Consider the following 288,358-nt stretch of genomic DNA (forward strand, 5'->3'; position numbering starts at 1 on the left):
CTGTTTATAATAGTGAAAATGGGAAACAAACAAAATAATCAGGAAGGGATTGGTTAGATAAGTTATGCCATCTCTTCCACAGGCATATCAGCCAGTGACTCAACTCTTTTTTTCTTCTTAAGCTGTGGAATCCTCAGACAATGAGTAGAGATACGAGCTCTCTCTCTAGAAAGATGCAGATGTATTTTGCATGCAACCCAGATATTTTGGATATTTGCAAACCCAGTAAAAGTTTACATATAAATCCAGAGGTGTTTTATAACCATTTTATATGCTATTGATGTAATGGTTTAATCATTATCATAGTTTTAATCATAGGTTTAATCATTATCATAGGAGTATGAGTTTTTTAAATTTTTTTAATGTTTATTCATTTTTGAGAGACACAGAGAAAGAGAGAGACAGAGAGACAGACAGACAAGTGGGGGAGGGGCAGAGAGAGGGTGACACAGAATTGGAAGCAGGCTCCAGGCTCTGAGCTATCAGCACAGAGCCCGATGCGGGGCTCAAACTCACAAACCATGAGATCATGACCTGAGCCGAGGTTGGACACTTAACCAACTGAGCCACCCAGGTGCCCCAATATGAGCATGTTTTTAATATGAGAAGTTGTTCAAAATATATTATGTAAACAATTATGCATTGAAAACAATGCATAGAATATTACCCATTACTTTGAAAGGAAGAGAATAGTTTGTGTGCATGTGTGCATGTATATATGCATGCATGTGTGTGTGTGTGTGTGTGTGTGTGTGTGTGTGTGTATAACACTAGAAATAAGTTTGGATAGTTGTTAGGAAAATACTTAAAAGCATTTCTCTCTGGTGGGTCAATGACAGGTAATTTTTTTCTTTTTGTTTGCTGTAGTATTTTCCAATTCTTCTCAAATGCACACAAATCATTTATGAAATTTTAAAGACAGTAAAGTGTGATAAAGGAAATACATGCTTTCATCACTTATGGCTCACTTTTTATGCTGTGTGGTTCTCATAGCTCTTTGATGTACAAATCATTGGGAAAAATGGGTAAGAGAAGATCCTAGATTAGGTACTCAAGAGAATCAGAAGGGTTAAATCTGTAATTTATCACTCTTTCTCATCACAATCATTGACATTTTTATTATTGACGCAAATGGCATATTAAAAATTTACTGCTTCTCTCCCTGCTTTCAAAAGAAATATGTATATGTTGTAACGAAATAAAATATTACAAGCATGCGTGATTTTGAAAGCCAAATTTCTTTATAATTCCTTAGTTCCTGTAACAGCTGTTAATGATTTAATCCAGGTACAACATTATACACACACACACACACACACACACACACACACACACACAATTTGTTTCTTAAATGAAAATAGAATTGACATACATCATTTGCAGCATGCTTCTTTTTCCCCATGTAAGATCTGTTTTGTGCATCTTTCTATGTCTGTTCACAGAGTTCAGTCTCATTATTTTTTTAACACACTTCTGTAGTATTTTTAACACTTACATATAATTCAACTGTAAGGATACACCCTAATTTATCTATAGCCTCTGTGCCATGGATCTAGTTTTTCAAGGTCATGAAAAACATTGCAGTGAAAACTCTTGTATATACATCTGTGTAGCCTTTGTGAGAGTAGTTTTGCCCCATAGATTTCTAGAAATGGAATCTTACTCTTAATTTTTCATTAGGTGCCTGCCTTGCCGCCCACATTTCTTAGTTAATCTGTGGGCCCTACTGAAACAGTGGCAGAGGGCAAACAACTGAACTGTCCTGCTTCCTGTTAATTGGAGGTGCTCAGGACTCCTGCTTGGCCACACAGCTTCAATGTTAAGGAAACATGACCTCCTGAGTCTGCAGTGGCCAAAACGTTTGCTTTGGTTTAATTGCCAGTCAGAGGAAAATACATCCCGGGAGAGAGGGCCTGTCTCTACCTCATCCTCTTTTCTCATTTTTATTTGAGAAGCAGAGAAGTCCAGAGGCTGTTGGGGCACGATGAGGGATAGTAAGTTTGTCATTCAGGATTGTCAGATGACTTTTGTGACAGTGGAAAGAAGAATTCTATATGATAATGAAAACAAACAAACCCCACACAGTGTCATGGATGAATCTTTGAAAAATGTTGAGTCAAAGAATCAAGATACAAAAGAATTTGTACAGCGTCATCTCTGATTATCTCCCATTGTGTAACAAATTACTCCAAATCTTCTGGGTTTAATACAACAGAAATCACTTATTATTGCATATGCTTTCTGTGTGTCAGATATTTGAGAGTGGCTTGGAGCAATTCTGCCTCTGGGTTGCTCTTGAGGTTGAGATTGCAGTCGAATGCTTTTTTGGGGGTGCAGGCATCGGAAGGCTGGACTCGGGCTGAGGATCCACTTCTAAGGTGGTTCAATCACAAGGCTGGCAAGTTGGTGGTAGCCACTGGTGGGAGGCCTCAGTTCCTGTCCACAAGGGCCTCTTCAAAGGACCACTTGCATCTCCTCATGCTCCCCTCAGAGTGAACAATCTGAGAAAACTGGGAGGAAATCACAGTTAACTTTTGTGACAGCCTTAGAAGTTAGTCACACTAGACCAGCTCTGATTCAATATAGGAAGAGACCATTAAGAGACCTGTATCATTGGGGGCCATCCTGGAAGCTGGTGGCCATAATTTCATTTATCTGAAGTTCGAAAATAGGCAGAAAAACCCTATATTGCTTAGGGGCCAAGCTTATGTGTTAAAATTATAGAAGAAAAAGGGCAATGATCACCATAAAAGTGGTTGTCTTTTGAAGGGAAATATTTGTGAGAGGGTAAGGATCAATTGTGAAAGTATACATTTATGTTTTATGTACTTTTCCCAAGAGTAATAAGTTTCATGATTGCAAGAAAATACTCTTTAGAAAAATTAAACCAAAAGAGAATTGACATGAGAAACAGAAAGTGTTCTTTTGTCTTTTAGGTCTCAAACATAGGATTCCTGAAGGCTAATTGAAAGTCTGGCCAAAAAAGGAAAAAACAATAGCAACAATTAACACTTAAAATTAGTCAACAGTTCTTATGTGTTTCAGAAAATAAAAAGCAAATGCTTTATACAGATTTCCTTGCTTAATCCCCACAATAACTAGTTTATTTTTGATTATCCCCTTTTTTGTAAATTAGGAAACTGAGAATTAGGGTGATTTAGGCATCCTACCGACCAGGCAATAAGTGGTAGATGTAGGGTTTGAATCCAGCCACTGTGCCTTTCTGATACAGAAAAGAAGGTCAGACCATTGGTATACATTTTAACTCTATTTTTTGCCTAGATTGAACAAACTTTGGAAACCCTTAGCTGGATCAGTCAAGTAGTCGGTCCCAGTATGCGACTGGCACGGAGTAAGTACTGTAAACTATACTTCAATTAAAAAAAAATGAGAGGGGCGCCTGGGTGGCTCAGTCGGTTGAGCGTCCGACTTCGGCTCAGGTCACGATCTCGCGGTATGTGAGTTCCAGCCCCGCGTCGGGCTCTGTGCTGACTGCTCAGAGCCTGGAGCCTGTTTCGGATTCTGTGTCTCCCTCTTTCTCTGACCCTCCCCCGTTCATGCTCTGTCTCTCTCTGTCTCAAAAATAAATAAACGTTAAAAAAAAATGAGAGACTGAGGTTCCTGGGTGGCTCAGTTGGTTAAGTGTCTGACTCTTGATTTTGGCTTAAGTCATGATCTCAAGGTTTGTGGGTTCAAGCCCCGTGTTGGGCTTTGAGTTGACAGTATGGAGTCTCTGCTTAGAATTCTGTCTCCCCCTCTCTCTGTCCCTCTCCTGCTTGCACTCTATCTTTCAAAAAAATTTTTTTTCAAATGAGAGAAAAAAATGAAAAGAAACAGATGTTTCCTAAGTGAATAAAGAATTAAAGATTAATTTATTCTATTTATTTATTTATTTTGCAAAAATCTTGTATGAAGCACATTATGTGGCATGCCCTGGCTAATGGTCTGTGTGTCTTACAAGTATTAATTCTTTTACTGTTTTGTAACTGTCCCCTGATGTCCACTCTAATTCATCTCTAAAAGGTAAGTTGCTGGGGATATTCCCTTCTTCACTTGCCTTGAGGCAAGCTGGAAGTTTTCTATTTTTCCAAGTACTTGACTTTTGCCCCCTGGGGCTTGATATTTTAGCATCTTACTTTTGCAAATCAATTCCACAGCAGTACTGCTGAACTCTTACCCCTACTGGATTTGGGGGTGGGGGGGGAATGAATGTATTTCCTTCTGTAACCTAACAAATGAGTCCTTGTTTTGTCAAACTTTCAGACAACTTTTTGGGTTAATGTGGATGGGAACATCAAAACCCTTGAGGTTTACCTTGTAAACTTCATGACGGGAAATGTGTATAAATCGTGGTTTATTTCAGTTTCTCTTTTTAGTTTCTTTAACAAGTGCTAAATAAGATTCATTCAGTTATTTTCTGGCATGATATTTCTCCAAATCACCCGTTAGCAAGTCTGAACGTGTCTGCTTGTTGTTCTAATGAAGAAATCTCAGCCTCCTTATCAGCAATGCCTCTGGGACACAGGCTAAATTCTACTGTGATAAATCAATTTAGACTGGGAGAGAGTCCTAGTGATGGAAAGTTATTTCGTTCAATCAATATTTGCCTGATGAACAAATGGACACTGGAAAACTTAAGTTAAAAATTCCATTTTAATTTGTATTATCTTTGCTATCATTATAAAAAGGAACAGTGTAAATTTGCTAGAAAACATATTTTCTTTTACTTGATGGCTAATCCATTTGTTTATTCAACAGTTATTGAGTATCTATTGTGGGCATGGTCCCAGCCCTCAGAGGGCTCACAGTTTGGGCAAGGGCAGGGGTGTGTTGGGTCTGTGTACCTGTTGGTGATGATAGTGGGGTAGTAGGGTTGGAGGGGGGGATTTGTATAAAAAATTAAACAAATAAATATAATGTGGTATATTGCAGATAGTGTATTTGGGGAACTTAGGGATGGGGCTTCTAAATCAATATGGGGGCCTGGTGAGGGTTGGTAGGGTACAGCAAGACTTCCTGATGAAAGTAACATCTGAACTGTATGTTAAGGTTAAAGATGTGTTTGGGGCAAAAGAAGAAGAGAAAGGCACTCTGGACAGAGAAACAGTCTGACCTATTCCAGGAGCTCCAAACAGTTTGAGGTTGGTGAAGCTACTTAATATGGAAGTTAGAGAGTGATCTGAGAGGAGGAAAAGGGCGTGGGAGAATCCAGGGCCTGAAGAGCTGGGTATCTAATATTAAAGAGCCTGGTCTACATATCTGTAGCAGTGGGGATCCTAAAATGCCTTAAAATAGGGAAAAGACAAGATGAGGTTTGTGTTCTAGAAAGATCTCTCTTGGCAAAAGTTCAAAAACCTGTGCTTTTTGGTGTAGCAATTCAATCTCCAGGCAATTGGTGTGAATGGGAGTAAAGATTTAGCCACTGAGAAAGAAGTGAAATGCTCTTTATCTCTAATAGTAAACAATTGAAAATAGTCAAAAGGTTCAACAATGCAGACATTAGAAAAATAAATGTAATAAATTTGAAAATGGCAAATGTGTTTTAGAAACATTAAAACAAGGTTTTAGACAAGGAAAGCTATTCATGATACATGAAAAGGAAAGGTGTGACCAAGAAGTGGTATATTCAGTATTACCTTTCGAATATTTACTGAGACTGTACATACATATATATCTATATAATGAATATATTGAACATTGAGTGACATATACTTAGGTATGGGTATTGCTGGAGAGTGGTATTATGGGTATTCAAAAATGTTTTTCTTTTATTTATCTGCATTTTGTAAGTTTTAAATAATAAATCTTTTTACTTATCCAATAAGAAGATAACTTTAGGGGCACATGGGTGGGTCAGTTGGTTAAGCGTCCGATTTCAGCTCAGGTCATGATCTCGCAGTCCGTGAGTTCGAGCCCTGCATCAGGCTCTGTGCTGACAGCTCAGACCCTAGAACCTGTTTCAGATTCTGTGTCTCCCTCTCTCTCTGACCCTTCCCCGCTCGTGCTCTTTCTCTCTCTTTGTCTCAAAAATAAATAAACGTTAAAAAAAATTAGAAGATAACTTTAAAATATTTTACATAGAAGCCAGTAACATTTGGCTACTTTGGTAGCTGTTTAGAGGAAGACAAAAAAAGCAGGAATGCCCTTTCTGGAGTATGTATTCCATCTTTTGGAACATTTTGTATTGTATTGCTTACTCTAATTCCTGTGACTTCAGATACCTTGGAACGAGAATGTACAGCATGACCTTTATTGATTGTTCTGTATTGGGTTTGGAGTCACCAAGTTCATACCAGGGTCAAATCACTCTTCCACCATTGCTGTTGTATTTGTGAGGTGAGAGCTACTTGGTGCCATTGGCTTGTCTTTAGGGTCTATTAGCTACAAAAGGCACTTTTTTGGTTTGAGTCTCTCCTCGATCAAATTTTAGCCACCCTCATCTGAATCTTCTTCTCAAATAGGCCTTGACTTTTGGGCTTCCATTTACATTGACCAATTTTAGCAACAATCCTGTCAAGATGGTTTGGCCATCATCCCCATCCTCCATATCCGATCACCTTCCTTATCTCCCATCCCTCCCCTTGCCTGCCTCAGGAAGAATCCTATTAGGTCAGTTTAGCAAAGAATTATGCTATGCCTAACCATAAGAGACTCTTAAATACTGAGAACAAACTGAGGGTTGATGGAGGGGTGGGGGAGAGGGGAAAGTGGGTGATGGGCATTGAGGAGGGCACCTCTTGGGATGAGCACTGGGTGTTGTACGGAAACCAATTAGACAATAAATTACATATATATATATATACATACATATATATATGTATGTATAAAAGAATTATGCTACTCCTTTAATACCCACCCTCCACCTTCTATGTCTACCTCACTTATGTTCTGCTTCTTGACTAGAAATCCCAACTTTTCGTGGGGCATGTGGGTTGCTCAGTTGGTTATGTGACTGGCTCTTGATTTCAGCTCAGATCGTGATCTAATGGTTGTGAGTTCGAGCCCTGCCTGGAGCACACACCACCTATCCCTGCCCCCCACCTTAGGCTCCATGCTTACAGTGCAGAGAAACTTGGTAAAAATGTAGGTTCTCAATCTCTACCCCTTCAATATCTTGATTTAGTCGTTCTGCTGCTGGGCTTGGATATCTGCATTGTAATGGCACCTCAAGCGATTCTGATGGACATGGATCATAGACAACCCTTTGAGAAGAGCACACCACTTTCCTCTCCTGGTCTACACAGCATATCACCCTTCCCTCTCCCTGGGCCCCTGTCCAGTGGCTCTGGAAAACCATGGTAGACAGTACTCATAAAAACAATATATTTAGAAGACCAAGATCCAGAGACTCCTGAGGAGCAATAAATGACCACAAGGTGGTCTGTGGCACCTCTGAAGTTGCAATGGTATTTGAGCATGTTCTCTTTTCTGGCAAAAAAGTGTACAGCTTTCAGATTCTCAAAGAAATCCACTATCCAAACATTAACCCTGCAAAGCCATGAAGCAGTTTTATGCCTTGAAAATTAATTATCTTCCCTCTTGATATGTTTCACGTCTGAGCTTTGTATAGCTTAGATTGTTTTTCTCCGAGCACGCCCATGTCTGGGCACATAGTCTACTGCCTTGGCAGATGTAGGAAGGACATATACTGGAAGGGTAGTGGTGAAGACTTTTCTGTTGAATGCCTCATTCCCTTCTCCTCTATTATCCTTTTCCTTAGCATTTTTCTGTCATTTATATTGTTCTGGGCCTTTTTTGCCTTCTTTCTGAAGTAATTGAACTGGCTTCTTCTTTTGAAGTAACTGAGCCTGAATGGTTCCGTTGATTGAGCGTCTGACTCTTGATTTTGGCTCAGGTCATCATCCCAACCTCGTGGGATGGAGCGTCAGCTCCACGCTGAGCCTGGAGTCTGCTTAAGATTCTCTCTCTCGGTCTCTCTGCCTCTCTCCCATGCTCTCTCTCTCTCTCTGTCTCTCTAAAAAATAAACAAAAATTATGTAAATCGACAGCCTCATTCGTGTTCAATCCTGTGCTCATTAAAATATGCTTCAAATAAGAGAAACACAAGTTGAAAAGGGGGGTAGCTTTATGTGTTTCTGTCTACATAACTGAATTTTTTGCTCCTAGGGAGACTGCAAAATGGTGGGTTTTCTTTGTTTGTTGTTGTTGTTGTTGTTGTTGTTATTGTTGTTGTTGTTTTTACCTTAAGTCTCTAAAGTAGTGAGAGAGAAACAGGGTAGGGAATGGCTTTGGGTAGCTAGCATCCTTGCAGTCAGAGGTCAGAGTTTGGGCACAAAACCTAGGTCTGCCAATTGCATCAAGCCTTGACCTTGGACAGGACAACACCTAGGTGAAGCAGCTGGGACTCAGCCTAATCCCTTCTGGTGATGGGCAGTTGTGGCTATATCCAGTTCCCAGAGGCAGCATCTCGACAGTGTGCCATGTTCAGTGTCAAAGGCACAAGCTGTGATGTTTCGTGACAAAGTGTTATCGGTGGTGGTGGCTTCACTAGCCCAGTTGTATGGCATAGATTTTGGAGTTGTTCCTGGTTGCACAACTTCTGCGCCAGGTCCTGCGGCCCTTCCAGAAGGTCTGGGGTTACTCAGTCTACTTTCAGTGAATTGCTTTCTGCTGAAATCAACCATCTCCTGTTGCTCTTGGATGTTTCCTCCGAACATACCTTGAGCAGCTTTGCTTCCACATCTTCCTCATGTCCCGTTTCTCCTTTTCAACGACATGTTTTTTTAAATCTAACTTTATCAGCAATGGTTTACCATTTAAAAAATCATTCTGACTATTCCCTTTTTTTCTGTTTATTTATTTATTTATTTAAAAAAAATTTTTTTTTTTAACGTTTATTTATTTTTGAGACAGAGAGAGACAGAGCATGAACGGGGGAGGGTAAGAGAGAGGGAGACACAGAATCTGAAACAGGCTCCGGGCTCTGAGCTGTCAGCACAGGGGCCCGATGCGGGGCTCGAACTCACGGACCGCGAGATCGTGACCTGAGCTGAAGTCGGCACTCAACCGACTGAGCCACTCAGGCACCCCGCTCTGTTTATTTTTTAACATGGAGATGTTAAAATGTACGCAAAGGTACAGAGAGTTGTATAGTAAACTTCCAAAGCACATTACCCAGTTTTACCATCTTATTCACATTTCTGCTCTCCTTTTCCCACTTTATGGGGGGATAGTATTGTATGGAGTATTTTATGGCAATTCCCAGACATCATATCATCTCACCCATAAATACCTTATATGTATGTCTGACTATCAGATAGGAACTTCGAAAATAAGATAAGCACGATGTCACTATCACACCTAATAAAGTTAACAATAATTAAGAAAATCTTTTTTATGTTTATTTGTTTTTGAGAGGAGAGAGAGAGAGAGAGAGAAAGAGCGAGAGAGAGAGAGAAAGGAAAGACAGAGAGACAGAGCACCAGCCAGCGAGGGGCAGAGAAAGAGGGAGACACAGAATCCGAAGGAGGCTTCAGGCTCTGAGCTGTCAGCATAGAGCCTGACGCGGGCTCAAACTCACGAACTGTGAGATCATGACCTGAGCTGAAGTTGGACACCCAACCGACTGAGCCACCCAGGCACCCCAACAATAATTTTTTAATATCATCCAATTCCAGTCCATGTTCCTACACTTCTAGTGTTCTCCAAAATGAATTTTGACAATTGGTTTGTTCAATCAGACCCCACATAATATGTACACGACATATGTGGGTGATATGATATGTCTGTTTTCCCAATTTGTTTTCAAAATTAAATATAATTCACATAGATCTTATGTATGTCTCTTACTTCTTTAAAAATCTATAGCAGTTCCTCCTTTCTCTTTATTTCATGCTATTTATTTTTTGAAGTATTTCACAATGTCTTGTAGAATTTCTCAATTTCTTTGTTTGTCTGAGTGCAACCTCACATGTTCCTCTATCTCCTTCCCCCCCCTAAATTGGTGGTTAGATCTAGGGGCTTGATTAGATTCAGTTTTCATGTTTTATGTCCTATATTTTTCTCTTCTTTATTTTTCTTCACTTTATTTATTTTTAATATCTAGCTTAGTCACATCTCCTCCAAGAATTCTTCACTTTATCTCCACCTCTGCCCTCGGTGGTGGCTCCTTTCTCAGACACATGTAGCATTTACCTATCTATTTATTTATCTATCAAAGCATTTTCACTTCTATTCTTAAAAAGGCAAGGACTAGGTCCTGAGTGCAGAGATCATGTATGGCTCAGAACTGCTATTTTTCTCCGTATCTAGCACATAATGTGGCTGACACAGAGTAGGTGCTCCATAAATAGTTGTTGAGATAAATGGATATGAAAGTCCAAATCATAGATCAACTATCAGCTGCTTAGTACTTGCCGCCTTCTATGTGGTTTCTCACTGGGTTACAAGCCTTGACTCAACTCCTGGACTATGAGTCTCTTGAGGGCAGAGAGGAAGTCAAATACATTCTTGTAGTCTGGTTACTTAACACTATGCTCTGTTTATGACCAACGCATGTACAATGTGTCTTCAAGTGAGGACCCTTTCACATTTATCCTTGCTGTTGGATTTTTATAAGCTTAAATGAGAGGTGCGTGTGACAAGCATGAGCAAGAGTAAAATATTACATAAATGTAGGTAAGTGTGACAAAAATAATCTTCTGTACTTCTTTTGGTCTTGTACTCTGAAGAGACCCAATCTCTGTTGAAATGTATGAAGATATTGACTTTCATCACCTTTTTATTTAAAAAAAATTTTTTTTAACATTTATTTATTTTGAGACAGAGAGAGACAGAGCATGAACAGGGGAGGGTCAGAGAGAGGGGGAGACACAGAATCGGAAGCAGGCTCCAGGCTCTGAGCTGTCAGCACAGAGCCCGACGCGGGGCTCGAACGCACAGACTGTGAGATCATGACCTGAGCCGAAGTCGGCCGCTTAACCGACTGAGCCACCCAGGCGCCCCTCATCACCTTTTTAAAGAAAAGGTATCTAATCCTAGGGTTTAATTCATTCATGAAGAGGGATTACAGGGCCATCTACCAGGGGGCCAACTTTTTATCATGTGGATTAATGGTATGGCCATCCCTCAAGATGGGCCATCTATTTAAAGGAGTGAAAAGCTTTTAGGGTGATTACTCAAAGGTCTTTTGGTTGCAACTGACAAAAACCTAAAGCATAATAGTTTCAGCAAAAAGAAAAAAGTTTTGGATTCATATCTCTGAAAAGTCTAAGGATATCTGCTTCTCTGATTGTTGATCTTATCTCACTGTCTCATTTTTGGTCAGCTTTCCAATGTGGCCATAAGTAATTAGCTTTAGGTTGTCTATCTTTGAACACCAAGCTTCCACAAAACAGACAGTCTTTCCCTGTTGCCCTGTAGAAAGGTTCAAAGGAGAACTTTTAATCATGTTACTGTCCTGTGTCCATCCCTAAAGGAATCACTGTGGCTAAGGAAAAGGGGTCATTCATTGGTCAGGATTAAATCACATACCCACTCTCACTGGGTGGTAGATGGCGCTCTAAATGACAAATGTGTCACATGTGACGGAAGAGGAGTTTTCCCCAACTCAGAGTAGGATGAGACTAGAAGAAAAGGTGCAGGGGAAAAATAGCAGCTGTATGTGCCTCAGGGCAACCTCCGCTCAGAGCTCTGTAGCCTACAGATCCCTCTGGAAGGTGCACTTGTCTGGTGGTAAGTTCAGGGCTCTTAGTTTTCTTGATAGTTTTTTCCCCTTCACGTTTGGTCCCTTTGGTCTAGTAGGTCACTATTTGATATGAGTGCCATAATGGGCTGTTCCATTTCAGTTCTAAAGACGTTACACAGTGCAGTTCTAACATGAACTTCTTGATAGCCTTTAAGGGGTCAATGGAATTCTGGGAGATGCCCAATCATTAATCCAAACTTCTTAGAATTTTATCCTAGCATGATCATTTAGTTTAATACTTCTGGAAGGAAAAACTCACAGATGAAATGTTAGTCTGAACGGAATATGTTTAAGATATTACTTATTTTTAAGATATTTACTTTAAAGAAAAATAAAAGAATGACCAGGAAGCATCATTTTTAAAGACTACACATCACCTTCTCTTGCATTTGACCTTGCAACATCTTCAAAAACAGGTTTGCTAATCTCCTCTTTTACAGATGAAGAAATTGAGGCTTCTAGGAATCAATGACGTTCCCAAGATTACACAGTGCTTTAGACAGGATTTCAGGATTTCACCTCTGGGTCTCATAACTTTAAATACCACCCTCTCTCTACTGCCTCCCTGATGCCTTAAGACATTTTTTAGAAGAAAGAACACATTCTACTGGAAGTAATCAGAGGAAAGGTCTGGAAGTAAACATGAGCCATAACTGAGCTTTTTATTCTGTTACCTAAATGAGTGATGGGAAGCTCAGGCGGGAGGATGACACTCATACAGTTTACGCACCCCCAAGTTCACTCCTGAATTGTTAGGACAATCTTGTTTGAACTCCCAGACAAGTGAGAAATTAAAAACAGACAGTGATGACTCTGTTAACTTGGTGCCTTTTAAATTAACCGGACCTTTCAAGTGCTGCTTTAGATTAAAAGTGGCTAATTGGATAAAGGGAGCAGAGCCACTCAGCTGGATGGATAGTATTGTAAAAGCTCAGACTGAGTTACAGAAAAGGAACGCACAAGAATAATTTTTACGATAATGTTTTAATTATAAAGTGAAGGCAAATTCCTCCACTCTATTCCAATCCGAGGACAAGGTAATATGTCACCGCGGCGCTGAAAAGCATACAGGCTGATAGATAGTTAGGTCCTTTTATTTTAAGGCAGGCTTGAAGGCAAAAACTTTCTAGTGCCAAAACCCTTCACGATTAAAAAAAAAATTTTTTTTAAAGGATTTGGCGTGCCCTCGCAAATATCTGCACAGGGAGTAGGGCTGACGGTAGGAGAGCAAGGCTGAGGCCATTCTTATTAATATTAAATAGCCACGTCCGTATCCTTGAAGCAAGAGAGGAGAGAGGAGGGAGAGGAGCTGCTGACATTGACAATGAATCCAAACAGGAGTTGCAATAGCGGTGTCCACCACGTTGCCTCTGCCCCCGCCTGGCCTTCTGGGAGTTGTAGTTTTCACGGGAGCGGCTCCCCTGGAAAGCCGGGAACGCCCCGTCCGGACCGAACTACAGATCCCAGGCTGCGCGCGGCCGCCCGCCCCTCCCTCCCGGGTGCGAGTGTAAACTCGCCGCGCCGGGGCGGGTGGCCGCGCGCGGGTAAGCGGGCTGAGCTGGGCACTGCGCGGGGGCACACCGCTCGGGGGACCCAGGCCCCGCCACCTTCCCTCCGCCCCAGGCTCTGTTCTCACTTTTGAGCAGCGGAAGGACGGGAAGCGGGAGCCATGCAGTCGGAATCGGGGATTGTGCCGGATTTCGAAGTCGGGGAGGAGTTTCACGAAGAGCCCAAAACCTATTACGAACTCAAAAGTCAACCTCTGAAGAGCAGGTGAGTGGTGACAGCTGGAGGGAGGCGCGGAGCGCGGCTGGGGGCCCCGTGCCCCACACCGTGGGGCGAGGAAAGCCGGTTGTCCGGGCTCTGGGACAAGGACCCCGTGTCCTTGCCCGGGGGCAGAGGGCGAACTGCCCCCGCAGTTGGGGGGCCGCGTCCGCCCGGGCGGTGCGCCGCCGGGGGCTCCGTTCAAGTGCGCTGCGGGGGCGTCGCAGGCAGCCTACGACCGCCGGCCCAGGTGAGGGGTCCCTGGGCACTGCATACTGGCCGCTGAGACCGGGTGGGGGCAGGGGAGCGACCGGGCGAGCAGGTGGGGGAGGAGGAGCGCGGGAACCGGACGCTGTCCCGGTGGGAAGGAGGAAAAAAGAGTTTCTAGTGAACCTCTTTTCTGAAGATCCCGGCGGGCTGAGTACTCGGAGAGGGAGTGCTTGGGGTGGATTGAAACGCGACGTTGATGGAAGCAATTAATTCTTTGGGTCTCCTCCTCGGAGTCGGGCTCCTCTGGGAAAGTCCGCCCCTGGCCGCCTCCAGGTGATGTTTCCCGGAGCCCCGCCTCTCACCTTGCCCACCCGGGCACGGCGGCTCGGGCGGGTCGGGGGCAGCGGGTGGGCGTGTCACCTCGTTCAGATTAAACAACTCCCTGGGCACTAGAGTCCCATTCAAATCCAGGCCTTCCCTGGAGGGAAAAAAAAAAGCCTCGTAACTGGAGGGTATTGGGACAGACCTGCTTGGCAGGGCCCCTGCTTGGCAGCGACACGCGTTTAATTTGCAGGGGAGTTCAAAAACTTTTTGGAGAGAAGTGAAGACACCCGCTGGTCTGGCGCCCCACCACCTCTAGTGCCCATTTCTTATGCTACCTCCGTTCCCACTCCGTTCTGTCGGAACGGGTTGGGTATCTTTCTTTCTCCGTCCGGGGGCCGCTCCAGACATTTCCCGTGTTTACGAAGAGGGACATGGTCATTGGAGGTTGTGATAGTAGAGAAGGGTTTATGTCCACCCCTCTCAGTTCTGAAATAAGGTGAAGCTATAGCTGGAGGGTTAAGCAGTGCTTCTGCACACCCATCTCAAACCTTCCTGCCTGCCCCTCACGTGGGTAAAGTCAGGGTGAACGGACCTGGCTGGCAGAGGGGGAGGAGGGTTCAGTAATCAGGGTGAATGAAGAGAAGGACAACTGGCGGGGGGGTGAAGTAGTACATAGTCCAGTCTTTGCTTCTGGGGTGCACGGGGCTCCTGTTTGCTCTAGCCGCAGGCAGAGCCAGGTTTGTTTCCTTCGGGGCTACGTCAGGACTCTGAGTCCAAGTTGGGGAAGAAAATCTGGGAACGGCGTATCCACTTCCCCAGGTTGCTGAAGCAGCCTCTTTGCAGTCGCTTCACAGTGATTGGAAGGAAATGCAGTTAGATGCCTACAAGCAGCCTTTAGTTGATGGTTTCTCTTCATAATGGCTGTTTTGTGTGTGAGAGGAGATTGTGTGTGTTGGGGGTGGGGGGTTTTGAGTAATATTGTGTGAAGGGTATTGTTGGTTATGCTCATTGGGGCTTTATGTGCATTCGGCTGAAGGGACCAGTGTTTTACTGAGCAGTCTCTGCTTTTGCTTCTATAAGCAAATGCTTACATGGCCAGAATGAGGGAGTGAGTGTTTGAGTGTGTGTCTGTAGTCCTGAAAGAAATGAATTAACCGGACTGTTTGGAACATTTTTGATGGGAGCTGATACATAACATTAAATGAGTTTGAGAGAGTGAGGAAAATACCATCTGGAAAAACCCAAATGAGTGCCATGAAACTCATGTTGAAGGATTTGGGCCTGTTCTTTTTCAGAGTCGGCAAAAAATTACTTGCAAGGGTGAGCGTCCTCGGTAGCTAGCTAGCATGTGTAAGGAAAAATGTGGCTACGTGGGAAGCAATGGCTTCACACGTTGAAGCTAGAAACAGGTGCGGGACAGAACCGGTATGGAGAGGAATGCTAAATTAAAAAAGTTGTTGTAAAACTTGTCTGTGGAGCAGACACATGCTCTTTGAAATAAACCAGTTAAATAAAATCTGTGAATAAATATATGGGGTTGGCAAAATTTCCCTATACTGTTTTCCACAGTTGTCTAACTTATTGTCATCGGCATCTGTTGTGTGACTTTAAAAGGGCTACATGTTGTTGGGGGCCTCCTCATGGCTTTTTGTCTGAAGTCTTTGCCAGGGTATCTCCTTTCTTGCAACTCTTGGTTGGAAAAAGTAGAATTTGAAAGGTCAAGACTGCTGTAGCCATTTCGTCTCTCAGTTATATTCCCTAGATCGTCTCTTGGAGTTGAAAATATGTTCAGAATCTGCCCCCCTCTCAGCAGGTCCCCTGCTACCACTTTGGTCCAAGTCCTCACCAGCCCGTGCCATGGTTATTGCAGTAGCCTCTTGCTTTCTACTGTTACCCCTTCCGGTGGATTTTCTATGTGACAGCCACAGTGTTCCTGTTAAAATTGGTTCTCAGGCAGGATAGATATTGCTGCCCTCCCCAGGGGTCATTTGACAATGTCTGGAGAGATTTTTCATTGTCAGAATGGAAGGGTGTTGGTACTGGTCTTTAGTACATAGAGCCCTGAGATGCTGCTAAACTTTCTGTAATGGACAAGGTAGCAGCAGAGAATTATCTGGCCCTGAACTGTCACCGCTGAGGCTGAGAAACTGTGGCTTAAAACGTGCCACATCATGTCGTTCTCTGCTTAAAACTCTCCAGTGGCTCCTAGTTTCAGTAACACTCGAGATCCTTTAAACGGCAAAAGGCAGCCTGTATGGTCAAGTTCCCTGTCAGCTTCCTTGCTGTCCCGGAACACTCCGGGCTCCTCCACCATAAGGCCTTTGTATGTTGTACTTGGCTGGTGCCTCTGCCTGGCCCATCCTTTGCCCAGAGAGCCACAGGACTCACTACCTCACCAACTTCAGGTCCTTTAATATTCCTAGCAGGCCTACCTTGACCTCACTAGGTACAATCACTATCCCTCCAGACTCTCATCTTCCTTGCCCTGTACTATTTTTTCCATTGTACATCTATTATAACCGACTCTCATTTCTACTATGTTTATAATAGGTTCCTCCACGCTAGACTGCCAGCTTCAAGGGAGCAGAGATTTCTGTCTGTTCCTTGTTTACTGTTGTGTCCCTAGAGTCTAGAGCAGAGTTTCTCAACCTCAGTGCAATTGACATTTCATGCTGGATTACCCTTTGTTGTGGGCACCGTCCCGGCCATTGCAGGATGTTGACCAGCACCCCTGGCCTCCGTCTACTAGAGGCCACTAGCGCCCTACTCCCAATTGTGACGTCCAGAAACGTCTCCAGACACTGCCAAATGTCCCTGAAGGGTACAGTCACGCCTGCTTAGAACAATTAGCCTTGAACATTGCCTGGCACGGGAATGATTTGTTGTTTGAACAGGTGTTGCTTTCTCCCTTAGGAGTCCACCCAGGATGGGGTGCTTGGTTCTGATTTTGCCTTCAACCTGGCGGCCTTTTAAAGTAGGTATCCATCAGGGTCTCTCCAAAGTGGAGATTATATATTCTTCATTTGGGATGAGCTCGGATGTGCAGGTGTTTCATGAGGAAAGACACGTTTTCATTCCTAACCGAGACCTCCTGGCCTTTAGGAGTGTGAGGCTGCTGGAATTAGATCACGTGACCCTCCTTTTGGTCATAGTCACTGGCAAATCTGCAGTGGAGGAAGACACACGATGAGGAAAGGTTCTAATGAAGAATTGTTTGCAGTGTGGTTCCCCCAGCAAGATTTTTGAAGCCTCTGTGTGTTCTCCTGGGAATGAGCTCTGAATGGAGGGCGGCAGGGGAAATGTGCCGAATTTCAAGGGTGAACCCAGAATTCACACGCTGATGCAGTCACATCAGGGAAACAAATGTGGAGCTGTTAAATGAGCTCCTATCAGTGTAGGCACTCTCTCTAGGTCTTTGGGACCTGAAAACAGCATTTTTATTTTATTTTATTTTATTTTATTAAAAAAAATTTTTTTTTTAAGTTTATTTATTTTTGAGACAGAGAGAGACAGAGCATGAACAGGGGAGGGGCAGAGAGAGAGGGAGACACAGAATCCGAAGCAGGCTCCAGATTCTGAGCCATCAGCCCAGAGCCCAACGCGGGGCTCGAACTCACAGACTGCGAGATCGTGACCTGAGCTGAAGTCGGACGCTTAACTGACTGAGCCACTCAGGCGCCCCTGAAAACAGCATTTTAAAACATGTTAGCCTCTGTCAGGTTTATGGTCCTCTTATTCGATTGACTGGGTGCACAATTCTGTGGCTTTGTACTTGCTAATGCCCTTTTCCTGGACAGACTTCAAACTTGGCCTAATCTAGTTCCAGTTTCTTCTGTCAGAATTTTAGTTATGTTTCAGATAACTGTTGTTTAACTTCCTGCAAATTAGAAATGGGAATGAGGGCAAGTCTTGGGTTTATTATGGCAGGACAGGATACAGCGGTGGTTTCCGAAAGCTGATTCCTGGAGACGTGTGAAGTTTTCACAGGTTTGTGGTGAATGAGAAAGACAACGACTGTTGTGTCACACGCGCACATACACGTGTTTTGGGATAAGGCCACTGCCATTTCTTGGATTTATTCTGAGAGTTTCTCTCCTGTCTTTGTAGTAAAACTACCCTTTCTTTTATGAAATGATAATCCATTCTTGGCAAAATACAGCTGTCAATCTTTTACTGGTTTCTGAGAGTTGTCTTGATTTTTCTGCCAGTCCAGTCTGCAGGGAATTGTCAGCATTATTCTGGCATCACTGTCTCCAGCTAGCTGAGACCTTAGGCAGGCTGGGTCTAACTAACTTTAGTTTCCTCATCTGACAAATGGCGGCCTGCGTCCTAAGGGGTCTTAGGAACATTCGCTGTCATGTTGACTGTGGAAGAGTATTAGCCTGGTGCCTGGCCCATAGTAAGGGTTCAGTAAAATGTTAGCAAGTGGTGTTCTTGGTGTTATTTCTTTATTACTTAACAGTGAGTCCTGACATTCCATGAAGCATTTGCATGTGGTTGTCCTTGGCTTTCTACATTAAGGCCAGGGTTGTTCGTGAACAACAACCGATCTCCTAATGAATACTACTGCCACCTAATGTTTAGATTTTTTTTTTTTTTTTACACATTTTATATTTTTGATCCAACCCATAAAAATTTATGCCGGTTAAAAAAAAAAAAAGCAATTGTGGCATCAGTACCTACAGAAAACTTCATATTCAACATGTGTCTGTTGAGCCCTGTACAAATTGCTTGTGTAAATTAATACCAGTAAACGTAGCTAACATCTATTGAGCATGCATCACGTGTCAGTGCCTATTCTACGTGTTTTTATGTGTGTGGACTTAATATTTGCACACCTGCGAGAGATGATAATGATGAATAACAACATTAATGATCTTAATTATATTTTTAAAACTGGTAATTCTTAACGCAGTGCTTACTACCTGCCAGGACCAAGTCTGAATATTTTACTTGTGTTAATTCAGTTAGTTTTCACGTCCACCCTGGGTGTCTGTGCTTTTATTATTCTTATTTTCCAGAGGAAGAAACCGAGGCATAGCAAGTAGATGGGCCCAGGTTTAACCTGAGGCCATCTGGTTCTAGCCCCAGGGTCTTGTCCACTGGCCTGTACCGCCGTGTAAAAGGCACTGTGCACGACAGCAGAAATGGAGAGGAACATCATTCTGCATCTTCTCTAGAACTCTCAGTGGGTGGAGCACCTGGGGGGCTCCATCCGTTACGCGTCTGGCTTCAGCTCAGGTGATGATCTCACGGTTCATGAGTTTGAGCCCTGCATCCGGCTCACTGCTGTCAGCACCAGGCTGGCATCGGATCCTCTGTCTCCCTCTCTCTCTGCCCTTCCCTGGCTTGTTCTCTCTCTCCAAATAAATAAACAAACTTAACTTAAAAAAAAAAGTCTCTGGGTGAAGGAAAGAACACATGGATCCAGCTAACCATTCAAGACAGAGTGTGACCTCATGGGAAGGTGGGCATCAACAGTGGCCATTTCCTAGAGGACGGGAAATAGGAGGCCAGTTTTGTGAACGAGCAGGGCTCTATGAGTTTGGCCTGGAAGTTCAAGCAATACTCAAGCATATTTCTCTATAACATTAAATAAGATGTTAGACACCCTGGAAGACATATCCTAAAATAGACTTCTGGGGTTTTGGTTGCCTTTCAAATGTTTAAGCAGACTCTCAGACCTTCCTCACGGTCTGGGAGCTCCTGGTGGTGGCAGAGATCTGATGCGCGTGAACAGGTTCAGAGGGGGCTGTCCTGAAGTGCTGTGCCCACGGCTCTGTCACTTAACTGTGACGTGTGTGCTTGAGACACTTAGCTTCGAGGAGCCTCAATTTCCTTACCTGTAAAATGGGGCCAACATACTATTGGTAGAAGTTTTAATTTTTAAAAAAAAATTTAATGTTTATTTATTCTTGAGAGGTGTGAGCAGAGGAGGGGCAGAGAGAGAGGGAGACACAGAATCCGAAGCAGCCTCCAGGCCCTGAGCTGTCAGTGCAGAGCCCGAAGCGGTCTTGAACTCACGAACCATGAGATCAGGACCTGAGCCAAAGTTGGATGCTTAACCGACTGAGGCACCCCTATTGGTAGAAGTTTTGAACTGGAAATAGAATCTGTGAAAATGCTTTACAGAGTGCCTAGCACACATCAGTAATAAAACTCCTTCTTTTCTACTTTACCACGGTAATTTTTTCCTTCCTCATAACAATAACTAAGAGGCAATCTCCGAAGCAAAAGAGGCAAGATCGAGGTGCCTCATGCTGGCAGATGTTCAACTCTTCTTATGCAAATTAGTTTTGTGGTATGATTAGATGGAAAATTTGATTAAAGTGGATTCTAAGTGTTGGTTCTGTGTGTTATTGGAGATTTCCCTTTCCTGAGTCCTATTTATAGAATTTATTTAAGCGTGTGTGTGTGTGTGTGTGTGTGTGTGTGTGTGTGTGTGTGTGTGTTTAAATCCCTTTGAGTTCTGCGGTGCAGTTTGCACAGGCTGATGTTTATATCTGCTCCAGTTGTGCAAGAAGTGGAAAATATCCTTTTTTTAGAACAGGTCACATGTGCTTACTGTCAGGAATAGGACCTCAGTGTAAAAAAATGTATCTTGGGACAAATCAAAGTTACTAAATTTCTCCCTCCAACTGCTTTGTTTCAGAACTGGCAGTATTAGGATAAATAATAGGAAAAAAAACCCACTTGGCTATTTTTTTTTTGTCATTTTTCAAGGACAATAAGCAAGAATTTCACTTGTTTTGTGTGTGTGTGTGTGTGTGTGTGTGTGTGTGTGTTTGCATGTTTTAAGTATAAAATGTACTTTGGTGTTATGTTCATCTCATCAAAGTAAATTGTAAAAATATGTTTGACTGCCTTCCAAATACACATAATTTGGAGAAAATAATCAAGAAGGTGGGTCAAAGATATTAAATGCTGTTACTACAGGCTTTTGATATTGTAAAGTCAAGTTTACAGTTTATACGGAGGTTTTTGTGAGGCAAGTGAACATTGTGTACTCGAGGTAGGGCAAGAGGGAGTCATGCAGTCTGAGTCTTGATGGGGGCAGATGGAGGCTGAGGGCAGGGAGCCGTGTAAGCAGGTCTGGGTCTCTTTTCCAGTTCCTTCCTCCCTGCCTGCGCTCTCTGTTCCTCAGGATTTGGGGAGAGGCCCGGGCTCCTCATTTCTCTAGGTTGCTTCTTAAATGTGGCTCCCTTAATTCTTTGCTACATCATTGCCTCCTGTGGCCCTCTATGCATGCCACAGAGAATAGAGTACGCCTTTGTGGTGTCCACGCGAGACATCTGTCTTGAGATTCAGAACCGTGAGGTTTTTGTCTTCAAGTGCCTAAATTCCCAGGGTTCTCAAGCTCTGGGCACTGCCCAGAGTGTGTTGCAGATGGTAACCCATTGGCTGTTTTCCACCTGAGTTGGAAGTTGAGCCGGGGGAGGAGTGGAGTAAAGGTGAGAGAAAAACCCGTAGGGAAGTAAGTAAATGGTACCTCAGAATCATGAGGGCCCTGGTATCCTCCCCAAGGTGCATCAAAAACATCCCTCGGTCACTTTTAGCAGGGGCAGTAGAGCTTTGGGTCAGAAGGACCTGGATTTATTTGTTTTTTGTTTTGTTTTTTTCTTTTTCCCTTCCCTCCCTCCTTTCTCTCTCTTCTCACAGCAGTTATTTATTAAGCGCCTCTGGTGTGTCAGGCTCTGTGCTGGCCAGAGGGGATCAAAGGTAGAACCAGATAGGCAAGGTTCCCACCACCATGGTGCATCCATGTTGGAGATGCGAACACAGTTAACGATGTGCCAAATAAATGCACAATATAATTTTTGTTGCTGAAGAGGGAGTAATTGATATAGTGTGATTAGGAAACACAGGGGCTTTTTAGAATGGGTCTGATATCAGGAATCACCTCATGGAGGAGGTGATTTTGAGGCAAGGCTTGAATGCCTGAAATAAGTGTGCAAATCTTGGTGCTTCCCCTCCCTAGCTGTATGACTTTGGACCAGTTGCCCAACTTCTTTGAATCTCAGTTCCTTCTTTTGTAAAATGGGGCAATAACTACCTTATAAGGCTGCTGTGAAGATAAAAAGTATCGCTTGTAAAGCAGCTAACGTTAGGCTTTACCTTATAGGTGCTCAGGGAGATGCATTGGAAGGGTTTAAGGTCATAAATTGAATAGTGGAGAAAAATACAGACGTTAATCTTCCCTGCAATTGTTTATAACTTGGTTTTAAGTGTTTTCCTAATGTTGAGTGAGTCAGAGATTTATGGTTGTCTTTATAAACCTACCCTCGGACTGAAAGTGAAGATGGGTCTTGTTCTTTTTATTATCCTTTTTTTTCCTCCGGGATCATCTTACTTGAGTTGTCCCCTTGCTCTTCTCACTGTTGTCACATTGAGATTATTCATGTTTGACCATGCTTTCACGTAGGAATGGTTTCTGGCTGGGTTTTGAAGTAATATTTGGTATATAGGACAAGTCCAAGGGCTCTTGGAGAAAAACGCAGAGCTTAAGATTCTTTTAAGAAAATACACACGCGTACCACAACCAACTCTTCTGGAACTCCTGACTCGCAGTCCTATGTTTCGACCCCTAGATCATGCTTCCTGTCCACACTGAGGTGAAAGAAGCCTCTCCTCCCACACAGCACCTCGCAGCTTTGGTCAGTGTTGACATCTACAGGCAATAGCGTGTGTTTTTAATTCAGCAACTTAAAACGAAAATCTTCAAAGCTTTTGAATTCCAGTAGCTGCGTTCTTTGATTCAAGTACCCATGGAGTGGTGACTTTTAAAAGGAAATATCCTGGGTCATGTGAGAACAAACGTTTTAAATCCAAATGCAACGACTTACAAGTCTCTGGAGTACACTGGTAGAATCCTGTTCTTCTATAAGAAAATTGTGGGTTGTTGAGCAACTTCAGGAAGGCATGTGTAGCCTTCACCCTTTCCACCCCCACCCCTTCCCCAAAGTGGGATAACTTGCTGAATCATTCACATGCATTTGTCTGTTTTCCTATGTGATCAAGGGCAGAATGGGAAAAGTGGTGGTCGCCGCTGTTGGGCATGCGTAACTTGTTTTTGTAGAACACATTTTCTCTCTAGGAGGCTTAACTTGTGTCAGTGAGAAGAAGGTTTGAAGCAGGGAGGATTCATTTCTCCTGATGGCTGAGATTATATATGAAATTATGGGCTGACAGATAGGACTGCTATGTTGACTTCAGTACCTTTATTATAAAATGTACCTAGGTACTAACTCGTTTCAAGAAGCATGTTTTTCAGAACATACCTTTTATTTTTCTAACTGGAGATTTGAACGTTGGTGGAAAGAAAAGGAAAGATGATTTTCCTGATTAACTTGGAACCTAGCACAGTCCTCACAGAGCCTACCAGAGGACCTCAATGAGATATGGCCATGCTGTTCGTGTTGCATGCCTCTGTCCCAAGCAGCTGGAGGTAGTACTCTAAAATTGAGTCTGTGAACAGACACACAGATATTGTAACAATCCCTTCTCCATCAAAAGAACTGGGTACAGTTTTGCTTTATTTTTCAGCATTTGAAGTTTTTCAATAAAAGATGGAAAGGTACTATTTCAGGGTTAGCTTTGCTTTATTGTATTACTGAGCCTGCATAACAGCACCATCTAAATTTAGAACATTGGCACCTTGGCCAGTAGAACCCTTTGCAACTAATTTATAATGTTTTTGGCAGAGAATAGCTATGAATAAACATGAAAATAGTATTGGCCAGGTAGGGTCATTTACTTTCAAGAGAAGAGGATGACACCAGCCAGGCGTTCTTGAAAATTCCCTTTATTTATTTTTGAAGGAAGAGCTTGCGGTAGCTTAGTAAAACAGCCTCTAAAAATATAAGCAACTAGTGCAATTCCTGGTGACATTCCAAATAAATAGTTTGTCCATTTGCTGCAAGGAAGCATGCCTGGAGAGTCACTTGAGAGATTGGCACTGGCTTGTGTATTGGACGATTGGTGTGTGCAGACTTTTTGGAACCATACCTTGCATCATTTAGCAAAGTCATTTGTCCATTCATCTTTAGGTAGATAAACACTAATAATGTTTTATCTAAGTAAATGCTGTGTGTGTATGTGCTAAATGATGGGATAATGGAACGCAGCTTTAATGACACTGATTATGTATGGAAGCTTTAAATCTTTGTTGATTCAGAAACAAACAAGAAGGTTTGATGGCTCTTGCTTGGTCATAGCATCATAATCACCAACAGGCACGATTTAACAGCAGGAGGCTGAATGGCAAGGACAATTAATTGGGGTTTGTTTTTGGAGTCAGTGGTACTGACTGGAGTCAGTCATTTCTGCTGGTCCAGTGGACCCCTCTTTCTCACACTTGGGTTCATATACATGACATCTTTCTAATCACTTCTCACTGGCAGCCAACTTCCCTTTCTTTACGTGTTTCCCCTAGGGGACACTTCTGCCTGCTCTTAATCTCCTTTCCAAATTCTTGCAACAATCCCTTCCCACATGCTCGGCCCATACTTCAGTTTTGTGGCTCCGGGAGTGGAGGATTTGCCACAGGCCTGGCCACGTTTCTTTTTCAGGGAGACTGGTTTTGGGGAGGTACATGTTGACTAGTGAAAATGAATCCCAGGATTTTGCTAGGGTGCTAACAGAAAGAGATTCTCCCTTTATTTTCATTGATCTTGAATTTGGGAAGATGTCGAGGTTTAGAATGAAACCATACCTTGTAGACAGAGAAAAAACAAGTTTTTAAATTAGGTTAACTTTGTGACACCTGGGTGGATCAGTCGGTGGCGCATCTGGCTCTTGATTTTGGCTCAGGTCATGATCCCAGGGTCATGGGATCAAGCCCCACATTGGGCTCTGCACTGGGTGTAGAGCTCGCTTAAGAGTCTCTCTCTCTCTTGGGGCACCTGGGTGGCCAAGTCCGTTAAATGTCAGACTTTGGCTCAGGTCATGATCTCACAGTTCATGGGTTCAGGCCCCGCATCAGGTTCTGTGCCGATGCTGGAGCCTGGAGTCTGCTTTGGATTCTGTGTCTCCCTCTCTCTCTCTCTCTCTCCCCTTCCCCTGCTCATGCACCTGCTCTCTCTCTCTCAAAAATAAATAAAACATTGAAAAAAAAGATTCTGTCTTTCCCTCTGCCCCCTCCCCCACTCAAATGGGCAGCTTGACAGGCAGCTTTCCTCCACATGGCAAACCAACTACTCAGTCTCCTTCCATCTTCTGGTTTTCCCGTTGCCTAGGGCCCTGGAGTCTTATGTCTGGTGGTAGAAAGGAAAAGAAGAGAAGGCATAACTAAGGTCCACAAATGACAAGCATCGTTTTTGCTCAAATTCTATTGGCAAGGACCAGACTCACGTCTTTTTCTGGTTACATGGGTGGGAGCTGGGAAAAACAGACCCCAGCTGGACAGCGACACCTCTGTGCTAGAAAGGAGCATACAATTTTGGTGGATGGCTAGCTATCATTGCCATGATCCTGGTAGGAGTGTTTTCACCTCTGGACCAAGTTAGGCCTCTCCTTGGAGTCTTCTCCAATTAATTGTGTATTTAACCAATAAATTCCTTTTCTAAGTAAATATATTTAGTTTGGATCTTCTGCCACCTACATGGAGACTGTTCCAGCTTATGCATTGTCTGAATCCCACCTTTCTGCACTGCTTCCTATTCCACATTTATTGAGCAAAATCACCACCCCACCTCCCCACAAAGCAAGACATCCACCACCACTACCACCTGAGTGCAGCAGTTTTCAAAATGTAACCCTCAGGCTTGTTAGGAATGCAAATTCTCAGATTCCACTGCAGACCTGTTGAATCAGAAATCAGTGGTGGGTCCCACTTGTCTGAGCAAGTCCCCCACAGTTGGTGGTACTTCCTCATGTTTGAGAAACACTACCCCAGTGCTTTCACCATAAATCCTTTGTCTCCATATTGAGTTATTCGCCTCTTTCTGTTTTGGAATGAAATACTTCCTGGGTTAGAATACATTGAGTAAAAAAATGGGGTGCTGCTTGTTATGATCAGGCTAGAGGTGATCCTTGACAGTAATTCCTCACTGATTAAAAACCAAAAACCAAAAACTTTGCCTTCTAGGAAGTTAGCTTTCAGGTCTACATTAGTGAAAACAGGTAGGATTATTGGTTTTCTAAATGTGATCTTTGGGTGACTTGAAGTTAACTTTAAGCTTTACTGCCATCAGGAGCCCTGGCCCACATCTCAAAAGAGGGTTGTAATCTAGACTCAGAGTGTGAAGCTTGAATCGTGCTGCAGTCACTTGACTGAAAAGATATGGTTGAGAAACAGGGTGATGATGATTTTGAGCATGCCTGCATGACCAAGTTGTTTTTCACAAAACTTCTGCTGAATAAAATTTGAAATACGGCTTTCAGCCTGTTTTCCCATCTTAATGAATTCCAGACAGTTTGCAGAGCGTAGGAGCTTCCAAAACAGAGGGACAGAATGGCTGGGACCCGCCAGCCTCTGTCTTGTCACAGTGGGGGTGTTGTGACTTCGTAGAGTTGTTCCCCTTGTTCTGAATCTCACCTGGCTGTTCACTTCTCTGATGGAGAGGTATAGACTGTAACAGGGAAGGGCAAGGCCAGGGTTGTCAGACAAATAGAGCCTATAGAAAATTTCCAGACTCCTTACTTTAGCAGGAAACTCAACCTACCCTTATGTATTTAGACCCAAGCATTTTTCTTTTCCTTCCTTCCTTCCTTCCTTCCTTCCTTCTTCCTTCCTTCCTTCCTTCCTTCCTCTTTTCTCTTTTCTTTTCTTTCTTTTCTTTTCTCTTTTTTTCTCTTTTCTTTTCTTTTCTTTTCTTCCTTTTCTTTCCTAGATGCTGATCTTCTCCAGAGAAAAGACCCTCACCTCTTTTTGTGAACTGGTTAAAAGCCCAAACCCATCTAAAAAGTCTGAAGTTCTGGGTTTAACTTCCAGAATAAGACAGATTTTTAACTTAAATTCCAATATGATGATCTATTAGCTTTTTTATAGTTGGGCAAGTTTTGCTTGTAGCTTCTGTTTCAATAGAGGGCTAAATGGGGCTCATGGATGATAGTATGATCTAGGCTATAGGATAATTGTGTGAATTAAAAAGAAATAGGTGGGTAAAGTGCTGGGCCCAAAGCCTGGCTCTTGCTGCTTAATACCTGGTTCCCACATTTTGGTTCCCTTTGCATCCATGCGTCAAAAAAGGTTTTGACTTGAAATGACACTTTAGTAGGCAGGAAAAGAAGAGGGTCCAAAGAAGCGAAGGGGGAGCCCTAAATGATTCGTAAACTGGACAATCAGCATCAGGATCTTTGAGAGTTGATGCAGATCAAGTAGTGGTGAAGCGTGGGGAGCCTAGCAGGGCGTTTTTCAAAGATGGTGCCTGCTGTTTATAGGTAAGGCGTTACTTTTGTGGCCAGAACAATCTTTGCCTTTATCAACATGTTTCCTTTCATCATAATTACAGACTGTAGCTAGGTGGAAGAATAAATAATAAGATGCACTAATTGAGGTGTCACAACATTGAACAGTATAGCAGCTGGTCTGTATTGCACTTGACACACGGGTATCTGTCATTCCTAACTGTCATGTTTCATCTTTGCCTCTAGTGAGTGCCTGCTTCATCTTTTCACATTTAACTTGGCAGCCTCTTTGGCTGCCTCTTGGATAGTTGTCTTTATCCAATATAAGCCACAATGCCCTGTGTTCTTGAACCTCAAAATCTTTGTTATCTTTTATTGTTTTAAGATTTTTCCCTCCTTGTTGCAATGTATAGCTATTTTTGAGACTAGACCCTAAGTTTTATTTATTTATTTATTTATTCATTTTTAAGACACTGTTTAATTTATGCTTGCTTTTTACCCTTCATTCTGAACTTTCGGAAAACTTGATTGCTAAAGTCCCTCTCATTTGTATGAGCCATTTCATTCAACCAGTGGGTTTCCATCTACTGGTTAAATGGATCCTGTGATAAAACTTAAATGTTGTACATCACACATCAATATGATAGCTTAACTGTCTTTTAGTTTTTTTCCCCTTTATTAAGGTATAGTTGACAAATAAGAATTATATATATTTAAGGTGTGCAGCTTGATTTTTTGCTGTGTGTATACGTTGTGGAACGATCACCACAAGATAGCTTGCTTTTCTTGAGCCTCAGAAAGTTTCCCCCTCAAACCTAGGGCCAAACTGGTCACTAGAAAGCAGAAAGGGGGGTTAGCCCCAATAGTGACCATCTGTCTTAGGAAAAACAATCACCTGATACTGCAAACATAGGTGGTTGCCTTCATTGTTACGGCTTTGATGTGTTACATGGATAATGAGGTCACCTGCCTCATCAGATCTCTGAAGATTCAGTGAGGTAACAAGGACTCTCTATAGGAAAGGGGCAGTAGATGCCGGCTCTCTGTCGGTGCCTGATTGCCCTACCATTCCTGCGTGCCACCATTATGTCTGTCTCGGCTTGCCAAGCTCCCATGTGCTATTGCTGGTCATTGCCATTAGAATTTAGGGGTTTACATACGAATCAAAGAAGTGGTTAATCTGTGCAGGGGCTTTGACTCTACCATTGTGTTGTCACTGTTAAGTAAATAAATAATTGGATTCTCCATAGCTTAAAACCCCCAGCCATATAGTCAATTTACAGATATTGGGGATATATGCAGCAAGTCTTCAGACCTGTACTAGCACTCATGTTTCTCCCAGGAATCTGCCAGAACACTTCCCCCAGCTATCAGCTGTTGTGTGCAGAGGAATGGAACTAATTTGATTACCAATTAATGGGAGACATGTTTTGGAAGAATCCATGCACACATTCATACCGGTACATACTGGATTCTCAAGGCAGTGTTTTTCAGAGTGTTTGCATCTTTTCTCTGGTATTACCATGACTAATCAAAACTTCACTCTTGGTTAAACAATTCCCGTCCTGAGTCTTATAAAGAAACAGCAAAAATGACAGTTTTCCTCTTTCCCTGTGATTGAAACACACACACACACACACACACACAGCCACATGCACACACGGAAGCAAAAGTCCATAGAGGGAGATGCTTTTGAGTAGAGCCAGTGTGCTGTGAGAAGTAATGAACACAGGGGAGAATGAAGTCTGAGGATTGTCAGATGTGCACAGTCTGAGGGCTTCTGAGCTCTGTGTTTTTGTGAGAGGGCAGGATGAATCAGGTGCGTAGGGTAGAGCTGAGAGTTAGCACACCCATAACTAGGGGAAGAGCCAACCATTGGCCATGGACAGGGCAGTTTGGGAAGTTTTCAGAGTCGATTTAATTCTTGGGCATCTAAATAGGTGGATGTTAAGAGATCTGACACTTTACTCTTACTTTCTCAGAGTCATGGTTTGGGAATGATTGGCAGGATCTTTGGGCCAATGTTCCCTGCCCTCTGAGGTAAAATGATATTCAGTAAGTATTTGTTAAGCTCACTGTGGAGTCAGGGGATAATGTTGAGCATATACCTTTGTCATCTTTGGCAAATGAGTGGCCACTGAGGGATGGTATGCAACCCAGATCAAGCTATCAAGGGCTAGGGGTGTACTCTTTCTGGGATCCGAAAAAGAGCCCACTTGGTGGTCACATCAGTTACCCTCTGAAAGAAATGTATTTTAAACGGATATTCGCTGAAGAGAGCCTTCAGCTGTCACTTCACTTGAAGCTCTTATTTAAAAGATAATGAGTATTTCATTTTATTTTATTTTTTAAAAATGTTTTTATTTATTTTTGAGAGAGAGAGACAGAGCGCGAGCAGGGGAGGGGCAGAGGGAGAGAGACACACACAGAATCAGAAGAAGGATCCAGGCTCTGAGCTGTCAGCACAGGGCCCGACACAGGGCTCTAACCCACGAACCGTGAGATTATGACCTGAGCTGAAGCCGGATGCTTAACCGACTGAGCCACCCAGGCGCCCCAGATAATGAGTATTTTAAGAAATCAAGCATCTTCTGCCTACAAGTAGGTACTTTATTGTCTGTCAGTTCTCACTTGAAAGAGGCCCAGTGACAATGGGGAATTTGTTCACTGAACATCTCCAGAATCCAGGATAGCAAGAGCCCAATAAATAATTGCTGAATAAAAGTGACCAAAATGATGAGGTGTTTCTGGTGTGCAAGAAGGGGTCAGTAGCTCTTGGAAAGTTGGTTAAGCTCTTTAAGGAAAATGTGCAAGAAGTTATTTTGACTTTTTTTCTTATTAGCTGTGGGCCCTTAAGTTTTTCTGAGGCTTATTTTTCTCCCTTAAAATATGGGAGTGGTCATATTCCTTCTTAGCAGAGCTGTGAAGATTATAGAAGGTAATGTGTAACACACCCGGTGTATGTAAACACCTGATTAGGCTAGTAGTGGCCATGAGTGTTATTGCTACTATGGGTGCTCAGAGATGAAATAAATATACAGTCTGTTCTTGTTATCTGTGACAGTTAGGTTCTACAAAGCCATTCATTTAGGGAGCACTGAGCCATTGCTCCTAGAGGAAGGGCACAGTTGGGTTCCTAGGAGCCTCTGGTTACATTTTTGTCACCTGATTGATCCATAACGTTGTTTTATGTGTGTTTCTGTTTAAAGACACTTTATTTAACATATATTATTGATTCATTAATATTGAACTCAAGGCTAACACCGCTGTAATTCACACTTTATTGAACCTTATTCAACACATGTATTTTCTGGGCAAGCCACATCACAGCCTTCTTATGTAGAGTAACACTAGATAACACTTCAGTGCTGGTCTTTAAGCAAGTAGGTGAATTTGCAAATAGCGAATCCATGCACAATGAGGGTTGACTGTATTAAAAATTGTTTTCTTGAATCTTTCTCTAGCAGTTCTTTCTCTGAAGAACTTAAAACACGCTCATTTGGGAAAACATTTTCAAGCACTGTTTTCCTCCAACCTTGTTGCAGGTTCTACATGAAACCTCATTAATGAAGCTTTTCTAAGCACTAGATCTTCAATTTTTATGTTTATTTGCCAATAAAAATGGCCCATTACTTCCAAATTTTTAAAGTTGAGTGGGATTGTTCAGATATGTTACTTTTCATTTTGATATATTTCTACCATTCTTTAGGAAGTGGAGTGTGAGAGTGAGGACCTGGAAAAAGAGCACAGAGATATTACAGGGGCCACTGTTGATGACATGGAAATTCTGGTGTAGGGAGTTTCTGAAGAAACTGGGCTCATCTTACTCATGGCCTAGAAGACGATGGTGATGATTTTGACTTCTCGTATTGCAAATTAGCATATTATAAGGATCAGCATGGTTATTGTTACAAACATTACTTGAGCACTTGTTGGGAGTGCTTGAAATTCTTTTAAGAAAGGAGAGAAGAAAAGAATTGTTTTCAGTGGGTCCAGTAGTTTCAGGTTGCCTAGGAGACAGATCACCAAATTTAACAACAGCAAAGAAACCCAAACACCAATGATAGTAACACCAGCACCTACCATTTTTGAAGCCCTTACTACAGTGTGTGTCTTGTAGTGGTTCTTTAATCTCTTATGCTTTGAGGAAACAAACTCGCTGGGATTAAAGTTTTACCTTTCATATGTCACCCACCTTGTGCATCTTCCTACTGTACTTATGTGTAGTATAAAAATAATAGCTTGTTTAGTTTGTATGCATGTGCACATGTGTGCATGTGTGTGTCTAACTAAGTCCTGGGATCAGGAAGGTACCTGTGTACATTTTTTTCCCCAGATTTTTCCTGTGTTAGAAAAGTCAAGATGCTGAAAGAGAAGGAATGAATAATTCAGATCTAGTTGAATTAAAAACATATTAAGACACCTCCTATCTACCAGGCACTGTGTGAAACATTTGAAATGCCTCCTATAATTTAATTCTAATATGAGGTAGGTAGGATCCCATTTTATAGATGAACAAACTAAGCTTGGCCGTCTTCATTTCAGTCACTTGCCTGAAGCCATTCAAATAAGGGTGGAAGCAAGACTTAAACTGAGGACTGTCTGACTTCAAAGCTCACCCTCTCTAACTGCCATACTGCAGTAGTTACTGCATATATTGGGGTGCAGAGAGGGAGGCAGGGTAGGAAGTGATCTGGGGTGACAAGTCATGTTGATTTTGGAATAGCAAGAGGACTAGGTTTCTGATGAAGCAAAGACAGACTCTGGGTGTGGTTGGACATCTGTATCCAAGATAAATAGGTCTATCTATTAAAGATAGTCCTTTGTTTTCAAAGCTGTTTCTAAAGAAAGAAAGGTGTGAGGCTGTGAGGACTCCAAGAAAGGTAGCAAAAGGTGGGATGGTGGACGCTTAATTATTCACAAGGATATGGTATGTAAGTTGTAGGTGTTCCTCATTCCTCATTCCAGATCTTCAGATTTTCCTTGCTGATGACATCAAGAAGTCTTGTCTACATACCCATCCTTAAGGCCTGCTACTGAACATAGAGCTCCTAACATCTTGATGTTTTTCACTTATCTTTCTCTCCTTATCTCTCCCTCCCTCCTCAACTTGACTGGTTAATTGCTTTTCCTGTGTGTCTTCATAAAGTTGTAGCTAGTTTATTCCATTCTGGACTGTTTATCTTTGAATGCCAAAGGTCTTGAAACATCATAATGTTGTGTAATGAACATAACTTCTGCCTTGACATGTGGGTGTTAAGAGCATTAGTCATTGCAAAGTATTGAGTTAAATATTTTCAATAAAAAGATATAATGATCTAATAGAGAAGAAGGAGTTATAAAAATACTAGTTGGTGACTTTACTGGTGGACTATATATTTAGTGGGTTCCATCAGTGATGGGCTAGAGATTCACAGAATGAACATAAAAACATTCTTACTCCATATTAGTGGGAGAGGAGAAAGATCAACAATAGGAAAAAAGCGCTTGATTCTCTTAAATACTGAGAAAAAGGCAGGCCATCAGATTTTCCAATGCTTTTGCTCTCGATTTACTTCTTCACATGCACCTTTAACTACCCCAAGAAATGTTGGAGATGACCATGAGATAGTTACCATAGGCACTCCTGGGAGGCCTCTTGCTGGAAAGCCCTTAGCTTTGTAATGATGTCTTCTTTTTTTTAGAAAGCCATCAGGGCATCCCTTGCAGCACCATCTGAGAGCCAGGGCCTTCCTGAGCAAACAAGGTGTTTCTTTACCCGTGGAGTTGATTTTATTGAGAGTTTTGGTCAGCATTAGTCATTGTGAAACTATGTACCTGCTGTCCTGGTTTATCTCTGTAGACATCTCCCTGAGGCAGAAGATTGAGTCCTCATCTCTCCAGGTCTCGGCATCTAAAGATGTTGGAGGTGCCCTGGTTTGCTTCTTGCTGGGGAGTGTTTAGTAGGTACCGGTCTTCTCTGATGGAATATTGCCTAGATGAGTGACAATCCATTTAACAGGTTGATGTGCTCTCTTGTTCCTTGGGGAGGTTTAAACCAGTGACACTGTGCGCTAACTCTCCCTTACCTTGCCGGCAGTCTTCAGTCATTCCAGTAGATAACTTCTGAGCTAAATACCTTTTCTTTCCTAGAGAGGCTATAAACAAGGAAATTAATATCGGAGTAGAAGGCCTAAACTCTGTCTATGGCTGCCAATAAAAACTTCTCAACAAGACTGGATGTTATCAAACGATGTCCAAATTAAAAAAAAAAAAACAACAAAAAAAACAAAAACGCAGGAGACAATTTTTTCCTAGTATGATACCTTTTACCAATGGATAATTGTTTTCGTGATCATGTTAGGCAATGAGGCCATTTTTGTGGTTGGGGAGTGTGTGGAGTGCGTGGAGGGGAGATCTATTTTCACGAGGTTTCCTTGCATTTGTGGCGATATTTTTGGAAGGATTATTGATCTCTGGTCCTCCCGTGTAGGATTTTGAATGTAATTGCTATGCTTATTAACTGAATCTATAGTTAAGAAGGTAGTGTTGAATGGGAGCCAAGGAACCTGTTGATGTAAAGTCTGTTTTACCTTTTATGATTCCCATCATTTAGCACCTCCCTCCTTCCTGGCTCAATCCCCTGTCATTTTAAGTAGGCAGCAATTACTGGTTTACTAAAGAAGCTGGCTCCTGCTGCCAAGGATCCTATTAATTATCACTCTATCTCTAATTTAGCCTTACTAGTGTTGAGAGAAGGTGCATGTAAGCGTGTGGCAGAGCAGTTGCAATCACATCTTCTTTGTAGTAATCTCCTTTCTGAGACGGTTCAGCGGACTCAATGTTCAGCCAAAGGGCCACGGAGGCCCTGGTGAGTGTTTTCACCTCTCTTCTGTAGGTTGTTTCGTAGGTCAAGTTCGGGGTGGTTTTCTTCTCCCTTTGACTCTGACCTCAGTAAAAGCTAATGCTTGGCATTTATGTTGGGAATTCAGACCTACTTCTGGTCTGCCTGTGAACTCAGATGGGACACCTTGAAAATACTATGGTGGTTTCCCCGAGAGCTATTTTCTCTACCTGGGAAAAGGAGAGCATGGAATTGACCCCCTGCCTGCCTTCAAGAAGGTAATGCAAACGCTAACGAAGGTAACTCAGTTCACAGGTTGTTTTATAGCAGATTTTTAAAAAAGAGAGTGGCGTGCTTGATAGAATATCGAGTCTTGGCTTCTTATCGTTCATCAATGGCTAGATCGCTTGCTGTTTGTTTTTAGAAATGTTCAGTTCGCTTGTTTGAGTGAACCTTTTTTTCAGACGTTCCACTGGATCATTGGATTAGGTTTGGAGTGCCTAAGCTTCCTTTTCCACTTTTTTTTTTTTTTGTTGTTATTTTTGGCAGTGTTGGTGTTTGAAGCTGTTGAAGTGATTCACTGCAAAGTGAATTAATTTTCCACATTTTCAAATGTGTTTTCCAGTCGCCCCCAAGTTTCTTTTCCCCTCTCATATGATTCTGCAGTTGTAGTTCTGTCGTTCTTGCTGGATTATATATAAATGCTGATGTCACCGAATTTCTTAAATTACAGCTGGTGGGGATTAACAGAAATTGTAAAAGAATACCACTTCCTCATTTTGCTCCCTTCTTGACTAATTATTGTCCTTTCAAGTCCTGTCGGAGGATGGGGATTTGGAAGTAAGTTCTCTGTCCTCAAGTCAGAACAGCAATTTTCATTTTCCTTTTTTTCTGTTAAATCTTGTTTTTCAAAAATCATCTCGAGTTACGGATGCTACTTGCATATGCCCTTTAATAACCCCGACAGACTCTCCCCACTCATGACCTTGCATGCTCGGTTGTCTTCTATCCCGGGTGAAGGGTTTTGAATACTTCCCTTAAGTAAGTTTCCTTATATAGAATATTTTTACTCAACAGTCTTTTGCCAGCTCCAGACAGTTACTGGTATTAGGTGGAGAGTTGTGATTCATTTGTTATGTTTTTCCACAGCCTTTTGTTTCTCAAGGAACGCCGACTTCTTTCCCCATTGTTTTCTTGTTTCGAATCTTCTATGTTCTTTGCGAGAGTTCTGTTTGCTTGACACTCTCAAACATTTATTTTTCTGACCTTCTAGCCCTTGTTCTAGGAGTTGGAGCCCAGAACCCAGGCTTTCTGGTTCCCAGTTTGTGGTGTGAGTGATGGCTCCCTAAACCTTGTCCTGGGAATTCTCTGGACTTCAGGGCAGAATATCAGAGGCCACCTGGAAGTGTGTATAAATGGTGGCTGAGCACTGCATGGCTGTGGTATTGATCGAATTGCAGTCCCGTGGAAACAGAAATAGAAAGGGTTCAGCATTTGCACTTTCCTCTGGTGGTGTTTTTGCTTATTTTGTGTATTTGGAAAAGGCAGCCGTATGCAAACTGCTGACTTACTATTTTCCCTGGAATGGAAACCATTTGGATTATTTCAATGAGTTTTAGCTAAGATTTGTTTGTTCACAGTATTAGTTTTGTTTTCTGGTGTCCTGTTTAGAATAAGACCAGAATGTGTCTTTTTACTTTATGGAAATAAGTGCTAGTTGGTAACTTGGGATTTTGCAAAACAACGTGAATTTGAAAAATTATGTTTACTTCAGAGTCAAAATGGAAACTCTGTAGTGAAAATTCTAGGTACTTAAATATTTCCATTTTGGGTCACTTTCTTTGAAAAAAAAATTTTTGATTAAATTATTTAAGGTTTCAGAGGAGTCTCTTTCTGGTGAATTTTTCCTACTAATTATTTTTTTCTAATTTTTAGAAAAGAAAATGAGATTAAATAGAAGAATTATAGGACACAAATCACACGCTCCATACTATTTGATGGAGGATGGAAAATGATGACGTGTACTTTTCTGTCGCCTTTGAGGATTGAGTGAATCTAGTTCAACTTTTAGTGGTGAGGTTTAGATTAGGAATAAATATAGAATTTCCTTACTATAAGAACTATTAAGCACAGGTTTGAGTTCCTGAGTATAAGTTATGACTGTTCAGCCTCTGGAAAACGTGCACTGTAAGATCTGTATGTTCTTAGCCAACACTTGCTTCCAACATTGTGATGTTAAATTCTTTGAATTGGGATGAGAATGGTATAGCTATCTGCAAAATATTTCAAATATCATCACAGAGCTTTTGGTTAAATGTGAGTTTCAGAAAGCTTGGATAAATAGAATAAAGGTCAGGAAGGATAGAATAGTTATGAATTGATTTAATTGTTGGGAATGAATTATTGTTTTAAAAAGAGTTTTTATATCTATTTAGATGACTATATCTAAGAAAATGGGCATTTAATAGTTGAGGGGAGGTGGGAATTGGAAACATATCATGAGGTAGTAAGAGGATCTATGGATGAGGCGCCAAATATATGGTACAGTTTACTAGGTTGATGACTGTGAATGTTTTTGTTCATTTTATCCCAACAAATGGCACCATGCAGTACCTAATAGTTACTGAATACATGCTTAATGAATGAATGTTTTGGGAGGCCTGGATTCAGGGTCAGTTGTGCCACTAACTAATCCTGCGACCCTGAGCTAACCACTTATGGGAACTCTGTCTCCTCTTATGTATAGTGACGGATAAGGACTAGATCAGGGTGGCTGTGTGTTCCTCTGCGGCCCCTTCCCCCAGCTACACCATGGTAGATGATCGCCTTGCTCTGTCCGATGAACCTGGGAGGAGCCTTAGGCCCTTCTGAATTCAGTGTGCGAGGCTTTCACAACTCATCATGGATACTACAGGGGAAACGTACTTGTTATTTCGGAAGTACCTTCTCTCTGAGGTCCCTTGATTTGGGGTCATTTTCTTTTTGATACCTCAAGCCCACTTACAGATAGGGAATAGTCTATGAAGTTTCTTGGTTAGCATGCGTTCGCTCAAAAATGCAATAACAATATCATACAACATTGTCTCTCCTTTCAATAATTTTTTTTGGGAGATTTAGCAGATAAAGATAGACTTAATGAATGGGTAGAGACCCTATGTCTCCAGTGGAGTAAGATATCTAGAATTGATCAAATTAACAAAGGTTTTCACTTTTACTCTCTAAACCTCACTTAGCCATCTAGGAAATGATTGTTGAACACCTATTACATGCTAGACTTTATGCTAGTGGTAAGATGGCCAGCCCATAAGGCATGGGCTCTGTTTTACAACTTACAGCGACATGAGTATTATCCTGGGTTCGTAATTGTATCTTTGGGGATACAGGGATCACTTCCTGAGAGGGGAGGAGGGAAGAGTAAAGTCTTACAGAAGAAATGAAGTTTGTCTTCATTATCAAAATTTGACTGCCAACCAGATGAGAAGAGGGCTTTCCAGGTAGATGGGAGATGCAGACGTATAGTCCAGTATGGTGCCTTTGGGGCAGTGTAAGCTTTTGAGCATGACTAGAGCATCAGAGAGCATGGTTGGATGGAAGCAGAGGAGTAGCACTCTGGCTGCCAAATGAAGAAAGGTTTGGAGGATGGCCAGATCTGGTGTCATGGAGGCCAGTTAGGATAGTTCCAGCCTAACAGTCTCTGTGAAAATGATGATGCACATACACACTGTTCGGCCCTTAGAGCGATTGTGATTGTGAGAGGATGCAAACTGTGGGCACAGATTTTAAGGGCATGAAGGCAAAAGTAAGACTGTGTGCACACTGCTTATTAGTGACAAAAGTGAGCGCTCATTCATTTATTCATAAAACATAGTTGGATTCTTATTCTGTACCACATACCTGGAAAACATAATGGTCCCTCCCCTCAGGGAGCCTATATTCTAATGGGAGACGTGGTCAAGTAAACAGACAATGAAAGATTACTGTGTATTCTTTATAGGTTACGTGAGAAGAATTCTAAGTGTCCATCCTGTGAACAGACCCACCCCTCTTTTTCTTCAGCTAACTCGTACTCTGACATGCTCTCTCATCCCTATAGTGGGTTTTGAGGATAAAGTTAGATAAGCATAATATTTTATACACCTTGTATGGCACATGCTTACACACACACACACACACACACCCCTGGTTAAAGACATCTGTCTTTACTCCAGAGGTAAACAAGCACCTAGAATAAGACATACGAGACTTCCTAAAGGTAAGTCTGCTCCAGGTAAAGTGCCAGGTTCCGGATATCTTCTGACATTTTCTAACTCTCCTGTTTTATGTGGAATAATCCTGGCTGTTGAGTTTCAGATCCAAGAAGAAGCATCTTGGCTGTTGTGGTCCTTGCTGGTTTTGATGGCTGCTTTGAATTGGGTTTCATGTCTGTGTTCCAGGTTGCTTCCAATGTTTGGGATTCATGTGCAGGAGCAAGAATTTGCTTTAGGGCAGCAAGCAAGACTGTTTGACATTAGATAAGTGACTTATTTTAAAGAGATGCTTTGGTACAGAAATGGCAGCAACAAGAAGTTCTTCCCCCAAATAGAAATCTCTACATTCCCCATGCAACCCTGGATAACCTCTTGATTCTGAGGAGTCAAAGTTTAGCTGAGTGGATCTGATAAAAATTCCTAGGAAGCCGTTTGAGGTTAAAACAGGGTTCTTTAAAGACAGAGCATTACAATGGCAATTGCAGCTGGTTTTTGTGGGAAATGCTCCTTTTGCATTTTTCCTGGCTTGTACAGGTGGTAAACTGTAAGTGCTAAAACTCTGGAGTCAGACTGTCCTAGGCTTGAATTCTAGGTGCACTGATGAGCAGCTGTCTGAATTGGGTAAATCACTAAGACTCTCTTTTTCTTCACCTATATATTGAGGTCATGGTTAAGCTTGTAAGCCCTATTGTTAAACCTGCCCCTGTTTGAATCTCTGCTCTCCTGTTCCATGACATTGGGCAATTCTCTTTGTCTTTTGCTTTAGTTAAAAAAATTTTTTATTTTAGAGAGGAAGGGGCGACAAGAGCACTGAGAGGTGTGTGTGTGGGGGAGAGAGAGAGAGAGAGAGAGAGAGAGACAGAGAGAATGAAAATCTCAAATTCCAATGTGGAATTTGACCCCATGACCCTGGGATCATGACCTCAGCTGAAATCAAGAGTCGTTGCTCAATTGACTGAGCCACCCTGGTGCTCCAAGTATTTTGCTTTCTTTACAGGTGAAGTAGTAGTAGTAATGTGATGATGATGATGATGATGATGATGATGATGACGATGATGATAACTCCCACCTCATAAGGATGTGGTTAGAATTAAATGAGATAATGCACGCAAAGGGAATGGTATATAGTACTTGGTACATGGTTAGCCCTCAGTTATTTTTCTTACATTGAGCTTCCTAAAATATTCTGTAAGGCTATTTGATGACTTATATTCTTTTTGAAAATTAAGGCTTCACAAGCTGCACACGTGCTTTCCTTTTTTCTGTTTTAAAATTGAAGACACAATACAATGTTAAGGTTTGGAGTAGGGTTGGCAGATTAAATTCTGGATGTGCAGGTAAATTTGAATTTCACATAAACAAAGAGTAATTTTTTTAGTATAAATATGCCCCAGATATTTCATGGGATACTTGTTCTGAAAACTGGTCTTTGTTTATTTAACTTCAAATGCTACAGGGCATCCTATGTTTTTATTTGCTAGATCTGGCAACCCTAGTTTGGGGGCAAAACTTACCCCTTCATGTTCTCATCTGTTTTTTTATGCAGATAGATGTATATGGATGCTTATACAAGCACAGTGAATGACACCTTTGGAACATGAGCATGGAAATAGTGACACAGATTTGATGTCATATTCCCTAGTATCTCTAGTAAATCTGTCTCCTGATTCATGTAAGCAATGGGACTATCAAACTGAGATTATGTTGACACCTGAGTGTATATAGTACGAAGTTGCTTGAAAATTCTGAAATGTTCTAGTGTTGGTTCTACCCAGAGGGAATTACTAATAGTGACACATTATTGGGTAGGTATGCATTCCAGAGAATCCTGAAAACGTAATCATCTTTGAAGGAAATTACCTCATTACTCTTTGAGTCGCCGATGTAGGGAGGGTCATTTCCTATGGCTGGCCTGGTTTTCCAGGTAAGAAAATAAACATACCAAGTGGTTAGGTTAATAACTTAGAATAATTTTATTTTACTTACAGTTGAAGTTAATTTTTTGGTAGGTTTGGTCCTTAAGCTATTAGACTGTTTGGAGACTTTGAGATAATTAAATCCGAGACTGAGATCGTTTCATTTCAACCAGTATTGACAGAGTGTATAGTGGGCAGAAAGCAACTGCATAGGGGTAGAGAGGAATTTAAGGTTAGCTTCAGCCTTCAAACCTTCAAAAACCGTAGTGTTAAATGGAGCAGCAAGGCCAGAAACAATTATGATAAAAGACAGAATACATAAGGTCAGGATCCAAGGCAAGTAAAGCCAAGTCGCAGATGGTTGAAGGTAGGAAGTGATTAATTCTGAAGAATAAGTAGAATAGGAACATAATATATTAGGAATGACTTTCCTAGAGGGTCATATTTGAGAGAACTTTTCAAAGATGGGAATGATTTCTTTTGGGAAATAAATTGTTTGAGCTGTAGGCTTAGCATTAACAAAGACCTAGAGGTGGACACATTTTGAAATGTATATTATTTAGACTCAGCAAAAATATATCCAGCACGACAACTGGCTGTGACCTCTTCTCTCCTGTGTCACTGTTTCTGGTCTAGAATTTCCAGATCAGAAACTTGACTTTCTGTAGGTGGAGCTGGATTTGTTCCATGTTGGTTTCTTAAATATTTATCATGGACCTGATGTTGCTGTGTATGTAGTGGCCAGAGAGACTTGAGCAAGTTTAGACATTGTTTCAGTTGGTCACTTAAAACCAACTGAAAGTCACTCTCTTTAAGTATTTTTAAGCGGAATGAACATTTTTTTCCCCCTGAAATGCCCATTTCCAGTGATCTTTCATTTAAATTGGGCAAAAACAAAGCAAGGATGTCTTACGAGGCAGTCTGACTTTGGGCATTTGCTTAAATGACTCTGAAGGCCAGCTGAACTCATTTCCTGTTGGGATGACACTTGTTTATTAGACTTGGCCCAAGTTAGAGTTAATAACCTTAATGGTTTCGAATCGTCCCCAGTGATTCTCCAGCAGTGTTCCATTACCAAATGGGGAGGTTTCTGTAAATGGTGGGCAACACACATACCTGCTTCAGCCATAGTAGATTAAAGGGAAGAGCTGTTGCCAATAGATTTACCTATGGACATTTGGAATCCTAGAAAGTAAGAATTACCATTGTAGTAAATATTAAATTATTTTCTAACAGTTCTTTCCTAGCACTTTTGGTTTTGTTTTTTTGTTTGTTTGAAATGATTACATGTGAAACAAATCCCATTTGAAAATGGTCCCAGCATTCGGAACTTGTTCAGATCACCCAGCTTCTCCAGTGAATGAATTAAACTATGATAGGGTGTCCATGTTGTCAAGGGATAATAAGGCATGTCCTGAAGAGCAGTGGGTTGGCAGTGTGCCCAGTGCCTGAGACAGACTGCTCAGGCTTTGGAATGGAAGACTCCAGTCTTCAGTCACTATGTGTGTTGGGCTGTAAGGCTCTGAATTAGGCTGGAAATTAGCAAGGCATTTAGTGATCCTTGGTATTTTATTTTTGTAAATTAGGATTAGCCAGTGTCTTTCAAGTTCTGACAGGTAGTGCTTTGTGGATATTATGCTATTTTAGGTACTGGTGGAGTGAGATAAAGCCTGGATGTAAACCTTTTCGGGGTTCTTAACCATGAAAAAGCATGAACTGCTTATGTCAGTTTGAGTCTGTCTGAATGTTGTTATTTTTTTTTTTTTCCTTGATGGCTGGGCCAAATATTTTGTAGTTTTAGTATCTACCCTTGGTTCCTACCACCTTATTTTTGGCCTCTCTTAATATCTTCCTTGATATATCTGTCATTAAGTTATAATTGAAGCTTGGTGTTTTATATTTAGAATGATGCATGGAGGTTTAGCTGTGCCAGCCATTCAGGCTTAATAGCAAATGTTGGCTCATGCCAGAAAGTTTTTGAAATCTGGTCTCTTTGGGATGTCCAATCTAAGCAAATCACCCCTTTCTCCTCTTAAGCTGAAGGCCATGGGGAAGCAATTCAGAAGAGATTTCCGTATCTGTATATGTAAGAGCATCTTGTTTCTGATTAAAAAAAAAAAAAATTGGTTGGCTAGTTCACTCTTCAACCCAGAGTCATGCAGCCTCAAAGGGACTGCTTTGACAAGTCTTTATATCGCTGCGTTTCTTAGTTTACCAACTTTCACACAAGGTATCAGTGAATGCCAGTTCTAGAGTGGGCGCATAGTGATGGTAGATGACGCCCAGGCCACAGGCTGCTTCCCAGGGGCTGCCAGACACTATCAGACATTTCACAGCTCTTGAATTCTCTGGATTTGGGCCACTTTTGAACTTCATCCATCAATCCACATAACCAGTTATTCAGCTAATATTTACTGAGGTTATGCCATGTGCCAGGCACCCATCTCAATTTGAGGAGTAGAGCAATGAACCCAACTTTTGAAAATCCTCTTACTCATGGAGCTTATATGTGGGGGAAGGGAGGGCTGTAGAAATAAATACATACATAAAGAGTATAATGTATAATATGGTAAAGGGTGATAAGTCCTATACAGGAGATAAAACTTGGATGGGCTTAGGGTGATGGGCAGTTTAAAACTGAGTGGTCAAGGAAAGCCCTCCTGAGCAAATGACATTTGAAGAAAGGTCTTGAGGGGGTTAGAGAGTGAGTCATGCCAGCATTTGGAGGAGAAGCCTAGCAGACAGAGGGAAGCATAAGTACGTAGGCCCTGGATAGGGTGTGCCCAATTCAGGACCAGCATGAGGGCCACAGTGGCTGGGACAGGCTGAGCAAAGGGAAGAGTGGTAGGAAAGGGATCCAAATGGAGGCAGGCACTACAGGGGTTTGTAAAGACTGCCCTTTTACTCGCTGAGAATGGGGAGCCATTGCAGATTTCCAGCTGGAGGAGTAACATGACCTGATTAGTTCAGGTGGCCCCTCAGTATGGTGAGGAACACAGTTGTCTGAGAATTTGGAGATCCTTTTAAGTCGTGGTTTTGTCATCACACAGGGAAAGATTTGCTCAGCATTCTGAGCTTCCATTGTTTTTCCTCCTTATAGAGCAGAGCTGGTGGACTAGATAGTTTTTATTGGCCTTGCAGATTGTGATACTGTCTCTGCATTTATTGATCCCTGCCTTCATCTCCGTGTGTGTGAGCATTTCGTGTTTGTGGCTTATTACATTTCTCTTTGAATATGCACAGCTGGACCTCAAATGTGTGACATATCTTACTGCCCTTTACTTTATATCTTGAAATTTTCCATAAACATTTCACATTGAAAACCTTGTAAACCATGAAGTAATTTTATATATTGATGTTAAAGATTGCTTGCCAGTTAAGTGGTAGGGGTAAACCCAGATTAAAAGTTTTATTATAGAGGCTCAATACTATTATTATTATTATTATTATTGTTACAGAAGATAGAGCTAATTTATTGAGTGTTACAGTGAGCTTTCAATTGAGATAGAGTGATAAACAAAACACAGCTTCTGCCCCTCAGGAAGTTGAGCAAGAGGAGACCATCCTGGTTAAGGGAGTGCTCCACAAAGCAGTCTTAATGGCAAAAATCGGGCAGGAAACATGGCCAGCTGAAGGCCTGTGGGAGTCCCACATAGACTAATATTCAGATGCACCTTCACATTGGTATTACATCATCCAGTTATACCTAGTGCCATGTAGCATGGGAGGTGCTAGGGACCCAGTAGCTTCTCTTCTGCAGCTTTGAGCAGTTTAGCTCTGCCCCAAACTTGCATCTCGCTGTTGAGCACATCAAGGTTGTGCAATTAGCTGTCTCTAAGGCAGTTTAGGGACCATCTTTTGTTCCTCAAGAATTTGGGCATCTCAAGTCTCTGCCTTCTAACAGAATATTTCTTCCACTTCCTGTGAGAGTTTAATGCCTTTATAGACTGGTGCTTCCGGTAGGCAACGGCTGGTCAGTTCACTTATCTCCCCCGTGGAAAAATACTACCCTAGCCTTGCCTTGCCTTCAGGTCTTCAGTGTGCATTCTGCCAGGACTCAGACGGACCCCCGGTCATGTCTCCCACTGACAATCTATGCCTCATGTTCTATTAACTGGCTTCATCTTGGGCAGCTATGAAATGTTGTAAGTTTCCAGGTTGATGATTTTGGGAAGAACTCCCCAGGAGATAAGAGGGCTGCTGGTCGCCCACACTGGCCCTTCAGCTGTCTCCTGGCATCTGCTGGGGCAGTGGAGGCCTTGATGCTGAGGACAAGCTACCATGGTTGTGAGCACCCAGACTCTCAGATGGACGAGGCCAGCCCTTTGGCACCTAAGCTGGAAACAGAGCCAAGAACTCTTGACTCTGATGTCACACTGCTTCCTTTATTTTTTTTTTCTATCTCGAGCCTTTCACACTTTCCTCCTGCCATCTGGAATACTTTTCTATCACTCTCCTCTCTTCCCCATCTTTCAGTCTCAACTTAAAGGTTGCCTCTTGACCCACTTCCTTGCCCCCTCACCTGCATTAGCGGTGCAGTTCCTTTATGGTTTCCTGATCTTTTCCTTCATACCACTTACTTACATACTTAATTACTTCCATAATTATCCTGTTTTTATCTGCGTGTTCAGTATCTGCCTTCCAACTTCATGAGGCCAGGGAGCACAGTGATTTGACTCGCTATTGTATTCCCAGAGGTTAGCCCAGGGCTTGCGCAGATAGGCACTGTATAAATATTTGTCAAGTGAGTCCATAAGTGAAGGAATAAAATGATTAAAAGGCAAATTCTGCATTTTGTCTTGTCTAGTCATATTAAGTGTCTATGTCTATCCTGGCGAAGGGTAACAACTGTTATTGACTTTGCATTTTATTGAAGATGCTGAAGATGTGATTTTTGTCTCCAGCATAACTCTGTGGCCTTGCAGAATTTTATTAAAGTTGTCTCTGCAAAAACCAAAACTCAGCGACACACACAAATCAACACTGTGTAACTGGTGTAGGCTTGACATGTTGGGCTGTGATTTATCAGTTTATTTTGCTGTAGTTGCATTTTTATCCCTTAATTCTGTTTCCAGAAATGAGCTTTAGTTCTGTTTACATCCTCCTCCATCCAATTTGTTGAAAATGAATAGAGAAACTTTTGCTTTTTCTTAATAGGATTCATAATGCTTTTCTGGAGGGAATTATGTTGGCTCACATAATGGAACTTTTAAGACAGTAGGAGTAGAAAACTGAGTAGTACTTTCTCTAGAAGGAAGAGCAAACTTTCCTACTGTGTGTGGAAAAGAAACACAACAGCAGCAGTGGGCTTTCTTTATTTCTAAAACTAAACTGTCTTAAGTGTTCATATCACAAAGATGGGCTTTTCCCAAGCCTGGTTGGCATGTTTAATTTATAGAGAAAGCATGCATTGTTCTGCAGTGTGCATTGTGGTTACACTGGCTCCCATAAGATTAGCTCAAAGGTATCTATGAATAGTCACACCCTAAATTACATGAACTGAACAGTTTTAAAGAGGTGGAAAATCTGATGCATACTGTTTCCCAGACATACATGCCTCAGGAAAAAACTTGGGGAGGTGGAGAGTGAAACCCAAACATTGCTTACTTTATATTTCCCATTGTGCCACTTGTTGGTTATGTGACCCTGGAAAATGAAATTAACTTCTCTGAGCCCCGGAACCTCCATGTGTAGAGTGGAAATAAAAATATCACCTACCTCAGAGTTGTCAGAGAATTTCATGAGATAATATATGGAAAGTGTCACAATGCTCAGCACATTATAAATGCCCTAGATTCAATTATTCCTTGGAGGATAGTGCAGTGAATAGGGTGGTAGTTAAGGGCACAGACTCTGGACATCCTGGCCTGTGTTTGAATCCTGGATCTGCAGCTTATTGGCTGGGTCATCTTGACCTAGTAACTTGACCTTTGCATGTTTGAATTTCCTCATATGTAAAATGAGTATAGTAATAATACCTGCTACATAGGGTTGTTATGAAAGCTATTTGTCAACCCCTGGTACATGCTAAGTGCTATGTACATGTTTGCGGTTGTGATTAAGAAGGCTTGTCCTACGGGTAGATGATGTAGGGTCATAAGTCAGGTTCCATTATGTACCAGATGTACCAGCACGGAGTTGTCAATGTCTTTGACAACTTGGTTTCCTCTTTTTGTCATTTGAGGATGATGCTAGTTGTAGTGCCAAGAAATCAATGAAATAATACATATGTAAAGTGCTTAGCATAGGGATTGGAACATGGAAAATACTCAATAAGTAACTACAGCGAAGACTTTTCTTATAATTGTTACTACTATTATATTTCTACTATTGTATGTTTCTACTATTATGTTTCCACTATTATTTAAAAAATTTTTTAATGTTTATTATTTTTGAGAGTGAGAGAGACAGAGCATGAGTGGGAGAGGGGCAGAGAGAGAGGGAGACACAGAATCTGAAGCAGGCTCCAGGCTCTGAGCTGTCAGCACAGAGCCCGACATGGGGGCTCGAACCCACGAACCGCAAGATCATGACCTGACCCAAAGTTGGCCGCTTAAGCCACCCAGGCTCCCCTATTTCTATTATTTTTAATTCTATTGCTAGCATATCTCTGGCTTATGTAGAACCTGTATTCTAAGATGTATTGTATTCCATGGAGATCAACATGTTTCATATGTAGGAGATAACGTTGAGGTCTGTTGTTACTGTTGGTGTATTTATATAAATGGGAGTTATTTCAGGAAATTGAAAATAGTAGAATTCTTACAATTATGCATTTATGCTTTTATAGGTCACAGAAGATCGAAGTTAGTCAGGGTCAGTGTTAGGTGGGCAGTTTTATATTCATGGAAAATGACTCATAGGAAATACTAGGAACTAAAATTGCCAAAATAAAGAAATAAAAAGCTAGTACATAAACCATGTTCAAATCAAGTTTGTATGTATTTCATATCTTCACTGGGATTGTGTTCATAAAGTTTTGACATTTTCTGATGTTGAAGCTCACTCATGACTGATAACCATGCATCATCATAATAACCACGCGTCACCAGAAATGGATAAACACTGATTCCAGTGTTGGTAACATTTTCCACTGTAGTCATTTAGGTCACTATTTCTACAGTATCTGTATTTGAACTTTTGTGCTGTTTTGCAATATGTCTTTAAGTTCAACTTCCTTTTTTTTTTTTTTTTTTTTTATATAAGGTAGGGAAGGAAAAACAGTGGTTGTAATACGGAGCTATAAGTGGCTTTTGAGAAAAGCAGGCCTTTGACTAGCATTTGGTCCCAAAGTCCCCTGTGTTAATGGAAGGTAGAAGCTTGCATTGGGCAGTTGGATGTACAAAGAAGTGCAAATGGTTGTACTCAGCCTAGGTAGTTAGATACTTTTAAGTCAAAATGTGGAAGTGTTGATAAAATTCCTAGATTATATATTCTGGAAGGATGGGTAAAGTGGTTCACCCAAAAGTGCATGGTAGAGTGTCCTTGGGACATGTGCAAACAATGCCAAGAGTATGGGAATGGTTTGAAGGCTGAAACCTGGAGAAGAAATTAATTCAAGTTCAGTGTCATGGGGGCCATAGAATGACTTTTTAATCCGTAATTAGGAGGATGGGCTTTATTCACAGGTTAATAGGGAGGCATGGAAAAATTTTAAGTAAGAACTATGGGATTCTGTTTATGTTTTTGAAAGATCATTGTGGCAGTGCCACAGAGAATGGATTACAAAGGGTGGTGACAAAGAAGACCAATGAAGAGTGAGCAGTTCAGGCAGGGGATGGTGCTAGCTGGGACTTGCCTGGTGGTTGGAGAATTGGAGAGAAGGGGGTAGAAATAGTAGATGCTGGGGGATGAAGAAGCAGAGGCCTGGGTGACTTAAATGGGAAGAGAGTGAGGAATGAAGAATGGCTTTCAATCAGGTTTACATTTTCATGCCTGAAACTCAATAGCCAATTAACATTTGTTGAACCAACTAGGGATTCATTTATCTCCCATTTAAGAAGCCAGATGTCTGTGACCACTGCTGTTCTTTTAGTGGCTCCCTGGTGTCAGAACCATCCACAGTGATTTGTCTTGGCGTTTTCCTAGTGTATTTCACTCTGTGTTTGCAAAATGGCTGCTACCCCTGCAGGAGCCACATCTGCTTTAAGAAAAGGGGAACGTGAGGAGGAATAGCAGCTCTACCGAGGGAAAAACACAGGCTTTCCCAGAACCGCTCCACCCGCCCTGCAGATGCCTCCTTGCATCTCAAAGGCTGGAACTGTGTTACATGGCACATTACCTCCCTGAGCAAGTTCTGGTTCTATTAGTAGGAAACAAAGGAAGTGGAACTTAGATCTGCAAATAGCTGCCGAGTTTGCCTCACCCAGGTTTCTGGTAAGGAGTGGAGGACCATCCACAGGTACTTTTCTCTCAACTCTGCACTTGGCCCCAAGCTGTAATTTCTCATTAGCATGTAAACTACCAAGTTCTATGTAGTTGTTAGTTACCTTCAAACACATAGAACTCAGAATTGTCTTTAAAATATATTAAACATACCTTGTGTCTTGTTTGATTATAAAATTCTCAGCCTCCAAAAAGACATTTTTCTCAAATTTATTCCAAAGTTTCCTTATCCCTAATCTCTCAGGGGACCTCTTTGGGTTTAAAGCAAATGAGAACAATTCCATCTGACATTCAGTTACTGATGTGCAAGTGAAAGCAGGGATTGCATGATGGTAAATGTCATACGCTTCACTATGACTTTTGTGTCTGTGAAGGATACAATTATGCCACGTTTATAAGCAGAGAGGGGAAATGTCTGTTCACTTTTTTTGAAGGTAACGTTATTCAGGGGTCATAAGATGCAAATATTTGTCTTCTACTCTTTTAATTCAAGCAAGTCTTCCCACCCAATATATGCAGAATTCTGTTAGTGACTGTTTTAGCTAACAGAGGAGAAATTATTTTCCAGTTTTTGAGGTATAGCAGAAAAGCAGAGAGTTTTGGAAAGAGGCTTCTCAAGTGTGCTGCTTTGCTGTGTGATCTTGGGAATATCACTTTACCTCTCCGAATTGGTTTATTCTATGGATTGCAATGACAGCAGGAGATAGTGTTACAGTCCCTACCATATATGTATGCAGAAATGGCTCAGACACAAGGATGGCTGGGCACACTGTGGGTGCAAGCAAAACACAGGGGGCTAGGGTAGGGAGAGATTAATTTCTTCTGGGAGACTTTAAAAAGACTTTGTGGCAGAGGGAATTTAAACTCCATGTTGGAGAATGCAGAGGGTTTACAAGATAATGGAGGATGGCCCTAGGCTGGACAAATGCACACAGCATGCAGGATGCATTTGAGGATTCCAGAGATTTATTGTTTTCAATAAAGGACAAAATGAGGAAAGCCTTGAAAGTCTGTTTGAACGAGTTTGGACTTTGATCTGTAGGTGATGGGGAGCAACCAAAGACGTTTAAAAATGTCATACACATTTAATTTTGATAGAAGTAAAATATATGGGTCCAAGAATATATGTACATTGAACATATTCATCGATTTAAAAATTAAACTTTTTATTTTGAGATAATTGTAGATTCCCAAAACACATGATTTTAAGAAATTATCTTGAGAGAGCCCGTGTGCCTGCCCATTTTTCCCCACTGGTAACATCTAGTACAGTATCACAACCAGGAAACCTATTGAAGGCTTTTGGGGGGAGTCCATGATATACCTGATCTGTGTTTGAAGTGGGTGGTCCTAGTGGGGATGGACTGGAATGGATTGGAGGTACAGCATGGGGGCTAGGAGACCCTTAGGAGAGAACCTTAGGAGGTTCTTGCAGTGATCTAAGAGAGGCCATGAAGGCAGTGGTGATAGGATTGGAAAGGAGGGGATAACTGAGGTAGGAACAATAGGATTTGGCAATCATGTGGGATAGACAATAAGACCAGTTGATACTTAGTGCAATCGCTCAATCAGGTGTGGACCAACTAGTGTTCCAGTCACTCTGCTAAGGACAGTAGGGGTGAAGAGATGATCTAGCAGAGACTAAGCCAGGCAGAAACTCAGTTAGACCCAATAAGACCATGAACCCTTAGTAGAGGGGCAACAACTATTCTCTCCTGCTGCTGCTGGTTATTACCGTGATGGACTGGAGGTCCAGTGTGCTGCTATTCCAATTTCTCAGAAATCAGAAATCTAGATTTTTATCTGATGTCTTCCAATTTTAAGTGTTACCTAATATAAAAAAAAAAAAAAACAACAAAAAACACAAACAAACCAGTGCTAACTAGCACTCATTTGTGGGCTGAATTCACCTCGTGGATGCCCTGTTCCTACCCTCTGTTTTCTCAGTGGAATGTTTAGAGCTTATTTCAATTACCTACTCTTGTGTAACAAATGACCCAAACTAAGCGGCTCAAAACAATAATGATTTTATTATCTTTCACAGTTTTGAAGGTTAACTGGGCTCAACTGGGCAGTTTTTCTGCTGGTCTTGCTTGGGATCTTTCCTATAGTCGTAGTTAGGCGGTGACCAGGGCTGGAGAAATCTGGAGATCTGCCTTGGGCTCTGAGACAATTGAAACTTTCTTTTCCTCATATAATTTCAGGGTCTCTTGTGGCCTCTCTATGCAATCTCTCTAGTAGGGTCACTGAATTCCTTGCCTGGTGCCTCAGGCTTCTCTCCACAGTGAACGTTTCAAGAGAAAGTAAGTGGAAGCTACCAGTCTCCTTATGGCTAGGTCCAGAATTGCCAAAGCATCACCCTTGCCACATTCTCTTGGTTACACAAGTCAGGGGCCAGGCTAGATTCACTGTGGGAGGGAACTACAAAAGGATATGAACACTGGGCAGCCTGGTTCAATTGATTGACAGCCATCATTGGAAACTACCTGCAGCTAAAGTCAAGATGGCCAGATGGTGGTGACATTGTGTATTAGGATAAGTTGGGAAGACAGGGTAAATTCTTCTGTTTGCTAGCTCATGTCACTCTGAAGTTTTTGGAGCAAACATAATTTTTAGGTTTTTTTTTTTTTTATGGTGATTGTGATTACAGAGACATTTGGTTTTTGATATAATGACTTTCTTTGAATGCATAAATCATTTGTAGTAATTTGGATTCCAGCCTTTAAAAAATGATACGATTAAGTGACTAGACAGATCTATTCTGGTTTTGATGAGGGTGTGTTTTTCACATATGTGACCAGCTTGTTAATGTTTCATCCCTAATCATCCCTAATGTAGCCCTTCAGAAAAGGGGCTCTCAAATAAACTCTGTTGAAGAATTGTAAATCTTTCCTCGCTCCGAATAGGTACAGCTCAAAGGTCCACTATCCTGGTGCTTTTATATTCCTAAAACCTAGAACCAGCTACATAATTTGTGGGGCCCAGTACAAAATGGAAATGTGGGACCCCTTATTTAAAAATTAATAATTTCAACACATCAGCAGCAGGGTATTTAACCAAACCCAACCCCTGTGCAATTACATAAGTGACTGCCCCTCTGGCTGGCCCTGCTTAGACTCTTGAACCTGTGGGCAAATGTTGGGGTAAAGTATATTTTTCCAATAGAGGGTTTTTGGCTCTGATGAAATTCTCAGTTGATTTTGACACCCCCAAAAGTTTCTGAAACACTGCTTAGACAAATCAGAAAAGGTAGAAGCTTTGTGTTTAAACAATCCTCTCTTCCAAGCAGACAGTATACCTTCTGGCCACAACAACTGGTCTTGGCAGGTATTAGGGCAGGTATTAGAGCTTCCTGCTGTTCAGTCTTCCAGAATTCCAGTGGTGCCAGTGCAGTAGGGACAGCACATGTTGTGTAGTGTTTGACAGGTTGTCGCCTGCGTGTACTTTCTGTGCACCGAGCTCTGTTTCTGAAGGATGCCGAATAGATTGCCTGTCTCACCTGTGGGCACGTATGTTCGTTTGGGACAGACACTAGCACCGTTCATTGTGTTAGGGATATGGGGGTCAACATCTCTGGAAGGTAGTTGGTAGATTGTAGACAGGTCTGCCGCATTGCATTTATCGTCTCCTGGTTCTGGAGGTGTGAGTCCAGGATCAAGGGGTCAGTAGGGACATGCTCCCTCTGTGAGTGCTAGGGAGAGATACGTTCTAGGCCTCTTTCCTAGAACGTTTGGATGGTTCTTAGCATGTGGTAACGTAACTCCAAGTCCTCACATGGCTTCTCTTTGAGTGGGTGTCTGTGTCCAGATATCCCCATTTTATAAGGACATCAGTCATACTCATTTGGGGCTCACGCTATTCCAGTACAACTTCATCTTAACAAATTAGATCTGCAATAACCTGGTTTCCACATAAGGTCACATTCTGAGGTATTGGTGGTTGGGACTTGATCATATGAATCTTGGGGGCACATAACTCAACCCGTAGCAGGAGCGTGTTCTGACAGTGGTCTGGGAATGGCAGCCCCTGGCATTGTGCCATGCACAACCAAAGTGGCCATGCCCTGTAAGAATTTCAGTCTCCTATAACCAGTTTTTAAACAGTTTTAATTAATTAATTAATTAATTAATTAGTTTTGAGGGAGAGAGAGATAGTGTGTGGGAAGGGGCAGAGAAAGAGGGAGAGGGAAAGAGAATCCCAAGCAGGCTCTGCATCCGTCAGCACAGAGTCCTGTGTGGGGCTTGAACCCACGAACTGCGAGGTCATGACCTGAGCCCAAGTTGGACGCTTAACCTACTGAGCCGCCCCGGTGCCCCCTAACATAACCATTTAAAGAGGTGTTTGTGCAGCTGAATTTTTATAATACATGAGCCACTTTGATTTACTTGTTTGGGCTCCTGATTTGTAGCATCATAATCTCTTGAGGTTTTTTTGTTTTGTTTTGTTTTTTGTTTTTTGTTTTTTTATCTTCCCTGTCAATCAGTGGATGCCAAGGTCAAATTACCCTCACACCCACACACCTGACCCTCATAATAGAGTAATAATAAGCTAACATTTATTGAATGCTCATTATGTGCTAAGAACTCTGCCTGCATTATCTAATTTTATCTTCACAACAACTCTATTAGATAGTTACTGTTATTCTTCTATTTAATAGACAAGGACACTGAGATTAAGGGTGGTTGTGTGACTTGCCCCTAGTCACGTAGGTAATTATGTGACAAGCTGTGATTTGATCCCACTTCTGTCTGATTTCCAAACCTAAGCACCATTGCTTGGGGTGTGTACTATACTTTTAGAGGAATGCTTACATATGACACTTCACCATTCAAATCCTGGTCTGTCAGGGGTCTGACAGGGGTTTTAGGGGTCTGTTTTCTTTCTTTCTAGATCATTCCTTGATTAAATATTCTCCATCCACGTTTATGTCTCTCAGGATTCTTAACTCTTTTCAAAGTAACCACCGGGCCTTCTGTTGGTTTTATTGGTATCTACTTAAGTCATTCTAGGAATATGCAATCTGAATTAATTGAAATTACAAATGGCAAATGGTGAGTGGGATTATATTCGAGCTGTGTGTTTTACAGATCCTTAAGAGAACATTAAAATTAACTCGTTTCCTTGACAGAGATGAGAATAGAGCCTTACGCATCACCAGAGAATTTCCTACTAGTGATAAGGAAAATTAGTCTCATCTAATTTATACTGCTTTTGGTATAATGTGCTCTGTGGTGAGAGGAGAAGACCATTCCCTTGATAAATATCTTTATGCTCTGTTCCACCCCCCCCCCCCCAACCCCGCCTTCCCTCGAGCCAGCACTAGAATTCTCTTTCTCTATCAGAGTGACTGTCAATTAAATTTATGCATATGAAAAGACAGGCTCTTTTCCAGGTGCGAGAACAATGCTGGTTTGGAAGCAGAGACCTGGGTAATCTCTGACGAATTATGGGGAAGTTCAGATACCGGAAATTTGGTTTGCTTGGATGCTTGTCTCACTTTCCCATCTGTACAGTATTAAAATTGCAAACAATATGATAGAGTCATCTTTCCTAAAGTTCAGATTATTTTTGACTATCAGTCTATGTTGAGCAAGTAGAAAAGAAAGACCAGGTGCTTTACTTGACTACAGTAGACTTAGCCCAGTATATACATATACACGTAGATGCATACATAGACACACAGATGCATGCATGTACATACATGTATCTGTGTGTATATGTATATCACCTTTGTTAAAATGCCAGGTCGGAATATATTGCTTTCGGCACTACAGATATTGACTGAGGACTTTCTTATTCTAACTAAAGTATTTACCAGGAGCTATGGGACCCTTGATTATACTTATCTGCATCACTTTGATGAAAAATGTTTTAAATTACCCAGAATATCTATATTTTTCTGTGTCTAAAAGCAGTGTTTCACTAAACATAGTTTGAAGGTCACATGTGTCAAAATCATCTGGGAATGAATCAAAAATACGAATTCCTGGGACTCTAGTCCTACTGATTTGAGGGTTTTGGGAGCACTGTATTTTGCTCAGCCCCTCTCTGATTCCTTGCCACACCACGTTTGAGAACCAAAGGTCTTAAATGTATCAGCATGAGAATATAGGTTCAAGTTAATTTTATCTTTTTTTGGTTTACTTTCCTCTTGCCTATCTCTTCTCCTCTTCCCCTTCCTTTAAATACATTAAAGAAAACTATTTTAAGAGTTATTCTAACTGTTTATGTTTTTTTACTGTTTATGAAAGGCTTTTGTTAATTTTAGCAATATCAAAATTCCATCTTTTCCTTTGTGATCTGTATAAAAGGATCCATTGGGGAAGAGGTTTTTTTTTTTTTTTTTTTTTTTTTTTTTTTTTTTTTAAATACCCACTATTCTCTATAGCAGATCTCCAGGAAGGAACAACATGCTGTTTGTTCTTTTCTCAGGATGAACCATGGCTTTCTTTCCTAGTGGGTGTTAGAATCAATGCTTTTCAGTAATTTATGATTCCTCCTTTTTATAAATCCCAGAGTTTATTATAGACATTTCTAAAGATTATAAAGTTACTTTTTGGGGTGAGAGAAGGGCATCAGAATTCTTTGAGAAGTCATTTTGAAGGATTTTTTTGGATCTTGGAATAGGTCATAATGATTCCTACTGTTTAGTGTTAAGGATTTTAAGATTGCTAAGTATTGGAAATAGTTTTAGTGGATTTTTTAAAATGTGAAGTTTTTAAGTAAAAGTATTCCAGACAAGTGAATTTCCTCCCCTCCATCCCTCATATTAGAGAAGTTCCTTTGTTGAGAAGCTGAATTAGCAAATCAGTCTCTCCTTTAATCCATAGTATATAACTAGTTGGATTACTAGAAGTTAGGAATTTTTCAGGTGATTTGAATGGATACTAAAGGTGTATTAATCTAGACGATGATTTCAGAGGCAGGTCTTTTCTAAAGACTTCATAATGTAGGACAATCATAACTTAAGTGTTGTAAAGTTAACAAACTGTTGTGGTGACTTTTTTCTCAAGTGGCAGATCCGAGGTACGTTTTTCCATTGGAGACCCCCAGATAAATCTCAAGGGTTCTGTATCCCAATCTGGAAAGATTGGCCTGGATTGTGGGCTCTGGCAGCTCTTTGGCTCTTGTTTGTTCAGACTGGTTAATACAAGTGAGAGCCTGTGATCTTTGTCAAAGTGCTGCGGTTGGATTTTTTTTTTTTTTTAATGGTACAAATCTATTATGTTCCTGCTGTGTCTCTTCCATGAAAGCTTTGTACTGGCAGAGAACTCTTGGCTGCAGAGCTGGGCTGACGGTCATGGTGCTGAATATAATTCGGGTTATCCTGTGAGGGGCTCAAACATTCCTCATGAGGGCTGAGGCAGGGCAAGCTGAGTGGAGCAGTGAGTCATGGCGTGCTGGGGCAGTTGTGTCCTGAAATAACAACAGCAGTGGTGGCATTTTAATAGCAGTAGCCAGTCTAGCATTTATTGATGCTTCCAGTGTGCCAGGCACTCTGTTAAGTGCCTCACATGCATTATCTCATTTACATCAGCAACAATCCCATTAGCCGAGTTCCGTCTCTTACCTCCACGTTACAGATAAGCATCTCAAAGTCACATGACTAGCAAGGAGTAGAAGTGGGACTTGAACCCTGATCTTTTGGATGCCCAAACTCATGCCTTTCACAACAGCACTATACTCTCTTTTACTGAACTGCACGTTGTTATTGGCTTCCCTCTACCTCCTCTTAAATCACATCATCATCAGTGTTGACTTGGTAATTTTGATTTAGTAATCCAAGGACCTGGAGATACCCTCTTCTTGTTTTTCAGTGAGTTCAGGTTTTAAGTGAGAGGCAATATGACTTGAGAAAGTTTAACCTTGGGAAATTGAGCATGACCTTCTTCCTGGAACCATGTCCATTTACCAAATAGTCAAGGAAAAAAGGAATCTTATGGGGTGAAAGGTTGGGGGGCATTCGGTAAGAGAGGAGATAGGCAGGTGGACACATCTGGGGTGATTTCTCCTTTCAGAGAGAAGAAGGGGGGATAGTAAATAAATTTAAGAACTAGACTTGAGGGGCGCTTGGGTGGTGGCTCAGTCGGTTAAGCGTCCGACTTTGGCTCAGGTCATGATCTTGTGTTCATGAGTTTGAGCACCGCATCAGCTCTGTGCTGACCGCTCAGGGCCTGGAGCCTACTTGAGATTCTGTGTCTCCTTCTCTCTGTCCCTCCCCTGCTTGTGTGTGCTCTTTATTTCTCTCTCTCTCTCAAAGAGTAAGTAAACATTGAAAAAATTAAAAAGAAAACTAGACTTGAAAAGTTAGCCAAAGGGGCGCCTGGGTGGCTTAGTCAGTTAAGCATCCAACTCTTGATTTCAGCTCAGGTCATGATCTCATGGTTTGTGAGTTCAAGTCCCCCATCGGGCCAGGCACTGACAGTGCAGAGCCAGCTTGGGATTCTCTGTCTCTCTGCCCCTGCCCTGGTTGCTCTCTGTTTGTCTCTCTTTCTCTCCCTCTCTCTGTCTCTTTCTCTCCCTCTCTCAAAAAACAAAAAACAAAACACATTGAAAAGCAACTACTTAAAAAAAAAGATCACCTGGATAATTATTAATGACAAAGGAAGTTTTATGAAAAACAAAACGAAAGCAAAAGATTCTGTGATTAAGTAAATTTGAGGAACTATACACTCTAACATCCATTTGGGGAACAAGAACAACAACATTAGTACCCACAGCAGCTAACACTTACTGCTCTCTGTGTGCCTTTTAAACACTTTATATGCACCCGTCCTGTAAAGTAGGTGTTGCCGTTGACCCTTGAATGTCACAGGGATAAGGGGCGCCCACCCCTTGCACACGTGAAAATCCACGTGTAACTTTTGACTCCCCCAGAACCTAACTACTAATAGCCTCCCATTTAATGGAAGCCTTACCAATAATGTAAACAATTGACTAACACATATTCTGTGTGTTATCTGCATTACATGCTGAATTCTGACAATAAAGTAAGCTGGAGGAAAGAAAGCATTATTCAGAAAATCATAAAGAAGAGAAAGTACGTTTACAGTACTGTACTGTAAAAAAATCCATGTGTAAGTGAACCAGACTAGTCCAAACCCAAGTTGTCCAGGGTCAACTGTATTTTAATCCCCATGTCACGGATGAAGAAAGGTCATTCTGTTTTTGTGTGGTAGAGCTGGGATCCTAACCAGGGCTGTTTGGTTCTAGATACTGGACTTCTGTCTACTATTGCCTCTTCTGGTGACACCTGCTGAGCACATATGTATGCGTCAGGCCTTTTCTGAGTTCTTACATGTATTTGCATTTACTCACTTAACCTTCTCCAGTATCTTAATGTGTATCAGCATATTAAAGGTTCTGAAATGTGTGGTAATCAACAAACTGGTGTATCTGTGCCTGGTGTTTCTCAGATTTACTTGATGACACAATTCTCCTGCCTGTTTTTTGGAGACGGAAGAGAATTGAAAGCAGAATATCTGCCAGTGTGTACTTTAGGAAATCCCAAAAAAGAGAATCACTGTATTCTGACCCCTCAAACACATGTTTGGGACGTGATTTATTTTCAAGATAGAGTAGGGACTCCCTGAGAGCCTGGCTTCCTTCTGTAACTACCTGGTGCTTGGTGACCTTCATCAGAGCTTTATCTTTCTGCCCCCAGGCACATGAATACCTGTTTCTATCTCTTTTATAGGAATGTTGACAGTAAATGAGCATAAAGCTCTTTGGGCTCCTTAGAAGAAAGAAGTTGTTGATGTCCAAGGTCTTCATAATGTCATATCAGATCTCCACAGTTCTTTCATTTTGGTTAACATTGAAAAATGAATGTATATTCTAGTATGACAGAGTAATTAGCCTTAGATTACTCAGAGGAGGGGAAAGGAAATATACCTGGAAAATGTTTACAGCTCTCATGAGTTAAATCTTCAAGTTCTTAAGGGTGGCATTGAGATGGTGGGGGACAGTCAATTGAGTAACATTAATACTCAGTTTCCCATAAGACTGTGAGAGCCAGTCTTATGGGTTTGTATGGTCTTATCCTTTTGAAGTCCAAGTATTTGAGGCCAGAGACCCAAATACATGACTGGGCATATATTTTTCAAAGTGTGTTTTAGCATTAGAGTTTGATCACCGTTTGTATAGGTAAAAATTCATATAGTTTGTAAATGGCATTAAATGCAACTCAAGTGAAAAAGATTTATTAGGGGCTCCTGGGTGGCTCAGTTGGTTGGGCGTCCTACTTTGGCTCAGGTCATGATCTCGCGGCCCATGGGTTCAAGCCCTGTGTTGGGCTCTGTGCTCACAGCTCGGAACCTGGAGACTGCTTCGAATTCTGTGTCTCCCTCTTTCTCTCTCTGTCCCTCCCCCACTCACTCTCTGTCACTCTCTGTCTCTCAAAAATGAATAAATGTTTAAAAAAAAATAATTTATTGGTTCATTTAGGTGAAGAGTCCAGGTCCTTTCAGAGTTGAACTTCAGGGTTGGTTTGACCAAGAGGCCTAGCATTACTATCATGGGTCTGGTTTCTGATCCAGTCCATTCTGCCTTTATGGTGTGACATCACCTTTAGTGAATTGTTGGTTCTACTTCATGTCAGGAGACTACCATGTACTCCTGGGCCTGCTTATTCTCCATATCCAGAGAAGGAGAGAGAGAGAGAGAGAGAGAGAGAGAGAGAGAGAAAGAGAGAGAGAAAGAAAATGCAAATGAGAGAGAGAAAGAGAGACATACTTCTGGACGCTCTTTCAGAATAGCAAGGAAGAAGATCAGACCTTTCTTATTGGCCATAATTAAGTCGTGTTCCCATTCGTCAACCACAGTGAAGTGAACTTTGCTGAAGGAGCTATGGATCCTGTAGGAAAATCAGGGTACTTTCCAAAGTAAGGAATGGGTGTAGATATAAACAGTTGGGACACAAGACACAATTTATCTGATAGTTTTCTCTTAGACACTCATTTTAACAGTTACTTGTGAAACTGGCCTGTTAATGAATGGTGCCTTTGAGAGGCACCTAGATTGAGATTTAACATTTATTTATTTATTTATTTAAAACATTTTTTTTTAAACATTTATTTGTTTTTGAGAGACAGAGAGCATGAGCTGGAGAGGAGCAGAAAGACAGGGGGAGACACAGAATCCGAAGCAGGATCCAGGGTCTGAGCTTGTCAGTACAGAGCCCGATGCAAGGCTGGAACTCACGAACTATAAGATCATGACCTGAGCCGAAGTCAGATGCTTAACTGACTGAGCCACCTAGGCGCCTTGAGATTTAACTTTTAGTTTCACATTCTTAGTAGTACAGGCTACACCAGACTAAACTGAGATTGTTGAAAAGTCTTGTTTAGTATTGATTTGTAAAGCATTATGTTTGAGTCTGTATCTGCCCAGTGGTTCTCTGTGCCAAATACCTTTTGGACAAATGAATCTGAGGGTTCCTTAAGGTAGTATAGATTACCGTAACTTTGTTTGTTTGTTTCTTTCTATTGATCTCCTTGCTTCTGACATTGAACTTTTTGCTTTTAATAAGTAAAAGATATGTTTCCACCTGGGTCTTGTAGGTGCCTGACTTTATGTTTTGTTCTATAAAAATTACGCCACTGATAAAAATAGAACATTTAATACCGAGAGTCCTAAATTCCAGGAAGACTGCTAGTAGCCAGAAGTGGATGGAGTGCTCACTGTGTGCCAGGAAAGTACTATACTAAGTACCTTATTTGACTCGTTCTATTTGTTTATCGCAGCAGCCCTGGGAAAGAGGTGCTGTCCTTACTTCCATTTTACACATGGGGAAACTGAGATTAAATAATATGGCCAAGGCCACCTGGACAGGAAATGGTGGAGCCAAAACACAGATCTCTTTGACTCTGGGGCTTGTGCTCTTAACCACTGTTTCTTCCACCAGCAAAGGCAGGGTACTTCCAGTATGCTGCATCTTTTGTTAAGTTTGGAATTCCTAGGAAGTTATGTCTTTAAGTCCTTCTGAAGTTAGAGACGTCTATATGTTAGTAGTGATAGAGGATTGGAAGAGAGCTTTTACCGGTGTGAGCCTTGGAAAAACTGGAGCCAGGAGTCTTTCATGAAAAATTTGCATCTGCCCCAGTAGCCAAAAGAATATTGAGAAAGAAGAACAAGGTTGGAGGGCTTACATTTCCTGATTTGAAAGCATATTGCAAAGCCACGGTAATCAAAACAGTGTGGTATTGACATAAAGACACACAAAGAGGCCAATGGAATAGAATAGAGCTCAGAAATAAATGCACCTGTGTGTGGCCAAATGCTCTTTAATAGGGGTGCCAAGACCACAGAATGGGGAGAGGACAGTCTCTTTAACCAGTGGTGTTGGGAGAATGGGATATTCACCTGCAAAAAAATGAAATTGTACCCTTATATTACACTGTAAAAAAAATAACTCAAAATGGATTTGTGATCTAAACATAAGAGCCCAAACTGTAAAATTCCTAAGGGAACACATCAGGGAAAATTTCATGACTTTGGACTTAGCGATGATTTATTCAACGGGAAAACCGAAACACAGGCAACAGAAGGGAATGATCTAAATGTGAGACTATATCAAACTTCAGAAAACTTTTGTGCCTCAAGGGACGTAATCAGCAGAACGAAGAGGTGTGACCTATGGAAGGGTAGAAAATACTTGGAGATCATATACCTGGTAAGAGGTCAATATGAGAATATCTAAAGAAGTCCTGTAACGAAACAACAGAAAGTCAAATAACCCAATTTAAAAATGGGCAAAGGACCTTTCTCTGAAGCAGACAAATGACAAATAGGGATATGAGCAGATGCTCAACATCACAAATCATAAGGGAAAAGCAAGTGAAGACCACAAATGAGGAAAAACCTCACACTTACTAGGATGGCTGTTATTAAAATAACAGAAAGTGTCAAGTGTTGACACAGATGTGGAGAAGCTGGAAGCGTGTGTGCTGTTAGAGGGATTGTAAGATAGTGCCCATGCCATGGAAAACTTGTGGTGGTTCCTCAAAAAATTAAAAAAAGAACTACCGTGTGATCCAGCAATTCCTGCTGGGCATGTATCCAAACGAATAGAAAGCAGGGCATCAAAGAGATATTTTTATATGTTTGTTCTTAACAGCGGTATTTACAATAGCCAAGAGGTAAAAGCGTCCCAAATGTCTCTGGACTATTATTGAGCCTTAAAAAGGAAGGGAATCTGTTAAATGCTCCAACAAAGATGAACCTGGAGGACATTAGAGTATGTGAAATAAGCCAGTCACAAAAAGACAAATACGGTATGATTTAACTTAATGCGAAGTACCTAGAGTCGTACAATTTATCGAAACAGAAAGTAGAAGGGTTGTTGCTAGGGGTTTGGGGAAGGGGAAAAGGGGATTTTTGAAATGGGTGTTGTTTCTGTTTTGCAAGATGATAATGTTTTGGAGACTGGGCTGTACGCTTAAAAGATGGTAAATTTTGTGTGTGTGTGTGTTTTGTTTTGTTTTGTTTTAACCAGAATTAAAAAAAAAATTGCATTTGTCTCCTGCTGCTAATTTAACTGCTTAATTGAGTTATGTGAACATTTTACTCAAAGTTGCAAACCCCAGGCCTACAGGCTGAGTGTGGCCTGCAGACACATTCGGATGGAGCAGTAAATCTGTCCTTGACAAAATATGAATTAGTGGTCAACATTTTAAAAAATTAAGAAATTTCACATAAAAATAACTTCTCTTAGAAGACTGGAAAATCTGGAAAGTCTGGAACCACATGTCTGTCTAATCACCAAGTGGCTGGAGCTGAGGAGTAGTCCAACCTCTTTTAAGACTAGGCAGGAAATTCAGACTACCTTTCACTTGTTCTGTAATTTCTTAGAGCAGACTCAAGTCCTCAGATGTATACTAACTTCCTGGCCATGGTATTTGTAGGTTTAACATACCAAACTTCTTTTTTTTTTTTTTTTTTTAATGTTTATTTATTTCTGAGACAGAGCATGAGCAGGGGAGGGGCAGAGAGAGAGGGAGACACAGAATCCGAAGCAGGTTCCAGGGCCCGAGCTGTCAGCACAGAGCCCGACGCGGGGCTTGAACTCACAAACTGTGAGATCATGACCTGAGCTGAAGTTGGTTGCTCAACTGACTGAGCCACTTAGGCGCCCCTAACACACTAAACTCCTTAATGCCAGGTGCGTCTCATAATAATACACTGTAGATGCTCTCTTAGTGCTACGCTAACTATACTTAGGGGGCCTCAGCTCTAAAGTAGCATATTCTGTATTTAGGTCTGGGGAGTTAGGATCTGTCTTTCCATAGGAACAAATACAGCCGCAGTGTGTGTGTGCGTGCGTGTGTGTGTGTGTGTTTCCTTTGCTGTTTTGCTTGCAGCAAATGTTGCCCTACAACTCATGTTCTAAATATAGATGTGTTAAATTTCAAATGTGAAAGTTTTTGATGGGTCTGAAGCCAGTTTGCTAATCAGGGGAAATGCTGTGATTGGCGCCAGTGTCTTCACAGACCCTGGGGGGATTGTGAAATCCTGCCGCAACTGTGATTCAACTCTGGGGTTGAAAGAAAGCTCAGCGACCGCTCAAGAGTTTTCCAAGTTGTTTTTCTTCTTAACAGTGTGGTGGTTCTTTGAATGTCATAACTTGGAGAAGATAAATACTTGTTCCTTGGTTCATTTTACTAGTACCGGATTAATAGTATAGTAATAAATCATTTCTGCAAGCAAAAACAAATCACATTTTCTGATTCTTTATGTGCTATCCGTGAGTAGAAAGAAATACAGAGACCCAGGGCCTACTTGTCATGGGAACTTAAGAATGGTTACTTGTGCAAAATATAAGAAGTTCAGACTGGTCCAACTTTTCATCTTGTATCTTTTATTTTTATTTTTTTAATGTTTATTTATTTATCAGATAGGTGGAGGGAGGGGCAGAAGAAGAGAGAGAGAATCCCAAGTAGGCTCTGCACTGTCCCGATGCAAGGTTTAAACCCACAAACTGTGAGATCACTACCTGAGCCAAAATCAGGAGTTGGATGTTAACCTGAGCCACCCAGGGCTCCCCATCTTGTATTTTTAAATCTTATTATGTTGGCTTTCAAGATGGGGCTAGTGATGTGCATTGCAAGTGGGAACAGAACACTGGAAAAGTGTCAGTTGTACATTTTTCAAGGTTACACATTGCTTGACATTCATACGTGCACGTAGGTATGTGTGAGTGAGGCGTTATTAGAAATGCCTCTGTGGCTCATGCTTGGTCTGTTTCATTTGTGCAGTAGATATCGTTTATCTATCTATATTGACCGATATCGTTTGATGCTTTGAATAATAGTGACCAGCAGTAAAGGAGCCCTTAGTTTTGAGTACTGGTAGAATAGAGGTATTCAAAGAACTCTCTGGTAATGAGACTTGGGTAATTAAGTGCCTGTGCCCTGAGTTGCACCTCAAAGGAGACTGATGTGCTGAATCCTTATCTATGCTTGCCAGAAGTGAGGCTGCCATCTAGCACAGTCGGTGTCTCTTTTTGAGAAGAGATATGACCATGGTTGATCCCATCACTAGGCGGTACAGAATTTTTGAAGATGGGCAGTGGCTCCGAGAAACCAGACCAAACAAGCCAGTGGAACGAAACTGTGCATTGCTGGTTGCAGGGGCCCGATAGTGAACAAAGGGACAGATGTTTGGAGTTGCTTTCCCCATTTTTATTTCACTGCTTGTAGCCATTACATCGGTCAACAGCAACACTCACTGGTAAAAACAGGAACAGCAGATTCAGGTTTCCCTATCGGCTGCCCTAGTGATGCTCACTTTCCCTTTCCCCGCTCTTCTCTTTCCTTTACGTGCTCCATCTCTGCTTCCCTGAGCCCAGTGGCCTTGATATGGCTTTTGTAATTCCAAAAGAATAAAACATCTGAAGAAAAACTTGTTAATTTTCCTTCTCCCCATCTTTAATCCTGCCCTTCTAAAGACATCATTATTAACAGTTTGGTTTGTATTAACAATCCTTCTCTTGGTCATGCAAAACTATATATATATCTTATGTTTATATATTTTATATTTTATTTATTTATATATGCATATTGTATTTATTATTTTATATATTTATAAATTTATAAATATAATTTATATAATATGTATATATTTTATATTGTATACATCTAAATATACAAATTTATTCAACTTTTTACAAAAGGAGACTCATGCTGTCTACAGTGTTCTGTAACTTTATTTATTTTCCTGACACTGTTTCATGGGTGTCTCACCAAATCAGTACATTTAGCTAAAAACCATTATTTTTAATGGCTACAGAAGATGTCATGGTATGATGTTATCATAATTTATTCACGTAATCCCCTCCCTATTCATTGATTCAGATTGTTTACAGATTCCCTTTCCACCTCCCCCCCAAAACAAATAGTGCTGCTTATTTTTCATGTTTTTGGAAAAGCCATTAATTGAAGAGGAAAGTTAGTGGGCTTATTTTTTCACTTTGCTTTTATTTATTTATGTTTTGATCTGGCTTTATGAGCTTAAGTCTTTAAATTTGCTAATTTGCTAATTTGCCTCTTGTAGTCTTTGCATACTGGTTCCTGTAGGGCTTTTCAACCTAGGCACTATTATCATTTGGGGCCAGATGGTTCCTGTTGTGGGGGCTGTCCTGGGGGCTGTAGGATATGTAACAGCATCCCTGGTGTTTACCCACTAGATTCTGGTAATATGCCAGTCCCCACATCAAAGTTGTAATGACCCAAGTTTTTCTAGACACTGCCAGTGTTCCTGGCAAAATCCCCCTGGTTGAGAACCATTGCTGTAATGTATAATGTATAATGTATATAACAGGGTCCTCGCTTATAAGCAATGCTGTATTCATCAAACAGTTTATTATTTGTCTGTGTTTGGGCAATGCCTGTTCAAATTACAGAACCGTGGGAAGGAGTTGGGATTGCGAATTGAGTTGTATATGGTTTTATCTGACTGGGGTTCAGGCCCTTCATGTGGTCCGTGTAGACCTGCCCATGGCCCTCCGGACATTTCCAGTGTGTAGGAAGCAGTGGCACTCAGAAGCCAGTCACCTGCCACCACTCCTTATCTCTTTTCTACGGGATCTCCGCAGCTTGGATCTCCCCAGCTTCTAGCCGTGGGCGAAATAGCCCCACTTGGGAGTATCATTGGGGGGCTCTCTACTTTCCCGGATGACTTTTTTCTGGAAAGAGATGCATTGTGTAATGATTTAAGTAGCTTTACATTTTGCAAAAGACAATTTTTGCATGGTATGCTTAATTAATAGGGTATGTGTTATCATATCTGAACAAAACTGGGCATCAAGCCCTTAATCAGAAATGAGACCCCTGATCAAAGCGTTGTTTGTTTGTTTATTACAGAAAGTTGGATGGCCTTGTGTGGGTTTGACTTAAAGCCTTATTAAGATAGGTGACTATAAAGATTACTCATGTGTCTGTGGGCTGGGGAATAAGCCATCTGCATATCCCTTCTTTGGCTTTAACTGAGAGCTTAGATGGTTGGGACTCAGTTGTCCTGTTTGGTTTGCTTTTTAGCCCTGATAGCTTTATTGTTAAGGTAATAGGCAAACATTACAATTTACACGCATTTAAGAAATGGAATGTTATCTAAGCTGCTTTGTGTTTGTGACTTATTTATTTATTACCCCCCACACCCCCAATACCCATGTAGCTACTACCAAGATCAAGAATTCAACAGTTTTCGGGGGCGCCTGGGTGGCTCAGGCCATTAAGCATCCAATTCTTGGTTTCGGCCCGGGTCATGATCTCACAGTTCTTGAGTTTGAGCCCCACATCAGGCTCTGTGCTGACAGTGAAGCCTGCTTGGGATTCTGTCTTCCTCTCTCTCTGCCCCTCCCCTGCATACTGTCTCATTCTCTCAAAATTAATAAATTCACATAAAAAAAAAAAAAAAGAATTAGTTTCCAGCACTGTAGAAGGTTCTCAGGTACCCTTCTCTGCCAGTAACCACCCTCCAAAAGAACCCCCACTTGTCTGACTTATCACTCTTAGTTTTACCTGTTTTTGAACTTCATGTAAATGTAATCAACTAGTGTTTGTTCTTTGCTTTCTTTTTAAGAACGTCTGGTAAAAAACACTTCCACTAAAAAAAAAAAATACAGAAAGTTATGTAATCACTGTTCGTATGAGAAAAAGATCACCTTTGGTTTAAAAAGATAATTTTCTTTCATCGTTTAGAAATCAGTTTTTCATTGTAAAATCTTTTGTTAGGAAATAAAATTTTAATTTTCTCTTGTCAATTTTTGAGGATTTGTGTTTCCTTGTTATTCCTTTGAGAAATATGGCAATTATCCTTCTTGGTGGAAAAAGAGGATCTAGTCTGGCAGGAACTTTTCTTTCAGTGCTTATGAGGAATCTTTTGAAATAGTTTTCCAGGTAGTAAAACCTTTAATGCCTTTTGGATTCGACGTGGTTTGAGAGGCTGACAAGCAGCATCTTTTTAGGATAGTTGTGAAACAAAACTGGGCGGGACTGACTTGTTACTTATTCCTCATCTGTTGCCTTGGCAATAAAGTAAACATTTCAAAATACTTGGGCAAATGCCACAAACAAATGATGCCTAGGGGTTACATTGTTTAAGCAGATGCACCAAGACCTCATTTAAATGATAAAGTTTGCAGAAACCGTACCCATTTAATAGGGGATTTTTACTGTAGGTTTTCTGACTCTAATATAAGCTAAATGCATTAGCAAAGGGAGAGCTTTCTGCTCTAAGTTTACAAATTATATTTTTATAGCACCGTGCTGTAATTTGCACTGTACTTTAGTCCAAAAGGTATACCTCTAATTATTTGGCTTTCACCAAACCAGTGTAAGGCCACGTGTGAATAGAAAACTGGATTACACCTGTCACAGTAGCTGAAGGTTAAGGTGATTCAGGGAAACATGAAATACCAATCTCTCTAAGCAGCTTTTTTTTTTTTTTTTTTTTTTTTTTTTTTAACCGTCGTTCTCACTTTGTATGTATTCACAGAGGTGTTGGTTGGCTGGCTGGCAATATCTGCAAGTCATATAAATGAACATTTATTACAGTATCTATTATTACACTAGAGATCATTCATTAAATATTTTTGGGAGTGAACAGATGATAGGAAAAAGAAAAGATTCTCTTTGACCAAACAGAAAGGATTTTCTGTTTTGTTGGACTCGGTGTGAGATAAGTAAGTAAGTAAAGAAATAAATAAATATCCTACCTCAGCGTTAGAGTTTTGGGAGAGGACAGATTATGATGGAGTAATTAGGAATTCAGGGAGTCTCTTTCACTCTTTTCTGTTTTTCTGACTTCTCATAGTCTAAATTCTTCTTTGGTGGTAAGCGATGTTTGTTTTCGGTGTTGATTTTGAAATGTTGATACTTTCACTACACATTTGGTGAAAATCATGTGATTCCCCAGAGATGACTTGATTGTCAGAGTCATTTCTTCTTCTGCCCGATTTGGTGGAAAGACTCCCATGTTTTTCATCTATAACCGCGATTATCTTTGTCTGTAGGCGCTGTCAGCGGTGAGGTGACACATGTAGTGATACAAATCTGGGACTCCCAGGGCTGTGGGCCAGAGATTACAATGAAAACAGGAATGTTGATTTCAGAAGCAGCCTCATTTTAGGTTTTACAGACGGCTTTAACCCAATCAAGTGCTGCCTCAGAGTTTTAGTTTTTAATTAATCGCCATCCTAATGGAGAAGGAAAAACCCTCCAGAACTTTATTGTCGTGAAAGCGTGCAATTCCCTGTTCTATGGCTCTGTGACAACGTTTATGTTACCCTCAAGTGACTTGGCCCTGCCTCAGTTTCCCTGTCTGTACAGTGGGGATGCTGCTGTCCATGGGGCACCATTGTTGGGAAGATTGAAAACCTAACTGATTTTAAGCCTCACAGCATAGTTCCTGGCCCTACAGTGGTTGATATTTTTATTCCTTTTATGATAAGGAAACTATGTTGTCAGTGGAAGCTGGGCAGATAGACTTCATTCAGTTCCTTGCGTATCACATACCAATAGCCTGGGGTCCGGACCAGGTGATTTAAGTCACTTACCTTCCTCTGGGTCTCAGTTTCCTTGAATGCAAACTGGGAATCACAATATTTACCGTTGAGAGTTGTGAGGAAAAATGATAATATATTTAAAATACACAGCATGGATCTGGGCACAAAATAAACATTCAGCAAATGACACCTGTGGCCTGTTATTATGATTGCTGTTACCATTTTTATTGTTACTTAACTGTATATCCAGATGGTAAAAGTTTTGTTGCCATTTCCATAGCCCAGCTACTATCCTCTCTCCCTGTATTGTTGCAGTAGTTTTCTAACCCTTGTCCCTCTGTTGGTAAAAAGAGCCTGCATAATTAGGCCTTTGTCTATCACCTCCCCCGCCACCCCACCCCAACTCTCCCCAGTCCTTCTCCCAACGTTGCTTCCCTACGGTTGTGGACTTCATTTATTTCTTCAAATGCTTTTTGCTAATTCTCTGCATGGGGGCCTTTGCACGTGCTGCTTTTTCTCCTTGGAATAGGCCTGACCTCTTTCCCCCTCCAGCTCTTCACATCCCTTGCCCGCTCCTTTATTAAGGATCCTGGCAGATCCTGGTCCTTAACCTTTGCCTTGTACTTAGTTGTTTAAATCAAGTGTCATTTTACACTTTTTGTGTGCTCATTTAATGAACTCTCTGTCCCACCCTAGACTGTAGGTGCTGATGGAGCAGAGATAATGTCAGCTTTGGATTACCATTGTATCTTCCTATAGTTCCTTACCACGCTCGTTTGCTGGGGCAGGGGGTAAATAAGTGGATGAATGACTGACCCGGTAATAGAAAATATGTGGGCAGCGTTTGAGGGAAGCAAGAAGGTTGTGGGGTGTGAGGTTCATCCCTGGGAGAATGCATCCCAAGAAGCAGATTAGCTAAAGGTCTGGCCCACTGTGGAGGAAGAGCGATGTGTTTATGCAGGAGGGAAAACCTGGAAATGAAGGAATGTGGGGAGGAAGGAAGTAGCTTAGCAGGAAAGAGTGGCGGAGTATTGGAAAGGGGAAATAACTGAGAAGTGACTTGATAGAAAATCGTGCATTTATTTCCTCAGCTGTAGTTCTTATTTTTCTGGTTTACACATTTGTCACCTTTATTATTATTTTTTTTTAAGTCTGTTTTTACAGTACTTACTTTCGTGCCCTAGGATGCCCTGTCTACTAATTTACACAGACAGGCTTATCTACCAAAAATGAGCAAAGAAACAATAGCGGTGGAGCCTTTAATTGTGTTCTGCTTTCCTAGGACACCTCCCCCCCCCCCCCCCCAACCATGTACTAGTTTATTTCACTGTCTTATTACTTATTCTTTCAAAAATACAGAACACTAATCATAAATTTATTTATGTTCCCTACAGCGAAATGGACTTAAACGCCCTTACCACACTCTCCTTACCATTTCTCATTGTTCAGAGCCTTACCATATGCTTCTCATCTCCATTGTCTCTGTCACTTAAGTGGACAGGGAGACTTTTCAGGGAAGAGACCACTGTCAGGTGCTGAGTGATTGCAGAGCGTGAGGAAACAACTCTACATCTCTAAGTTTAGTGCTTTTCTTTTATCATCTCTGACCTTTCCTTTGGCCGTTATGTTACATTAAGATATAATTCCCATAACACAAAATTCAACATTTTGAAGTATTCATGTCAGTGGTTTCCTGTGCAGCCATCACCACTATCTAAATTCTAGAGTGTCGCCATCCCTCAGAAGAGAAGGCCTGAAATAATTAGCAGTTAGTCCCAACTTCCTTCTCCCCCTATCCCCTGGCAACCACTGATCTACTTTCTGTCTTGATGAATTTGCTTACTGCATGTTTCTTTTTCTTTTTTGTTTTAAACATTTATTTATTTTTGAGAGACAGAGTGAGACAGAGCACGTGTGGGGGAGGGGCAGAGAGAGGTGGGGACACAGAATCCAAAGTAGGCTCCAGGCTCCGAGCTGTCAGCACAGACCCGGACACGGGGCTTGAACTCACAGAACGGACTGCGAGATCATGACCTGAGCTGAAGTCGGATGCTTTACCGACTGAGCCACCCAGGCGCCCGGCTTACTGGATATTTCTTATAAATGGCATCATGCAACACGTGGCCTTTTATGTCTGGCTTCTTTGAGTGTAGTATTTTCCAGTTTCCGCCTTGCTGTAGCATGGGTCATTGCTTCATTCCTTGATATGGCCAAGGAATGTTCCATTGTAGGGATATGCTAAATTTGCTTATCCAGGCCTCAGTTGACGGACCTTTGAGTTGCTTCTGCTCTTTGGCTATTATGAATAATGCTGCTGTGAATATTCTGGGACAGGCTTCTGTGTGAACATGTTTTCGGTCTTCTTGAGCGTGTACCTTGGAGTGGAGTTGCTGGGTCCTGTGGAAACTCTGTGTTCACCTTTTGAGGAACTTGGAGATTGATTTTGACAACAGCAGTGCCATTTTACATCTCCACCAGCTGTGTACTGGTTCCAGTTCCAGTTTTCCCAATATTCTTGCAACATTTGTTCCTTTCACTTTTTTGATTAATGTTGTAATGATGTGTGTGGAGTGGTCGTTGTGTCTGACTCTTTATTTTTTTATTTTTATTAAAAAAAATTTTTTTTTAATGTTTATTTATTTTTGAGACAGAGAGAGACAGAGCATGAACGGGGGAGGGTTTGAGAGAGAGGGAGACAGAATCTGAACCAGGCTCCAGGCTCTGAGCATTCAGCACAGAGCCCGACGCGGGGCTCGAACTCACGGACCGTGAGATCGTGACCTGAGCCGAAGTCGGACGCTTAACCGACTGAGCCGCCCAGGCGCCCCTGTGTCTGACTCTTTAAATGATGGTTTCTGGTGGGCCGTGATTAGTCCCTCTCCCCGAGTCCTTTTCACTTAGGGGTGCCTAGGTGGTTCAGTGGGTTAAGCATCTGATTCTTGGTTTTGGCTCAGGTCATCATCTCACGGTTCTTGGGCTCTAGCCCTGTGTTGGGTTCTGAGTTGACAGCGCAGAACCTGCCTGCTTGGGATTCTCTTTGTCCCTCTCTTCTGCACCACCACCACCTCCCCCCCCACCCCCTGCATGCACTCGCTCGCTCTCTCACACTCACTGTCTTTTAAAATAAGTAAATAAACTTTAAAACAAACAGTTTTGTTCTTGCTATTTTTTTAGACCTGGGTTTAGAAATGGGCCTTTTCTAGGACTGAGGGAATCTTGAACAGTGTTTGAAATAGTGCTTTATGATTGGGAAGGACATGCCTGGAGAAAGTCACTGAACCGGAAAATGATAGTTATGGCCTACAAATTAGGATTTATTTCACCAAAATAAGCCTCAAGCAAATATTCTCATGTATAAATTATAGAAACCTATCATTATAGGGAAAAAAAAGTCAAAAAAAGAAGTTTGCGTAATAAAAATTTATGTCTATCTATGGTTTGTTCCCTCCCTTGTTTAACTTTTTTTTTTTTTTTAACTTTAAATGCTTATTCTTCATATGCTGTTACCATGATGATTATTCATTTGAAGGTGAATCTTATAAGATCCTTTAAACCTGTGGAAAAGGATTTTCTACACATTTTTTATTCTGTTGTTTTACGTGGATAAAACATCATGGCCAAGGGCCCAGCATTAGGAAGCGGAAACAATTACAGATTCCTTTTCCTCACATTCATTAGATGTAGTTTAGTGTTAAAAAAAAAAAAAAATTTTTTTTTTTTTCCTCAGCTTCCATTGAAGTTCAGCTGTTTTAACCCCTCCTAAAATTCTGTATGTAGCTTTTTGTTTGGGGGAAGAGAAACTTAAGAAAAATGTTGGAAGGAGACAAATATTTGTTGAGGGCCTATTCCTGACAAGCGATGCTGGAGGAGTATGGAGGGTAAGAGCTACGGGGCTTGGAGTCACATGGCTTCTAACTGAATCTTGGCTGTGACAGCTCTTGTTTGTGCAGATGAGAATGTTCACAGCCTATATGGTCATTGTGAGGCCTGGAGGGATCACTGTAGGTAACTCCTCTGTTCGCAGCCTGACACATAATGATCACCCAATTAATATTAGCCTTGTTGTCATCAGAATTGTTTGTAATTACTGTCATTTTATAATTGAATTATTTCCAGCATTACTTGAGGACCGTTTTACACTCATTTTTCATGTGAGAAAATGGAGATTAAATAATCAAGAAATTTGCCTACAGAAGTGGCTCTCGTCTGGGGATGATTTTGAGCCCCAGGAAACATCTGGTAATGTCTGCAGCAACACTTTTGGTTCTAGCCCCACATGGGGTTCTGAGCCGACAGGGCCGAGGGTACACTGTGATAACATCACCTAGTGAGTTGAGGCCAGGGATGCTGCTGAACATTCTGCACCCGCAGTACAGCCTCCACTAACAAAGAATAATCCGGCCTAAGATGTCAGTAATGCCAAGGTTGAGAAACCCTCGCCAAGAATCATGGGCCTTCTAGGTAGAGGAATAGGATTTGAACCAACTTTTCTGAATCATCTGTTTATACTTTCCCCCTGAAACCATTCCATTTCTTCATGAGAGTCTAAGGAGTCAAGTAAATTAAGTTTTCGGCAAGTCCCTTTAAGATAATCTCATGGCTTGAGACTCAGATATGTCTTCCGGGGGAGGATGACAAGCCAAGTCCAGAGAAACCAAGGTGATACTGGAGGGAAATGCCATTCATTTGTTCCCTCACCATTCATTCCTGTATTGGTTGGATATTCATGGATGGATTCACGTGTTGATCATTAATTCTCTGAACACTTAGCATCAGCTCCGTGCTAGTTGATGGTCTCTGTTCTCATGCCACTTCTCTTCTGCTAGCCAGACATCCACCCCAAAATGGGAGAGAATATTTCTGAATTGTAACATAAGAGAAAAAAAAAATATTCAGCGTACAAAAATCCAGTTTATGAAGTCGTCTGGTTGGAACCCTCCCATTACTCTTTGTTTCTTCATTGACACCTCAAATACATTGATGCCCTGGCATCTTCTTGCTAGGAACTGTGTTAGGTCCTGATCCTGTATACTCAAGGAAATCTGTCCTCCATTTATCTTTCCAGATACCCTCAGATAGTCCTCAAAAAGAATTTGCAGTTTTATCATTCTCATTACCAGTAAAAATCTTTTCAGAAATAAGAGATGTTTGGTCTGGATTTCAGATGACTTCTGGAATTGAGGTTAAGACTCGGGGAAGGAAGATTCTTCCTTGGATATTTACTGAGCCCTGTGGTTTACTTTTAATAAGTATTTTAGTATGAACTACTTTGCTGGGTTTTGTGGGCAAAATCATAAAATACCTAATTTCCCTCACAAAAGTAAATGCTTGACTTATAAAAAACAGAGAATGGGATTGGAATAAAGCAATTCTATTTTTTACAGTGTGTCTATTAGAATAGAAATTTCCTTACTAATGGAAGGCAAGTATGTGCACCCATACCTCAAAAAGGTAAATCAAAGGCCTTGATTCTCAGCAGTGTGGACTTCTTTCCTGTGAAGAAGCAAGAATTGCTACCGTTGTTGTTATTAATATGAACTCCAGTGACACAAGAACTGTGTTTTAAAAAATAAATTTTTTTTATTAACCACAAATTTTCTCATAGTGAGGAAGAGTTGAATAGTTTCCTTGGTGTTGGGAAGTCCCTTTTTTAGAAGCATGTCCATCATGGATGAGCTAGGCTAATATATGTATATTTCGTGTGTGTGTCTGCATGTGTGTTTCTGTTCTTGACTAAAGAGAAGAAAGAATCTGAGAGGCAGACATACCCTGTGGTATATGCAAGGAGGAACTGAGTCAATGCCACAGAGCTCGGTTTCTCTGGTCATTCCTGCATAGTTTGCACCATTTAAACAGTTTAAATGAACATGCACTGTCTGAGCAATTGAATTTTTTCACTGTGGGGCAGCCAACTGTACAATCTTTCTGAAGTTCTACAAATGCATGACCATTTGTCATGATGAATGGTATAATATTTTGTTGCTTGGTCAATTTTTGCCTGTTTGGTTTGTCTCCCCTCTCCTCCTGTCGACAGATAATTTCCTTTGAACCCTCTGCACAACGTCTGGGGTCAAGGGCTCCTTTCTATTCTGCTTTTCCTCCCCTTTTCCTGTTCTTTACTGCCTGTTTCTTTTTTTCCCTTTGATTCTTCCATGCCCACCTCTTACTAATTTTTATGGTCAGATCTCTTAAAAAGTATATACACTTGTTATTATTCTTGTGTTTATTTTTGTTGCTAGAAGTTGGGACAGCTCGTGTACATAATTGCAACTAGAGTTGATAGTTTGAAAATGTCACTTGCTTTTGTGACCAACGAGGACACGAGTTTTTATTTGGCCCTAATGTGTGTACCTTCAGCCGCTTTTTGTTTTGCTTTTCAAGAGCCTCTGAAGGCCCTCAGAGGGGCCCTGAAGAGGCAGAGACTGTCTTCAGCGAGGGAGCTGTGAGTGCAGGAAAGACGTACAGTGTTGGCTCTTGTGTGGAAGGCCAGCCTGATGCAGTCCCGAGACTTCGCCATGTGGGATTTTGTCCCTTGATTTTGAAAAGCTCTGAAACAACTTGGTTCTGCTCATTGGAACAATGGAGCCACATGAGGGTATGCACGGAGCTCACACATCTCTAGGACACATGTAGTGTTCATGACTCTACATCTTGTTTTCAAATAAAGCTTGTCATCTTCTGGATATATGGTGGAGCCGGGTGTTACAGGAATCGTTCTCTGACTTTTCCTGCAGGTTCTATTTAAACTAACAAGAAACTGAGTCTAGAAGATGAGGTCATTTTGTCTTGCAGCTTTTTATGACCTTATAATTTCCAATTTTGCTTTCTTAGCTAGCTAGTTCAAACTAGAAAAATAATTCATCTGTTGCCACATGTTTCTTAACCTCCTCTCCATTTCTTGCCCATTTGTTCTTACTTAGCTAGATGGTAGAATTTTAAAGTAATGGATATTTTAACAATGGTTCACTATTTAAAATTTTAATGGTTACTCGATATTTTATTTGCTTATTTATTTGTAATTTAATAAAATTTTTTTTTGTTACTTGATATTTTAAAGGTGCTCTCAGCTAAAAACAAGAAGCTCTTTGTGGTCTCTCTAGCTCCAATTATTTAAAGATTTTTTTTTTTTCCTTCGGGTTAAGGGAAAGAGAGTGAGGCCTTCCTTGACCACTTGACGTTATACTTAATCACGGTTGCCTATTGGTTTCTTTCATAGTGATTCTGAATATTAGTGATTCTGTATTTTAATGATTTACTTATTTGTTTGTTTATTGCCATCTCTTCCATGCTATAAGGACAGGAAGAATGTTAATTTTGTTTACTATACTCAGTACCTAAAATATTCACAATTTATAATAGATAATATTTGGTGAGTGAAGAAATGCGTTTTCAGAGGAAAGACATATGGAGTTATTATAATTTAGTCCATTTAGTGTGTAAGAGTTATGTGAAAATCTATCTTGCGAACCAAATTTTGGGTGCTGGCTATCTGTTTGCAGTACTTTTTTAAAATTTAAAAAAGAATTTTTTTTAACATTTATTTATTTTTGAGACAGAGAGAGACAGAGCATGAACGGGGGAGGGTCAGAGAGAGGGAGACACAGAATCTGAAACAGGCTCCAGGCTCTGAGCGGTCAGCACAGAGCCCAACGTGGGGCTCGAACTCACGGACTGCGAGATCATGACCTGAGCCGAAGTCGGCCGCTTAACCGACTGAGCCACCCAGGTGCCCCAATACTTTTTTTTTTTAAGCTGAGGGGTTCATTTTATTATCCTGAGAGATTTTTTTTTTAATGGGGAATTCATGTAATAATAAAGAAGCTCAACTCAAGAGTCAGTTTATAATTTGAAGCTAAGAATTCTTTCCCTAGAAAAATATAGTTAGCCTATTATAAATTTGTACATGTAACAGTAAGGTTTATGGACCTTTATATGGGATCCTTGAACCCATATGTTGAGAACTTAGGCTCTTGTCTCTGAAGCTTTGTATAAGGAACAAAACTCTGATAGGTTAAAGATGCAGCTCTTTTACTTAAAACTCTGTGAGCCTATAGACTTGTAATCAAAACCACAATTATTGTTAGATTGGTTCCATGTGTAATTAAGACAGGAAAAAAACACAAGCCAGTAAAATGAGTAATGCAAGGAAATTCTGATGCACAGCTTCCTTTTGAAGAGGGTTTTACACACTCATCCCTGTCTAGTTCTCTGTTGAAGATTCTTATCTTGGCTACATAGATTTTTCAGAATTTTCAACATGGAGGAAAACAAAGTGGTCTGCCTTTTCTTGCTGGAGCCCCCACCCCCGCCCCCAAGAAAGTAATCCTGGCTGGGCCAGATTCTCTTGTACATGATTTCTCCCCAGCATGTTTGTTGGTGCTCTTATTGCCTGACTTCCCTTTTATCTAAAATTCCTGCGGTACATGATAACTCTCATGGAGCTGTGTTAGGGATGCCACAGTATACCTCAGATCTGAGGAACGCTTGGATGTTATTTTATTGCCTTGGGCAGTTTATGGGTCTCTAACTTCTTCATTCTGGTTAATGGGAAATTCAGAACTGAATTAGGAGATGGTTCACCCGAACCATTATTGCTTTCATGGAATTAGTGATCAGGGACTGGCTAGTGCCCAAAGCAAATATGTGAACTGTGCCTAGTTTTACATTGCCCTGCTCTAAGGCAGTTGTTCAACAAAGGCCTTTTATATTGATTAAAGCCAATTAATAAATGGAAAGGTAATCTAATTTCTTTCACACATATGGTTGAATTTGGTGAGTCTCAGTAACGTATATACAGGCAACACCTTTGTTTTGTTTTACTAGGTGCAGTAATTAAGGAGGAACACTTTTTATTGAACTTCTGTGGTAGATTAACCACTTTGATACCTTTGTTTGCGTCACAGTGTTCTTTACACGGTCTTTGAGGTACTGACCTCATCGAAGCAGCTAATCTTCCAGTGACCTATTTTGGCGTCATATGGACACAAAGGTGCTTCTCTCGACCGGATCTAAAGTATTGCATATTTAGTAACTCAACTTAGCGATTCTGAATGTCAGAGACTTAAGAGTTGGGTATATATTGGATGGTTCTCTCTGTTTAGCAATTTCCTATGTTGGAAAGCTACGTGGTAGATGTTTTTTAAAAAATATGAATATATATGTATATAAAATTAGACTTGATCCTCGTTAATAATTCAGTCACTATCTACTGACTCGAGAGTTCCTGTAGTAGTAGTTACTGGGGATTCAGTGGTGAACTAAAACTAGGATAACAGTATAAGTTTTAGTGCAATTGAATACCTTTAGGAGGCAAAGATCTGTGGGCCCATGGAGCTGCAGTTGGTGGAAGAGATGGAGACTGATTCAACAATCAGATAATAAATACCAATTTACAGCTGTAAAAAAACATTAAAAAATACCATATAATAAGGGAATTTGACCTGGTCTTGGGGTTAAGGAAGACCTCTTTAGGGAGGTAAATTATGTATTGGGATGTGGAAGAAGGTAGGGGTAGAGTCTTTAAGAAGGAAAAACAATAACCAAAAGTCTTTGGGGTCGGAAGGGAGTATGGGTGTGTAGGACACTACGAGAAGACCGGAGTGACTCAAGCATAGACCTCAAGCAGAGCACGGGGTGGGATGAAGCTGGTAAGCCTGGTAGAGCCTATACCATGCAGGACCTTGACTGCCCTGGCAGGATTGAGATTTTTACGCTAACTGAAATGGGAAGCCATTATTGAATTAAAAAAGTGGATGGGGGGTTATATAGGTAGGTGGGCAGGTCACACGGTCCGATTTGGTTTTTGAGAGGATCATTTGGGCTGCAGAATGAAGAAGAGACTGAGTGGGGATGGCTGGAGGGAAGCAGGACTAGGGGCAGGGGTAAATCTGGGGAGGGTCGTTGTCCAAGCTGCGGTGACTTCAACCAGGGTGGTAACTAACAATGGAATTGGAACAAGCGGATGGATTTCAGAGGTATTTAGGAACAAAACTCAAAAGGACTTGGTAACAGAGTGTTATGGGGGAATGAATGGTGTTTAAAATTGTTTTGTATGTGTCTGGTCAGCCTGATTTGTAAATTAAAAACGGAAGCACTGAGCAGAAACCACAGGATAGGTAGAGCGGGCTTCACTGGCTTCTCAGATAGTCCCTGAGTGATTGGAGATAGAAGTTTGAAACGCAGAAATATCTTTCTTTTTCTGTAATCGTTCATCCGACTTTTTAAGTTTGTATTACAGTGTGCCATAAACACTTTTCCATGCGATAGACAAAAATCTGCTCCTGAAATACTGAGGGCTACGTTTGGATAACAGAGGTGATTGCTAAAGCAAGTATTAGCATAAGGTTAAAGCACAGGGTCTGGTGAATGTCTGCCAGGGACACTACACGAAAAGAATGTCTTCAAAGCCCCTTTGTATTTAAAAGTCGGACTCTGCACCCACCCCTGGAAACTCAGAGATATTTTAACTCTTCAGTATCACCAGGGTGCCTGCCATGTAGTGTGTGGCAGAAGAAGAGCACAAAGAATGAGTTGAGTGGGGCGTGGGGGGAGTGTATTGTTTTTTACATTCTTATGCAAGAACTGAACTTATAGTATGATCCCAACCAGCATTGCTGTGTCATTGATTTCTTACCCTGATCTCTTCTCAACTAGCCTGTAGGGCAGTGTGACTAAGGTATAATTTAGGAGGCCAGGACAGTAATTTTCTAAATAATCCCCTGGTGCATTGAAGGGGTTAAGGGAAGGATTCCCAGATGCTTCATCTGTGATCAGGGTGCATCTTAGACTTTGGGCCAACTGGTTTATCACATGGTTCTTTTATAAGGCTGTTGCTCATCTTGAAGTGTGATGTAATAGAGCTTATGAATTAAAAATAAAAACCCACAGGGTCACGTGAGTGTGTATTAACACCAGTGAACTAAGTATATCTTTCTTTGTAGGACATAATGCCGTGGGTACAAGACTTTTGCTTTTGCAAATGGCATAGCATCAGACTAACCTTAGTATTTAAATATTTGCCGAATGATGAAATATCGTAGGCTGCCTTTCTCCTAGACTCTGCATTCCTGTTTCATTCATTCTGCCTTTATCGCTGGTATGGCGTGCATACTTTTTTAGTGACAGTTAAACCAGGTCTGTCTCTGAGGCCTTCCTGCACTCAGTTCAGAGGCTGTGCTAAGAACATCAAGATTTATGTGAACATAAGAAAAATTCTGTTTACTCCTTGGATATTAAATGTCAGTTTTATGGCATTCTCAGATTCTTAATATGGTATCTTAAACGTTCTTCCCAAAATACTGTTTCAATTAAGTAAGAGGAAGAGGTTCCTCTTCACTTCTTTTGCTGAGCTCTTTTAGCTTGGAAAGTTATGAAATGTCTACCCCTGTTGGGACACAGAGATACAGTTTCCATCAGAAGTCATTTTTGTGTGACTGGAGGTGAGGAAGGATGTTGTTAAAAATTCTAATTTTCTTTTAATTTTTCGTCTCTTCCCTTTTTCAGGTTCATTTTATTTTTTCTAAGCCGAATATTTTAAGCAGGCTCATCTATCTTTAGTCCTTCATCCTGAGCCTGGCATTGGCTGGCCAGAAGAATTGGATATTATTTTTCAAAAGCTTAGAACAGATTTTGATACCTCGCTGCAGCATTTAACACTGGGAAGGACCAAGGCCAGTGTTCAGGGGTAATTCAGGTGGCTTTGACTCCTGCTTGCCAACTCATTACTTTAGTAAGCATGGAATCATATTGTAGATTAAATGTGGTTAATTTTTCCATTCATTTCTTAAAACCTTATACACTGAGTTAGATGTATGACTTGAGTTTAAACTCTGTTCCTGGATTATCGTTCACTATGAACTTGAACAGTCCAAAGATTTTTTTGATGGCAATATTCTCAGCTTTTGAAATTAAAAAAATTGAGCTAGTATTCAGAATAACTTTTTTAACAAGACACTTTTGATCTTTGATCAAAAGATCAGTTTTGGTTAAGTCCCTGAAAAGACATGTCATTTCAACATTATGTGTATGGTAAGTGGAGCATATATGTTACTTTAAGTTTATGAGAGTCTTTCTCAGCTTCAAAAATCTGCATTAGTGACAGGGGCCACTGTGAGAGATAAGTAAGACCATTCATTTGTTCATTCAACAAATATTTCTTAAGCATCTACCATGTTCAAGACACCGTGGTAGATAGACATTGGGAATATGAGAGAAAAACAAACCAAAGTCTTGCCCTCATGGAGCTTATATTCTGCTTTATGTTTGTAAAACACATTATAGGTGATCAATAAATGGTAGCTCTGTCAGTATAGAAGATTTTTCTGAAAGTTTTGGTTCAAAACGTGTTAAATTATTTGAGAACTTTATTTTGAGTTTGAATTCAAGTAGGGTCACCAAAGAATTTCTGTGGATTTGCACATTAATTTTAAGGTTTTGAAATAGCGATTTTTAACTCTGCCCATTAGAATGAAATGGGGGGCGTTTAAACTAAAATACCAGTGTCAGAAGGCTGTCCTCAGCGATTCTGACATAATTAGTCTAGTGCGGGGCATAAGTAGTGGTATTTTTTAAGCCGTTCCTAAGGTGATTCTAATGGGTGACTGTGGTAGAGAGTTACTGCTTTACAGGTAGGAAATTTTATGAGTATTTACACATTGTGGGTAATCATGGATTTGCTATTTATATATCAAGATGATAGCTTGATATGAGAGAGGAACTATACCACTAGCTATGGATTGAAAAATTTCAGTGATGGGTTCCAGAATAAAATCCGTGGCCTCAGAAAACCAGGATATGTGGACTGTCGACTTTGACTGCCACAGTGCACCTGTTACTTTAGGTAAGTCATTTTAGCATTCAGACCTTAGTATTCTCCTGTTTAAAATGAGGGATTTGGTTAAATGCATTGAGGGTGCCTGGCAGTGCTAGGATTTTGCTGTGCTATAATGTATTGGTTTAATGGTTTAATGCCCCAGTGTATAGTTTACCTGTTACCGGAATGGTTTCCTCGCCTCCTGCCTCGTTCTCTCCCTTCCCCGTAGCTAACCAAACCAATGGTAGGCACCTAACCAGAGCCTGCCAGCCCTCGTGGGGCCAACAGACAGCTAATTCACTCTGGAGAGAGTTTGAGTAAAGCTGCAATGTTGTCTTAGTCTGTGAAGCATAGAAGCATGAGGAAAGGATGGGGGACCTTGATGTTCACTTTGGACCGTAGGTGAACTGAGGCCAAGTGCACAAAGGGAGACTCCATAGAGTAGATGTATAAGGAGAGGCATAGATTTCACAAGAGGGCCTCTAGATGATCCCTGAGAGTGATACCAAGGAGAGCTTTGCCTTTGACTTCATCCCCAGGGCCCCAGCCGTATGTAATTCTTGTCCTTGGGCAGCTGTCATGTCATCTGCTAATTCCTTCATATATTTCCTTCCTTGTACTCCCTTCAATGGGTTTCTGTCCTTTGCAACCCTGTGTACTTTGAGCAGGATATGAGGGTGGTAGACACTTTTGAGAAACAAATGGGGCAATAATAAAAATAGAAACGGGGCAAGGAGAATAAGCAAAATCGTGCAATGTTGTGGAAAGAATGAGGATAGTAAGTTATAGTCTTAGCTCTGTCCCAGAATAGCTCAGTGACCTTATCCAAGGTGCTTGACACTCCCAGGTTTGTCTGAAATGGGAACAGTACAGTCTCCTAGGGATGCTGTAGTGAACAATTAGATACCGTCAGCATTTCAAAATGCTTTGAAAAGGTAAAGGGGCACCTCAGTGAGGGGACTGCCTTGTCAACAGGTATTTGGAGAATGTGTTTTGAGATGTTTGCTCTCAGAGATGGAGATAGTGGAGAACAGAAGCTGAGTTATAAAATAGACTTAAAGGAGCAAGTTTTTAAGTGTGAATTTAACCCTAAGCGGAATACTTCTCTACTTCTGTCCGTTTTTAATTTCCATAGCGTGATTTTCCTCCCAGCGGTTATTATTTCCTTCTCAGAGCTTCTAATTATTTGTTGCCTAATTGTTTCTTGGATTCTTTGAAATATATATTTTTAGGTATAGTTCATTTTTTTCCACGAGGTTCTGCTGCAGATATGAATAACAGGGTTCTTTTGTGTTGTGAGTTCATGCTAAAGTTATTATTTTTCTTTCTTTGGGTTCAGTGAAGAGCAGGAATTGGGTCATGAATGCAAATGATATAGTTGGTTGATTTCCTTCTTGTCCTCATTTGGCACATCGTAAAATCATTTTGTTGTCTCCCACTCAGTGGGTTGGGCAGACAATGGGAAAGGCTTATAATTGGAGTAGTAAGGGTGTCAAGAGTTCAGGACTGAGGGAAATTGGCCCTCGGTGAACATGCTTAGCATTTGGACACCATGAAGCCTGACTCAGACAAGATTTTCTCATCCTTCTCTATTATTCTGGAAGATAACTTTTCATTGACATTGTTGGGTAACTAAGACAGTTAAGGTAAAATAAAAAGGAAGATTGGCTCAGTCAGCAGATAGAACATGTACAAAATCTTTCCAGTCATTTATGCATTTATTTACAACAAGTGGAATCATTTTCTCTTTTGGAAGTGCTGTTACATTTCCCAGTATACTTGGGCATCCATATCATCCCCTTGCTCAGAGCCACTTAACACATTCAATTGATGTAAGACGCAAATGTATAGGAATTTCGACAGATTTTACTGCTGGAAAGATCGAGGCCATTTTCCTTGCATTTCAAATTGTTTTCTTTTACTTTAGTGGAAAAGGAAGTCCATCAAATGCTGCTCGTGGATCTGACGTTGAAACACAGGTCTCTTTGTCGGCAGCTTTTATGGAGTTACCTAGCTGATATTTAAGATTTCTTTAAAAGGTGTGAAGTTTATTATTTCCAGTCAAGTATGAATGGAGTATGCAGTACTGTTCTTTTTAAAAAACTTACTGACAAGCTGATTGAAGTTTGTAGAATTAAGTTCAGGGGACAACCAGTCGTTTTCAGAGGGTGCCTTTGTTCTTTGGGTTTTTTGGTTGTTGTTATTGTCATTGTTTATGATGGGTGTTGTGAACAGAATGCAAAAATACTGCAGGATTAATAGGTAACATTCTGCAAAAACAGATGTTCACCCTGAATCACATTGTTAGGAAAATTTTTCTAGGATAAACTTTTCTGGTACACTAGTATAGTATGGCCCATGGCCTCAGGCATACAAAACACTCTGATCAAGCAGAATATTCCAAGAGCTTAGAGGTTATCTCCTCAGAGCCAATGAAGGCCAGTCCTGAAGATAGACTTTTCTTTGGAATGTGCAGGGTTTGAGCAACCCAGGCCTGCTGAGTTAAGTCCCAACTGCCCACATGTCTAGCAGTATTGTATTGCCAGTAGTTGTGAATGTCATGCTTTTGTGTCTCTGGATTTTGTTGTGTGTTGAGTTTTGTTCTGGCAGGCAGTTAATTTACCCCAAGTCAACTTGATTTAAAAAAAAAAAAAAAAATAAATTTTAACGTTTATTTAATCTTGAGAGAGATAGAAACAGAGCATGAGCAGGGGAGGGCAGAAAGTGAGGGAGACAGAGACTCCGAAACAGGCTCCAGGCTCCACACTGTCAGCACAGAGCCTGACGCAGGGCTCGAACTCACAAACCATGGCATCATGACCTCGCTGAAGTCGGACGCCCAACTGACTGAGCCATCCAGGCGCCCCTGATTTTTTTTTTTTTAAAGGTTGTTTTTAATCTTTGTGAGATTAAAACCAGAGTAGCTTTATTGTATGGCTAGTTTATCCTTACTCCCAAGTCACGGACTTTCTGGAGCCTCTGTTGAATGCTGCAGGTGTTTAACGAAGTCTCTGCACTGTGAGGAGTTGGACTGTGAATGTCTCCCAGACCTTTGTGGGCTCTGAAAGTTGTTCGACCTAATAGCTTCCCAATAGGTGCTTTTTGTTGGTGGCCATTCTTTCTCTGACACCTGTTCTTTCCTCAGCCTTGTAGAGTCTCACCCTCTGCATATACATCTTGCTATTTACCTAGGAATCAAGGAGGCTCCTGTGAAGATTTTTAGATCTCTCTCTCTCTCTCTCTCTTTTTCTTTTTTTTTTTGGCATCGTCACTTCCTTTCTCTCTCTCACTCTGGCCTCTGTACCCCAACCTCCTCGTTCTCCCTGTTTTCCAGCCCTTTTCCTTGCAACTCATTGAGATTGCCGTGCTGTGCTCATGTGACCCCGTCTCTGCCTCACACTCTGGAAGGTACTTCTAGGCAGAAAGCTTGGTTGGTCATAATGCTTATTTCATTTGTTTCTGTTCCTTCAGAGACCACGGTCATGACATGCCTGTTGTTTTAATGACCAAAAACTGTGGTTTCATATATTTTGTCTAATTAATTTTTTCTAGTTAATTACAGTAGGAGAGATTATCTGGTATCAGTTACTCTGTATCGCTGGAAGTGGAATTCCCCCCCCCCCCCCCAACATAGTTATCATGTAATATTTAAGAGCAGGGCTTGAGAATCAGACATATGTGTTTCCATGAGATTCCGGCATTATCATTTCTTGATCTTTGGCATTTTGTTAACATCTCTCTGACTTACTTATTTCATCTGTAAAAACCCCTCATGGAGTTTTATGAGCATTATTTGTGAAAGTCCAAGTAAATCGCTTAGGATAGCTCTTGTCACATATTAGAGCCGTTTTTTGATGATGATGATGGTGACAGTGATGATGATGCTACTGATATTTACTTTGATAGTACTTGGCTGTATTTGTACCTTAAGTGAGGATATTACATGGAAAAAATGCTATTCTTTTGTTTTATTTTTAAATGTTTTTTTTTATTTATTATTTGTGAGAGAGACAGAGAGACAGAATGGAGCGGGGGAGGGCAGAGAGAGAGGGAAACACAGAATCTGAAGCAGGTTCGAGGCTCTGAGCTGTCAGCACAGAGCCTGATGCGGGACTTGAACCCACAGACTGCAAGATGACCTGAGCCGAAGTCGGATGCTTAACCGACAGACCCACCTAGCCCCCGCCACCCTGCCACCAAAATGCTATTCTTAATGTTTGAAAGTCAAGGTGCTGCAAATCTGTGGTTGTTAATTGTCACCAAAGTGGGATAGGATAAAGGAGACCATAGACAATTTTTCCTTTTCTCTGCCTACAGAACTGTCAAAGAAGTACACAAAAATTCACTGATGACTTCTAGGCATGATTGCCAGCAGAGTTGATCTTTGTTTTGAAACTACTCATATAGCCTTTAAGGGTACACAACTCCTGAACAGTTTAACTTTGTACTATGAAGTTGTCCTAGGGTAAAACAGAAAGCAGAATGTTTTTATCACATACAAACGTCCCCAAAAGCCTTGATAAAGAATGCCTTTAAAAATCAACTTGATTATGTCTTTAATATTTTATTTCTTAAGCTCTGTCGTGAGTGTGCTTATTATATTTGTTTCCTTTTTTGGGGGGTACACCTGAAATGTTCCATAGTTAAAAAAAACACCTGGGGTGCCTGGTGGCTCAGTCGGTTGAGCGTCCAACTTCAGCTCAGGTCATGATCTCACGGTTCGTGAGTTCGGGCCCCGCATAGGGCTCTGTGCTGACAGCTCAGAGCCTGGAGCCTGCTTCGGATTCTGTGTCTCCCTCTCTCTTTCTGTCCCTCCCCCCCACACACTCTGTCTCTCTCTGCCTCTCAAAAATAAAGAAAACTAATAATAAAAAAAAACACACCTATCTTAGGCTCTCACATAGTCCTGATATATTTTTAAAATTTATTTTTAATGTTTATTAATTTTTGAGAGATAGAGACAGAGTGCAAGCAGGGGTGGGACAGAGAGAGAGAGGGAGACACAGAATTCGAAATGGGTTTGAGGCTCTGTGCTGTCAGCACAGAGCCAGATGCGGGGCTCGAACTCACTAATTGTGAAATCATGACCTAAGCCAAAGTCGGAGGCTTGCTTAACCAACTGAGCCACTCAGGTGTCCCCTGATGAATATGTTTAAAAAAAATATTGAGAGAAACAAGTGGCAGTATGATGGGTAGGATAGGTTGCACTTAAAATTTATATAGAACATTACCATGTAGCCTTAATGAAAGTGTGTGTGTATGTGTGCGTGAAAAACGTGGTTTGGAAAGAAACATCAGCTTCAGGAAAGCAATTTCTTTGTGAGGAGAGAAATGGGTGGGAGAAAGAGCAAGCAAGAATGCAAGAAAGTCTTAAATCGAATCCACGATGTTTTATTTCTGAAAAAAACAATAGAATCAGATATTCAGAATAGCATCTTAAGACCTGGATGGTACTTATGTGAGTGTTTGTTAATTCGTTGTATGCGAGGTACATATACATACAAATAGAAGTATGTAACATTAAGAAGAAATATAGTAAAAGAAATATAATAACGTTAGTCTTCAAGTTGGAACTAAAACTTTTTGCGTTAGTACCTTGGTTCATGTTTTATCAAGGCTTTTTGGGACGTTTGCATGTGATGAAAACATTCTGCTTTCTGTTTTACCCTGGGACAACTTCATAGTACAAAGTTAAACCAGAGGTCAAGAACACCTTTCCTCCTGTGTATGTATCTGCGGTTGCTGTAAAACTTGGTGCACGATCTACCTAAGTTTGAGTTTTAGGAATCCAGACTGCAGGAACTTTTTCCTGGGCCCGATTGTGTTCTATGCTTCCTCTTGACCTCCTCTGAGCCTTTCAAATCTTAAAATTATGGGATGGCTCCTCATTGAGAGGACAAAGTCCTCACACCCCCCCTTTTTTTAATGTTTATTCATTTTTGAGAGAGAGAGAGAGAGAGAGAGAGAGAGCGAGCGCGCGCGCATGAGTGGGGGAGGGGCAGAGAGAGAGGGAGACAACAGAATCCGAAGCAGGCTCCAGGCTCTGAGCTGTTAGCACAGAGCCCGATGTGGGGCTAGAACTCATGAAAGGTGAGATCATGACCTGAGCCAAAGTTGGACGCTTAATCAACTGAGCCACCCACTCTACCCCCCCCCCCCCCACCCATTTTTTCTTTTTGAAAGATGTTTTCTTTTCAGTGTTCCATTCCATCTACTCAGGGCACTGGATGAAATGGCAGCTCAGAAGCAGAGAAGCTGGGGACCAACCCCCACCTTCGTGTGGGTACTGGGAGTGCCTGCTGACAATGGGGTGCGGGGGCATGCCCACTCGTCAGACCACAGGCCCCACAGTCGCACGGTGCAGATGGGAGGGCACAGGCTGCACGGGACAGGAGGGCCCCACTCCAGCAGCCCTCACAGGACAGGACCTGACACACTGAGCAGGGGGTCCCTTCTCAGAGAAAGTCCTTCCCTCCTACCCTCTGAGGCTTGGCCCTGGGGAAAGAAGTCAGACCCAACCCAGGGAGATGGGGATGAGTTTGGGGCCTGGAGCATGAGCAGTCAGCAGGAGAGGACAGAAAGGGGGAGGGGGCCAGGGTGAAGGGCCACCCCCTGCCTGTAGCAGGGACACTACATGGTAGTAAGAGGAGAGTGTGGCAGAACGACAGTAGAAGCCGGGCACCTGTGAGGCCCACCCCCTTTCTCCCTTGTTGCCTCCCACCACCCTCTCTTCTTTCTTTTTGTCATTCACCCATCTTTGACTTACTTTCTTTTTCTTCTTTTGTTTCCTGTGGGTTTCTTGTTCATTCCCTCGCTTGTGTTCTGGCATCTGCAATTGATTTTTCCCTCCCACTTCCCTCAATTTTCTGGGCTGTACATCCATTAAGTCTTAGCATCACTATCCCTGTCTGTCTGTCTGTCTATCCATCCATTCATCCACTTACATTGTACAGTTCCCCCATGTTAATGTCATATCCTTACTGATATTATTTGCTTGGCCATATTTTCAGTTTAGATTTGGTGCTTCACCAAGGAGAGACTATATTTGTCTCCGTTTCCCAAGTACCTCTATAGCACCTGTCTAGTGTCTAGTATAACTTAGGCAGTAAATAAATATGTATCAAGTGAATACATGAATGAAGTACAGTTTGGGCTTTTGACTTAACATATTCTCATTAGCTATTTCATCATTTTTAATAGAAAGTGCTAGATTTAAATGAAACATTTATGAATATTTTTATGAATACTTTCATAAAACATAGAAGGATTTGGGGTCAGAGGTATTTTAAAGCCAGAGAAGTAAAGTATTTACTCATAAAGGAAGCACTGTTAGAATCCATTAATAGACTAATTTTCTTCAAATAAATTAATCAAAACATTTCTTACAAGTAGCACATGGTATGCAAAAAAATCAGAGGGGAATGAATATTTCAAATAAAAAGCAGCAGTTCTCAGCTCCACTTTTCCTTAATTCTATCTGATTAATAGGTTGAAATTTCAATAAGAAGATTCACCTTCAAGAAGAAAAAAATAAACATTTATATATTAGAACATTGTAGTGGCTTAAGAAAAGCAGGTATAGTTGTTCAGTTGCAGGTAGGATAGGAATAAAGGTTCATACTGAAGAGACTTTTTAAGTCACGATTTGTTTTTTTAAAAGTGCCATATAAAGGGTGCACTGTCTCCTCCAGTGTTAGCTTGTGTTTCCTGTAACCTTCTTCCTCAAAGGCCTATCCTAAAAAAGGTTCAGCCTTGGGTTTTTTTTTTTTTTTTTTTCCTTCTCTTTCAAAGACAGTATCTCAAAAATGGTACTAATTTAAGCCCTGCTAAAATGTCCAGATGCAGCACCTGGGAAAAATGAAGTTCAGAAGTTCAGAATTTGAAACTGCTTAAGCTAGGAGAATCTTCTTGCTGTCGTTGCATGTCTGGTTTTGGAAGCTGGTAACTTCTTTCGGGTGGGCATTGTTCCATTATAACAGATGGCCCCAAGTGTGGACATGCCAGAGAGTGAAGCCCAAGTGTGAACTTGTCCAAGAAGTTGAAACACTTCTCAGAATATCTTCTGATGATAGCCATGTCATTGCAACTGAGTTGAAAGAGCAAACTCAAAGAAGCTTAAAAGAAGCCTTTAGAGCTTTGCCGTCCAATATGGTAGCACCAGCCACACGTGGCTATTGAGCACTTAAATGTGACTGGTCCAAATTGCGATGCACTGTGAGTGTAACATGTACATCAGTTGTCTTAAGTTTAATATAAAAAAAAAGAATGTAAAATATGTGGTTACTGGTTTTTACTAGTGGTTAATGTTGAGACAGTATGTTGGGCGCCTTAGGTTAAATTAGATAGGATTAACTTCACCTGTTTTGTTTTTCTTAGAAACAGTTATGAGAAAATTTAAACTTATATATGTGGCTCACTTTATATTCCTATTGGACATTGTTGTTTGAGGGAGTATCTTTACCAGGGGTGTCCTGATAAACTTTGTCCAACTTACACTTCGATGTGATTGTTTATTCTGAAATACGTCAGGTCAAATTTGGAATAAAACCCTTGGAGTTTCTAAGTAACTTGCAGGTTAAATGTAGCAATAAAAGCAAGAGTAGGATTTTTTTTTTTTGTAGTTTTAAAAGAAATTTCAAGAAACAAAGAGCGTTGCAAAGCTAAAAATTCATTCTCATTGTTTTATTTTTAAGCTCTATTTCAAGTTTCTTCCAGAACAAAAATGTTCAGTCCCTTTTGGGTTCTGATGGCCTGGTAAAACTTCTTTGTAAACCCAGGGGATGTGATAGAATTGGCACAGGAGAAAATTAATTTGGTTGGGATCCATGAGTGGAATGGAGGTAATGAGCAAAGCTTGCAGAGTCCATTGTAATCAGTCCTTGCAGAGTTTTGCTGCGGTGCTGGGCTGCCCAGCCCCCTGCACTGTGGGCAGCATCATGTCAAGGTACCTTCCTAGAGAACCCCACTCTTGTGTAAAAAAGAAAAGAGTAAACATACCCACAGAATATGTGTATAATTATAGGCCACATATATATACCTTCAATAACATTGCTTGGCAATGATTCTTATGTATGTGTGTGCGTATGTGTTTTTCTGGAAAAAAGTCAAATGGAGTTTTCCACAACTTTTTTTTGTATCAACCTAGTTGTAGGATATTTTCCGACCCCATATTTTTCCAGTAACTTAAGCTCAAAACTCATAGCAGTGAGTCTTGTCAAAGGTGAGTCAAAAACAGGAACCTTTTAATTCTATCACATGATGCCGGATGTCAGAAAATAACAATCGCAAGGAGTTCTCCCCCCCCCCCCCCTTCATTCGTCAGACTCTTAGTTGCTTGACTTCTTCACCATCGCTAAAGCCAGAAATTCAGAGGCGTAAGTCGGATATTCTCCGTAGAAAATGCATTCAGGAGCATACACATTACACGGGTTATAAATAGTATCTACCCTGACAATGCTGGAATTTTCTCAGCTGCTGGAGACATTGAAGTCTTTGTTTTGTGAGTCGCTGCCCTCTCCCCCACCCCTAAGCTTGAGTCATAAAGCCTGAAAAACTAATGAGGCTACTGAAACTTAAAATCTAATTGGGAAGATGTACGGGGAAACAATGCGAGATCGCATAGACCGTGTGGAAACCTGGATTCGGGGCACCTTCGCCGGAGCAGTGCTGTAACCTGCTCACTGTGCATTTTCCTGTTTCAGGACCCTGCATTTAGTTTTTTCCTTCAATAGCATCCAGTTAGATATAGATGGAAAAAGTTAAAACAAAATCTAAGGAGGTCATCATCGAAGCTAATTCTAGGTCCTGAATTCCCCACTTAGAATAGGAAAAAAAAAAAAAAAATCTATCCATGAAGACAAAAGTACAAGCCAGCTTTTCTTGATTGTGTGTGTATGTGTGTGTGCATTCTGAGTTTGTATATGATACTGTACAGTAGGAATTAGTAAGCTATCATCGGCATCCCGCTTGCCACCTGTTCCATATATAGCCATAGAACTAAAAATGGTTTTATAATTAATAGTTGCTTTCAACCATTTAAACAAAACAAGACAAGAAACATGCACTAGAGCCCATATGTGGCCCACCAAGCCAAAAGCTAATATTACCCGGCCCTTTACCTAAATAGTTGCTGACCCTTGGTTTAGAATGTGCTTGCTGTTGTGACACTTGATATTAGGCATATAATTGAATAAAAAGTTCCTTTCTTGGATTTTTAAAAAATTCACCCAACAGAAATTTCATGAGTATTTGTTCTGTTCCTAGCATTGTTCTAGATAACTGGGGAAATAAAGTTAAAAAAAGAGCTTTACCTTCTTGTCAAGGGGAAAAAAAAAAAAAAAGACCAAACCTGACCAGATCCAATGGAAATAAGAAAACGAATTCGGGGGGAATCAAAGCAGCCGAGTGTGAGATAAAGAAAAAAATCCCAAAGGCAGTTCTGTGTGTCTTGTCCTCTGTTATTCCTTCCATGGACTGTGCATTGAAGTGGTGACTAAGTTATTTCCCGGATTTTGAATTCACCCCCCACACGCCCACACACAAACAGAAGAAACACTTATTTGCTTTTCCCTGTGATTTCCTCATTTTCTGTTTCAGTTCTTTGCCAAAGTCACTCTTTGGCCCGAACTGAAATTATTCAGCCTGGGCTTCTTGAACCCTTTAGATGGGTGCTCACAAGTTCTATTTATTTCCATCCTTCTGTTTTTCAGTCAGCTCTTTTGTGTCCTTCTACCTCAGGTTCGCTGCTTATATGCAGCATACAGTTGGGTTTTGGACTTTAGAAATCCTAAGCTCCCCCCGCCCCGGCCCTGCATCTTTGATCTTTGCCAAAGTGAGTTTCGGCAAATGTTTATTCTCATCATCTTGGGTCTTTCCTGTTATTGGAATCCTTTGTGACTCTACCTGATCGTTAACCCCACGATCCTGAACATATGAGTAGTTGAGTGATTTCTTCTCTGGTTTAAAATATGCCCTCCAGCCTGCATTTTTGGTTGCAGAATGACCAGAGCTTGGACGAAAGGCCATGGCTGACACATACACAGGCCTGAAATTATCTTGTTACAAACAGTGACCACATTCATGTAAATGGCTAGGCAAAGGTCAAAATATGAGCAACATTATTTATGGCCCAGTGAGCGATTTGTTGTTCAAAGTCTGTCCTCTTTTGTTAGAATACTGGTATTATCAACGTCGGTGCCAGGCTGAGGACTGTCTATACAGTGACTTAGTACAAATCAGGGGAGGGGACAATTGAGATGTATCCCAGGAAACCAAAACCCCACACCTGACCCAGAAGTAGTGCTATTCTCTGTGCTGTCAGACTTGTTTGTTTGCCTATTGACACGAGAATTTTCCTCCCTGTGTATCAGTGGTGTCATCTGTAGCTGGGGTAGTTCTCACAGGATTAAGTTAACATCTGTGGCAGGCCTGCGGGGTATTGGGGTATTAGAACTTACTGTAACTGCTTGCTGTAGGGTCTGTGCTGGTTGTCAGTTTATTGTCTCTCAGGTTCAGATTCATCCTCCATTGTCTGTTCTGTGACAATGGATATGGACTGTGAATGTTCTTCCTTTGCCAGCTGGCATGATGTGGAGCACTGTTCGGAGAGCGTTCTGGAGAGACTGTGTAGGAGGAAGGAGTTTTCCTTGCTGGCTTTTCCAGCCCCTGGCTCCTGCGGCATGAGAGACATCTCTAGTGCTTGTTTCCTGCACTGCATGTGCCTCTACTTTCCCCCAGGCCCTGTGGCAGGGTGCTTCTCCAGTGCCAGGCTCCTGTAGTCCCTGGTGGCCAGGGACTGCCTCTAGTAGCCTGCAGCTTCCTCTGACCTCCCTACTTGGGCAGTTTTGGAGCGGTGTGCCTCTGGCGAGCCACCTCTGTGGGGAACGGCTTTCCCTGGCACGCTGGAGGATGGATTCCGGTGAGTTCCACACATGCAACACCACAGTGAATTTCCCGCCCTGCCGGGAGCACAGTGGAACCTGGATCTCAGCCCTGGGGAGGAAGGCTGTCCCTTCGGCACTGAGGCTCAGCCCTAGAGGTGTGGCTGCTCCTTGTATCTTATATTCTTAAAGGTTCTGTTCCTATTAATTTCTCGTTATAACTCATAATTCCCTCCATGAAACTTTCTCTGTTGAAATTACTATGTCGTTTCTCTCTCCTGTTTGGACTCTGTCTAATACAGGGTCCCATCTCATAGTGTTAGGTTCTGTGCTTGCAATGCAAGAAACAAGTTGGTAAGAGAGCCTATTGGATTTATACAAAGGAGCATGAAATAAGAGTGCATAGGCTACTGTGTATTTCTCTGCATTCTTTTGATCAAATGAACACATCTTACAAAATTCTGGAAATTTGTAATTATCTATAGTACAGGAGGAGGTGAGTAGTTCTCTTGGTTCTAGAATAAAATACCCACGAAAGATTTTGTGTGATAAATTGGCCATTCTGTTTTTCGTGGGAGCTTTAGACTGTGTGAAGAAGTTCTCTCTCTCTAAATAAATAAACTTAAAAAATAAATACATAAAGGGGCGCCTGGGTGGCTTAATTGGTTAAGTGCCCAACTGTTGGTTTTGACTCAGGTCATGATCTTACAGTTCTGAGTTGAAGCCCTGCATTGGGCTCCAGTGTGCAGCCTGTTTGACATTCTCTCTCTCCCTCTCAGCCTCTCTGTTTCTCTCCCTCTTTCTCAAAATAAATAAATGTTAAAAAAAAAATAAAAGTCGTTACTTTAAGATAAAAAAAAATAATATATGAACAAGGGTGCTGATAGGACCCATTTGGTGAGTGGTAATTCTGTTTCTGGTGATTGTCTGCAGCGCTTAATATCTACATCGATAATCCAGTGTTGATGAGATAGAGGTACATGTCAAGTTTGTTTCCTTCTACCCTAGAATCATGTGATAAGCTTGCAAGCGGTTGCTCTTTTGTTCCCCTTTTCTGTGTGAATGCTGCAGCAATGTGATAATGGCAAGTGTAGGACTCAGAAAAAAAGAAAAGACCAGAATGAGGTGCCATGAAGATCTTCTGGTCTGATCCCTTCAGTTTTATAATGGGGAAACTGACCACAGGTGAGGCTGAATGCCTTGCTCTGGAGTATGCACCTAGTCAGAGAATAAAAGAGTACCCTAAGACAGAGTTTTTGATCCCTAGTCAGTTGTTTTTCCCTGACTCCCACCTTTTAAATTTCTCATGTATTTTTTCTTCCTATTTAAGATTTATAAAGCTTGAGAAAATATAGTACGCACTCTACTAAAGAATATTTGAATCTAAATACGTGAAAAGGACAAACCAGAAAGTGCCTTGAGTATGTGAATCATTTTTTTTTTATTAAAAAAATATTTTATTGGGGCTCCTGGGTGGCTCATTTGGTTGAGTGTTCAACTTCAGCTTGGGGTCATGTTCGCACGTTTCATGGGTTCCAGCCTCGGGGCTGGCTCTGTGCTGACAGCTCAGAGCCTGGAGCCTGCTTCAGATTCTGTGTCTCGCTCTCTTTCTACCCCTCCCCCGCTCATGCTTTTTTCTCTCTCTCTCTCTCTCTCTCTCTCTCTCAAAACAAAACATTACCTAAAAAATAAAAAACACTTTATTGAAGTGTAACATATGTAGAGAAAAGTGCGCTTACTATAAGTGTATAGCATGATGAATTTTGTAGAAGTTGGCCTTCTGTTTACAGCATTCAGTCTAATTCATAGAACGTTACCTTGTACCCCTGATACTCCCTTCTTGTGCCCTTTGGTCGCTAATTCTCCCAAGGGTAGCTACCATCCTGGCTCTTAACAGCATTGGTTAATTTTGCCTGCTTTGTACTTTTTGGAAATGGAATATCCTATAGTCAGACAGTAACTACTCACCTGTGCCTGGCCTTTATTAATCGTGGTTATGTTTGTGAAATTCATCCGTGTTGCTGTGGTTGGTTGTAGTTCAATTGTTTTCAGTGCTATAGTATTTAGTTGTATGAATCTTTTGGGATTGATTTATTCATTCTACTGTCGATGGGCATTTTCTAGTTTGGGGCATTTACAAATACTGCAGCTATGAACATTTGTCATTGTTGTTACTATTTTTTAATTGTTTGGGTATGAAAAGACTGCCAGGTATGAGCTTAAGGGCACAAGCTTGGAACTGGACAAACTATTAATCGTGTGTGATCTTGGCCAAGTTTTTTTACCTTCTTGAGTGTGTCTCCTCATTTGTAATGGGCATATGAATTCCAGTCTTGCAGGATTTTGGAAAGAAATGAATAAAATGATGGATGATCTCCATAGCGCTTGACATAAAATGAGTACTCACAGAATGGAAGTTGCTATTACTTTTTTATTTTTATTTATTTATTTATTTATTTATTTATTTATTTATTTATTTATTTATTTATGAGAGACAGAGCACAAGCTGGGGATGGGCAGAGAGAGAAGGAGACACAGAATCCGTAGCAGGCTCCAGGGTTCGAGCTGTCAGCACAGAGCCCGACGCGGGGCTCAAACTCAGAAACCGCGAGATCATGACCTGAGCCGAAGTTGGACACTCAACTGACTGTGCCACCCAGGCTCCCCGCTATTATATTTTTAAATTAAACTTTTGTAAATTATAGCAAAGCACCCATGCAATTTATTCTTTGTATTCTATTGCTTTTACATAGTGTTTCTTTTTTCTTTTCTCTCTCTCTTGTTTTTTCTTCAGAGGGTGCACAGGCTTTGTTTGAATCTTCTTTCTCTTCCCTCTCCCTTCCTCTATTCCACTCTTTATCTGCCTGTTGTAATCCAGGTATAGGGGTAGAGACTGAAGAACAGAATTTTTACCAGACTTCACTCATCCCTAAATCTTCTCAGTTTTTGCCATATAGGTTCACCATTATACTGCTATTTACTTACGTTTTTTTCTGATTTCGCATTTAATCAGCTCACTTTCTTTTACTTTCCCTCATCCAAAGATGCAAGATCCTTGAGTTTGTGGCAGTATTTCGAGAGTGGTTCTTTACCATCAAAAACATTTCATGTGCCATCACTGCGTGTTACACTTTTGAAAACATTCCATTAAGCAGGGTCCTCCCTTATTGGAATTCATGGCCTGTGGATAAAGGTAGACAATTGAGCAAATAGCCCTATGTCGTATAATTTTGCCGGTGTCCTTCCTTATTGCCACGGTCTTGGCTCACCTCCTCCTCACCTCACACCAGCCTCTTAATGCCAATATGGCTCCTCTTCAGCCTCTCTTTCGAACTAACCTAGGCCGCCTGTGGTTGATGGCGTGGTCCTTCTCCAGCCCTGCCACTGTCACTTGGTTCCTGTAGTAAGAACTTGAGAAAACTCAGCTTTACCATGAAGTCTTCAACAAACATTACAGACCTGGATACACACCAGGAGAAGGTCCTTGTGTCCGTCAGCAGAGGCCAAGTTTTGCCGCATTGACAAAGGACTGAAAAATGTTAGGGATTTAGAAAACAATCTCAGCCTGGCGTGGCTGTGCTCAGTGTCCCTTTCCTTCTCAAACTAAGACGTAAAGAGCGGCACCTACTTGGAATGTATTTGTCTCGAACGGAAGGAAAAGGGAAATGGTGGAATCACACGCTGGCTCGTAGAAGAACTTCCCCCTGGGAAGTGGCACATGGCAGTTGTACGCGCGTCTCGTTGGCCATAACACGTCAGTGGCCAAGCCTGGTACCAGTGGGAGGGAAATACCTTCCTCCTGGAAGGAGCAGTCAGTAGGAAGGGACGTGGCAAGAAGGGGCAGCGGAGTCAGGTTTTCAACATTTCATCGCTTTAGTAGGTAGGGTTTCTGGGATATATAGCTCCCATTTTTTTTTCCATTGTTAGCTTTATTAAACAGCTTTATTCTTTTTTTTTTGCGGGGTGGGGGGGGGACCCTTCACATCAGTTGATGTACTTCCATGCCAGCAAACAGGCAATGCCCAAGATGTACAGAAGACGTAGGCTGCAAGTCAGTGGCCCAGGTTCCCCTGTGACTTTCAGCTTTCTTACAAAAGTCGGCCTGAGCATCAGTGACCTCATCAGCCTATAAAAAATGAGGAATCTCAGTTTCATCCTTGGATTCAGTACATATTTACTATTTCTGCCAGATGATGTGATAGAAGCTCTATGAAGCTTGAAGGCCATGGTCTTGAGTTCTCCTTCTAGGAAATTCATGTTATAAATACAATCAAGAATACCCTCATTTTGGGGTGCCTGGGTGGCTTAGTCGGTTGAACATCCAACCTCCCATGATCTCGTGGTTCACAAGTGCAAGCCCCATGTCAGGCTCTGTGCCGACAGCTCAGAGCCTGGAGCCCACTTTGGATTCTGTGTCTCATTCTTTCTCTGCCCCTTTCCAGCTTGCGCTCTGTCTCTCTCTCAAAAATAAATAAAAAATTTAAAAAATAGTCTCGTTTTTATTTATAATTGACCTAAAACTAGGATTACTTGCATGAGTACTAGCTAACTAGTCAGTCAGTCCATATGGACTGCTTGCACGGCTTCAAGCATGCTTTTCTCCAGAATGGATGTTTAGTTGGCCTTTGAGGAAAATCGTGAACTCATTCCAACTTAAGAAAGCTTTGTGAATGACTAGAGCTTTCAGGATTGTGTTTATGTAGTTTCAAAGATTATGTTTTGTTTTTTAGATGAAAGATAATTTAAGAAGATTAGCTAGCATCCTCGTTAACCTGGAGCTATTTTAATGGGGAAAAAAAGGGCAACCTGTTTTCTTCTTAGGAAGTCGTATATTAGTTTAATTTATAAATTATATTTAATCAAATTTTATTTAGGTTGTATAGGATAATTTTCAAGTACAGAATGTTAGCTAACCTAGAAAACACTGTGGTTCAAGGGAACGTCATTTTATTAGCATTTTTAAAACCTCATCAAACTAGTTTATACAATAAATGTGTTTCTATAAAGGTACAGATATATAAATAAAGAAGATAAATATATAAAGATTACATTTTGGAAATGGATGAAAGTCACCATGGTACTTAGGTTCCTAAAACCAATCCTACAATAATTATTTTCCTAAATGTAGGACCTATTATAAAATGAACATTGTGATCCTGATATCTCTTTTTAAATCTTGGGATGATTGGGAGGAAGTCATAATCAATATATTAACATACTTTTGGAGTCTGATATTATGAGCATCATGGATAGACTTGAAAGTCAAAATAAGTATTTGACAGAATTTTAATAGGTAGAAGAATTTAATTTTTTTATTATCAGATGGAGAGCAAAAATATTTGCATCTGCATTGAATACTGGACTTTCCAGTGTGTGTGTGTGTGTGTGTGTGTGTGTGTGTGTGTGCACGTGCGTGTGTGATCTAAGACTCATGCTATTCTAAGTGTGACGCATGAGTTGGACTAGTTCATGAGCTGTGTGTTGCTGGTCTGCAGTGAGATAAGAACAAAAATTTAGAGTGTTTAGAGATGTTTATAGCAACTGAACAGAGTAATTTTAGGTCTGTTGAATCTGATACAAACTTGGGCTTGCATATTTGTGTGTGTTTTGTTTTTTCTTTCCATTTGTCTAAGAATTCATTTTTATTTTACTTTTTACAAAAGTATTGGTCTATGATGGATTTGGGAAGAGAACGAAACTGGTAACATGATTGATTTGGGAAGCATTGGTGAGAAACCTGCATTACTGTGGCAGAAAGGTGGTATAATTTTTAATATTTCATGTGACATTCCATATGATGTGGAATAGTGTGGCTTATGTTGCCACTTTACTAATCCCTAGTATAGTCGTATTCCCTAACCTTTCCAGCATAACTGTTCTTTCCATTTAATGGTGTCATTTTACTCTTCTTATTTCCTGGAGTGATTTGCAAAGAAGTATTCTTTGGATTTATTTATTCATTCAACCATTATTTACTGAGCATCTCTTAGAACAGTGTGGCAGGTACTGTTCTCAGCATTGGGAGTTCAGCAGTAACAAAACAGGTATACAATCCTGCTCTCATAGCTTATATGAAAAGAATTAAAACATATAAATATGCATGTATATACAGGCACAAATATGCATACACATATGAACTATGAGGTGGTTGATTGATCCCAAGTGTCATCCAATTCCACTTATGCCCGTCTGATGCATACTTACCTCTCCTTGGATATTACGATCACTGTTGATGTGGTTTTGTGTCTGAATGCTATTGTTGACAAAGTAAGAGTCCCCAGGTGACAGATATAGGTGGCTTCCCCTAGGGCCACTGGTGCTTGAGCGTGGCTTCCCCATATTGGTGAGGACGGTGGAACAAATAAAGCCTCAGAGACTGGAGGAACTTGGTGTTCACTGTCCTGAATCGCTGTCTCCTTTTGGGATGCCATTAAATGTAGAGTTCAATTGGGTACATTTCTTTGGTTCAGCAGGAAGGACTATGGTCTTCTGCAGGACTGTGTTTCAATCCCGATAGTCTAGAGTGTAGCACTGGGGAGGCACTGACCCTCTGAAATTAGGACAGCATTTTGTGGATGTGTACTTTTCTGGGGTAAGTCACCCAACTTTCATCAGCTTCTGTAAGTGATTTATGACCCCCAAAGCTAACAAATCATTGGCGAACAGGGGCCTCCCATGCAATTTATAGTTCGGCCCCTATTATTTAATCTGGTTTCATCTCCTCTTGTTTCCTCCCTTGAGCTTTTCTGCAACGCCTCGACTGGTCTCCTCACTGCTGCTCCTGTGTGCCAGGCACAGTCCCATCTGGAATGTATCATCTCCAACCACACACAGGATTCATCTCCTCACCTCCTTTAAGCCTTTGCGCAGATGTCATCCTCTGGGCTTCCCCTGACTGGTGGATGTAGAGTTGTATCTCTTTCCTGGCCCTGATTTGGTCCCTTTGATGCTTCTTGCTCTGCCTTACTTGTATTCCTTTAACATATTTTGTGGCTTAATTATTTCTTGAATTTGTTGTCCGTGGACACTCTACAGGGATTTTTGCCTCTTTGCTCACTGCTATATCCTTAGCACCTTGAACAGTGTCTGGCACATAGTAGAAAGATGGTGGCTTCCATACCTTCTGAAGGAGGAAGGCTTTGGTGGTCTGTTTATACCCCTCAGCCATCTTTCTGCGCCCTAAAGGGACAGGGCCAGTGTAGGGTAGGGTAAGCAAGAGAGGTGGATGTCCTGACTCCCCCAAGGACTGAAAAAAACATAGTAGGTGTTCATTAAATATTTGATGAATAAATGAATGAATATGGGATCTGACTCTCCCCTTCAGAGTGTACCACATGGAGCTTAAATTTGGCCAGTTTAGCCGAGATTCCTCATGTTGCTCTGTGTGTACTCCCTCCCATAGGTTATGGTTTCGTGGATCTTAGTTCTTATGTTGCCGTAAATTGGCTTTCAGTGCATCTCTTTACTTTTCTCTCCAAGTTTCCAACATTCCATCTTTGTCTTGCTCAGTTTTGCTGTCTATGTCATCTTACTGGACCCTAGACTCTCTAAGCATTTATAGACAGTACCTTAGGCAAATTAGCTGGCCTTTCTATCCCCTGGCTTCCTGATCTGTAAAATGGGGGTGATAACATATATGACCTTGCAAGGTTGCTGTGAGAGTGAAATGAGATGAGGCTTGTTAAGTAGATTAGACAGGACCTGACATAAATATTGGTTGCAGTAATGCTGATAAAGATACAAGCATGTCATGGCTCAGCATCACGCGTGGCATGTGCAGGCACAGAGTAAATGGCACTTGTCGGAGTTGTTATGCTTTTTCCCAACCCTTTATTACCACCACTAATGATACCGTTCCAGAGAGTCATCAAAGATTGGGGCGTTAGCAGAAGACCGTAGAGGAGAGTAAGCGTTGTCTTCCTTTCTCTTCCCGTCCCTTCTTTGACCTCGACCTCCACCTCTTCCTCTGCCTCTTCTTCTTCCGTGCTTGCTCCCTTGCCAAGCCTTGGAAGACCTTTCAGGGCTGAAACTCACTCTGTGCTGTGCAGTGTCACGGTGGTTGTCACCATGATACAGCACTCAGCCTTTTGTGCCACATTCTCTTTGAGCAGATAGCAGTAGGAAACTTGCATGTTCCTCTGAGACATATTTCCACTCATGTATGCAACAACCGTCATGATTTCTGGCAAAGTATTTATTTTTTTGGAGGGCATTTCAAGGAGCTGCCCTGTAAGCCTCTGAATGCCTGAATTGTTTGTTTTTTTCTTTTTTCTTTTTTCCCCTCAGTGACAGGTTAGTAAAACTCCCCAGATTTGAATCTTACAATCGATCAATCAGCAAAGATTTATTAAGTATATATATTAAACCTTTTTTTTTTTTTTTTTTTTTGAGCAGCAGAATGGCATGGTGAAAGGCAGGTTTTAGAAAGATTAACCTGGGGACTGTGTGCATAGTTGGTGGAGGGGGGTGTTGTAAATTCAGTAGAGAAGGGAGAGGGGGATATATTATAGGAATTGGTAACAGAACTGCAACAGTGCCAGTGGCCGTGGAAGCCTGGGTGGTATATGGGGTACATCTATTTTCAGATTTCTTAAGCACTGTTGGACAGTCTCCCACGACAGTTTACCAGCAGTGTCTGTGAGGTCTGGAAGCTCCCCGTTCTTGCCAACACTTGGTTACTATTGCTGCCTAACAAATGCTGTGAAAATACAGTGATTGGAAAGCACAACTATCATTTTCTTATCTGTTGTGGTCTCTGTGAGCCAGGCATTCAGGAGGAGTGGTCTCTGTGAGCCAGGCATTCAGGAGGACTGGACTGGACTGGGAAGCTGTGGCTTGGGGTCTTTCATGACGTTGTAGAGAAATGGTGGCTTCCGTACCTTCTGAAGGGGGCAGACTTTGGTGGTCAGTTTTTACCCCTTCTTGTCATCTTCCTGAGCCCCGAAGGTACAGGGCCAGTGTAGGGTAAGCGGGAGAGGTAGAATCCTGGTTCTCCCAGGGATCGAAATAAACATTTATTGAGCACCTGCCGTGTCCTAGGCCTTGTGCAGGGTATTCTACTATTATAGCAAGTGTTTAATTGACTTCAGCACAATCCTTCCTTCAGAGTTACCTTCCTAGACAAGGCTTTCCTTAACAACCCTACTAATTAAATATGCTTCCCTTTTTATTTCCATCTTACTGCTCAAATTATTACCTCTGTAATTCTTCTCTCTATTTATACTGTGTAGTTGTTGGCTTGTTTGTTACTTGTCTGGTTTCCTCCCCCACTCCCTGGTAGCAGACTGAGGGTCCATGACAACAAGGACTCTGTCTCTTGGGTGCGCTACCCTTTACTGAGGTGAACGATAGGAGAGGTGAAATAGAGGGCACCAGAGAAATTTGAATTTCAGAGCAGAACATAATATTTTAATGTAAGTATGTCCCCAGTATAGAACATTTTAAAGTATAAGTATATCCCAGATGTGGGACTTGCTTATACTAGATACTATTTGTGGTTCATTTGAAACTCAAGTTCAGTTTGATGTCTGGTAGTTTTATTTGCTACATCTGAGCACTCTAGTACCTGATATTTGAGCATAGTGTATATAGCACATAGTCGAAGGTCAGTGAAGTGTTTGAATGAATGAATGAGTGAATAAATGAAAAAGCTCATTTCTTTCTCCTGAACAGTTTTGCAAAGTGGGTATTATTATTTTACAGATAGGGAAATTGACGTTCAAAGAAAATAGTAAGCTTGCCCATGCTCCGAGAGATAGTTGGTATAGGATGGGGATATGAGTCCAGTTTTGAAAGCTGCTATCTTTGGCTTTTAGTTAGCTCTGTTTTCTTTCCACTACATCATGTTGCCTTGCCTTGTTAAGAGATTTCCTCCTTGTAGCACATTTCTTCACTGTATCAACAGACAGCTAAGCTTGGTTCAGTTTAAGTAGAAAGAGTTTATTACACAGAATATTCAGGAGCCTGGGACTCTTGGGAGGCCAGTGAAGCAGCCTGAGGCTGAGTAGTAAGGAACCACGCCCCAGCACACTATATAGAACAAGGACACTGATGTAGCTACCTCTGGGTGCATACATTGTAGCTTGCAACATTGACCTGACTGAGGCAGACCATTAAACCATACAGCCAAATCCTATACCCCTATGCCTTCCAGATGTAGCTGTTTCTTTCCTTGTCAGAGCACAGGTCTGCACAGTGTGGCCCAGGTACGTCTGATTGGTGGAATGGAAGGCACATGTCTTACCCTAGCTGCAAGGGAGTCTGGGAAAGTGAGCCCTTGGCTTTCACCATGGAAGTTGTCTCTGTCTCCCTCTGAACTCATAAGAAGAGGAATTCCCCCAAACCCAGGAAGTGTCTTAAAAGGTGCTGAGTAGCCTAAAAGATAATACACGTCCACCTAACTAATACCTGCTTCAACCTTTGTTAGCATAGTGCCTTCTAATTTTTTAGAACAGGTATTACTTTCTACCTGGTATGAAAACAGGAATTACATTTGGCTGAATTTTTTAATCTGCCCAATAAAGGACCGAGTCTGTGCTCCCTGGAGGCAGTTGATACATTAGTAAATAAAACTCACTTCTTCGTGTGGTGGGATTTTACAGGTGATTTTAAATTTATGTATATTTTTCTAAATTTCCTATCACAAACATTTGGAATAAAAAGGAGAGTCTTCAAAATTTGGTAACTGGGAGAAATCCCGTGAACTTCCTTATCCGCAATTCTGAAATCCAGAAATCTCTGAATATTGAAGCGTTTTTTTTCTTTTTTAAATTTTACTTCATTTGGCAGAATTATCTGACCTGAAATGACTTGAGGCTATTTATCATCTTTATTGTCTCAGTTTAATATTCATATGTTTCCAGCAGAAATATTAATGCACTTGATTATGAGCTATTGCCCTATCCCACTGGGGATATTATACTGTGTGTGTACTGTTCTCTTTATAAAATCTGGAAAAATCTGGTGTCCAAGACTTACCAGTCCCCAAGAGTTTCTTTGAAGTGTGTGTGTGAATACACAGGCATAGTATGTAAGTAGAAATTTGTGGAATGACATATTAAAAGCTTTGGGCCAGTGATTACCTCTAAGAACAGGGATTAGATAGGAAGACAGTGAGGGATCAATTTATCCTTCCTATTCTTCAGTATTTCTAATAATTTTTATAGCAAAACAATTGCCTTTTTCAATGAAAAAAGAAAGAATTGGCTGGAGGTTTTATTTATTTGGGAAAGCAGTGGTGATATTATTATTATTATTTTTTTGGTACTATTAATTTTAAAAGATATTTTGTCAAGCAGTCTCTGCCTTTACTTATTAGTTCAACATTACCCACTGCTGACAAGGACCCTCAGAAAATTAGGTACACACCAGGCAGTCTGCTGCCTTTTGGACAGTAAGTGCATGCTCTAGTGGCAGGAAATTTGCATCAGCAAAAAAACACTAATTTTGCTTAGAAAAATAAAATAAAGGACTCAAAAATGTGATGAGTAAATGAAACTAGTGTTATTAGTGATGGGTTTGGCATGTTTTACGAAGTCTGAATGATTACTCATCCACTGTACGTTTGCAGAAGTTCTTTAACAAAAGCCAGATGCATACGTAGTAGCAGGGGTTAGTAGGTGGATGAGAGGATTAAACCCAGCGAGTTTTTGGAGCATTGGTTTGTAGCTGTTTTTGGCTTGTCAACAGGCTGCTTTTCTGAGTCAGCCTATAGGATGGCTTCCCAGGGTAAGTCTGATTTTGCTTTTCTGGGTTTAAACTATAAGTGGTGAGGAGGTCTGACTAGTTGCCTTTTTTTGCACTGGATTCTGTAAATTAATAGTGCCTGCATTTCTTCTGTGAGAAAGACATTCATCTTATTCCAGCATTTTCCAGTGTTCCTGCTGCTGATTTTTATAGCTTTGCCTCACCTCCCCCTAAGCTTGAAAGTGGAATGCCCAAGTGCTGAAAGAATTTGCAAGGGGAATTGCAAAGGTCATATGTAAGTTCTGCGGCTTGGCTGGCGTGAGGAGAGCAATGTGATTGAGCCCGAGCCCTTTGTGACCCTTTCTTTTAAAGAGGATGTTTCCAATAAATTAGTGTAGCACACTTTATGTGCTTGTTTATGACCTTAAAAATGGTTTAGCTATTGCTGAGTGGCCATTACTGATGCTTTATGACATGTTATAATGATTTCAACCTGCACACTTTTTTTTTTTTTTTTTTGGATTGGAACAATGTCATGCATCAGTCGATGTGAAGTTCATTTTTTTTTTTTTTTCCTCTTAAAGGGACTGGGGAGAACATTCAAGATTAGAATAAGTCCCTGGATTCTAACCCCAAAGAATGTTGGTTCTCGAGGTCGGAATAAATGAGGATTCGCCAAGCTCTTACAAATGAGCTTTGTAGTAATTGCTGATGAAATTATAAAACCCCTGCTTTTCCCACTGGATATTAAATGCCCCTTTCATTAGCTATAGTATGGGGAGCAAAAGCATGTGATTTTTTAAAAAATGTTTAACCGTAGCTAAAAAAGGCAGTTTTCATTTTGTGGCTGCTCTTTTCCTTCCGGTATCTAGCACAGTCGAGGACTTTATCTTCTTGTATCTTCTTAGGACACTCTGATGAATAATGGGGTCTGACTAGCTCTCTCTAAACGGAAGAGCGTGCGGAGGATCCTGGGCTGGAGGGTGTGGAAGAGCCCAGTTGCATCCTCCGCCAGCCATGGGTTGGGGGTACTGCCCTTCCCCCCTTCCCCACCAGCTCTCAGGCTGACGGAGGTCACTGTGATGTGAAGGCCAGGCCATGTCGGTGGCTGATACCTTCTCTGAATGGCGCTTACATCTCTGTGGGCTCAGAAGGGACCTTACCTCAAGATTTCTGTTCATTACTGTTCAGTACTCCTGAAGGAGAACATTGATCTTGCTCTAAATCAGTCGATGAGTCCCACCTCAGGAAAGACTGGGTAAGGGAATGTCCGTTGATTTTTTTTAAAAAGTGAAAACATTCACATGAGGAGCCTATAAAATAGGCTTTAAAAATTGAAGCACCCATGTCCTTAGTGCTGTGTGTGTCACCTAGAAATATCTGGAGCCCAGACAGTCTGAAGCCTCTGTGCCAAGGGCTCCCTTGTCAGTTGGAGGTGGTTAATGGGGGGGGGGGGGGCACCTCTTTCTTGAGCATTGGTAGTTCTTGTATATATTTGGAGAAGGGGAGCAAAGGTTGCAGTAATCCAACTGGTCGGTTATTTAGGAACTTTTTTCTGCTGATAAAAGCAAGAGTATATCATGGAGTAGAATTGAGATAAAATCTGAGGCTGCAAAGAGATGTCTCCTTTACTGATGGTGGATTCAGACACTGCCCCCAGGCCTTGCTTTCAGCCCTCCGGGCAAGGATGTGCGTGCTGTGATGTGAGATTTGTGGTGGTGGGAAAGTTAGGGGGTTCGCTTTCACCCCTTCTCAAACCCAGCCTTCCCAGGAGTTTGTAAAACAAGGTGAAGTTGTGAGGTTTGAGGAAAGTTAGAGCCCATGGGGAGCTGGACACTTAATCCATCATGTCGCACACCCAGAGAGGGATTTGGACTGAAGGCTTAACCACCACTGCCCCCCAGCCTCTGGAAGTTCTTAAAATAATGAAACAATTGTCTTTTTCAATGAGAGGGAGAGAAGAGTGAAATGTGGAGATTGGTACCTGAAGATACCTTGTGACCTTTTCCAGTGTTTTTTCCTCTCTTCTGGTCTGGAACTTGCACAATGACTAAGCCAAGCACCTTTTTTTTTTTTTTTTTTTCCTTTCCTTTCCCTGTAAAGGGTAGAGTAAAATCAATTATCAATGATTTCCAAAAAGATTATTATATGTATTATGGGTTACCAAGCCTCTTTTGATTTTGTCCTATTGCCCTTATTTCTTGTTTTTTTTTAGCATCTCATCAAATGGCAAGAGTGGATGAAATACCAAATAGCTTTTTATTCCTAGTTGCTTGTTGCTAGTTAGGGGATTCAGCTTAAACAGATAGAATGGCAAACAGATTTCACATTTAGTAGGAAGGAAAATTTAAGAATATATATATTTGAGAGTCACCTGGGTGGCTCATTGCACCTGGGTGGCCCAGTTGGTTAAGCATCTGACTTCGGCTCAGTTCATGATCTCTCGGTTCATGGGTTCAAGCCCTGCATCGGGCTCTTTGCTGACAGGTTGGAGCCTGGAGCCTGCTTCGGATTCTGTGTGTGTTTGTCTCTCTCTGCCCCTCCCCCAGTCACTCTCTGTCTCTCTGTCTCTCTGTCTCTCTCTCAGAAATAAAGCAACATTAAAAAAATAAAAAAAGAATATTTATATTTGAGCCCAATCTTTGATTGATACATATGCGTGTATGTATATATCTATATGTGACTATATCTTGCACTTAATGTATCTCCATCTTCCATGTAATACATTCATATATTTATATCTGTCTATATCTTCTGTGTAATGTATACATATATTTGATCCCACACACATATACATGTGTATATCTGTATATCTTAATCTGTATCTTGTATGTAATTTACTAAAATCCTAAATCTGTATTCATAAAAAAATCAAATCTTAAAATAACTCTGCTGGAAAAAACAAAGAGGGAAAATTAGTAGGCAGTCTTCTTGATACTTTAATGTGTGTGTTTACTACTTAGAAATATTCAAATGCAGCTTTGTTTCCTATAGGTAATTTTGGTGGTACAATATTTGAAAAGGTGACAGATAAAAGGGCAGAATGCGGTCCTTGAAGCTGTAATTTGCAGGAAAGTAATAGTACAAGTCCATTTTCTTTTCCACATGTGCTATTTATATAATTTGTACTTTTAACAAATCTTAGAACTAGAATGAAAATAGTGATTAATCTTAAGGGCAAGAAATGTTGTAATTATGCCAGATTTGGAAAGTTAAAGAAATTTTCTTGGTGGTTAAGTACAGTCTATTGAGTATTCTAATTTGTATGTCACAGAGCATAGTGCTCAGCAGATACTGTGTGCTCATTAATGTTAAATGATTGAGTCAGTTTGTCAACACTTCCCCCCTGCCCCCTCCGCCACCTGGAAAATAAGCATATTTGACTTAGAAATGGCGGGTCAGCTTTTAAGCCAAGTTAAGATAAGTAGGTCAGATGAAGTAGCATGCATAGCAGGGATGGTCGTATTACATATGCAAAGACAAAAGACTGAAAATGAAAACATAAAAATGTTTGGATTTTAAGATTGTGGATGGTATTTATTTTTATGCCTTTTTTGGCTTTCTTTTAATTTTCTAACCTGAGCAGCTACGTTCTTTGGGACTTAGTACTTTCATAAAACATATTAGGCTTCACATAATTGTTTGTTAAGTACCAGGTTAATTAATTTATAATAAAAAGGATACACATCAAATAGGATGTGAATGATGTCCGGAGTACAGAGCATGGTAGCTTTGAATAGAACTTACATTGTAGCAAAATTCATCTTTCCAATTATTTTATGTCTAGTCCTAGGAGAGTCACTTCTGCTATAACACAACATATGCATTTCTAAAAAAAATCACCAGGCTAGGCAAAATCATGCAGTAGACACCATGGAGTCTATTAGAAAAAATTGGGTTAGAGGTACTATACTCAAAAACTTTATCACTGACATATTAAGAGAAGAAAAGATAGGAACCTAGTTAAAAGAGTAGACAGTGTTATACTTGTTAAATGGTTAAGCAATATATAAATAAGGCAATAAACTTGGTAGTTTGCCTTGAAAAGATCTGGTGTTTGCTTGTGGAAGTGAGTGTTAGAAGGACAGTAGCTTGTAAATTACAGTGAGAGGGTGGAAGGAAGCTTATCTGAAATTGATGGAAAGTTATAGCTCCAGAAGTGGATTGGTGTACATAATGTGCATGGTGAACTGTGATAGGTGGCAGATGTTTGAGGTGTGTGCATTTTGTGTGTTCCTACATGGCTCGATTCAGCGGGGTGCATTTTCTGTGTTTACCCACTGCCCTTGCAAACAACATAATGCATAGCAAACCAAAATTCATTTGAGTTAGGTGCAAATTGGTCTCTCACGTGGCAATCCATGTATCAGTTGTGAACAAACTTGCATTTTAGAAACAAGCGTTATAGCAGAACTGAATGGACATGAGATAGATGAAATAAAGCTGCACTAGTCCTACATATGTCAAGAGCCCAGGTTGGAATCCACCCTCACTATCAGCACCCTCCCAGGGATTCCATTAAGCATTGCTGTGCGGTGTAGAACTTGATTGTCCTGTTGTTCGTGACCTGGAACAGATATAGAACAATGCTCTTTTGAGACGTTTGGTCCTATGTGTGTATCCTTCCTTGGCCAGTGACTGGAAGTGTGCCAGATTCTTCAGCATTCACAGAGTTCAGCCCCACTGCCAGATGGACCGTCCATTAAAGTGAATGGCCTTGAATTTATCGGCCCCATAGAATACCTCCATCCGGGACCTAGTCAGGGAATCTATCTTGAACATGGTGCTACTCAGTACTTAATCAAATCCTGCTGTGAAGGGTGCCTGGGTGGCTCAGTTGGTTAAGTGTCTGACTTCAGCTCAGGTCATGATCTCGTGGTCTGTGAGTTCGAGCCTCAAGTTGGGCTCTGTGGTAACAGCCCAAAACGTGGAGCCTGTTTTGGATTCTGTGTCTCCCTTTCTGTCTGTCCTCCACCCTCACACTTTGTGACTCTCTGTCTCTCAAAAAGGAATAAACATGAAAAAAAAATTAAAAATGCTGGTGTGAAAAACCAAGATTTAGGGATTATAGTTTGAACGATGGAGGTTCATCCATCCCTTTGGATACTCTAAAATGGTGGGGGAAGGAGAGAATGTTGTTTGAAAAATTATTTTCCAAGGTGGCTTTTGCTTTGGTTTGTGAAATAACATTGAAGAAAAGCATGAGAATTTTATATTTATCAAAAAGGGTAATTGGTTAAAAATTAGTTAAGGGAAATCTGTAAAATCAATACTTGAAATAAACCAGACCAGCAGAAATCTCTGTATCTCAGAATTTGCCACCTGTCTACCCTGCCTTAGTTCTACTAAATTATACTTAGTATGATGCCCTTAGCCTCTTTTGAAGATCATTATAAGATAGAGGCCTATAAATCTTGAATGTATGGGGTGCTTATCTTGTGGATGTTCTAGAGGCCTCTGGACTCTTGGGAGAAGTGTCTCTCTGGTTTCAATACCACAGATGACTGTACTTCTTTGCAGCTTTGGGTTAGTTTATGGATATAGTTAGTCATGTAACTGATCATGTCTTCTTCCTCTTTATGGTCACACGCATGTTTTCTTTAACTCACACATGTTTTTTTAACCAAAAGAAAAACTAGTTTGCCAATATTGGAAAATGGAAAGATTTCACACAAGCATGTTTGAATTTCTGGCATTTCTTGAAAAATCAGATCTGGTAACATGGGGCTCACATGTCTCCATGGCAACCATGGGAGTCAGTAATATTATGGCATTTTCCTTAAAATAAAACAGGCACTCTTCAGTTGCTTTTCTACCTTTACTCTAACTGCTTGGCCCCCATAGACATTGGACTCTCTGTCCCCATCTTAGAAAGCAGTTTGTGACCCACCTGTAAAAAACATGCAGACTCTATTTGCATTTTATATACTAATTTTATTAAGTTCATTTTATTTTTTTTAATGTTTATTTATTTCTGAGAAAGAGACAGCATGTGAGTGGGGGAGGGGCAGAGAGAGAGACACAGAATCTGAAATAAGCTCCAGGCTCTGAGCTATCAGCCCAGAGCCCGATGCGGGTCTTGAACCTACAAACTGCGAGATCATAACCTGAGCTGAAGTTGGACGCTTAACCGACTGAGTCACCCAGGCGCCCCTTATTAGGTTCATTTCATTTTTTTCTTGAATTCTCTTTCCTTCATCTTACTACCTTCATCCACACACGTTAACTTTCTGTTGTTTCATCTTCATGCTGTGTGCTTTTACATAAGCTCCTTTAAGTCCTTTTGGGAAGAAACAAATGAAAAGTGAAATAATCAGAGAAGGAAGAAGTTACTCTCCTGTTTTTAACTTTTTGTCCAGCAGGAGTTTAAAATGATTTCAGTGCTGGGACACCTGGGTGGCTCAGTTGGTTAAGCATCCGACTTCGGCTTAGGGCATGATCTTGCGGTTCATGAGTTCGAGCCCCACATCGGGCTCTGTGCAGACAGCTCAGAGCCTGGAGCCCGCTTCAGAGCCTGTGTCTCCCTTTCTCTTTGGCCCTCTCCTGCTTGCGCTCTGTCTCTCTCCAAAACAAATAAACACTTAAAAAAATTAAAATTATTTCATTTCTTTCTCTGACTTATTTTAGTGTCTACATGATTCTACCATTAGGATCTCTATAAGTATTTGCTGTCTGTTTGTAACACTTCACAGAAACTCTGAGAGACATTGTTTTGTAGCAAAGATTGGTTGACTTTCCATGATCTTGTGTTGAGAACTGAAAAGCCAAGTATGTCAGAATAGCTGTTCATTCAGTTATAAAGAGGGAGGATTAGGATACCATGAACCTCCTTGGAGGTTACTTGCCAACTGCAAAGACCATGAGAAGTCATCATTCAGTGCCCTACAGTTGGCCCTGCCGTGGCGCCTGGGGAAGTGGCCAGAGAAGACCATAGGTGTCTGAATCTTGCTGTTAGATGTGAGGGTAGCCCAAGTGGTGTTGATAACAGCTCTGAATTAATGTAGAAGCATTATTTTTCATACAATTCAGGTGTCCATTTTCCTTTGAGAAATCTGAAGACCCACTAAGAATGAGCCAGCATTCGCCCCGGGATGGGTTTGTGTCTCGTTCACCACATCCTCCCATCTCTGTTCTCTCCATGACACTAAGGCTGAATGCCATCGCTCTGAACCTCTGCATTTCCTCCATGTGTAACCTGTTATTATTAATGCCCTGTTGGTGTACCACCCCAATTCACTTTGCTGGCTAAGTGTATCTCATACTTCAGCATATTTTCTACCTGCCATAGTTGTATTCCATGTGCTTCACAGTCTGTCAGCTCTTTTCATAACATTCACGTTGAATGAGTTGGATTCTTACTGGATTCTCTTCTCCCCGGTCTCGGGGTTGTAAGCTGCCACAGCAGGCGTATCATAAAGATAGAGATGTAGAAAAAAGGACACTGGACTCATTCATGCAACAGTATTTACGGAGCACTGACTCTGTGCCCAGTACTGTTCCTATGCTAGGGATAGAGCAGTGAATAAAGCAGGCAAAAAATATGGGCCCTACTGGAGTTTACTTTCTGGTAAGCGGAGGTAAGTGCTGTGAAGGAGAATAAAGCTGGGAGGGGCTCCTCCACTTTCATATGAAGCTGATAGATTGGACCTCGCCTCGGAAGTTCCTCTTGAACAGAGATGTGAATTAACTAAGTGACAAGCGAGCCATGCAGCTGTGTGGAGAAGAGCACTGTAGGCTGAGCAGGTAGTAGTAACAAGAGCAGAATTCTTGAGAAGGGAACATGCTTGGATTTGACATTAGATACAGCCTCTGTTTCAGTGTTACCTCTCCTGGCGGTGTGAGTTAGGGTTAGTTGCTTTTGCCGTCTGGACCACGTCTATGTCTGGACCACGTCTGTGAACTCACCTCTAAGATGCTAAGATTCTCCACTGGAGAAAGACCATGCCTCTCTCTCCAGTCGCTACCCAAAGTCACATCTGGTCTTCAGCTCTTGACACATGTTCAGTAAATAGATGTTCAATTAACAGATGGATATATTAATGGTTTTAAAAGCATACAAAGCATTTCAAAAGCAGGGTCTTAGCTAGGTATATATCACAGTCCCCTAGAATAATGACATGACCAGCCAGGAGACACGTGTACAAGGAATTTTTCTTTAATGGTGAGTCTGTATTCTCTATGCTTAGCAAGACATGTCTACAAAGTACCAGGGGGAACTCTTAGGACCCAGGAAAGGAACCTGGGAGTCCTTGAAGGTTTCCTTTTGAAGGCATAAGCCTACGCAGTAGAGGGCCAGTTCCCCAGATTCAACTTAACATTGGTACCCCTGCACAGGAAGGTAGACTGAGGGCAGGGACTATGTCTTTGTTGTTGTATCTGTTGCTCATTGGTATCTCCCAACTTATAGCGTAGTAGCTGTGGGCTCATAGTAGAAGCTTAATATAAATATCTGTTAAAGAGTGAATAAATCAAAACAAGCATACATTTTCAACTCTTTTATAAGCAGTGTGGGAGTCATAATGGAAAGATACTGTGCACTCTCTCTATTTCCTTCCCAAGAAAGATACACTGGAACTAGAGAAGATCAAAAAGACTACAAGGGTGTCAAGTGTTAATGTCTTGTTTGCTTTAACTCATTTAGTTACTAAGCCCATTTGCAGATGGGGAAATGAAGGCTTAGAGCCAGTAAAGGGCAAAGTCAGTTAGTTTGAGTCCGGGGTTGTGTCCCTAACCCCCATAGGGTGTTGCTTACAGGAAAGTATCACTAACAACTATAGAAATACAAATATGCAGGGATGTCTGTGTGGTTCAGTCACTTATGTGTCCGACTTTGGCTCAGGTCATGATCTCATGGTTTGTGAGTTCCAGCCCCACGACGGGCTCTGTGCTGACAGCTTGGAGTCTGGAGCCTACTTCAGATTCTGTGTCTCCCTCTGTCTCTGCCCCTCCCCAACTTGCGCTCTCTCATTTTCTGTCAAAAATAAAATAAACATTAAAAAATTAAAAAAAAAAAGAAACAGGAGTATGGAAAAATGCACTTAGGCTAGATGGACTATGCTTGTGGCATTAGTAACTAATGATGCTTACTGTGATAGAATTTTTCTTTCACATATGATAGGTTTTAGATGGAGAGAAAGAAAGATCTACTTTGTCAATCATACTTCTTGTTTTCTTGTCTATGCTCCAAATTCTGTTTCTTGAGAATTTATCAGATTTTCTAAAAGGCACTTGGGAGCCCTTTCCTAACATGAATCTTCTTTTGGTTCTGGTAAGAATTTTCTAACTGTCATAATCACATTCCACAAGCTTCACAGCCTATCAGCTCTTTCCATCACATTCACGTTTAATGATGTGCTAGAAATACTATCTTTTTGTTGGCCTCAATTCTTCCCTTCTGCCCCCAACTCGTGAATACAACATTCTTCTGCTTGCTCTAGGACAATTGGGTTTTCCATTGCTTATTTCTGTTTTTGATAGGATGAATCCATTTACTACTGTGCTTTCGCAGGAGAACAAACTTAAAGCTGAAAGGAAGCTCGGTCAATTTGTAAGAGTCTCTTGGGCTCAGGAAAGATCCCTGGAATCTCTACATTTTTCTTTCATTTGTGTGCTTTAAAGTGAGGGGAACATTTTGATTTTTGTGGATGGTGTCAGCGTAGACAGCCGAGGGAAGCAGATATCCTGGCCAGCTTTTTGGGGAAGATGAGAATGGTTGTGTTTCTCATGACTTTATTTTTCCAGTGCTGACTCTATGGCACTATCACTCCGGCAAATATTGACTGGCCATGGAACATTTTTAAGAGCAAGGGTTTCATGAATGTTCTGTCTATTACCATGGCTGAGGAATCACAACAAAATATTCTCTACATTTCCTCGAGCATTTGTGGACGGGTTCCAGCGTATTACTTTTATGTTAGCTCCTAGACCACATGAAGAATTTAAAATAAAGTATTACTGGACACATACCGACTAAGAAGAACTGGGTAGAATATTTGCACCATTTTCTTCTTTTTGAATAGTAATGCCATGGCAGGGATAGTGACACAGAAGAATTGGGTACAGAAGGGCTTTGCAAGAATGTATGTTCTCTGACTCTCATTATGGACATGATAGTAACGACAGCAGCACGGAACATCTCTTTAGCTCTTGATAATGACCTCTATTCTCATTTAAGAAAAGAGCAGGCACTGATGATGTTAAAAATGCAAAAGAAGCCCACCACAGATATTCCATAATTTCTCATAATTTCTGGTTTTTAACTCCCTTTTCTAGAACGTACCTCTCATGTCTTTATGTGATTAATAAGAATAATAAGGTGTAAGTGTACAAGGAGAGTATTTTGAGGGCTGGCTTTTGGCACTGATTTTATTTGGGCAAAGATCCTCCTGCAGCCCCTCATGCAGCTAAGAATGTAGCGGGCTGACCCAAACACATATCAAAGAGTTTTCCTTCTGCGGGGCTGTGTTAGCATCAGGCCATGGTGCTGATGGTGGTGGTGGTGATGAGGTTGTAACAATAGCGGCTGCACTGTGCTGAGTGCCCATACCCTCTCAGGTTTTGTGCCAAGTGCCTGCCATGCTTTTTTCCATGGGCTATCTCACAACAGCCTGTGATGTTGGGGCTCTTCTCCCTGTTTTACAGAAAAGGAATCTGAAGCTTGGAGGGTTGCAGTAATTTTCCCCTGGGTGCACAACTGATGAGACAGGAATGACCTTGGATTTGAACCCGGTTTCTTCTGACCCTAGTTTTTTCTGACCTCAGAACCTAGGCTCATAGCTTATCCTTACCACATTCTTTCTAGAAAGAGGAAACTTGCCCGGACTGTTTATGCATCCTGCTCCTCACTTCCCTGCTTCCCCCACCTCTTTCGTCGTTAGATCTTTCTCCTGGTGCCAGCTTTCTGAAGCAAGTACCTCTCCATAGAAGTTCCCCTTCCTTCCTTCTTGGTCTGGTAGATTCCTCTCAGTCTTCAGGACTCCAGTGCCTTGGCTTTCTCCTTTGAGTTCACCCAACACTTTCTTTCTTAACCACCCAAAACCTCTTGCAGCTAATAGTTAGCTTATTTAAGTGTTCTGGGGACTCCTAGGATATGGCCCAAGCATTTAGTGAGTTTTGTGGGTCTGCCAGTGTGGACTTTTTCTGAAGAGCCAGTAGTTATCATATGAGTCTCAGGAAAGGATTTGATCAAAAAGGTTAAGATATTATTGTTTATAGGATTCTCCACCCTCCCCCCAAGTAAGGACCACCTAGAGGGGCGGAGCATATTTTATTTGTTTATATATATATGTATATATATATATGTATATATACGTATATATATATACATATATATATACGTATATATATATATACACATACACACACACACACACACACACACACACACACATACATACACACACCTTGGATGGGTGTAAGAGTAGATGTTTTGAGTATCAGGATAAATGAATGTATTTTCTGATTGGGCTATGGAGTGGTGTAGCATCTGGGTTCAGATGCGATCAAATTCAGACTGCCTTGACCGAAATTCCTTGTCTGCAAACCCTTCAGCAAGTCATAAAATCTCTCTGAGCCTCATTCTCCTTGTTGGTAAAAGGGCCAGCATAGTAGAATTTAAGTTAGAGGGGTTTTATTGAGGATTAAAACAAGGTGCTTCCTGGAAATGTACAGGTACCAATGTACTTAGTACAAGAGTGCATAGCACACTTTCCATAATTTGTTGCTATTATTATTATTATTACTTAAGAGCTTTTGCAAAGGGGAAAGGATGAGGTTTTCACGATTCTTCTAGTGACTGTCATGGAGATACCACAAAAAGAGTTAATCATGTCAGTCTTGAGTTTTAAAGGCTCAGAACTAACATGCTTCCTCTGGCTACAGTGTCAGGTGCAGTTCAGATACCAACCAGAAAGTCGTTCTTGGACATTTCCTTTCCCTTTGGCCTCAACCTTGGTCACGCAGTGGCTCAGGCTCCACAGACGGACACCTCGAAATGCCAGCTAATGGAAATTTTCTGATGTGGACACTCTGCCCCGGAGGATTTGGACATATGCTTTTTGTGTTTAAATCAACAGAAAAAAAGTGCAACTGTAGCCACCCCTGTGCATAATCGTTGCAGTAGCCCATTTGCTCGCATGTTCCTGGAGCCCTTGAGTGCCAGGCCTGTCACTAGCCTCCCCTCTATGCATTGCAAGTGAGTCCAGTAGGTCAGATGAAAGACAGAGGCCATCAGGGCATCATCACTTATTTACATAGCACTGATGAATAGCTGTACATAGATCAAGACATACACATTATTTCTAATAGCACAGCCATAGGGTCACATTGGCAAAAAGCTGCCTTTAGAAAAGTGCTTTAGTTGGATCCTTACAAACTCTGGCCCATTAACATGCACTAAATATAGAAAAGGGAGCTCAAAAATCTCCTCACAGAAAATGTATTGTGAGGTGGGTTCATTGACATCAGGGGAAAATATTGTCGACTCCTACTTTTCCCAGTCATTAAAAAAAAAAAAAAAAAAAAAGCATATAATGTTTCTTTTTGTCACTGGTAACTGCATGACCTTGAGTGAGTGACTCCTAAGTATCCATTAAAAAAAAAAATCTTTAAAGTGGATCACAGCTTTCTTCACGATCACCACAAACTGGACCCAGCCTGAATGTCGTCTCCCTGGAGGGAGGATAAGCCAGCCACGGTTCCTCCATAGGATGGAGTCTAAGTAGCAGTGAACAGGAAGGAGCTGCTGACGCCTCTGACAACACCAGAGATCTCAAGTGTTCTTGCTATGGGGCAGGAACTAGACTCAAAGGCCAGGTATTTGATTCTAGTTACATGTAGGACAAAACTGTACGAACGGAAGCGGGTTTCTGGGAGGTGGGAGTGGGCAATGTTTTGGCTCCCAGAGGGGCAGCCCAGGGCTGTGGTTGAGGTGGTAGAACGGCTCTGTATCTTGGTTGTGGTGGTGGTTACAGCAGTCTGTATATTTCAGAACTGGCAGAACTGGACGCCCAAGTGGGGAATGTTAGTGTATAAAAATAAAATAATTTCAAAAAGGGAACACCGGCATTTACCCAACACTCAGGAACGTAGACTTGCTTTGAAAGGGGTAATATGTGTCATTTAATCTCATAAATATTCACGGATGAGCTACTATCATGCAGTACTTTATGGGAAATCATAAAAGGAATACTTGCCTAAGTGCTCAGTGCCGTAACAATTGCACTTTGATAGACACGCACAAAAAACCGTAAGGTAATTTTAGGGTCGTCATGACCTTTTGGGAACTAAATGTAGATGGAGGAGGAAGATACATCTAGTTGGGATCATGGATGGAGTAATACTGAACGGGCAGATTTTGAAAATGTTTTTCCATAAACCCTTAATCGAAGTCTAACATTTCTACTGAAAAGTCTACACGTCTTATGTGTACCACCTGATCACTTTCCACCCAGTGTACGAGACCATCATAGCACTCTTGTGCCTTCTGGTAGGCAACCTTTCCCTGGAACATAATCGCTATCCCGACTTCTGACACCATTGATTAGTAATGTCTATGTGTTATTTAACTTTATACAAATGGAATCATGCAGTATGTACTCTCACGTCTGTGTTCTTTTCCTCAACGTTATGTATGTGAGATTCCTCTCTCTTGTATGTGGCAGCCCTTCATTCCCATGCAGTATTCCCCTATCTAATTACGTCACTGTTTATCTCTTCTGTTGATGAGCATCTGGGTTGCCTACAGTTCTGCGTTCTTATGAGAGGCGCTGCCGTGCACATTATTGCTATATGGTTTTGGTGAACACACATAGACGTTTCTGGTTGGTATGCAGTAAGAGGTGGAATTATCAGGTTATAAGGTAGGCATATGTTCAGTTGTCTTCTTAAAAGTTTTGATTGCATTTGACGCACAATGTTGTGTTAGTTTCAGCTGTACGACATAGTGCTTCAGCTTGTCTATGTTATGCTGTGCTTGCCACAAGTGTAGCTACCATCTGTCACCATACAGTGCGAGCAGAGTATCAGTTAGTATATTCCGTATGCTGTCTTTTATTCCTGTGACTTAGCTATTCCATACCTGAAATCCTGTATCTCTCACTCCTCTTCACTCATTGGCATACTCTCCCCATGCCCAGCCCCACTAGAGACCATCATTTTGCTATACTTATACTTTTGATTCTGCTTTTTGTTTATTCATTTGTTATTTTTAGATTCCACATATGCGTGAAATATGTAATTTTTTTTTTTTTCTCACTTGATTTATTTCACTTAGCAAAATACCCTCTAGGTGCTTCCATGTTGCTGCACTTGGTATGATCTCATCCTTTTTATGGCTGTGTAATATTCTAGTGTGCGTGTGTGTGTGTGTGTATGTGTGTGCATGTATACATCACTTCTTCTGAATGTTCCATTTGCTTCCTTCCTGACCGACATTTGGTAATGCATCTCTATTTCATTTTATTGAGGAATGTATATGATTTTCCATAGAAAGGGATGATGGGTGCATGAAGGGTAGTCTAGGCAAGAGGAACAACCCAAGCAAGAGTATGTAGCTAGGGTTAGAGAATGAGTATGTTTTATTTGCTTGGAAATTTTATATTGCTTGGAATACTTATAGTAGTTGAGACTAGAAAGGTAAAGTTGGCCTTGATTACCTGTCTGCATTAGAAAATTGAACTTCATTTATTCGGTGTTGATGACACTTTAACTTTATTAAAATAGTTGCATAAAAATAGCAAGCCATGCTTTAGGAAGCGTTATCTAGTAGGTTGGTGTAGGGTACTTGGAGGGGAGTGGAGAGAATAACTTACCAGTTCAGGCCAGAACTGAATCATGGCAGAATAACCATGAAGGCAGAGGAGATGCAGTTTGGTGGCTGATGGGTTAGAAGTGGCAAGTGGCTGGACAGTGGAGGGTTAAGGGGGTAAAGACTAAAAGATACCTCTGACCTGGTGGTATGTTAGCCAGTTATGACAAGATTCACTATTAGCCTTCTTAGTGAGGGACGTCTATTTGCTGTCTCTATTTCTTCACTTCCCATACACTTCATACTTTTTAATGTTTTGTTTCAAATTGTTGACTCCATCTAATCATTAATATGTCTAAAACCTATTGGTTTGGTAAAGAGCAATAAAATGAATAAACATGTACCCATTATATCTAAAGGCACAGAGCATTCTAGAAGTCTCATCTTTGAATTACAGCCTTCCCTTTACCCCCCACCAAGCTAACTGGTACCTTGAATTTTAGGCTAATCCCTCTCTTGCTTTTCTTTCTTTCTTTCTTTTGTTTGTTTATTTTTCTTTTTTTTTTTTCTTTTTTTTTTTTTTTAAATTCTTTTTTTAACGTTTATTTATTTTTGAGACAGAGAGAGACAGAGCATGAACGGGGGAGGGTCACAGAGAGAGGGAGACACAGAATCTGAAACAGGCTCCAGGCTCTGAGCTGTCAGCACAGAGCCCGACGCGGGGCTCAAACCCACGGACTGTGAGATCATGACCTGAGCCGAAGTTGGATGCTTAACCGACCGAGCCACCCAGGCGCCCCTTGTTTGTTTATTTTTGAGAGAGTGAGAGAGCGAGCCAGCATGCTCAAGTAGGGGAGGGGCAGAAAGGTGGTGGTGGGGGGTGGTGGACAGAGGATACGAATGGGCTCTGTGCTGACAGCAGAGAGCCCAATACGGGGCTAGATCTTGTGAACTGCAGGATCATGACCTGAGCTGAAGTTAGACCCTTAACCAGCAGAGCCACCCAGGTATCTCTCTCTTGATTTTCATTATAGTTTTTCTGTCTCTTATCTGATGTTTAGCAGCATCCCTGTGCCCTGCTTACTTAATGCCAGTAGCACGCACTTGCCTATTTGTAACAGCTGAAAGTATCTCCAGACCTTGTCAAGTGCCCCCTGGGGACAAAATCATCCCCAGTTGAGAACCACTGCTCTCCAGTGTTAGGATTCAGTGAAATGGCATTGAGTTCCCAGGACTGACAGGAAAGAGCCATCATGTAACTTCCCTTACTTCCATCCTGCCCCCTCCCAGCCCCAGGCTAGTGACTGTGGACAGTGGTACGTTCTTGCCTTTTGGTGCTGGACCTTCCCTGGTCCTGGAGGTCAGCCATTTCCTCTGCCAAGTGCTGGTGACTATTTTCCATATTCCCATGAACCATAAGTCCACTTTATATCTACCTGCATCTCTCTTTGCGCGAATCCCTCTGCTCCTTGAGGGAGTCTTTATGGGCCTGATAAGATGCTTATTGCATTTCTTCCCAACAAAAAAGCATGTAATTTGGAGATTGTCGTGAAAAAAATATAATAAATATATATTAATAAGTCAAAGTTAAAAGTGTCAATAAACTGAAAGATGCCCCTATTTTAAACACACATTTTATAGCATTATCGATAGTTTGATACTGATTCGGGCTTAGGCATTATGGAAAATATGCAGATTGGTAAAATGATGGGGACTTTGATCTTTAAAATTAAAATCAGAGAAATTTAAGTGAAAATATATTTTGGTGGTACACAGCATTCCCATAAATTTGTGCCTGAAAATTTTTTTTTTTTTTTTTTTTTTTAAGTACAACACAAACCTGTCCATGAATCCCAAAGCATTATAAAGTTGGCTCCATCTAGTGTGTGAAAGTATTATACAGCTAGGGGGGAAAATCTGTACTGGAAATCTCTTGGCACCTCATTATGAAATTAGAAAAAAAACAAATTAAAACGAAAGTGAACTGTAAGCTATATTTGTGCCCTAGGAGGTAACACAGGCAGAAGTGACCTTCATAGTGAGAGAGAAGTCGTTATATATTGAAGCATCAACATCAAACATGCCTGACATTGTGTTCCAACCCAGCCTTGCCCTGCCCACTACCCCCCCAACCCCACCCCGTCCCCCCCTTTTCTTTCTTTCTGGAGGTCTTGTTTACAGGCACGTGATGTGTCACTTCCATTATGATATTCTCAGTCCTACTTGGCCAGGTCCCCACTCTTCCTGTATGGAACCATATCTGAGAGTCATGCTCATTTTCGACTGTTCGGTGAGCAGTTGGGGCTAGGCCCACTTCAGAGCCCTACTTGGTTCAGAACCCTACATGATTTTCTTTATCCCACTAAAATTCTTTGTAGCTGTCTGAGCTTTTCACTGCAGTAGAGTAGGTCCCTATTTCCAGGTTGTGTTTGATCTTGTTACCTCTGAAAGATTCTGGCATATTCTTCACTTCTTTCAGTCAGCGTTCCCCAAATTTTAGCCATTCTCATGCTAGCTTCATGACTTTTGCCCCCATTTACTACTGGGGGCTTAAGAAAATTAAAAATATATTTCAAAGGAGATGATATAATGGCAACCACAAGTGGAAGTACATATAAAATAAATGCAATAAAATTGAAAGAAAATTGTTAGATTCTTAAAGGTGTATTGTCCGAAAGTGTCTGAGCCTGAGGTCTGAGCATTTTTGGTTTACAAAGGGCAAGTGTTGAGAGCTTGAAGACATATTTGCATCAAACAGAGACTTTTCCTGGGATGAAAGACATTTGAAAGGGCTTTTCTCACTGTGTAATTCTGTGGTTCTTTATTGTGGAGTCTGTGTGTCTCCATTTGAGATCATCTTGTGTCCCACACTTGGGCAAACTGCTCAAGTTCACCATCTTTGCCAAAGGAACTTCATAATTTTCCTCCTCGTTTCCCAAAGGCCTTGTTTCCCCTAAAAAGGGGAATAATTTTTTTTGACTAATTCTTTTCTGAGCACTTCCTTCCTTCTTCTTCCATTAACAAGTATAAATTGTGCTGATATCTCACATTTTCTCACTCTCTTTTCCAACTAGATTAAGTTACTTGAGGACAAAAATTGTGTGTTTATGCTTCCTTCTAGCGAATACCATTCATTTAATTCATGCTTGGCATAAATATGCAGGGAAGCAGGCTTCATTCCTTTTTTTTTTCTTTTTTTTTTTTAAGGTAAATCATGGTCAGAAGTGGTCCAAAAGATCACCATGGTCAATTAATTAATCATTTAGCTCATTGACAACTAGTTTTGGGCACAATCTCTGGATCTGGAATGGTGCCGGGTTAAGAATGAGGAGGTGAACTTAACAGACCTGCTTTATGCCTTCATGGAATTCGGAATCTGGTGTGGGGGGTGGGGCAGAGACAACTAAAAAGCCCAGTGCAGTGCAGGCTTCTAATTATAGAATTAGTCTGCTTTTGTGATTGTTGGGTAGCTCACGTAAACTTGGAACAGAGAAGCATAAAGGAAAGCATGTGGGCCCTGGAGTTTCAAACCCCACATCTATACCTTATTAACACCCTTACTTTGGGCAGGCTACTCACCTCTCTCCCTGTCCTTTAGTGTCTTTATTTAAATTAAAAGCGATGAAATACACATAAGGTGTGATATGCAAATACAAGGTATAGTTATCATTGTGACAATATAATAAATTCTATCCTCTCTCCTCCCTGCCCTTTTTAAAAATGAGATAGAAACACAATGTCATTTTTTTCAAATAATTCAAATTTCCTGTCTGGCACACTTGTAAATGAAAATGTATTGATCTTCCATCCAGTATTAGAAAGCAAGCATCCTTGTTAATGGGAATATCATTGTGGATAGTGCTTAAAGATCGCAAAGCCACACAATTTTCAAATGGTGTTTAAATTAATAAGTGATTTGAGCATTCAGAGGCACTCCAAAACATTTGTCTCTTCAGGCTCTACAGTCCCTGATATCAGTGTTTTATGTCAAGGATATCCAACAGTGCCTGGGACATAGAAGGCTCTCAAAAAAATATTTGGTGAATTTTTACCAGAATCAAGTTCCTGGGCCTCCCATAGATAGAAATGAGAACAGATCCAAAAGTCAAGGCTTTATTGGAGCTACAGCTGGAGCTGAAGGGAATTACAGCACCCAAAAGAGTAGTCAGGTTGGCCTCCCTGAACAGAGAGGAGAGGCCCCCTTATACCGAGAATGTACCTCTCAGGTTGCCGCTCTGGTCCAATAGGTTGAGGAGGTAAAGGGAAAAAAGTGGTGCCTCCTCCTGATTGGTTGGAATGGCCTCATCCTGATTGGTCGATATTGGCAGGTAAGTCAGGCAGCTCATTGGAGATTTTTGGAGCCTGGGTCCTCTGCTTTAAGTCTGGCATGTATATGGGGCTGCATCCTTGGCCACATCCTGGTTCTGCTCTGTGAGAGACCTAGTTTAACAATAACAGCCCACAGAGAGTGTCCCAGGTGCTTGTTTTTTACTTGGGGCTTGTTCCTAACTGTTAGAAGGAGTGAGTTTGAATGAGAATATTTTGATTTTTCTTATTTTTTTATTCATGATTTAGTTTGCATCTCTTAAAAATGAAAAAAAAAAAGTTATTTGATATTAGAAGCCAGATAAGCCTGAATAAGAATGGTTATTGTTATCCGCATCTGCTTTGCCATTATGCCTGTAATACCTGGCAGGTAATTAATACTTAGTAAATATTAAAATTAGGTAGCTTTGTTGGCACTATTTCTTTTTTAAAGGACACATGGCTGAATATTTTAAAGCAAAGATTTAATTTTTCCTTTTTGTTAGTTTATGGCAGTGTTACTTGAAATTACACAGGCCATTAATTTAAAATATTGGTTATTTTAACATTTTACTATCCACATAAATATACACTTTGATTATAGGCAAGACTCCCTAGGGTGTAAATTAGGTACAGAACGCTAATATGTATCGAGTTTATTATGATTGATTGGATTTAATCAACAGACAGGAAGGATTTATGTGCAAATATTATTTTTCTCATTTTAAATCCTGTTTGCTCAGCATAACTGAAACAGGATGTCATTAGAATGAGAGTCAGTACTGAGATGCTTTAGAAGTTTGGGAAATTTGACTAGTAACACAAATTTAATGTAAGGTGATCTATTGAACACAAAGAGGTTGTTTGGTATAGTTTTGCTTATTTAAATATATGATTTCCTGCTTGACCTCTGGGTATATTTATATAGTAAAAATACAAGTTAAAAACATAAATGGCATACTGCGTCAGAGCAGAGGGTTCCCTGGGCTAGAATTTTTTGCCTGTAGCTAAGACAGCCATTGAAAAGGCATAGTTAGTTGTCCACTATCACAAGTTACAGATTATCAACTTTTAGTTTTTGGTTTTTTATTATGAATGTATAATTCACAAATATCCCTCTGGACCTTTCCTGACCTCATATATATTGAGGATCTGTGTAACCTCTTCAAATACCAGTTTTCAAAAGTATCTTCACTATTGCCTCCAAATGGTAACTGTTATTTGCCATAGTGTTGAGGGTCTCAAGGCTAACTTTTTATTCCCTATAGTATTTTGAAATCAAGTACCTATATATATAGAGAGAGAGAGTGAAAGAGAAAGAGAGAGAGCGTGAGAGCACTCACGGGAGGGGCAGAGAGAGAGAGGGAGAGAGAGAATCCCAAGCAGGCTTCGTACTGTCAGTACAGAGCCTGACATGGGACTTGATCTCACGAACAATGAAATCATGACCTGAGCCAAAATCCAGAGTCAGACACTCAAAACTGACTGAGCCACCCAGGTGACCCTAGTGCGTTTATTTTTTTTTATTTTTATTTTTTTTTTTAAGGCACTGTGCTAAGTATTTGCCTTACTTCATTTAATTATCACATTAATCCATCAAATAGGTAATATTCATGCCCCATCTTACAGATGCAGATTTTGAGACTCAGAAATTGAATAACTTACCCAAGGTAAAATAATGAGATGAACACTGTGTGTGTGTGTGTGTGTGTGTGTGTGTGTGTGCACTTTACATGCACCACTACACTATTTTGTCTCTGATTGAAAAGTGGTTCTGTTTGTACCTCTAGGGGAGACATCTCAGCTACTTGTTCATTCATAAAATAGTGGCCTCTCAGAGGTTTGCTGCCTACTGATTGAAACCACTTTTCTGGGTCCTTACCACATCTTGTACAGATTGGGAGTTTTTGTACCTCACTCTTGACTTCCATACCACCTTCCACCATAGCGTGATTGTGTACAAGAAACAGTCTATCTCTACCTTCAACTCAGGTTTTGGAATCCAAGTACTAAAATTACATGAGTAGATGAGAAAGTTTAGCTGACGAAATATCCATCCCTTTCTTACCTTCGTGCCCTTTTCCAGCTCCTCTTCAGACCATAAGGGATTTAGGTGGTTCTTCGAGTTGTTCGTGCCCTGATACCTCTTTCAGAGATGGTAGGTTGGGAAGGATAGATTCCTTCACTTCAGCAGCTACAGTGATCTGTGGAGGCCATTTCTAATAGATTCTGTTGCTTTAAAATATTTTAATGTCTTGACTCTTGCTGTGAAGAAGAAAGAATCTGAAGTCTTAGATGATGAGGATGATGGTGGTCGTGGTAACGCATTCCTGCTTCAGTCCTCAACACCCTTAAGAGGATGGCAAAGACACCCTATGGGCTCATTTGCTCTCCAGTCTTTAATTATTTCCAAAAAGTGACTACAATAAAAGAGAAGTCCACATTTTTCTTTTTAAATGAGTTAGGCGTTAAACACTACGGTGAGAGAAAAATACCATGGTTTTAAACTCCTGAAGTGGAAAATTTTATTTATCATGAAGTCACATCGTAAATAACTTTGGGCCCCCACAATGACGACAGCCTTATCTTTTCCTGTTTATTTCCCCAGATAAAGGAAAGTAAATTGCAGTTTTACTAAATTTCTCGTTTGAAGAAATGCCAATCAAAGTGGCATAATCTCATCAGTGTTTGTCTCTCCAGCTCCTTGTTGTCTCATGAACTTGGCCTGTATTGTAGATTGTGATCTGCTTATTGCAAAATACCCCAAATAACAAAGAAACGGCCTCTGAATCTCCGTTAGTGCAAGAACCAGTGTTTCTTTTGAAGTGAACCCTAAGAGAATCTCAGAAAGCTCAATATAAAATTATTCTGTTATATTGATTATTATATTCAATGAAAGGCCAAACTGTTACTTCATGTATCTCTCCCTTCGTTAATTGCTTAAAAACTGACTTCACACAACATTTGAGATGCCTCTTTGCCAATTATATTTTTATTCTCAGGACAGGTTTTTCTAAATGGTCTTTAAAAAATTAATTTTTCGTTCCAGATGTTTGCATAAGCATTTAAACGGTTCTTTAATAATGTCGGAGTGAGCCTAAATCAAGTTTACCTGGGGTCATCTTGGTCTGCTTTTCCTTGTTGCAACCTTAAAAGGCTTCTTTGTGTGCCAGGTACAATGAGCCGTCTTTCAGAAGATGCTGGACCATCATTTTTACAGTGAGATCTGTTCTTGGTAGTAGAAGAAAATAGAAACAGGATGAAAGAGATCATCGTGATTGAATGGTACTGAACAGTTATTTCTGCAGATAGGTGGTCATTAAAAATTGCCTTCAGTCAGGCTGTGAGGGCTTCAAATTAGAACTGCTGGACCCCTTTCTTGTCACTTTGTATCTCAGTACTTACTCATGAAGGTCAATTGTGTTCAGCAACTTAAAGTTTCCAAACATAGTATATAATTGTGCTTCCCATTCATGCCTGTTGACGCTCCCTTTCTAATTAATTAAATGCTGTGAGATTGTTCCGTGGAGGGGCCTTTGTTACTGATCTTTTTTAATGTTGTTGTTCGTCTGTCCATTCTTCTTTCCTTCCTTCTTTTCACCCATCCAGCCATCCAGCTAGCAAATATTTATCGAACACTTAATCTGTGCCAGGCACTGAGAATAAAATAAATACAAAGGACCCTGCCTTCAAGGACAGAAGACAATTAGACAAATAAAATGATCATACCTGGAGAGGGAGGTGGTGGGGGTGGCGGAGGGGACTTCTCTGAGGGAGAAATGTCACGCCTGTAAAGCCCTCCTCTGGAAGGTGAGGAGGAGCCGGCTGGGGGGGGAGTCTCTGGAGGAGGCCGAGGAGAACACCTGGCATGCGTCCCCTCAACCCGGTATTACGACGGCACGGGTATGGGAGTTTGGGTTTCTGTGGTGTGAACCCCTGAAGAACAGAGTCCCTGGCTTCCTCACTGCTGTCTTGCACAAGGCCCTGAGAAGACACCTCGCACATGCTGGGCCAGTCAATGTTTGCACTGCAGGGGCCTTTCAGTGCCTCGTACTTTTCCCAGAATGGGGCATAATGATGTGTGGGGAGAAGGGGGCGTGTGTTCTTTACTCTTGAGAGATTTTTGAGTTTCATCATCACACTCACGGTACTCTTTAATTACCTCATAATAAGGCTTTCACTGAACGTTCGTTCAAAGTATGTCCATAATTCCAAGTGGATGTTTTAAAGGAGTAAGCTCTGCAAGTAGAAACCTCTCTATTCAACAAACGAGGATGCTTACCTTCTGGGGTATTTTCTTGCCACTCTTAGATAGTTTACATAGAATATATTATATGTATATATGCTATAATATATTATATGTTAGTGGGAATATATATTATATTCCTGGACCTGACTTCACATTGGACTTTTATGAGATTTTTTTTTTAAACACACAGAATTCCAAACTCACCTGCTAGAGTCTCATTCAGTCATTTGTTTCGGGAAAGATCCCTGACATTAAATGCTCCTGTGTTGATGTTGAGGGAATAGGGTGGGGAGAAGAGTCCCCAGGCGCTTGTGATAGGAGTACAGGCTCGGGAACTATTGGCTGGGATCATACTGAAACATTTGAAGAGAAGGTACTTGCTTCCTAAATTGGCTGTGGGGGGTAGTTCATGCATCAGTATAATGCTGGTCACACAATGATCCCTCAGCTCTTAACTGTCTGAGGCCAGTGAGTAGTAGAAGTGTGAGTTTCCTAAAAACAGCAATGACTATCAAAAGAAAAGACAGAAGAAAATGGTGTGCTGTGGGAGCAATAGAACATTTGATATCCAAGTAAAGTAAGAATTCTGACAGCGATAAGGGTTCTCTACTTTTCCTCTGCTGAGTTTTGGACAGGGTAACAAGTAAAACCTCTTATCTCTTCTCTCACCCATTCAAAGTGGTGATTGGATTTTTCCTTCCAAAAAGATTCCAAGGCCCAAATTTAGCATCTAAAGGAAAATTTGACTGTCACTTGGATGGTTGATACTTTTAAGTTCCATTTTAGTTAAGGTCATCTTTGTAAAGGTCAGTAAGAATTCTGATGACTCTAGTTTTTTTTTGCTGAAATTTGGGGCAGGGAGTAGTAATTAAGATTTGAAATGCACTGGAATACAGGTAATATTTTTACTCTGCATTTGGTGTTTTGTGTTTTTTAAATATTCTTTTTCCTTTTTCTCCACTTGCATTTCTTTGTGTTTAAATTTAGGGTGTGTGTGTGTGTGTGTGTGTGTGTGTGTGTGTGTGTATGTGTATGTATGTGTATATAATATATATATGTATATATATATATATATATATGCATAAACATATGTATATGCAGTTGGGATACTCATCTGGATAATACAGATGTGCACAAGAGAGTTATTTTCATGTTATAGATTAATGCATTTTAAAGATTTTTTTTTAAAGTAACTTTTTAAAAAAAATTTTTAGTTTTAGAGAGAGTGTGAGTGGGGGTAAGGGTAGAGGGAGAGAGGAAGAATCTCAAGTAGGTGCCACAGAATTGAATCTCAGCACGGAGCCCAATGCAGGGTTTGGTCCCATTGTCCTGGGATCATGACCTAAGCTGAAATCAAGAGAGGGATGCTCAACCGACTGAGCCAGCCACGGACTCCCATTTTAAAGATATTTATTGAACATCAACCACAGACGAGTAGATTCCACTAGGTTCTAGGGATACAATGGTGAACAAAAAAGACAAGGTTCCTGCTCCTCTGAGACATTTGTTGAATAATGGGGTGACACCTTGAGGACTGGTATTTTATTTTATTTTTAAATTTGTAATTGAAGTGTAGGTGACATACAGTATTATATTAGTTTCAGGTGTACAACATAGTGAAATGACAAATACATTGCAGAACACTCACCATGATAAGCGTACTTACTGTCACTGGACAAAGTTATTACAGTGTTACTGACCGTATTCCCTCTGCTGCACTTTCTGTACCCATGCCTTATTTATTTTATAACTGGAGGTTTAATCTCTTCAACTCTTGCCTATCCTCCCACCCCTCTCCCCTCTGGCAACCACCAGTTTGTTTTCTTGTATTTATGAGTCTGTTTCTTTGTGTTTGTTTGTTCGTTTGTCTTCCAGATTCCATATGTAAGTGAAATTATATGGTATTTGTCTTTCTCCTACTTATTTCACTTAGCATAATACCCTTCAGGTCCATCCATATTGTCACAAGTGGCAAGATTTCATTTTTCTTTATGGCTGAGTAATACTCCATTGTGTGTATATATACCACCTCTTCTTTATCCATTCATCTATCATTAGACACTTAGGGTTTCATATCTTGGCTATTGTAAATAATGCTGCAATAAACGTAGGGGGACATCTATCTTGAATTGGTGTTTTGTTTTCTTCAGGTAGATACCCAGAAGAGGAATTACTGGATCATATAGCAGTTCTCTTGTTAATATTTTGAGGAACCTTTATACTCTTTTCCATAGTGGCTGTACCAATTTACATTCCCACCAACAGTGCCTGAGGGTTCCTGTTTTTTTCACATCCTTGCAAATACTTGTCATTTCTTGTCTTTTTTATACTAGCCGTTCTGACAGGTATGAGGTGGTATCTCTTTGTGGTTCTGATTTGCATTTTCCTGATGAGGAGTGATGTTGAGCCTCTTCTCATGTGTCTGTTGGCCATCTGCATGGCTTCTTTGGAAAAACGTTTATTCGAGACCTCTGACCCTTTTTTTATTCAGGTGTGTGTGTGTGTGTGTGTGTGTGTGTGTGTGTGTGTTAAGCAGATAGGTATTTTAGTATTGGGGAAATGTATGTAATATTTCATAAATTTTGTACATGGCAGCATATGTACACATTTAAGTCAAACTTTACTCCATTTGCTGGTGGGTATTTCAATGCTGTGGCCAAGAACACTGCTGTAATATAGATCTTTCTAAAGTACCATGAATAGTTGAACACATGCCCCTTAAAAGTAATTTTATTTAAATACTTATGTAAACAGTCAATGGACAGCCTTCTTGGGGGTGGTGGATTATCTGGGATGAAAGGTCAGGCGATGTCATTGGCTGAACGTGCCAGGGGAGCATTTGGCACCACTTTGTGTCCCTGATGGAATGGCTGGAATTGATACCATTGGTTTCATGGTCAACATTTGAGATCTCATGGAGGGTACAAATTTTCCCTGTGTGTAAGCATGTAATAAATCAGGGTTTCAGTTCTAAAACTTACCCGGTACCTTGTAACTTAATGCACTTTCAAATAGTGCCCGAAGTAAGAGGGAGTCCAGCTCAGTCTTTTTAAAGATAATCTAGCTATCCCTTAAAGTTCCAGATACAGTGATTTCCTACCCTTTCTATTTTCCTTCATCTTCTACTTTCTCTGTGGTTTTTCTTTTTTTGCTATGTTCGTTTTACTTTGGTTCTCTAGGTCGGTCATTGTGAATCAAGGATAACAGCCCTAACCGTCATCATAACCATAACAGCTGTTTTTTAATTGAGAGCTTACTATATGTCAGAGACTAACACATCACTGTATTATATTCTTCAGTTCTAACAGCATCCTGTGGGATAGGCACTTATCATTTGCCTTTCTCAGGGGAAGAATCTGGGGCATGGCAAGTTTGATAAATTTGGACAAGGTCACAGACTTAATAAGTGGTGGAATTTCAGCCTGGATAAGTTGACACCAGAACCTTTGTACTTTATTTTTATGACATTTTGTGACAGAGGTAGGAGAAGAGAGGTTGGGTAGGTTAGTGTGTGTGTGTGTGTGTGGGGGGGGGGGGGTTAGATAGTATAGCATCTTACTCCTCTGTTTACCCCAGCACCCAGCACAACACCTGGTGTGTAGGAAGTACTCAATAACTATAGTTAGTGAATGCAATTATATTACATTAGGGACCTGGATTCCCTACCCTACCCTACCCCAAGTCTTTTTATTGGTCTTTAGTTTTGTCAGCACTCTGTTCACTATTCTGAACTTCTCTTCACCCTTTCTACCCTCGGTGCTCTCTCATCCCCCATGAACTATCATCATGTCCTACTAGGACCATTTCAGTAGCCAATCTTGGCTCTCTTTTAGCTGAGTCTCAACATAGCAGCTAGAGGGAACTTTCTAAAACTCAAATCTGAGCCCTTTGCTCCTCTGCATATAGTCTCTCTGTGGTTTCCTGTTCATCTTGGATCAAAATCAAGTCCTTCTCCCTGTCCTACCAGATCCTATGTGGTCTGGCCCAGGTCATTGCTTTGGTTTCATGGACACCATGCTTTTCCCTCCCTCTCTGTCCTCCCAACTATAGTGGATCATTCTTGTAATTCCCACCTCAGGATTCTTGCACGTATATATTATTACCACTGCTCAGAAGACTCTTCTTCCACGCTCTCCTTTCCCCCGAGAGGCTAACCCTGCTGAGATCTCAGCGCAGAGGTCCCTGCCCAAGAGAGGGCTTTTCTGACCCTTACATTTTAAGCCTTTCCAGCTCCCTGTAGAAGTTATTACATGTAGTATTATCTGACAGTGTGATTATTTAATATGTGTGTCCCACTAGCCCATAGACTCCAAGAGTTTACACAGTGCCTGGGACGTAGTAGGTGTCCCCTAAATATTTATTAAATAAAAGAGTGAATGAATGAACAAATGAGCAAAGAATAAAAAGAACTAGCAATAGCCTGCCTGAGACTACCGACTAAAGATTTCCTATTATTAAAGGGAGGTGAAAACAAAGATAATTTCATTGCATTATGGAATTCACGCTTGATTATGGCTTGTAGAGAATGCATTGTTTTCCCATCATTAACTTTGGAGATAAACTCTTAGGCACAGAGAGGTGAAGTAACTTGCCCAGGGCACACAGCTAACCGGTGTCACATGTCTTCGTTCTGACCTTTGAATGGTGTGTAGAGAGAAACATACATATTTTCATAACTCTCCAGCACTCTGGTGTGCTGAGTCTGTAGGATTTCCATCAATATTTGGTAATATTGATGTTGTCATGTTGGAATTTTAAGAACGTCTTTTGAGAATGCGTGTTATTTTTATTTCTTCTTGTACACCAATGCTTCCAGAATTAATTGGGTGACAGTCTAAGAATACACAGATATATGGCCTGAAGATGTGTATGTCCTAAAAGATGGTGTCCACAATTAGAAGCAGCTTGTGTTTGGCTCCCACCAGGACTTGGTAGGGACAACCCTCATCCGCTTGGGGTCTGAGGGTGAGGAAGTCTGTCTGGATCTCTAGCCTGCCAGTAGGAGAGCATGTGCGATTATCAGATCCAGTTCCAAAAATGCCCGAGATCTCTCAAACTGAGAAGGGACGCAAGCAATCCTACAGCCCTCCTAAATTCTGAGACTCCGTTAAGTGTTAAAAATTCCCCGGGATGTGAAATTACCTCCCTTTCAAGTTCTCCACTAACTAACGCGCAGCCGCTGCAAACCTCAGCCGGTACCTGCAATCTGGAAGGCTAAGAGAGAGCATCCTGAGGTGCTCGCCTGGCTGCTGGGTGAACTGTTGGCCTGCCTGGGTCCTTGCATCGTCCCTTTAGCAGTGTGAGGCAGCATTTTTGTCCTGCAGGTACAGTAGGTACTGGATTAAACAGGTCTGCTGTTGAAGACAGACACCAGGCACCGTTCTAGCACGAGCTGTGTTTGGATTGGAGTTTCCAGGGCCTTATCAGGAGCCACCCCTAGTGACACAGCCAGTGCCAGAACTAACTTTGACTTTCACTCTTCGCCAAGGGCTTGAAGAGCACCTTAAAGGAAAAAAGATGGAGGCGCTTAGAGTTCAGATGTTCATGCCTTGCTCCTTTGAAAGCTTATATCTGTAAGTGAAGTTTTATTCTGGAAATAATCCCGGGACCACTTAACAGGAGCGATTTTTTTTTTTTTTTTTTTTTTTTTTTAAGGGGGAGGCTAGAGAACGGGAAGGTTTTATTGGGAGTTAAAAATACTGGAACTGTTACTTTGTTACTGTGGCTTTAATCAGCTTCAGCTGTAGCCTCTAATATGCGGCCAGGACAAGGATAACAACTAATTTGTTGGTGGGGGGGTGGAAATGCTGGCCCATTAGCTTTGTCTTGTTTAAAATTGAATGTCGGTCTTCAATTAATAATGCCAAAAAAAAAAAAAAAAATGACCGCTTGAACAATCCGAGAACAGAGCTTGATTTATGATTATGGAGTAGGTTGCAGCTCAGCTTCGTCATGAATAAAAAAGGATTTTCTTCAGGAAAACGAGTGTCCCTAGCAGTAGCATTTGTCAAAATTGCCTTATTGCAAACCCTTTGGATTTTTTGCTTTCTCCTTTTTTTTTTTTTTTTAAACCTTACTGTGGAACAGTAGCAGTTGCATTTATAAACATCTCGTTTGCATTTCTGTATATTGATTTCTTTTTCTCTTTGAGAGGAAAACAAAACATCCAAACATCAGAGTCATCTGCCTGGCGTGTAAGTGTAGAACAAATTTGAAATGGGCAGTTTCAAACAAATACTAAAAAAGAGAAAGACTAAGTAGATGATAGCGCCCCCCCCACCCCCCTTTAACATTTACTTTCAATGTTAGATGATAAGATTTGAAAACAATACTAAAAGCTGTGTCCCTAAGTGAATAGGCATTCAAGCAAATCAACTTATGCAAAAGCCACCTTTGGAGCTTAATAATTATTTACTGAACGTTCCTGGGTCATGAGAGAGGTTGTGATTAAGTCAGAAAAGCATTATGTTCAGCAGCTTGTGAAGGTGTGTTTAAAGACGACAAGAATAGTGGAAAAATACTAAATGTAGCAGAACTATTTTTAGAATTTGATTCTTAAAAAATGAATCCCCACAAATTGAAGCACAGTTAGAGTTCATTGTGTTTAGTAGGTACATCTTTAGAATTTCTTATAGTAGCTTTTAAAATGATTTCTAATTTTTTTGCGTGATTTTTGCTGTATTGAATTTGCTTTCACTTGTATTTTTCATTCTGTAGGTCATAAAAACAGTTTAATGACTTATTTCTTTGAAAAAAATGAGCATTTTATGGACAAAGTTTATGTATATTAATTATGTATTTAAAATGTCATTATGCTAGAAATGTTATAAATTTCTTCCTTGCAAAGCAGATAATAGTTAGGGAGATGATGTCTGCTCTTTGTGATTCATACCCCACAAGAATGTACTATGTAAGTTACTAATTTTTTTAATATTAATTTAATGCAAATTAACAGATGACATGAAAGGATAAAACATGCCATTTTGATGCAGCCTAAGGACAGTGATGATGTCACCCTTGAATTTACACCAAAATTAATTCTTACAACTGCTTTTGCTTAATTGATTTTGAATTTCTTTTTCTGGTTAAAGAAAATACTCACCATAGGAGCATGCTTCCCTTCTAAACTCTCAGAATGAAATTCTTAGCACACATCTTTGACAAAACTGTTCACTGAGCTGTTGCCTATTAACTTCTTTGTGCCTGTTCTTTTAGGGAGGGCACATGCTGTGAATTAATTGTTTCTTTTGTATTTTCCTCTAGGAAAGCAAAAGAACACCATAGCAGAAGGCAACATTCTAAGAGTTTTGTCTTCCTAGAAAATAACTTGTCAGTTTTTACTAGTTTTGAGATTTTAAGAAGATGCTGAGGATACCAAATCAAGAATTAAAACATAGAATAGTATAGCTTGTACTTATGGCCCACGTGGTGTGCTGGCCACCATTCTAACCCATATTAACACATTTGATTCTCATAATTGCTCTCTACCTAAGGTACTGTTTTCTCCTTCCATTTTGCAGATGAGAAAATTGAGGTTTGGGCAGGAGAAAAATCCTGCCCATGTCCTGTAACTGAGACATGATAGAGCCACATTTTTACCCTTAGGTATGCTGGCTCCAGGACTTCTGCTCTTTTCTGTTATGTTTTATGGATTTTCATTTAAGATACTGAATGAATTGATGTTTCCTCCTCTGCCTTCTTACGGAGTGGTTTTCCGCAAAGCACAGATTTCTGAATTACTCCAGCCATTCCTCATTTGAGCTTTTGAGGGGGGACATACCTAGTCTAGTGCCACAGTATTTGTCTTTCAAATGTATTTCCTTGTATCCAGTTCACTATTGATAATAATTATAAGGCAACTATTTGGGGCAATAGATCTACAAAATATATACATCAATTATAGGATCTGTTCTGACTTGAGAAATCTGAAAATGTAGAAGGAAAGTTTGGCTTAGAATTAAGGAAATGCAGTAGGAGTCCAGAGCTCTTGGGAAAAATATATTCTCTGTCACTGGATGATTCAAGCAAATGGTTTGACTAAAATGTCTTCTGACACTAAGATTCTAATATTATCTGATTTTAAGAGGTGGAGTATTTGTTAGGATAGAGCCACCACATTTATTCACTGAACAGGCATTTATTTGATCCTACTGTGTGCCAAGTATTCTTCTGGGTGCTAGGGAATCTATATGTGAATAAAACATAAAACAAAAATCCTGTCCTCATGGAGACCGGGTCATGAAGGACTATGCACATTTCAGCTCCATTCTTAAGTCTGGGCCTCATCTTTGCAGTTCAGAGTGACTGCTGGACCTCCAACCATTACAGCCAAAGTCTAGGAGACATGATGGCAGAACTTAGACGTGAAGCTAAACTAACCAAGTTCCTGGAAAGCTGGGTAATGTTGTGAGTGGCACTGTACCAGCTAAAACGAGGAGAAAATAGGGAAATGGATATTGGATTGTTTGAGTTATAGATTTTAGGCCAAAACTTTACTTTTTCCAGAATGACTTATATTTCCTAAATGTCACAAAAACCAGCTGTGGTACTGCAGGGCACATCAAACTGGGCTTAATCAAAAATGGAGGTTGGCCTTTGCAAACGAATATCCGATGTTCAGGGTTTTCAGGGCTTCACAGGTCATTCGATTCATTTGCTCAGTGTCATCCAATGCTGGCTCCTTCTTTGCATTTCCTCCTTCTCTGTCCTTTCTTCCTTCAGTCCACATTACTGTTTCAACTAGTTGGGCTTTCTTTTCAGTTGGTCCAGGAACTTCCAGACTTACATCTCACCATCTTTCCAAATCTTTGCATAAAGAGAGTTCTTTTACCCCAGTAGTTATAGTCCAAAGCATTGGACTGACTCTTGCTGGACCACTTTGGAGCACAGGCCCATGTGATGGATATGCTGATTGGCCAATCCTGGGTTGTGTTTCTATACCTGGAGTCAGCAGCAGCGTTATAACCTCATGAACTGAAAGTGAGGAGGCTGGTCCTTCAAGATGAAATCAGGGTGCATCACCAAAGAAGTGGGGCAAGATGCTGGGCTGCTCATGAGGCCATCACTTGTCCTTTGGTCTGGATTTCCACACAGTATTGCAGACTTCCCATGTTGGGAAGGTATGTCCTAGGCATGCGTAAAGAAACTTCTTCCTTTTAAAATACTGCAGGTGGAGTGTCATGTCATGCCATCTCAATTATTTGCACCTTACAGAGGATGAGTCTTTCAGAGCATTTTAAAACATAGCAGCTAGGCGCGAATGGGATTCCACAGTTGGATAGAGTAAGCAAGAATTGTAGAGTGTGGCCTAGTGGAAGGGAGCTTGATATGAAAGACAGAGAGCTTGAGTGTGCAGCATCTTAACTTTATAGGTTTTATAACCTTTTGATGGCCTGGCTCTCCGAGGCACTTTCCTGTAGGGAATTGAGGGCTAAGAGTATGCCAGCCCGTAGTGGCATCTGTGGAAGATGGAGAACAGTTGTGGTCATAAAATGAGGAAATGGCATCCTCGTATCCCTGGTTGAAAATATCGTTTAGTAAGAGTTGACATTCTCCTTAGTTACAGAGTGTACTGAAGTGAGAAACTCTGCGAGTGGTGAAAATAACCAACTTAAAAAAAATCTGATGATGAAATTGCCTGGAAGAACACTGGTCATATATTACTGAAGAAGTCTCTTAAACATTTTTGGTAATCCTTCCTATTTAAAGAATTTTTTTTTCAGGCAAGGGCTTGCAACATATTTTTATTTTATAAACATGTCAATAATGTTTATATGTTAAACACATTATTTACATTATAACTATATTACATTATTTACGTGTGCCATATTGTAATGGTATATGTATTACATTGTACAACATGTACAAAAAGAGAAAATAAAAGTGAAGGATAAAATTTTTATATAAAGAAACGTTCTTTAAAAAAATTTTTTAACGTTTATTCATTTTTCAGAGAGAGATTGTGAGTAGGGGAGGGGCAGAGAGAGAGGGAGACACAGACTCTGAAGCAGGCTCTGAGCTGTCAGCACAGAGCGTGATGCGGGACTTGAACCCCTGAACTGTGAGATCATGACCTGAGGTGAAGTCGAACACTTAACTGACTGAGCCATCCAGGCACCCCTATAAAGAAATGTACTCATCTTTTCTTCCTGAGCCCCAAGATATCGTATTTTGTATGATATCTTTTGAAGAATACTGATAGACTGGGGGTCTTATTAGGGTTCTCTTTAATTTTGATCTAATCAGTTGCTGAGATTATTCTTGCTGATACTAGCTTAAAATTATTAATCCCGGGGCTCCTGGGTGGCTCAATTGGTTAGGTGTCTGACCCCTTATTTCGGCTCACGTCATGATCTCATGGTTCATGGGACTGAGCCTCGCGTTGGGCTCTGTGCTGAACATGAAGCTTGGGATTCTCTCTCTGCCTCCCTCTCTGCCCCTCCACTCTTTCTCTCTCAAAATAAATAAATAAACTTTAAAAAAAAAGAATATTAATCCGGAATAGATGCAGAGAGTCTTCAGTTTTTACCAATGAATTGGAATCTAAGTGTTGTTGAGAAGTAGAGATTTCAGATTTTAACTTCTATGTCATTGGTGTGGTTCTTTTTAGAATGTTTTCTTCCTTTGGTACAATGAAAGGTACAGAACTTCAAAGGACAGGAGTACTGTCCACTTAGGGCACCGTGATCTTCCTCACTCCTGGCAGAACCTGTCCCTTGGAAAACGTCCAAATATTTGGGGAAGAAAAGGAGAGGAGAAAGACAAGCTGTACTTTGCAATCCTTTTTCTTTACTCTGTGCCAGAAACCTGTAGTGTGTACTGTTTGAGCCGGTAATGTTACCAGAAAAATTTTGGCAGGCTTTCATTTTTTTTCTTGACCACTAAAACCCAGAGTTGATCATGACGGAAGTTCAGAAGATCTCCATTTTTGAAGCCGAGCTGTGAAATCTGGTACTTTCACATTTACATGGATTATAATCCATATAAATATAGTCTTAGATGTTTTCAGTACAAGTAACAACACCTTTTCTTACTGGTGCTCGGTTGAAAAGGACATGCTTACATTTACAAAGTGATTACGTAAGAAGGAATGGGAAGGTGAAGATAATGGAAGGGCTGATCATCCAGAAATATTGGATACACAGACTGTCATTTGAAGAGATAGATCCATTTGCCAACTCTCATTTCAGTGATTTGTGAACTTGGACGCACTGGTAGAAGATTCTTCAGAATTTCCTTTTGCTGACAGAACAAACTGGTTTGAGGGGAAGTTTCTGTAAATTCAGCCTGCTGGTTCCTTTTTCTTATGATAAAGTAGTTGTGTTGTAACCATGAAGATCCATTGGCATTACTGGAGAGATATTTTTCATTTGTTTGGTTTTAGAGCCTCTAGTCCCCATTTCATTCCATTCCACATGTTGAAATCAGTGCAATAAAGACTCTTCGGAGCTCTTGGAAGGCTTGCTGGAGATGTGGACGGAATGTGAGTTTCCTCAGATGTGGAAGACAGTGTTCTTGTCGAAGAATCAGAGATGTGAGTTCCAGTCCCTACTAAACTCCTTGAGCATGGCTAGGCATTGGATTCAGCTGCAAAATTTTTACAGACAAGCTTATTTCACCTTACCTGAAATCAGAATGTCCAGGGTGGGAGACTGGGACACAGTCCTCAGCTAAGTTTGTGGCAGTCACTCTTGGATTTGGAAACTCCTGTGGCTTAACCTATCTATGACATGGCTTTCTCACCTGTGTTGTGCCTTCCCGTGTCTCCAGTGTGTATTTGACCCTCAGTCCTTGTGCTTTTCTGGACATAATTATATTATACTCCAGTGCAGGCTGATGCTAGGCTTTGAGCTCTATCGACTTAATGATTATAATGAAGATTAATTTTCCCTGGAGAAAAATGCTAGGATTTTTTACTTTATATTTCATGAGAGAATTGCAGGATTAAGAATCTCCCTCTACTCCTGCAAAACTTTGTCACATTCTCTGCATTAAATGGGGATTCCCTAAATCTTAAGCGACAGATCCGCTGTGGTCCAAACTTGCGTGTGGACTTGTACAAAATTGTTTCTTGGCATCAAAAAAGAAGAAGCATGTTTATGGTTTAGCATTTCTTTTACTACTAATTTTTTAACTCTGTTCCAGTTTACTGGACTCTGTGCCATTGTGGGTTTTTTTTTTTTTACATCTGTTACAGATTTTGATCCTCATGACAATGTTGATAGGCAGATGCATTACGCAGTCCTTATAAATAAGGAAAACTGAAGCTCAAAGAGATTGAGTAACTTGGCCAAGGTCACATGTTAGTAAGTGGTGGAACTAGACTCTCTGTGGAGAGTCCTCGGTGGAACCGAGTCCTCTCGGTGGAACAGTTCCTCAGCCTGAGGAACTGAAGAGAAGAAATGAAGAAAAAAGTGTATTAGCTCCTTCAGCCCAGAGACTAAGTTTCAACTGACAACCACTTTTCTGCCGTGGGTGACCATGAGAGGGCGACCAAACTGACTCAAAAGGTCTAGTAAAGGGATATTGTCATCACTGTCAAAGATGAGGGGTGCTTGGGCAGATGTCGTGTGGATGGCAGGGGACTGGATTTCATGGAATTTCTGATATATTTAAGTGGTTGATGGGAGCAGTGGAATTCACTGTTTGGATTTAGGAATAGACAGGATACTCGGAGCACATGCCCACATACCTGTACCATCTCAGAGAAGGAGGAGGCTTTGAAGTTAAAATACAAATTCAGCCATGGAGGGCGGGCGGGGGACTCTGGTGACAGGTGTGGCTGCCTGACGTCTTACAGCTGCTGTGTTTCCGAATTTACCTTACTTAGCTCACTCAGTCACTGCCGGGCATTAAGGAGGTGGGGTTTGGAGAGGATCAGAGAGGTTGAATGGCTCATTAAAGATCAGACTGCTCAGCAATGACTAGAACTTGTGTCCGGTTGATGGCCTTCCTGCTTGAATCACTATTGAGAAATTCACAGCTCTCCGGGAAGTTGTGCGTCTAGCTTCAGTGCTTTGGGGAAATGTTCGTAAAGGCGTTTGCCTTTCCTTCATTTGGCTGTAAAAGGGTAATTTCTTACAGAGAGAACACCTTCCCATGTGGAACTCTTTAAGAGTCAGATAATCTGGATAGCTGACTTAGTTTTGGAGCATCTCAGAAGAATTTTGTGACCGTGGCTTTAGATGCTGTGAGATTAGAACCAGATAGTCCCGGCACCTGGCACAGAGGAAGCACTCAGTGACTAGTTGTTGAATAAATGACCTTTCCATAATCTGATTAAAAGGAATCAGACTCACGGAATTAGGATTATCTAGTGCAGATTGAGCTTCATGGGCCTTGGATGAGCTCAGTTAGCTTTTAAAATTAAATTCATTTGGATGACTCTCCTTGCTTATCACTAATGACTTAAGCATCAGATCCTCGGTTTAAAAGTAAGCTTTTGAAAAAAAAAAAAAAAAAAAAAGGTTTTGTAGCCACACGTATTGTTCTCACATAAACTTCAACTTTGAGTTTAAAACATGATGCTCATTTGTCCTGCTAGCTTTTTGAGGGGTAGATATCTTCATTTTTGTTTGTCTATAAGGTGATGATTGCAGATTCAATTACTTCTAAGAGGCTGAGGATCTGGGAGTCATCTTTAACAATGTAGAAATACCCCTCAGGGAGTGTGTGCAGTGAAGTGACTACAGTCTTCCTTTTGCATTTTTTTTGAGAAGATTTATTAAAATAATTTCAATTAGCCAAGCTCTGCTACATTTTCTTTATTGGAGTTTCAGTTTATTTATATGGGTATACTGTATAAATATACATTTTTCCCCCCGATAGGATATTTCTATAAATGCCTTAAATGATATTGTTGTGGGCTTAATGTCTGGAGTCTTAGCGTGGTTGATAACTAGTAATTTTAATTTAAGATGTCTCAAGAATGCTTTACTGTTAATTGAAAGGATTTTTCCCCCAGTATCACAGCCAATGGCTTGTCTTGAGCAGCTAATTAGTGCGATTATTCCACAGCTGCATTTGCTACAGCACAAAGGTTTGCTCCTGTTTTTATCAAAAGGATCAGTCTCTCTGGGAATGTTTTAACCTGACAGGCTTTGAATAGTAAGACCGTTTATTTATTTATTTTTTAATAGCTACTCCCCCCTTCTTTTCTTGGTTCAAAAAACTACATTTGAGCTTTGAACACATACTCAAAAGCAGGAAAATACATTCGCTTTTTATGCACTTTTCCAGAGCCTTACCTGCTAAATGTATTATTTTGGGTAACGTCTAGGTATTTTTTCTGTGTGCTTGAGTGCATCATATTAAAATAATAAGCAGGGTATTAACGTTGTTCAATCTGTGTGCGTCTGTAGGAAACTGTGAAGGAAAAAGGGTTTAAGTCTTCTGGAATGCTCAAGACATGCAAGAGAACCAATGCCCTGGGTACCATCATCACTTTCCCTTCCTACTGTCAAAATACAGTCTGCGATGTACCCCATCTCTTTTGTTCCAGGCAAAGGGGGACTTTGATTATTCAAGTCATTCCTTCATGTTTGCAGATTAGTTCATGTTCATCTTGTTCTTAAATTAGTGACATGTATTCTGCCATTGAAAAGACTGTTATGGCTTTATTGTAATTTGGGGGGGGGACTAAAAAAAAGAACGAAAGAAGTTTATCTATAATTCCACTTTCCATCTGGCAGCTAAGATGACATTTATACAATCCCCTCTAAGCATGTGTATTTGTGTACATAAACACACTTTACTTATTTTAGACTAAAACATAAATACACTTTTATTTCCTACTTTTGTTCTTGTTATATACATTTTTCACTTTGCTCTGTAGTACAGTTTCTTAAAAAATAGTAGTATGTGATATATATATATATATATATATATATATATATATTCACCTATTATAATTTTGTTTTTTAACTTATTTTACTGTTAAATATTTTAAATGGCTTTATTTTTCCCCCAACTTTACTGAAGCATAATTGACAAAAATTGCATACATTTGAGGGGCATAACATGATGACTTGGTATATGTACACATTGTGAAATGATTACAGTCAAGCTAATTAATATATCCATCACATCGTTGCTATTTATTTTCCTTTTTTGCCGTGAGAATACTTAAGATTTACTCCTCCACCACATTCCAAGTGTACAATACGGTATTATTAACTCTAGCCACCATGATAAACATTGGATCCCTAGAACTTGATCTTATTCCTCAAAGTTGGTGCCTTTTGAACAGTATCTCTCCTTACAATTTAATGATAAAGTAATCACTCTCATATTCAGGCAAAATTTTAGGTGGTTCAAAATATTTTGCAATTTGTCAATAGCTTTGTGATGTCAGGTTTTCCACGTTTTGAATTGTGTTCTTAGGAAAATTGTCCCTGGATGTCATTTTTGAGTCATATTCTATGAACAGTATTACAGCTTTTTGATAACACTGTTTTACTCATGCTTTTCTCAGTATGGTTTTCTTAAAGGATTGTAATAATATATATCCGCAGTGGCTCAGACTAAAATGATCAGTACACTTTCTCTGGTAGTGAATATTTTTTTAATTGGGTCACACTGTGAATACTTTTTTTGTAGCTGCCTTCTGTAAGTTTGTTATATTGTGTAGTTTTTATTCCAGTCACAAATCTATTTCTTCACCATTTTTAATGGCTGCATAGTATTACATTATATGAACCTGTTATGATTTCCTGTACTAATTCCCTGTGGTGAGTGTAGTTTTTATTACGTAGCTTTCTGGAACCGTGCAAGGGAGAAGCACAAACATCTTTTCATCCGTTAGCATGTGCAGAGTTTGAAGGTTCCTATCTTTTAAGGAGTTCATAAGATCTGCCAATGGCTTGAAGGCTTTATTTTGCCTTTTGTTGAAAGGTAAAGAAAATACTGGGATTTATACTCAAGGAAGGAAGCTAAAACTACTCATGCTTCATTTGCAGAGGGACTTCCTTGGGAGTGACTGTTTTCTCAAATGTCACTTTTTTTCCTGTTTCCAGGTACTAAGGTTTTGTACCGTTAGCCCTAAGCAGAGACTTTTTTTTTTTTTTAAGAATGCTATATTGCTGGAAATAAACAACCGAAAATTCTAGCTGATAATAATAGCCATGACAAAGCTTTATTGAGGCAGCACTACATGGCACTCATTATACTAGACAATTTATGTGTATTGTTTTATGTATTATATTATTTAATCCTCACAAAATCCCTGAGAGGTTGGCTTGTAAAATGTAAGTGATGTAAGAGAAGTTTTAAAAACACCTCCCTCTTTGATAAATGAGTAAGTGTGTAAAAAACTATTATTATCCCTCCTTTCCGGATACGGTAACTAAGGCAGAGGGAGGTTTAATAACTTGTTGATGCTATAGAGCTGGCAAGATAAGCAGTCACAACCCATATTTAGGAAAATTAGGAAGTCTTTTCTTCCTAACATAGGACTGGTGTTTAAGCTTTTTCTGTAATTTTGGATAGAGCAAGCACCAAAACCATTAGAAGTAGGCCGCATGGGGAACTCGCAGACACATGTAGGAGAGAGCTTGCCAAGATGAATCAGGAGAAAAGATGGCACAAAGAAAACCAGATGGAGAATAGGGTTGTCAAACCGGCTCGTCCTCTGCCCCCTTTCCCCCCCACAGCCTGTAGTCTGGTGTTAGCGTTCTGGTGCAAATGCTTCTTTCATCAATGGTTTTTACTTCCCATATCCTCGCAGAATTTCCCCATGACAGAGTTCACCCATTCTTGAAATTATTCCCCGTTAGTAAACACCTTAGACATCTTCAAGGAATTTAGATAGCGCGTAGGAGTAGGTATTCGGTGAGATTCAGTTATGAAAAAGCAAATCAAGCAATTTATTTTTACATGTGGAAATCTGGGTGCCATTAAGACGCAGTGCCTCTTGGCACTTCATATGGCGGTGCTATATTTGGTGGTGATGAGTAGTATGTGGTATAAAATGTTCAAAAAAAAAAAAATTAAGCCGCATGAGAAAAATGCCTAGATGCAATCAAGCTGACTTATTTTAATTCAACTCCTAATGACTTCAATCCTGTCACCTCTTGATTTTCAATTACGCGGAGTACCCTTCTGCAACTTGATTTTATCTTCGCGCAGGATCATTTTTGTAGTCGGGCGCAATTTAGGATACCCCCCAAAATGCAAACGAAAGGTCTCATTAAGAAACTAAATGTTGTGCCTTTTTTTTTTTTCTTTCCCTTTTTGGTTCTCCCACAGCAGTTCCGAGGAGCATCCTGGGGCCTCCAAGCCTCCGATAAGCTCCTCCAGTATGACATCACGCATCTTGCTACGCCAGCAACTCATGCGTGAGCAAATGCAGGAGCAGGAGCGCAGGGAGCAGCAGCAGAAGCTGCAGGCGGCCCAGTTCATGCAACAGAGAGTGCCAGTGAGTCAGACCCCGGCCATAAACGTCAGCGTGCCCACCACCACCCTTCCCTCTGCCACCCAGGTGCCGATGGAAGTCCTCAAGGTACGTGAGTGTCGCTCTTGTTGGTTGGGCCAAGCCCTCTTCGAGAGCAGCATTTTCCATTTCCTAGGTGTTTTCTTTCTCTGACTGTGTTTTTGGTCCTCTTGACCCCTCTGCATGCTGTCTGTCAAGGCCAACTCTACTCATGCTACCTGGCTTTGCATTTTAAAGGAAGGACGGAAAGTAACTGGGGATTTAGTAGTAGCCCTCACTATGTGGGGGAAGAGTGTTGATGTTCTATGAGAAACAGCCAGTGGGGACAGGTGCCTGTTGCAACGCTATCTTTCCATTTTTCTTTAGGAAAGTTTCAGAAATGGATCTCTGCTAGTAACTTACGTATTTTTTTTTCCTCCCTCCAAACATTCCACGGCCATTCTTTAATTTTCTTCTTTATTTAGTAAGTAATCCTGGCTATAGAATCTGACCGTTTGGGAAGTCCCTTCTGAGATAAACCTGTAGGAGAGCGTTCTTCACTTTAATAACCAAAATGCATAATCCTTTAACTGAAGTGGTCTGTTTGGGGCCCCTTTGATTTCTTGCTAGAGTAGAACCTGCAGGAGCTTGTTAGCATCATTCTATCAGGGACATATAGCTTCCTAATTACTGGGGAAAACTGTAACAAGTCTGAGAATAGAATTCCATCTCACACATGTGTTCCTTCACATCACACTGGGACATCCTCCCTGTTGAAAGATGAGCATTCCAACTCTTAAATATGACTGATGCAGGGAAAGCTAAAAGCAAAGTGAGGGAACTTCCTCACTTAAAAGAAAATTTTTTTAACCCATTCACCTAATTGATTCATTGTAAAGAATCCCAAGTGTTACTGTTCATTAAGCAATGTGAACTTTACACACTGGTGATTCATTGTTGGTCTTTGCATTCATTCATGTGCTCAGGAGAAAAACATCTCCCGCTATTTAAAGTTTACAATTAAAGTAAATAGAGAGATGATGTGTTATAACTGGAAGCAATATATGATTCTTACCAGGAAGTACGAAAAGATTCTTTAAAAACAAATTGAAAGTAATTGTTTTTTATTTGCAAAGACCCCTTTAAAGCGTAGTGATGAGATAATGAAGCTCTTTCATGAAAAAACAGGAATTTTGTGAGGGCAAAAGAGATCCAAACAGTTTAGCATAAACCATTACTCTGATGTGATTGAAGTTCTGGATATTGCCACAAATAATGGATATTTTGTATCCTCCCCACCTCCCGATAAAGGCAGGTTTTCTTTTAGAAATAGATTATATATTACATCTCTCTGTTCCGCTTGGGTGAAAATTGGTAATCGCTAAGTTTTTATAAATTTAAGATCTACGTTGTCTGGTGTTCACAGGAATCACATTTGTTTTGTCTGTGCCTTTTAAAGTTCTGTGAATTAAGTGATAATAAAATGTGGAGAAATATGTCTATTTTATTCACCGTAATAGTCTACTTTTCAATCTGAAGGATAAATTTTAGAAGAGGTGACGTGGATTTGTGCTAGTAGGTGATTTATGTCCAATTCAAAGGTAATGTTTCATATTGTATTAAAGTATATGAATTGCAATCACTACTTCTATTAAGGCAGTTATATGTGATGGTGTGGAAACCACCCACATGCAGATGCATTAAAATACCATTTCCACATCATCTTAAAAATGGACATCATTCCTAAATGTTTTTATTCCTTAAAATGTTATTTTGGAATTGCTTAACATGAAAATCTGGACTGAATGGTTTGAATAATATGCCCATTTTTCCTCACACGTTGCTGTGTCCTGATAACAGTGAGTTGAGCTACAACCCTCAATTTACTTATTACAGAAAAATGTCCAAAAGTAAAGCACACAGACATTGTTAGAACCCGGAGTACTAATCTACAAAGGAGCAATTGGTAAATTTATCTTTCACGCTGAATATAGTTTATTCTTGATTTCGTCAGTATATAAAGTAGCGAAGTGTGTCATGTAAATAAAAAGAAAGTATAGTTGGCATAGCAACGCAGACTGGTTTGATAGCTATTTAGACAAATGGTAGTACCCTTCGATAAAACACCAAATAAAAACACGTAATTTCCTATAAAATGACATCCTGAGAAATTAAAATAATATTTTGGAGGAGAGTAGCATGTAAGGGATGGCTTAAGATCTTTAAGAACTTGGTCCTTAAAAAGAGTTTACATATTTTCAGAACTTTAATGTATGAAAATACTGTTATGAAGTATTTACTATAGAAAGGTAAGCGAGAGACTGTGATCTTTTTTTCTTTTCCCTTGTACGGTTTTTAAATCGGAAGCATAATTTGGTAAATTTAAATGGTCACTAGTAAAAACTTAATTTGCTTAATCTTGGATCATTTTTCTATGAATATACATTTTCAAGGAATGAGTACTAGTATAGTAATTGAGTGCATTATGATACAGATGATGTCGAACAAATATTTTTTCATACAGTAGCCTGAGTCACTTCTTCATTTAATTTTTAAAGATTTAAATTGCTAAAGCAGAACATACCTACCTCTCATTTAGGTAGATGTGTGCAGTCAGAGGTACTAGCATGTGCTAGAGAATGCTGGTTAAATTTCCCCATCTCCCACTGGTTTTCAAGAACTTGATAGAAGATCACACATGCAAACTCGTTACCGACATTTTACTATCAGTGGGTTGAATGCTTTTGAAAAGCTAACTTCGTGTTTTCAGGTTAATTCCTTTCTTTGGCAGAGTTAGGCTTAGAGAATGGAGCTTTTATAAAGCATGTTTAAAAATTGTTGACAGCTTCCTGTAAACTTAGGTCCAGTCTTTGGAATCCGGATTAGAGGTTGGAAATTTGCATTACGACTTATTCCTCACATTTTCACCATTCAGTCTGTAAATCCACAAAGTTTTGCAGGATTAGCTTCTGGTTTTTTTATTTCATTACTTTATGGCTTTATTCTTCTTATTGATTTTCATGTTGGGTGATATGGACTGATTGATTAGTCTTATGGCCTTATATTAAAGTATTAGATGTATCATCTGGATTTCTTAAGAACAATCTAACTCATTGGCAATTTAGGGATGCCTCTTTGTCGTAAGTTAACCCCTGCTTCGAGTACATAATGCTTTATTTACAGTAGTGAACACATCTCATATTTCAAATTATGAATTAAGAAAAAAGTCTCTAAGAACCGTTAATGGAAGCATTTCTTCTACAGGTGGGTCTTGTAGACTTGGGAGGTCATGCAAACCTTAGGTTTGCCGTTTGATCTAGCTTCTTTCAAACAAAAGCAGAGGAACCAGGGATAGACCCTGTGGACACATTTCAGGTCTCATAGCTGAAGAAACATCACAACACCAAGTAGTGTGTTACCTTCTGCACATTTACCAGGCAAGTGTAATCATAGTGCTGACTGATTATAGGAGTGACTGGTTGCTCCGATCTTAGACTGGCAAGTTCATCAGAATTTCTTCCTCTGTTCCCTTCCATAGCATGGGCTCTGACAGCTCATAGCTTGAAAACATGTTTGTAGTTTGAGGACATTTCTCTGTTCAGAATTTTGTAGAGAATTGCCAGCTCTTTCCCTTCCTTCCTCCATCCCTTCCTTTCTTTCACCTTGGAATTTAACAATTTAATAGCTAAGTGTTCTGTCTGGACTGGATGGTACATTGAAATGTTCTGTTCTACTTGGGAGAAAGGCTGTATGAATTTAAAAGAGAAACAATGTCTTTTTGTAATTTTGGGATATATTAAGTAGTTTGCAAGACTATACATTTTTATTTTTTCCTTTTTTTGATCTCAGATAATCTAAGAAGTTGGGCAGATTGCTACAAAAGTTGAAATGGCACTTGTGTTCATGAAATGCACAAACATTTTGCCGGAGCCTGCTACGTGGCAAACTGAACTTACTTTGGCATTTATTGGGGTGTATAATAATGTGGTACCCCATTTAGATACTCTAGCAAGTCAGGATGGAAGTCCCGCTTCCTTGTCACCTATCTCTACACCCAGTATCCCCTGAGATTTCACTAGTGAGGGAAAGGGTAGATGACTGAATTGCTGGCCTTTGTCCATAACTTTTGAAAACTACCTGGTGTAGAGTTTTCAAGGTGTTGCTTCTTAAGGTTTGAATACAGAAACATGAGAAAGGGTGTGTGGAGTTCTGTGGGCCGGTGGGTTATAGATCAGCAGAAGGGACTATTTCCATACTCCTCTATGCATTTAAGATGTCTTATTTTTTTTTTTTTTTATCTTTTTAATGTTTATTTTTGAGAGAAAGACAGAGAGTGAGCGAGCGAGGGAGGGGCAGAGAGGAGACAAGAATCTGAAGCAGGTTCTAGGCCCCCAGCTGTCAGCAGACAGCCCGACACAGGGCTTGAATTCGTGAACTGCGAGATCATGACCTGAGCCGAAGCTGCCTGGTTAACCAACTGAGCCCCCCGCCGGGGGCCCATCCACTGTGCATTTAGATTTTGTTCCTCATTTATTAGCTGGGAGTACAGAACCTTATTAGCATCATGGTGGTCACAGGAAGCAGGAACAAGTTCAGCATGCTTGCCTTGTTCCCCTCAGTTAGGGGGTCTCTTACTAGAGGTGCTGACCCCAGAAGAAGGATGTCTGAGAATTCTTCTAATACCATAGTCTGTGGGCCACCACATATTTATTCTTGTTCATCTGTGGTCCATCACATATTTTTGCCACTAGACAGTGTGACCTACACATTCCGTGAGCCTTAGTTTCAGAACTATTTATAAACGTTGGTGTCCTTTCATTTTTGGATCAAACTCTGTGTCTGGAAGGCCACATCCTTCTTCGGGCGGGGCGGGGGTGGGGGGTGGACAAACAGATTCCAGATTCAAAGAGCTTTTCATCCTCCCGGAGACCTCATTTCCCTATAGGGTCTTTGAGTCTCCTGGTTGTATCACTTTGATGTGTTCAGTGTCACACGTTAGGTGATTTTTTTTCCTCTTTAAAACTCATTTTATTGATTTTTAAAAATTACAGACAATGTCTGTTAACATGGAATCTAGTTTAATAGCGGGGAAGAAAAATCCAACAGGAAACTCCCTCCTGCCTCCCCCTCCCTTCCTCCCTCCCTCAAGGTCCCTGGAAGGAGGTGCTATTAGCAGTTTAGGGTGCAGGCTTCTTAACCTCGCTGCTTTCCAGCCCTACAGTTGCCTTCGGTGGGAGCAAGGTCCGAAGAAATACATTAGGCAGTTTTGAGCAGGTAGACATACACCCTATCTTTCTCTGTGTTCACATTTACATATAGAACAAAAGAAATAAAGTTTCTACTTCCGGATTCTCTCTACTTTTGAGAATATTGCTTCAAACTGTTCTCCCTTAAGCAGAGTGGGGACTTCTTACTCTGTGTTTGGAAAGCAGTTGGATCATTTTGGGGTTGCAAGTGTGTGTACTAGCTTCCACGGGCACTGATTGACAGACCATTTGCCCCACCCCCCCTCCCCACCATGCTGCCTTACAAACCTCCGTGGGTAAGGATTTAGTAATCTCAGGGCTGGCGTAGGAAGGTGCTCCATAGACTTGTCTCACGTTGGTGAAGTCAAGCTTAACACAGGCTAAAGTAGTGTAAGAATCTCTGTAAATGTACACTGATTAATTTTAGGTATTGTTTTCTGTCTGCACTGCTTGCAGTGACTCGTAACTAGTAATGAAATGCTGACTGAAGAGAGTCACTTTTGCTTAGATTTTTAGGCCTGGTCCACTTAAGTGGGCAGGCCCGTGGGGAGCAACTATCTCAAACAAAATACTCAATCTTGACACAGCTAAGCCTATGAATTAATTCCGCTTTTCTGAAAACACTGAAACATCAGCTCTGATCACCTGTGCACCTGGTAATGTTAGCACTAAATGTGAATAATTTCTCCCTGTGAGACCACAAGGCCATTTTTATGTGGCTGAGGAGTACACTAGAATCTGGGTGATTTGATTTCCTTAGGTAGTAGATAGACCAGGGGTGCTCAGTAGGCACGTGAACCATGCAGGTTTGGGAGGGACACTCTCTCTTTAGGCACAAGGATCTTTATCACCTTGTCACTGGGCTACTTTGCAACCACCAAAGTCATCTTGGGGGTTTATGTGAGGGAGTGGCTGCTCAGCTCCTTTGCTTTCTGCTGCAAAAAGAAGCCACGCAGATAGATGTGTCACTGTTCATCGACACAGTTCTCATAATTCAGTTCTGGTGGCGGTCAGGGTAACATCTTACAGAGAATATTAAGGTCTGGGGCCTGGGAGTAAGGACCGAAAACTAGAGTGGATCTTTTTTTGTTTGGCTCTGAAGGGTAATTTCTTTTTAATGTGATGGGATCTGTAGAGCATGCATCCTCAACCAGGGTGATATTCCCCCCCTCCCCCGCGGGGGGCAGAGATTGGTCCTTGGAGGGCGCAAAGTTGTAGACATTAGAGTGGTTTCGGCCTCTGAAGGGCCTTAGTATATAAACAGTTTATGTGCCTGTTAAAATTTCATGGGCGTGGGATTAAGAAGAGGCAGTTTGGGGAGAAAATGTCTCAAAAGACTCCTCAAGGGGAGTGATGATGAAAAAAAACGTTGAGAAACATTCCTGTAGAGTACTTAGCACTTTGCTCAACTCCTCTTTTTGTTTAGAGAACACTTCTCAATTCCTACATTCCAGCCAGGCTGCGTTTCCCTAGGAGAGGTGCTAGAATATCAGTAGACATGGTTGGCGTGTCCAGCACTGGGCAGTTAGTATTAGCATCCCCATGTCAGAGATATGGGAACTGAGGCAAAGGATAAGCAGTTCATCTAAAGTCGAGGGGGCAAGTGGTACAGTCAGGATTCGAACCCCCTCAGGTGGACTCCATGGCTCAGATTTCATTCGCGGGAGAGTAAATGGTCTAAGAAACTTCTGGAGGAAGGAGTAGCAGGGTTACTCTCTCAAGTGCCATGGCAGCCTAGGGCCTGCAGATGTTTATGAGAGAGCTTCAGGCCGTAGCTTAAAATTTTAATAAGAATTCTTGGTGTTAGGGGTGCCTGGTTGGCTCAGTCAGCAGAGCATGTAGCTCTTGATCTTGGGTTCATGAGTTTGAGCGTCACATTGTAGAACTAACTTAATAAGAAAATAAATGTAAATAAATACATAGATAATTAATTAAATAAATACATAAATAGATAGGAATTACTGGTGTAAATGTGGTATGGCCTAAAGCAACTTGGAGGAGGAATGGCAGTGACTCTACAGATATGGATCATTGGCTGTATTGGATTATAGGCTAAAGGCTTGATCTTCTTTATCTGATGTATTCCTCTAGCAATCCTATGGGATAGGTAGGATAAGCACCATCTTCCAGGTGAGGAAACTGAGGCAGAGAGAGATTTGTCACTGTGGTCAGACAGGCTCCACACCCTACCCTGTGTCTCCTTGGAACCACATTCCCTGCTGCCTCTGTGTTTTCCACAAAACTCAAGGACATACATTTCTAAAGAATCACTAATAACAGAATATGTTAGAGGCAAGTGGGAAGTCAGAGAGAAGCTAAAGAGGAGTTTTATCGGAAGGATACGTGATCTTAAGCATTTAGAATTATTTAAGGGCCCATCCATATTGAATAATTAGAGTGGGTCCCTCAGTCTCCATGATATGCCAGATGAAAGATCTAGATGTGTTCTTACTGTATTAAAAAGCCTGCCTGGCCACACTGACCACAAGGGTAATTTATGGTTTAGTTACAGTGTCATTACTGAACAAAAAAGCACTGCAGTGAAAGTTGCTGTGACAACATCCAAAAATTGTACCTCAGGATCACTCGTGTTCTAAAGATCATGTTGGCTCAGGCTATCGCGACTTATATCCTTTATAGTCATGTATCTTTTAGTAATGCAGTGATGGCGCTAAATTGTTTTTGAAGTACTCATTTTGATGGACTCACACACATCTTTACATCCTTTAATTAGGAATTTTCTCCTGAAATTATGGTTGCATTTAGAGTTCTTCTTCCCCTCCCCACCCCCTGCAGTATTCTAGCTTTTGCTGTATTTGAGCCCTTAAAACTGAAGCTTCAGTTCTGATTCTTTTTCCCTTTGCTTTTAAGTGAATAACGTCGGCTGTAATACATCTTATATTACTGCACAGAAAGGTCAGAGGTCTTCTTCACAAATGTTACCTACTTATTCCCAACAATGAAAGGAAGGACTTGGATTTGAAAGACCACCTTCTATAAATACGCTCTTGAACAACAGAGATTGTGGACATGTGTAAGCACAATCTAATTTTACCATTGCCCTACTAACATCAGTGGGTGGGATCTGTGTTTGAAAAGATGTAAATCAGCACGGTGGCTGTGCACAAGGTTATGGCTGCAATCAGCGCTAGAATATTAGCTCTTGTCCTGAATATGTCTCTTCTTGTTGACTTCTTTGAGTATCAGCCTGCACTTTAAGGAAAACTTAACTCCTGACAATACACGGGTCTTTCCGACCTTGTTTATAAAGTAAGATGTTTTTGCGTGTCAGTTTATAACTTCGCACAAGTGGGATGAACCACAATTGGAGTATTGGAGGTGGAGGTGTCAAAGGCCTTATTTTATTGTTTTTCATGGGAGAGTGTGTGCATTCATTATGAATGTAATTAAAGTGAGCATCTCCAGTGCATTTTATTTAGGAGTCTTGACAGAGTCGTCTTCACTCACAACTTTCTGAGTGGCACAGTTCTTCTGCCAGGTGAGTTGACTAGACTTACATACATGATGTAACCCTCGTGGCCTTGCCTGCCAGAAAGATAGCAAGGTGGACGGGTCCTGAAACTTAAAAATGAAGAAAAGGGTTTGAATCACCCTGTTGTGAACAATTTTCGAAAGTAGTTAAGAGGCCCAACATGAAAAGCAAAATTCAGGTTTTTGCCCCCTTACCACCAGGCATGGCTTTGTCGTAATCTCCCCTGTTGGCCCTGAGTTTTGTATAATTAAAATTTAGGAGCTAGAAATTTTGTTGAGACTTAATTAGAAGCGACAAACCAGAGACATTCCTGCTGGTTAGGAAGGGCTTAAGAAATTCTTATTGGCTAAATTACAAATATGTAACATTTTTTTCTGAGCACTGCATGGTAGTTCTGACCGCCTAAAGGTGACAAGATTAGCTCTGTTTTTCTAGTGAGGTAGTAAAAATTAGATTAATAAGCACCAGGCAAAGAACCTTTTCTTTTTTTCAAAAGAAATCTTACCTTGAGTATTTCTGGCTGTGGAGATCGCTGCCTTAATTAGCCACATGGTCTTTTTACCTCCTGGGAAATAAGTATGGGATAAAATTGGGGATCAAGACGTAGGCGCACATTGACTTAGCACACGCCGCTAAGTAATTCATCAAGGAATGTTGGTAATTAGTCCTGCCTCTTTCAACTCTTGGCTTATTTCATAAAACCAGTTGATTTAAAATAATGCCTGCTGATTTATTACCAACACGTTTCAAGCCTGAGACTTGGCTTTTCAACAAAAGCGATATTGTGCAGTGATGGAAACGCGCCCTCTTGTTTTTGCGTTTTTACGAATTCTGAAGGGCCATTTACAGGCCCCTCTTAACTTTGTTGTGTTATTATTATTATTATTATTATTATTATTTTTACCTCATTCAGCATTTTACTGGGTTTTCTTTTGTCTCTTGCTGAAGAGAAAGGGGGAGCAAATTAGAAAAAAAATTCCAGGCTCTTGGAGGTTTTGGATGTGAGGTGCTTGTCAAAGTGTATCGGCTCACTGTGGTTTGATGGAATTTAATTTGAATCCTTCGCCTGGTCAGACAGGCTGTAGTAATGGCCTTTGCTCCTCCTGCACTCTTATGTGTTTGGTGATATTTATGACAGGCAGGTTCGTCTTAAAAGATTGAATTTATGAGAAGTACAGAACCTGATGACTTCGGCCTCATAGTCTTGGTTTCCGCACAGCCAGGTATATTATTATTCGGATCCTAAATTTCCATTCATGCACTGATGTGCTTCTTTATGCTTTGGGATGCAAGCACAATCCGCTTCCTCGTTGAAAAGCCAGGATTAGCTTGACTCCAGTACATATACTGGGTGACTTTGGGCAAGCTCACCGGTTTCTCTGGGCCTCAGTGTTCTCATCTGTGAAATGGAGGTCACAGTTTTTGTGAGGACCAAATGGGATCGTTCCCCCAAAGCAATGCTGCCTGGTAGAGAGGGAGCCACATGTGGGAAGCTAAGTTTTCTGGTAGTCACATTAAAAGCAGTGGAAAGAAACAGGGAAAAATGAGATGAATAATACACTTTATTTCATCCAGTATATCCCCAGTATTATCATTTCGACATGTCATCAATGTAAAGATTATTAGCAAGATATTTTCATTCTTTTCATTTTTCATACCAAGTCATCAAAACCGAGTGTGTATTTTACATCTGCACGTATATCTCAGTTCGACAGTAAATTTTCGCCAGAACTACTCGATCTGCGTTAGCTTTTTTGAGGTTTAGAGTTGAAAAAGTGACTCATAACTCCAGTTGTCTCACACAGATTTAAAAGATTTCTAGTAACTAAATTGAGTATATGTCTTTAACTTTCGATTTAAATGAAGTAAAAATACAAAATCCATTGCCTCACTCACATTGCCCGCATTTCCAACACTAATGGTAGCCACACGTGGCCTGTGACCTCTGTGTTAGCTCAGACCCCAAAGCATTTAGCACACTGCTGGGTAGATTGAAAGTGCTCAGTCAGCGATTCTGCTTTATTGTTGTCGATAATGAATGATAGAATGATTCCTAGTTACTGGACTTATAACCTAAATATACTAATTAACGTCATCTCCACGTTGACATCTTTCTATGCCTTCATTACTCCTGCCTGGTAAACTGGGTTCCCTGCTGCCTCCCTCCTCACCGAAGAGAACATAAAAAAAAATTAGTCATTATTTTCCTTTTCACAACCCTTTGGAGCCCAGGTTAGCTGGGCTCATGTATGGTTGATATTTCCTATCAAAAACAGCCTCTCACAGGAGAGCACAGTGAAGGATACCCCTGCCTAAGGTGGCAGGGACCTGTCTCTGTCAACAGCCTTCCATTAGGCCTGACTGTGGTAACAGCTCTTGACTTGTTAGTCACGCGTCTCGTTCATACTCTTGATCCAATTTCTTTTCAGACCTCTACATGTCACACTTACGTCGTGCCTGTCCAGTGTGTTCAAGATGTCTCAAACCCTGGGAATATATAAGCATTTTGTCGTTGTTCTTGATGCAAAAAAAAAAAAAAAAAGACATTGAAGGAAAAGGAGATTGGTTAATCCCAGGATTAACTAATGCACTGTTTATTCATTAGTAGCTAAATTAACGTGTAGGTTATTGAAAACTTTTTTTTGGTGGTTTTTTTAAATATGTGTATTTATTTATTTATTTGCTTATTTATTTATTTATTTATTTATTTATTTATTTAATTCTGTGCTCATGTTGCTAGGGCAATTTTTTTCCTCCGCTAATTTGCAGTATATTTTTAGGCATTTTCAGCACAGCTGATAATTCAGTGAAACCATTTTTCTTCCTTTTCTTGCTCATTGGGCACTCAAGTTTTCTGTTTTGCTACCAGTTTTGACCATCTATTAAGGCAGAAATAATTCACCTAAAATGATAGTTTATATTTTATCAGGTACTTTGTTATTCCTAATGCAAGCAATGAGTTGATTATATTGGAATTAAACTGTGTTTGAGAGATTTAATTTGTTCTTTATGTAATACTTTAAAAGTCTACAAAGTAACATTGTTGTTTAATTATAATCAGCAATAAAGTCAAGAAAGCAAAAATATTAACTATGCTATGATTTCCAGAAAGAAAAATCATTATGTTGTTAGATTTTATGATTTCCTTAGCTTGGAGTTTTATATTTTCTCAATGTTTATTACTTATTTTATTATCATCTTAATGTAAGTTAATAAACATAGAGGCCATTATAAAGTTGATTTCAATTTTCCTAATAGGTTTCCAGGTTTATATTAAAATCATATACCTCAAGAATTTTTTGACTCGTTAATTGGCATAACCTTGATAGAATTTATAATTCAGGTTTAGGTAATTTTGCCCATTTTTATTGATACTTGGACCACCAATATCTCATAGACAGGGGGGAAAGCAAGAACATTCTAGAAGGATATTTAATCTTGATGTAAACTTTTTTATTCAGTTTGACATGAAGCTAATGTGTATAGGGCTTAACCCTACATGCTGTTTCTGGGAGAATATTCTGTAACTCAGCAGCTCTCAAAGTGCAGTTGGGGGGCCTATAGCACTTACATTATCTGGGAGCTCTTTTAGAAACACAAATTCCTTGAGTCAATCCCAAACCTGTTAAGCCAGAAGCTCTGGGGGGAGGGCCATTGATCTCTATTTTAGCCAGCCCTCTGGAAGATTCTAATGCATGCTCATGTTTGAAAATCACTGCTGTGGAATTCTGGAAGTTAATTTGTAAGAAACATAAGGAAAATTGGGAAATGCCAGTACTAATGGAGCCAAGCAAGTTTCTTTCCCGTAGGGCTCCTTAGACCTATGGTAAACATGTGAAGAGCTGTGGCACATCTCCAGCCGTGGGCCAGTAGGTAAGCACTTGCTTGAGGAGAAAGTGGAGGAGGAAGCCAAGCAAAGTAGATGTTGCTTTCAGGTAAAGTTGATCATTAGAGGTTGCAGAATATCCAGCGGCTCTTAAGAGTCTCCTGGACGTGGGTACATCCCATTATATGCGTATACTTGTGCAAAGTTGATGAAAATAGATTAATCCTGTAAAATCCTGGGTAGATAAGAAATAAGAAACTCTAAAATCACATATTGGTTCCTGCTTTAAACTATAGAAACCACTGTACCTTTGAAGGAGCTCTCAGGAGTCCGTGAATCCATTGTCCACAAATATTTATCAACTAAATTTATACCTCACTTACATATATGCCATACATCTGTCTCTCAAATAAATGTTGATGCTGCTGTCATGAAAAAAGTGCAAATTGATACAAAAGCCATGGATTTCATTGCTTTCCCTTATTTTTATACATTTTCTTTTTTAATATTTATTTATTTTTGAGAGAAAGAGAGAGAGAGGGAGAGAGAGAGAGAATATGAGGGAGGAGGGGCAGAGAGAGGGAGACACAGAATCCAAAGCAGGCTCCAGGCTGTCAGTACAGAGCCCAACGTGGGGCTCGAACCCATGAGCCATGTGATCATGACCTGAGCCGCAGTCTGATGCTCACCCGACTGAGCTACCCAGGATCCCCTTTTTTATACATTTTCTTAATGAAAATGTAAAATACAACTCCTAATCAAATAGGGCCTAAAGGTATTTGACCTGAAAGAAAGGTTAAGAGCTACTTCTTTTTAAGAAACTTTTTTTTTTTAAACTATCAAGTGTTATTTAAATTCTGCTTTCCGAAACTACATTCCTTTTGCCACATTGGATTTAGTTAAATGGTAACACAAAATGGCCTTTCAGAGTCCGAGGGACCCTAACATCTATAATTTCACAAGCAGCAGGCCCTTGATGGTCAGTCTGTGACATCAAAGGTCTTTACTGACGTGACCGTAGTCTTGGCTTTGCCTTTTACACTGGGGCATTGACATCAACAGAAAGTGTTTTTCCTTCTTTTTTCTTTTTCAGTATTCGTGTTCTGCCTGAAGGCAGTATATCCAGTGCATGTGGCCAGCTTGCCCCCTGGTTGGAGTAAAACAAAGGTTCATTTTTGGAAGCTCCACAGGAAAGACCAACTCTTTCTGAAGCTGGAGTCCTTAACTTGCACAGCCAGCATGTGGACCTCAGTCCAGCCTTCAAAGAGCCATGGCTCACGTAGGAGCCATCAAGTGTACTTTTCTTCCACTGGAAGATAGAGATTATATTCTTATCTTCTCCTACTGAGAGGTGGAAATCAGAAATAGCCCTAAGATGCCCCTGGCTAATTTCTGTACTGAAATTTTGTCTTTGTGGTGGAGTTACCATTTTTCTATTAGTGGTCATTCACAGAACTCTTGCCCAAAGGTGGGTGTTTGATTTTGTGCTGTGCCTGCTCTGTGGTCGCACCCTATACACCGAAGGGCATGGGACCCGGAGTTAGATTGGCAATGTCCAGATCTTTTCTGAACCACAGTTCCCTTGTCTGCATGACAAGGATAATAGAAGTCCCTAGTTCCTAGCGTTGCTGTGAGAAGCCATTGTGACATGATGCTTGCAAAGCACTTAGCTCTGTACCTGGCATTGTGCTTATTATTAATGCGGATCACTGTCGTCAGCATTTCAACTAGGGACACACACCAAGTCCACAGTGACTCAGCCACATAATGGGTGCTTGAGAAATGATTAAAAGGGTAGTGCTTTGGCAAAAGGTGGGGAATGTTGATTCTATATATGATCTGGAATTAATTTCTCCAGAGGCCTATATTCTTTAACTGGTAACTATTCAGTTATATTTCAGCAGCAAGGAATTTTTATTCTTGAAAAAAATTTTTTTGATATTTATTTACTTTTGAGAGAGTGAGAGAGAGAGAGCACAAGTGAGGGAGGGGGAGGGAGAGAGGGACACACAGAATCCAAAGCCGGCTCCTGAGCTGTCAGCAGAGAGCCTGATGCGGGTCTCGAACCCATGAACCATGAGATCATGACCTGAACCGAAGTCTGACACTTAACTGAGCCACCCAGGTGCCCCAGGAATTTTTGTTTCTAAAAATCATCTGACTTTGAAGGTTCCCTTAAGAGTGACTTTTTTTTTTTTTAAGAGAAGAAAGATAGTGGGATGCTTGGCACAGGTTTTAACTCCCTGCCCCCACCCACTCCAAATTGCTTTACACGCATTACTTAAAATTTTTAGAAGTTGTTTTGATGATTGACCATAAAGATAAAATCTTTATTTATAAAAAATTGTGGGGAAAGTGGTATGAATTGGGGCTAAATTTAAAAAAAAACATTAATAGGTGTCAGGCCATCAAAATGCTCCCTGATTGTGAAATTAACCTTTCACTTACAATCTGAGAAGTTAACAATTTTGCTTCTCGAACTCTGGTTAAATATAAGTGACCATATATAATTTTATGAACTTTTTACTTTTGGAGGCATTATTGTTTTTAGGTAAGTAGAGATTCAAAATACATTTAATCACAGCATCTCATCCACGAGTTCCAGGGCCCAATTTATAGAGCCAGTCAGCTGATGGAAACCACTGTCTATGTTCAGAAATTTTCATCGCTAATCATATTGCATAATTATTTTTTCTCATATCCAAGTATTTTGATTCACATGTTCTGGGGTTACCTGACTTGTTCCTTACATGATATATCTTTTTTTTTTTTTCCTTATCTAACATCCTGCTGTCCCAGCACCGTCTCCTGTAATTTATATAAAATTTTAGTCTTGCCTTTTTGTTTTTTTGTCTTTCAGAAACATGTGTTACCTGCAGTGTTCTACACATGACACTAGCTTACTAGCTGACCTTTATTTTTGCCTTTAAGCCATTTATCTTATTTCTTTGGTATCTATTATCTTAAGATAAGACCAAACACCATTGTCTTCAACTGATATTACAGTGTTTGCTAGTTTATAATCAATACCACAGCGCTGAAATCAAACATACATACATGGTATCCATCCACAAGTCGGACGACCTTGGGGAAGTTGCTTTCCTGGGCCTCAGCCTCCCCATCTGACTAGCTGGTTTCAGATTTGCCTCCTAAAACTGACATTCAATGAACTGTCTCTTCTTTCTTCCATGAGAAGGGCCCACCTACACATCCCTGGAATTTAAATCGTGGTAAGATGAAGACGACAAAGGACTTTGAAAGCCCTTGAAGGAAACATTGGGTCTGTTTAAAGATGAGATACACAGAACAGTTGTCATGACAGAGAATCTCTCAGTGTACAATATGGCTCACAGTTCCACTGTAGTGTAAATGACCAGTTTCTCCTCGAGGGTGGCAAAAAGTGAGTTGGAAAACCTCTTGTATTATTATTTAGACATTCTGTTGTTTTGCCTACATGCGTCGTGCTTACTATAATAACAGCAACAGTGTCCCTACTGACTGTTGTGAACCGCATCTCTGAGATGTTCCTGAAGCCTTCTAAGTGGAGACTGAGCACAGGCATAATAGGATGAGATGACGAGGGTGGGCCCGAAGCTACCACGAGTTCATGTATACAAACTGTTTAAAATCCATCTAAGTACTGAATTCTCAGGATTACTGAGTGTCTAACATGAAAACTCATTTCTCACGTGATTTGTGGTCACAGAACGTTCTATAGCTATTATTCTCTTCCCTTCGCTAAGCAGAAAAATGAGTGGAGGCTAAGGATGTTTGTTTACGATCAGTGAGTGTGAGACCAGGAGCGTATGATTCCTTTCTCTAGATTTATTCATTTGACTTTGGCTTGTAAATACTGACTTTAATTCTTTTGAGAGAGAGAGAGTGAGCATATTTTCAAGTTTTCTCAAAGGCTTTCCTTTTTCAGTGAAATCGTAGCTCCTCCTTCCTTCTTCCTTAAATGCACAAATCTGGAATTACACGGCTTGTCTAGAATCCCTAGCTCTATAATTAGTAATCTTGGGCAGGTGATCTAATCTCTAGTCTGAACCTTAGTTTCCTTATCCGGAAAATGGGCACAGTATCAGTTCCCACCCCCCTCTCCATCCTGTTGCAGTGCGTTTCTTTAATGTGAGCACCTCCAGTGTTACTGGTGAATGAGGCCCTCGTGCTCGCGTAGCATGGAATTCCTCTTGAACTCGTTTTCCACACACGTAAACATTTGAAGCCATCAAGGACAGGCTTTATCATATTTAAAGAGAAAGCCTTCGCCATTGAGGAAGACTTTAAAATAGGCCAAATATGTATGGAGCATCTGCCCCTCCCTCAGGGTTAGTGGAATTTGGGCTTCCACAACCGCTTGCCTTTTCTACCACGCTCCGCCGTCTGGAGGGGGTGTGTGCAGAAGAAGCAGGTACTAAGACATTTCTCTTTACGGCAATGCAGTCAGTCACAAAGAAGGCTCTATCCGGGATCAGGTTGTAGTTTTTAAAGAAATGATCTCCATCAGAACCACCTCACCGTCTGTACTCCACCTTGCGAGGGGAGGAAGCGGGAATCCCAGAGCTTAAAACTGTCTGTGAAGCTGGCTGCAACTGCCAGTAGAAATTTAACCAGCTCGTGTTGAATTAGGGTTTACTGATTGTTGTTATTCACGCTCTGGTTACAAAGGTCCAGCGGTTTGGCGAGGTCGGCCCCTAACCTTCTCTTTTCCTATCTGCCCTGTTGTTTATAGTGTGCGATTTTGCGGAACATGGCATTTTTTTCAGGACGGTACAGATGGAGCTCGAGCAGAAACACCTGAATCAACTCCAGAGGTGTGGTCATTTAATGAATTCATGTATGTAAAGTACGCAGCACCGGTCGTGAGGTGGTTGCCTTTGAGTGGAGTCCTGAAGAACAAGTTAGGAAAGCGCTCAATAAATATTAGCCTGGACTAGTAGAGCCTTCTAACCCTGAACACTTCACTTCTCCAGCAACACGGGCAGTCGGTCTGCCTGGTGGCGAAGTACTATGAGCCCACGGAGGGACTGCGGTTCAGCCCCCCAAGGTGAGGTGGTTACTGTTGAGTGGAACCTTGGAGAACAAGGCGGGCCACACCAGCAGGACTGGGATAAGGGGAGCATGGCATGAGGAGAGGAGCAAGTCAGTAGCACATGCTCTGGGTCCTGGTGTGAAGCAGTCAAAGGGAAGACAGGAGAAGGAGGGACTGAGTGTGAAGTCACCTAACGGAGGTGAAGCGGGACAGGTGAGCAGGGGCCGGGTAATAAAGGGCCTGTATGTGACCCTGCGCGGCTTGGATCTGATGTCGTAGGCGTTAGGTAGCCACTGGCGGCATGTGTTTGTGTTTGTTTCTGTGGGTTTGTTCATTGAGTTTTCAAGTTTGAAAAGAGAGATGTTCAGAAAGATGCCTTTGGGGGCTGAGGGAGGCAGGGGTTGGTTTTAGAGGAATGTGATGGGAGGTGGGGAGCCTATCAAAATAATTTGGGGAACAAATTATGAAAACATTGACCCAGAAGTCTTAGAAAGCAGTAATTAAGAAAGAAGAAGAAGAAGAAGAAGAAGAAGAAGAAGAAGAAGAAGAAAAGGAGGAGGAGGGGGGAGAGGAGGGGGAAGAGGAGGAGGAAGAAGAAGAGGAGGAGGAGGGGGAGGAAGAGGAAAAAAAGCAGTAGTTAAAAGAAAACCACAAAAACCTGGGGCACCTGGATGGCTCATTCAGTTGAGCATCTGACTTCGGCTCAGGTCATGATCTCACAGTTTGTGGGTTCAAGCCCCGTGTCAGGTTCTGTGTTGACAGCTTGGAGCCTAGAGCCTTCTTGGGATTCGACGTCTCCGTCTCTCTCTCTCTGCCCCTCCCCTGTTCACACTCTCTCTGTCTCTGTGTCTTTCTCAAAAATAAATAAATATTAAAAAAAAAAAACCAAACCCTTATGGGTTAAAGTAAATGGAACCTTGTTAGATAGAAAGGAGGAGGAAGGCAGCATAATACTCCATATATTTTACAGAGGAGAGAACTGAGCATAGTAGAGATGAAGACATCGGTCTATACCAGGGGTTGGGAAACAATGTCTGCAGGATTTTCTGCCTTCTGCCTATTTCTGTACAGTTTTACTAGAATGCAGCCATGCTCAGTCATTTTCATGTGGTCTCTGGCTACTTTCACACTACAGAGGAGGGATGAGTAGTGCAACAGAGGACTCATGGCTCACACAGCAGAAAATAATTACTTTTGGGATCTTTATAGAGAAAGTTTGCTGACCTCTGGTCTCAGCACATGGCTAGTCAGTGTTGGACCTGGGCTTCCAGCCTTTGAGACTGGAGAAACCTCTGACCAAGAGCATTTTACACCGTGTCCAATATGCAGTGAGGCCTCATAAATAAACTCTAAGTGGATTAATGAATAATGAGTGTGAATGACTGAATGAATGAGCAAAGTAGCAAAGTTAAACTACCTGATTTACAGCCTGCCCATTTACATTTACTGTTGACTAATTTTTATAAAGCTATTGAGCAGGAGTTATTATATAAAACGGGTATCGAGTGGCACCAACATGCAGGGCAGTATTCTTGGTTTGAGGGTTTTAACGTGTCCTTGTGATGCTCACCGCCAATAGAAGAGACAAGTGTTCGTCAGATGATCATGGAAGTGAGTGCATGGTTGCAGGGTCAACCAGAAAAGAGGGGGGCACAGTGCTATGCGAGCTTGTGGTGGAAGATCAGTATAAAAAGTCAGAGAAGACTTTCTCGGATACCCCCATCCTGCAGTCTAAAGAGTGAGTTGACTGTAATTTGGCATAGGGACGTGGGAAGAGTATATCAAGTGGATCCATGTGCAAAGGCCCTGTGCAGGTGAGAACAGGCAAACAACAAAGAGAAGGCTAGCCATGCTGGGGGAGTGAGACTGGAGAGAGAGGTAGGGCCCTTGTGATCAGGATCAGGGAATCCGTCTGTTTCTAGAGTCGAGTCTGAACTTGAGCTACAAGTTTGAGACTCAGTAGTATAGAAAGTATTTTAACCCAGAGAGAGTATGGGTTTACCAGAGAGAGTGTTGTAAGAGAAGATGTGGGTCTTGAGAGCTCTGGAGCTCAACATTAGAGGGAAGGACAGCATATGGAGAAAAGAAGAGATCCAAAAAACTGGAGAGGAACAAAACCTGGAGAATCTAGTATAGCTGGTCAGTTGTTGATGGGGCGTATACGTCCAAGAAATCAAGGATTGAAAAGTATGCATTGGATTGTTCCATTGGGAGATCACGGTGACCTTTGGAAGAGTACATTTTGGGCAGTGGAGGGGGAAGGGTAGAGCCTGTCAACCTGTCAAATGAATAAGCAGAGAGGAAATGGAACCAAGTATATATTTGTTCACTTACTCAGCAAGTAGTTATTGAGCATCTGTGTGTTAGGGATCCAGTGTTAAGCAAAACCAGACAGGGTCTTTGTTCTCCTGGGGCTTACTGCTGGGGGGAGGGTATGAAGGGGAATGGACACTTCATCGAATGATCTTCCCATCACCACCCAAAAAGTGAAGGAAGTGCTATGAAGGGAAGAAAAAAGATTCTGTGAGAGTATGTAGCAAAGGAAAAAGGAGTAGTCTGGGCAGGGAAGAATTCTCTCAGTGATCCTGGAAGCATAGATGATAACTCTGACATCTGTGGTGAGGGAACATTTCAGGGGGCAGAGAAAAGCTTGCGGCCGGGCCTTTTGTGCCAGAGGGCTTGACGGTTCCAGCAGACAGGAAGAAGTGAAATCAGGGTGGTTGTGGGCAGAGACTGAGGGTGAGAATGGTATAGGAAGTACAAGGCTAAAAGGTGGGCAAGGGCCAGAGTATCCAAGGCTTTGGAGACAGACCATCTTAAGGATTCGCGTTATCCCAAGAGCAGTGTGAAGCTGTAGAAAGGGATTGACCAGGATAACCAGACTTAACTGACTTTAAGTTTTAGGAAGTGTAGCTTACTATTTATCGCAAGAATGTGAAGCTGTTGTGGCTTTCTGAAGCAACGTGAGCAGACAAACCCAAGAAGGACCCTCCTCTCCAGGGAAAGTCACTCCCTTCTCTGAGACTGGGTGTTCCAGAGCTGTTCAGGGGAAACACTAGCTCACATCCAACCTGCAAACAGTGTGAAAGTTTCTCCTGAAATCACTTGGAGAAGATACTCTTGAGGAGAATGATATCCATCTTGACTCTATACACTGTTTTACCAGGTCATTAGAATTTCTGGATCAACCAAGTTTATGGAAAAAAAAAGTGCAGGTGACTTCTAAAAAGAATCATTTTCTGGGTCACTGGCTCAAGTTACCTTGGGCGGATTTCTATGGGGACATGACTGCAAAGCAGACAAGTGCTTTTAGAGACCTCTCTCTTAAAAAGCTGTTTGTGCACCTCCTTACTTCCGCACTCCTGTTCTTAGATTTAATGAATCAAGAAAGCTGCAAACAGTAACTCACTTACATGATTTGCCCCAAGAAATCTTAGTATGTTAAGAGAAATTGGGTACTGTTGGTCCGGATGGCCAGGCCAGGGAGAAACGATAGCTTCAGTAGGACTCTCTCTGCCACACTTCTGATCACAGTAGGTGGGTGGGTGGCCTTTTCTCTGCACCCAGTCAAGGCTCACCTCAACCACCCCTCTTGTAACTGGTTAATTTTTGCATCATTGATAGCCTTTCTCCATAGAATTAAAACATCGTGATACTTCCCTGCCTTGTTTGTGCCTGTGTTCTGTTTCTAAACCCTTTCTCCCTCTTTTTCCAACAGTGTCTTAATTAGTTTTGCAAAAATATGTGTGGTACAATTACCCGAATTTCTTCTCATCCTTCCTGGCACCATTTGACCAAACCCCTCCCACATCATTGTTCTCTATGCTCATCCTGATTGACCTAGGAGGCTGACACTTGGCAAACCAGTGACCTTCTTTTCCAGCTGAAGTTGACAAAAGCTGATAAAAGAGGGGAAAGGGGGGCGCCTGGGTGGCTCAGTCGGTTGAGCGCCGACTTCGGCTCGGGTCACGATCTCGCGGTCCGTGAGTTCGAGCCCCGCATCGGGCCCCTGTGCTGACAGCTCAGAGCCCGGAGCCTGTTTCAGATTCTGTGTCTCCCTCTCTCTGACCCTCCCCCATTCATGCTCTGTCTCTCTCTGTCTCAAAAATAAATAAATAAACGTTAAAAAAAAAAAAAAAAAAAAGAGGGGAAAGGGGAGCTAGAAGCCTGCAGCCAGCCCTTTCTTTTCTTTCTTTCTTTCTTTCTTTCTTTCTTTCTTTCTTTCTTTCTTTCTTTCTTTCTTTCTTTCTTTTGTTAGTTTTTTTAACATTTACTTATTTTTGAGTGACAGAGACAGAGGGTGAGCAGGAAAGGGCAGAGAGAGAGAGGGAGACACAGAATCCCAAGCAGGCTCCAGGCTCCGAGCTGTCAGCACAGAGCCTGACTCGGGGCTCGAACCCATGAACTGTGAGATCATGACCTGAGCCCAAATCAAGAGTCGGACTCTTAACCGTCTGAGCCACCCAGGCACCACCAGCCCTTTCTTTAGTAAAGAGGAAGCAGCTTGGGTGAATATATTAAGAGGAAATTGTATTTTGAATATTTGGCTAGATCATTTATTCAGGGACAAAAGTAGCATAATGAAGGCAAACAGAGGATGTAGGGGAGCACTCACTAAAGGAAAATATGATCAATGGATAGAGTAAAAAAATGAATGTACAATGTCTATTTAAAAGGTAATACTTTGTGAAAGTACTGATTTATTACCTATTAAAATTAGGAGAATTTGCCTGGAAAAATCATACACAGGAAAAGGGGGCTTAAAGTATGGTAAACACCAGAAGTCCCCCCACCTTTTAAAACCTCCCCAGAAAAGTTATTTCAATTAAAAAGGAAAAAAAAAAAAACAACGTGTGAGGATGGAATGAGATATGTGTGAAGTATATTGAGCTCTTTGGATGAAAGTTGCTGCAGTGTAACTTTTATTTATCTGTGACTTGGGTTTGGGTTGTAATTTCAAGCAGCATGCTCCTAGGCCAGCTAGATAAAAGGAATTGCTTTTTAATTAAATTAACAGTCATATGAACTGCTGTGATGTTTCCAAATTTCATATATGTTAACTAAGTCTTTGCCTCTGTCTGTGTTAGAATTAGTACTTTGCTTCATTGAGAGCCTAAATGTGAATAATTTGTTATTAATAATGCAAGTGTTACAGCTCTTTTTTTTAAATTATTTTTTTACTTTTTATTTAAAAATTTTTTTAACATTTATTTATTTTTGAGAGACAGAGACAGAGCGTGAGTGGGTGAGGGGAAGAGAGAGAGGAAGACACAGAATCCGAAGCAGGCTCCAGGCTCTGAGCTGTCAGCACAGAGCCTGATGCAGGGCTCGAACCTATGAACTGTGAGATCATGACCCGAGCTGAAGTCAGACGCTTAACCGACTGAGCCACCCAGGCGCCCCTAAAATTATTTTTTAATAACAGTTTTTGCCATTGCTGTTTTGCCAAGGTTCAGATAAATTTTATGGGTCTGAGCACGTTTGTTTTCAATTTAGGAACCCAAGTTTTGAGTCATTATGCCACTGGCTACTCTTCTGCTCACCCTCCGTCCCTCTCCTACCCACCATAGTTCGTATTTCTTGAAGATGATTTTGTCAGACTACACTCAGAATGAATAGTGTGTGAGCCCATGGACATGAGTGATCACCTTTAATTGTTTTTTCTCCTCATGGCCCCTGGTCAGTTTGAGACAAGGACCACTGGCCCTGTCTTGTGCGTACCTCCACACTTCCCCATAGATTGTTACCAGATGAAGAAACTGATTAGTATCATAGTAAATTCTGAATATAGGCCTTGAACATGTCCTCACCTATCCAGCATTACTTGGAGCCTCCAAGATGTGCTGTATGCTGAGTGCAGCTTCCCATCCCTATGTCATTAATTGCTCACATGGTGTAGACAGTTAATTGACCCATCTATACCCAGAATATGTCAACCTTGCGGGTGCAGACTGGTAGCTATCCACTCCATGAGTACATAGGGATAATAAGGGCAGATGGAATCCTGGTCCAGTGTGTCAAGGTGGGAGCAAACGGTAGTAGTTCGATTTGCTTTGCCCTGGAAATTGAGAGGTGGTCCCATTCCAACTGGCAATAGAGAAGGGCACCTTCCTTCTGGATTGTTTGCCTCCTGTTTGGTGAAAATAAAGATGGCAAGGGGACCTTCAATGGAATTGAGACCTTTGACATTGGAATCATAAGATCTACTAGAAATAAATGTATTTATGTTGTGTGGCTGTTACTTTCTTTATTTTTTTTCTTTTGCTTCTCCAGTGATGGATCCTTGTGCTTCATCTTTTTTCCTATTTATATACATTCATAACCATTCCATACTTAATATATTTACACTTAAAGCTTGGTTTTAGCTTCATGATAACATGGGTCTTGTCTACTTCCCTTATTGCTGGGGCCTCAGCACCTAGAGAGTACTGAGACATACTATAGGCTTACTAAGTATTTATGGAGTGGAATGACGCTTGAATTCACGACTCACTTTTCATCTTTTGATGTTTATATTTGAGCGACCTAGCTGTCCATTTGACTTGTATGGATGATTTATGTTTTCCTCCAAATGAAGAGTTAAACAGATAGCTCATAGGTTATTCTGGTATAGAATAGACCCCTTTGAAAACCAGCCTGAGGCTTTTTTTTTTTTTAAAATATATGACGCTAGTTTGATCTTCTGACAAAAATACTACTTTTAATTGCTGTGCAGTCTTTAGTTACTCTCATAACCTCTGGAACAGTGAGATGGTAACACATTCAATTCTTTGTCTTTAGAGATTTTGCTTTTTGACTTGATTATTGGCAGTCCATGACATTTAATTAGAATTGCCTCTGGATGGAACACTTTAATATGTATTTTTTATTTAAAGATAAAAACAAAGAAAATCCAAATGCATTTGTTTTGTATTTTAAAATAAGTTACTTTGTTTTGCTTTTGTTTTGCAAAAATATATAATAATGAAAATAATGCAACAATGATATTTTCTAAAATGTTTCATTATTTCCACATTTGTTTATGGAGTTTATAAGCTATGGTCTCTGAATATTCAAAGAGTTTACGAACTAGATTTCCCTTTTAATTTGGCAACACTTTATGCATTTAAATTATTATGAAACCATAGAGAAAAAAATTCAATGTGTATCATAAGAATAGTTGGGGTTTTTTGTTGTTGTCTTGTTTTATTATTTATTTATTTATTTATTTATTTATTTATTTATTTATTTTTACCTAGGATGTGGGTCTAGTTTGTGGTTGAGAATAATTTCCAAACTACCAAATCATTGGGATACTGGAGAGTACAAAATAAAAATAAAGATAGCTGGGTTCAGGTCTAGGATGTGGAAGTGATCTTTCAAAAAAATTTTTTTTGGAAAAATTTCCCAGTGGTTTCTGATGATAAGCAAAGTCTTTTTTAGAACATTGAATCAATGAGTTCAAGGTCATCGGTGTGATTTGTCTGCTGGCCTATTGATTGTGCTCTGTTCTGTGACCTGAGACCTGCTTCTGACCCTGACCAACTCTTGGATGATGGGGTGGCTGTGGTCATCTTCTCTAAAGGCAGCTCATTTTGTTAACTATGCCAAGCAGCAGCCTTATCGCTGGGGGCTTCTTTCTTAATTTTCTAAAAATCCGTAGTCAGCAGAGGGGTGTTGTTGAGCTGCCACGAGTTGATATTTAGTGGTCCTTTGCAGTATCCACTGAAACTGGAATTCAGAAACTCAACTTCCTTCTGAAGTGTAGCTTTTAACTCTGCCTTGGTGTGGGATATGTTTTGGGAATGTCTGATCAAAAGTGCTGGAATCAGATCACCCAGGTTTTAATTCTGCTTCTTTCATATACTAGGGGTGTGATCTTGGCAGCCAAATTACTTAACTTCTGAGACCCTCTATTTTCCCATTGGCAAGAAGTCAATAATAATGATGTAAGGTTGTTGGAGACACAAAATACTGCCTATACATGCAAAAAAGTAAGTGTTCAGTAAATGTTAATGGCTGGTATTATAACCCTATTACTAACTACAAATTTTGAATTAAGACTCTAGAGACAACTTGTCATTGTTTTAAAGCAGTGCTACTTGTAATTGTTTCTTAATTATTGTCTTCTTTGTCTCTCTGGAGTTTGTATTCACCTCACAAATTCTGATTTAGTATTGAATATATGCCGGCAGAGTACTAGGCATTGGGAGTACTGTGGTGGAGAAAAGAGGCAAGATGTAAATGAGGACCTAAAAAATTTACCTGTTTTCTTGACATTTGGGATGTTTTTCAGTCTTGGAATATTATAAATAAAGCTGCTATGAACAGTTGTGTGTAGGTGTCTGTATGAATGCATTCTTTTTTTTTTCTCTTGGGTCAACACTTGGGGGACCAGCAGTATGGGACCAGCTGGACCATACAGTAGACACGTATTTAATTTTTTTAAGAAGCTGCCAAACTTTTTTTTTCAAAATGGTCGTACCACTTTATATTCTTACCAGCAGTTCATGGGAGCTCCATTTCCTTACATCTTCCCCAACACTTGGTATGGTCAGTCTTTTTAATTATCTGAGAGGTGTGTATACTGGTAGGTGTATAATGCTATCTCATTGTGGTTTTTATTCATAGCTCCTTAATGACCGATGATGTAGAGCATCTTCTCATGTATCTGTTTGTTACCTGGTATATTCTGGTATAGAATATATATCTCTGAGTATCTTCTTTTGGTGAAATGGCTACACAGATCATTTGCTCACTTCTTATTTGGGTTCTTTGTCTTAATTGTATTGTGAAGTTTCTTTATTTGCTCCGGACCGAGATGTCCTGTTTTAGATGTCTGCTTGGCAAGTATTTTCTCACAGTTTCTACTTTATCTTTTCATTGTTAATAGTGTCTGTTGAAGAACAGAAGTTTTTAATTTGACACAGCCCAACTTATCAATCCATTCCTTTATTAATCATGTTTTTGGTGTTATTTCTAAGAACTCTCTGCCTAAGGCAGGATCATAGAGATTTTCTTGTAGAAGTTTTACAGTTTGAAGTTTTATGATTAATTTTGAGTTAATCAGTGTATATGTTGTAAGATATGGGTTAAGGTGAGTAACACATACATACACACATCCAATTGTTTCAACATTTGTTGAAAAGACTATTTTTTTCTGTATGGCATTGCCTTTGTACTTTTTTCAAAAAAGCAGTTGATTATATATGTGTAGGTCTATTTTTTTAATGTTTATTTATTTATTTTGAGAGAGAGACAGACAGACAGACAGCAGGGCAGAGAAAGAGAGGGAGAGCGTGAGAGAGAGAATCCCAAGCAGGTCCACGCTGTCAGTGCAGAGCCTGATTTGGGGCTCAAACTCACGAACTATGAGATCATGACCTTAGCCAGAATCAAGAATCAGATGCTTAACTGACTGAGCCACCTAGTCACCCCTCTATAGGTCTATTTCTGTATTTTGTCTTTTCTACTGGTCTGCCTTGACACTGATACAAACTGTCTTGGTTACTGTAATGTTCTAGTAAGCTTTGAAGTCAGGTAGTGTCTGCCCTCCAGTTTGTTCTTCAGTTGTTACTTTTTAAGTAGAATATAATGGTTAATAGTGTGTGCATGACATCAGCCTTTAGAGAAGTAAAACTGAAACTTTGCTTTATCACTCTGGTTAATAAATTATCATGATCTGGCATTCTACTAGATGTCTTTCTCTTAAGATAATTTGTTGTTTTTTATTTTTCTGAGACATTTCAGAATATCCCCAAATAGCTGAGAGATGAGTTATGTACAAGTCCATTCATGTATTCTTTAGTTTTTGCTGTTATTTTGCAAAATATTTAATGATATAGTTATTTAGCATTTAGAAAGTAACTGCGCAGTGCTTGTCGCAAGACTCGTCCAACTCTGGTAGATTCTAAAGTGGATTGCAGAATCCGTCCAGGAGGGTTGTGGTTGGGTTTTTGTTTGCTTGTTCTACGAGGTGCCCCAGTGGAGAGAGTCTAAAATGGAGCCTGGTGACCCATAGACTTTTGGGGGTGATATATAATCGGGGCTATCAACACACTTCCTTTTCTACTTCTTTGACCACATGTACATAATAAAAGCAACAGCTTTTATTCATTGGCTGCTTAATATATTCTGGTCACTGTGCTAAGTATTTCACACAAATTGTTGTATTTGGTACTTAGATTGTCTGTGTAGGTAGCTTCTGTCAGTGCCTCTTTGACTTGGAGAGAGGTTAAGAAACTTATCAGAGGCCACACAATTAGAAATGATGGATCCTGTATTTGATCCTTTCCTCCCTTCCCCAAATAATCTTTTGTTCCGAACTACTGTGCTGTAATACCCTTTGCACTGAAAGAATGAAAGGGATTCAAAACTTGAAATACAACTTAAATAGACCATTGATCTCTGGAATTCTTGCTTTCTATGTCCAAAATGTTTTCTTTTGAACTACTGGATGAAAAAGTCTCATGGTATTTAGAGATAGGGCCCTGTGGGTCAAACTGCTTGAATAAATAAATACATCATTTATTTATTGAGTAACTCACCACAAATCTGATATCTGTATAGCAGGCACGTAGAGATACTGAGTATACAGCAGCAAAACAAACAAAGAAACAGACACAAAGGTCCTTCTTTGATGAAGGTTATTTTCTGTTGGGAAGGGACATATGATGAACAACTTTGAGATAATACAGGTGAATTATTCTACAAGCTGGATGTAGTGTCCTTCTCTGATCCCGGGCTAATGGTCTGTATGGTGACAAAACTTGTATTGAAATTACCCTTGATTTCAGACAGGAGACCTAACCTGTCTGTCCCTGGCAGTTTCAAATGCTCTGTGTAGTTTAGTAGACCATCTGCTTTATTTTAGCTGAGATCATTGGCTGTACTTTCTAGCATTGAGTTTTCTGCAAGACCACTCATCTCTCCCTGTGCCCTTCAAATGTATGAGTGCAGCCCCCCCCCAAAACACATAATAATTGTTGTTCTAGAATAAATAGCATTTGCATAAATACAAGAGAAAACATTTCTGTTGGGCTCAAAGAGAATTTCTCAAAGTTGACTCAGGAGAAGCTTGAAAACAAACATTAAAAACAAATATTAAAAACAACTTTTAAAAGGAAGAAGGAAATGATCTATGTATCATCTTAATGGTTTTATTTCAAGAGTGAGGGAAATAACCCAAAATATTCAGGTCTTTTTCTTCTAAGACTCTTTTGCATAAGGTCTTACTTCACTTGTCCCACCCTTTGCCTTTTGGTTTTGCTCTGGTATCCAGGATGGATGCATGAGGTGGAAAAATAACTAAGAAGTGGTCAAAGCAGTAGGTTAACCCACCCCGTTAACTCTGGAGGTATGACTCAATTTTGTAGCATTTTAAATAGCAAGAAAACGTTCTAGGAGTATTACTCTCCTTGGGCATAGTTATGTCTTCTCCCTGTCTCCAATGCAGTTGAATAGTAAAGAAGGATTTCCATTTTTCTGCTTTACCTGATGAAATTTTAAAAACAAAACAAAATAAAAGTCTTTTGTTTTTAATCATATGTCACTCCTTTATTTGGCATGAGTTACCAGATGGACTCATTTCCCTTTATCGCTTCCTTCCCATTTAAAAAAAAATGACTGGGTGGTAGAATTTTTTTAAAAATTCAACGATGAAAGATGAAAAAAAAATAGTTGCGCTTTAATAAATGTAACACAATGATTATTCTTAAAAAGTTTATACAATAACAATAATGTTATATATTATATTATATAAAAATAAAATAGCATTACATAAAAATGAAATAGTAGCTTTTTTGTATACAAAATTATTTGTATATCTGTGGTGGGTTTATGACACTGCAGTTCAATGTTTTATGAATATGTGGGGAAATGGACACTCTATACACTGCCTGTAATAATGTAAATTGGTATAATTTGAGGGGTGGAAATTTGGCAAAATGCATCAAGAGCTTCAGTGTTTTGTTGATATCCTTTTATCTGGTAATTCCACTTAGGATTTATTTTTCTCTTTTGGAGAAAAGAATAAAGAGCACTCTGAGAGTATCTGTTTGTACTTGAGCAAACACAATTTCTGAAGATTGTATCAGAATTAGTTCCTTTGTAGTATCAGTTCTGCTTTTAAGTTGAGATTATTTGTGTTTTAAATGTTTAATATTAAAAAAAAAATTAAAAGGGGTGCCTGAGTGGCTCAGTCGGTTAAACGTCTGACTTTGGCTTAGGTCTTGATCTCACAGTTTGTGGGTTTGAGCCCCACGTCAGGCTCTGTGCTGACAGCTCGTAGCCTGGAGCCTCCTTCTGATTCTGTGTCTTCCACTTGGTCTGCCCCTCCTCTGCTCACTCTCTGTCTCTCAAAAATAAATAAACATTAAAATAAGTAAATAAAATATGTTTAACATGAAGTAAATCCCTAGAAAATATATCTTTAATGCTTATTGTTATAGGATATGGCAGTTTCTTTACCAGTTGCTAAATTGTGTTCTTAATTTTTTTTTTTTTTACGTTTATTCATTTTTTGAGAGACAGAGAGAGACAGAGCGTGAGCGGGGGAGGGGCGGAGAGAGAGGGAGACACACAATCCGAAGCAGGCTTCAGGCTCTGAACTGACAGCATAGAGCCCGACGCGGAGCTTGAGCCCACAAACCGTGAGATCCTGACCTGAGCCCAAGTCGGATGCTCAACTGTCTGAGCCACCCAGGCGCCCGTACTAAACTGTGTTCTTAAAAACACTGTCAGGAGATGGTCTTATAAAAGTTGGGACATTGATGCTATGATTGTGTGAGTTCTAACTTGAAAGGCAAATTGAGTTGCAACAGAGGTGATTCTTTGTTATAATATAGGATTTTAATCTTTTAAATTTGAATATTGTAGTGAGTGATTGTGTTTAAATAGTGAATCTATTTGCACATAGAAGCTTGCATTTTTTTTTAAAAGCTGATTTTCCAATGTTAAGCCAGATTTTATAGAGTGACACCTTTATTATAATATTTTGAGATTAGTTCCTTAATAGGATTATTAAAAATAATTTTGGGGAAATAATTTAAATGCAGTGTTTGTTTTTTCACACTCTTTAAATTTCACTTTGGGAGATTGATGACAGTGCAGTCAGTACAAATGGAGCAAATGACAATGGAAGATCTCTTCCTAATAAGGCTGGGGTAAGCAATAATTAGGAAAACAATGTTGATAACATAAATAACAAGTTCAGGATTAGTACCTAGAATATATAAAGAACTCCTGAATATCAGTAAGAGTGGGGTAGAAGGAAGGACAAAGAATATACAGAGACAATTCACAAGAGCTCAACATGATTTATGATCTGAGAACTGCAAATTAATCAATAACCATATAATCTTTCAAATACAATCAGATTGGCCAAAATTAGAAAGTCTGATAATATCATGTTTGGACAGAACAGAGAAATCACAACCCTCATATGTTGCTAGTGGGGGCACAGTTTGTACAAATACCTTGGGAACAATTTGGCAACATTTAATGAAGTTTTTAATGCATGGAACCTACTCTGTAGCAATTCCTGTAAAGAAACTGTAAAGGGGACATGCACAGAGATGTTCCCTGCAGTATTTGTGTGTGTGTGTGTGTGTGTGTGTGTGTGTGTGTGTGTGTGTGTGATTGTAACAAATTGCAGTTAACCTAAATGTCTATCAGTAAGAGATTGGATTACACAGAACATTATAAAGTTAGAAAATAAATGAATTAGGTGCATATGTATGATCATGGATAGATCTCAGAAGTGTAGCATTTAGTGATAAAAACAAATTGGTTCAGTCATACATATATGGTCAACATGTATTTTTTTAAAGAAAAATCACATAAATTAACAGATATTTTATAGGTACTGTCTTGTAAGTGCATAAAGACCTGAACTGAATGGATACACAACAAATCCTGGGTAATAGTTGCACCTGGGGAGGGAGGGAAGGCAATGGGACTGGGCAGGGGAAACTGAGGGGCCTATTGTTGTTTCTAATATTTAATCTAAAGCAAACAGGCAGTATTTAATTAATTTATTTATTTTTGTTCTGGGGGGCAGGAGGATTGCTATCATATCATTCTGCACAAATTTAAAAAGTAAAAAAAAAAAAGTTATAACTGTCTGTGGTAACAGATGTTACCTGGACCCATTGCAGTGATCATTTCACAATATATGTATTTATTGAATCATGCTGTACACCTGAAACTAATATAATATTATATGTCAATTATGTCTCGACAAAAATTTATAAGTTTTTAAGCCATTTAAAAATTATATATTTATTTATTTATTTACTTTAGAATGTATTTATTTATTTACTTTTGTAATGGGCAGAGAGAGAGGGAGACAGAATCCCAAGCAGCCTCTGCCCTGTCAGCACAGAGCCCAGTGTGGGGCTCGAACCCACAAACCGTGAGATTGTGACCTGAGCCGAAATCAAGAGTCAGATGCTGAACCTTAGACTGAGGCTCCCTGGCGCCCCAAAATTGTTTAAAATTTTAAACACTTTAAGGAGAAAAAGTAATGCATTGAGGAACATCTCAACCAAGAGACCGCGGAAGTATTTATCACAGAAGTGTATCATGCTCTTGTGCTTGGCTAGCTCCCTTGAGTGCTGTCTTGGATATTTTTGTCTTTTTTTTTTTTTTTTTAACCATTTTTCCCTTATACTGAAATTATCTTTGGGGCAGGAGCTTTCCCTGTGATTTCTTCAAAGTCAAACTTCGTAACTTTTTCCTATGTGACATTCATTCATTAAGCTGCACACAAAAATTGTTAGAAAGCTTCTCAAACTTTTGGAGTCCCTGCTGGGGAAGGATTGGGTAAATGGGCAGGCGGATCCTCTGTTGGTGGGAGTATCAGTAAAATAGGCTTTTTGCAGGGAATTGGGTAGCATCTATCCAAGTGTAAAATAGGCATTCTCCTTGTCCAGCTGACTTCTACCTTAAAGATTCACCCCTTCCGAAGTGCATCTAATGGCGTAAAATATTCATGTATGCAAGAATATACACTTTTGCCTTGCTTATAATAATGAAAATTGGGAACCACCTGAATGTCCTTAAATCTGGGAATGGTAAAAAAAATATTAATGGCATTGAATACTAGGTAGCTGCTTTAAAAGAAAGAGAGATCTAGGTGTGTTGACGTGGAAAACTGTCTAATATTATATTATTTTAGAAAGGCAAACTGCAGAAACATATGCATCACACAACCAGGTGTTTGTTTTAAATGCATATATTATATATATGTGACTATATTTTTTATGTAATTCTATTTGAATTAGCCTGGAACTATAGAAAATGTGTGTAATTTTAAAATTGATTACTTCTAGAGAGTAGAAATAAAAGAGAAGAATGAGATAGGGCAGGTTTTTGTTCTAGATTTTTGTCTTTACTGTTTTAAGATTTTTAAAATGAGCTTGTTTTATCATTGTGTAATTAACAACCTGGTCATATTGCCAAAGTCTGGGTGACATTTCTGTCTAAATATGTGAAGGAAGCATGTCGCATGTTGCATGTCATGCTGTGTGCCATTATTTTTCTTTAGGAGGTCAGTTCTTCCTTGAGAGCTCTCCTTCGCTCTGCATCTGTAATGTAAGGTTTTTCTACAGTTCCAAAGAAAAAGCTGAGGCAATGGAGCAGTGACAATAGCGCATCGCTGAGTTTGCATGAAGGTGACTCAGATTTCAGCCCTTGAGAGACTTGATCACCATGCGTGGTGATGGACTGCATTTCGTTTATGATAATACAGTCCATTCTTTTGAGATATAAATAATAGCACAGCTCATTGGACAGGAGGGCATAGCCAGGCAGTTCCACGGGTGTCATAAGCGTGTAAACTAAGCCAGTGATTTTATATCGTTCTAACAAACGTGTTAATAGCATGATAAAACGAAGGCCCTTGGATTGTTTTGGTGGTGGTGCCTACTCAACCTTCCCACATTCAGGACGACATAAAGCTGTAACTGGCTTTCGCGAATGCAGTATAGGTTTGATATTGCGCTTTTTATTAACTGTGACACTGTGGATTATGGCACTTTAAATGAGAACAGGAATTCTCTCTTTTTGAAACATGAATTAATAAAACGCTTACTCTCGGGAGAAGTTCTTTTCATGGCCTTCTTCATTTGTTTTTGTTGTGGTTGCCCTCGTCTCCTGTCCCTTTGTTAGACAGACAGATACACACACACACACTTCATACTCATCAATACTTGCTACTAGAATTGAACATTTTGTTTAAAAATTGTTTTGAATCTTTATTTTTGAGAGAGAGAGAGAGACAAGAGTACAAGCAGGGGAGGCACAGAAACAGAAGGAGGCACAGAATCCAAAGCAGGCTCCAGGCTCTGAGCTGTCAGCCCAGAGCCCGATATGGGGCTTGAACTCACGAACCATGAGATCAAGACCGGAGCCGAAGTCGGAGGCTTAACTGACTGAGCCACCCAGGCGCCCCAACAATTTTGTTTTTAAAGGACACTTTTGCATTTCAGAAGAGGATATTTAACTTGGGCCATGCATCGAACCTTCTTTAGCGGGTGAACTTGACACTCCCAGCATGTAGTCATTGTCTGTCTTTGTGCATTTTGTTCCTTCCTCTTAAGGGATGCTTCGTCCACCTGTGAGGTGGCAGTAGTGACACCTGCCCCACAGAGCATTGCGTCATTGTTACCGTTGCACCGGGTGGGATGAGAAAGTGATTGCTAGGGGCTGGTTGCTCTGCAAGGGAGTGGGTTGTAACGGTTGGCTGGTTGTTACATAGGAGACTGAGATGAGGGACCCTGAGCTTGACTCCTCCTGGGGGTACTTAACCTTCACAGATAATGAGCACTTCAGGATAGTTCACATCAATTCGGTATTTGAACAGATATTTATTAAACATCTTGTATAAGTAATGTATCGTATTAAGCAAAGGAGGAGCTATGAATCCTAGTTTAGTAGGTTCTAATGAAATGTAAACACCCTAAACAGGTGTGCTTCTTTATGTAACAAACAAGGCTTATATCCTGTGGGTCACTGTAGGTCGCTGTGCAATGCGTAGATACAAATGTGGATGTTAAACATAATCAGTCACCCTTTCCTCTAAAGTTAAGTAAAGATGCCATCTGCTTCCACATACTAACATTTAATTGTAACATAGAGCCCAGAGAGAAATGTTAACAGCTATTTTCCATTCCTTGCGATTGGGAAGACATCTAAGAGAATCCATTCATTTGCAGTTCTTTTATATCACAGGTTCCTTTTCTAAACTAGAGTTTGTATTCTTTTAAACACAAATTAGTCATAATCAGGCATAACTAAAATCAACCATATAGTTCTTGTTGGATAAAAAGTTCCTAATACATGAAGATTAATGAATAATTCCCCCTTTATAGCTATGGAAATACATTTGTACATACAAATGCATATATTCATATATATTTAAGTTTGTAATATTTTATAATAAATACATATTTATAACACACTGATATATATATATTTATAAAAGAAATCAAATCTTATATCAGAGTTTTTAATAGCTAGCAGTAGTAAGCAACTTTGGTTAATTTTAAAAGAAAAGAAATATATAGACAGGATATCGGGATGCCTGCAGAGGTAGGTGGGAGAACCAGGCTTGGAGTTGTGTGGACAGGACCAGAACCTCAAACCCTACAACAGAATTGGTCTGGGGGCGACTGCTGGAGGCTGCTGCATTCCTCCTCTTCCACGAAGAGCCCCATCTTCTCGCAGCATGACCATCCCCAGCTGTGCCTGCTACCTTTCTCCCAGCACCTCAGTCCAGTGCAGGCACATTTGACTGGTGGATCCTAAGTCATGGGTTCATGCTGTGCCGCAAGGGAGGTTAGAAGAGAAGGACCTAACCCTACCCACTTCATTAGTTAGAGACCAGGACTGCAGGCTAAAATAAAATAAAATAAAATAGGCAAATTGTTATTGTAATGGTCATATCACAAACTTTGGAAATGAGAAGAGATGAAAATGTCATCATATTCTATTGTTCTGACATAAAGCTCTTTTAAAATAAAATTTTCTTGGGGTGCCTCGGTGGCTCAGTCAGTTAAGCATCCGACTTCAGCTCAGGTCATGATCTCACACTCCGTGAGTTCGAGCCCCGCGTCAGGCTCTGTGCTTACAGCTCAGAGCCTGGAGCCTGTTTCAGATCCTGTGGCTCCCCCTCTCTCTGCCCCTCCCTTGCTCATGCTCTGTCTCTCTCTGTCTCAAAAATAAATAAAAATAAAATAAAATAAAATAAAATAAAATAAAATAAAATAAAATAAAATTTTCTTGAAACTAATATAACACTGTATGTTAATTAACTGGAATTAAAATTAAAATTTAAAATAATAAATACATAAATAAATAAATAAGTAAATAAATAAAAGCAAAAAAGATTAAAATACAATTTTCTTAGTCTTTTCCTGCCCTTCCAATTTGTTTTTATGCCAGTGTGATAATAGCTTATATACTTTTACTGCATTTTATTTTTAATATCATGTTTTTATATTGCTGCATATTCTCCATATATATCATTGTTAATAATTACATAGTAATTCAAATGAATGTACTTACTTTGCCATTTTTTCTAATCTTGGAAGTTGCCAATACTTTTTTTTTTTTTTATGATGAAAACTGCTGGCAAAGGTGTTCATAGCTGAAGTTCTGTCATCTAGATGTTGGGGGTTAAGAACCCAGAGAGAAATCTTATAAGGTATTTCGATGTGAAATTTTATAGGTTCACAATTGATTGAGTTAAATTTGAGGCTGTTTGAACTTTTAAAACTTTTTTTTTTTTAAGTTTATGTATTTGTTTTAGTAATCTCTACACCTAGTGTGGGGCTTGAACTCACAACCCCGAGATCAAGAGTCTCATGTCCTTCTGAGTGAGCCAGCCAGACATAGGCAAGCTATGTTTGTTAAGCAAACATTTACTAAATAGCACTGCTTTTAAATTTAATATTAGGATTACAAATACATGACCTAATAATAAATATCCTGTATCTAGACTAAGTAATTTGATGTGCATGGTAATAAGCTGTGGCTTATTGTGTCTTGCGACTATAAACACTTGCCTCTAATTATTGTTTAAAGTAAAACCTTTCAGTTTCATCAGGATCACATACGTTGGAATGATGCTCTCCTTATTTCGTGAATGTTCTGAGTCAATTACAGTATGTACAAGTGGATTATTTTGCTTTATTTTAAAAAATTATTTATTTAAATTCAAGTCAGTTAACATAAAATGTAGTATTGGTTTCAGGAGTAGAACCCAGTGATCCATCACTTACATATAACACCCAGTGCTTATCCCAACAAGTGCCCTCCTTAATGCCGAATTAAATGGTATTATCATAAAATGATACCATAGTTGATTAGCCAGGCTCCTTGGTATATCTTTCAAGTCTGCCATCTTCAATCTTTAGAAGACTTGCTCTTTCTTGTGAGTTTCTTTTATCACTGTTCATTTGGGATATGTTTATTACATGTCTCATGCATGTCAGACACTGTGCTAAGTACTAGAGTACAAGAACAAGAAGGAAGTCTATTCTGCTCTCAAGGGGCTTCCTTCAAGTAGGTTAGGGTATATAGTTTGAGAACTCATGTCTGAAAAATTCTCAGATATTATTCACTATTTTTGCCTTTGAAATAGGATATTTGATTTGATACATTTTTTTTGTTTCTTTTTGTTTCTTTTTCTTTTGCTTTTCCTTTCCTTCCCTTCTCTTTTCTTTTCTTTTCTTTTCTTTTCTTTTCTTACCATTGTTAACCCTTGAACCCAGTCTAGGTTGTAATGCTTTCTTGGGGGAGGGTGGTTGCATTTATGGTATGATATAGAAAAGACATTGGATTAGCAAAAGTAGAAAGATTGGGGGGAAGCACAGGACTTTTCAGCATTAAGTGTCTCTTTATAGCACATTCCTTGTATTCCTCACGTTGATGATTCCGTTTCTACTCCCTTGGTACCTAGCAAAGGGCTAATTGTAGCTCCAAGTGTTCTTGAATGGGGATCCTACAACATGTAATTAGAGTCCAGAGTCAAATGTAATTTAAATCAATAATCCAAATCTGAGCTCGACTTTCACAGATTGAATTAAGTGTAATCTTGTAGGATCTTAGTGGGTAGGTTAGCAAGTATGTCTTCTGTTTTAGAGATATGTATAAATCCCACTTTTTGAACATGGTAACTTTCACTCTAGTTGTGCTAACATTGCCTGGAGGCCACATTACAATTCTCCTTTGACCGGTAGAAAGATAAATACCATAATGCTGTCAGGATTTGTCTCCCACTATGGGATAATTTGTGATTTCTTTTTCTTTCCTTTGCTCATCTTTATTCTTTAAATTTTCTTCAACCACATACATTGCATTTTTAATAAGAAAAGTCATAGCATTTTTGTTCTGTCCCTAGGCTTGAGAATGATAATAAATTTAATAAAACTCCCTCAGTGAATTTTCTCTGGTGCATTCCTTTTCATGGTGACAGTTTTGGTGGTCTTTAAATAAGCGTATTTGCCATATTACTTGTTGCAGGACATTGATCACTCCTGAGTAGTGAAGCTCTGATGCACCCTGGATATTTTGGTTGGTTTGGAGCCCAACAAACTAAAGTTTAGATATTCACTATATGAGAGCAAGCAGGTGACATAGGACTGGTTAGTTAACCTCTCTGCTTTTGTTTCCCTCATCTGGAGACCAGACGAGTGAGAGCACTTAACCTCTCTTGTGCACATCAAATGAGATTAATGTATTTAAAGGCCTGAGTATTATGCCTGCTATAGAAGAAATGCTCATTAGAAGTTAATTTCCTTCCCTAATTACTTTTCTCTAAACAGTGAACATTGTATTATAACTCGTACTCATACCCTCCAATGACCATGTTGAACATGGAAAATAATATTGCTTATTGTTAAGTCAAGAATCATGCTCTGTCTAAAGGAAAAGAAGCCAAAAATATTGTATCATCAATCCTTTTATTACACACTTTTCCTTAATCATTTCTATTATTTGGAGAACGCACTCTCTCTCACACACACATACTATTTTATATTAAAGGTGTAACTAACTGCATCATCACTCCCTATTTTAAGGCCAACAGAAAGAGAAGGGAACGCTCCCATTTGGTCACCGCAATGCATTTCCTAGAGTGCTAATTAGATAAAACATGTAATACAAAGAAGCTTCAGTTTGGCAGTTGAAACTTGTCATTTTGCTGTAAGAAAGAGTCCTTTTAAGGTCATTTAGGTCTGCCCAATTTGTCTGTTGTAGACGTCACTTGAGACTGAAACTTTGTGGGAAGAGTATTGTTTAATTAGTGCTATTTCTACAGTTTTAGGGTTTTTTTGTTGTTTTTCTGTGTAGTTTGTAGATTTCTTTTTTTAATATAAATGATGGAAAGGCAGATAGCAAAATAAAAGTTGATCTAGAATCTTTAAGACCGCGGAGAATTTGTCACTGAAGTCATCAGGATTATTTTATGAAAACACACAAGGCCACATTTGTGTGTGTGTATGTGTGGTTGTCTAAGAATTAATTCTACTCTTTTCCTTTTTTATAACTATTATGGAAAGTTTCTAATATATATGATATTGGGAAGAATCGTCCAGTGTGACTCCTTCTCCTCCATTCTTCAGCTTTAACAGTTACCAGGATTGCTATGCTTCCCTTTATACTTTGAAAAGCAGTAAGAAAATAAAGTCCGTATCATATGCAAAATGATAAATTAATGGCTGTTCAAAGTTCTTAAAATATATTGAAAAAGATGTATAATATAATATGCAGCCATGGAAAAGGAGGAGATCTTGCCAACTGTGACAACACGGATGGACCTAGAAGGTATTATGCCAAGTGAAATAAGTCAGAGAGAGGAAGACAGGTATCGTACGGTTTTGCCCATATGTAGAATCTAAAAAACCCAACAGATGAATAAACAAACCAAAGAATCAGATATCTAAATAGAGAACAAATTGGTGGTTGCGAGAAGGGAGGGAGTGGGGACAGGGGCAAAATGGGTGAAGGGTAGAGAGAGATACGGGATCGAAGTATTTCAGTGAATAAGTCAGAGGTATAAAAGACTCAGCCTTGGGAATATAATCAGTGATATTACCATAGGGGCTGTATGATGACAGAGGGTAGCTATACTTGCAGCGAGGGTAGTAGAACATATAGACTTGTCTGATCACTGTGTTGTACACCTGAAACTCATGTAACATTGTGTGTCAACTACACTCAAACAAAAATACTTAAAAAACTCCACCCGCTCCTCACAAAATAGGAAAAAAAGAAAAAGAAAAAGATATTTCCTCTCTTCAGATGTGGAAAATGAGGGACACATGGGTGGCTCAGTCAGCTGAGTGTCTGACTCTTGATTTCAGCTCAGGTCATGATCTCACAGTTGTGGGTTCAAGCCCTGTGTCGGGCTCCGTGCTGAGAATGGAGCCTGCTTAAGAATCCCTCTTGCTCCCTCTGCCCCTCTTCCCTGCTCGTGCACGTGTGTGCATGCTCTCTCATTCTTAAAAAAAAAAAAGGTAGAAAATGAAGAGATGAAGAACTATGCTTGTTTTGCTATTGACGCTTTGGGACGGGAAGGAGAATTGATGTGAAGCGCTCCAAAACTAAGCATTAGTGAATGGCTTTATTTGCAAGTACTTGTTCGGTATTTTCTTGGACAGAGGGGACTTGTAAGTGACACTCACTCCCAGATTATCGACAGTGCACTCAGAGTTCATGTTCAGAAACACCAAAGCAGGTTCCCAATGTGCTTTTGAATAATTGGAATCATTCACATTTGTTCTGCGTAACTTTAGGGCACAGTTTATTGTTGTGTTGAATTGATCATTCTCCATTTACCAGCATAACTTTTCCTTCCCACGTTACTTTCCAGAAGTCAAGTTGATATGAAGGGTTTTGAATTAAGCTATTGACTGTGATGACATTTCCTCCTCCTTCCAGTTAACTAAGAAGGTGTCCTTTGCGTGTCAAGACAGGATATGAAGTGCCCCTTGCTTAACTGTGAAGCCCAGATACAAGGAGGAAGCCCATCAATGGTTCGTGGGGTATCTGTGCCCTTCCTGTGCCTTGAGTGGTTTCATTGCCTTTTTCTAAAACTACTCCCTGCAGGCTTGGTGTGGGCAGTTGACACCACATGTTCTCACTGTGGATGTGGGAGCCAGGTAATTCTCTCTTGTGCGGAGCTGTGTACCATGTGCAACATCATCCCTCCTCTGTACCCACTAGGTGTCAGCAGCAGCTCCTGCCCCCAAGAACCCCCCCTCCCCCCCCCGCCGCCCCCCCCCCCCCCAGCTGTGACAACCAGAAAATGTTCCGTGCAGGGCAAAATCGCCCCTGGGTGAGAACTGCTGTTTTATGTGTGGGTTTCTTTCTTCACACACTCACCCTAACCCTATACCTGTAAGCTCCTTGAGGACAGGAATGAGGGATTTTCATTCCTATCGAGGGCTTTTTTTCTGTCTACTGCATATAATATACAGGGTTTTGGGGACTGATTGAACCATCGCTTTTTGTTTTTGTTTTTATCCTAACTATATAGTGCACTGGGTCTTTTTACAGAAGAGTGATCTGCACATTTCTCTTCTTCTCTATTTTGATAATGGTTTATAATTAGGTGTATGGCAACTGGCATTTCCATAACACAGTGGCCTATTTTCTTTCTCATAAAAGAATGACTATATCATACAATAGTTTAATCTTTCCTTTAAAAACCCCATGATACTTAGATGCTTTTGGTTAACAAAATTCCTTTTGAATCTGGAAGACTCTGTTTGCCCACCAACCCCCCCCCAGCCCCTCCCCCACCAAAAAAAGAGAAAAGAAAAAGTAAGAAAAAGCCGTCAACTCTTAAATTATCCAACGTCCTGAGGCATTTTTCCCATAACAAATGTTCACTGTAAGTTTCTCTGTTGTAAAGTCCTGTCTTCTTTGACCCACTGCTGGCCTGAGTGCCTGTTTCTGTTCACTTAGGGATTGAGTAGAGCTTTGGTTTAAATGATCCGTGTCCACCCAGGTGAAGATCAAATATTAATGAGAGGCTTGTTCATAACAAAAGTGTGAAAGAAAACAAATACACAAAAGAATTATTATAGAGGCTCTCTGTACAGAATCAAAACCAGAAATCCTATGTTGAAGTGTAAATTCTAGAGATCACTCATAACATGGCAGTGTTTAATATAGTGGCTGGGAGCAAGCCTCAGTTTTCTCATCCCTTAAATGGGAGTAATGATAGCTCCTACCTCTTAGAGTCGTAGTGAAGATGACATGACCACGTCCATTGAAAACTTTTAGAACTACCTGGCACATAGTAAGTGCTAGTAATTACTTCATTTCCACTTTTTAATTCTTTATCCTTATTATAAGAAATCCCAGTATATTCCCATTTTCTTACATCTCTTAGAATTCTCACCTTTCTTCCCCAAAGAAGTATTTTGTCTTTTTCATCTTTACTCCTTTTATCCATTGTTTTTGTCACACACAAAAATCCAAATGGGACTATCCCATTTTTTGGTTTTGCAGTAGCATGTCTTACCCTTATAAATTTGTATGTATTTATAACATATTTAAAATCCCTCTGAGAGTTTGCTTTGAACAGTGTGATGAGTCATTTTTTTTGCAAGTGTTTTTAGTGGATAAAAACAAAACTCCTCCTAAATATATTTATGGGGTGCCTGGGTGGCTCAGTTGGTTAAGCGTCTGATTCTTAGATTTTGGCTCAGGTCACGATCTCACAGTCCGTGTGATCAAGCCCCACATCAGGCTCTGTGCTGACAGCGCACTTAAAAAAAAAAGTCTTTATAAACTTAAGCTTCAGTTGCTTGTGTTTTTTTTATATGACATAAATGTAGATCATTGGCCATTTTGTTTGAAAGAGGTATTTCTGCTTTTGATCTGAAAAGGTCAATATGAGTTCACTTTTATACCCTCTGCACAAATAAAAAATGTTTCATTCATGGCTAAAATATACATTCCTGCTTTGATTGGTGAGAACACTCCATGGGACCCAAATTACTTTGTGAATAAAATGTGTCTCTGCGAGTTGGTCAGGCTGACACCACCACAGAGGAATGGCGTGGACCATATCGAATCCATAATCGGTTCACAAAACATAAAATCAGTTCTTTGAGAAGCAAGTTCAGGCATAAGTCCAGAATAACAAGCAAAAAAGCAGACATTTATGCTTATGGTAGGTTGATGGATTAACCACCTGCTTGCTTAGTAAATGTGTTGCCATCAGACTTGCCTTCTTATAGGAAAGATAAAAATGAATATAAAGAAAATATCTAATACATAAATATGTATGCTGTATGTGAGTGTGTATAGATTGTTTCAAACTCATATAAAAGCAGGGAGAATAATATAATGAGCCCCCCAAGTCCTCATCACCAAGCTTGAACAGTGACAACTCAGGGCTCAACTTGTTTCATGTGCATACCTCCCTCTCACTTGTAAATTCTAGACAGAATTTCTTCTTCAACTGTTTTCTTTTGTGAGACCTAGGAAAAATGCATCCTCAGAAGGTTTGCATGCACTTTTCAGGAGTGTCCAGGTTCCCTGAAGCCCCGTTTAAGAATCAGTGCCTGGGTTAGCTCCTTTGGAAGTGAGAGAGAGAATTTCACAAAAGCCTTCCAGAAGACACCCCCTGCCAGCAAGTGCCTCCAGGCACTAAGATTGTTTTTTACCCACTTTTATCCATAGTATCTGTGATACCTGAGTCAGCTAAAGAGAAGAGAAAAGGATGCCTGGAGGAGGCCGAACATCCTCTCCAGCCCCGCTCTCCTCTGCCCTCTCTACTCCTTCAAGGTGTCCTTTACTTTTTTTTTTTTTTTTTTTTTTTTTTGAGATGTATCATCTAAATGACCTAACACTGGTCAACTTGAATGTGAAAGCAAAAATTCCAGGGCTAACGATAATAGAGAACAGTATTTATTTATTTATTTATTGAGGATTTCTTATGTGCTAGGCATTTTTTGGGCATTTCGTCACTTAAACTAATCAATCTTAGCAACTACCCGGTGGGTATCCATGATCCCACCTTTGCAAATAGAAAACTAAGATTCAGAGCATCTAAGCCACTTGGCTAGGATTTTAACTCAGGTCTATCTGAAATTCCAGCTAAATATTTTTTTTTTTCCCAGCTCAATATCAACAGTACTAGATCAGTTCTCTCCACTGTACTCTGACAGCTGGCCATACACTTAGCTTATGGGCCCCAAGTCTATATGGGATACTTTATGATGTATGCATTGTTGATAATAACTTCTTGATGCTGGTGTGAGACTTTTCAGAGCATTGTGCAAGATATTTTCTGCTTTTGTTAGTTCATTAATAGACGTGCTGTTCTTAAATTTGATGTAAGCCCAGGAGAAACCAAAGAAAAGATCCAGTAACACGTGTCTCCCATGCAACTGCATCTTAATATTTGAGGCCAAGGCATCATCATTTCTCATAAACGTGGCCACAGGAGCCTCCGAACTGTTTCCCCTGTGTCCGTTCCTAGCTTCTCTCTACATCAGCCCCAGAGTGATGTGTTACGAACGTTCGTCAGATCTTGTCACTTCTCTGCTTAGAACCTTCCAAAGAAAGGATTCTTCTAAGTAGCAGAGAAGAAAACTCACATTCCTTACAGAGCCTACAAGGCCTCATACACCTGGCCACGGCTGGCTGTCGCAGTTCACACGCTGACCGGCCTGCCTGATCATAGCACCGCCCTGATTATTGTTACCGACGTTCTTGTTTCTCCCATCTGCCAAGCTGCTTCCCACCTCGGGGTCCCAGCTTGCTGGGTTCTCCACATCCCTGGCTTCTTCATATCCCTCAGTCTTCTTCAGTTGGAATGTCGGCACCACGGAAACTTTGTTTTATTGTTTGCTCCAAATAACTCCAAAATAACTTTGTTTTATTGTTTGCATTGCACTGAGTCAATGTATGAAATCCTTTCTTTGTTGATTTGTTTCCTTCCCGTTTGTCTGTGCTTCCCCAATTTAAACAGGCTCTTTCGTGGGTCCAGGAGCCCAGATGTAGTTGCTGCTCTCCATACACTCAGTACCTGTGTACCTGCTGGTTAAGTGAAGTTGGTAAAGGGGGGGCCTGCAAAGCGCTCAGCACAGGGCCCAGCATGCTCGAGAGAGCTCCTGCGGGGGGGTTGTTCGTTTCAACCTGGGTTTTCATCATCCCATAATCTAGGCAACAAGTTTCAGGAATTACCCAAGACAATGCACCTCCTCAAAAACCGGGAGACCCGTCGAGTCTCATGATACGGACCCTGAAGTCTGTGTTATTACGAGGCGGCAACTTTTTGCCAGTTTTCAGCCCGTGTGGACTTGACCTTCAAACCGGCAGCCTTCAGCTCTCATTTCTGACTGACCTTTTGCTTAAGCCCAGGGCAATGTTTTCATCTCTGACAAACTTGACCACTGCCAGTTTCTTAGGAGCGCCGGCCCTTATGAAAAGGAGTTTTGCTGCCTGTGCCATAATGATCTCTAATACCCGATAAACTGCAAACAATGGGGGCATTTTGGGGGGGAAATACTAAAACAAAAAGGCGTCTGCAGTTCTGAGGCAGTGCTAAACTGGGGCAGATGGAAAAGTTCTAGCACGTGGAATGCTGCTCTCACAACTCCCATTGGGAGGGGGAGAAGTGGACGGTCCTTACAATGGGCTATTATTAGGGGACCATTGAACCACGTAATCGCAGCCCTTTACAAAACCATAAAAATATGTCAAATATCATACAAACTCAAACGGTCTGGGCTTGAATGTTGGACTAAAACTGTCATAAATAACGGGGTCCTCTTAATCTGATCAAGTATTTAAAGGAAAAATTGGAATGAGGCAGATTTCATTCCTTATATAACAGCTTTGTGGGTTTATTTATTGTTTGCAAAGTTTTCAGGAGAGGGATTCTGCCTGAATATATCTTTATTTGTCCAGACCCACAGAATTGAGTTTCTGTGGAATCTGTAGGTTTTTTTTCTTAATTACAAAATTAGCGTCATGTAGATGATATAGAAAATATGGGGGGGGGGGGGGAGGAACCAATAAAGTAAAAGTTCCCTACAATTTCATCACCTCAGAACAGTTATTGTTAAGTTTGGTGAATGATCGGTAATTGGTCTTTTTTTGCCTCTGCAGATGTATAAGTAATATTTTGAAGCCGGTGTAGGATCACGGTGTATGTAGCGTTTCTAAGTTGCTTTGCCATTCTGAGCGTCCCCTCTAATTAAATAGGTTTGTAAAGCAGGGATTTTAATGACTGCATTGTATCCATCTGTGTGCAGTGGTTCTCGACTGGGGGCAGTTTTGCCCCCCCAGAGGATGTCTGGAAAGTCTGATGACATATTTGCTTGTCACCACGGGTGTTGCGGGGAAGGCGCTGCTGGCATCTATTGGGTAGAGGCCAAGGATGCTGCTGATTGTCCTACAGTGCACAGGACAGCCCTGTAACAGAGAAGTGTCTGGCCGTTGGGTCAACAGGGCCAAGGTCTGGGGAACCCTGAACGTAGGTGGCGGCCTTGTAATTAATTTAATCCATTGCCTGCTATTAGATTTTTGTTTTCTTTTACTTGTTGGTTTGTTTGTTTTACTAGATGTAAGGTTGGCAAACTTCCTATAAAGGACCACAGATGAAATATTCTAGGTTTTGGGAGATATAAGGTCTGTTGCTCAATTGTGCCATAGTACTGTTGTAACTCAAAAGCAGTCACAGACTATTGGGCTTTAAGGTAGTAATTTGACCATTCCCATGATGGTTAATGCTCTGATGGACGTTACATCCATTGTACCTAATCTTAAATCTTGCTTATATCTGTTGATTTCTGTAGAAAAGTGCTTGATTGTTTAATTACTGGATGGATGTGCATGTACCTTTTAAAAGTTTACATCATTTTATTTTATGTATTAAGGTTATACCAATTCACTTTTTATTCTCTCCCACATCATTTAAGATTGTTCATTTAATGTGGCTCTGTAAGCACACGTATGCCACCCATTCCATCTGATTTGGAACAACGCCCAGGAATGTGAAGTGTTTAAAGGGCTCACAGTTCATGTGCCTTCAGAAGTCAGGTAGATGAGTGAGTGGAGCAGGCCACACATCAGTGTGGGTACAAGGAGTGGTGGAATGGTGGCCAAATGAAGAGCCCGTAGCTCATCCCAAGAGGGAAGCTGCCACTCAACTCTGTCCAGTGCTGGCCCGTGTGCTTTAGCATCGCTAGATCTCCTGATTGATCCAGAGAAACTAGAGATCCAAAACTTGGTTGAAAATTCCTAACTTTTAATTAACCGACTGCACAGAATGGTTTGCCATACCTGTGGACTGTGCCCATGGGTGACCTGTTTGGGGACCTCTGTTTTCATGGTGACTCATTGTGGGGTCTATAGTTTAGACATGGAGGCAGGTATCCAGGCTCATGGCCATTTCTCCTAGACTCTCAGGACCCCAGGCCTCATAGATGAGAGCTATAAGAATTGGCAGTCTCAGGGAAGATGCTGAACAGAAAAGGGAGCTTTAACTTTATCTCTCAGAGTAGGGAGGCAGACTCTGAATCACATGCTGGCCTGGAGACATAGTTCCTCCAGAGCTTTCTGAATTAGGAAGAGCCAGCACTTGTCACTTCTCCATTTCCTCAGGACATTTCTGGAGGCTGTCAGAATCCTAGCCTCCAGATACTACGGTGCCCTACACAATATGACTCCTTGCCCTTAGCACCTCTTCCCCCCAACGTCCATGGGCTCCATTCATTCACCGATTGACCAGATACTTGTTGAGTCCCTACTGTGTGCCAGGCCATGTTCTGCACAAAGTAGAGCTGGGTACGGGGGTCAGGAGCACTGGCAGGGTATGGGTTGAGAATTTAAATAAACCCTTAGGATGGTTGTGGGAGACAAGAGCAGACAGGTCATGATTCCAGGGTGGAGTGGGCAGAGATCTTCAGACTTTGATGTGCATAAGAATCTGCCTGGTTAGCTTGTTAAAACATGGATTTCTGGTCCGCACTGAAAGAGTCACACTCATTAGGTGTGGGGTGGGACCCAAGACTGAATTTCTAACAAGTACAATGAATGGCACTGGTTAAGGACTTGTAGGCCATTGTAAGAACATTTTTTTTCCCCTCAAGAGATAAATAGGGAGCCATTCCAGAGTTGTTTCCCCCCACCCCCAGGGTAGTGACATGATCTGACATATTTTACAAGGATCACTCTAATCAGTGTCTTCAACATAGACTAAAAGAGGGCATAGACAGAAGCCAGAAGAGACTCTCACTACTCCAAGTGAGAAATGATGATGGCGTGGATCAGATGGTAACAATACACACGGTGAAAATCAATTAAATTCTGGATATATTCTGAGAAAGGAGCCAATGCTTCTTTTTTTTTTTAAGTTTGTTTGTTTGTTTGTTTATTTATTTATTTATTTATTTATTTATTTATTTATTTTGAGAGAAAGAGAGTGTATGATAGAGCGGGGTAGGGGCACAGAGAGAATCCCAAGCAGGCTCTGCACTGTCAGTGCAGAGCCTGATGCGGGGCTTGAACCCATGAACTGTGGGATCAGGACCTGAGCCCACACCAAGAGTCACATGCTTAACTGACTGAGCCACCCAGGTGCCCTGGGAGCCAGTACTTCTTTATAGATTGGATAGAGGGTGTGAAGAACAGGGTCAAAGATGACCAAGGTTTTTGAATGAACAACTAGATTGAACCATATGAAGGCCACTTTTTTGATCTACAGGGGACAAAAAGGTAATTTCCTATGTTTCAACCTAAAGGATAGAGTTTTCAACTCTAGAAGGATAGAGTTGCCATCTACTAAGGTGGAGGAGCTGGTTTGGAGGGGATGATGACCATGTGAGGTTTGAGATGTCTTCAGTCTTCCGGATGGGGCTGTGGGGTAGGCAGGTGGAGGTGAATCTGGAGTTCAGGGACACCTGGAGACTGATATAGATCACCAGGGCTGTGCATTTCCATAGAGAAAATCAAGCTCTGAGCATTGAGACACTCTGATGCTTAAGAGAAGACAGAACCGGCCAAGGAGACTAAAAAGAAATATTACAAGAGGTAAGAGGAGGGGTGCCTGGGTGGCTCAGTTAAACATCCAACTTGGGCTCAGGGTTTGTGAGTTGAGCCCTGCGTCAGACTCTCTGCTGTCAGCACATAGCCAACTTGGGATCCTCTGTCTCCCTCTGTCTCTGCTCCTCCCCCACTTGTGCATGCTCGCTCTCTCTCTCTCTCTCTCTCTCTCTCTCTCTCAAAAATGAACATTTAAAAGAAAAGAGGTAAGAGGAAAACCAGATGCAGGTGGTAGATTAGAAGCCAAGTGAAGTAGGTATATTAAGAGCCTCTTGCTGTTCCTTGAGCAGGCCCGGCTTGTTCATACCTGAGGACTTTTGCACTTTGCTGGGATGTTCTTCCCACCAATCTGCCTCGTTCATCTCCTCCCCAACTTCAGGCCTGTGCTTAACTGTCGCCTTCTCTCCAGAACCTCCCCTGAACAGCCTGTGTAAGAGTAGGGCAGTTGTCTGGGATCTGGTTGGTACTCAAGCAATATGTATTGAATGAATCATGAACATGTAACTTTCCTGGGAGCAGAAGTCCAGGTGAGCACGTATCACAGCCTTGCACTCCAGGTGTATGTAGCATAGTCCGTGGACCAGTAGGGTGGGCATCCCCTGGGAGCTTATTATAAATGCAGGATCTTGGGTCCCACCCCAGACCTACAGAGTCACACTGCATTTAACAAGATCCCGGGTGATTTATGTACACGTTAAGGTTTGCACTCAAACCTATATTTAGTTCTTTCTGTATACAGCACAAAGGCAATTGGGTATAGTCTCAGACAGCAATGACCCAAAATAAAAGGTTAAAACTATCAACATAAGGTTTCTTCTGTAGTTGTTTCTGTATTCAATCAGTTGCCATCATATGATTTTTATTTTTTTTTTCTTATTATTTTTTAAATCTTTAAAAAAAATTTTTTTAATGTTTATTTTTGAGAGAGACAGAGACGGAATGCAAGTGGGTTAGGGTCAGAGAGAGAAGGAGACAGAATCGGAAGCAGGCTCCAGGCTCCAAGCTGTCAGCACAGAGCCCAACGTGGGGCTTGAACTCACGAGCTGTGAGATCATGACCCTGAGCTGAAGTCAGACGCTCAACTGACTGAGCCACCCAGGCGCCCTGATTTTTTTTTTATAAAGATTGCATGAAGAGGCTTTCAAGAATATTTAATGTGGTTATGCAAGTGACTTCTTAGTTTTATTTTTAAATGGCCTCAGCTTGGAGTGAATATAAAATGCACAGTGTCTGGTTACAGGGTAGAGATTTTTGAGTGAATGAATGTTAATTCTGTTCAGTATACGTTTTAAAATTTGGTATTTAGTATGACATATCCATGCATAATGGCTGATACAATCTTTATAGTACAGGACCTGTAAATGCATAGTTTTGTATGAAGGTGAGTAATAGATTAAGTTTATTGGGCTTTGCTGCTTCTCTCATAGGACTTTGATTCTAAAAGTTGTGTTTTTATTTTGGGATTATAAATACTCTGCAGACAGTTGGCTACCAGTCTTAAATCTCATATTTCTATTTGGCTGAGATAAAAACTTGATGTTCTTTTTATACTCAGACCTTTGGCATGTTTTAGTCTGGGAGGGAAGAAAAAACAATGTATATAGTAGGAGTTTACTTATAAATACTCTATTTTTTCCCCTGGGGCTACTAAATATTGTTTGTCCTAACCCCAAAGCATGCCTACCTTGTGGTTTATAATAAGCATACTGTTTTATAGGTCATCAGCTAAGGGAGGAAGACCTGTTAGGCATTTTTGGTAAAGTTGGTCTAGTTTATTCTATTAAAACATCAACATTTTAGAAAAATAGATTTGCTGTCCTCTCCTTTTGTACACATTTCTTTAAAAACTTTTTTTTTTTAACGTGTATTTATTTTTGAAGGAGAGAGAGACAGAGTGTGAGCGGGGAAGGGCAGAGAGAGAGGGAGACACAGAATCCGAAGCGGGCTCCAGGCTCTGAGCTGTCAGCACAGAGCCCAACGCGGGGCGTGAATCCACAAACTGTGAGATCACGACCTGAGCCGAAGTTAGACGCTTAACCGACTGGGCCACCCAGGCACCCCAACCTTTTGTACACAATTCTAACTCATTTCTCTGAATTCAGAAGCCTAGATCCTGCAAAGTGATGTGATGGGAAGTGGTGTGAACGTATAGAGGCCAGAGAAACTGGATATAAATTCGTACATATTTGAGCGTGTACACACAGAGTATGTGAGTGCGTGTGGGTTTACATTGTTTTATCTTCCCCTGTTAGCTCAGTTAAAGCCCTAGATTAAAATTCATCAACAGCCAAGGGTGTTTGTATGGTTTGCCCCTGGCGACAGAATGCGGAAGACCTTGGTTGAATGTCCAGCCTTGGCAGGTCTTACAACCTTCTTTTCAGAGTTTCTGTCTGTCTTTAAAATGGGGAATCATTGAGTGCACCCGGTGTTCCTACCCGGCTGCTTGCCCAGTTTAGACGATATTTGGAGAAGCCACTGCAAAATTGTATATACATGTACTATATTTCAAAAGTCCCCTCGTTCTTTCCTTCTTAAAACTTGTATTTCATCAGAAAAGCTGAATTCCAGTTAGATGAAACTTTCTTAACAGAGCAGAGGTTGGCATTTTCCGTAAAAATCCAGAGAGTAGGTATTTTAGGGTTTGGGGGCCAGGCAGGCTCTGTTGTGACTACTCATCTCTGCCACTGCGGTGTGAAAGCAGCCATGGGCAATATGCAAATGAATGGGCATGGCTGTGTGCCAAGAAAACTTTATTTATGGACACTGAAATTTGGATTTCATATCATTTTCATGTATCATGAAATCTTCTTCTTCTGCTTCTTTTCCAACCATTGAAGAACGTAAAATGTGTTCTTAGTTGACAGGCCAGACCAGAATAAGGAGCAGACCCAGCCGGCCTGGTGGGCAGACTCCCGGGCTAGAGAAAGGGGCTTGGGCTCGTCAGCCTTAGTCCCATGTCTGTCTCCTTTACGGAAGCCGCCTTTGTTTTTGCTTCTTGTTTGCATCTCATTTTGATTCTTTTCTCTCTTAGGTCAGGATTCATATCCTCATGTTTATTTTCTGTGAAGAATCCCCTTGTACAGACTGTACAGAATAGATGACTGTTGGAGAAAGTGTATTTTGGGCTTGAGTCCTCTTTCGTGGCATAATTGGCACAATTCGTATAATTGTGGGACTGAAAAGAACCGTGTGCCTTTCAAATGTGACCCTGGACAAGTCTTCTCCCAAGTCATTTAAGAAAGCTAGCTTTGTCAGTTCTGCCATGTTTATCAGGGATGGTGACTGCTTAGTTGACCGTCTCTATAAATTGTCATTTTAAAAACCAGTGTAAAAGAATGGTGGTTTGGAGGCCGTAGTGAATAGCAGTTGATGGAGTTACAATCCCTTTACTGTTCCTTAAACTTGCTAAGCAGCAGGGCACATTTTCTCCCTAAACATAAAATAAGAAATCTGCACTTTGTGTTGAAAAAGTGTGTGTTGAATCTGCACGTGTTGAAAAAAAAAAAAAGATTATGAACTAAAAGGATTGCAGGAATCTTCCCTCAACTTGATTATTTACATTCTGGTTTACAAATCATAGAGGGAATAGAAGACCAGTGGGAATTGTTTCTTTCCCTCCAGTGAATTCTTTTGTCGGTCAAGATGGTAGTTTTCTCTAGGTACCATCTCACACTGATGTGCTCCACGATCTTTTTCAAATGAAACTGGTGGAAAATAACCTGTCATTGTCACCTAGGAAGTGGCACAGCAAAAGTGTGACAGTTAGAAGGTGATCCATTCCACCTCTCTTGGTATCAATGCAGGATCTGAAGGAAGAACAGAAGAAGCACAAAAAGAGTGTAGCAGTAACAAAAGGAAGAAGAATTTCAAAGCCTTTGGAGTTTTGCACTTTAACGTGATAGCTAACATCCTTTATTTATATGAAACATCCCTTATATCGACAAAAGAGTATCTTTTGAGAGAGTATGAAGTATTCTAGCTTTATTCTGTGGTCTGTGCTTCAAATGCTCAGCAATACCTAACTTGACTCTCCAAATTCATTAACTTGGGGAGGGTTAGTCTGAAGCTCACCAGCGTGCAAAAATTATCAGGCAGTCATACAGATGTTTACTGCTGCATATATGTTTTCATTTGTATGCTTGCTTGATTAGCTATTGAAAAATTAACAAAAGGGAAGTCTGAGGAGCTATGATTTAGGATGGTTTTGTTTATATGGCTTTTAAAATTGTCACAGGACCTTAGAGCCTCATAATATTGCTGTGAGAAGGTTCGAGGGTTCAGGTACTCGTGAACCTGTGTTCTAGATCAGCAGGTCTCAAAGTTGATCAGAGAGCCCTGGGGGACTCCAGGACCCTTGTAGTGATTTTGCCAGGTCACAACTACTGTCTTCATAATACTAGATTATTTTCCTTTTTTTCATGCCCCTCTTGCGATTTTACAGAAGAGTTTTACAAAAGCTTCGTGTGTGTTAAAATGTCATTGTTCTGAAGACCAGTGGAATGTACGGCAGCGTGTCATCTTGCGTTTTAAGATTTTTTTGCTTTAATTCCTAATATGGTAAGCACCGATAGCTAGGACTCACATAAATACTCCCGATTAGAACGGTTTGAAACAGTCTTAAGACAAAAAACGTTTGAGAACTGCAATGTTTCAGCTATGTTTCTAAGCCCGTCAGACGTGTGTTCATTTAATGCGGAAATACCTCTATCATGCAGGCTCTGTTCTCATCCCTATTGAGCACGTGGGGAGATGAGAGCCTGGAAATGTTCATGACTTGCAGAGGGTCATTAAACAGTTAAGTTGCAAAGCCACAATTCGAATGCAGGTTTCGAATTCTTAACTGTGCTGCTCGGCATGCTGTCTCTCAGGGAAGCAAAGTAAATGCCTGGATTTCGACAGTAACTTGTCCTCAGAACCTAGGCCACCCCCAGGGAATGTAGATAGGAAGATTATCCTTAAGGGTGGTGTGAGGCCGAGACCACATTCTAGTGGCTTCTGGACTGAGTCCAGCCCACACATGTGTTTAACTTGTTTTATGCAGTGTGAAAGTCAAACAACTGGATGTCAGTTTTTTAACCTGGGAGATTTAACTTCAAAAAGAAGTTTACATTGCCTAGCTACATCTCAGAATTGGAAGATCTCGACTGGATTGATGTACCCATGTGGCCACCGTCAACCACGTTTCATGTCAGCCATTTCTTTTAGATGAGACGTGTGTGTTCCAGTTAGGCACAGACCTCACTACTCCCTATTAACCCTAGAGCTCATGTTCCTCATTTATGTTACCTGTTTCCAGTGTTTGGAGACAGTTGGAGATGTTCTGCTTCCTGCATAGTGTGTATAGCTAGTCTGTTCTCAACTTATTTGGAAACTAAAATAACGCTGACCGTGAAGGGACAGAGTACATTCAACTCCGATCACCTCAACCTGGGTATTAGGAAAGAGCTTACTGGCAATGCTGAATAGAGAGCAGGTCGCTTCCTTTCTCACTAAAGCATAAAATTCTAATTCATTAAAGAATAAGGATCTGCCAGTGAATTAACATTTATTTTTAAATGTGTAGCCCTTTCTTTGTCTAAGTGTAATAGTGAAATAAGCACATTACACGCATTGCCCTCATTTTATGTTTATTTTAGTAATGTCTGTTGTCCTCATCATTATCGTGTCTGGACCCTTTCATAAACTTAAAATGTCTCTGTGAACCTCTGTGTGCATGTTAGATCAGTCATTTGAAAACTCTCTGAGATTGTCAACGTAAAGAACTTCCATTTTCCTGGGCATTTGGACAGCATTACTGAATTTCAAATTTTTATGCTTTAAATATCTCCCCATTTCAGCAGTTAATATTAACCATTTATCACAGTTTTTAGGTATTTATTTCTTTGCCTTTTTCTTCTTTTGTCTCACCCCAGACTACAAGCTTCATGAAGCTGGTAGTCAGATCTATTTGTTCGCAACGTATATTCCGTGTCTCACACGGTGTTTAGCACATACTAACAGTAAATAATGGAGCAAATAAATGAGTAAAGATATAAGTACATCGGTCATGTATATGATAACTCTTACTCTTCTCTATCCCTAAGAGTTATAATAAGAGTTTTGCTAAACACTTTCATGCTTCCCACCTTGGTGAAATTGGGGAGACGTTTATTTCTTACTCTTCACGTAAATATACATCCAGCCCCGTGTGTGTGTATGTTTTTCCTGTTCTGCTTAGGGTAGTTTCCCTTCTTCCTGATTTTAAAGTCAGTAGGAGAGTTACATATCCATGCAACTAAGAATAAGATGTACACTGAGACTAGGATATAGGATGAGGCCATTGAACTTGAAAGTGCAGCACAGAGACTCCTCCAGAGACGCTCTTCCTGCAGTTGCCAGTTAGAGAGTTATGTGGCCATTAGAAAGTCTCGTGTGTAATAGTAGCTTTTAGGCAGTGTCTTCTCCAAAGGGGGCATCTAGCTCTTAACCTATTGCTGAAAGAGAAATACCATTGTCTATTAATACTACTGGAACTAAAGATGAATAGTGAATCGGCCTTGATCTGACAGTGAGTTTGACTTTGATAGCTCATCACTTAAAAAGGTTCTTTTATAGTTATGAAAAAAGCATGACGTCAAGCCAGGGGGAAAAATTGATATAAATATTGAAGACCAAGCTCGTTGAGCTTTCAAAAAAAAAAAAAAAAAGAAAAGAAAAGAAAAAAAAAAAGCCCCTTGTGCGAATGGGTTTTTTTTTTTTTTTTACACGCATAACTAATTAGCTTAGGTTATTATAAGCAGGGCTGCTGTGATAAAGTTTCCGGTGGTGTCTCGGGATACCTTGTTTATAGTGCCTTCTCTATGCCAGTCAGTCTTCGAATCGGCATTACAGAAAGTAGAGGGAGTGAATAGCCTACCATTTCTCTTTGGATTGGGGCCACCTAAAGCGTTGTTATGCTGGAAATGCTAGAATATAATCACTATCAGGTGAGCTTTACTCTTATTCATATTTAGTGTCTGAAATGCAGTGCAATAAATTGAGTAATTCACCTTTTCATTTTATTGTACTCTTTCCAGTAAGTGCAAGTCTGCTAGTTTAATGCTATTTACTGCTTGTTACTATAAGAAGTAATTCAATGTGGTTTTGAACAAAGTAAATATTAGTAGGGTTTTTTTTTTCCCCCTAGTGCCTGGCTGTGCTCTCTCCATCAGCTCCTGTTCGGAGCTCATAAGATCAAATTGTATTTCTCAAGGAAAAAGTAACTTTAAATTGACTATCACTGATTTTTTTTAAGCCATTTTTAATCCTGTATTGTTTATAAGAAAGGAGAAAAAATATCCTGGTGCCTTAATAGCCATGCCTTTAAAAACACATACATGTAAGTGTGAGGTGTTTGAAAGAAACTGCTTAATGTTGAGTTCAAGATCTTAATTAAAATGTTGAATAATCATGTCCAAATGAAAGTGGGAGGAATTAATCTACAACTAGTTGATTTAATCATCAGAATGTTTCTGTTTATTTTCTACAACCGTTTTACAGCTGGTTCTTAAGGAGGTTTTTGTTGTTTTTAAACAGAAAGCTGTTCTCTTTGCCAAGGAAAGTAAAATAAATTGTGATGCTCCTTTTTCTGGATTGTTTTGATTTCAGTAAGCCCTTCCAGTTGTGTTGGGAAAAGTTTTGCCCTACAGATGGTTGCAAATTTTAAATTCTTAGACATGAGCAGAAGGGCACAAGGTTTCCAAGAGATGTGCAGCTAATTAGCAGGGAAATAAAACAGGGCAAAGTATTACCCCAAATCCTGAGAGTTAGACTTTAAACTTCAGTAATATCAAAATCCATTAGCACAGTGCCTGGTACATAAACAGGGGCTTAATAATTTATTCTGTTGGTGGACTGGCCAGTCTCATGTTTGTGCCTGAGAAAAGAGCCGACCGAAACTCACGAATAACGGCGCTGTCTTCTCTTCCCTCCGTGGCTATGTTCAGGTGCAGACCCACCTCGAAAACCCCACCAAGTACCACATACAGCAAGCCCAAAGGCAGCAGGTAAAGCAGTACCTTTCTACCACTTTAGCAAATAAACATGCCAACCAAGTCCTGAGCTTGCCATGTCCAAACCAGCCTGGCGATCATGTCATGCCACCAGTGCCGGGGAGCAGCGCACCCAACAGCCCCATGGCTATGCTCACACTTAACTCCAACTGTGAAAAAGAGGTAATTCATGTCTCCTCCCCTCTCCTGTCTTCTTACACTAAATGAATGTCTGTTGGATATTATTCCCACACTTGACTGTGGACTCTCTAGTCTGTCTGTGGGGCCACACGCACTGGCCTTTGTCCCAGTTTCTGCTACGTGGCTGCCGCTCTCCGGCTTCTTTCTCACCATCACCGGGTTATTGGGTTATGGCTCAGGACGGGACACCTGGCCGCTCCCGAGTGGGACGTGGAGGTGAGGACACTTTCTCTCCCACCCTGTTTCCGCTCCGTTAGCCGAGCGCTCTCTTCTCTTCAATGCCTTTCCATTTACAAAGCAGTGAAAATGCAGAGAGAGGAGAAGGCAAGGTGGAGAAGGAAAAACAAAAATAGAAAAGGTGTGGGACAGGCGGTTTAGAAGTTCCGCTTGTTGTGAATGCCTGGAATAGTATTTTTATTTCTCCCTGAGTTGAAGAGGAAAAAAAAAAAAAAAGCACAGAATGTGCGTGGATGGATTTGAATAATGTAGCACATGAGAATTTAACAGAGAAGCAAAGGTTTAATTGCTAGATAAATTCCGTTTCATAATAAGATTGCCGCTGCCGTGAAATCTGCTTTTGTAAAGGCTGGATTGGAGACAAGATTCAAAACACACCTCAAGCTAATTGTTGCATCAAAATTTGAAGCATAAAAATACCTGAGAGGAGAGTTGTGATTCAATGCCTATTATTTCCAAATTACGAGATGATAAGCCTCATTTTAATGGAGTTTTACAGTACTCTGAAATGTTCATGTGATTTCAGAGGTGACTTTTCTGAAGTTTCTGTATTCTAGTTTCTAGAGGGACTCAGTCTTTTTTCCCCTGGGCCCAAACCAAATGTCTTATTTTTCTCTGTCCATATTTGTCATCTATCAAGCTGATTTGATGGAAGTTCTTTGTGCACTATTTTATTTCTTGGTCACTTTTACTTTGTTTGAAAGCTTATTATTTCATCTTGTTGCTGCGCCATCAGCCTCGTGTGAACATGTCATTGAAAAGCCATTTGCAAATCCAAGTCATGGGCTGATTTTGCTTGTGTTTTTACAGGGATTTTATAAGTTTGAAGAGCAAAACAGGGCGGAAAGCGAATGCCCAACTATGAACACACATTCACGAGCGTCATGCATGCAGGTACTGAATGACTCGGCAGCCCAAGGATGTAACACTTTGTAATGAGAATCTATATTTGTGGCTCATCACGCCTTCCTGATGACTTCAGGGTTTTTTTCCCCTCATTGATTTTTTTTTTTTTTTTAAATGGAGAAAGCTATGAGCAAGGCCATTTTCCTCATTGTGGCGCATGATTAAATAACTAAATGAAATTAAACTTAAAATACATTTTCCCTAAGTTGCTTTAAGTGATTAAAAAGTGCTTGAAATCCATAAATTGTGAGACATAAAATGTAAAATGCTGTACTCATTTAGGTACTGTCATCAATGTGTTACACAAATTTGTAGGATATCAACTTCAATAGGCTATTAATAAAACCAAGATATGCGTGTTTGTGTGTGTGTGTGTGTGTGTGTGTGTGAGAGAGAGAGAGAGAGAGAGAGAGAGGGAGAAAGGTCTACATATTGTTTTACAAAATGGACTCTCATGAAACATGCATTTGAAATTTATTTAATAATATTTCATGGATTTTTTGCAAGTGATTAGAGATTCTTCTGTGACATCCTGTTTAATAGATGTATAAATAACACCACAAACATTTATTAACATATTTATATATTTTACAGTGTGTGTATAGATATATAAGAGAAAGAAGAATAAGCAATGAAAAATTGTTTACTTTTCTGTATTTCCAATTATTAACTTGCTTTAGTGTTTTTTAAATCAGAAAAAGAAACGATTTAAAAAATTCTATCTATTCTATTTTATTAAAAATAAAAATTCTATTTATTCTATCAGTAAAACCCACTAATTTTATTTCCCTAAAAATTTACAAGGAGAAGTTGTGCATAAGTCCCCTGGCCCATTTGACTGTTCAACTCAATCAGAAAATCATCCCGTAGAAGCAAACAAACCTAACTGGTCAATCTAGAAATGAAACTAAACAATGTGCTGGACGTTATTCAACCCGAAATTATCGTTGTCAGAGGTCACTTAATAACTCTCATTTTTTGGGTGTTTACTATATCCATGGCACTCTGAGCCACTTTTTATGCTTTATCCTGAGATCTCACAAGAATCTAATAAGACAAGGAGTATTATTAACCCCATTTTCCAGATTGGCCTGTTGAGGCCTTTAAAAATTGAGGGTGTTGCCCTTACTACAGAAAGCGGGAGAATGAGGATTCCAATAAGCCCTGTGACATTGGGGCCTGTCCCCTTTCATTGGAAATGACAAAAAGACATGAAGAGCATTCCTCTGAGCTCTGAGACCTCACTGTGTACTTGCGAAGCATTATTGAGATTCAAGCCTGAGTGCATGCTCGCAGACACGCAGGCACATACCCAGCTCAAATACATAAGGTGTTTACAACGAAATGTTCTCACAGCCTTGTCTTTGCAACTGCTGCAAGGCACATGTAATCACTGTTGTTTATTATCATAACTGATGTTTTGGTACTTGAGGAATAAAATTGATCTAGAGGGACTGTCAGCTCCACCACTGTAATGATAACCCCGTCCTGGTGTACTCCTGGGGGAGCCCCGTGCACATTGGCAGCCACACAAGGAGACGCTTAGTTTATATAAGTCACTGTAAAGATCAGTGCAGGGTTCGCCAGTAGCCTGAGAGCCACAGTGACCCCCCCCCCCACACCAGTCCGTAGGAGAGCAAAGGTCTGAGTGACCGCCCGTGTTTTCTTACTTCAAGGAGGGTCTACAAAGGCTATGGGGTATAGTCCTTAGAGAAAAAAAGGAAATCGCAGCTGTCTTTCAAGATGAGGTTTCCCAGTCCAGCTTTCCTGTCTAGGAGTGGCAGTTGAGCATAGCGCTTGAGAGAATGGGTTCAAGTTGTGGCTCGAACTCTTCTTCATTGGGGAAGGTGCTTCTCCTTCATCTCACCTGGAGAATGGATATACTCGTAGCCCCTACGCTGATGGGGCTACTGTGAGGGGGAAATGATTGAACCCGTCCAAAGCCCTGAGCCCAGTGCCTGGCACCTAGTAATCCCTCACTAAGCACTGGTTACAGATGTCATCCTTATCACCGGTTAGTGTCAGTGACCTTCAGTGATGTTCCTGTTTGGCAAGAAGGGATGGTAACTTAGAAATCTAAGTGAAGAGCATTCAGTGTTGAGGGTAAGAAGAGAATCATGGATCTCTCTTTGGGTTGCTTTGTACAGTTTTTGCTTATATTTGTCTCTTCCATTGCCCTTTTTTTCCTACAGATGGATGATGTAATTGATGACATCATTAGCCTAGAATCAAGTTATAATGAAGAAATCCTGGGCTTGATGGATCCTGCTTTGCAGATGGCAAATACGGTATTGATGACTTTTTTTTTAAAGAATATCTTGAGTTATTGCCAGTGTTCTCTCCTTTTTTCCTGAGCTTTTGGTTTATTTCTGCAAGTGGCTGATTGAGAAATTTATTAATACTAAACCAAGGAATTGTCTCAGGATCACAAATAAGTGACTTTGACACCAGAAATTAAGAATTTCTCGTGGGTTTATCAGTAACCCCATGATAAAGCTCCACGTTCCCTGGCATCCAAGTCCACTGTCACTTGGACAACAGGCTTCCCCTGGACATCTAGTGACCAACATAGTGCCCGCTGCCAGGGGCAATACTATGGAGTATACTATTTACAGTAGCATTCTCCTGGGCATGACAAATGAATGCACCTTTTAAAGTAAAAGGTGGTACCTTACTATTCACAGATGATAGACTGACGTTTGAGTTGCCTTTCTTCATCTAAATCTATTCAATTTTAGTTAATAAAGCAGTGGTTTATTAAATTTCCTTCTCTCTATAATTTGGAGCCTTGCCTGTCTTGTTTTTTTTTTTTTTTTTCACTCCTTAGAGTGGTGGCTTATGTTACCACTTAGCAAAGCCTTACTGTAGATCTTATTTAGTCCTTGTACTAATTCTGTGACTCTAGTCCTTGCAGTAATTCTGTGAGTCAAGTTGGGGGTCGTATCATTACCCTCGTTTTTAGGATTAGGAAAGGTTCTCTGGTCTTGCACAGATTTCCATAGCTTGGGTGTGTCAGAGACAAGACTCTTCAATTGGCTTTGGAATGCCTTGTCCAATCTTATTTTGTTTCCTCTGAGATCAATGCCACGGGGCTATCATATTCTTGAATAACCTATATTTGAAAGGCTAATTTCCATAGGAGAGAGGGATGTGAGAGGAGTTCTTCTCTGATGGGTACAGAGTTTGGTATTTGTAAGATGAAGAAGTCCTCGAGATCTGTTTCACAATGATGTGAATAGACTTAGCGTTCCCGGGCTATACACTTCAAAATGGGCAAGATGCTAAATTTTATGTTATAGGAATTTTTACCACAATAGAAAATCTTTTTAGAGCGTAGGTTCCTATAAATAAATCCCCATGGCCAGGGAATATGATAGCCCTTGCTTATTTACACCAAACTAGTTTACTATAGTACACTCAAGTTTTATAGGTAGCATTTTCTTTTCTTTTCCATCTTGTTTCACTTCTTTCAGTTCACTTACCTGAAGTCCTGAGGGGTGACAACCCCCCTTGAAACCCCAAAGTCTTTTCTAGGATCCTCAGTCTTTGTTAACTTCCTCCCCATTTAAACTCACCCCCCCGCCCCCGTTTTTGAAAGATCTGGATGTTCTGCCATCTTGACAGATGTTTCCATGCCACAGTCTCCCCACCCTCTTGGAGCGCTTAGTTGGCATCAGTCGGAACCCTTCTGCTTCCAACTTTGTGCCTCTTGTGAGGAGGGCTACCCTTGTCAGCAGTCGAAATCCTGGGATGAATGTGAGCAAAACACTTGGGAGAGCTTGCACTGTGGAATGTATAAATATACTCGGAAACATGGGTATGTTTACAATGTTTTCAATGCCCTCGCTGCAATTATTAGCAATGGCCCAATCAGCCCAAAGGAACTTTGCTTGATGAAGGTGGTCATTTTGCCAGTGGTGTCGAGTGGTATCCGGGCGCACTCAGGAAGACTATAAAGTTAATATGATTTTTTTTTATAAATCATTTAAAAAATTTTTCTCCAATAGTGAGGACCTTTGAAGTCATCTGAGCCAACCGAGTACTCTGTGCATTAGCCTTCCCTTATATATCTTCCGTTTCCCCCGCATACACACATAGAATCAGTCGTGCATCTTCTTGAAAGCCTCTAAAGAAGGATATGCACTAGCTCACAAGACAAACAGGAAAACACAATGGTTAAGACTTGGGGATTTGTGCTCATATCTGGGTTCCTATCCAAAGCCTTCCATTTCCTCTGTCATCTTGCGTGTTACGTAGCTTCCTGAAGTCCTACATTTATCCATCTGTAAAATCAGACTGATAATTGTACCTGCCTCACATGGTCATCTCATAAAGTATGTGTAGCATTCAGCATTGGAAACAAGTTGTACTTAACAACATCGAAATTATGAAGTAATTTTTTATACTATCAAGTAATTTTGATAGTATTTTATTCGGGTGATATTCCTTGAGCATCTATAATGTGTCTAGTTCTACTGTAAAATAACATCATACTTAATAATTATAATTCAGATGTTACAATGAGTTTCTGTATGAATTCTAGACATGGGTCCCAGTTTGCCTCATGGAGAACTTGTGCTCAGAACAATCCTTCTTCTTTTTTTAATGTATTGTGTGTTTTTTTTAATGTTTGTTTATTTTTGAGAGAGAGAAAGAGACAGAGTTTGAGTGGGGGGTGGGGGGGAGAGAGAGAGGGAGACACAGAAACAGAAGCAGGCTTCAGGCTCTGAGCTGTCAGCACAAAGCCCGACGTGGGGCTCAAAACCACAAACATGAGCCAAAGTTGGAAGCTTTACCAACTGAGCCACCCAGGTGCCCCCTCATGACGAACCTTTTGAAGACAGTTTTCAAGACCCCCATTTGCTTCTCTTCTTTATTTTTTTTAATGTTTATTCTTAGAAAGAGAGAGGGAGAGAGAGAGAGAGACAGCATGAGCAAGGGAGGGGCAGAGAGAGGGAGACAGAATCTGAAGCAGGTTCCAGGCTCTGAGCTGTCAGCACAGAGCCCAACGTGGGGCTCGAACTCACAAGAGATCATGACCTGGCCGAAGTTGGATACTGAACCAACTAAGCCACCCAGGCGTCCCTGCTTCTCTCCTTTAGACTGAATACCCATGTCTCCTCAGTCATTCTACAATAGAATGGAAACCTTATTTCTTGATTATCTGATTGCTCCTAAGCTAACTTTATGATTGAATTAGCATTTACTGAATACCTACTGTGTCACCAGCCCTGAGTGAAGTGCTTGGATGAAGATGAGCGAGGTTTCCTACCTCTGCTCATAGAGCTTCCCAGCCTGGAAAGAGGAGACTGCGTCAGACCTTGAATAGAGGAGGTAGTTCGGGAGTAGAGGCGCAATCTCAGGAGAGCTCCTGGGTGGGAAAGATGCCCTGGGCAGCGTTGAATTAATTCCCAGCCAGGGCAGGAGTCACCTGTAGCACCCTCAGATGTCGCTTACTATCCAGGCATTCATTACTTTTCTATATTTGCACGCTGAAAAAGTCTAAAGGTAACCCCAGCAGAACCAGACCATGACCAAAGCGGTTCATCATTTTGCTATTAGTGGAGACCCTATAATATAGAGATTAGGAACTCAGATCATGAGCCAGACAGCTGAATTGAGTGCATACTCTTGAGTGAGTTATTTGACCTCTCTGACTCACTTTCTTTGTCTGGAAAATGGGAATAATAATAAGAGCATCTAAGACAATAGAATTCATATGAAAATGGCAAGAGCTAATCTACAAAAAGCATTTAGAAGAGTCTTGATTCTGATACGCACTTACTAAATGTTGGTTCCTAGTTCTTATTCTTGATAAACTTGGGCTTGGGTTGTCAAAAGAAACAACAAAGCTACCACACGTCACTCACATTTTAATTTCTCCCCCGACAGTAGAGTTTAAACTTCACGTTCTTTATGTTAGGCATTTCTTTTCCGTTTATTTGATTCTTTGATATGCTTTATTTCAAGTTAACTTCTTGAAAAAAAAAAAGTAAAGTGGAAGGGACACTTAGAGAGGAAACTATCCTAAGGGAATTGGAGTCTAGAAATAACTATTCTAAGAGCACAAGGGCCCTCTTGTACCATTACAAACAAAGAATAAAAGTCCCAGTTTACTTGTGCTCACAGTGCTCAATTGAGATTCAGAGAAAGGGAACATCCAGAAAGAAAAAAATAATAATATTTTACAATGATCATTTACTTGGAAAAATATTCATTTTGGTAGAGCAGAACATTGAAGAACACAATTCAGACCAAGTTTGGGGCACAGACCCATAGGCATTCAGCCCCTCTTTATTTGTCCCTATCAGACTGTGGCTTCGATCTGGACATTGTACACTTCTATGCTGGAAGTGAAATTTTTTTTTTTGTTTAATTTTTTTAATGTTTATTTTTGAGAGAGAGGGAGAAAGACAGAGCATGAGCGGGGGAGGGGCAGAGAGAGAGAGGGAAGCACAGAATCCGAAGCAGGCTCCTGGCTCTGAGCTGTCAGCAAAGAGCCCGACGCGGGGCTCGAACTCACGAGCCATGAGATCATGACCTGAGCCGAAGTCAGATGCGTAACTGACTGAGCCCCCCAGGCGCCCCACGACATATCCATGTTAACAGAAGATGCCTCTTCCTCTTCCTTAGCTTCAAAGATATTATTTTGCCCTAATTATAAATGTTGGCTATGTTTATGGGGCAGGTTTTCTAACCCAGAAGGGGAACCACAGAATCCTTTCTTAAATATGCATGGCCGATTTGTAATTAGAAAGCCATGTTTATTTTTGTATTTATTTAAAAAAAATTAAAACAAATTTTTTAAATGTTTTATTTATTTCTGATACAGAGAGAGACAGAGCATGAGCAGGGGAGGGGCAGAGAGAGAGGGAGATACAGAATCCGAAGCAGGTTCCAGGCTCTGAGCTGTCAGCACAGAGCCTGACGCAGGGCTTGAGCTCATGGACTGTGAGATCATGACCTGAGCCGAAGTCGGATGCTTAACCGACTGAGTCACCCAGGCACCCCTAAAAAAATTTTTTTTAATGTCACTTATCTTTGAGAGAGAGAGACAGAGCACGAGCGGGGGAGGGGCAGAGAGAAGGGGAACGCCCAGAATCCGAAGCAGGCTCCAGGCTCTCAGCTGTCAGCACAGAGCCTGACGTGGGGTGCAAACCCACAAACTGGAAGATCATGACCTGAGCCAAGGTTGTATGCTTAACTGACCAACCAGGCACCCCAGAATGATGTGTAATCAACCTTCCACTTAGTAGTTTCAACGAATGACAGCCATTAACACAAACAACATAAGGCACCATTTAGGGGCAGAGTCTCTCAGCTTCAGCCCCACTAACATTCAAGATGGATAGTTCTTTGTTATGAGGCTGTCCTGCTCATTGCAGGATGTTTTTAGCAGCATCCCCATTCTCCACCCATTAGATGCCAGTGGTACCCTCCACTCCCCCCCAGTTATCACACCCTAAAATGACTCTAGAAGTTGACAGATCCCCTCGGAGAATGGGGGGGGGGGGGAGGTCCCCAGTGGAGAAGACTCGATTTGAACACTGAGCCGTTAATACAGCCCTGTAGTTCCCTTGATTCCTATATTTAGATTTGCACTGCAGCCTGGCAAAATTGGTACAGTGGTTGACAGGCTACATAGTAATTAACATGGCATATGTGGTGTCATTGATCAAAGTTTAGAGCGGATTGGGAATACAGTACTTTGTAGAAAATCATAATATTACCAAACCTGGCAGTGTACTGATCACTTAAACACAGTGTTTCACCCCCAGTTACCTCTAATTGTTACACAACCCTGTGAGATGGGTGATGTGATCACTACTCTTCAGAGGTGGCACCATGCCTCAGAGAGGTTAATATCACACAGCAGGTCAGTAACACAGGCAGGTTTTAAGCTAGTTCTCTGGCTCCTAAGCCCGCCTATGAATGGCTGCACTACTAATGTGTAAATTTGAGCATCCATACTTGGCTAGTGAGCAACTAGGTTTTTATTTGCTTAGATCCAGTTGGAGATGACTTGAAAATTGCACTTTCTAATTGGTTTATCAACAGATTGACACTACCCCTCCTCCAATACTGTTATTAATATAGTATATGAACCTCCTACCACAAAGCTCTGTTCACACATAGCTAGCCCCATGGTGTTTCTGCCATAAAAGCCATTAAGATGACATCCACAGAGTGCCTTTCTAGTTCTGTACCTGGCCCAGAGTAGGACCCCACACAAAAAACTGTCCCCAACAAACTATTCTGGCAAGGTACATGCTGCCAGCTCCTGTTCGGCAAGTGTTGGAAAAGCAGCTAGAGCAGGAAATCTTTCAGAGAAGTAGATGGACACTTATGAGCCGTTCTGGGGACTGGAAGTAATGATGTCTGACCTCAGTGGAGTACCCGATAAGACGTCTTGTTCTAGAGATTTTAATTCATCTCCCTTCTTGGCGGGCCCCACTGTCACTCCCTGCCATTCACAGCAATCTTTTCTGGAGTTTTCAGCTCCCTCCCAATCGATTTCTCTCCGGGGGTCCCCAGTCTTGCTCTCTTTCTCCCCACCGCCATCCTGCATGTCTCTCCATCTGTCTGTCCACCTCTCTCCCCGTATGCACATGTGTCTCTCTCTTCCTGTTTCCACCCCTACTCTGAGTCTTTGTCTCTGTCTCATTCCCAATTTTTGTTTCTTTTGCTCCATGTCTGTCTGTCTCTGTCTCCCTCCCGCCCTCCCTTCCATGTGAGTCTGCATTTATTTGGTATATGTACACACATTTTCCTTTAGAATATGTTTAGAAAATATGTTCTTGTCCTGGAAAAGCTTATAATCAGATATCTGTTCACTGTAAATCCTTTGGTGACTTAAAGATTTTTTTTAAAGCTCTCTATGTATGTCTTGTCTATTAATTTTCCCTAACAAATCATCATAATAACACAATTGCACGTGTTGCTTACAGTTTGCATTTGAAAATATAATAGATATGATTTGTATTTCTAGAGGAATGGAAATATATTTTTTTAGCTTGTTGCATTGAATTTTTAAAGCCACATCCTTAGTTTATTAATACTCAGTAGTTCCTCAAAAATCTGAAACTACGGAAAGATAGGAGGAATCCAGAGGGGTTATGAGATGTCATAGAACCTTTAGAAGTTTTGATGCTCTAACTCTTTACAGTGCTGTGCTGAGAGATTTGCACCCCTTTCCTTCTGGTGTCTTAAGTTGGACAAGAGTACGACTGAGCACACACAGGAAGAGACTGACCCTAAGAAGGTGACCTACTTCAAATAAAACCACTTAGTAAAATGACAGCTAATAATCACAGTCACTTTTGATCAGGTTCTTAGCTAGAGGAGCTTGAATTGTGGTTCAAGGACATTTTAAGTTATCACAGCGCATTGTTTATATGAATCTGTATAATGGGATATATATATTACATTTTATATACATAACATACATCCTGCCTTCAAAAAGAAGCAAAAGACTGAGTGGAAAAGAGAGAGAGGTGTTCTGCTGATCTGTCTGTCCTCCCTGCCCTCAGGCCCCAGTCATATTAGAGCTGGTATCCTTGTTTACCTGCCAGAAAGTACAGGCCTCCCCCATCTCTTTCGTTTGGGGTTTAGTTCGGGGTTCATTTCATAGAGCACATACTTAGAAGCCATGGTGGATAGATGGTCGAAGGCTACCGATGAAGGGAAACACATTTCTATCTTTATTTTGTGAGATATTTTTATCTGTATGTTAGTAGCCACTGGAGAAAATGAAAGGTGAAATCTTCAATATCATCTTTATTGGAGCCCCTTGGTCAGTAAACATTCACTTTTCTCAGATGTGGAGTAAAACTTAGAATGTATAGTCAAGGACAGGAAGGGTTAAATGATCAGTTTCTTACACGGTGTTAATAGTTTACAGGAAGTGTTTGAATTAAGCTGGGAATGGGGAGTTCCTGCAGTGGCAGAAGTGAGGTCACTTAACTGTGTCCCCAGAGTGATAGTTGAGAACTTTATTTCAGCCGGTGGGAAGAGGAAATGTCCGGGGCCCCTCTTGTGCCCAAGAACGGACACATCAGACTCTTCCAGTGAACTCAGTACAGGAAAAGCAGCACTGGGGGCAGAAATAAGTTCACTACTTTAAATGATTCAACTCAGAACTGGAGAAAAACACTCTTAAGCTAGGTAGAGAAGGCTAAATACTTCCTTTTTTTTTTTTTTTTTTTTTTTTTTTTTTTTTTTTGTAGTGTATGTTTTGTTCTTTTATTAAAGTCAGTGGGCTCCCTCTTGTGGCTTTGCGAAAGATTTCACTCTCAAGGAAAATAGCTCTTCTTTAGCAATGAGGAAACCATTTCTTTCCCAATAGAAAACACTTCTCAGTGCTTTTCTGCTGCAGAAGTGCTCTTTATGGTGAAGAGAGATAAAAAGGAGAGGGACGGAAAAAATGACTTTGATGAAAAACGTGCTTTGGTGAAAAAGTCATGCCACACAGAACCCTGTTTTACGGTAACAGCCGACCTTTACTAAACATATAGCGTATGCCCCTGGATGTGCTAGATAGTGAGTTTGCCACATTATCCATTGTCTGCACGCTCAAAATGTACGTATAAGCTGGTAATATAGCCATCTTATGGGTAGGAGATTCCGCGTCCTTCCTTCTCTCAAAGGGAATGAGCTAAGGTGACCATGTCTCTGAGTGAGTGAAAAAGTAAACATGTCGTGCTTTCCTGTTTTAAAAAAATGACTTTTTTGCATCCTACCATTTCTTTTAAGTAAAGCCTGGAATCGATACGGGTTCTAGCTGAATGAGGAGCTGTTCAACAGTTTGTTTCTATCACTGTTTTTCTGTCTCTAGTTACCTGTCTCTGGAAATCTGATTGATCTTTATGGCAACCAAGGACTGCCACCCCCAGGCCTCACCATCAGCAACTCCTGTCCAGCCAACCTTCCCAACATAAAAAGGGAGCTCACAGGTAAATCCTGGCAAGAGTGCCTCTTACTGGGGATTTTCTGTTGATTTCCTGACAAACACAGTTCTCAAAATTGTGACCTCCAGACTCTTGCCAATTCGTAGACATACTTTTTTTTAGGTCTATGCGGTGGTGAAAACATTGAGCAATATTTTAAGATGGAAGATTTATACTTGGGAATTTCCAGTATTTGAGGTACTGGGAATTGGGACTGCTGTCACTCCATGGCATTGTTAGAACTCCATGACACCCCTCATTGTGTCTTTGGCTGCTGTCCCCTTTGGGCTGGGGGCACTAGGCAACATTTTTAATGATCAGATGTCTCTAACCCATCTGGTGTTTGTGCTAAGCCCCTAGAAGCATTTGCGTTTGAGAACCCTGGGCAGATATTTTGTTGGACATACATTCAAGCCCACAGTTGTCAGGATAGGGTAAGAATGAATTTCTTAACATCTTCAGATGCCTCCTGTTATTTTTGCTAAGTCACATGCAAAAGATTTATTACACGGAGTAAAAAAATAGATTATAAAACCAAGCAATGGGTATTGTTTGTTCCTGGGGCAAGTGTGAAATTACCTGTTTCACCATTTTGTTTAACGCTTTAGGGAGAGCATTTGGCCATTAAAACATGACGAAACGACATTAGAACTGGCATTCTATCATGCTGAATTTTATGGCCCTCACCTTATCCCCCTTTTTCATGTTTGGTCCTTGCATCTTGCGGGATTACGTGAACACGCTGAAAATACGGAAAATATATTTGGTGCGAAAAATTCCTATTTGTTCAAGGGTGTCTTTTTTAAAAAAATATTTCAGAAGATAGTGGCAAGAGAAAGACATTTGGAAAAACAAACATTGATTTGGTTTAAAAGAGATAATTAATTGGGGCACCTGGGTGGCTTAGTCCGTTAAGTGTCCGACTTTGGCTCTGGTCATGATCTCGAGGTTCGTGACTTCAGGCCCCACATCAGCTATGTGCTGACAACTTAGAACCTGAAGCCTGCTTCGTATTCTTTGTCTTTCTCTCTCTCTGCCCCTCACCTACTCGTGGTCTCTCTCTACTATAAATAAACATTAAATTTTTTTTTAAATAAAGGATAAAACTAATTAATATTAAAACTCATCGGAAGTCAACAAAAAAGTAGGAACCCTACCAGGAAGGAACAGTGTCATGAAGTTCTTAGAAAATAATGCTGAGATCTATACTAAGTAATGATAAAATGTGGTTAGCGTGACATGAACAGAATTCTTACAACTTAAGTGCAAAGTGGGGTTTTGAATTATGTGTTTGCTTCTTCAAAAACAAAAGAAAACAACAGAGGCAACAGGTGGGAATGAGGCAAATAGGTAAGGGGTAGACGTTGATTTTTTAAAGAAAGTAAGCAGATATAATGAAGTATACACTTCCAGAATCACTTTCTATCGTAGAAAATGACCTTTCCAGGCAGGAAAAGGAAAAATAGACAGGAATTAGGGTTCTGAACATTGCTAGTTGGAGCAGGAGTATAATGTAGCCAAAAGCTTAGGAGTCAGATCTGATCTACAGGGAAAAAAATACCTTTCTTAAGTTTGGTTTTCCCACCTGTGTTAGATTCTGGTCAGGAAGCAGAGACCACATGGTGATTTGAACAGTGGAGGTTTAAAATATAGAACTGTTAACCAAATACAGGCTAGCAGCTACTTAGGATGATATGTTAAAGAAGATCCTGAGGCTGCAGGGGGTATCCAGGCTTGAGAAAGAACCTCCCCCACCCCTCAGGCCAAGAGTCCACCCCCTTGGGGAGGTTGTGGGTGAAGCTACCAGATGGTAGAGAAGTTCACCGGATTGCCTTGGCCAAAGCTGGTCCACAGTTAGTGGGTTGAAGTTGGAAGGCAGAAAACCATGGTGTGTGGCTGGCAAACTGAAAAAAAAAGGCGGTGGGGGGGGGAGCAGAAATAAAGTGAGAAAACAAAAGATAGTGAAGTGGAGGGTGTATGAATAAAAGTTGTCTGTAATGCTCATGTGAGAAACAAATAGAAAATCATTTGGATTGAACTTCCCAGTTGAAATAATTTAGCTTCTGAATTATTTATTTGTACATAATAATACATGCATAATACATACATACATACATACATACATACATACTTTAGTGGCTATGAGTTATGCTAAAAAGGTTTCTATTTTGGGGTAAGATTCTGAGTTAAGGTAGTGTAATCTTTCAGATAACTCTTCTGAAAAGGAAATAACAAAGGTTCCAGAATCCCGGGATTAGTCAAAGGACTGTTTCTCTCTTGTTTTGGTTTGCTGTCCTGAAGGGTGCAAAGTAATCCCTCATCACAGAGAACTCACAAGAGTTGCTATGCAAATACATCTTTTCCAGTAGAGCTGCTTCCATATGCTTTAGTACCCTATTCCTCTGTTTGTTTTCATAAACCCAGACTAGGAAAATAGTTGCTCCTAAGGATCATAATTTCATTCCAGCAGGTTCTATTGGAACCTGGCTTCCAGTTATGAAAAAATGAGTCCATTTCCACCAGTCAGAGAGCCAATGTGATAGCTTCTGTACCCAGTTTTTTATGTCAATGTTACAAAGGCCTCAAAGAAATAACCTCAAAGTTCTGTTGCATGAAAAGAAAATTTCACTCCTGATAATAGAATATCAGCTGCAAATTTCCCTAGTTCTCTGGTTATTTATTTTTCCTCTTGTATGTTTGTAGTGTGTCAGACATCTTTGTTACTGGTCTTTTACCATTTTGTAGAAGCCAAGTCTTTGCATTTATTTCGTAAGTATTGCTTTGGAAAAAATGCAAGCTTTTTAAGAATGGTAATTTGAAAAACCCTCTTTGGATTGTTAGAATCTGGTCGGATAAGCTTCTATATATTTAGAAAATGAGGTGTTTTGTAGTTGACATCATTGTGTGCCTTGAACCGTTCCAGTTTCTAATTACTTCATTCACGTGCACAGCGTGTATTTTTCCCACAGAATCTGAAGCGAGAGCATTGGCCAAAGAGAGGCAAAAAAAGGACAATCACAACTTGAGTAAGTTGGTTTTACGTTCATGATATTTGATTGGAGTGGATGTTCCCCCTTATGTCAAAATTGTTTGAAATCTTACAGGGGAGGAAATTGATATGTATAGCTGTTATAAAGATATAATTTATGGAAGAAAAATTGTTTTTCAGAGAAAGTAACATATATTTTCCCCATATTTTATCTCCAATCAAATTGAATTTTTTCCAGTATTCTGAAAGTATTTACTTTACTTGTTTATAGTAATGGTGTGTGTGTGTGTGTGTGTGTGTGTGGTGAGAGGGAGACTTGATCCCCAACTACCCAATTATAAGTGTTGCTCACACTGGAACTTATTAACAGAAGGGGATGATGGGATCACCTTCTCCAGTGAGATTTGAAAGAAAAAAAAAATAAAACACCTGGAGGGGAGTCAGTGGGTAAGGTACCCTCCCAAATTTCTGACTTTACTTGTGACTTAAAAAAAAAAAAAAGTCTCCTGACATGTAAGAACACATTTAATTTACTCTTGATCAAATCTTTAAGCTTTTTCCTATGAGAACTTAAGGTTTTTGTTTCATAAACAAAAGTAAAAGAGGCTGCACAGTTAAAAATAATTTTTCATCTTTTGGCCTCCTGTCCTCTTCTTCCTAAATTGAGTTTTAAGAATGTAATAAGTTATGTATAGACACTTTGTTGTGGTAAAAATGATAGAATTAGACCCGAATTTAAAATGATAGAATAAAGCTAGAATTCTCCTCTGATTCGTAAAAGTCATCATTGTTGGTTTGTTTTTCTTTTTTCTTTTTTCCAATTTGTTGTTGATCTTGCCAGTCTCTGCCCATGTGTTTAAGAATACACACACGTGCACATGCACACCGAGAATAAATAGTGGGCTTTTTGGTGTCTGTTTTAACACAAGCAGTATCATGTTATCCCTATTTGTTGCTGTTTGCTTTTTTATACTCAGCAGCCTTTCCTGAAGAACCTTTGCAGTTGTTAGTGTAGGTCTGTCTCCTTTTAAAAAACTGTTATATAGTATTCCATAGCATGGCTGTGTGAAATTGAGTGATTCTCCTACTGCTAAGTGTTGAAATTACTTCCAGCTTTTCCCTGTACTTTTTTTTTTTTAATGTTTATTCATTTTTGAGAGACAGAGAGTGACAGAGCACGAGAGAAGGGGCAGAGAGAGAAGGAGACACAGAATCAGAAACAGGCTCCAGGCTCCGAGCTGTCAGCACAGAGCCCAACATGGAGCTTGAACTCACAAACTGTGAAATCATGACCTGAGCCAAAGTCAGACGCTTAACCGACTGAGCCACCGAGGTGCCCCCAGTTTTTCCCTGTTCTAAGCAATGCCACAGTGAGCATTTGCACACGCACCACTCTGTCTGTGTACAGGGGAGTTTCTTTCTCCAGGTCAGGTACTGAGAAAAGGAATCGCTGGGTCCCAGAGGGGATGGGTTCTTTCTTTTAATAGATACTGTCCTTCCTAGTTCCCATTTCAGCTGGGAGAAGCTCTGCTCCTTTTAACCCAAAGATTGGGAGTAATATTTCTAAGATCTCCTCTGGCTTCCAAGTAATTGTACTCTAAGACATTTGTTCTTTCTATATAACTTAGAATTAAGATCATCAGTCGTTACCCAAAACTCCACCTAATTGACCTGTGGAAAACGAAGTTGGATCTTGTCAAAAACAATACCTTTACATAGACACCTGAACTCTCAAGTTTAGGGTTGTCAGTAAAATATAAACATGATTAGGTCATACTCTGAGGTCTATAAAAAAAAATCTTAAAATCTCATCTAACCATTAGAAATGAATACTCAAGGGGTGCATGGGTGGCTCAGTTGGTTAAGCATCCGACTTCGGCTCAGGTCAAGATCTCACAGCTCCAGAGTTCGAGCCCGGCGTCAGGCTCTGCTCTCAGCGCAGAGCGCACTTTAGATCCTCTGTCCCCCCTCTCTCTGTCCCTCTCCTGCTTGTGTGCATGCTCTCTCACCCTCTCTCTCAAAAATAAACATTAAAAAAAAAGAAATGAGTACTCAAGGTTAGATTGTCCATTGACATAGCTCTTCCTCTTCTAAGAACTTACCTTGTAAAAGTAGTTGCCAAAATGTGCAAAATAATACATTCATTTGTTTACTCATAACTATTTACTGAGCCCTCATTATGTCTGAGGCATTTTTCTACAGAAGTGAACTAGACAGATAGGCTTCTCACTTATGAGCTTCCATTTGACTCAAGGGCAGACCCAATAGATGAGCAAACGAATACATTAAGGTGGTGTTTTCAGTACAGAACAAAAACCACGATAGGAGTAAAATGTGTATGTGAGCACTGGCCAAAATATTCATTATACCACTGACAGAGGGAGAAATTAGACATAGTCTAAATATTCATCAGTGGAGTATTTGTAAATAAATTACAGTATATCCCTATAAAGGATACTCAGTGTCTCTTAAGAAGAATGGGGTTGGTCTTTTTTACCTGATTTACATGGATAGCCACAATATATTACTGAGTGAGAAGAGTTAAGTGGCAGATAATATACATATTATTATCTCAGTATGTAAAAAGAATACACTAAGTGTGTGTGTGTGTGTGTGTGTGTGTGTGTGTATATATATATACATACATATGTATATATATATATGTATATATATGTGTGTATATATATGTGTGTGTGTATATATATATATATATATTCCTCATAGAACCTTCTATCATCTGCATATTTCATTTGTTTATATATATCATAACATATAATATGCAACATTTAATATAAAACATTTTGTTTATATTATAGTATATTAAATTATTATATTATGTTATGTTATCATAAATTATATATTACATCAGAAGCAAACGAATGAAATATGCAGATGGTTGAAGGTTCTATGAGGCGAGAAAGTACAGGCAACAGGATAGAGTGTCAGGATAGGCATGCGAGGTGGTGGTTCAGTTTTAAATAGGGTGGTCAGAGAAGGCTCATAGGTAAATCTGAGGCACTACCTGAGGTTGGTGAGGGCAGAATCATACAGATGTTTGGGGAAGGGTGTTCCACTCGGGGTGAACAGCAGTATGAAGTCCTAAAGTGGGAAGTGGATCTCGTTTGGTTGAGGAATTGCAGGAAGCCAGTGGGGCTAATGGGAGGTGGGACAGCGGTAAGTCACAACAGAAGATGTGGTCAGAGAGGGAGAGGAGCAGAGCATGAGGTCACAAGGATGGGAGCCCACCAGATCCTTGAGGACCTGGCTTTTGTCTCAGTGAGGTGGGAAATGATTGGCGGGTTTTCAGCAAGGGGTTGGATGCTCTGCCTTAGGTTTTAACAGGATCCCTCTGGCTGTTGTGGTCTAAATAGACCAGAGTGAGTAGGAAGCAGTGGGTGTGGGTGACAGATGGTAGTTAGGAGAATTGCAGTAATCCTTAGGCAAGAGATGATGGTCGCTTCTCTCAGGTAACAGTGGAGGTTGAAAGTGGGCGGATTCTGTAGATCTTTTGAATATAGAGACAACAGACTTTGATGACGGATCCGATGTGGGATGTGAGAGGAACAGAGGTGTAGAACTGATTCCAAGGTTTTGGCCTAAGTAACTAGAGGAATGGAGTTACAGTAAATGAGGTGGGAAAGGCTGTGGGTGGAGTCGTTTGAGCATGGAAGAACAGGAGCTTGTGTTTGGACTCTTGGGGCTGCCCATTAGACCTCCCTGTGGAAACAACTAGTAGTTGGACATACGAGTCTGGAGTTTCAGGGACCTATCTAAGTTGGAAATACAACTGTGGGAGTCATCAGTGTTTGTGTGGCGTAGAAAACCATGAGACGAGATGAGATCACGAGTAAGTGAATGTAGATGAAGAAGAGTTCCAAGAACTGTGCCCTGGGCAGGCAGCTTGGTTAGAGAATAAAAATCATCACAAAGGATATATAAGAAACTTAACAGTGGTCGTATCTGGATCACAGGAAAGTTTTACTTCACGTTATGCATTTCAGTGCTGTTTAAATTTTTCTGATTGTTATATGCTTGGAAAAGTAAGAAAGCATGTCATGCTTTTAGTTTTGGAGGAGGTTAGCTACAAGATCAGAGGTCCAAAAATTCCTTCTTTAGAACCAGTGAGTATCAGTGTATCTGTTTTATAAAAATTTAATGGTAAGGCAGTATTTTAAATGCCTGGTTTAATCATAGAAGGGATCCCTCTGCTGAGAAAAAATACAGGGTGTGTTGGGAAAGTAGCATATATCATGTACCTAAACATATGGACTACTAGTAGGTCAAATATAAAATGTGTATTAGGTTATATTATGTTTAAAGTAAAATGTTAACTTTTTAATCTGATTTATTAGACCTTAAGTTATTTGGAATTTATTTGCCCGGGTAGGTAAATTAGAAACATTTATTAACCCATATGCTTTACTGTTTCACCCTCCCAAAAGAAGATGATAATTTAGCTACACATGCAACTGAATTGATAAAATAGGGATGCTGTTAGGACTCATGGTGTAGTTAAACAAGCTTAACTTAACTTCTAGGATGTGTTACCCAGCACTGTATCCCCTCAACGCATCTGCCTATTGAACACTTGAAATGTGCTAGTTCAAATTGTGATGTGCTGTAAGTATAAAATACACACTGGATTTCGGGGCGCCTGAGTGGCTCGGTCAGTTAAACGTCAGACTCTTGATTTCGGCTCAGGTCATGATCTCACAGTTTGTGAGCTCGAGCCTCCCATCGGGCTCTGTGCTGGCAGTGCAGAGCCTGCTTGGGATTCTCTTTCTCCCCCTCTCTCTCTGGCCTTTCCTCTGCTCATGCCCTTTCTCTCTCAAAATGAATACAACCTTTAAAAATTATAAAATAAACACTGGATTTCAAAAATTTAGTACAAAGAAAAGAATGTTAAGTATTTAGTTACAATTCATATAGCTTACATGTTGAAAGGATGGGTATATTGGATTTAACAAGATATTCAAATTAATTTTTCCTCTTTCTTTTTACTTCTTCAATGTGATTACTTAGAAAATTTTAAATTACGGAATTAACTCACATTGTATATATCTGTTGGGCAACACTGGGCCTAGGGCAGGGAGTTTTGTACGGCCGGTAGGCTAAGAATGTTTCTTATGTTTCTAAATGGTTAAAAAAATCCAAAGAGGAATGTTTTGTGATATGTGAGAATTATATAAAATCCAACTTCTGGCATCCAGCGCTTCTCGTTAGTCAACTGGCATTGCAAAAAAAAAAAAAAGTATCCAGTTAATATTGTCACATTTTGAATGTTGTCAATAAACAAAGGGAACTTATTTTCTCTTTCGTTACATAAGTATCTACATAACATCCTCAGTTTTGCCAGTTTGGCCCTCAAAGCCCAAAGTCCTCATTATCTGGGCCTGTAGAAAATGTTGGTTGCCCCTAGTCTGAATGGTCAGGGTTGAGTTCAGGCTGTTTTCACTTGCTCCTGGGTACCCTTGTCAAGTCCCTAATATCCCCCAAAGTAGTTTTGTCATTTATCATTGAGGATACTTAACTCCAGTGTCAGGGTGTTATAGAATCAAAGGAGAAATTACAGTCTCATCACTTTGTAAATGATGAAGTTCTGTACAAAGGTAACTCATTTGTTTGGAAGCACTTGAACCTCAGTCCCAAAACCATGATAGTATCTGGAAACCCAGATCCGAAAACACAGCCTTGGGCTGGCCAGGCTAATGCGTACATGGCTTTAACGAGATATGCTACATGTGTATGTGGTGCTGTTACTGACAGTCCCTTCCTGTCCTCTTTTCTTGAAGTTGAAAGAAGAAGACGATTTAACATAAATGATCGCATTAAAGAACTAGGTACTTTGATTCCCAAGTCCAATGATCCGTGAGTACAATTCCATGTTAATCTGCATTGTATATTTTTGGGGACCTTAATGCTTATTCATATGTTGCAGAAAGGGCACAGTTCTAAAAACCAGAGTCAGGAAGCAACCCCCTGAACCATTGGTTCCACGTCTGGTATAGTTATCCCTTTCCTTGTTAGTCTGGCCAAACTAAAATTTTGAGAGAAATGAACTGAATTGTATTAAAGGGTTATTGGGCATAAGGTCTTCAGCTTTGGATACGAGGAGGTGGCTTTCTGAAATCTGAGACTCCTTGGCAAATGATCAGCAAGCTGTTGGAAGAATTCTCTTTAATGGTTGCAGGATAGAGATTTCAGTAGCTGTTCAAGCAAGAGCTGTTGACCATTTGCTGGAGAGCTCAACAGTATCTGTGGGCTGGTATGGGAGACTCCACGTCTAACACTCAACAGCCATAAGGTCAAAAGAAAATTTTTTTTTTAACTTGCATGCCCTTTATATGCTTTACCGATCTAGAAAAAAAATAATTTTTTAAAATTCTTTCAAGTACTGGTCAGCAGATTTGGATTTCAGCTTCCAGTCTCTGCCCACCTTCCCACCCGCACCACCCCCCTCCCCGTTTCAGATGGAGAACAGTTGTAAAGATAATTTTCCTACTGTGTCAGCAAGTAGGACAACAAGTACACAATTTTTATCTACCAGAAAGTGACCCGTTTGATGTAAGAGGCAGGAGGATGTATACGTTTTAATGACCCCCAGTGGCATTGTCTGAAATTAGCCTTTGAATAGAACCTTTTAGCTACCTAATAAAATGTAAAGATGAAATCAAGCATTATTCATGCAAGCCTTATTAAATTTGCTATTCACGTTATTGTCAGGGAATTTGTGACAAAATAAAATAAAATCATGGCCCATTGTAAGGTGGCTTTGATGAATGTTCAAGCACAATTTCCATCATCCACATTTTGCTTTGCCAGGTTTCAAGGAAAAGCCATTTTGAAACTCACAACATTCAAATTCTCAGTTCTGCCGCACAAATTTATCCTACTAAGGGGCTGCGACCTTCATTTCCTATAGTCAGTCTTGCATGATAGTTGAAATTGAATTCCCATTTTCCTGTTCTTTATCAGCTTTCACTTTTTAGCATATTCTTTTAAACTGTAGCATGTGAATCTCTTTAGCAACATTATGAAATTATGGGGCTGCAGTGAAAGCCTCTATTTGCATATCTTCTTTCTCTATTGTATTAGAATACTTACGTGTTTATAATCTGAACTGATAACGATCTTTAATTGTAGGCATTGTTTTAAGATAAATGGACTATAATCTCTAATGGGAGTTTTTCCCTACCAGGTTTCTGGAACAGGCTCTGGGGCTGCTACAGAGACACAATCTAGTGAACCAGGGTCTTAGCCCCACACGCTCTCCTCCCCTATAGCAGATCTGCTTTCGCTGATTTATATATTGGGAATCTTTATACAGTTCTGTGTGGAAAAAGGGTTGCTCTCATTACAAGAAAAAAAAAAGTTTGAAAACCCTTCCTTTAAGCCTAAAAGCCTGATTCATTGGATGTCACAAGGAAGCAAAACCTGAGATAATTGGTTGAAATAGTCACTTCTTAAAAACTGAGTCGCTGCTCACGTGTTTCACCATGGGTTTTTCAACCTACTGGTCTAGTTGAGGCATCTTTCATTATGGTTACATTCCTCTCTGGCTGCTCAAGTGTTGGTTACTTTGACCTCAGCCCTGAATATTAAACAAGTCTGTGCTCCCTCTATCTTAGCACACCTCCCTGGGTAGCCATCTTTGGTGCTCAAACCCCAGGGATAAACCTCAGGGAATTCTCTAGAGGCTATAAGTCTGCCTCTCATGGGAGAACTTCTGTTTTGTTCTTCATCTAATCCATATGAGGATCAATTACTTGGTGGCTTGTTTTAATGGCTCATCCATTCACACATCCCAGCTGATACTTCAATCTGCCTTGAGCAGCTATAGATTAGGGGGTAGGAGAGTTTTCATACATTAAGTCGTTTTTTTTTTTTTCGTTGTCCTCGTCATCATCATCATGAACACTGTGAAAGAGCTCTGATTAATTTAAAGTACTACAGAAATACCATTTATGTAATTATAATTTCATTCTTAATTATTTTTCTGAGAGTGCTCTAAATTTTTCAGCTCACTTTTACCTACATTTTAATGGTGTTCTTAATTTCCTTATATATGAGTGCATTACAGCTACAGTGATTAAAAACTGAAAGGCACCAAGCTCAGGCTGCCCAGGTTTGAATTCCAAAACAGTCCCTTACTAGATATGTGATCTTGGGGAAGATGCTTGAATTCTTGTACTTGATTTTCCTCGTCTGTTAAAAAAAAAAGGCTGGGTGTTGGGGGGGGGGGGGGTTGGAACAGAATATTCCTACCTAGTCTGCTTGTTCTAAGACCTCAGCCACGTAAGAAGAACGATATTGTGGTTTAGTACATGGAAGTCTGGAGCCAGATTCTCTAGGCTTTCTGGCTCTACTGTGTGACCCAGCTGTGTGGCCTTGGGCCCTTTACCTCTCTGTGCCTTTTTTTACCCAATGCATAAAATGGGGATAATATCAGTGCCTAGCCATTGAGGTAGTTACGATTAAATGAGCTGTAAAACACCTTAAAATGTACCCCCATAGTAAAAGGTATTTAAAGGTAGCCATGTTAATTCTCATGTTGAGCCCTTACCACAATGCCTGCTCCATCATTTGAATTGCATTCTAAACTTTTCATAGCACCTTCAGGTAACAAGCTTCCTTATATTCTAGTAACATACCTGTGAGGCTGCTCATACATGTGTAGTATCACCATTTTATAGATGAAGAAACTGGGACACAGAGAGAGGTTAGATAACTTGTCATGAATATTCATGAGAAAATCCAAGGATACATCTTTTATGCTTCACACAGTCAAGTAGTAGGATCTCATGGAATTTTTTTTTTTAACTGTAGCTTATTCTGTCTGTCTGAATGAGTTAACATTGGTAGTCCTAGAAACCTTTAACTATTTAATATAGTTTTTAAGAATACTGATTATTGTAATCAACAGACCTAAATCTAAGTCCTGGCTATACCCTATAGTAATTCTGTGACCAAGGGCAAGGTGAAGAGTGTCTTGTTTCAACACGTGCACAACGTCCCTCCCATTCAAGGCACTTGTTTGGGTTAAGATCATGTATAAGAAGTGGGTGGACAGCATCTGGCACATGGCAAGCACTTGATGAATGACAGCTGTCATCAGCTTGCCGTTGTTACCATGCCTTTAGAAATGGAGTGCACTGCATCATGGATCCTCAGTGTGCCTCCAGTCCTGAGAAAGGCTGCTCTCTCCTGTCTTGGTTACAGAGACATGCGCTGGAACAAGGGAACCATTTTGAAAGCCTCTGTGGACTATATTCGAAAGTTGCAACGAGAACAGCAACGTGCAAAGGAACTTGAAACCCGACAGAAGAAACTGGAGCATGCTAACCGGCACTTGTTGCTCAGGATACAGGTACGGGCACGTACGAAGTGCCACCGACTTGGAGGTTGGGAGGGGAGGCTGTCTAACAAGCCATGGGGGACTTGACGTACATGATCCTCGTACAGTAGGTAGTCGTTATTCATGGATTCCCAATTTGCGAATTTGTCTACTCGTTAAAAATTTGCTGTAACTCCAAGATCCACGTTTGGGGTGCCTTCATGGTTATTGATGGATATGCTCAGAGGGGCAGATTTGAGTTAAGGTTGAACAAGGCATTGACCTGCTGTCTTCTTTCAGCTCACACTATAAACAAGCATCCTTTTTGTAGTCGTTAGTCCCATGCTTTTTTCACATTTTTGTGGGTTTCATGGGTGAATTTTGCTGCTTAAAACAGCCCCCAAGTGTAGTGCTGAAGTTGTCTGGTGTCCAAAGCACGAGAAGGCCGTGCTGTGTCTTTTGGAGATAAGTTTCCTTCATATGTGACTTGCAGTGCTGTTGGCTGTGAGTTTGATGTTAATGCATCAATGTTATATATTAAATAAGGTCTCTTTAAACCTAAAATAAGGTTGCATTATGGATCAGTTGATGAAATGTTGTGGCTGGACACTCACAGAAACCTAACCCCATATTTCCTCTGGGAATAATCATTTGGTATCTACTAAATCAGGGTTCAGAGTGACTTCATAGAACGTGACTGTCTTAGTCTGTTTGGGCTGCTGTAACAAAAATACTATAGACTGGGTGACTTTGACAACAAAGATTATTTCTCAAAATTCTGGAGACTCAGAGTCCAAGATCAAGGTGCAGGTAGATTCAGTGTCTGATGACAGCCTACTTTCTGTTTCATAGGCCTCTGTAGTCTGTAGTCTCACTGGGTGCTAACATGGCAGTGGAGGGAGGGAACTCTCTGGTGTCTCTTTTATAAGGGCACAAATCCCATTCATGAGGACTCCACCCTCATGACCTAATCACAGTCCAAAGCCCTACCTCCAGACATATCACATTAGGAATTAGATTTCAACAAATGAGTTTTCGGGAGGGGAGGGATGCATTCAATCTATCGCAATAATTACCTCAAATAATGAGAACTGAGTATAGTTGTTGAATGCCAAGATGCCTTAGGATTTGGTGGAGTTATGTAGTCTATGGTCAAAGCCCATGTTTGTAGGGAACTTGAGGACATCCAGAAGATCTTATCCTCAAGATACAAATTTTAGAAATAGTTACAGATAGTGAAGTTATACTGTATGTGTCTGTAACTTACACTATTCATTCTTAGAGGGAGAAATACTAATTTTAATGAAGAGTGGAATTCATCTGTCATTCTGTGTATTGACTGTATGTACAAGTGTGAAGTGTGAGATGGGACAGTCTTTCTGTAGTATCAGCTCTTGGTACTTCTCTTAGGCCCTTGGTCTCTCATGCTGAGTGTAAACATAGCTTCCTCTGAAATTGTCTTGAAGAAGAGAAAGAACAACGGGCTCTGCCAATGACCAAAGGAGTTTGCAGGAGTGATTCTCATTTACCTGCTGACTCTGCGTGCAGGCCACCAGTAAGAAGCAATTAACAGAACACATTCTTCTTGAGTAGATGGACCCGCCTTTTACCATTTTTTCAGGTGCCCAGTGCAACTGTTTGTGGAACACCAAAGGCACAGCCTGACCCTTCAGACAGCGTTGTGTTTCAGCTGGTGGTGTTAATCCTGGACATTGAACCGCTTTAACAGAGTAATTCATTTATAGTAATAGTCTCCGATCTTTTGAATGCCCCACAGCACTGACATTTCCATGAATGTCACTTCTTTCATTTCAGCACTGGGTCGGGGTGGCAGAAGACGATTCTCCTCTAGGGGGTGCATTTTAGAATGTCCGTAGTGCAGTAGAGATTGCTTGTCATTTGAAGATACCTTTTTTTATGATCTTTTTTTTTTTTGGTTTTTGTTTGCTTCATGTTCGATCTCTTCAGTTTGTAGCCATACGTCTTTTTCTCTTGAACTTAACATTCCCATTTATAAAAACAGCTCCTCCTAATGTGTTATTTCCTTCTAGAAATGTTAAAACACAGGAACTGTTTTGAAAGAGAGGCTAGGTTTTGTTTTAAGCTTCCCAACATGTCTCTTCATGTGGAATGGAATATTGTGAAATGTGTGGATTGGAAATTCCACAGTGATGATGTCTTGGGTTTCTTCCAGTGACCCTGTGAGGCAGCCTTTCGAACTTTTGCCTATCACGGAAAACGTTATTAATTAGGAAAGCACGGCCATGCAGTGAGCCTGTGGTCTCCAGATGAGATTTATCACATTATTTAGAAATCTAAGTAACGCTTTAATCAGCTGATAAACATTTTTAATTAAACAACAAAAGATCAGAGTAAGATGTTTGCCTCTTTTAATCCAGCTGTTTTTTTTTGTTTTGTTTTGTTTTTTTTTAAAGACAATCTTCATGTGTGGGGAGCTGTTCTTATTAGCATGTTGGTGTAGATTTACAATAGTGCTTGTTTTCAGCTTGGGCCTAAGGGCTTCTTTTCATTTTTACTCTAAGTGATGCATGCAGAAATTTTCACAGAAGAAAGAGCTTGAAGCCTTCGTATCATTGGAACTGTAATTTTATTAAAGAGCCCAAGGCTTTAAAATGATGCCTGGAGAGACTTGTGTTTCTGGAGATTGTGCACAGGAACATGCACATACTTGGGTGACATCTCAGGCTCCCATCTCTTATTTGTCATGCATCCAGAGAACGATCTTGCAAATTGAATGATCTTGACTACAGACTGAACGTGACTTTTCAGGAACATGTGTTTCAAGGCTCGTGGGCAGAGATTGGATGGCCGGGCCACGTTGGAGGCTACTCTTCCCTCCTTCATGAGGCAAGGTGACTTGCTTCAGATTTATTTTCTGTCAGTATCACGTTAGGGTACACGGCAAGCTTAGAAAGGATCGCCTCGGCATGTAGAAGCAGAATGCTCATCGAGAGTCAGTTGGGTTCATCCTAAGAGGGTCCAGGGAAAATCACTAAGAATGGAAAGAGCTTGCTTGGAAGGCATTTTGAGGTAAGGAACCAGGGGAGGCGAGGCTGTGACACTTAGGAAGTGCGTCAGTCTGCTCAGGCTGCCATAACAAATACCACAGGCAGGGCGGCTTAAACACCACAAAGAAACATAGCTTCTCAGGGTTCTGGAGGGTAGAAAGCCAAGGTCAGAATGTGGGCAGAGTTGGTTTTTCTGTACTTCTCTTAGAGGCTGCCTTTTCCTTGCGTTTTCCCTGGGTATGTCTCTGTGTCCGAGTCTCTTCTTAGGAGGACATTGGTCCTTTTGGATGTTGGACTAGAACCCACCCACAGGACCTCATTTAATTTAATTACCTCTTTAAAAAAAGCATCTCCAGGGTCACCTGGGTGGCTCACTTGGTTAAGCATCCGACTTCAGGTCAGGTCATGATCTCACAGTTCATGGGTTCAAGCCCAGCATTGGGCTCTGTACTGACCGTGTGGAGCCTACTTTGGATCCTCTGTCTCCCTCTCTCTCTTCCTCTCCCCTGCTCTTCTCTCTCTCTCTCTCTCTCTCTCTCACTCTCTGAAAAATAAATAAACATTAAAACAAAAACAGTATCTCCAAGTCACATTCTGAGGGGTTAGGGTTAGCACTTGAACCTATGAGTTTTTCAGTTCACCCCATAATGGGAAGGATGTGAAGAAAGTGTAGAAAGAGATTATTCACCCTCCCTATAAGAACTTTCTTTTGGGATAAAAACAAACAAACAAACGAACAACAGCAAAAAAAAAAAAAAAAACAAAAACAAAAAACAAGCGAAAACTTCCCTTGGCCTTGGTAAGATGAATTAAGTGATGTTTCTCAAACCTAAGTTACTTGTGTAGAACTTTTGTCACTACTACCCAGACTTTATCAGCTCATGGTACCCTTAGTACCTTGGTAATTTTTTCACTGCGTCCTAGACCAAAGAAATATGGACCATTTCTTTGTTAGGTCCAAACAGCTCATTGAATATTTAGGTCCTACCAACTTAGCAGCCATTGGAAATTATAAAACCTATAAACTGAAAGCAGAACACTAGCATTTTTATTTTATTTTTAAATAACCACATTACCTACTAATGGGATACATGTGTCTGTTGGCCACCACACAGCTTCTTCAGTCTTGGAATCCGATTGGACAGTGCCACCCTCATGGCTCACTCCTTGGTTTTCATGCAATTCTTTTTTTGTTTTATCGCAGCAACTGTCGAAGACTTGGCTTTGCAGGGATTATGATGTGATGGAAAAGAGTGTAGCGCCACCTAATGCTGAAACTGTGAACTGTCTTGAATTTGGTAGTTCTCAGAGTAGTGCACTATTTCCCTGGGTATTTAAAAAAAATGTTTTTAATGTTTATTTATTTTTGAGAGAGAGAGAGAGAGAAAGAGAGAGATAGAGAGTGAGTAAGGGAGGGACAGAGAGAGAGACACACAGAGAATCAGAAGCAGGCTTCAGGCTCTGAGCTGTCAGCACAGAGCCCGACACAGGGCTCGAACTCACAGACCACAAGATCATGTCCTTAGCCAAAGTCAGACACTTAACTGACTGAGCCACACAGGTGCCCCTCCCTGGGTATTTAAAAATGTGTCAGTGTCCTGGAAGTGTGTGCACAGTGGAGGGACCCCAGAACTATATTATTTACCAAATGTTTTCCTTTAACCTCACATTTTGAAATTTTAATTTCATGTTTATTTTTATTTTCATGTTTTTAAAAATTTATCTTCATGAATATTGATATCTCAGTCTCTCTATCATTAATAGATAATGAAATGCATATACCACCTAAAAATCATGTCCTTATATGATCAGTGGTTCCTATACTCTTAAGAAATAGTATTTATTAATTTAATGTTTTTTGACATTTATTCAGTTTTGAGAGACATAGAGTGACCGGGGGAGGGGCAGAGAGAGAGGGAGACATAGAATCCAAAGCAGGCTCCAAGCTCTGAGCTGTCAGCACAGAGCCCAACATGGGTCTCCAACCCACGAACCATGAGATCATGACCTGAGGTGAAGTCGGATGCTTAACCGACTAAGCCACCCAGGCACCCCAGCATTTATTAATTTAAAAGAACAAAATAATTTTTTTCATAATGTATTGGGTTTTTTTCCCTCTAAATGTCTGATTCTTTTTTAATACTTTACTTTTTAGAGAAGTTTTGTTTATATTTTTTTAAATTTTTTTTAATGTTCATTTATTTTTGAGACAGAGAGAGACAGAGCATGAGTGGAGGAGGGTAGAAAGAGAGAGGAAGACATAGAATCCGAAGCAGGCTCCAGGCTCTGAGCTGTCAGCACAGAGCCCGACGTGGGGCTTGAACTCATGAGCTGTGCAGTCATGACCTGAGCTGAAGTCGGACACCCAACCAACTGAGCCACCCAGGTGCCCCTAGAGAAGTTTTAGGTGCACAGGAAAATTGAGAAGGCAAAGAGATTCCCCATTGTACTTCTTGCTCTCCCACATGTACAGCCTCTGGAGCTGTCACCATCCCCCGTCAGAGTGGTACATTTGCTGTCACTGATGGACCTATACTGCACAATGCTGCCCCCCAAAGTCCCCCCCTTACACTAACGTTCACTGTCGGTGTTGTACATCCTTTGAGTTGGAGCAAATGCAGAGTGACCTGTATGCCTCATTATAGTATCCTATACAGTGCTTTCACTGCCTAAAATCCTTTGTACTCCCCCTTTTTAAGCATCTGATTGTTTGCTTTTATTTTAGGAACTTGAAATGCAGGCTCGAGCTCACGGACTTTCGCTCATCCCATCCACGGGCCTCTGCTCTCCAGATTTGGTGAATCGGATCATCAAGCAAGAACCCGCTCTTGAGAACTGCAGCCAAGACCTCCTTCAGCACCATGCAGACCTCCCTTGTACGACGACACTCGATCTCACAGATGGCACCATCACCTTCAACAACAACCTTGGAGCCGGGACCGAAAGCAACCAGGCCTATAGCGTCCCCACGAAAATGGGATCCAAACTGGAAGACATCCTGATGGATGACACTCTTTCTCCCGTTGGCGTAACTGACCCACTCCTTTCGTCGGTGTCTCCCGGAGCCTCCAAAGCCAGCAGCCGAAGGAGCAGCATGAGCATGGAAGAAACCGAGCATGCTTGTTAGCAGGCCCTCCCTGCTCTGCGCTGTCCAAAACTGCTTCCTTTCTTGATTCGTAGGTTTCATAATTTACCTGAAGGGGTTTTCTTGATAATTTTCCTTTAATATGAAAAATTTTTTTTCATGCTTTATCAATAGCCCAGGATATATTTTATTTTTAGAATTTTGTGAAACGGACTTGTATATTCTATTTTACAACTACAAATGCCTCCAAAGTATTGTACGATAAGTGTGCAGTATCTGTGAACTGAATTCACCCCGGACTCTAGCTTTCTGAGCAAGAGGATTTTTGCATCAGAGAAATTTCTGTCCATTTTTATCCAGGGGAGACTTGGTTTGAGATTTTTATGCCTGTGACATCTTTGGAAATTAAATGTCAAGTTTAATCGAAAGAATGTAAACCAACCAAATAAAAGAAACCCAGAGAGAAAGAGATTGAGGAAAGAGAAGAAGAAAAGAAATCCACACTAACCCTTTTTTTAATTTGTAAATGTATTGATTCATTGGTACTGCCTTAAAGATCCAGTACCGTTCTAACGCCATTTAGTCTTTCTGCTGCGAACTATTTAAGGCAATACAATATTCTGTAAAAGAAAAAAAGAAAGTGCAACCAATTTTGTGAGGATTGTCTGGTTAGAAAATGTAACTGCTCTACCATACTTAGGTGCAAGTGAAATTGAAGGGTTAGAGACCAAGGATCTGAAACATGGGGTCTCATCTTGCTGTCCTTCACTCTCTGCTCTGATTACAGTTACCCTCATCCATGAGTGTGATTCTGTTTTCCCTAACCTATATTTTATTTTGAAAAGGAAATGCATGTCCTCTCAAAGGAACATATTGAGGAGCCCTGAAAGTTGTCCTATTTGTTTCTCCCCCCCCCCCCCCAGCCCCTTCAATTTCACTTTTGATAAGAAAACCAAACTGGGCACATTTCTAATCAGCTTTCCTATTTTTATTTTTAAATTATGTTTTCCTGTTCATTTGATTTGTACAGATTCTTTATTATCATCGTTCTTTTCCATATGTTTGTATTAATTTGTAAGAGTATGCATCTTAAAATGGCAAGGTTTCAATATTTTTACAACTCACTCGTGGTTTTCTGCATTCTTTGTACACACGTGAAAGAAAACTTTTATGCAAGGTCTTGTGTTTCAAGAGAGCTTTGCGAATATTTTGTATATGACAGTCTCACTCAGAACTGTTTTTTCCACACATTTAAGGTGTAGTATTAATAGGTGAAAACCAGCTTTCTAGAGAGAATAAACTTGCATATTTATTTTTAGTGATATAAAAGTAGCAATATTCTTGGAGACTGATAACCATAGCGTTAATACGCCCATTGTAGTCACTTAAATTGGGGTTCATTTCAGCAAACTTGCTGAATTTTCTTGAAGGAGCGAAATACTGTGTTGGCAAATTACTGTTACTTGATAACAGTGTTTTAACAAGCAGCGACGTTGTAAGTTAGTCTCAGTGCATTATCTTGTGTAGTCCTATGCAATAATAGTATAGTGTTACATGTAATCTATCTGGCCTACGTGTTTTATACAGCTGACATACGGTGTTAAGAGCCAGGCTGTTGAATGGAATTTCTCAGTAGCAGCCTACAATTGAATAGCAAGGGGCATAAAGCATATCCATTCAGAATGAAGTGCCTTAAATATAGCAGTAGTCTTTTTTGGACTAGCACTGACTGAACTGTAATATAGGAGACAGTTTCAAGATGGTATCTATAGTCAAGAGGATCATGGAGCATGGTGCCTATGTAGACAATATAAGAGCTTCCAATTTTCCTTCAGATATTTTTAATATTAAATATATTTTAGTGACAGAGTGCCAACTTCTTTCATCAGGAAACCTTATTCAGGAGGTTTTTTTTTTGTTTTTTTTTTTTTTAAAGAAAACGAGTTTAAATATCAAATCTGAATTGGTGGAGGGGTATTGGATAGTTCAAAGCAAAGGTGTGACTGTCAGGTGTTTGAATGGATGGCTTCCATGAAAATAATCGACTGCATAGTTCCCATGCACGTCGGGCAACGAGAATCCTTGGAGACATTGATGATGCTATCAGTTTTATAGCTTTATTACTTAAGGGGGTAGGGAAAATTAATTCCCATTCTTTCAGTCCCCTTAATTGTATAGCTCTTTTCCTAGAATAGTGATGCAGATTTGCATGAACAGCTAACTGTACCATAGTGTTCATTGATACAATCATAGCATTGTCTGGTTTTCTCTTCATATCTCTATGGGGGGAGGGGAGCCCGGTGAAGAAGTCAAAGATCGCGATGGTATGATGCTTCTTTTCTTTAGCTGATTTTGAGGGTTCTTAAAAAATGGTGCAAGGTTGCGTAGCCCCTGGCCCAGGGAAGGTGACCAGGGCCAAGTGACCTCATAGAAAGCTCTGTTGAGAGGAAGCATGGCATCTTGTACCACTGTCCTGACTTTCGCAACTCCTGAGCTCACTGTTGCCTGCTTCCCCATCCCCCTCTTCTTAAGAGACAATTTCTGGGATTGGCGGGTGAGTAAGCCCAGGAGAATGCTGCAGCCTCGGGGGTGGTTTTATTTCTTTCTTTTTTGCCAAATCGAGTGTGGATTTGTTGTAGGGACTAGTTAAGCCAAGAAGCGGTGGTTTGGGGTCGCCGTTTGTGACGAGAGAATGATCCACACCACTCCCCCCATCCCCGAGAGCAGACTGGTGCCTCGGGGTTGGGCCTCCATGTGGAGGGACCAAAATGCCAAACTTGCCCACCTGCCTCTGGGTAAGGCAATGGAAACACCAAACCTTTTGACTTTGCCAAAAACCCTACAACCAACCTGGTCATACATAGGACGACAAAGTTCTTTCTGGTTGTTTTTTAAATAGTAAAGCAATAAGAACAAATAAAATACATAGGAAGTTAAGAGATATAAAATAAAGCACAAAGGAATGCACTTATTAATATTTTTTAAAAATGCACTGGGGAAAAGTTGGTGTTGATAACAGTATATTAAAAAACCCTATGTCTTGAAAAAAATGACAAATGACTGTCTCTTGCGGACGCTTGGTACTGTAATGTTAATAATATAGTCACCTGCTGTTGGATGCAGCAATAATTTCTGTATGGTCCATAGCACTGTATATTATGGATCGATATTAATGTATCCAATGAAATAATTGAACTGTTGTTCTTGATAGCCTCATTAAAGCATTTGGTTTTTCACATAGTGGTGGCCAGTTTTTTTTAGTTAATTGACAATCTTGAATATTGCTTGCCTTATCAGGAATGGTAGCACACGTTTTCTTCTGATTTTACGAATAACAAATTGCATGAGAAATTTTAAAATGCCAGTAAGTACTTTTTTGGTTTTAAATGCCATTCTAAGATATTACTTTTTGGTTTTAAACATTTTTTGATTATGACTTGCACTCAGATGAACTATAATTATACAGCTTTTTTCCCCCTCTGAATTTGGGGGAGATTTTAAACTCCCAGATGCCAAGAATTCATTTTACATATAGGAGTTTTATTTAACATGTTTTAGTGAGAGGTGGCTTTACAAAAAGAGAAATTGTCGGAGAAGCCCTTGCATATTTACGAAAAAGATACTGGGTTTTTAAAATACAAATTTACAATAATGAAAGCTTAATATACCCAGGTTGCCAGCTCCTGGCTGTATTTTTTTTAAATACAGCACTTAGGAATCATTTGATAAATGTTGGATTTGACTTGGGAAGTGTCAGACAAAACATGTCTTTATTCCCCAGCTAGACCTTAAACTTCTGCCCTCTCTAAAACATTTTCTGGTTTAACCTCTGGAGAAAATGCGCAAGAAACTTCCTGTAATGCTTCTGATCTGATTGTCAGCTTTTTCTTAAATTTGATTTTTTTTCCCTTAAGTTGTAATATACAATAATCAAAACCTTTCTTTTTCAGAGTTATTTGAATTATTTATATTTCCCATAGAAATGTGATTGTGTGATGCCTTAAAAACGTGTAAAAATAGGAAGATTTCCTCTCTGAACAAGAGGTTTTCCGGGCAACGCCGAAAGCAGGTAAGTTGAAGGTTGAAGCTCTGTATCTCAGGATGTCTACCGCAGAACCTTAACACTGACCTGTCATTTGCCTGTTCACATTCACTTCACAGTCTTCTTGGATCCTTCATCTGTAGCTTCCCCCTGCCGAAGGAGAAGAAAAGAATGCATACTGTGTGTTAGAGCACTGTTACCTGATCATCAGACATTTGCCTACAACCTGTATGACTTTCTTTCGTATTCACAGACTTACACATTTCTTAAATGTTTTCATTAAGCGAACCCTCGTAACAAAGAAGCGTATCTATGAAGTGACAAACCGTGGACTGTCAGCTAAATGTCCTGAATTTGACTCTTGTCTCTCTGCCCATTTCCAGCTTGTGATTTTGAGCAAGCTACTCAGCGCCTCAGTGCCTCAATTTCCTTTCTGTTCATTGGCCAATAACAATAGCTACCACGTGGGGGTCTTGTGAAGTCCATTCAAAGTAACAGAGTGGAATTTTTGCTTGGCAGCATGTAGTAAATGCTCAGTAAATGGTAACTGCTTTTATGTTGTCGTCATCACCTTCATTATTAAAATGGAACGCGTTCCCTGGACTCCCTCAGGTCAATGTAGGTATCGGCGGTGGCATGCGCTGTTTGAAAAACGCTGCACGTTGGCACAGAGCTAATATTTGTGAGAACTGGCAAGGTGACAGAAGCCACAGGGTACATTAGAGAAGAGGACCTCACTGTATCTAAGACCCTGGATTAGAATATTTTAGAGAATAATAAACCCCATTTATCACCTTTTAAAAACATCATCAACACAAATGACCTAAAATTTAATTGGTATTAAATGTGTATAATCTGCACGTGTACCTCTGCCATGAGAATAATTACACTATATTATTCCCAGAAAATGTGCTCTGCTGAAGTTGAAATGTCTATTCTATTCCCTAGAGGATTAAACTTTTTAATCCTTTATGATACACACTGATGTTATGTATCTGAAGAGCGGTGTCTTGCCTATATCCTATCTGTTCACTTTCCTATCAATATTTAAATGATTTTCAGGTTTTTATTTTCAATTATACTTACATTTGATGACTTCTTTGGAATACCATCTGAGGAGTTAATCTTCATAATCCAGCCAACATAAATGAACCTTTAGAACTACCCTGTTTTTATTTTTTGTGTATGCCAAGATTTAATGCATAGCCAAGTAGCATGAGGAAAGCTCGTTTAACAGGAGTGTTGTAAAGTTAGATTTTCATTATATTTAGAGAGAGATGGTGATGATCTCTTAATTCTTTGCTGCCACATCTGAGGCTCAATAGCAATGGCTTCGTGTCTTCACCCATACTAACATGAATCCTTAATATACATCTTGTGCAGAATATAAATGAAGAAGCTTCCATTCCATTCCCAGTTTTCCCAAGAGGCATGTACCAAAAAAAAAAAAAAAAAAGTACATTTGCCATATTAAAATTGTCAAGCCTTTGTTTATACATAAAATTTAGACAAGGCTAATCTTATTTGTGTTCAATATTTATAGGTCTTTGGAGCCTATTACCTATCCCAGATATACTGGAAAGTAATATAACTATACGCAAATCCAAGTAAGTCTCAGCAACATTTCTAAATGGTAAAGGCAGTTTGCTTTTGAGAAATTTGCATTTTAAATTTCTAATTATGGAGTCAGTTGAAGTTATATCCAAATGGGTGCAATTGTCACTCAAAATGCCTTCCATATTATTCAGACAGCAAAATCTGTGTAGATAGAAACCACTAAACTAGTGTTTCCCAAACTTTGCTTTATGGAACTAGTTCCACAAGCTGTTCCAAAAGTTGCTTTGGGGAACAGGGGCTTGGAGGTTGGGGTCAGAAGCAAAATGCTGTATTTAATTTTGAGGACGTTAATGCTGGGGAATGCTGCAGTCAACGCATTTGACCAGTGTGTCTACTGAAAGACTTGTCACATTCTCAAATACGCTAATATGTCCTGAGAGTTTTCAGGATTGAGAATAGTTAGTATTTAATGTTTCACAATCTTATTTGACCACAGGATTTTGTCAGTGTGTGTGTGTGTGTGTGTGTGTGTGTGTGTGTGTGTGTGTGTATCTGTGTAAAACATTTGCTGGTGGTTCCAAAGGACAGAATTTGGGAAATTCCAGAGATTTTTCAGGAAATTATATAGAATTGATAAAAGATAATTTCTTTCATTCCCTAAGATAAGTATGCTTACATTTGTTTATTATTCTACAAGTAGAAACCATTGTCGCCAAAAGAAATTACTCCTGAATCAGCAAATTAGCTTAGGTTTGGAATTCCATTCAAAGTATAAAATTCCGGGTAGGGAAATTATTGCCATTAAAATATTATCATTCCTGAATTTCAGAAGTAACCTATGTTCTCATTTTCAATGGAAATATAAATTCTCTTATGCTCACGTTTGATATACCTTTTCTATGACTGGTAAAAAGTAGTCCTTTAAACTGGGTGTCTCCCCCCCATTTAAATACAAATACCCAATGTTTGGGAAGTAGGATGGAGATCTTGGCTACTGTTCAATTGGTTTATAACTCTGGGTCCTGCTCATTGATTTTTGGTGGAAGGGAGTTAGGAAGAACTGTATGGTATTCAGAATTACATAGTCGTCTCAGTGATTTCTTTTTCGATGCAGGCAAATCCTAACATTTAGGTTATATCTCAGAAGTTCAGTGAATGGGTTGTAGGCCAACCCACACAAGCCACACCAATCATCATGTGTTTGGTAAATCATAGTTTTAAGATTGTTCAAGAATTGAAATACCCTAGATTACAAAGTCTGAGGGAAAACACATCTTTCTGTTCCTTACAAATGAGATCAGACACTTCTTTCATTCAACACCTTTTTAAAAGTATGTTTTTTTTCAGGCCCCACTCTTTGCCTGGAAAGAAATGGTGAATAGAGGAACTTCGCTTCGGTGGGACAGAGGAATTAGTTGGCTCATAGGACCACACAGTTTAAATGGTAAATGTAACTTCACATATACCTGAATTTAAGGGCTCAAAGGTATTCGATTGCCCTGTCCTTCATTTTCTTGATTCTCTACTCCTCTCTGCAGGTGAGTCTTCTCATCTAGACCCCAAAGTCTACAAAGTCCAGTCGAAAACCAGTACCTCTTTCCCAGGGTCCATGGCCAAGTCCCCATATCAGTTCTGGTCAGTCCTATTGAGAGTAAGATCACCCTGGCAGGAAGATGGAACATGCCAATTGGCTAGGTCTGGATCACATGGTCCACTCCACTAGATTCCCTCGGTGGTACCTAAACCCCGGGGTCTGAGGGAAAGGAGAGTGGGGTTGATTCGCCTAGACTGCAAGGGGGTGATGCCACTCCTAAAATGGGGAGGAGACTCTGGGCAGGCAAAACCACAAGCATTCATTATTGTAGCTCTCAAAAGTTTTGGCCAAGCTCTACCTTTGCCAGTCTCTTGCTTCTCTTGGGTGCATCAATTTGGGACTTTTCCCCTCTCTACTTTAATGGCAGGATGGTGGAAAGGGAAGGGTAGAAGGTGTTGAATCCCTTTAGTTGTATCTCCCTCCTCTCCATTTGTGGCTACAGTTTCAGAAATAATTCTCCAGCTCTCACCTCCAGTCCCTACTCAGTCCTCTACCATGTGGACATCCTAGGACCCCAGTGCTTCCATAAGATGTTGAGGGCGCTCACAAAGCACAAGTTCCTCCAAATACCCAAGAACTCTTACTTCCATCATTCCCAAAGCCCACTCGGCTGTCAGGGTATTTTCACTTGCACCAAACTTTTCATTTGGCTCAAACTGAAAAGAGGGATTTACTGGTCACGTAACAAAAAACCTGCATGGATGAAACTCAGAACAGTGACCTCAGGTATTCAAATGACAGTGTCATGAATGGGTGCTGTCTCCTACTCACCCCTGCTCTGCTCTCTATTGGCTGTATTCTCATGCAAGCTGTCTCTGGGAGACGGCAGAATGACTGATAGCCCCACACTTCCCCTTGCAGTTTTATCAACTAGCATGGAAAAGGTGTCTCTCTCCTTCCAGAGTCTCCTTAACCCACGTTAGCCAGTGTGCTTATTCCTGGACCAATCACTGTTGCCAGGAGATGGAACAGACTGCTAGGTCATGCCTCATCATATTTCCCCCCATCGAGCCAGATGGACTCTGTCCCTCTGCAGGGAAAAGAGACAGGCTGAAAGCTGAGAAGGCCACCATTTCCTCCTTTGGCCCTTGTTCAGGTGTCCTTTCTGTCTGTGGGTGTCTACTATACAAAGTCAACATCTGACTTTGTATAATAAGTTAGGGTTCAGGTTAAATTTTACCTCTTCAGAGATGAGGGCACTGACCACCTTTCAGAAAGGAAGCTTCATTTGTATTTTCTTAACACACCATCTTGTTTATTTTCTTCATAGCCTATTTGTTCTTCTCTTCCTCCCCGTCCTGTTCCACCTTTTCCTCCACCTCGTCCTCCTTTCCTTAAACAAATGAGCTGCTTTCCTGTCACTTGTATGTAAAATCATCAGATTCGCAATCAGTAGAAAAGTACTGGCAATTTTTGCCACCATGTTATCAGTAAAGATGTAGTCTTTTTAAAAAGTAGCATGAAACATAAGTAAGATTGGAAAAGAGTACTAGGTTAAAAGAGTCTGTTTGCTAAACTGTAGAAATAGCTGGTCACAAGGGTGGTCACCACATCCTCTTCATGAGAGTTCTTGGGAGAGTCCAAGCTCCATATGAATTAAATAATGTAACTTTAACTGGCCCAAATGTCCTCTTCACTATTTTGATGATAGACTTTCTCAAGTGTACTATTCCCTGCTTTTTGAAACAGAATATAAAGAATATAAGTTTACCTGAGCTTGATGGCACAAGGTCATCTTGAAGATCATCATTTCATTGAGCTGTAAGACATTCGTGTCCTTGGGGGCTTCAGAGATGGAACAGAGGTTGTGGTCCCTGTATTAAGAGGTGCTAGCGGGGCACCTGGGTGGCTCAGGTGATTGAGCGTCCAACTCTTGATTTTGGCTCAGGTCATGATCTCGTGGTTTGTGAGTTCGGGCCCCACATGGGGCTCTGCACTGACAGTGTGGAACCTGCTTGGAATTCTCTCTCTCCCTCTCTCTACCCCTCCCCACTCCTTTCTCTCTCTCTTTCTCTTTCTCTCCCCCCCACAAAATAAATAAACTTAAAAAAAAAGCGGTGCTAAAGATGGTACTCTTACCCTGTCTTGTTTCCTCCCCAACCCCTTCCAATTCACTGCTGTGGCTCTGCCATTGGTTTGGGAGAACTGCTAATCTGGTTAAGCTATTTACAGTTAACAGAATTGTGTCTTGGGCCGTGTATGAAGATCTGGGCATTCTTCTTAGGTGCTGTACATCGGCTTTCCTGCTTTGATTATGGCTGTGAAGAGAAGTTTTTCTCCTCCTCTCCTATTCCCCGCTGGGATTTAGCTAACAGAAGTTACTGGCTTTGTGACTTGCTTAGACAAGTGCAACTATGGTTAGAAACACAGGCCAGAGTGCTTGGGATCCTGGGGTTCTGTTTCGCTCTGCCCCTCATAAACCATTCTTCTTTCTGTCCTTGGCAAGAGTTTCACTAAATTAGTCCAACTCAGACTATGACAGTGGTCAGTGAATCTTTCTGGGAAGAACCAGGTAGTAAATACCGTAGGCTTTGTGGACCTACAGGAAAAAAAAAAAATCAAGGATATTATGTTGGTACTTAAATGAGAAGAGGGAAAATAAATTGCCACAAGTTTTATTTACATTAATGAGTTTCAAGGGATAATAACAATAATTGAGTACAATTTTTGCAACACACTTGTAATCATGAGACTAATGAAGTTTTGGGAGGGAGGTAATAACATTTTGCTTAAATTGGGGTTCATTGTTAGTGTTCTCTAGCATCAAACTGATTGTAAGTGTTCATCTGTAAAAGCCATGTTAGCTCTTGAGCTATTCAAGAATAGGGTGGTGCCGGAGTTGGACCATAGTTTCTCGACCCCTGTGGCATAAGCTGATAATAGTCCCCCAATACCTATTTTTTTCTTTCTCCTTTCAGTGATATAATGCTCTAGATTTTAGCTCAGCTCATAGCCGCATTGCTGGGTTCCTTTTCTTTCAAGTTCCCTCGCAACTCCATGGGACCAGGTCGTTCAATGCCAGATGATAAGATGTGAACAGCCCTCCATTCCTGGCCAGGAAATAGTAGATGTCCAGATGACTATGGCCAACCTGCCCCACCAGCCCTGGACCTTTCATCTCTGGACTATTGTGTGAAAAAGAAAGAAACTTATTTAAAGTATGTATTCTGAGATTTTGTTGTATAGTTGTATTTGCAAATACTGTATACTATATATGCTGTACAATTAAAAGGAAGAAATGTTTTCTCTCCTCTTTTTACTTTCCATCCTCTTTTTCCTTCTCTTCTTCTTCATCCTTTGCTTCAATGACATTATTTTTAGGACTTTCACCCTTTCCTCCTGGCCTTCCTACTCAAGTCATTTAAATCATTGAGTTCTTTTTTTTTTTTTTCTTGCTTAAGCAAAACCAAATTAAATTCCCTTTGCAAAAGTTTGAATGAGAATTGTTGAGTAGAATTTAAAAGCTACCTAAGGATTTGGTGTGTTACTAAAACGAAGCTCCTGAGATGAAGTTACTCTTTTATAATAGCGAGAAGCAAAACAAATTTGGCAAAATGTATCTTACCTCAGTTAGTGAAACCATCAGGCCCATTTTATCTGTTTACGGGAATTATTATAAAAGTCTGGATAATAACCTTGAATATTTCTTTGGTTGTCAGCTGAACGTTAATCCTATCCTGTTGGAGATGAGAACCTGCTGAGCACATTGTGTTACACACACACACACACACACACACTGCACAAAACTGAAAATCATACAAGAGGCACTGAAACTAGTACAAATGCTGTTGTCTGTGCTCTGATTTACTGCAGGAAAAGAAGGCTGTAAAGGCACGTTTCTCCTCCTTTTTTTAAGGCTGTGGGAAATGTGATGATGTCTTGGAAAAATAATTTTAGTATTCTGAGGCTCAGTTTCCTCATCTAGATGAGGGTAAAAGTGCCCATCTCAGAGGGCTGGGGTGAGGGCTAATGAGAGAAAATGGAAAATACCCATACTTTCACACCTGGTCACACCTGATGGCTATTGTTATTTTCTCTCTGGTTGCACTTATACGACAGTGTTTTCTTTTGAGCAAGAGTTGTCTTTTCTCTGTAAAGCAAAAACAAAAACAAAAACTCCATTATTAGCCAACATAACCTAGTGGCTATATGAAGCCCCAACTGCATTTGGTCATAGTGTTTGAAATGGTATGAGATGTCAAATTTTGTTTTTGTTATCTTTTAAACAGAGCTTCTTGAGGAAAAAGGCTGGTAGTTGGTGGTTGGCTTTTTTGTTGTTGTTGTTGTTGTTTTTGGAGACAGAGTGCAAGAGAGGGAGAAACAGAGAGAGGGGGACAGAGGATCTGAAGCGGGTCTTTGCTGACAGCAGAGAGCCCGATGTGGGGTTCAAACTCATGAACTGTAAGATCATGACCTGAGCTGAAGTAAGACCCTCAATCGACTGAGCCATCCAGTGCCCTAGTTGGTTTTCTTTTATCAAAAATGCTAATAGGACACTCTCTAGGTTTGCAAATTTTTCTATACAACCCACACAAGTTCTATCCCATAGCAGACTTTATAATGTGATTAAGATCATGGTTGCTGGAGACAGACTTGTCATGAGGGGCAAGATCTCTAATATCTGTTTTACCTCTTTTTCCTCACGTGTAAAATGTCAGTAAATAACATTCCTTATATCGCAGTGTGGGACTAGCAGAATCAATACATATCAAAGAGTCAGTGCCTGTTACAGACTAACATTCAGTAATTGTTAGCTCTTACTGTGCCACGGACGCTGAGTTTCTTTGTTTTTTCTTGGATGGACCTTCTGTTCTAGCAATAGGTAGCTCCAGCTCATTACTTTTCTGGTGTTTTGCTTCTTTCTGGTTCCCAACGGTAGCACTTATCTATTGCTTCATTAAAAAAAAAAAAAAACACAAAATTATGGTGCAAAACAAAAAGCATTTTGTTATGCTCACAGATTCTGTAGGTCAGGAATTTGGACAGGACATAGTTGAGATGGCTTGTGTTTTCTCTGCTTCGTGATGACTGGGGCCTCAGCTGGGAAGATTCCAGCGACTGGTAGTGACTCAGTAGCCCAAGGCTAGAATCATTTGGAGCTTCTTCACTCACAAGTCTGGCGCCTGGGCCGTGTGACTCAAAAGACTTGGCTCGGCTGGGACCGTTGACCAAAGTGCCCACACGTGGCATTTCCATGTGGCTTCGGTTTCCCCAGCATGGTGGGTCGTTTCTGAGAAGGAGCACCCCAAGAGGAAGTATTTCAAAAAACCCAGACAAAAACTGCATGGCTTTGTGTGACCTGGCCTCAAAAGTCAACAAATGTTGCTTCTGCTCTGCCGATGGCAGCAATCACAAGTTTTCTCTGATTCCAGGGGAGGGGACATGGACGCCGCTCTGGAAGGCAGAAGGGTTGAGGAGCTGAAGTCTTATTCTCTTTTTTAAAGCCTTTATTCCTATAGTGGCGCCTGGGTGGTTCAGTCCGTGGAGCATTCAACTCTTGATTTTGTATTGGGTCATGCTTCCAGGGTGGTGGGATCTAGCCCCCCGTTGGGCTCCATGCTGAGTGTGGAACCTGCTTAAAATTCTCTCTCTCTCTCTCTCTCTCTCTCTCTCTCTCTCTCCCCCCCCCCCTCTCCCACTTGCTCTCTCTCTCTCTCAAATTAAGGGGAAAAAATCCTATAAATATGGCTCTGTTTGGAGCTTTTTACTCAAGTTCTGTGAGTGTCCCTAGTCTTCCCTGGTTTCTGTGTACCCTTGACTAATCCCAACCTGTAGGATTTGGACTCTAGAGCATCCTTCTGTCAACCTTCACTTGCTCCTTCCACAGCCCGGATAGAATTCCCTGTCACTGCCCACTCCCCAGCCCTGCCTCCTTCCTCCTTTCTTTGCTTCAGCTCATCTGCCTATGGAAGACTCATTGGGTGGAAAAATATTTTTTTATAATACTAGCCCAACTTTCCCACTTCTTCCTTGGTCTGTCCACAACTTGCTGAAGCTCAACTATCCTGTGCTTCTGGACTCAGAAAAGGGAGGCATTTTCAGAAAGTAGAAAAGAGAGGAGGCTCTTCATAGGAAAATAGAAAAGATTATCACTGGATAGGACAAATATTTGGATACAAAGACTCCCTGGTTAGTGGGGAAGAGAAGGTCAGAGGGAGAATAACGAGAACAAAGATAGGAGTGATACCAGAAAGGCCCTGTGCAGTGTTACTTCTTTGGTTGAAGCCTGGGGAGATGGCAAAAATCACAAGTAGTTTTATGGATCTGAAAACAGAGGAGGCATGAAGCTCTTCCCTGTTGAGTTCCTGGAGAGGTAGCAGTGCTCTAGAAGAAAACATGACGACCAGAGCACTGAGGTAGGATGGGGCCTAGACGCTTAGCACACCACTAGGAAGACCTGGAATTGAAGAAGGAAACAACCAATCATAGAAGGATCTTGTAGAGGAGGATAAGAAAAGACGCACCAGTAACCCACATGGGCCCATTGCCAAGGACCAGAGAAAATGCCATGGGGGACAGGGTGCTCCCAGAGCCTCTTTTCTACAGACTCACATGAAACTTAGACAAAACCCCATGGGAAAAGGAAGCAGATGACCTGCACATAACGAAGATGAGCCTTCTACCTCCTTAAGAGGAGGTGATAGACTCAAATGAGAAACTAAATCTTGTTTTAGAAAAATGAAACAAGTTCTATTTTTTTTTCTTAAATTTTTGCCCACCTAGATACATGTACTGCAATCCATGCTCACTATATATATTCACTGTCTCATACTGAAGTTTCTGGGGAGAGGTGAACGTATGCAGTAAAATTTTACATGGCACTGAGGGTTTTTTTTTATAATCAGTTCTCATTTTTGTTGGAGTTTTATTATATATTGCATTTCTGTCAAATACATTGATAGGGACTTAGCTGTTGATTAAGCAGAAATGGTGAATGAGAGTTACCATTCATTCGTTTAAACCTTTCTGAGCAACTACTCTATATCAAACATTGTTTTAAGTGGAGTTAGCACAGGTAGAAAGGCCAGAGTCTTTGCCCTTGAAAATGAAGCTTACCTTCTAACAGCTTTAGAACAGACATGATTTTTTGATGTCATCACTAGGTTTTATGTCCCCACATATAAATGTGGGGGATCTGATCTGAACTTCTTCCTCCAAACACATAATGATAGTCCCCACGGCAGTTCCCTTCATTGGTAGTTTGGTCAACAGAGTCCAGAGAAAGGCTTGAAACACACATGCACACATGCATCCACACACACCATCTTTTTATTCTGTGGTAGGGCGTGTTGTCATTGCATGATATATTTAGACAAAAACCGCTTACTTTAGAATGATCTTTGTTCACACGAAATCTGCAGAAATAAATAGTATTACTGATTTCTTCTTTTGTTTGATGTCAGCGTGAGATATTTATTAAGAAAATGCGCTGGCTGTAATGTCACCTTAATTATAGTATGAGAAGGCTTAATGAAGGCAAATTCCCCTTTATAGCTTTAGGCTTTAATGCCACTAGGCTCTTCTGTTTATTCCAATGAATTGCATTCTGGCGCCCACGATCTCATGTAACAAATGCATAACTAATGTGACATTCACACAAAACATCGCATTAGTTCCATACGATCAGTTCTATTCCAGTGAACACCAAACCAAATCATGTTATTGTAATGTGAGTTGTGATTTAATACTCTAATTTGTAGGTAGTTTTGTCTGAATCTAGCATTATTTACACCACTCACAGTGGTTTCTAAGACATACTAGATGCCTACTTTATTTGGCTTGGCTACCTTCCCTCCCACAATAGACACACCCCAAAAAATATATCGAATAGTACTGTATTCTGGTACTGAATGTGTTCTCAACTGTCTTCCTACCAGGTTCAAAATTACTGTGTGTGAATAGTTGGCTGTTTCAATAATTCAAAAATTCCCATAAGGTAACATGCTTTGAAGTTTGGAGAACTAAGAATTATGGAAGAGACTATCATCCAGCCCAGGAAAACGTAATAGTTGTGTAATATTACTTATAAAGTAAGGTCAAGGTCATTCTGAAGATGACTTCAGTCAATATATTTTGAAATAAGGCATTCTCGGGCACCTGGGTGGGGCAGTTGGTTGAGCATCTGACTCTTGGTTTTGGCTCAAGTCATGATCTTGCAGTTTCATGAGTTTGAGCCCTGCGTCAGCCTCTGTGCTGAGTGGGGAGCCTGCTTGGGTGGGATTCTGTCTCTCCTGCTTTCTGCCCCTCCCCCACTCCCAGTGTCTCTGACTCTCTCAAACAAATAAAACACTTTAAAAAAAAAGTTTGAAGTAAGGCTCACTTGTATCCTTCAGTCTTCAACTTAATTGTTAACCTCCTAAGAAGGCTTTGACTACCCTATTTAACACAGCCCCCTCTGTCTCGCTCACTATCACGTCACCCCGTGTGGCCGTGTCTGGTACCTGTCTATCTGTTCTCCCTTTTTCCTTAGTGATAAATTATTGCATAATTTCCAGGTGGGCAAATGACCACCTAGAATGAAGGCTATACATTCCAGGTTCTTTTGCAGCCATGGAATACAGCAGACTCCGAGGAGACTATGAGGAGACGAAAGCATCTTTAAGTGGGCGAGGTATGGTCCTCTTCGTGCCTTTGTCCTTCATTTAGTCGCCATGGCTGGGACTCAGGCCAGCCTTTCTGGACCACGCAGTAGAAGCCCTGTGTTTAGGATGGTGAACAAATCTAGGTCCCTGATGAATTCATGAAGCTGCCTTACCCCTTTGGAAGGAACTCCTCTAATGTGAAAGGAGAAATTAACTTTTGAAACCGTGATCATCGTTTAACATATATAGTAACTTGTCCAGCATATTAACCTGAACCCACCAGGGGGAAGAGGTACTGATCCATCAGAATAGATGCCAGTGTCAAAAAAACTCACTCTAGCTGAATCACAGCCTTGGTTAAAGCAAAATGAGTTTGAGTCTTCTGTCACTTGTAGCTAAACCTAATTTCCAGTAATATACTCTCCTTCTTTTTAACCCTGTTAGCGTCTGTGATTATCCCTTCATTGTTTTACTTAATTAACGATCTTTCCCTCCCCTTAACATCTAATCTCTGTGAGGGCAGAGAATGCCTCTGGGGTTTGCTGCTGGAACACAACTTTGTTGAATGTGGAAAGAATGAATGAACTAATTCTTTAATTTTTTATTGCGAGATACAATATTTTGGGAATTGCAGATCTGGAGGAGTGAAAAGAATTCTATTTGGAGGACTAGGGTTGGCAGTGCAATTGACAAAAGTTTTTTTTTTTTTTTCTTCTGACTTGGAAAAAAAAAACCTGATGAAATTAGTGGTAGATAAAAATTCATTTCTCGCTTCTAACAAGGAATCACAAACAATGGAGGACATATAAATAGAGTAGCAGCTTTATTAATAATACTTTCCTACTCCATTCGTGATCTTTTGATGACAACCCTACCGGAGGCACTCTTTATCAGGCACTAAAGCAATTTAGATGCTGTCACATGCCTTTCTTGATATATACGTATTAGACATAAAGCAGTTTTCTGTTCTTTAGCTTATTTTAGTATATAATTAAAACTCTGACTGTCTGCTACTAAGCAACGGAGCATGGCAGAGGTTGATCACATGCTATCACAAAGATAGAAAGAGGAAAAATAATAAAAATAATCATACCCATTCCTGTAATCAGCCTTCAGATCTTAATTATGTTTTAACTCCTTTGTTATGCCAAAGGCAATGCCTATTGGCATTTAAAGGACACTCTTACTTTTCTGCCTCAGTTCAATCTAGTTGTTTCATTTGGATCCTAGTCCATTTATGGAATCCTTCTGGGGACATTTAAGGTCACAAAGGATGATAGAAAACAGATAGGAGTCTGGAGGTTTGGGTTCCATTCAGCCCCAAACCTGGTCAGGTGTGCGCAGGGAAGCAGCCAGATTCTAAACTGAAGGAAAGAGGGGTGGGGTGAGGGTGCATGCAAGGCTGAACGTGGGGGGAGGGAGGCATTGGTAAGTGAGCAAGTGCGTGCATACCCAAAACAGCCCATTACCACCTTTCTCCCTGGCTAGTGGTCTGACCTCTGAAGTTTCAATTGTGTATTTCACTCTCCTTCTAAAGATGCCTTTTTCTCAGACTCTTAACTTTTATATGAGTGGTATTTCTGTAGAGTTGTGAGATGCACCGGTTTTGAAGGATATGTGTTCAGAGGGAATAGCTCTTGCTCTGCTCTGGCCCCCACCTCCCTCAACTCTCCAAAAGACTTCTGAATATGAACTTTATTCATTCACTCATTCACTCTTCCATTCGCTCGTGAATAACTTCTGAGTCCTTATTTTAGGTCACTCCCTATTCCACACGTTAGGGCTATAATCGTGGGCAAAACCGATGCCTCTTACAAAGCCCCGGTTCCATAGGAAAGACGGCCAATAATTAAGAAAAGCTTTTTTAAAGGCAGTAAGGATTTACCATGTGTTGAGCTCTCCCTATGCCAAACACCACAGTCTCGTGATGCCATTTACTCTTCAGCTAACAACAGAGGTATAGAGGATGCAGGAGACGGGCAGGAGACGAACTGCCTGAGCCTGATTCCCACCTCTGTCACTTCCTAGCTGTGTCATCTTTAGCAAGTTAATCTCCACTTGCCTGAATTTTCTTATCTGGAGAATGGGGGTTCTATCTTTTGGGCTGTTGGGAGAATAATTATTTAATGTATCTGTAGCTTTTAGAACAGTGCTCGGCGGTTGTACATGGGTCCAATTTTAAAGATAAACAAACCGAAGCATAGATGAAACGACCTGACCCAGTCCATTCAGCTAATGAAAAGCAGGAACCAAACTTCCAACTGAAGTCTGTACGTCTACGTACTGTCTACCCTTAACAGTTCTGTTTTGTTCTGCCAAAGTTTCCTAACTTCTTGGAGAATCACTTCCTGCACCTGCAATCTGGGCATGATAACACGAAACTCTCTCCCTTGCAGTGTGTTGTGAGATTTGCCTGTGAGGACGAATTTGAAAGTTCTTTAAACGCTGTAAAGCATCATGGAAAATACAAATTGCTATTATTGTTATTATTATTACTGATGTGTGTTGTTACATTCCACATTCCAGTGTTGCCTGTGATGAGTTTTATTTGCATATTTGTCAGATAAGACTTTCTGCTTTATCTTTCCTGTATATTATAAGACCTTTAGGGGTGATTGGGTGCCTCAGTCAGTTAAGCGTCCAACTCTTGGTTTCAGCTCAGGTCATCATCTCGTGGTTCATGGATCAAGGCCTGCGTTGGGCTCTGTGCTGACAGTGCAGACCCTGCTTGGAATTCTCTGTGTGTGTGTCTCTCTCTCTCTCAAAATAAATAAATACACATTTAAAAAGAAAAAAACATGTAACCCGCCTGAGAGTCTCCTTGCCGCCTCCTGATGGTTCATTTGTTGCTCATTCCACTTTGACAAAACAATCCCTTCTGTCACTTCTCCTCTAGATGGAAGAGAAAATACAGAAGAGAGGAACCTGATGCCATCTAATGTTTTGGATACTTGCCAGATGATGTTCTAATGTTCTGTGAAAGTTTTAGTTCGGGTGGTGGGTGAAAACATTCAAACTGTTGGCCAAAAGCATGGGACCAGAATCTGACTTACATAAGGCTAACCAAAGGAGGCTTCACTGAAAGGAAAGAGCGACAGCTTGGCCAATCCACAATAGCCAGCCTCTTTCAGGAAACGAAGTTATCCTCCTTGGTAGCAGGCTTGACCTCCTGAGGGTTCCAGATAACTTAACATGGCCAATTCTATACTGTAGCTTGGGAAATGTTTCATCTGGAGAAATGGCTCCCCAGGAAGAAACAATGTGATTTCTGTAACTTAATTTAAGGAATCACCTGTTGAATCAGATTTATGGAAATCAATACAAGTCTTTCTCTCCATGTAAGCATGAGGAGGGCTATTTAAATGTCCCTCTTTTCCAAAGTCACTCATTCTCCAACACCCATTTACGACCACACCACCAAAAGATTTCTGACCATGTTAGATGTTCCAGAGCCCAGACCTTGTTACTTTCTTTTGGAGGGAGCATAGGGAGAGATGATGATTGGCAACTCTTAAGGACATCCAAGGAGATGAAGAAGATCTGGAGTTAAAGGGGACAGGAAAAGCTGATTGAAAACAATTAGCTAGATTAGGAAAACCCAAAAGAGTATATTTACGTGCTGGTATCTCTGCATTTGAACTATATAAATTCATGGTGGGAGGTGAGCAAGAAGAAAGAATTCTTGAGGGTGCATAATAGTCTGCTCCATTCTTTTTCTTTTTCTTTTTCTTTTTCTTTTGTTTAATACAGTCTTCCTGCATACTAAGAAACTGAAGCTGATATGACCTCTTGTCTTTGTTCTTCTCGCCATACCTGAGCTCTTCTCCTCATAGGCCGACTGGTCTCTCAGTCATCTTTATGCCTAAAGACCCTCCATTGTCTGCCACAGAAAGAGAGAGCATGTGTAGAGGAGATTGAAAGGCCCCAATGTAACTGGTCAGCATCAGCCAATGAACCAGCTCTGTTGGAATCAGATGTCTGTCCCTGACCCGATCAGCTCTCAGGGGGACAGAATAAACTTTTGAGACTTGTTCTTATCGATAAAGTAGTTGCAGATTGGGGAAAGCTTTCCAAAATTTTTCTATTTTTGCTAGTCTCTGGGCTTTTATTTTCCACGCCATGGGTCTAACTCCCATTACCTCTGGTCTCAACTGCACCTTGCAGATAGTTAACATGAGTTATATTGTCATACTTAATATTTATTCATGACTTTCTTAACTGTAGCAATGTCCAGACTACTTTTAAAAATAGCCATTGGTTGGGGCGCCTGGGTGGCTCAGCCGGTTAAGCGTCCGACTTCAACCCAGGTCACGATCTCGCGGTCCATGAGTTCCAGCCCCGAGTCGGGCTCTGGGCTGATGGCTCGGAGCCTGGAGCCTGCTTCCAATTCTGTGTCTCCCTCTCTCTCTGCCCCTCCCCTGTTCATGCTCTGTCTCTCTCTGCCTCAAAAATAAATAAACGTTAAAAACAAATTTAAAAAAAAATAGCCATTGGTCTCTGTGAGTGGAGGAGCTGAGAATCTTACACACCAGAGTTTCTCTGTTAACCATAGCCAGCCATGGGCACTCTCAGCCTGACACCTAAAAGCAGATTTACATGTACGTCTGTGTTTCATGCTTCTAGTTAATCTGTGCGGTCCCCCTATACTTAAAGTACTACGAGGAGCAACAGAAGTTCTATCCTCAGGGAGTCTTAATCTCCTTGATTATGACAGATCTAAGATTTTAATGTTTTCTCCAAGCTCAGCTGTGCAGTGGATAAACTGACTCCTTGAAACAAAAGATTTCCTTCAGGAGCAACTTCTATTACAAGTGCATGTAAAAGTTTTAGCTACTCTCTTGCTCGCCTCCTCTCCTTTTGGGGTGGTGCCTAGTGGTTGGCTACCACTCAGGAAAGCTTTCTAATTGTAGGCACTAGCTGAGCCAAAAGGCCATGTTTTCGCTTTAGGGTAAACTTGTTAAAATTGGGCACTCCGCCAGGGTCATCCATCTAAGAACATTGTGAAAGCGCCTTACGGTTGTTCATCCAGCTACGGTCTAATTAATTTTCAAATGGACAAAGTAGCTTCTTGGGCCATGTAACAAGCATTTTCTTTCATTTAAGCGAAGCTGGATTTGGCTCCGAGCAGGGTCACGAGAAATTCTAATGGCTTCTTCTCTTCTTTGTGTGTCCTCAGGAGAGCTTGCGTTGATGTCAACAAAGCAAGATTTGTGCTCCGGGCAATCAGAGTAGAATCAGTTTCCAGAGAGCCAAGTTCTTTGACTTCCCCTAGAAGGAAAGGGTATGGAATTGAGCATATGGGAAGGCTCTCTAAACCCTTTTACATTATTGGATTTAGCTACGCTCACATAATGAAATTGTTGAGATTGTTTAAACCTTCTGCAGGGACTTCTGTTAGCAGAGAAGAAACTTGTACTAAAGCCATAAGAAGATTGTGTTATAGATATAATGGAATCTTTTTTATCTTTTGCCTGGTTTTCTGTAGAGGGCTGACATTTTTTTCTGGGCATGAAGCCAAAGGTCTATTTAATTTCTCAAAATTTCCCATGGTCACTAATACTGTCCCCCTGATGGCAGTTTCATAAATTTATAAATAAAGACAAAGCCATTAGAAAGGTTGTGAATCCTTGCAATTAACTTCAAACAACATTTAGAAGCTTTTTTTTTTTAAGGTGCTTTTTTGCTCAGTAAACATAACACCTAGAGAAAACATGCTCTTGATTTGTCAGTTCATTTTTCACTGATAGTCCCTAAATTCCAATAAAATATTGAACTTTGTCTTGAAACCACATCTATGATTAAATAGGGTTTGAATATAAAAACGCAAGTCAACTTACATCTGATGGATTCTCATGAACAGTTGAAACTATATCACTTTTATTTTTATTGCATTTAGGATTTGGGGGCGATAGTGGCATTTTTATTTTGAGTAGAAAATCTTTCTTTCTTCTTTTTTTTTTTTTTTTTTTACTTTTACATTTTCTAGGAGGATTTTGCCAATTTAGAGACAGAATTTGTTTGTTTTTGTTTGTTTTTTCTTTTGTCTTTTGTCTTTTGGGTTTTTTGAAAAAAAGAGAGGTTGGGGGGTAGGCAGGACCCAGGTGTCTTTTGGGTTTTTTGAAAAAAAGAGAGGTTGGGGGGTAGGCAGGACCCAGGTGGCCATCATGAGAGTTTGACCATGAAAAATGTACCGCATTGAATACCACAATGTTCCAGTAAGTGACTGACCACAGAAAACCCTCTGTCCCTAGCATCCAGTTCAACAATGTCCCCAAATGGCTAGCTTGCTTCTTTGCAGCCAACCAAGGACTGCCACACGTAGCTGTAGAGAGTCATCCTGGCTTCCAAAAATCCCACCTTCACAGACACCTTACCAATCAGAGACTATCTTAGCTTTTCCTTTTTCAATCTCTGCAGAGATTCTAATACCCTTGAATCTCGCCTGAAAGCGAAGTGACAGCCGATGGGTTCTTTTGCAAGTTTATGAATAAGTAGTCTTTGTTAATTTTGTCTCAGACTTAGTGTTGTCTTCGACAGATGTATCCCCAGTTTAGAACAGCACCTCACCCAGAGAAGAGTCAAATATTTTCTCATTCAACAAATATCTGCTGATTACCTACCATATGCCAGATGATAGTCCCAGCACTGAGATAGAAGATATATAATCTGCCCTCTGTCCAGTATGCTAAAGTTCATGAATAATCATTTTAGAATCTAATAATTTCATAAATAATAACTTATCACTAACAATGATATTGTAAGAAATAACTTATTAGCAATGCTTACTGAGATATAAAGCTGATTTTTATGCTTGAGAGAGGAGTGGATGCTCTTTTAGAAGTGGAAGGGGAAACCAAATTGTTCTACGTGCCACCAGAAACTACCTGTGATAGAAAAGCAGCTGTTGTTATTGTTGCCATCCCGTCCCCTAGATGTGGTAAGAGAGGCATTGGATTTTCAAAGAAAAGAGGAAATTAGTTGCCACTTGCCCAGTAGAGTTTTCTCTGGCTGGTGGTATATATGCGCTTTTACTTTTTAATTTCCGAAAATAAACATAATTGTGCAGTGTCCTATATTGACAATATTCCTCTCTCACCCACATTTTATATCTGCTTTCAACATTAAATGAGAAAGGATATTCTCAAAAAGCTAGCAAAAACAATGGAAAGCAAGACTTTATGCCAAATATAAACATATTTCTGTTTAGCAAATAGCAGGGGCATATAAAACATTCCCATTTCTCTTCTCACATAACAGAATGTTCTATGCTTACTGTATTAGTTAACAAATTCAAGTCTGTTTATTTTGTTTGAAATTCCACTTCATCCATAAATTACAGCGTTACACAATAACACCAGAAGGACAATATCACCATTGTTTGCTTTTACAATCATCTCAGCCCACAAAATTCTGTTCCATTGTCAGCTTGCTGTCATCAAGCTATTGTTGTTTTCCTCTTTCCAGGGTCTCCCTACTAATATCATTCACATTATTTAGACACTCAGCAATGTTTTTGCTATCAGTGCAGACTTCTAAAGAGCCGGAGCCCCAGTGTGATGACCAAATCACCCTTGACTATTTGTCTTTCCACAGTCATTATTTCCCGAGGTCTGGAGTAGCTGAGTTGCAGTGTGTGCAGAGCGGGGTGGGGGAGGGGGGGCGGGAGGGGAGCTTCCCCTGCCGAAGCTGGTTTGTTCCATTGGACAATGAGATCTTTCTGCTTCACTCTCTCTGGGCACGTACACAATGAGGTGGTTCGGGGGAGGGCAGGCAGATCATTGCTAACACCAATTCCCAAACTTCCTAGAGTAAGGAATTTTCAAATAAAAACATACATACATAGTTTTATTTCGCAGGTCCCTTTATCTCGTTTTCTAGTTGCAAACAGGCTCTTGACTCCTCCCCCCCATAATAATAATAATATATGAACAGTAAGCCTCTCTCCCTGCTCTCCTCCTTAGAATCGCATTTTTTTATTCATTCTGCATCTACTTATTATGAGTGTCCTCCATTTTTTTTAATTAAAAAAATTTTTTTATGTTTATTTATGAGACAGAGACAGTGTGAGCAGGGGAGGGGCAGAGAGAGGGAGACACAGAACCCGAAGCAGGCTCCAGGTTCCGAGCTGTCAGCACAGAGCCCATGGTGGAGCTCAAACCCACAAACTGTGAGATCATGACCTGAACCGAAGTCGGACGCTTAACCGACTGAGCCACCCAGGCGCCCCTCCTGTGTGTTTGTCATTGGAAATATACACACAGTTCTTGCCCTCATGGAATGAAGGGCCTAATGGGAAATACAGATGTTAAGTTTTTTTCTAATGTTTTTTTTAAGATAACTTCTGTGCAAATACATCTACATAATATGTATTCTCTATATACCCTCTATATGTAATATGTCTTCTCTCATTTTTAAAAACACACCTGGTGATTTACTGTACATACACTTTTATGTTTTGTTTTATTTCTGTAATAGTGTGTGGAGGGCATTTTAAATTTTTTTCTGTACAACGTTCCTTCTTCCTTCCAAATAGCACCCTGATTTTATTTTGGAGAATCACCTCTTTCTCACTTTGCTTATTCCTTGTGGAAATGTAAATCACTCACGTCCCTTGCCCTCTGGTACCCAAGGGTTATGTATGCGCCCTGGGCTCACTCTCCCTTTAGAGTGAGTCTCAACCCAAATGACTCAGGATGGAAACAGCAATATCCAGACAGCAAGATGGAGTGATACTTGATGTTGAGTAGTGTGGAGCTACTAATTAGTCCTGTGCCCTCCAGCCTCCTGGCCGTTCTGTGGGCTAACTCATGTTGTTCCAATCCATTTCATTTTTGCTCGACCACCCCAGAATTGATTTCTGCTGCTTGTAATCAAAGATATTTAATCGGAGACATACAGTATTTCAGCATACTTAGACCTATCTCATTCTTCGTTAGCTCCTGAAAGGCATTCCGTTATGTCGATGTTCAGGTTTCCCCCACGATCTGGACAGCAGCGCATTCCATGAAACCTTTTGTAGGCCGAAATGGTGTAAAGTGAAGAGGCAATTACCATTAATTTATATGGAAAAATGTTGAGCGTTCCCAGACCCCCAAAATAACTCCTTAGGCTTTTATGGTACCTTAGGACACATCTTGCCAACAGATGAGCAAAATCAATGGAGATAAAGCACAGATGGTTGCTGACACAGTTCAAAGCTCTGGCAGCTTGATGCTGAGATGCTGAGTGTAGTTCCTGGGAAAAGAGCTTGACGGGGCCTCTCTCACTGCTCATCGTTTGCTGCCTCTGTAACAGTTCCCTGCAAAACAAACACCAAACTCTATTTTCGCTTTTCGTGTTTTCTAGTAAAAGTGCAAATCCTCTTCAGGTTTCATGTGGGTTGCAAAAACAAGTACTAATGTAGGTCTTTTGTAAAAGCCAAAGGGCATAAAGCAAACTTTTGAGAAGCGGGGACTCCTGTATCATAATTTCGTGAACCATCACTTGCAAGTGGATATTTAAGATGCTTCCAGTATTCTGTCAACAAATACTTCAGAAGATACATCTACACACACCATATATTCTTGAATATCCATCTTTGGACAGTTATATGAATATGTTTTGGGGAATAAACTTCTAGAAGTGGAACTGCTGGGTCAAAGGATATTTTTACACATTTTTAGTACCATCAAACAGTATTGAAGGGTTTCACATGAGAATGATCACCCTATTATAACTATTGGTTGAATATATAAATAATGAAAAAGTTTTAATGATGCTTTATTTGTAATAACTCTTTATGGTCACTAATTCTTCTGAATTTAGAGAACTGAGAAAATAAGTATAAACGCACAAAAAAGGCAATTTATTTGCCTTTAAGTTTATTTATTTATTTTGAAAGAGAGTGCATGTGAGCTGAGGAGGGGCAGAGACAGGGGAAAGAGAGAGAGAATCCCAGACAGAGTCCACACTGTCAGCACAGAGCTTGATGTGGGGCTTGAATCCATGAACCCTGAGATCATGACCTGAGCTGAAACCAAGAGTCAGGTGATTAACTGACTAAGCCACCCAGATGCCCCCCACATCACTTATAATTCTCTCACCCACAATGGTAGAATTACATCTGCTCATCGTTATTATTTTTTTATCCAGCATTTGCAAGTCTTTTTAAAAAGGATTATTATAAACAATCAATACCATCATAGCTAGAAGTAGAGGCCATTAGTTGTATTTCTTGAATTCCAAGTATATGGGATTTCTATCTAACTTATATTTTTGATTTCCAGTTTAATTGCTAGTGGTAAGTGAACATACTCTGTATGGTTTCAGTGCTTTGCAGTTTGCTAGGTCTTGCTTCATGGACCACTTTATGTTCAGTTGTGGTTGCATTTATGTGGTTGAAGAGTATCTTCTCTACTTTTGAGCAGTGTTCTTTGTACTTGCTTTGGATTGGGTTTGATATTTGTGCTATTCAAATCTACACCCTTACTGATTTTGTTTATTTGTTAGTAACAGAGAAAGGTATATTAAAATTTCCTACCATGATTATGGTTTTGTCTATTTCTTCTTATAATTCTCTCACTGTTTGCTTCATATTGTCTGAGGCTCAGTTGTTAAGTGCATATAAATTTAGAATTGTTGTATTGTCCTGGTGAGTTACATATTGATTATTTATATTTTTCCTTTTCAACTCTACTAGTATTTTTGGCTTACATCTATTTTTCTTATTTCACAGCTTCCCTTTTGTTAGTTTATATAGCATAAAATTTTCTTCTCTTGAAAATCTTTTGCTTTTGATCCATTATACTTGCTCCTTGTAAACAGCTTGTAGTGGATTTTGTTTTGTTTTGTTTTTTAACCTAGTTAAATAGTCTTTGTCATTTCAATGCAGCATTTAGTGCATTTATATTTAATATAATTATTGATATATTACAGAATGTATTCTATCTGTTCAGCCTGTTATTTTCCTTTATTTTCTGGTAATATTATTTTGAATTAAAGAGTTCTTTTTTTATTTAAAAAACTTTTTTTTAACACTTATTCATTTTTGAGAGAGAGAGAGAAAGACAGGGCATGAGCAGTGGAGGGTCAGAAAGAGAGAGAGGAGACACAGAATTAGAAGCAGGCTCCAGGCTCTGAGCTGTCAGCACAGAGCCTGACATGGGTCTTGAGCCCACAAACTGAGAGATCACGACCTGAGCCAAAGGCAGACACTTAACTGACTAAGTCACCCAGGTGCCCCCTTGAATTAAGGAGTTCTTAATTGTCTCATATTTTTCCCTAGGAGTTTGAAAGTTTTTTTGACATGTGTCTGTTATTTATATGGTTATTACAACCATCCTTGACTTACCAAAGTCAAATATTAGTATTTTTAACTTGTTTATGGATAATCTGAGGAATATAACATTAGTCACTTTAATGCTAATTTATCCCCTGCTGATGAATATGACATTGTACACTTTAGTTTTGTACATGACAAAAGCAAATAAAACATTAGAGTTATTGTTTTGTATATTTAATATCCATTTTTGCATATTCACCTATTTACCATTTTTGTTGCTTTTCACTCTTCTGCATCTCTGGGATTCTTTCATCTGGGATAATGTTTTTTCTACTTAGAGGACCCTGCTTAATATATTCTGTAGTGAGCATCTGTTGGTGACAAATTCTTTTAGTCTTTTAGAATGAAAATGTCTTTATTTTGCCTTCATTGGGAATTAATTTTTTTAATTTGCCAGTTTGACAAATGATAATGGTATCATACTGCTTTAATTTGCATAGATTTTATATATTTACTACCTTTTCTCTTTCTTCTCTTAGGTATTTAATTTCTTTATAAAGTTAAAAGCATCTCTTTTTTTTTTTTTTTCCAGGAGATGAGGAGAAACTAATTATTCACATAAATGAGGTTAAAGTAGTATAATATATATTTTTGGGTAACTTGGCTGCTAATTTTGCTCATGTGTCCCTGCACACACAAAGACACAGGAATCTAAAAGCTGCCTCTGGCTAATAAATTAACTCTTAAGACAGATAAATACATTATTAATGCCACCAAGACTTTTAAACCATTCTTGACAGTCACTCATTTCACATGGTAAAGTCCTGGACCAACTTTTCCACAACTGTGTGACACTTTGAGCATCTCTCTCTTCTCTGCAATGTTTCACAAGAGGTACTCATCCTTGAGAAACCGTTTTGAAGGGAAGAGATAATCCTAGGTCAATAGAAGCTCAGTCATTTAACCAGGTATTTTATTTTGAGGACTTACATGAAAAGTTGTGTTCAGTCCCTTATTTATCCTGCCTCTATTTAAGTTGTGTTTTTTTGAAAAACAGAGTACCCTCAAACGTAATGGCTTAAAACAATTACGATTTATTATCTTTCACAATATTTGCATCAGGAATTCTGGTAGAGCTCATCTGAGCAATTCTGTTCCATATGGGTAGGCTCGGCTGGAATGTACAAGAAGATGTTACTTGCTTGTCCAGCATTGCAGCTCTGTGTTGTTCCACATGTCATTTCTCTCTCCCCGTGCATCTCATCATTTCGTATTCTGGCCTAAGCTCCTTTAGAGATTGACATCTGGTTTCCTACACTGAAAGTGAGGATCTTGAAAGCTCTCTTGAAGACCTTGAACCGAGCTGGCAGACTTTCATTTCTACCATATATCATTGGTCAAAGCAGATCACAGTACAGGTCCAGAATCAGGGGAGGGGAAATTGAATCTACCTCTTGATGATTGGAGTCACATGCTTGTACAGGGAAGGAAGGAATTAATGGAAGCCATCTTTGGATACCATTCACCACTCTCTGTTAGCAAGTATTTCATATTTCTTTTCTGAAGACCAGAACACATTGCTTCTTTCAAACTTGTATTTATTTTAAAGCATAAATTAGAACATGAGTCGCGCATATGCTTACCCACTTGGTCCTTTCCTTATTGACTAAAGATAGAACAGACTTGTTCTAAACAGGCTGCAGTTAATGCAAAGTATGTAGGCCACCCCTATAGAAGCTTGCTTTATAATCAAGAATTCATGTAATGTTTTAGTTTTTCATTTGCCTCAGCCCTCCTGGTATTAGCCAATAAAAGAATTATAGTTTTAATAACTAGTTGACACAGCTGATTTTATCGATTTTAATAAATAATCAAACATGCCTAAAAGCGAAAACATCAAACAAATGATTTAAATCCCTAAAACCTTGCCTGTGCTAATCACAAAACTCAGTTAAATGACAAAGATAAAAACAGATTAGTGTCATTAGGCAAAAAAAGAACACGTACCAATTACAGAATATAAGTCTTATCAGTTTGCTTAATAAAAACCTGAAATGCTAAATGAGCAGCTGCGCTCACGCACATTTGTGGAAAGCTTCAGCCTCTTGTTTCAAATAGTCATCCAAAGGAAACCAGTAACCACAGCAAATGGAGCAGCATGAGAATATCAATGGAGCGCCTGCCCTTTCTTCATTGTGTCCTCTTTTGTTACTCTTATGAGACCTCTGACAGTGACAAAGATGGAAACTGAGACCTGCAGAGATGAAGCATGTAGCTCAAGGACCTATACCTCCAGAGAGCTGGAAGTGGGATTCAAACCCAGGACTCAGTGCTTCACAAAATCCATTCGGTTTCCTCTCCCATACTGTCTCTCAAAGGGAATAAAACTGTACCTGGGACATACGGCCGGGATCATCCTGGGGCCCAGCCTGTTCTATGGTCTGTCGGTGTTCTCAACAGACAAGAGAACGAGGGATGAAGGCTACTTACGTTGATGTCATTCTCATATCTCACGGTTTCTATTAAACCTCCCCAACTTCCTTTTAATAACCTACTTACAATTTCATCATACGTAATCCCTCAGGAAGAACTGGCTTAGATAATACAGAGCACTGGCTATTACACTTTGGGGTGTTACTTGGGAGTTTTTAACCTTTTTTGTGCTTCAGATCCTTTGGCAGTGTGGTGAAGATACCTAACATTAATGCTTCTAAAAGCATACAAGGAAATACAAAGGAAGCCCGTTTTATTGAGATATGGCTTAACTTAGGAACTAGAATTTAACTTAGCTCAAGCAAAAACGGAAAACATGCTAGGAATGAAAATGAGCTGAACGGTGTGAACCGATAGGGTAGGTGTTAGCGCACTGTGGCCCATGGGCCAAATACGGCCCATTACCTATTTTTGCAATGTTTTTGTGGAACCCCTTTACTTTCATCTGTCTATGACTGCTTTCTAAGGAGATAAAAAGAAAAAACAAAAACTTTCCCATTTCCTTATGCAGTGCAATCCACTTCTCCCTTGCTATTCCTCTGAATACCTAAGGGTTTGGCCAAAGCTTTGAAAGTATCTGTAGTTAAGATCTGGCCATTGACATTGTTAAATTTAAACCCAATATGTACCTGGGGAGAGTTTTTTTTTTCTATTATTCATTCGAAATGTATATAATTTGTAATCTTAATGAAAGTCTACTTTGGCTGATGCCTGCTTTCATTTAATCTGAAATTCAAGGGAGTGAAGATATCTCAGAATTGTATGGAGCCTGAAATGGCCATCGATTTAATTTTTAAATTTATTATAGAAGTGAAGTTCATTGGTGAAGAAGTGGATGAAAAGAAAACTCTGGGTATTTCAGTTCTATTTCTCTAATAGCAAAGAAAACAAAGATTGGGCAAATCTGATAACGCCCATTCAAACATGACCTGGGAGGGAATCCAAGAAAGCTAGCTATAAAACAAATAAATCATTGGCTGTTATGAAGCATGGAAAGCAGCACACTGATCTCAGACCTAAACAGGGAAATAATCTTGATTCATATCACTTTTAAAAACACAATTATTTAAGAAGGATCTATGGAAACTTATTCCGGAAGTAGCAGATGAAATTAGTTCCGGTAGGGGACTGCGCCCGTGGTAACCACAATTGGCAGTGCTCCGGGTTAAAAGGCAGTGTGACCTTTGGCCCAGAAGAGACAGGGATAATTGTGTGAATTATCTCCATGCCTTCATCTGACATCCGTCCTAAGCAGTAGGAGGGCCTGGTGGTTTCACCCCAACATCATGAGCTGGAGCAGAGAGAGACTACTTCATACTGCAAGCATGGAGCTTGAAATTATTTTCAGAAAGCAGCATCTCTTGACCTTGGGGGAAGCTAACACCTCCTTTGCCTCTGTGGGAGCCAAAATAATGTCTTCTCAAAGATGTCCATGCTCAAATCTTTGGAACCTGTGGATATTGCACCTTGCATAGATGATGAAAGAGATGTTGCACATGCGATTAAGTTAAGACACTCAGGATGGTACCCTGGATGATCCAGGTGGGCCCATTGTAATCTCAGGCATCCTTGTAAGTGAAGGAAAGAGGCCAGAGAGTCAGAGTCAGAGAGAGATTTGAAGATAGACACTGCTGGCTTTGCAGGTGGATGAAGGGACCGTGAGTCAAGGAAGGCAGCAGCCTGTAGCAGGTGGAAGAGGCAAGGAAACAGATTCTCCCCTAGAGTCTCCAGAAGGAATCCAGCCTTACTCATCACCCATTTTAAATGTCGGATCTCCAGAACCGTAAGATGATACCTTTGTGCCTCTTTGCACCATTAAACTTGTGGTAATGTGTCACAGCAATGATAGGAAATACACACCTACTTGCCTCTTTCCTGTCTAACTACAAGAAGGAACGTTGGTGTGCCTTAGTCAAATCAGAAGACCCGTATCAGGTTACAGTTTAGAAGGTGAAGCTTTGAGTGTGATATATGTAGGTGGGGTTTTGTGTGGCAGATTTTCTGCTTCTTTAGTTTTTGATGAAAAATTAGGATTTCTTTAGTTTTTAGAAGCTCTGGTTTCTTATGTGGATGGGATAGCATAAAGGTCCTGGGGCCTATTTTACCTTGGAAGGAAGCACTGCTGCTCTTTTTTATCTACCTTAAAAGGCCACGGAGAGAAGACAGTAGATTGGCCAAGTTTGCAGACTCTGGTGCGAGACCATCTGGTTTTGAACTGGAATGTGATACTGTAGGCAATTAAGTTAAACTTGGTCTCTCCATTTTTGAGTAAAGGATAATAGTATCCACCTGATGAATTATTTATATAAAATCCTTGAGCAGTGCCTGGAGCATGGTAAATGTGATGATAAAGATGATGATGGTGATGGTGAATTGTCTAGATTTTGATTCGGGCTCTCACATTAGGTTTGTGATCTTGTACCATGTTTTTATACCCAAGTGGATCCATTTTTTTTTTCATCTATGAACCAGAGATAATAATAGTAACCACCTCAAATGCTGTTATAAGAAGTAAGTTCATACATATAAAATATATGGCACATAGTAAGTGCTCAGTAAACAAGACATGTTGTGGTCAGTGGGAATCCAAACAAAGCAGACCAGGAGCCTATCCTTAAGCCTCCCTAGGCTGTAATTCTTCTTCATCTTCTTTTATTCAGCTTTCCCTTCCCCAACTTTCAGGATAGAAAGATTAAAATGACTAAGAAAGGCACTCTTACATTCTTATTCCACAATCATGCAACTCAAAACTGGGGTCCTCAACAATGAACCGTTAGGTGGGTGAAAAGGCACTATATAAACATGGCACATCTTCCTGGAAAGTCAACTTTACTCAAAGGTAAATAATTTAACATATTTTTCTTTTAAAACAAACATGGATGTATTATGAAGGAGAATGCAAATTTTGCATGAATTTTTAAGAATAGGAGTGGATTATTTAACCACTTATCGAAGTGTTAGAAACCCCAACTCAAACTAGCTTAAGCAGAAAAAAACATTACTGCCTACTACCACTGTAGTTTGAAACTTTGGAGGGCTACATTTCAGAGGTACGGCTGGGTTCAAGGGCTCTAAAACTGTCATCGGTAATCTTTTTTATTTTTAATTTTCTTTAAGTTTATTTATTTATTGTGTGAGAGAGAGTACAGGCAAGGGAGGCGCAGATAGAGAAGGTGACACAGAATCCCAAGCAGGCTCTGCACCAACAGCACAGAGCCAGATACGGGGCTCAAACTCACAAACTGTGAGATCATGACCTGAGCCAAGATTAAGAGTCGGACGCTTAACCGACTGCACCACCCAGGTGCCCCTGTCATCAGCAATCTTTACTTTTCCATCTTCCAAGTTTGTTTTTTTCAGGACTTTATCCACACGACAGAGGAAATCTAATTGGCCAAAGTAACCTGCTTTCCAATGAGGGTAGAGTGTCTGGGCCCTTATCTTGATATTCCACCAAGATATGGACATGTCTAAAAAGAAAATAGGAGCACTTGGGTGGCTTAATCGTTTAAACGTCCAATTCTTGATTTCGGCTCAGGTCATGATCTCACAATTCGTGGGATCAAGCTCTGCATCAGGCTCTGCACTGATAGCACAGAGCCTGCTTGAGATTCTCTCTCTCCCCCTCTTTCTCTGCCCCTCTCTGACTTGTGCACATGTGCCCTTTCTCTCTCCCAAAATAAGTAAAATAAAATAAAAACATTTTTAGAAAGAAAGAAGAAAGAAAGAAAGAAAGAAGGAAAGAAAGAGAAAGAAAGAAAGAAAGAAAAAGAAAGAAAGAAGAAAGAAAGAAAGAAAGAAAAAGAAAGAAAGAAGAAAGAAAGAAAGAAAGAAAGAAAGAGAAAGAAAGAGAAAGAAAGAAAGAAAGAAAGAAAGAAAGAAAGAAAGAAAGAAAGAAAGAAAAGAAAATACAAAAATACATTCTGGTAATTGAAGAAGGTAGAAGGGATTATAAGCATAACCACCCTTCATCTTCAATAAGGAGACATCAGAGAAATTTGCTTGCTTCTGAAGACCACGCTCCCTGATTCCTCGGGACAAAAATGTATTCTATGCTTTGACACGTTTGTCTGCTCTCTAAGCAAAAAGTCTCCCTTTCTCTGAGTCCACACATTCCAGCCAAATCCAGATGCGCTGGCTCTGCTCTGTGGGATAGAGATGGAGTGAGCACATGGAAGATGCACCCGTCTGTGGGTCTGAAAAGGTGCCACTTATGGAAAGTATGTGCAGGAGCAGAATCAGTCACCCTGACTTCCCTCTAATCCCCGGTGTAACTTCTGGCCTTGATCTTCAAGGGTTTACACTGAAATTTGAAGAAAAGACATTTTCATAGAAGTCAACTGTGTGATTTTGTGTGAGTTGTCCATCTGCGTATCTCTCAAGGACTTATGCTTCCATTAAAGATCCAGAGCTCCCTGTCCTTAAACATCATACCCACATTACTAGGAATGATTACAGGGTTTCTAAATTCTTTCCTTAAGCAGATAGTATGGACTTGAGTTTCTGAATCTATCCAAGTTAAGACAAAAGAAGCAAATCAAGATGAAAACCATCTTGGGACTTGCCAGAGCATTTTCTCAAGTGTTTAGGAGACCACTAATCCCATGAAATGATCTGTGAAAAAAAGTGTTGCAATGATTAAGGAAGTGCCTCTCTGTGGAGTTTATGTTCCATATTAGCACATTAAGGCTCTGAGAAGTCTTGTAATAAGGGAGCCTGTCTGGCTTCCTCTGACTAACCTTTCTCGCCCTGATTAACACCTTGTATGCCATTTTTTCAAATTTGGAACACTTGGTGAAGAAATGCTGCCCCGAAGTCCAGGAACTGGAAGCTCGGGAAATTCTTGCTTGGTGTCTCAGTTATAGGCAAGGAGTGTCCAAAGACTTGGTGGACCTTGTGCATCATGTCCATTACCACCAGACCAAAGCTGGCATTTTTACTACGTCAGGGCACTGAGCTGAGTACCGATCGTGAATATGATTGTGTGATCAGGCAAATCCCTGGATGAATATTGGAGAAACGAATGCTGGGCGTAATAAGGTTGGGTCTAAAGTTATCTTTTAATCCTTTCTTTTAATTCTTTTCTGTCCCCTCAACTCTCTTTCCTAATCAAGAGTTAAGAGATTTAAAATGCAAGCAAAAATTCCGTAGCAACAGAATGATTCAATAGCATCCTACATGAAAGAGTAGAACTTTAACATCTGTAAATTGGCCAATGGAGCTGAGATTATCCAAATGCCTTGTATTTGGACTTTGTACTAACTCCACTGCTATGATGTTTATGTTTCTCCCAAATTCAAGTTTAAACTTAACTCTTAAGGTGATGATATTAGGAGGGGGATGCTTTGGGGCATACTCTGGTCATAAGGATAGAGCCCTCATTCAGGAGAGTAGTACCCTTACACAAAAGACTCCAGAGAGCTCCCTTGTCCCTTTTACCATTTGAAGACACTGTTAGAAGGCTGTCTATGAACCAGTCTCACCAGATCTTCCAGCACCTTGATCTTGGACTTCCCAGCCTCAGGACTGTGAGAAATAAATCTCTATTACAAGCCATCCTGTCAGAGCGCCTGGGTGGCTCAGTCAGTTGAGCGTCTGACTTCAGCTTAGACCATGATCTCACAGTTCATGGGTTCGAGCCCCGCATCAGGCTCTGTGCTGACAGCTCAGAGCCTGGAGCCTGCTTCGGATTCTGTGCCTCCCTGTCTCTCTGCCCCTCCCCAGCTTACACACACACACACACACACACACACACACACACACACTCTCTCTCTCTCCAAAATAAACATTAAAAAAATAATTTAAAAAAAGGCATTCTGTGTACAGTATTTTGTTATGGCAATCCCAAACTGGGGCATGTGTAATAGGAGCAAATGAGTCAAGCCAGGCCTGGGCATGGGCAAAATTGTCACAGACTGGTATTTATCTCACTTCCCCACTACCGCAGGGCTGGACCTGCCAGCCCGTCTTTCACTGCTTTCATTGTACATTTCTCTCAGTCCTTCCTCACTGGCTAATCCGAGTAGTAATAATAAGAAATAATAATAATAGCAGTAACAGTTACTGTTGATCGAGATCCTTCTCCAGTTCATGAGGCATGATGCAAACTAAGCACTTTACAGACATTTTCGTATCATCTCCCCAACTTTATGAATCATGCATTGTTATAGAAATACACAGTGTTACTTACCAAAGGAAGGATTCAGACTGTGAAGGTGTAAGCCAATTTCTGTGTTCCACAGGTTGAGATAATGAAGGAACCACGTTTTGAAAGAGATGGTAACAGCAAGTAAAATGTTTTACCCTCCTCATTGTAATATTTGTATATTACGATGAGTATTCTGGAGATCACGATGCCCTAGCTTCCAGGAGGGAGCTAAAAGTGGGAATTTTATGTTTCATGGGAAATGACTTGAGAAATCTTTCTTTTTTCACCACATTGTCTGTTCATGGAGAGACTTCTGTGTGTGTGTGTGTGTGTGTGTGTGTGTGTGTGTGTGTGTAGGGCTGTGTTTGTGTGGGAAGGCCAGGAAGGGAAGAGGGGACAGGAGGAGAGTTGACACACGTAAGAGGCTACAAAAACCCATTTCCTGCTATTATAATTAGTGTAATGAGTTTTTGTTTTCAGTTAAAAATGTACATAATTTTTTGTATTAGATTTTTCTTTTCTTTTTGTTCGGTGGGTTTACTTGTCAAGAAAGCAGCTGGCATCTGGCCTTTCAGCCTGGTTAGCTTTTTGCTGTTTTTATAATCATTTACCCTGTCTTTACAAATTTTAGTCTATAGAAGTTATGAGATTTACCAATTTATAAAATAAAACATCTGTGGCAAAATAAAGAAATAGCAACATGCTAAAAGAGCAGTCAAGAAAAACATACCTTGTCTAAATGATGCCAAATGTATGTCTAGTACACCTGATTATAATTTTTTTATTTTTCAAAAGCTCCCTTTGATTTTCCATAATTAATTGTCATTAAGGATCCAAATCATATTTTAGTGCAATGCTCCAAAGGATTTCTCAGATTGTGGTGATATTAACAGGGGGAAAAGTCAGCATTATTATATATTTTATTATTTTGGGATTGTTTTCAAGCCACTGGAATAATTGGCCTGTAGCCTGTTCCAATTAATAAGGTTTTTAAATGCATTCATACAAATCTGTATTTTGGAAGCAAAAATCTTGACTTAAAAAACTTGCTCGCAGCTGAGGCTTATTGCTATGCGTGGGTAAAGCCTGGGAGCCATGTCTTTTGCAATAATTATTTTCAAAGAGACCTGTGAAATCTTCGTCAACACTTTTAAAGAAGTAGTCCTTATCAAGGAGAAGAAAGACTTTGAGATCTAAACCTGTGTAGCCACCATGGTAGGTGACAAAGTCTCATGTCACCTGCTGAGAAGTAGACTTGTGGAAGGCAACATATTAACAAGCAGGGCCTTTTGTTTTTGCCAACCTAAATATTTTGTTTCTCCGGTAATATCTTGTCCTTGATTCGAGGCTGGAATATATGGAGATTTTTCTACACACTGATTCTATACGGAGACTCAGAGGATTCGAATGACATTATGTTCCCCACTGGACCCCAAAGGTACATGATTTGATTTCATTAAGGAATTATGTCATATGACAGGACAGAAGGGAGACAAGTGATTTTTTCTTCCTTTCTTTTTCTTTCTTAATTTCTTTCTTTCTTTCTTTCTTTCTCTCTTTCTTTCTTTCTTTCTTTCTCCTTCTTTCCTTCCTTCCTTCCTTCCTTCCTCTTTCTTTCTTTCTTTCTTTCTTTCTATTCTTTTAGTGTTTATTTTTGAGAGATAGAGAGGCAGGGTGTGAATGGGGGAGGAGCAGAGAGTGAGGGAGACACAGAATTCAAAGCAGGCTCTAAGCTCTGAGCTGTCAGCAGCTCATGGGGCTCGAACTCCCAAACCATGAGATCATGACCTGAGCTGAAGTTGGATGCTTAACCATCTGAACCACCCAGTTGCCCCAACGAGTGATTATTTCTTTTTTTTTTTTTTTTTTTTTTTATTTATTTATTTTTGGGACAGAGAGAGACAGAGCATGAACAGGGGAGGGGCAGAGAGAGAGGGAGACACAGAATCGGAAACAGGCTCCAGGCTCCGAGCCATCAGCCCAGAGCCCGACGCGGGGCTCGAACTCACGGACCGCGAGATCGTGACCTGGCTGAAGTCGGACGCTTAACCGACTGCGCCACCCAGGCGCCCCACGAGTGATTATTTCTAATAGTCATTGTGTTTTTTGTTTGTTTGTTTGTTTGTTTTGGTTTTATTACTGCTTTGGGGTTTTTTGCTGTTGTTTTGTTGTTGTTGTTGTTGTTGTTGTTCTTTTGGTTTTTCAGTTAGGAACACTTATGGGACTAATTTCATTTCTCATTGCGAAATTTATGTAGTAGTCTGGCTTGAGTCATGAATTACAAAGGCAATTCTAATTGACCAGATGAGGTCCCTTTGGACTGAAACATCACACCATTTCACTTTGTCTTCCCAGGTTGTTTCTCCAGAATATCATTGAAGAACTTGGTGATTCTGACTCAGTTTGGTGCACAATAAAATGGTAGCTGCCATCATTTTCAAATGAAATCACTTCTGTCATTGTAAATAATTTTCATTTATTTTTATTCTGGAGACAGAGGAAAGATTGCAAGGGAGATGTTTCTTGTGAGGATAAAGGTGTGTGGCTCTCCCCGAATTATGAAAATGGTTAGAGAGATTGAATCCAAACCCCCTCTTAATATGATATTACCCTAGATTCTTGGACATCTTGCTATGACATCAGAATTGCAAAACCTTAACTAATTTCATAATCTCTCTCCTGAAGTTGCCTCCCTAAAACATTATTCATTACAGCGAAAACTGCCAGATAATTTCCAGTCTCCAGGCTAGGAATCTTACAATAATCTTTTCTGACTTTTTCTGGATGTTTCTCAGTCACGCCTGTCTTGTAGGTTAGCTGTTCATCCTCACAGGCACTACTGTTGACAGTTTCCATCTGGGAGGCCGTCTTCATAGTACGTATATATTTGCACCCTGACTTTGCCACCCCCTCTCTTCATGCTTCTTGACTCAGGAACTGTCAGTGGCTCCCAGTTGTCCACCTCACAGACTGAGCTCCATCTCTTTGCTGTCTTTTGAAGTGAGGTAGGTTCTCCATTTCCATCTCTCGCCATGCTCTTCTCTGTCTCTGTCCCTCCACTCACATTGAGGCCTCCTCCCAGAGTATCCTCACTTTTTCCATCTGCCTGTCTCAATCTAAATTTCCTTCGGTTCACACTCCTTCCTCGCCTCTTCCCAGCCATTATCACCCATAGCGGTCCAACCCTTGCTCTCAGATCTGCCTCAATCACTAACGGGTCCAAATCCCACTATTCTATGTCCATCTTGTTTTCTCAGCTAGATTGGCAGCTCTTTGACTCAAAGAACAATGTCCCATATCTCTTCTATGTTCCTGCTGTGACTGTCACAAGGCCAGACATACATACATACATACATACATACATACATATATATCCTTGTGTTTAATATTAAATGAGTATATGTGAGTATATGATCAATGGAATCATTGCGTGTTTTCCTGGTTTTCATTTGATATGCCGTGGCAAAAAAACAATAGTTTACTGTGATTTTTCATGTCTTAGCCTGTTTGTTTTTGTAAGTCACCCCTTCTATTTGCCTCAAACTAAGAATTAAGCAGACCTATCCTTTCTAATTGAAATAGAAGCTAGGAGATGATGTTAGACAAGCATCCCAAGACTCATAGTAAAATTAAGTGGCATTTATCAACAACTTATCATATGCCATCAAATGAAATGGAACTTGGAGAAAGTGAGATGCTTGCACAAAGGCACAACTAGAAAGCAGCAATGCTTCTGATGCCAGAGGACCACTCAACCAATATGATCCACTGCATCCCAGCTGAATTTTGCTTTGTCCTGAGTTCTGTCATTCTCCACAAGGTCCCTTGGGGAAAAGGTGAAGGAAATCATCTGAATGCTCTTTTGTTGGCTGCACGTTTTACTCCAAACCTCTGACATTTAGGTTGATGCCAAGCGAAGGCTGGTTTGTTTTCCAGAGATGAGAGCATAAATCAAATTATCTGTTTCCTCCTACCTCATACAAATTTTGTATCTTAACATTGATGTCAAAGAAAAAAGGATACAGAGGAAAAGGAGTGAGAGAAGCAGAGAATTCCAGAACATTTGACTTCTTGGGTCTGTTTAGTCAGTTGTGGGAGGAGGTGAGAGAGAGATAGCCTGACTCTGTTGTGGTCCTGAGTGTGTCCCATTCTTGGTGAAAGGAGTAAATGGGCTAGAAGACGACTTGAGATTCCCACAGAGACCACCATGGGCTAATAATCCACTTAGGTGCAGAGGACACGTTATTTTTAAATGAAATCAGCCAAACTCCATAATGTTTGGGGATTGCTGAGTCGGATAATGTTTTGAGGCACACTTACTTAAAAGAGTCTGGGGGAAAAGGTATCTTGGAATAAACACAATGGTTGTATCTTAATATTGAGCCTCCAGTGGCTTTTTTATTTAATTTGCTCAGTAAATCAGAAATCCTATTCTCAGAAAGAACTTAGAAGAGAAAACAAGAAGCAGGAAGGAGAGCAAGCTAGGATAATGGAAACGGTAAGCAGCAAAAGTTCCCTAACAGTGAAAAAGGAGGAAATAATTTTGGAAAATTATTCAATGACACAATGATATGTTCCTTAATTAAATATTTTATTTTGCCAAGGTTTTCTATTTCATGAAAGGAAATAATGTCACTGGAAGATGATATTCAGTGCTGCTCTCCAGGCATTGAATATATTCTCTTTTAACATCTGAGGATAGGATTTCTGATTTAAGATAGTTGTTAGCTCATTAAATATGAAACAATTTGAAGCTCAGCAATTTATTTCTTTTATCCCCTTCTTTTTCATTCCTTCCTCCCTTCTGCCCCCCTCTCTGTTTCTCAGTCTCTCTGACCCGTCTGTATTTCTGTCCACCTCTCTGTTCCTTCCCCACCAAAATCAAGATTCCCTGCTGGTTTAGTAAATCTGTCACAAATCACATAGGGAGATGCCCTGGCAGAGATGACAAGATGACAGAGTGTGGGAGCATCCCTGATCACCACCGATGAGTGGTCTAAACTAGGGTTTTTTTCTTCCTCCACAACATCCTGTGGGAGGAAAGAGTTTGCTTGTGAAGGTCAGATAATATGATGCTCTTGTAGCAGACTGAGAGCCCCAAGAGCCCCAAGTCTCTTTTGAGATTCATGTTGGTGGGGCATGGCGTAAAAGGAGCTGGTGGTGTCTTCTGAGTTAACCACACTCAGATTCCAAGCTGATTGGCGTGTTAACACAGTTATAGGAAATACGCCATTTGGACATCATGTGGGAGGGTTCATGCCTGGCATTTTATCCACTGAATCTGTTCGTCTTCTCTTAGCATGGGGAATATTGATCATCTCCAGCTGAGGAAACATGATGGGCTGATGGGATAGGGTCGCAGGTTGGACTGTGGCATCACTTGGCCCTGACTCCTAGAGACACAGTGCTTAAAATGGGAAAATAGGGCCAGTTCTTGAACTGTGCTGGAGAGTTTGAAAAGCAGGCACTCCCTGCCCATTTTAAGAATGACCTTGTGGCTCTACAGATTACTGTAGTGTGCATGAATTGGGCCAGTGAGGCATTTTCATTTGCCATCATTTTCTTTGAGGTTGAATGTTCATAATGATTTATTTCAGTAGTTAGTTAAAATATTCGTGTCCTATTTAGGCAAAAGTAATGGAAAGGACAGTATTCTGGACTTTGAAGAATGAAAATGGGGGAACTAAGCTTTGGAAAAAAATGTATCATCTGCCATGTAGAAAACTAGAATTTGGTATAGACTAATTAATTGTGACTCAATTTTGGTTCTAATACCCTTGAAGACACCAGACGTTAATATCTGCTCTCTCCTTTGGAGAGTCTAGTGAAAAATTTAAGTGAGCGAGAGGTGGACTAAATTAGAGTTTTCTTGAAAGCCACGATTGAAATTTATCATCAAGCTCCTGCGAGGTTATCCCTCAATGAACCAACCCACTAATTTTAGAGACCTTCCTTCTTTGTCACGAAAAATCAATTTAATGTCATGAATAATTGTCTCTTTTTTTTAAATCAGGGAAGTTGTAAAGATTGTTATAAGTGTTAGAGGGACTGGTTGAAAATAGCAAACACTGGTTTATTTCAGAGTAACATTACCAAGGTGGATCTATACATTTATTCTCTTACCCCAGATCTATTCTTAGACTCATTTGTCCCCAGATGTTGCCATTTTTGGAGTCATACATCATCAGAGTGAGGTGTTCTTATAATGTATTGCACTAATACATTGTGTGAAGGACAGCAGCGATGATAAATTTCTTAAATGATGGTGCTGTCTAAGGCTAATGACTCTAAGAGCAAATGCAAGGTAATGTAGTGATTTCTTTTCAGGCCCCAGCAAAGAATAGAGAAGACATCTCAAAACCATTTTCACTTGGGGGTAATAGTGAAATAGACAGTATTTCAGTGCCTTCACAATAAGCACTTAGGCAGCATTAAGGAAAATGTAAATGGATTGGCATTTTCCGTGAAAACCAGTTTAATGCTTGCCCACACGGGAGTTAAGGTGTTTTTTTGTTTGTTTGTTTTGGGGGGTTTTCTTTTAGTTTTATACATCTCTCATCCAAAATTATTTCTCTTTGTGGATGCCCTCTGCCTTGTGCTCTGAGCTCTTTATTTGAGCAGGAGGTATGTTCCCAAGAACACTGTTCTCATGATTGCAGCCAGAGGGATGGGCTCACAGGCAGAATTTGTGGCTGGAGACTCTAGTTTTGGCAAAAGGTCTGTGGGTGGATGGCAAATTCCTGTGTGTGCCACAGAATTGTGTCACATCCATACTCCGAAATTGCGTGGTCATTCATTAGTTCTCAAACACTAAAATCGAGAAATTGAGAAGCAAAATGAAACACTTAATGGAATGTTTGGGTGGAAGCCATTCCTTTGGTAAGTGTGGTGTTTTCTCGTTGTGCTAAAGAAAGCAGAAACTGTGACTGAATTATTTCTTAATACTTGGGGGAGAAGCCTCTCCACATAGTATCATTCCCGTTCTTTGGGTGTATCCCAAATAAGATGTGTCTAATGTTTTTCTAAGGAAAGAAATGTAAGTCCAAATATCCACCCAACAGAGTTTCTCCCTTGATAATAACAATAGCAATAATCACGGAAATGGATGGGGCGTTGCCGGCCCCTGCTCTGAGTGCTCCTGTGCACTGTCCCACTGAATTGAGGCAGGCACATGTTTTAGGCCCATTTTACAGATGAACAATTTAGGCTCGAGGTGATCTGCTCAGGGTGACATAGGAGATCGGGCATTTGGACCATCTGACTCCTGATGCCGTGATCTAAACTATTAAACTATCTTGCAGGCTCATGGGCTTTAAAGTGAAACTTACATCTCCTTCCACATCGCAAGGTGAGAGTGTAAGCTTCAAGTCATAGCCTGGATTTGAAAATAATTACTTCTTTGCCCAATTTATTGACATTTACTAGATGATAATACATTTAATCCATCTGTTTTTCCATCTAAACATACACTCAAGGGTCACCTCTACCCTCTTTAGCTAGGTGTCATATCAATTTCCAGGGTTTTTAAAAATGCCTTTATTCTTAGCCTGTAAACAATGGAGAAGACCAACGTGGAATCTTTTCTTTGTCTAAAGTACCTTCAAAATTCTCTCCTCTCAGTTAAGGGCTAGAATAGTGGCTCTAAACTTCCCATGCTTCCAGAAGGCAGCAATAAATTTTTACTAATTATACCTTAATTTGTTGATGAAAACGGCTATGTATTGAGCTAGGTAGTGATTGGAATAGTGATGGTAGTTTCTCCTAATAAGAACATTTGGTTGAAATCCATGCTGTTTACTGTTTGCTTGTGGATTACATTAGAAATCATTTTTTGAGGGGCATCTGGGTGGCTCAGTTGGTTAAGCATCTGACTCCTGATTTTGGCTCAGGTCATGGATTGACCTCACAGTGACATCCAGCCCCAGGTTGGGCTCTGCTCTTAACAGTGTGGAGGCTGGTTGGGATTCTCTCCCTCTCCCTCTCTCTGCCCCTCCCTGGCTCACGGGCATGCGCACACACGCTCTCTCTCAAAATACATAGATAAACTTAAGAAAAAAATCCCTTTTTTTAATCTGTTAATTATCTGATAGTTTTTCACTTCTTGAATTGTTTCCTTGAATTCATATTTACTCCAGCTCCCTTAATTGTGAGGAAAGGATCCCATTGTAATGATCTTTTTAAATGAGCTTAATTTTGGTTCACACTCTATGGAATATTTATCTTGTATGAGTGCCAATAAGAGGGAAATGGGATGACATTATAGTTTATTTGATATTTTTGCCAATATATAGGCAAAAAATTACTGATAAAATAGTTACTACGTGTCGTGCTTAGCTTTACATACCAAGTCAAGTGTTTTTTGAACTTTTTAAAAAAATTTAACAAATTATTGTTTTAATGAGATTTTCCTCTCTGAAGCTTAAGTGATTGAGAGACTGGAACCTTCCTATGTCTTCAGCTTTGTTCTTTATGAACTTTCTTTAAGAAGGAATGATACTCCAGGTGACCCTCAGAGATTATATCAAGCAACTAGTTCGGATGGGTGATAATCTTGCTTCATTTTCTACAAAGATAACCAGAGTAGATATATAGGAACCACACCACTTTCCTAAGAAAAGATAACTAATATATTCAGAATAGAACTACATTTGTTGAGTCCTGACCATCTGCCGCCCACTGTACTGATTCTGCATTACTATCTCATTTGTTTGTTACAGCGATCCCTTAAAGTGATTACTAATAACCTCATTTTACAAATAAGGAAACTAAGGATCAAGTCTTTTAAGTAGGCTCATCAGCTTGTAAACATGTATTTGTTGGTGTTGATATTGTTCAATATCACTGACTTGTGGGATACGTTTCAGAAACTTCAGCGGAAGATAATGGCACAACCTCTGGTCACTTTTTGTTTTGTTTTGCAATGCACATGTAACATAAATGTCTTATTACATTTTAAACGTTTTATGAATTACACACTTTACATGTTTAATAAAAATGTTTTCAGTCATTAATGTGTTAAAGTCACAAATTGTAAGATGCTTTGATGTTTGTCTTATAAGGTCACACAAAGAATTGTGTAAAGCAGCAATGAAGTCTTTTTCTTCATGCCTTCTACCCCTGCCACTTACACTTGGCCTCCCGGTGTCTCTTCCCCAAGCAAATCACAGAGCACTGCTTTCTTAAAGAGCTTTCTTTATTAAACAGCTGCTTTCTTCCCCCAGCCCTTTCTCTCCCTGCCCCCAGCATTGCTGAGATAAAATTGACATGGTATCTTGTGTAAGTTTAAGCTGTACAGTGTGACGATTTAATGCAGGTATATATGGCAAAATGATTACCACAATGGGGTTAGTTAGCGTCTCCATCACCTGATATAATTACTATTTTTGTATGTATGGTAAGATAGCTTAAATCTACTCTAGTAGCAAGTTTAAAGTATATAATACAGTGTTTTTAGCTCTCATCATTCTGTTGTTATTATGTTGCCAGCACTTGGTCATATTATAACGGGACGTTTGTAGTCTTTGTCCAACATCTTCCTATTTGCCCCAGCCCCTGGAAACCACCCTGCTACTCTCTGTTTCTATGGATTCAGCTTTTTCAGATACTACATATAAATGAGATCATATGGTATTTGTCTTTCTCTGCCTGACTTATTTCACTTAGCATAATGCTTTCAAGGTCCATCCACGTTGTCGCAAATAGCAGGATGTTCTTTTTTATGGCTGAACACTATTCCACTGTGCATATAGACATCACATTTTCTTTATCCACTCACCTGCCAGTGATCACTTAAGTTGTTTCCATGGCTTGTCTGTTGTGAATAATGCTGCATGGAGCATGGGGACACAGATCTGTCTTCGAGAAAGTAATTTCATTTCTTTCAGATACATACTCAGAAGTGGGATCATACGGTAGTCCTATATTTAATTTTTGAGGAACCTCTATACTGTTTTCCATACTAGCTGTACCAATTTACATTCCCACCAACCTTGCACAAGCCCTTTTGTCCACATCCTTGCCAACATTTGTTATCTCTTGGCTTTTTGACAATAGCCATTCTAACAGGTGTAAGGTGTTATCTGTGGCTTTGATTTGCATTTCTCTGATGATTAGTGATGTTGAGTATCTTTTTGTGTACCTGTTTGAGCCATAGGCTTTATAATCTCTTCATTTACGAATGGTCTTTCCATGAATGACCTCAATTATTTCCTTTGAGTTTTAAAAAAACTTCTATTTTTATGGTTTTCTGTTTCGTTTTGTTCTATTTTGCCTGGTAACGTTTTCAAAGGGAAATACAAGATGGAACTTCAAGATGAAGTTTGAGGTAGCTGAGATGTTTCCATTACTTTTTCTGGGTCCAGGGAATTGTGTGCCCTAATCTTAAGCTAGTTCTGTCTGCTGAGTCCCTTAGCTAATAATTGATAATGGATTGAATTCAGCTCGGCAGTAGTCAGCTAAACGCAGAAGTGGGGACCCATTAGTTTGAAAGATACCGCCATTTGTATCTTGTAGCCTGAGAATTGTAGGACATGTTTTGTTCATTAGTGAAATTATCCAGTATGGTAAATGGTGTCAACTTGGCTTTTCACGAGAGTCTGATGATAACATCTCAAGACAATGTCATTAAAAGTCATTAATTTTTGTTTTAAGTTTATTTATTTATTTTGAGTGACAGAGAGAGAGAGAGAGAGAGAAGAAAGCGTGCACACACAGTGGGGGAGGGGCAGAGAGAGGGAGAGAGAGAATCCCAAGCAGGCTTTGCACCATCAGCGCAGAGCCCAATTTGGGGCTTGAACTCGCAAACTATGAGATCATGACCTGAACTGAGCTCAAGAGTCAGACACTTAACTGTGCCACCCAGTCACCCTAAAAGTCATTGCTAATGGAGTTATTGCTGAGCCCTCATGGGTTGGAGAACACTGAAGCAGGTGGGTGCAATGCAACTGACCCTTACCTCGGTGTGAAAACTGGAGTCAATGCTCCTCTCTATCTCGTGTGTTGTGTGACATATTTAGATGTGGGGCTAAATAATAATTTAGTATTTTTAATATCAGAACTTTTCAAAATAAGGGATCTAAGCGACATTGGCAAATACCATGCTAAAAATCTTATGTTTTGTGCCGTGTCAAAGACCATTTCTCTTTGCAGACAGTGTGAGACTTACTGAATTTTTGTTGCTCTCTAGTGCTTAGTTTTTACAAGTGACCCACTGGGACTAAATTCAAATATGTAAGAAGACATATATGGCCAACTGATTTTCAACAAAGATGCAAGGCCATTCAAGAGGAGAGGACAGTCTGGCATCTGCATACAGAGGAATGAAGTTGGACTTACCTTAAGTCACATACAAGAAATTAGCTCCAAATGGAATGGAAGGCAGGAACTCAGATAATTACACACTAGTGTTCATAGCATTATTTGTGCCTATAGTCAAAAAGTGGAATCAACCCAAGTGTCCATCGATGGAGAAGTAGATAAAAAAATATAGCATTTGATACAAAGGAATATTATTCAGCCTCAAAAGGGAATGGAATTCTGATGCACGCTAGAACATGGATAAATCTTGAAAACATTATGCTAAGTAAAATAAGCCAGACACTGAAGGACAAACAGTATAGGAGTCCTCTTATATGAATTACCTAGAATAGACAAATTCTTAGAGACAGAAAGTAGACACATTGCGAATGCACTTAATGTCACTGAATTGGACACTTAAAATTGTTAAAGTTATAAATTGTATTTTATGTATATTTTATATAGGTTATATTTATTGTGCATATTTTATGCATACACATATGTATATTTATATAGAGTATATATTTCATATATGAAATATATTCATATATGTATTTTATATATATTTTATATATTTTATGCATAATATATAACATATTATATATACACAGAAGGGGATAAAATACTTCTGGACAAAGAAAAGGGTAGGTAACAGCTGAAATGTAAATCTAAATATAGGCATTGGCTAAAACTGTAGGGACTATCACCTTTAACAGATGGTGAACATCTTTGAAGGGAGAAAAATTCTTGTTTTAGGTGTATGCACAATTAGTGGGATATTGGTTAGCTTTGCTAAATGGTGTCAACTTGGCTTTCCACGAGAGTCTGATGATAACATCTCAAGACAATGTGACCTTTTGGAGTCTGAGCTGGCAGATTGGCTCTGTGTGCTTAATAATAAATACAACTATTAGCACAATGCCAGCCCATGGTATGTGCTCAGTAAATACCTGTTGAATGGCACGCCTAACCCTACCAAAAGTCACAATAGTTTACTTGACCTTTCAGGATTGTTGAGGAGTTGTGTACTGCACATTTCTTCCCAGCCGTATGTTTTATAAAATGGAAAAATAATCAAAGGCACTGGAATATTCCATTTTAAATTGATAGAAATTTGGGAACACGATTGTTTTGGATTAGGATGTGCATCTAATCCTGCAATTAGGATGAGGCTGTTATTGTGATCAGCCAGTTAACTTTTCTAGGCTGCCCCTCTGAACAACCACCCATATTCGTATTGAATTTATGTCAGGGTCCATCAAGCAAACAGGAAAAGAAGGGTACAGAAAAAAAATTCTTCAGATTAATCTGAATGAAGTTGGAATAGAAAAAAATATATAGACACTTGCTTAAATTATTTTAAAGGTAACTTGTTATTGATTACGTTTACAGTAAGAAAAAAATTTTGAAAATACAATAAAGATGTATTGAATACTGACTTTAAAAAATATACATGTATACATTTTACATTCCTTCAGCCTGGAGCGTTTGGCTCCCTCTGTCTTTGTTACTTATTACTTTTAAAATTACAAAGGACAAGATGAAAAGGACTTTACTATAGCGTTTTTGACTGAGTCTAAAGTATGTGGTTGTATATTTGACAGGGAAGGGCTGCAGATCTGAAACTTCACATTAAGGAATTGGTTTTCCTTTTTACCTGTGTTCAAAATATTTGGAATTAGACATTCAGTACCATGGAGTGGCTTCAGAAAAACTTTGTTGATTGATTCCTTTAATAGACATTTGAGGAAAAGTATAGACCCACTGCTTTACTAGCCCCACATGTCCTTTCAGAGCTCAGGGTGGAGAGAGAAAGAGAGAGAGAGTGAGAGAGAGAGGAAGAGAGAGAGCAGTAAGCAATCATAACAGTCGACTAAGTGCTGTAGGAAGTCTAAGTGCAGAGGGCTTTGGAAGAACTGTCTTTGGAAGGGAAGGAGAAAGCTTTGCAAAGCGTGTGTAGCAGGTGTTTTGGGGGGAGGGGCATTCATCACCTCCTCTTTGCCTACCTATGACTCCTTGCCAGACAGGCACTAGTTCTGGTCCACTGGCGGTGTGAATGGGGCCTCTCAGCTTTTCTGTCAGAGAGCTTTCACTCATCCATCAGGGCTTGAAAGTATGGTGGGAACTGCCCAGGTAGTTAATGCCCTCAAGGGCGACCTCCCACTGATGGGGGAATGAAAGCCAATAGGTAAATGCTCTGTCTCTCCACTTTTACAATAACAATTCTAAGGGGCGCCTGGGTGGCTCAGTTGGTTAGACATCTGACTTTGGCCCAGCTCATGATCTCACAGTTGGTGAGTTCGAGCCTCACATCAGGCTCCACGCTGACTGTGCAGAGCCTGCTTGGGATTCCCTCTGTCTCTCTCTCTCTTTCTCTCTCTCTGTCCCTGCCATGCTCTCTCTCTTTCTCAAAACTAAACTAAACTAAACTAACAATTCTGAGAAACATTCTGTTTCTGGGGGAACATCCAGCTTCCGGCAATCTCTTCGCAAACCAATCGTCTGTGCTCAAGTGCTGGATTCAGGCTCTGTTTTAGAAGAACCCAAAGGAGGACAGAAGGTGGCAGTTGAGCTGGGAGGAGTCGGTTGAGGGGAGGAGTCTGTTGAGGTTGTGTGTGGGCCCAGGGGGCAAGGTGCCTTCCACGTGGACAGCACTACAGCTGTAAAGTTACCCAGGACCAGGAGTGGTCCTTGGAGGCCTGTAAGATGACAGGATGTGTGGGGAGAAGTGGGAACGTCAGAGTATGCTGGGCTGAGGGATCTGGGAAGGTAGAGAGGTCATAGATGTCTGTTGGGGTCAATCAAGAAAAGCCTTATTAGCATGAGAAGGATTCGGGACTCTGTCGTCAGTGAGGTCAGGTAACATGCTCTGCCTGGATGCCATGTTCAGAGGTGAGAGACAGGAGACAGGGAATTAGGAGGATTTTAACAGTCCAGTTGAGAGAGGATGAATGAGGGGGCTTCCGGTGTGAAGGGGGAAGACGTGAGAGTGTGGAGAAATGTGGAAGCGGCAGGCCCAGTGGACTCACTGGTGACCTGGAGGACTGAAGGAGACCGAAGCCAAAGTTGTCACCCCATGTTTCAGCTTGGCAGGCCAGGTGGATGACGATGCCTCCATGCATGGAAACCTAGTCCCCAGTGTGATTATATCAAGAAGCAGTGCCTTTGGGAGGTGAATAGGTCACGAGGGTAGAGCCCTCATGAATGGGACTAGTAGCCTTCCAGAAGAGCCCCCGGATGACTCCCTTGCCCCATTCACCTGTGGGAAATGCAGCCAGTAGATGACCTCTATGAACCAGAAATTGGGCTCTCACTGACCCTGAATCTGCTGGTGCCTTGATCTTGGTCTTCCCCACCTCCCAAAATGTGAGAAATTGGTGTCATTCAACTTACATCATCTATGTTATTTTTGTTATAGCAGCCCAAATGGACTCAGACACCTCCTTGATGGGGAGGGATGGGCTGTCAGGTAAATTTAGCAAAGTTGTTGAGTGCAGGGCATGAAGGGAGTTGAATGCTGTATGAAGGCGTTTGGCTCTGTAAACCTACCATTCCATGCGGGGGTTCTTACAGAAGAGAAAGAAGGTCAGAGAATATGACTTAGAAATTTAAAACACTAATCTATTTGCTATGGAGAGAGAGAGAGAGAGTGAAAGAGAGGTAGAAAGAGAGAGGGAGAGAGAGAAAGGGAGAAAGAGAAATAAAGTGAAGGAGAGGGGGTGGGGGAGAGAGAGAGAGAGAGGATGAAAGAGAGGGAGAGAGACGGAAGCTGAATAGGGAAGGAGAAAGTCCCAAGCGAGGATACGATTTTATATGAAGTCTAGCTTCAGTCCGATCTATAAAGTCATTCTGCCTGAACCCTTTGAATCCTATATTAATCAGTCATTGGCCATCTGGATGCAGAAGGCTGGGGGCAAGCTCCAGTGAGAGTAAATTTTCTGTGTCCACTTGGTGAATGTTTTTGGGTGAGGTTAACATCTAAATGCATGAGTTTTGAGTAAAGCAGATGGCTCTTCATAATGTGGGTGGGCCTTGCCCAATCAGTCGAAGGCCTGAATACAACAAAGAAATCCAGCCTCCCAAACAAGAGGGAATCCTCCAGCACATTGCCCGTGGACTTCATCTGCACCATCCTCTCTCTTGGGTCTCCGCCCGCCGGACTTCGTACTGAAACTGTGCCACCAGCTTTCCTAGCTTCCAGGCTGCTGGCACACTGCAGAGTTAGACTTGCTGGCCTCCATGATTGTGTGGACCTATTCCTTATGCGAAATTTCTACATACACGTTCTCTGTGTTCTCCTTCCCTGGAGAATGTTGATTAACCCACCCCCTGCAGGTCCCTGTCTCAGAGGAAGCGGCTCCCGTCTGCCAAAGGCAAGTTTTCTGCAAAGGTCACAGGTATAAGCAGCAGCTGGTGGCTGGATGCCCCCGCCGGGCGAGGGGGCCCTGCTGGAGCACCTGTTTGGACAGCCCTTTTAGGGAGTGCTTGGACGATGATGTAGGAATAAGTAGCAAATCAAATTTATTTAGCTGCTGGGTAAGTTTATGGCCCTTCACAAATCTCTCCTCCATACTCTGTCTGCTCTTGCGGACCTCCTTTGAGTAACATTTATTAGCGGGGCAGCACAGGATGGCCCTGTAAGCTTCTCAAGATCTGATGTCAAAGAGAGATAGATGTCCCAATGCCAACTCTTGGCTTATCTTCTGAGCCGTATTTACCCATGTGACTGACTTTCTGAGTTTGGTTCCGCGTCTGTCTGACAAATATGGCGGATAACCTCTGTGTTAAGAAGATTAAACCGAAAGCTGTGGTGAAAAGCAAATGAATGTTACCTGTGACTACTGCACTCCTCTGTGCCAGGCTGTGAGTTAAGCAACTAAAAAAGGTTACCACCTTAAACTGCCACGAGAGTTCCATAACCTAGATAGTATTCATCTTATTTCCTAACGTGGAAACTGAGGTGCAGAAAAATGAAGACGTGTGCCCGAGGTCACCGGGCCAGGAAGTGAAGGAACTGACATGGTTCCCAGCATGTATCAGGAAGTAAAGCCCTGACATAGTGTTTAGCTTCCGAGACATAGGATTCTAGAAGTGTTGTGACATGATTCTCACTCTGGAAGCAGGAGATCTTGCTCCAAGGGACCTGAGGCTATAGGCCACTGTTGTGACGCTCATGGCCGGTGGGAACGTTGCAGCAAGGGAGGTGAGGGGTGGGCATGTCAAGGACTCCAGCCATCTTGAGTCCGACCCATCCAGTGGGCCTTGTGTATTCCCACTGCCTCCCGAGCACAGTGGCTTGGGGAGGCAAGGAAATGGAATCGAGAGGAAAACGATACTTGTAAACTCGATTTTGGTAGGTCATTTTGTTATGTTATCATTAAGATGGGAATCTTTGGCTTGAAAAAGTCATAAACTGAAAACCTGCTTCATCTCTGAGTTTTCACAGATTTCAAGGATTTGGTCCAAATCCAGAGCCTCGAGACAATGAAAAGGCTGCTGAATGGTTACTGAGGAGAACGGCTGAACTCTCAGTGAGCTACTTCGACGGTATCTGAGGCATTTAATTTTCATGGTCTTGCAGTAAATTTAAAGGCAAATTATAAAAGTGAGGCTCGGTTTTGGTAAGGCTCCAATTTATGCGCTTTGGGCTTCTTCTAACTAGACTGTGGGGGAAGACGGCTAAGAAAGTTTAGATTTAAAGACTTTTGCCAAGGTGTCCTGTGTGAAAACTTCTAGCATTTTGTGGTATTTCCAAAGGCGTCTCATTGTGCACTCTTGGGCCTCATATTATTCACAGGTTTGGAAAGTGGGCCTTGGCTTCTGGCAGGTAATATTTTAATGAGCAAGTGATAAGTTAGAGACCATTGTCTAGCGTGTTTAGGGAAATCACGCTGAATTTGTTTCAGCGTTAAAATTTCATTATTGCGTTCGTTTCGTGGTTTGCTTTCAACAGAGAGCGAGGCCTGCAAGGGTCTGCGTAATCATTGAGACCTCAGAGCCTCAGTTTCTTCATCGGCGGTGTGTGATGTGATTAACCATCTCATGGTGACGTTTCATGGAATCAGTGGAATTAATTCAGTAATCATTGTGAAAACTTAAAGTTGTTGGCATATATTAAGTATTTCTATAGTCATCATTAACAGGAAAAAAAACCCCATCTGTTACAGGAGGAACCGAATCGTTTGTAATCCACGAGACTGAAGAAGAGCCATCTGTGGGTTTCAACCTAAACAGTAGTTGGACTCAGGTATCTGACTGAATAGCTCTGAGGAAGGTGGCCTTTAAAGGAGAGAAAATGGATTTCCTGTCTACTCTGAGCTTCAGCCGACTCTGAGAAGGCAGAGGAACAGTTTCTTGGTGCATCAGGGTTTCGTTTTTACAACTGGTTACACACACAGCCCTCCTCGGAGGGTTCAAATGGGTAGTTTAGGAGAAAAAACCCATGTCTCTGTTCTTGAAGGCCAATTTGGGAGTGCATATCTGGGATTTGGGATCTCATTGGGAAGTCTGCGTTATTTAAGTCTCTAAAACGAGCCCTTCTAATATGACCTCAAGCTAATGTGCGGGTTTGTTTGAATAACAGCTTCAAGTTCATTTCTTCCACCCGCCTCTACTAAGCAACCCGAGACACAAGTATTGTTTTCCTGTGAGCAGTGGGCTGGTCAGGTAACAAATTGCCCCAGACTTTGGTTGGTGAAACAGAATTCAAGCTTATTTCAGTTGTTCTGGGCTTTAAAAAAGGAAAAAAACAAAACAAAACAAAACAAAACAAAACAAAACAAAACAAAACCTTTCAGAGGCTACTGATGTGAAAATACTGTGTTCTTGCCAGGGATTCTACAGATGACAGAGCTCTGTGCTTTATTTTTCTCTTGCCTCCACCCCCACCACCATCTCTCGCCAGACAGAATAGGTGAAGAGGTTGAACTGTAGATCTCCTTTCTCCTGTTTTGCTGCTTGTGAAGTCTGCCAACAGAATCCACCTTGACAAAGTCAAGGACTGTGCGTTTAATGTTGAACTGAGTGAATAAATTATGCATGAAATTGTGCCAGAGTCTCTAGTGTGCAGAATTGCTCCTTTTGATATGAAAGGTTAATTCAGAAAGGAGTCCAAAATAGCTGGAAATTGTGGGGATAAGTGGATAGTATTCACTGTTGTGAGCTGTTATTACTAGAAATTGCATTCCCTCTCTGGCTTCCCCGGAGATTTCGCTTTGCCAGTGAATATAAACTGTACTCAATAGAATAGCATTTAGGAGTAACAAGAGTGTATGTCCACACACAATAAAATATTCTAATGGCGTTTTAAAAAGAAGTTGTACTTTTTCATGTATATCATGCACCCCAAGGAAGAATTTCTATTGCATTTAGGTCAAGAACAAGGCATATCAAACATAATGAGTTTTGCGCCTCTATGCAACGGACTGCCTGGGACTCCCATTTCAGAGTCGGGGCTGGTCATGCCACTGATTAGTTATGCAAGCCCGGTTCCTGATAAAGCCCAAACCATCCTTGCTTAAAGAAGGAACAGCCCCCAATTGTTTTATCACTACATCTTACACATCCAGCTTTAATTCAATCTTTGGTAAATTTATGAAGCTCTTCAACCTGTTTCTCTTAAATGTCCTTTTTACACACATCCTTATATCATTTTTATGTTAGTTCATTATTTCCAGCAGAAAAACGTAGTTGTCTGGAAAGCTACATTTTACTTAAAATACACACACACATATTTTTGGAGCTTGTTAGAGACTCCTTTTTGTGTTTCCATCACAAGGGAACAGAATTGTGCCACCAGACTGTGGAAGTTGTTTATTTTTGTCCCTCTCATGTACATTTTCAGAAATCATCCCCTTCTTAATCTCCACTGGGGACTGGTAGTTTTTTCCTCTAATTATAAAGTGGTCTCATTTCTGACCTGGGGTAGTTTTTAATTTTAATTCCTGGCTTGTGTTTATAAACTGTTACACTCTATTATCCTGTTGGGAACATCGAAAGAAAGGTTTCGGTCCTCTGTGTTGGTTTTAACAATTACATATTCATTCAGTGTCTTAAAATGTATTTTGGGGGAACCAAAGATGCATTTTTGATGTTTTTTTTACTTTCTGTGTTTCTCTTATCTATATATTTCACATTAGCGATAAAGCTTTTAAAACACTAGATGGGTGACAGTGAATAGTGGTAGTATTTTTAA

General features: G+C 40.5%; 1 protein-coding gene across 9 annotated transcripts; it reads left to right on the top strand.

Moving 5' to 3' along the window:
• The first annotated feature begins 13,173 nt into the window (after window positions 1–13,173).
• Window positions 13,174–236,433, top strand: MITF (melanocyte inducing transcription factor). Of its 9 annotated transcripts, none has more exons than XM_060633734.3 (10): window positions 13,174–13,480; window positions 145,645–145,897; window positions 202,422–202,649; window positions 203,715–203,798; window positions 206,003–206,098; window positions 214,645–214,762; window positions 217,708–217,782; window positions 223,538–223,613; window positions 226,965–227,112; window positions 232,834–236,433. In XM_060633734.3, exons 1-10 carry the CDS (start codon window positions 13,377–13,379, stop codon window positions 233,233–233,235), a joined length of 1,584 nt encoding a protein of 527 aa, XP_060489717.1. In that variant the 5' UTR covers window positions 13,174–13,376; the 3' UTR covers window positions 233,236–236,433. The 9 variants fall into 9 exon arrangements, with proteins under 9 accessions (XP_060489717.1, XP_060489718.1, XP_060489719.1 ...); XM_060633735.3 differs by having other exon boundaries at window positions 145,648–145,897; XM_060633736.3 differs by having other exon boundaries at window positions 13,175–13,480; window positions 217,726–217,782.
• Window positions 236,434–288,358: the final 51,925 nt, after the last annotated feature.

The sequence above is a fragment of the Panthera onca genome, chromosome A2, assembly GCF_046562875.1.
Source record: "Panthera onca isolate mPanOnc1 chromosome A2, mPanOnc1 haplotype 2, whole genome shotgun sequence".
Classification (NCBI taxonomy): domain Eukaryota; kingdom Metazoa; phylum Chordata; class Mammalia; order Carnivora; family Felidae; genus Panthera; species Panthera onca.

What these genes read in the sequence shown, in the direction of transcription:
- MITF (XM_060633734.3), top strand. Translation starts at nt 13,377, where the DNA reads ATGCAGTCGGAATCGGGGATTGTGCCGGATTTCGAAGTCGGGGAGGAG. An exon ending in CATAAAAAGGGAGCTCACAG is followed by an intron (nt 214,763 to 217,707) that starts GTAAATCCTGGC and finishes TCACGTGCACAG; the next exon opens with CGTGTATTTTTCCCACAGAA. An exon ending in ATTCCCAAGTCCAATGATCC is followed by an intron (nt 223,614 to 226,964) that starts GTGAGTACAATT and finishes TCTTGGTTACAG; the next exon opens with AGACATGCGCTGGAACAAGG.